We start from the raw sequence: 288,358 nt of genomic DNA, 5'->3' as shown, positions 1-288,358 counted from the left end.
GTGATGCATAATTTTTGGACGTTAGGTGTATGTTACATTGGTAAATGAATTACGCAAGAATATTTAGTGTATATAGCTAGAAGGGTGCAGGCTGCATGCCCTACCACCTAATTTTTTCCCCTCTCTAACCTTCGCTATTTATGTTGAAATTTTACTTTGTATCAATTGGTATTAGTGATGCATATAGCAACAAATACGATGATGCTAATAGTGATGAATATATCACAATATCACTATTAGTGATGTGAATAGCAATGGTGAGGGAAAATTTTTCCATGAATAATTTTGTTACTTTAAATCTCGATCTTGGGTCTATATTTTGTAGTGTTAGAGTATAGTTAGGGTAACTATAAAAGTATAGGGTCTCTCAAGTCAATCCCTTTGGTTGACATTTTATTATGAGGTAGGCTTGGAACTTGCCTGGTTGGCTAAGCCCATGAATCCTAGGGGATTCAAATGGTGCCATTGGGGAAAGGTATTGGAGTGGCTACTACATGTTAACTCCTCTAACGTTGTTAGGAGAAAATATGTAGAATTTCTATGGTAAGAATGGAATACTTGCAAATGACTTGGTAAAGTGAATCTAAAGATTTTGGATTGAGAATATTATGGAAAATTATACCACATTTTGAGATTGATATAGCATCAATATATGAATCTAAGATAAAATGTTTACTTTAGAAATATCAAGATGATATTGTAGAGATGATTTTTATAAGAAAAAAATCCTCTTAAATCAAGTTAAGATGCTTGAATTCAATGGTGAAGGATCCAAGGTTGAGATTGATACTGATCTCTAGATCAAATCATGGATTACTACTTTTTTGCAATAGGTAGAAGTGCTAGAAATGAGACAATAATTATCCATCTACGTCTGACAAGTAAAGTATGCTTTTGGTGGAAGTAATGGTATCATGAAAACATAATAATTAAAGATTCTTAGACTTGGTAACACATTAAATAAGAAATACAAGAAAGGTTCTTCTATCTTTCTTTGAATCAATAAATATGAGTGAGTTCTTTAGATTGAGGCAATCGGATCTAACCTTGAAATTCTATTATCCCATTTATTACACTAAAAACATATACATCCAAATATCCATTACTCAATAAGTTTCTAGGTTTTTCTAGCTTTTAAGTGTACCCCCTTGGATACTTATCTTAAATCCATGAGACCAACTAATTTGGAAGATGCCTTGATTCAAGGTTAGCCCTTGATAAGAGATTTTAGCAAAAATAGTGCAAAAACTTACGATACAAGAATAGCCCAAAAAATTTCTTGCCATGCAAAACTTGATTGTCAAGTTCAAAGAATCAAGGAAATAGGTGATACTATACTTGTAATAAAATGGGGCATCTAATGCCCCAATAGAAGATGTTATAATGGTAATATTGAGCTTAGTCACTTTAGGTTTCAATGTCCCATGATTACTAATGTTAAATGTTAGTAGTTACCCCCTCAGGGTAGTTTAAATGTAATGGTGTAGAGAGTACTCTAATGATAGAAGAGGAAAGAAAAAATGACCTTGATGTAGCCCACACTTCTTATGCATTGACTGTTAGAGGTAGAAATTGTGGTTATGGAGGATTGCCTATCAGACATGTACTAAGGAGAGAATCCTAGCTATTAGATTACACAATTCTTGTAGAAAGATAACTGTAAAAATAAAGCTACATAGTTTATTAAATTATTCTTGCAAAGAAAATACATTGGCTCTCATCCGAATGAGGACATCATGATTTCTTTAATGGTAAGGTTATAAAATTTCCCCCTTGTAAACCTCCCTTGCATGAAACCCCCTATTCCATGCAATAAATTTTTTTTTTAAGAGAAGGAAATTTTGAAAAAATAGAAGAAGACAAAGAGGGTGTAGTTGACATGGTTGTCATGCACTAGCCTCCCCCAACGTAGTGGTCCCACCTCCTTGCTCCCTCTACAATTCCCTTGCTCTCCAAGAATCTCACCTCCCTTGGCTATTCAACTCCCTACCCACCTTGCCATGCTACTATTCCCAATCTCTCTTACCCAAAAGGAAAACCCTATAGCTATTCTCCCCCTCCCCACATGCCACCCCCTATTCTTTTTCCACCTGATATGTATCCCTGTCCCTATCCTACCATCCCCCTTTGTAAGCCTCCCTCATGTGAACCTCCCCCAATCCTAGTGAAAAAAGTGAAAATTAAAGAAAAATAAATAAAGGAATGGAACAAGCTCAAGCCACTAGCTAACACTACACTCTGGTCCCCTAATAGGTGTTAAGCTAAATTTTATCCAATTGAAGGGGGGCCATGCTCTAGCATCTCTATCTTGTGTAGAAAAGCTATTTGAAATATTGGGTCCACCAAACCATAGATGTTGAATCATTGAGATTGACACCTCCCACTTTCCTCAATGGTTTGTTTTAGTTATTTAGTTAGCAAAGTATGCTACCATAGTACGAGAATATAGAAATACAACTTTCTTCTATTACCTTGTTATACAAGGTGCATTACATGTAGGAGTAGGCACAAATCATAATTAATCCCACATTGAAATTTTTTTCTTCTTAATACTAATGACTAATATGGCATTGAATCTCTAGATCAATAAGAAAGCCAGATGATGATACATTCCATGTTTTTTCACACTATGTCTGCGTAGTGGCACGACAACATGATTTTTGACATGGTATTAGAGCACTGCTACAAGGAGAGGCTAGTTTTAAAGATTGAAGTGAAGGAGAAGAAGCAAGGATTTGAGCAAGCAAGTAACAAGTAAGAAACTCTCATGTTCTTTTACTCTTTCTCTTGGATAGTACCTATGGTAGCATTAGAAGTAGAGCAGAGCAAAAATCTCAAATTACTATGAGATTTAGGGTATAAGTAGAGCACTATATATTCTGCAAATTATCCCATTAAAAGACTTTTTCACTATTTTTTTGCCATTTGAGTTTATTTTTGGCCCTATTTTAGATTGGTAAGGTTACAGACAATAGTTTCAAGATGTACTATGATTTTGATTTTGTCAACCAAAAGTGATTGCACAAGTTGTAGTTTTCAAATTTGTAAGATCTAAGGTATATGCCTAGAAGCAAATACAAGTTTTATCTACTAATACGTTATAGATTACATGTATTATTGAGCAATCAATAAAAAAGGTTGCTTGATATAATATTATCATGTACTTTTTGTAAAACACTATAGAAAACTTATTGTTTTGTATCAATTTTGTGCAAATGGCAGAGAACACTAGTATCCCCATCATTGAGAAGCTAGACAAGAACAATTACCCATAATAAAAAATTTGTGTGACAAACTTCCTTATTGGAAAAGGCCTTTACGAGTTTGTTTCATGAAAAAAAAGGAGCCAAAGCTAAGTAATCCTGCAACAATTGCAGAATAATTAAAGACATTGAAAGAATGGAATGCAAAAGACAAAAGATAATGTACTGGCTATTTTTAGTCATTGTTAATACTATGCTAGGATATATAAAAAATACAAAAACTGTTGGGGGTAAAGGCGCCTCTGCCTAGCTACCCGTGTATTACTACACTGACAATCACCACCACTGCACACTGCAGGTGGCGGGCGCCTGTCAGCGTCACTTTATTCTTTATTCTTTTAGTGACAGTTTGAATAAAGGAAGGCCCGGTCACACATTGTGAGTGTTGGCTGAGTTCCCATTTCTAGTCTCTCCCTTTCTTGCTCTTGCTCTCCCGCCATAGCTCTCAAGTCCAACCTTCGATCTGTCGCTCTCTTTCAACTAGTATCAGAGCTTTGCTTTCCGACTCTTGAGCTTGGTTCGTGGCATTCTCAGCATCCCATCGACTCCCTACTTGCATTGGGTCTCCTTCCTGGCAGCCATATCCGACTCCTTCGAGCTCCCGTCACTCCCATACTTTCCATAGACGATCTTCTTTTACTGCACCCATTTCAATGGCCAAGAATAAGAAGAAAGAGCAAATAATAAAGAGCATAAATGAAGACTTGTCTGAGTCTTAAGTAGAGGTTAATTCATCCATTAGAGCCACAAATCATGGACAAAAGGATGGGAATGATGGCAACATATATGAAGAAGGACAATAGCGATGAGACCTTATTGATGAGGTACATATGTCTGAAGTAAATGGATCACATGATTTAAATGAATCTTAACAACTTTCTCATAAGATTGAATGCGTGAATGAGGGTATCATTCGATTGAACCAAACAACGGATGCTAAGTTTAGACAAATGATCAATCACTTTTAGAAGTTTGGGCAACATAATCAAAGAAAACAATTTATTAAAGGTCTTTCAATGGTTCTATAAATAAATTTGGCACAAATTCAAGCTCAAAGACGCAACCACATCATGTAATACATCATCTTTGGCAAGGACTATATCCACTATTACCCAAAGAAGAAAATATGGATATTAAACTCTTGTACAAAGCAAACATTTTCAGAATGGTTACAAACTAGACAAAGAGATAGAAAAACATGGGTTTCAAGAAACCCTTAATATATTTTAGTCCGACTCTGTTTTGTAGAAGAGTCTTTAGTTTCAAGCAATTTACTAGGTCCTCTAGAAGAATCTTTTGTTTCGTCCCACTCAATGAGACCTCTACATTTCAGGAACTCTTATTTCCTATAGCCTAGAAGAAGCTTCAAATTCTTGGCATCTCCTACATGGGAGAGCAAATAAGAGCCAAGAACTCCAAAGTATCTTGCCCTAAATCCACTATATCTAGGCATGAAGCCAAAAACTCTTACAGTTTCTTCCTTCTCTACCAAAATTATTTTGTTTGAATGTCTATTGAAAACTTCGGATCCAATCACCTTGGCGATAGCTTTCAAAGCCATCATTGGCAAGCTTGGAGAGCTTGACAACTTGCTATGATAAATTGTAAATTTTTTATTATTTAAGCTTCCAATATAATGACCAAGGCCTTCACTCTTGCCAAGCTTCAATGGCCTTGAGCCCTTGGCTCTTGTTTGCATCTTCATCTCTATCTACACAATAATCCACAATAGTGTAAGATGTTAGTAGATAAATATCCAATAATATTTGTCTATAATGCATAACATACTCTAGTATAAACCACCATGGATATCTTAGAATTATATTTCATACCTTAGGATTTTCATCTTCTTCAAGAAGACTATCATCATAAAGATTTATTGAGCTTTTTGGTTTCTCCTCTAATGGAGACTTCAGTTTCTCTTCATACCCAATGTTACCAAGTCTCTGCTGAATTTGTAAGGACTCTTCCACTGTAGGTATCCCCCCTTTTTATATTCCACAATCTGATTAATACATAAATGCAAGACTAAATAGCTGTCTTGAAAATTTTCTACCTCAACATCAAGACTTGCTAGCAATTCATGTTCATAACCTATAATATTATTATCATTTTCACCCTATGCTACAAGGATTGCCAAGCAATAATCTTCTCTAAGATAAAAAAGGTGTTGAATATCATTTAGCAATACATATATCTTTTTGTTAATGAGATAACTAGGAAATGTTGGTACACATTCAAGAGGACCTGTTTCAATCTCTACACTCAAATCTATCACCTTTTTTCCACTTTTGGTAATGTTCTCAATTTTAAGAAAAGCAACATCAAATCCCTACACTAATAGGTTCTCAATATCCTCCTAAAACATTTGCCCTTCTCTTCAACCTCTTTATCTTTGCTTGCAATATCCTCTATCTTCTTCTCCTGTATTGTATCTAAAGAAAAACTATCCATATATTGAAGATATACAAGAAATCTAACATCTTTTTATACAAGAAGACATTGATATTAATTCTGACGAAAAGGAAAATCTACTTTCCACTTCTTAAATTCCTCATCAATAAGGTTGAACCTTGTTTGCAATGTTGTTCTGGCAACATAGGTAGCTTCCATTACATCACTATAATTGACAAATTCCTCAACCTCTAGGGCTTTCCCATGTCTATCATAAAACTCCCTAAAATCCGTCCGTTTGTCTTCAAGATCCTTCAAGAGCTCTTGGGAATCAAAGGAAACATTGAGCATATCTCTAATGTAAACAAATCTAGATGAATTTCCAGTTGTATGAAGAAAATCAAAGAGATTTTTATCACATGTATCCTCCAAATCCTCTTCCTCCATTCCCTCTAAAGAAAACCTCATTTTAGTCATCTTGATTACTTACAAAACCAAATCATGAAAACAACAAAGTAAATTTAGGGACACAATATACCAATCCACATTTGCTCACATCCAAAAGATTAAAGCAAGATTGCTAGAAAAATTTAGTCAAACCCTTCATAGAATTTTTGACTACTTGATATGTTGTCAAGAACCCACTCTTGGCTTTAAAGTTTAGACCCCTTATATATGGCATGCTCACTAAGGGTTCAATGTTATCTTCCCCCTCTTAAACCAACAAACACAAAACAATGTAATCTTTCTCTTCTTAAACCAAAAACACATAAAAATATGCAACAATGATACTTTACTTCATTCATCTTGCAAGTCTAAATCCCTAAGATATCACACATGCTAGATTGGTCAAAATACAATAGCAGTGCCTTGTAAGAAGTGAATCTTCCCTTTGAGCAGTAGAGGAAGCATGCAATTTTGTGTCTCATTGATAAAATTTTGTTGTACATTTAGGACTCATGAAATATGACAACAATGATCCAAACCGCTTCATAGTTGATAAAATCGTGTTTCATACATTAGTCAATCCAAAAAACTTGACGAAATCGTGTTTCATACATCCAAAGGATTTATCTAAGATAATGCATCTAGAACATCAAAACCACATCATTTAACATATGTATAAGATTAAACCAAAATTGATAGAAAAATTAGTCAAACCCTTTATAGAATTTCTAACTTCTTGATGTATCTTTCTCCCTCTTAAACCAACAAACATAGAACAGTGTCTAATAATGTCACCTTATTTCATTCATCTTGCATGTCCAAATCCCTAAGATATCACACATGTTAAATTGATTAAAATACAATAGTAATGCCTTTTAAAAAGTGAGTTCACTATTTGGGGAGTACAGAAGGCATGCAATTTCGTGTTTCACTGATCTTTTTCTTTTTACATTTAGGGCTAATGACACACAATAACAATATTCCAATACTCTTTGCAAATGGTAAGATCGTGTTTCACATGTCAAAGAATTGTTTCGCATGAAAAATAATAATTTTGATAATCTTTAATGCCTCAAAATTCAAGATTGGAGAGAAAAAGTGACAAGAAAAAGTTTGATACCTGAGAATTGTATTCCTTGCTAAGAATAAACGGGTTTTTGTAGTAATATTTATTTAGCCTTGCGATGCACATGAGATAAATGTTTTGTGGAAGATAAAACAAAGTACGTGGAAGAAAAATTAACACAAACTTGACCCTGAGTTGTTGTATATATATGATAATGGTCACCACACATTTGTTCGAGAAGTACAGTGCACTCATTCGTAAGAGTTGTGTTTGAAATGAAAAATAAGAAACTAAAATTTATCTTTTTACATTTAAAAATCAGAGTCATAAAAGCATTATCATGCCAAAACATCAATGACACATGGCACAAGTTTCAAGGAAAAAATGAACTACCCATTACAGGTGTCAAGTTAATTACACATTACAGCAACCACACGCTTTTTCGAAGACAAAGCTCTTTCTATGCCTCAATAATACCAACACAAGGCTAAGTTGGTCACAACTCAAGATTATTCCCGGGGGGTCCACTAGGGTTTACCGTATGGTACCACGTGAGTGTAAGGGAGGGGGTTATTTAAGGGTAGGAATGTACATTTTATAAGGTAAGGTCCCATAAATAGGGGATAGATAAGGATTATTTTCATATATTACTTGCACGCGGGTGACATCTCCTTATTACTACTAGTGAATCCCGTGTGAAATTATTCTGCAAAATAGAAGGCAACTTGGGAAGATTTCATTGCCTAGCATATGCGCCAAGGCCTAAAACATGTAAGTTTTTTAACAAATCTGAGCTAGCTCTATATTAGTGTAACGAATCTTGTTAAATGTTCCCAAAATGAGCCTGATGTATAGAACGTGATTAGTCATGGCTCTGCCCATAGACAGTAGTCATCTTGCATTTCATACGTTAGGAGGAATCCAAGTTTCCTCATAAAAAATCATGGATCATCAAAGCTTGATTACACAAAAGGATAATTTTGCTTCCATTGATGTTGATAATAATTATGAGTGCATCAACTATATCAGTAATGGATTATTCAGTCTGAAATTTAGATATTGATGTTGGCATTCAAATTGAAAGTGCCACAAGGTTTGATTTCATTGTGGATAGAATTTAAATATTATAGATGTGAATATTTAGATAGGTCTCCTCTCAAGGGTTGAACTCATTCAAAATAAGATTTGAGATTTGCTAGATAACCATTGTTCTATTGTGAGACTTGTAAAACTTCATGACATAAATTATCTTTGATGAAATATGTTTCAAAAAAACAGGTGACGTGTGAAACATGAGAAGATGTGGGTTTCTCTTGTCCAGATGGCCTAGTTCACATTTCATACGTCTTGGGCCTACATTGTTTGATTGAAATTTGAGGTAGACAATGTGAGTAGTGTTTGTTTACTCCTATGTAATTGTAGATGACATTATATCAGAGATTTGGAGATCTTCCTAATTTTAAGATATTTTTAAAAAAATTTGGATGTTTTAGATGGTTAGAACTAAGGCCACTATAAGGAAGCAAAAAGTTGATCCTAGATGTCTTGAAAGGGCTAACCCTAAGGGCTTCAATGTCTGTTGCTTTTTACTTGGTGATATTAACAAAAGATTTGATATAGTACATTTTAACTTTGACTATGTTCAAATTCTCAAGAATAAAATAAGAGACGTAAATGACTCTATACTTCTTGCTGGGATGAGGTATATTATACCACAAAAAAATTTACTCACTATATTTTTCTAGCAATAGAATTTCATGTTGATGCTTACTATCTCCATTCCTTTGCTAGGTGTATAATGCGTGAGCTTCCCTTTGATATACACCAAAAAATTGAGGTCTTGATCCATCTATCTCAAACTATATGAGGAGTGACCTTGATGCAAGTACATTTGATTATTGGTTCAATCCAATTTATTTTGAAACTTTGGAGGCTCTTCTAATTCCATACAATAAAAAGTAATTTGATATTTTGTTACATTTTATGACATCTTGTTTTGCTAGATTATTAAAAAATGATTGTTTTCAGTTCTCATTGGAGCGTAATTGGAATAGATTGTGTGGAGAGGCAATGTTTTCTTATCAATTCTATGAAAGGAAGCCATGGAAATATCAAGTTGTAAGTTATATAATCTAGGGTCTCCTCAATGTTTTGATCTTTTTTTTGCAAGTACTCTAAATTTTTTGATCTTTTTTGCAATTACTCTAAATTTTATTTCATTTTTTGTACAGAGCTCTAAAAATATTGATTGAAGTGCTAGAGGAAAAACCTCCCATGCCTTCTGATTTACTTGCAACAATGCAATATAAACAAGTTGTGGCAAGGTCTTGATTAAGAAAATTTATTCTATAAACTACCATAAACAAGTTTCATAGTTTTACTTTATATTGTTGATTGCATTGTTCTCATCAGGATCATAGTCACTCTTGTGGATGGATAGTAATTGCAAATGCCAAAAGATTGGTTAAGTATATGTATCTCAATGATGATAAACTTATAAAGGTAATGTGAAAGATACTAAACTTTAAGATAGAGGTTTATTGCAAAATAATCCATTGATGATAATAAATATAGTCCATTGTAAAAAATTAAAATGAACTAAAAATATTTTCTTATAAATGTATGACAATTTACAAGGGATTTCTATACAAGTGAGTATGTTTGGTATATAAGAGCAAATATCATAAAGTACATAATGGTCAATTGTATGCAATCGATAAGAATGGACAATAGTGGGAGCTTGGACATTGAAGGAGAGGAGGTGTATGCAACTACAATAGGTGAAGCTCTACCTTCAACACCCAAGGAAACCAAAGCATCAAAGAAAGAAAAAATGACTCTTAGAAAGGATGTCCCTTTTCCTAAGAAAAGTTCTCGACAAAAGAAGTAGCTTTGCCTCATTGGTTATAAGCCCTTATGTGTATAAGTCATGGAGATGGCTAACAAAATTTTACCACAAAATTTGTAGATGTATTTTATATTGATAATAAAGAGATCTTTTCTTAAATATCCTTACATTATATATTCTCTTTTCTCCTCATTGATATCTATTAAAAAAATATGTTATACATTTTTATTAGTCAAAAAGTGAAATCAGATATATATCTAAGTGGATATAATATGATATAAAAACTTGCCCATTTGTTATTCAGTTGAAACACAAATGAGTATGGTAGTTCAATATCTTCATTTTGTAAATCCATCCTCACTTGATGTAGCCTACATGATGATCTAATCTTTAGGATTGCAATAATGTCCTCATTGTACCAAACATCAAGATCCATTATAGGATCTTTACTAAAATTATCAAGATTTTGGTCTAAAGCAACCAAACTACCACCAATATAATGCCATCTACTATAGTAAAAGCTAAGGATGAAATTTTGAGTAGCAATCATATATTTACAAGCTGTAGAGTCTTGATCTATCTTACATATAATTTCCCCTTCTGTCCTAGTGTCCCATCCCTCATCAACAAATTGTATAACATGATCATACGTTAGTCTCTTCACTGAAAGCATGGCCTTTGATCTTCTTATCCCAGCATTAGAAAAGAAGTCAAAAAATATATTAATAGGCATGAACAAAGTAACTTTGCTTAGTCTACTTGAGATATTAGGTTTTAATGCTCGTTGTATCTCAGAAAATATTTTACATCTATAGCCCTCACTAGTTGTTGGACTTGGCAAAGGCCACTCAAAGCTTGAAAAATCGAGTAAAGGAAAGGGGTATTGATCCCCATTGGCTAGCTGCATGGGGACAATATAAGAATGATCATAGAAGAATATTCCATTCTTTGCAAACTTTGTCTTCTTTCTACCTTTGTACATCTCTTCTCCAGTCTAGCCATGCATCACATCAATAATATCAACAATAGACTCGAACGGTTGCCATTCCTCAAGATTAAAGAGGTAGCCATCTACAAGACAAATGAATAAATGTTATAATGGAAAACCTTAAACCAAGTTCAAGAAAAGAAATACTTAAAAAATCAAATCCTTACAATTTGGTCTATGCATTGGAAGATTTGAAGTTCCAGGTTCCAAATATAGCTCCCTATGCATAAACACATGTTGCACCAGTACCTCTTTAATGCTCTTCTTATTTACTCCAAGCTTGAAATCTTGAATTCTACCCTTCGAAGCAGCACATATGAACAAGCTCTCATATCTTTGCATTTTCCTACATTCTTCCTCTTTCATGGTGATCCAACTGCCTTTCATAATGATTGTAGGAATCCATCTTCCATCTTTTTGGAATGAGTTAAACACTGATATGGATGTGATTTGGGAGCTTGGATGCCTTGTTGAAGGTCAAATTTTTGTATCCATGGTGGTAGAGAGAGAGAGAGAGAGAGAGAGAGAGAGAGAGAGAGAGAGAGAGAGAGAGGACTAAGCTAGCACAAAGGAGAGAAAAACACGAGAGGGATAAAAGAGAGGGAAAAAAATAAGTGCCAAGCTCTTTATTAATTTGAATTTAGATTAAACATGTCATTATCATTAATCCAGACATATCATTAAATAAAACTCATTGAGATTGTGTATCATTAATGCAAAGAATGTCACAATCATGAATATAAGAGGCTAAAAATAGATATTGATAATACAAAATTATAATATTAGATATATATATATATCTATATATCTTTTTGTAAAATAATTTTTATATTTTTTAAAATAGGACTTCCATTGTGGGGAGGCTCTGCTCCTATTAGTCTAGAGCACACTCTCTCTATATCTCCTAAAAGGCATTTTCGAGACATCAAAACTCCCCTAATGACTACGGGGTATTGCCACCTTTTCCACAACTAGCTTCTCGTCCAAGGGTGCTTGCCACCTTTTCTTGAAACCAGGCCTATAATGACATGGAATCTTTTTCTTTTCTCTCATAGCAATTTTTTATTATTCTTTTTTTCTTCTCTTTTTTTTTCTTTACCCTACTCTCGAGGGTGTTTCCACCTTTTCTCGAAGAGTCAATCAACATGACAAGAACCAAAGCCATTTTCTCTCAATACCTAATTTTGCTTTTTTTTTCTTCTTTCTTTTTTTTTTCTCAGGTAAATGGCAAAACACCATAGATCAAAACCAACCTCCTTACGTCGATTGGATTTGAATAGGAGAGTCACTAAAAAGAGACAAGAGTTGGGGGTGAGGGGCTAAAAGAATGATGCCACCCCATTAGAATGATATTAATAGCTATCGATAATATCATAAGAAGTAGGAAGGAGTGATGTCCAAGAGGAAGAGAGACTATCTGCTCTGATTATCAAGACCCCTACATAGGGTCATACTTCTTCATGAGATAACCATTAATCAGCAAGGGATCATTAGAGGCATCAATGGCTTACACTTGGATAGAGCCATTAGGGTTTACAATGAGTACCTTGTAGGGGCCCATCCAACATTGTTTGAGCTTTCCTAGGAACTTGCCAAAGCGTGAATCATAGGCAAGGACTAGGTCACCTTCCTTGAATTCTTTATGCTTGATAAAGCTAGTATGGTAAGCCTTTCGTCAAGCTTATGTGGCTTCCATACATTGTAAAGCCATTTCTGCGAATCTCATCCAAACATTCCAAGTGTAGGAGGTAGTGCTAGATGGACTCATTATCTCCCAATCGCTCTATAATAGGCACTTGCAAAGAGGGTAGTTCTAATTTGACAGGGAAGATGACTTATGTGTCGTACACCAACTGGAAAGATCTATGTTGTACTAGCCTTATAAGATGTTTTGTACATCTAGAGAGCCTCTGTAAGTTCATCGTCCCAATCATGATGATATGCAACAATCGTCCTTGCCATAATTAAATAAATTATATGATTGGTAACTTTGACTTAGCCATTGGCTCTGGGATAGTAGAGTGTGGATTTTTTATGGTTGATCTTATAAAGCTCTGTCGGTTTATCCATCACCTTATTTAGGAAGTGAATGCCTCTATCACTAACTAACTCCTAGAGGACTACCAAAGTAAGTGATAATATTCTCATAAAAAATAGGGCCAGGTTGTTACCATTATCTTGTTTGAGAGATTTGGCTTCACATCACTTCATCACATATAGTCCGTACATACCAAGATGTACTAGTTCTGCTTCCTTTGATTAATTAGGCCCTCAAAGTCGATGTCTCACTTCTCAAATAGCTTTAGGTGAAGGATGGGTGTAGTAGCATAGTATTGGATTTGGTAGGCTCTTCCATACACTCACAAGCATCATAGCATTTGCAATAGTCATAGGCGTCTTTATGCAATGTACACCACCAATATCCTACGAGTAGTGCCTTTTGGCTATTGCTTCTCCCACAAAGTGACTGCCCCATAGGGCTCATCATGGTATGCTTTCAGCACTATGTCGATCTCATATCTCGTAACACTTCATCTTTGTCTCTTTTGTACAAAAGTGCCGCCTAGCAAAGTATACGGGGCCAATCTTAACAAAAGCTTCTTCTTCTCTCTACTAGAGATGCCAAGAGGGTACTATTGTGTGACCAAGAGGTTGGCAATGTCTGCATACCATGGGATTACTATTTCGACTAAAAACATGGTAGTATTAGGGAGGCCTGGATCATCTTACTCATCTTCTTTAGTTAGAGGGATCTGTGACAATTGATCGGCCAATCCATGAGAGCAACTCAACTTGGTAACCACTTCAAAATCAAACTCCTAGAACACAAGGAGCCATCTCATCATTGGGTCTTTAACATCTATCTTATTCATCAAGAAGGATAGTGCCTCATGATCCACATAAAACTTGAAGTGCATCAACAACAGGCAATGTCGAAACTTCTCCAAGGCAAATACCATTGCCATGCACTCTAACTTTGTCATTATGTCATTTTTTTCCTAATTAGGGACCTTACCGCTTGTGTAATAGATAGGCTAATCTAACTTCAATAAGCACATAAAATTGCACCTAACCATTCGACAAATGCATCAGTGTGCACACATAACTCCTTTGTCCAATCAAGAGGTTGCAAGATGGGTGCTTCAATCAAACACTGCCTTAGAGTGTTGAAAGATTCTTTGCAATCATCTATCCAATTAAACTTTGCATATTTTCTTAGGAGCTTATGCAAGGAGCTCACCTTTGTTGTAAAGTGTGTGATAAACTGCTTGTAATAGTCCACATGGCTAAGAAATCCTCTCGACTATTTGAGATTGGTTGGCATGGTTATAGTTGCAATCTTCTCAATTTTGGCAGGTTTGTTGCTATTCTTTGTGCAAAGACAATATGCCCTAGAAGAACTCCCAAAGAGAATCCAAAGATGCATTTGTCAAGGTTGAGGGAGATCCCATACTCCTAGCATCTATCAAAGCACTACTCCTCCAAGTGTCCCAAATACTCACGGATTAGGCTATAAACACAAAATTCATCCAGGTATACATCAATGAAAACATACAAGTGGTTTTGAAATGTGGCCATCATCACTCCTTAAAAGGTAGAAAGGGTATTATAGAGCCTAAATGACATCACTCTATAAGCATAGATTCTATGTTTTATTGTGAAGGTTGTTTTGGATTGCTTTTCTTCTAGTATCTAGACTTGGTTACATCCGCTGAATCCATCCAAAAGGGAATAGAGCTCATTCCACACACTATGTCTAGCAGTGGGTCTATATAAGGAATAGAAAAATGATCCTTCTTTGTCTTGGAATTCAGCTTGTAAAAATTTACACATATTTGTAACTTTCCATTCTTCTTGGGTACTACTACAATGGGTGAAACCCATTCACTATTGGCCGCTGGATAGATAAACTCAGCTTCAAGGAGCTTCAACAATTCAACTTTCACTAGGGTTGAGTAATCTGGATTCGTGTGCCTTTATCTTTGCCTCACAGGTTTGGCATCAAGCTCGAGGTCTATGTGATGTTGATACACCATGGCATCAATTCCCTTTAGATCTTTATATGACCATGCATAAACATCAAAGTTCTCCTTTACTAGGTCATGCAAGACCTACAACTCCTCATCTACTGGTGCCCACCTTCAAGTGATGTTCAATGCCATCTGCATCCACAATAATTAATTGATTTTCATCTTCCACTTCATGGATGAAGGTCTCATGGATTGCTTCTGGTGACTCCTTCAAGAGAGTGGTCTCCTCATTCGATGCTTCTCGCTGGAAGCAACTTCTTTCCATGGGGACTTGGTTGGTTTATTGTCAGAGAGAGAACTAGGGAGAGAGAAAGAGGAGAGAGAAAGATTGCAGAGGAGAGAGAAAGACTAGATTTAGAGAGAGAAATATAGGAAAGATGAAGAAGCCATAGAAGCTATGAACAAGAAGGGAGAGAAAGATTGTAATTGTATTGATATGTCAAAAAGATATGAAAATTTACAACTTCTCTCCTTATATACCAATGTCAGTGTGACATGGCATATTATCAACATTTTAACTATTCCCAACTTCTTACAATCCATCCCTTCCCAAAAGTTTTTGTCCTCAAAAAACAAACCTAGAAACAAACTAAAGAGGAGATGGATAGAACAGAGTACTACTCTGTACAGCATTACAAGGGATAAAGGAAAAGATTACCTAATACTCAATTGTAGTACTAATCTATATAGGAGGTCAAAATCAGCCTGTAGCCTCCCGGATCAAAAGGAAAAGTTGTATCTTTGCCATGCATTGGTTCAACTTTCATAAGATCGAAATCAAATACTGCTGGAAATATGATCATCATGATAGTACTCACTAACAAAGTCTCCATTGCATGATGGTCTTCCAAGTCCACATGTTGTCCATAATCTGCCTTCTTGAACTGAACTTCTTGTTGTTGATCTTCTTGTTGTTGAACTTCTTGTTGTGGACTCATACCAAAATGGTCTTCAACAAGATGTTCTCCATCATTTACATCATAATATTCAAATAGCAAGATTATTTTGGCAGACTTTGCCCTACATGTGGCTTGGTGATTACAAGATAGTGGCTTAGCACAACGATAGCATAAGCCCACAGCATGCAGTTCCCGTATTGTATCACTAGTAAGGTGTTTAACATGTTTAGCTTTAGATAGCAATTTACACACCTGTTCATCACCATTGATCATCTCTATGATAGTTTTGACATGCTGCTCATAGTCATCTTGATGCTCATGCATAACAGATGGCTGTCCATGCTCATCATGTACAACAGATGGCTGTCCATGCTCATCATGTACAATAGATGGCTGTCCATACTCATAACCATATTGCTCATGCTATCCATACTGCATATGGTGATAATAGCCCTGCTGCACATCAGAGGAAGAGTTTGGTTGAGCATATGCATTTGGTTCCACTGATGTTTGCTGCTCACATTCATAAGCATGTAGCCTTTGATCATTGATCCCACTGTATTGGTCATAATCACTTGCTTGCTGTTGATCAAAGCTAGAAGTGCACTGATAAGCATAACCATTTCTGTTACATCCATAAGAACTATTTTGCTGAAGAGATGGATGCTCATAAGCATAAGCATGTTGACCATAATAACCATTCTGCTGCCAAGGTTCAATGGGATGATACTCTGCATTATGATATGGTACATCATATTTATAAGCATTAACATGCTGTCTAGATGTACTTGCATAATGCTCATATTCATTTGCATGTTGTTGATGTTCATATTCATAAGATGCATGTAGATCATAATGTGTACCATCAGTATATACATGTTGTCTATAAGCATAAGCATTTGATTCAAGTGTACCATCAGCATATTGATGCTGGCCATGAGCATAAGCATTTGATTCAGGTCTTGCTATTTTTTCCATATATGCCTTTATAAGAGCAATACACTGTTCAGTCGAAACTACAAGTTTGTCAATATTAGCTTGTGTTTGAAGCCAACGTTGTTCACTAGAGCTGGAACTATTGTTCTCAGCTGCCATTGCAGTCAAGTTGAAGAAATATGTTGTTCCTTGAAAAATAGAAGTCCAAATAAGGTGTATGATAACTTGACTTGAAGGTTAGGATGTCTAGTATCAATTAGAAATCTTGGTTTGAATTTAGGAGTAGCAATACCCCTCTCTGTTTAAGAATTTCCAGAACTGTCCACAGTAAACTGCTAGTGAACTGCCGGTACCAAATAGGCTCTAGCTCAAGAAATATGTGTCCAAATGAGACGTTTGATGGCTCCACTCGAAGCTTATGATGTCTAGTATCACTTCCAATTGTTCCTTTGTCGTTAGAATGATGCTACTAATTTCTGTAGCAACTTTTCCAAATCTGTCCCTGTTTGGACTGCACCCTGTTTTAACCCTGTTCCTAGTGTTGTGAGTACTTCTTATCCCACTTGAGTCGATACACAATGCCTATACACTCAAATGAGTAGGAAACAACATTCCATGAATATGGCATTACAAGATTGCATCCCCCATTGTAAGTAGTTTGCACTGGCACCTACAAACAGCTCTGCCTTGATCAGATCCGCAAGCTGGCAGACAATTGCACTGGTCTTCAAGGCTTTGTGGTCTTTAATGCTTCTGCACTGTTAAAGAGGAGCTGTATGAAGTAGATAAAGATATTCATGGGATGGTCGGTGGACCAAAGCATGGCGTCTCATGGCGGTATCCAGGAAGCAACCCCTTTTTTAAGGTCTGAAATTTTATCTCATGGGTGCTTATGCTATAGCTTACAAGGCTGGCTTGCAAGCTCTTGTAACTGCTGCTGGAGGAGATCTTCTTAATGCAAGGTCAGATACTCAGATGGAAGATGTGGGATCTAGTTGTATTATAATCTACAATAAGGACTTCTCTTCTGATGACAAAGTGAGCAACTGGGAAGAGGTTATCAAGGGCAAGCGATTGGAGGCAAAGTGCATGGCATCATCAGTAGCTGCACATACATGGATCTTGGATTCCATTGCAGCTTATGAACTCCAAGAGTTTGAGCAGAATTGGATGATATGCATTTGACACTTTTTTCCTTTGCAATACGAATGCATCTATGGAAAGACCAAATTCGATATAGCCATTTGGCCCATCTGCTGTGGCAGTAATGAATGCCAAACTCATAGTAGTCTGTGTTAGAGTGGACAGTTCCACTTTGGCCTTCTCTGCTACTTCAGTGAGATGCTACAAAGCTTGCTTACCAAGAGATCGAGAAGGTGGAAAGCTGTCATGGGGAAGCCCACTGGCTATATGACTGAAGATGAACAGCATAGGACCATGTCTGCTGCTTGCAAACTTCTCTCAATGAAGCTGCCAGCAACAACGGTTCAAGCAACACTTCAACTCTGTGCTAGACTGACCAAAAGCCATATGATAGCCATGCAGTTTCTTGATGCAGGTGGCATGTCGGCTCTTCTTTCTTTGCCAAGCAGTAGTCTTTTCCGTGGTTTTGAGAATGTGGCTGCAGCTAATGCAACATGGACGCTATCAAATTTCTGCAGAGGGAAGCCTCCACCTCCTTTTGAGCTGGTTAAGGTTGCACTGCCTGTCCTGGAACGGCTAATTCATGCTGCAGATGAAGATGTTTTGATTGCACTGCTTGTCCTGGAACGGCTGATTCATGCTACAGATGAAGATGTCTTGATTGATGCATGTTGAAAGGTTGTGCTATTAGTATGTGCGGATGCTGAAGAGAAGCATAATGTCCAAGATGTTGAAAAAAAATCCAAATGCGCAAATGACGAAAGTGGCAATCTCACTAACTGCAGAGCGGAGATGGGCAGTCACTGGCACACCAATACAGAATGGGGCAAAGGATCTTTGTAGTCTGATGATGTTTTTGAAGCTTCAGCCATTAGATGACAAGTATTTTTGGAACCGAACGATCCAGCGCCCTTTGCTCATTGGAGAGACATGTGGATTCTTGAGATTGCAGGCCTTGCTGATGGCTATTGCGCTCAGGAGAACCAAAGATATGATGGTGAATGGTAAAAGGCTAGTTGAATTACCAAAGAAAACCATAACGGTTTGCAATGTGGATCTCCATGAAGACGACCGCCGATTATATGACAAAGTTGAATTTGAGGGCAAACGGCTGGTTGGCAAATATGTTGAATCTAGCACTGTGCTTCAAAACTACACCACAATTTTGCAGATCATCTTGCGTTTGCGTCAAATATGCGATCATTCTAGTTTGTGTCCTCTGCAAGAGAGCATGCTGGACACACTTCCAAGTGCTTCAGATCTATTATCCTCACCAGAGCTACTTGAGAAGCAGTAGAGAAGGAAGCTGTGAGGCGGATCAGGAGAGGATGTGCGAGGTGAGCTCCAGGGCGAGCGATGAGGAAGAAGGGACTGGGACAAGGAAGAAGCTGCGACTGTCGAAGGAAAAGAAGGCAGAGAAGAAGCTCAAGGGACGCAGGATTTTCATATCCAAGTATGATGATGCCACAGAGTTCTTCGAAAAGGCAGGAAACTCCTACAAGCTTGCCAAAGAATGACTGGATAGACCTCTAAACACCACCAAACAAGGCGAGACCAGAGTGCAGTAGCTAACTTCTTCTCAGCAAGGGCTCCACGTCTTGCTCACTGTGCACATGTTCCACAGGTTGGTCTGCCATGGAAGCTTGAAAGAGAGCTTGGGAAGAGGAAAGGAAAGTCCTCTCTTCATAAGTAACCCTGACTTAAGCCTTCCCTAACTACTGTCACCACTCTTTTACCAAAATACCTTCAAAATTGGCCTGAGCTTGCAAAACGAGCTGTCATCTTTGTCTGTCTGCCTCCATTTTTGGTCCAAACTCCATTTAAGACTCCAAGAAAGGCTACCGTGGTCTATGTGGTCTTCATGAAAGCTGCCATTAATGCTCCTGCATGCAGTCCTTGTGGTCCAGAGGTGTAAACTCCCAAGAAAGCTGCGATTAATGCTTCTGCATGCAATCCTTGTGGTCGAGAGATTCTTTGGAAACTCCCCTACTACTCCCGTACTTGTGTACCTGTGACTCAAAATTCCATGTAACTAGAAAGTTGTAACTAGGTGAAAATGAGGGACTAACTGGGACTAAGAACCAAGGCTTTGATACCACTTGTCAGAGAGAGAACTAGGGAGAGAGAAAGAGGAGAGAGAAAGACTGCAGAGGAGAGAGAAATACTGTAGAGAGAGAGAGAGAGAATAAGAGTGACGAGGAGAGAGAAAGACTAGATTTAGAGAGAGAAAGACAGGAAAGATGAAGAAGCCATAGAAGCTGTGAACAAGAAGGGAGAGAAAGATTGTAATTGAATTGATATGTCAAAAAGATATAAAAATTTACAACTTCTCTCCTTATATACCAATGTCAGTGTGACATGGCATATTATCAACATTTTAACTATTCCCAACTTCTTACAATCCAATTGTAAGAAGTTGGGAATAGTTAAAATGTTGATAATATGCCATTGGATTGTAAGAAGTTGGGAATAGTTAAAATGTTGATAATATGCCATGTCACACTGACATTGGTATATAAGGAGAGAAGTTATAAATTTTCATATCTTGTAAGAAGTTGGGAATAGTTAAAATGTTGATAATATGCCATGTCACACTGACATTGGTATATAAGGAGAGAAGTTGTAAATTTTCATATCTTTTTGACATATCAATTCAATTACAATCTTTCTCTCCCTTCTTGTTCACAGCTTCTATGGCTTCTTCATCTTTCCTGTCTTTCTCTCTCTAAATCTAGTCTTTCTCTCTCCTCGTCACTCTTATTCTCTCTCTCTCTCTCTGCAATCTTTCTCTCTCCTCTTTCTCTCTCCCTAGTTCTCTCTCTGACATTCATTGGGATGCTGAAATGATATCATGGCAATTTTCATTTTTATTTGAGAGTTGGTTACCTCTTGACTCGAGGACTCTTCTTCTTAGGACACCTCCAAAAATATCACATAAGAGGAACCATCTAAGTTTTGTTTTGGCTGTAGCAGTGGTGTTTGTTAGCAAGGTGATGCATCATCATCCTTCCTTGAGAAGGGTAGATTAGGGTGACAAGAGCCATTACTAAAGGAAAGCTTATTCTACTTAATCCTCTTTTAAAAAGGTTTTTCATATGATGCAACCAGTCCAAAGGGTACTAGAGTCATTCTGTCCTACAACATGGGATCTTCAGCTTCAAAAGCTTCTGGGAATCCCTCCTCATTAGTATCCTCTTTCGACTGTATACCTTCTTTGACCTCATTTTCATTATCCTCATCTTGACTTTTATCATCGTCTTCTTCAGACTTTGTTTCTACCTCTGTAGGGACTTTGTAGGAGAAAACTAGACTTTCTATTATATCTTATGCTTCTACTTCTGCCTCTGGCTGCTCTGACTCTACTTCTGCCTATAGCTCTAGTGTGGCCATATAATAGGGAGAATAGTATATCCATGCCTCTATCTCACTATGAGAAGTGATTTCATAAGTCATTCCTAATTCAAGTAGTAGGTATTCAACCATCGACAACTTTGCTTCTTTTGGAAGTTGTCTTAAAATGCCCACCATTGTCGAGGACTATGTCTTTGTTTTATTGGGAAAGATTTTTTTGATAGCTTCTATCTCTACTGATGTGTCATTTGTAACTTCATTGGAGGATTCTATTAAGATTTCTATAAAGGTGGATCCATTACCTTTTTGCGAGCCGTACAACTTTACTATCACCTTGTTGGGTCCTCTGCCCAAGGCAAGGGTTCTTGTAAATCAATCTGTCCGTGCTCTTGCTTCAAAAAGCCATGGACTTCCTAGCAACAACATAGGATATGAGGTCCTGTAGGAATTTGGTTTCACCACCAGATAGGTCAGCCAATAGTCTTTCCTACAAGAGTTGTCTTCACATATGGAAGAATGCCCAAAGGCTTAATTCTACTTTAGTCTATTAGTCTAATAGTCCAATGTGTAGGTTACATGCCTTGCAAGCCTAAATCCTTCATTGTCACATCCGTCATTATGTTCACTTATGAGCCTCCATCAATCATCTTCATCTGTAGAGAATTCTTGATACTTAGTCTTGAATTTGGGATCTTGTTCCTTATTTTGAACTTCCCAAAACAATTGTTGATAGTGTGGGTCCTTATTTGCTTCATCCTTAGTCAACTTGATGATAGGATTAGTTGGCATTGATACCATTATAGCCAAAGTTTCTGGCCGAGATGGTTCTTCAACGATAAGAGCATTAAGGAAGGCTTTACGACTAAGGGCATCTGCTACTACATTTTCTTTACCAGCTCTGAACTTCATTTCAAAGTCATACTACAAAATTTTGATCCATCATCATTACCTCATATTAAGATCAAGCTGAGTAAAAATTCACTTAAGACTTTTATGATCCGTGATTAAGGAAAACTTATTTCCAAGCAAGTAATGTCTCCATAGTTTGAGAGTGTGAATCACAACTAAAAACTCTAGGTCGTGAGTAGCATATCTTTTTTCATGGGATTTCAATTTTCTCGAAGAGTAAGCTGCAGGATGACCTTTCTGCATTAGTACACATCCCAACGCAAGAGAGATGGCATCTGTGACAACTTCAATTTCCTTGCTTAAGTCAGGTAGCCTTAAGATAGGAGAAATTATCAAACTATGCTTTAGTTTCTCAAATCTAGATTGTTCAATTGGTGTCTAGATAATGGCAACTTGCTTTTTTAGTAGGTCTGTAAGAGGTGCTGCAATTTGGACATAGTTTATGATGAATATCATATACCATCCCATTAGACCTATAAAAATTCACACTTCCTTGATAGTGGTTGGGGGTGGCCAATCTTGAACATCTTTGACCTTGGTGGGATCTATTGATATACCTTTAGCAAATACTATGAATCCCAAGTACTCAATGTTCCTTTTGAAGAAGGCACACTTCTTCTTCTTGGCATACAATTTGTGTGTTCTCATTGTCTCCAGGACAATGCAAAGATGTGGTTCATGTTCTTCTTCCTTCTTAGAATAAGTTAGGATGTCATTAAAGAATACAATAAAAAAATCATCGACATGAGGCCTAAAAATATTCTGCATTAACCTATTGAAGGTATTTGTCAACCCAAATGACATCACAATGAATTTAAAATGATTGTATCTTGTGTTGAAGGCGGTTTTAGGAATATCTCCATCCTTGATTCTTATCTAATAATACCCTAATCAAAGATTGATCTTAGAAAAGATCCTTACTCCTTGTAGACGATCAAGAAGATCATCTATCCTTGAGATTGGGTACTTATTCTTCATTGTTACCTAGTTTAGCCTCAAGTATTCGATACAAAGATGGAGAGTTCCATCTTCCTTCTTTTGGAATAATATTGGGGCTCCCCATGGTAAACTACTCGGCCTAATATACCCTTGTTCTATTAGTTGTTTGAGTTGATCTTTTAGTTCGATGGATTCAAGAATAGACATTTTGTAAGGTCTTTTACCACTAGAGCAACTCCTAGAACAAGTCTGATCTCATGATTGACTTCTCTTTCCGAAGGTAACTCAGTTAGCTCTTCAAGAAATACATCGGCATATTCTTTTAACCTGGATGGTTCTTTTTCTGTTTGACCATCTTGATTTATCTAGTTAAGCTTGATCAAGTAAACATGTAATCCTTTCTTCAAGCCTTCCACAATTCGAGAAGCTTTTGTTAATTTAACTTTAGGTTTCCCTGTTTCACCTTGTGTAGTTGCTATTTCACCGTTCAAACCCTGAAATGTGACTTGACCTTTTCCAAAATGGATATGAGCATCATTGGGAATTAACCAATCCACTCCTAGTAAACATTCATAACCTCCTAAGTTCATAACTCTGAATCTCATACTTGAAAGGTTTCTTCATAGGTTAATTGGCAATTTGCTGTGTAGAAAGTATTCCTTTCCATTTGCTAATTCCATAAGCCCTTTTGATACATTTACTATATCTATTCCTAACTTAGCACACTTAGGAGAAATAAATGAGCATGTACTTTCACAGCCAATCAAAACTTTAAATGATTTACCTCGGTGACTAGCTCGTATTTGTATTATCAAATATTGACAATTTGGACCCTTCTTGTGGAACGCAGCATGAACAATTGATTTTTCAATATCTTCTTCCATAGTAGGGTCTTCCTCCTTATTAATCTCTTTAAAGGTAATATTTGACATTCTTCCTCTTGCCATAACTACTTGACCATGGCCTTGGGCAGCTATGCCTTGACCTCAAAATTGGCCTTGGTGATGGTCTCCACCAAGCTTTGGACAATCTCTCCTGAAATGTCCTAGCTCATTACAATGAAAGCATCTAAGACCATCCCTTTTTTCCTATGGATAGGAACAAAATTTCCAACTGCATTGGATTTTTTCATTTTCTTCTAACCTTGGTGAAATAGGCCTTGGGTTCTCTTTGCTTAACCTTTGAATCCTCCTTTGCTCTGGTTATTGTAGCTCCAAAACTTATTATTTTTAGGCTTTGATTGTATTTCCCACACAATAGGAGCAACTCGAATCAAAGCATCTTGCAGGTCTATTAGGCACATTGATTCCAAATGAGTATTTAGAGGAGAATTTAGCCCATTGCAGAACTTGGACACTTGTTGAGTAGTATCCATGAAGGGTGCATATCTAAGAAGTGAAACAAACTTGGAGTAATATGCTTCCAAGGTCAATCCCATTTACTTCAAATTAAAGAACTCATTCATCTTCTGGGTGCGATAAGCTGGAGGTAAATATGTGTAATATTCCGCCCTCACATAGGAACCCCCCTATTTTTAATAAAATTATTTGAAATTTTTTTTACCTCCTTTCCCCCCTGTCGTTTCACTGAACAAGTGGCAGGGGAAAGAAGAAGTGGATCACCCCGAAAAAGAAGTGAAGAAGGAGATGATGATGATGTTGATCAAGGCGAAGGCCACGTGGCCACCCACCCCCCCCCCCTTTGGGCATAACGACCAATCCTTGCGGCCCAAATGGGCTCCCCTCTGCCATGCAAAACAGATAGGTGGTGGAGACACCACCACCAACACCACTTCACTTCCTCCCCACCTCTCCCACTATTAAACCCCCCCCCCCCCCCCATCAAAGGAAAGGGGAAGGCCTGGACACTTTGCATGGCAGAGAGAGAGAGAGAGAGAGAGAGAGAGAGAGAGAGAGAGAGAGAGAGAGAGAGAGAGAGAGAGAGAGAGAGAGAGAGAGAGAGAGAGAGAGAGAGAGAGAGAGAGAGAGAGAGAGAGGGAGGGAGGGGGACCTCCCTTGTCCCCCATGAGAGAGGGAGGGGGACCTCCCTTGTCCCCCATGAGGGCTTGCTCTATCTAAGCGAAAGCCTATCAAGCCATTCAAGGTAGTCCGTTGAAGAACCATGTATTGCCATGGCCCAAAGAAGACATATCTCTAGCATTGTGGGAGTTGCAACAAACTCAAGTGCAGGTGTGATAAGAGTTGATGCAACTACGAGCAACACTCCACCTTTGGCCACTCAGGTCCAAGCTCTTCACTCTCTCTAATAAATTATTAAGCATTGATAAGTCTTCGATTAGTCTTTACTTAGGACAATATTGTTTAAGGTTCACAAGGTTACCTTGAGGGTTATGCACATAGATGGTACATGCATGGAAAAGATTATATGAAACATACATCAATGGTACATGAAATGATCTTGCATTAAAAGTTTTGCATCCATCCTATGAAGGTTTCGCATTAAATAACTGTTAAAGAGTTTACCTTGTGCTGCCAAACCATGAATTGATTACAACTTGCACAATAATTTGAGAATTATTTTACATTGGAAGATAGTCTTGCATCGTATAAGAGCTTATAGTTGTTACAAATTTGTCTTGCATTCTTTACGTTAGGAGAAAGAAAAATAAAGTCAAGTAAAATTTTGCATAGTATCACTCTTAGATCCCAAGGGGGAAAGCAAATATGCGGATGAAAATGTTATTGCACCTGTTCTTGCATTGTTTGGAAAAATACTGTTGGTTTTGTTGGTTTATCAAACAACATCCTAAATGCTTTTACATTCAATTGATTGTTGGATTGTCGTTTGGATGATTATTCCAAGTGCTTGTTATTGTTGGTAAATTCATGGCGGGGGTCTGTGATGATGAATTGCCATGGGATAAAGTATTGTTTTTTTGGAAGATGATATTAGGCTGACTACCTTGACTATGCTTGATTCTTAAATGAATTAATTAAGGAAAGATTCTTTGTAGGGGTGGATCACCTCCATGATCGTGCCGCGGATCAACCTAAAAAGGGCACTGCTCGATTCATGGGCCAAAGGTCGAGTGGTGAAAGGGTAAACCACGGGAATAATGTTTCACTCCTAGGCAACTTGCGAGTCAGATGAAGCTTTGGACACCTGTTATGATAAAACAAGCTTACAATTCAAGTTCGGGCCAAAATACAAGCTTTTCTAACTCCCCCAAACGTGCAAGGAGCCTTTTTGAAGGTAATGCGAAAGTTTTTGGTGCTCCCGCAAGGACCAAGGGAGGAAACCCCAACCCTTCCCTATAACCCCCTCACCTCTCAACCCAAGAAGAAACTAATCCCCCCCCTCACTTTTTCACTCAAGTCACTCACCTTCCCTCCTATATTTTTTGATGGGATGCCCCGAGCCACTTAACCATGCCCAAGCGTGACGCGCAACAGCCCCGTGCCATGTCACCACCAAGGAGAGCCAAGCCTTGAGTAGGGTACTTCCCATATACACACCCCCCTTCAAAAAACTCGAAGCCCACTTCGAGTTGACGGGCTAAGGATTTTAGGATAGTATTTACACTCTTATTCCCCATATTCCTAGCAAAATTTGAAGAAAGATGAATATACATATAAGAATGCCCCTACTTAGTTATGCTCTCAAAGGTATGTACATTTTGTACAAATGGGCCAAGGAGTGCGTCTTTAATCTCTGTTGAAAAACTTGAGCAGCAAATCCCGCGCTTTCTCCAGCACATCCGATTCCTTGACCCACGTCGCCTCTTTCAGGGGTCTGCCCTTCCACTTGACTAGAAATTCAGGCCACCTGTTGACAAACCTTGATTGAAGGATTGCCTCAGCTTCGAAGGGCAAGTTGGCATGTGAAGCAGGAAGAGGAACTTGCCATCTGAACTTTGTATCACCGTGAAAGCGCCTCAATAGAGAGACATGGAATGCATCGTGAATGCATACTCCTCTAGGTAGCTGGAGCTTATGTGTAACATCGTTAAGTTGCTCCACCACCTTATATGGCCCGTAGTATCTGTGATTGAACTTCGGTGTGAGGTTTTTGGGTAGAGCCATATTTTGTGAGCTCACTAGCACCAAGTCGCCTGGGAAGAACTCAAGTTGACACCGTTTCGTGTTGAAACGCCTTGCCATGATGACCTTGCTTCCCTTTAAGCTTTCTTGGGCCGCCTTCAGCCTATCCCTCCACCTGTTCAGAAACTCTTCTGCGTTCGGGTCTTCCACGCGTGGAACTTGTTCCGTTGCCAGTGCTAAGGGCGTGATTACTTCCTTACCAGTTGTGAGCTCAAAGGGTGTGAAACTTGTTGCGCTATGAAGTGAGGAGTTGTAGTGATACTCCAACACATCTAGGTACAGGGCCCAATCCTTTTGATCAGCGCGAACATAGGCGCGGATATAATCTTCAAGACCCTGATTCACCCGCTCCGTCTGTCCATCGGTTTGCGGGTGATATGCGGAGGAGAACCTAAGTTGGGTGTCTAACGGTTTGAACAACTCCTTCCACATATTGCTCATGAACCGAACATCCCGGTCAGAGACTATGGCAAGAGGCAAACCGTGATATTTGAAGACCCGACTGAAGAAGAGTTGTGCCACCGTCGCCGCTGTGAGTGGAATAGTGGTGGGCACAAAGTGTGCTTGTTTTGAGAAGTAATCCACTACAACGAAAATAGAATTGTGCCCATGGGACTTTGGCAACTCCAAGATGAAGTCCATACTGATCACATCCCAAGGGCGCGATGGTACTGGCATGGGTTGTAGTAGACCGACTGGTTTTAGCCGTTGTGCCTTCACTAGCTGGCAGGTTGGGCATGTTCTAACATATTCTATGACCTCCTCCCGCATCTTAGGCCATAACAAATGTCGTTGTAATCTTTCTAGTGTCCTTGTCTGTCCTGTGTGCCCTATCAGCTTACAATCATGCGCCTCTTTTAGAATAGTCTTTTTGAGCTCAAGGTCGTCCAGGATGTAGAGTTTCTCATGTGTGTATAGAAATCCATCCTTAATCTCATACATCCCCCACAGTGTTTTTCCCTCAAGCAAATCCTCCATCAGCTTCTGCATCTCATTATCAGCTTGAGTGGACTGCTTTACCGTAGCCAAGAATTTGCTGCGTGTTGAGAATGTCATGCCGAAGAAGTTACTTCCGGGGTTACCCCCGAAACGCTTAGTTGATCATAGGATAGAATTCGTGCCGGGGGCCACCCCGCCGGTGCGCCCACCCTACCGAATGACGAATGAAGAATTGGTGGAGTTGAAGAGGTAGCTTAATGAACTATTAGAAGCAGGTTTTATTAGGAGAAGCCGTTCACCCTATGGGGCACTAGTGCTATTTGTCAGGAAGAAGGATGGGACAATGAGGCTGTGTGTGGATTACCGTGCACTTAACAATATCACCATTCGTAATAGGTACCCTATGCCATTAGTAGATGATCTGTTGGATAGGTTACCTGGAGCCAAATACTTCACAAAAATTGATCTACGATCCGGATATCACCAAATACGCATAGCAGATGGAGACATTGAGAAGACAACTTTATGCACTCGTTATGGCAGCTTTGAGTGGCTAGTGTTGGGATTTGGAATGACCAATGCACCGCCAACGTTTTGCACATTGGTTGATAATTCGTTTGGTGACTTTTTGGATGTGTTTCTTGTGGTATACATTGATAATCTCTTGATTTTCAGCAAGACCTTCGAAGAGCATAAGGAGCATGTAAGGAAAGTACTGGAAAGACTCCGGGAACATAAGCTGTTTGCCAAACCAGAGAAGTGTGAATTCGCGGTGAAAGAGGTGGAGTTTCTAGGCTTCATCGTAAAGGAGGGAAAAGTAGCCGTGGATCCCAGAAAGGTGGAGGCAGTACAGAATTGGCAGCCGCCGACTACACCGTGGCAAGTCAGAGAGTTCTTGGGTTTCACAGTCTTCTGCCGCAAGTTTATCAAAGGGTATAGTGGAATCACTTGGCCATTGGTGGCACTGACGGGAAGCAACACAAAGTTCTCATGGGGAGATAGAGAGCAAGAGGCTTTCGAAACACTCAAGAGGGCTGTGAGCTCAGCGCCAGCACTTAAGATGCCAGATTTTACCAAACCATTTGAGATTCATACGGATGCTTCAGATTATGCCTTGGGAGGAGTGCTGATTCAGGATGGTCACCCTATATACTATGAGTCCAAAAAGTTTACTCCCATTGAACGAATATGGTCTACTCATGAAAAAGAAATGTTGGCAGTGATTCATTGCTTACGGAAGTGGCGACACTATGTACAGGATAAACACACCAGAGTGCACACTGACAATATCTCTTTGAAGTATTTTCAGACGCAGCTGATACCAAGTGTTATGATAAAACAAGCTTACAATTCAAGTTTGGGCCAAAAGACAAGCTTTTCTAACTCCCCCAAACATGCAAGGAGCCTTTTTGAAGGTAACGCGAAAGTTTTTGGTGCTCCCGCAAGGACCAAGGGAGGAAACCCCGGCCCTTCCCTATAACCCCCTCACCTCTCAACCCAAGAAGAAACTAATCCCCCCCCTCACTTTTTCACTCAAGTCACTCACCTTCCCTCCTATATTTTCCGATGGGATGCCCCAAGCCACTTAACCATGCCCAAGCATGACGCGCAACAGCCCCATGCCGTGTCGCCACCAAGGAGAGCCAAGCCTGGAGTAGGGTACTTCCCATATAACACCCCTTGCCAAGTCCGGAACGAAGTTGAAAGACCTCTGTGACCCCAAGGTCTGTGGTGTTGGAAGATCATATTCTAGATAAAGGATGGAAATTGTGGTGCCATGTGAATTGAACCAGACACTTTTGCAGGGTAGAAGAGACACGTAATTTTCTTGTATGGGCAAGAGACAAAGATTAACTTGAAGATAAGTTAAGGAACTTGTTTGTCAAAAGGATTGCTTGCTCTGTTTTTGTGTCGATGCTACAAATTACGTGAATGAACCCTATTCCCTAAAAGGCTTAATTGAGAAAGCTAATTTTAAATGTCACACATAATTGTGGTAGGACCTAATTAAATAACTAAAGAACCCCTACTGAGGGAAGTGGGTGGCCGAAACCCCCAATGGGTCTGTCCTACAACAAGGTGGTCCCAAAGAACTAGGAGGCTTCTCACAAGGTTTTGACCCTTAGAAATTGTTAGGTTAAAACCTCGATTCATGTCGTTTTAGGGGACCAAAATGGGACTATACCCTACAGTAGAGAGGTTGAGTGGCACATCCCTCTCATTTCCCATTCTCTTTGAACCAAGTTCGGAATGGATCTACTTCAGATTGCATATCTTTGTGTAAAGTAGGATGTCCAAGACTCGACACTAGAATGCTGTCACGAGACCTTAATCACTAGGAACCTAAATTGCAAGTCTATCCTAGTGGGTTCGTCCGCAAACGTTTCGTTCCGAGACAAACTCGAGAAACCCTAGGCGACAAACCCCGTAACATTCCATGGGAGTGCCGAGGAGCATCACTTAGATTCTTTTTCTTGATGGCATTGCTTAGATTCGAGAAGATGCCGGACAGCTAATAGGTAGGTATGTTACAATATTTTTCTCTTACAACTTCTTTCAACAAATCCCAAGTAATGGCATTTTTAGGGACACCTTTTAGCACCACTGCTTCTACCAGCGTTAAGCTTTGCCAATTAAGTTTAGCTTAGCTATCGTGGCTTGGTTGGTTGGGACAATTCCTACATAGTAAAATAATATTCCATAGATTCGATCCAAATTTCTGCATCAGCTTCCACATTCTCCCCTTTCCTGTCAAATTCCAGAGGTTTAACTTGCTTCAAAAGATTCCTTTTCTCTTGGGCTTCATTGGAATTATTGTGGGTGTGAAATTCTGGGAAATTTTCAACAATTCCCAAGTTAAATTTTACGAAATTTATATAGCATTAATATTAGAGTTTGATACTCAAATTATCTATTTCTTAATTTATTGAAACAATTTCAAATAAAACTATTTTCCCATTGTTAAAGTTAAACTGCAATTTCAGATGTTCCAAGGGAAAATAAGGTTCCATTATTTCTCTAATTGATAAAGTATCAATCAATATTTACTACAACATATGTATAAGGTAATCAATTGGGAAGAAATACATTATTTAGATAGCTCACAGGCTCATCTTAATTTTTTTTCCAGAAAATGACTCCCTACTACAATCTAAGCTTGACACTCTGATACATCCTATATGAAGTAACTTGGATTCTGAGAGTAGATATCTAGGAGTCTATATTTTTGAGGGATCTTAGGAAATATGTCCTTTTTGTAGTTGTGATGGCTAGAGTGACCTATGACTTTTATTCTATCGGCTGGAAGGATCTTTTAACTTCCTTATAGATATATGGATTTAGTTTGATCTTCTTGCCCCTAGTATATAGGGTTGAGTTTACACTGGCTTCACAAAATAGATAGATCTTAATAAATTTAAGATCTTCCATCCATTTTACTCTTTTTATATTATTCTGAAGATAAGCAAGACGGCTTGCATCAATATAGCAGTATCCTCCGCTAATCATCTACTTTCTTTCACGATATAGAGACGAGGGGGTTGTACAATTGATCTAGTATCCACATCATCTGATTCCTCTAGGCAAGACTAGATGAATGCATAGCTGACAAAAACATTACTCAAAAGATCAAGAATCGTTTCCAAGATTCCTTATTATATCATAATTCAAAAACATACATTAACAAAGAGAAGAAAACATGTCCTAGACTATATTTACCATCCAAGAAAAAAAATTCTTAAGCTTACATCATATTCTATTCTAACGAGTGCTCTGATATCAACTATGAGGTGTCTACCAGTCCCAATCCAAGGCGCACCTTTTAGTAGTCCATCAATAGGTTTTCCAAAATAATGCCGTTCGGCGCTCCCTTGGAGTATCATGAGGTTTGTCACTTAGGCCCTACTAAGTCTGCATCGCAATAGAAGAGTTTCAATCGACAAACCCACTAGGATCGACCTAAATTTCCAGGTTTCTAAAATCAGACGGATCTCCTAACAGCCAACTAGCATCAGTAATTTCGAGTTCCTACTTCCTGCAAGATTACTCGAACTAGACTTGCCCATAAGGAAAAATCCCATTTTAGCCCCCTAAAACAATGCAAGTTGTGTAATGTTCCCATTACTTAGTTTATTTTAATGGGCATATACATTCCAAATAAAATTGATTTATGTTGCACATTTAAAGAAATACTAGCTCTAATTATGAAATTGACTCTCATTATGAAGATAATTAATATTATTAATGAGGTATTATATGCCAGTTCATGGAAGAAAGACTTGGGAGACCCTCCCAAGACTAGCTTATTAAAACTATGTTTGTAGTATAGAACAACAAAAAAGAACTAGCCTAGTGGATAGTCACTTGGCGCACTTGGGTGACAACACTGTCGGGATGGGTGACCTCTCAGGAAGTTTTTCCTACAAGCTAGTGAAAGCTTCTCGTGCGCAGCCAACGACGCCAGGGAAGCCTTCATAGCCCATTGCCAAGTATGCCAAGGCCAAGATGCCAAGGTCTATGCCTTGGTTGCAGCCTTAATCACTGCCTTAGTCATAAGCCTTAGAGTGACATCCACACCATAAGAGTGCACTAAGTTGCCATGTGGATTGTGCATAAAGATGTGCACTAGTACATGTGCACTAGGATAGTGCAAGGTAAATGTGCTAGTGCATGTGTGCACTAATGGGCACACAAATGCACTTGTGTGCACTAGGAGTAGACTAGTGTGAATTAGGATGAAATGGTGTGCCCTATGTGCAAGGAGATATGTCTAGAGTGTCTATTGTGTGTGTCCTATGAAGGGGTATACGAGGATGATTGCACTAGGATGGTGCAAGGTGTGTGCATAGTGCATCTGTGTGCACTATATTATATTGGACAAGAGTATAGTGCATAAAGGTAGGATGCAATAGGGTATAGTGAACTAGGGGTCTCTGGTAGTGTATTAAGACTAGGTGCAAGTATATGCAATGGTACAATGTGTCCTAAGGGATGTGTGCACTATTCAAGGTGCAAGATGAGTGCACTAGTGCACTAATCCAGTGTCTGAGTAGGGTACACATTATATATTTGTATGAGGGATCATGCACATGGGTGGTATAAGTACAAGGGATGGTTCTCGTGCACATGTGCACTAGGGTGGACTAGGGATATACTAGTGCATGTGCATGGATGCACATGTGCACTAGTGCATGAGTGCTAAAGCAAGGTGTTCTTAAATGAATCCTAATACTAAGAGATTCCGCTATTGTGATAGTGTCCAAGACCCTTGTGCACAAGGCATATGCTTGTCAATCTTTGTGCGCAAAACTTCTTGGCAAGGCTATATGCATGAAGGTTTAGGGGCTAGAAACTATATGCACATGATGTGCACTAGTTTGTGTGTGGGGTGGGTGCACTAGTACACATGCACTAGTGTATGTACACTTGTGCACACTGCGCAAGGGGGTTGCACTTAGTGCATTAGTGCACAAAGGTAGTGTGCAAGGATGGTGTACACTAAGGTATATGCACTAGTATGTGAACTTAGGTGCATTAGTACACATGTGCACTAGAGTGCAATAATGTTAGTATTTCCTAGTATCCATGCAATGGTATGGGACTAATGCACATGTGTACTAGAGTTTTGAAGTAGGGATCATGATGTATATTGGATTAGGCGCAAGAATGGTGTGCACGGTGCCTGTGCACTAGGGTGCACTAGTGCATGGTGGGTGCACAATGTACATGCACTAGTACACATTGCAATGCGGTAAACGCAAAGTGTGAGGCAAACTTAACACTGAGGTGTGTGCATCTAGGTGCATGGGTATATGCATAATGAGTGCACATGTGTGTATGCAAGGATGATATGTGCACTAGTACACAATGATGAGTGGTGCACTAGGTTTAATGCACTATGGTGCATTAGTGCACATGTGCTTTATGTACTAGAGTGGTTGGTAGGGTCCACAAAAAGTGAGATGGGTGTACAAGGAATACAGCGTGTTGTGCACTTGTCTTGAGATGAAGACATGGGCAGTGCACACAACTACATTGTGGTGGGTGGGGGTGCATAGAATGCACTAGTAAGGGTGTTAAAGCACTAGTGGTTCTGTGAAGTAGTGGGTGCACTAGTGCACTAGGGTTTTGTGCAATGTATAATGAACAGTAGTAAGAGATTTCAATGAAAAAAATTAAGCTTTAAATAAAAAAGAATATATCTTACAAGGCCAACACAAAGCAACCAACTGCATTCAAGGTGCAAATTTCTAATCTCTTACTTCTCTTTGACCCTCCCTTGAAGATATGGTGGGTGTTAGGGGTGAGAGAGAGAAGAGGGACCCCCTACCCACATAGTCCAAGCTACATCCACTTCTCCCCTTCAATGATAACATAATGGATAGAAATAAATGCAACCTAGATAATTGAAGGTTACCTCAAGTTGGTGCTAGCTCTATTTTCTACAACTCTTTCCCATCCTTCCTTGTCTTTGGATGATGGTGAGGTGGTGGTTGTAGTAGCTTTTCCTGTGATTGTAACTCTTGGGAGAGGGATATGCAATCTGAGCTTGACTCATCGCATGAGAATCAGACTTGGAATTTGGTTTCCTTGCCGCATGGTAAGAAGGCTTTGCCATGCAAGTGGGTGTACAAGCTGAAAAGTACCCCTGGATATCCCAAGCTGGCATACAAGGCTAGATTGGTTGCTAAGGATTTTAAGCAGGAGCATGGTGTTGACTTTGATGAAGTCTTTTCTCCTATGGTCAAGATAACCACCCTACGCTTAGTCTTGGCCTTGGTTGCACAGCTTGACCTGGACTTGTACCAGATGGATGTCAAGATGGCTTTTTTACATGGGGACTTGCATGATGAGATTTACATGGAGCAGCCTAAGGACTTTGCAAACCCTGGTAGGGAACACCTAGTGTGCAAGCTAAAGAAGATTCTATATGGCTTGAAGTAGGCACCTAGGGAATGGTACCATAAGTTTGATACCTCCATGCAGTCAGAGGGCTAAAGTCGCAGTGCTATGGATCTGTGCTTGTACATGAAGAAAGCTCGTGACGGTTCTTTATTGATTTTGGTACTCTATGTGGATGGCATGCTTTTAGCAGGGACAGGTCATGAGGAGCTAGATGCTCTTAAGGCTCAGCTCAAGAAGAGCTTTGAGATGAAAGATCTGGGATAGGCCTCTCATATACTTGGTATGCGCATTATGCGTGATAGATCTCAGGAACTACTCTATCTGTCACAGAGAGAGTACATTCATAAAGTCCTTGAGCGCTTCCGTATGCAGGATGTTAAGCCTATTGGCTATCCATTACCTTCTCATGTGAAGGTTTCACAGGCCGATTGTCCGTAGACAGATGAGCAGAGGGTTGACATGGCCCAGATTCCCTATGCATCAGCTGCTTCACTACAGAGCGCTTTGCCTTCCTCAGGAGATTGATGGCCGTTGGATGAGATGATGTCTTTTTCCTCATCCTATTGTACATGTGTACATGTTGTACTGTCTTTTCTTTTTTCTCTCTCACTAGGGCAGATTCGCCTTTAAGTGGGAGGTTGTTGGGGTAAAGGCACCTTCGCCTAGCCGCCCGTGTATTACTACACTAACAGTATCCGCCATTGTACACTGTAGGTGGCGAGCGCTGGTCACAGTCACCTATTCTTTATTCTTTTAGTAACAGTTTGAATAAAGGAAGGCCCGGCCACACATTGTGATTGTTGGAGTTCCCACTTTGAGTTTCACTCTCTTTTTCTCTTGCTCTCCATCCACCATAGCTCTCATCGCCAAGCTTTTTCCTCCTGGGTTCCACTTTCCTTTCAAGGTCCTTGAGCTAGTCCCTCTTTTTTATGTGAAGGCTTTCAATATTTTAAATGTGCCTCCATATAGAAGAAAGAAAAATAATCTAGGTCTGAAGGTTTAAGAGTTTACGCATTAAAAGGACACAAGACAACATGAGAAAGAGGAAAATGCCATAGAAGAGCATGCAAATAAATGGAGGGAGTATAAAAGAAATAAGGAAGAAGAAAAGGAAGCAGAACAACTCCCATCTTTTGAAGAGGATTTATCTATCCTTCTTAAAAGGGCTAACCCTAAGGGCTTCAATGTTTGTTGCTTTTTACTTTGTGATATTAACAAAAGATCTGATATGGTATTTTTGAACTCTAATTGTGTTCAAATTCTCAAGAATAAAGTGAGAGAAGTAAATGACTTGATTCTTCTTGCTAGGATGAGGTATAGTATACCAAAAAAAAATTACTCACCATATTTCTCTAGCAGTAGAATTTCATGTTGATGATCACTATCTCCATTCCTTTGCTAGGTGTATAATGCATGAGCCCCCCTTTGATATACAATAAAAGACTAAGATTCTTGATCCATCTATCTCATACTGTATGAGGAGTGAGCTTGATGTAAGTGTTTTTGACCATTGGTTCAATTCAATTGACTTTGAAACTTTGGAGCTTCTTTTAATCCCATACAATGAAAAGTAAGTAATTTGATATTTTGTTAGATTTTATGAGATCTTGTTTTTCTAGATTATTGAAAAAAAAATCAGTTCTCATTGGAGCCTAATTGGAATAGACTATGTGGAGAGGCAATGTTTCCTCATCAATTCTATAAAAAGAAGCCATGAAAATGCCAAGTTGTAAGTTATATAATCTAGGGTCTCCTTGATATTTTGATCTTTTGGTTGCAGGTACTCTAAATATTTTGATCTTTCTTTTGTAATAACTCTAAATTTTATTGCCTTTTTGGTACAAAGTTGTAAAAATATTGATTGAAGTGCGAGAGAAAAGGCCTTCCATGCCTTCTGACTTACTTGCAACAATGCAATATAGACAAGTTACGATAAGGTCTTGATTAATATGGTTGAAACATACTAAGAAAATTTATTCTAAAAACTACCATAAACAAGTTTCATAGTTTTAGTTTATATTGTTGATTGCAGTGTCCTCATCAGGATGATAGTTACTTTTGTGCCTGGAGAGTGATTGTAAATGCCAGAAGATTGGTTCAATTTATTTATCTCAATCATGATAAACTTATAAAGGTAATGTGAAACATACTAAACTTTAATATAGAGGTTTATTGCAAAATAGTCTATTGTAAAAAATAACAATGAACTAAAAGCATTTTTTTACAAGTGTATTTGTAAGAGAGGGGGGTTTAATAATGGGAAAATACTAGCTACACTGGCTGGTATATAAGGTGTTAGGGACTTGATTTTTGACCATCAAATGATGATACAAGTCTCCTTTCATCTTCACCTCTCTCTCCAAGCTTTCATAGCTTCTTCCTCTCTCTTTCTATCTTTCTCTCTCCTTTTCTAGTCTTTCTCTCTTCTCGTCACTCTCTTTCTCTCTTTTCGTCACTCTCTTCTCTCTTCTCGTCACTCTCTTTCTCTCTTTTCTGCACTCTCTCTCTCTCTTCTTCTTCTCTCTCTCCTGTCCTCTTCTTGACAAGTGGTATCATAGCATTTTAGGTCATTGATCCAGTTAGCCACACTTCATTTAGTTTCTCCTTTTCAGTCTCACAAATCCAAGAACTTCAAGTACACATGTATAGACATGGCAGGTAGCATTGGAGTGACTAGTGGACATTTCCAAGAAGAAGACAGGCAGCATTGAAGACTGGAAGGGATAGATATGGTGGTGGATGGACAAAATAGTAGGTCGTCATCAAAATTTCATGTAATTTTTGGAGCTAATTGGTAAATTAGGATTGCAGGCTTTAGTAAAGACTAAAGGCCTAGTTACTTTTTCAAACAATAGGATTCTTTTCTTCTCAAGCTTCTTTTCAAGTTTTTGCCAAGTCTAGCTACTAGTGAGGACTATAGATGTAAAATATTTTTTGAGATACAAAGAGCATTAAAACCTAGTATCTCAAGCAGGCTAAGCAAAGTTACTTTGTTCATACCTATTAATATATTTGTTGACTTCTTTTCTAATGCCACGATAAGAAAATCAAAGGCTATGCTTTTAGTGAAGAGACTAACATATGATCATGTTATACAATTTGTTGATGAGGGATGGGATACTAGGACAGAAGGGAAAATTATATGTAAGATAGATTAAGACTGTATAGCTTGTAAATATATAATTTCTACTCAAAATTTCATCCTTAGCTTTTATTATAGTAGATGGCATTATATTGGTGGTAGTTTGGTTGCTTTAGACCAAAATCTTGATAATTTTAGCAAAGATCCTATAATGGATCTTGATGTTTGGTACAATGAGGACATTATTGCAATCCTAAAGATTAGATCATCATGTAGGCTACATCAAGTGAGGATGGATTTACAGAATGAAGATGTTGAACTACCATACTCATTTGTATTCCAACTTAATAACAAACGAGTAAGTTTTTATATCATATTATATCCACTTAGATGTATATTTGATTTCACTTCCTGATTAATAAACATTTATAATATATTTTTTTTACAAATATCAATGAGGAGAGAGAAGAATATACAATGCAAGGATATTGAAGAAAAGATCTCTTTACTATCAATATAAAATACATGTACAAATTTTTGTCAACCATCTCCATGGCTTATACACAAGGGCTTACCATCTGAGGCAAAGCTACTTTTTTTGAGAACTTTTCTTAGGAGAAGGGACATCCATTCTAGGAGTCATTTTTCCTATCTTTGATGCTTTGGTTGCCTTGGGTGTTGAAGGTATAGCTTCACTTGCTGTAGTTACATGCACCTCCTCTCCTTCAATGTCCAAGCCCCCCCACTATTGTCCATTCTTGTCAGACCATATACAATTGGCCATAATGTACTTCATGAGCTTTGCTCTTATATACCAAGTGTGCTCACTTGTATAGCAATCCCTTGTAAACTATCATATACTTGTAAAAAATAACTCTTTGTTCATTGTTATTTTTTACAATGGACTATTTTGCAATAAACCTCTATATTAAAGTTTATTATGTTTCACATTACCTTTTTAAGTTTATCATCATTGAGATAAATAAATTGAACCAATCTTCTAGCATTTACAATTACTCTCCAGTCACAAGAGTAATATCATCCTAATGAGGACACTGCAATCAACAATATAAAGTAAAACTATGAAACTTGTTTATGCTAGTTTTTAGAATAAATTTTCCTAGTATGTTTCAACCATATTAATCAATACCTTACTACAACTTGTCTATATTGCATTGTTGTAAGTTAGAAGGCATGGGAGGCCTTGTCTCTAGCACTTCAATCAATCTTTTTACAGCTATGTACCAAAAAGGCAATAAAATTTAGAGTTATTACAAAAGAAAGATCAAATATTTGAAGTACATGCAACAAAAATATCAAAATATCAAGGAGACCCTAGATTATATAACTTACAAGTTGGCATTTCCATGGCTTCCTTTTATAGAATTGATGAGGAAAAATTGCCTCTCCACATAGTCTATTCCAAATTGGCTCCAATGAGAACTAAAAACAAAAATATTTCAATAATCTAGAAAAACAAGATCTCATAAAATATAACAAAATATCAAATTACTTACTTTTCATTGTATGGAAGTAGAAGAAGCTCCAAAGATTCAAAGTCAATTGAATTGAACCAATGGTCAAATGCACTTGCATCAAGCTCACTCCTCATATAGTATGAGATAGATGGATCAAGAACCTCAAACTTTTATTGTATATCAAAGGGGAGATCATGCATTACACACCTAGCAAAGGAATGGAGATAGTGATCATCAACATGAAAGTCTATTGCTAGAAAAATATGGTGAGTAAAAAATAAATTTTGTTATACTATACCTCATCCCAACAAGAAGAATCGAGTCATTTACTTCTCTCGCTTTATTCTTGAGAACTTGAACACAATCAAAGTCCAAAGATACCATATCAGATCTTTTGTTAATATCACAAAGTAAAAAGCAACAAACATTGAAGCCCTTTAGATTAGCCCTTTCAAGAAGGATAGATAACTCCTCTTCAAAAGATGGGAGTTGTTCTGCTTCCTTTTATTCTTCCTTATTTCTTTTATACTCTCTCCATTTATGTGTTTGCTCTTCTCTGGCATTTTTCTCTTTCTCATGTTGTCTTGTGTCCTTTTCATTCGTAATATCTTCAACCTTCAAACCTAGATTATTTTTCTTCCTTCTATATGGAGGCACATTTAAAATATTGAAAGCCTTCATTTCAAAAAGAGGGATTGGCTCAAGGACCTTTGAAAACCTATATCTTAATCTCTTGAGAATTATCATGTCTTTATCCATAAGTGTAAGCTTATGTGCATGAGTAGCACAGATATAAGAATCTTGGAAAAACTCAATCAAAAAATATTTTGTAGCCTTCTGAATATAGTTAAGAGCTACCCTAGTCCATCTAAAACTATCAAGACTGTGCTTGTCACAAATTTCTCTGACAAGCCTCTGAAAAGACAGCTTTGGAATTGCATTATTCAGAGCCTTCATTGCACTTCTAATCTCCTTTAGGCACCTAACATACTATTAGAACCTTCTTCTCAGCTTTGATTTCCTTGTAAGTTTGAAAGGCTTGGAGGACTGATGGATCTTTGAAGCAAGACCTCTAGGATCAACTTTCTACTTCCTTGTAGTGGCCCTAGTTCGAGCCATCTGAAACATCTAATAATAATAATAATACAACCAAATTAGGAAAGATCCTCAAATCTCTCATATCATTTTATCTGCAATCACTAAGTAGAAAGGAAATACTAATCACATAGTCTTAATCCAATTTCAATAAAACAATGCACAAGATGTATGAAACACGAGAAGGCCTCACATGGACAAGAGAACCTAACTCCCTCTTGTGTTTCATACATCACAAGAGAAAGAATGCAGGCCTAATTCATATGAAAGATGAGGAGGCCTCACATGGATAAGAGAAACCAACACAATCTCATGTTTAATACATATTTGATCAAAGAAACTTGCCCTCCAAGTGACGTATGAAACGCAAAATAGCTCTTGTCGATACGAAGAGCCATGGCTAATCGTGTTTCATACGTTTGATATTTTTTAAAATTATTTGGTAAAAATTGTCAAGTGATTCAGAACTAACTCATATTTTATCAAAAAACTTACATTTTTGAGGGTTCGATGCATATGCTAGGCAATGAAGCCTTCTTTAGTAGCCTTGCGTTGAAGAATAATTTTGCACTGCGATCAAATTAGCGTTATGTTAGTGTGGTTGAGCATAGAGAGAGATTTATCTTTGAAAAAACTCTTTTGTGGTTCAAAAAACGAGTTTATAAGGATGTTGGTTTACATGTGTGGCTACTGTAATGCGTAGTTAATTTCACACATGCGACTGCATACCATTTTTGTCTGGGAAGTTGTGCCATGTGTCACTTACTTTTTCAGCATGATAGCGCTTTTATGGCTCCACTTCTTAAGTTCTTAGCATTTTCTTTTTCATTTTAAGCGCACCTCCTCCGAATTAGGGCAATGTACTTTTTGAACAAACGTGCGGTGACCGTTGGCATATATATATGTATATATATATAGATATATATATTAACACTCAAGGTCGAGTTTTTATTACTATTTCTTTCACGTATCACAAGCCAAACCAAGCATATTCTTACAAAAAAACCATTTATTCTCCAGAGCCAGGACTGCAAATATCAAATATCACACTTTTCTTAGTATTTTTCTTTTCAATCTTGAATTTCGAGGCATTGAATGTGTTAGTTTGTCTAAGAGGAGAAAGATACATCAAGAAATTAGAAATCATGTAAGAGTTTTACTTTGTTTTTCTATCAATATTGGTCTTGTATACATATTAAACGATGGGGTTTTGATGTTCTTGATGCATTGTTTTGTTCAAATTTTTCGGATGTATAAAACACAAATGTGTCAAGTTTTCTTGTCAAAGTGACCTGTGAAATACAATTTTGTGAACTATGAAAGTGGTCTGGATCATTGTTTTTGCATTTCATGAGTCGTGAATGTTAAACAAAGTTTGATCAATGAGACTTGGAATTTCATACTTTCCCTAATGCATAAAGTGTGAATTCATTTCATTTATCTTGTATTTCTTAATATCTTACACAACAAACACATTAAATTTGTCAAAATACAAAAGCAGTGCCTTATAGGTTTTGAGTAAATTTTTTAGCAATCTTTCTTTAGCCCACTGGATATGAGCAAATGTGGATTTTTATATTATGCCCCTATTTTTAATTTTTTGTTTTCTAGATTTGGTTTTGTGAGTAATCAGGATGACTAAAAGAAAGTTGTCTTTAGAGGGAGTGGAGGAGGAGGATCTGGAGGATAGTTGTGATAAAAAGTTGTTTGATTTTCTTCATGCAATTGGAAATTCATCCAAATTTATTTACATCAGAGATATGCTCAATTTTTCCTTTGATTTGCAAGAGCTTTTGAATGATCTTAAAGATAAACTAAAGGATTTTATGAAGTTTTATGATAGACATGTGTAAGGCCTAGAGATTAAGGGATTTGTCCATTATAGCAATGTAATGGAATCTTCCAATGTTGCTAAAGCAACTTTGCAAACAAGGTTCATCCTTATTGATGAAGAATTCAAGAAGTGGAAAGCAGATTGCCCTTTTCATCAAAATCAGCATCAATGTCTTCATGTATATCTTCAAATATGGATAGATGTTCTTTACATACAATACAAGAGAAGAAGATGGAGGATATTCCATGCAAAGACAAAGAAGTTGAAGAGAGGGGTGAAATGTTTCAAGAGGATATTGAGAACCTATTGGTACATGGATTTAATGTTGCTTTGTTTAAAAGTGAGAATATTACCAAAGTGGAAGAAAAAGAGATAGAGTTGAGTGCAGAGATTAAAACAGGTCCTCTTGAATGTGTCCCAACGTTTCCTAGTTATCTCATCAACAAAAAGATATATGTATTGCTAAATGATATTCAACACTTTTTTATCTTAGAGAAGTGTTACATGGGGTCAAAATGATAAGAATTTTATAGGTTATGAAGAGGAATTGCTAGCAACTCTTGATGTTTGAGGGAGAGAATTTTCAAGATAGCTCTGTAGCCTTGCATTCTTGTATTAATCAGATCATGGAATATGAAAAGGGGGGGATATCTACAAAGGAAGAGTACTTACAAATTCAACAAAGACTTGGTATTGATAACATGGGGTATGAAGAGAAGCTGAAGTCTCCATTAGAGGAGAAACCAAAAAGTTCAATAAGTCTATATGATGATAGTCTTCTTAAAGAAGATAAGATATCCATTGTGATTTATATTAGAGTATGTTATGCATTATAGATAAATATTATTTGATATTTATCTATTGACATCTTATACTAGTGTGGTTTATTGTGCAAATAGAATTTGAAGATGTAGACAACTTTCTTGGGAGAGCCAAGGGCTCAAGGCCATTGAAGCTTGGCAAAAGTCAGGCCTTTGTCATTATATTGGAAGCTTAAATAATCAAACAGTTTTAATTTATCATAATAGGTTGTCAAGCTCTCCAAGCTTACCAATAATGGATTTGAAAGCTATCTCCAAGGTGATTGGATCCCAAGCTTTCAATAGAGATTCAAACAAGATAATTTTGGTGAAGAAGGAAGAAGTTGTAAGATAGTGGATCTAGGGTAGGATACTTTGGAGTTCTTGCTTGTTATTTGCTCTCCCATGTAGGAGATGCCAAAAATTTGAAGCTCCTTCCAAGCTATAGGAAAAAAGAGTTCCTAAAATGTAGAGGTCTCTTCAAGTGGGATGAAACAAAATATTCCTTTAGAGGACCTAGTGAATTCCTTGAAACTAAAGACTCTTCTGCAACAAAGTCAGACTAAAAGATGTTAAGGGTTTCTTGAAACCCATCTCTTTGTCTAGTTTGTAACCGTTCTGAATATCTTTGCTTTGCACAATAGTTTAAATATCGTGGGAGAGAAGAAGGAGGAGTGGGAGAGAGAAGAGAAGAAGAGGGACTAGAGAGAAGAAAAGGAGAAGGAGAAGGAGAAAAGAGAAAGAAGGAGGGAGAGAGAGAAGAGAAGAAGAGGGAGAGAAGGAGAAGAGAAGAAAAAGGAGTGGGAGAGAGAAGGGAAGAAGTGGGAGAGAAGGAGTGGAAGAGAGAAGAGAAGAAGAGGGAGAGAGAAGAGAAGGAGAAGGAGGGAAGAGAAGGAGAGAGAGAAGTAGAAAGAGAGAAGAAGATAAGAAGAAGAGAAAGAGAGGGAAGGGAAAGACAGCCACACCCAAACCACCCTCTCAGCAAAGGACCCCATCCAGCGATCTTTCCTACCCGAACCTGTCGACCCGAAAACCATTAAGGTCTGTACTGTCAAATCTCCGCGAGGCGAATGGCTCCCAAGAAGAAGGTCGCGGTAAGCGTAGGAGTCAAAGCCACCGGTAATGCTGGAGAGGCGAGTGGAGTAACCAACGCAACAAACACGAATCAAACCTTGGTTCTAAGCTTTAAAATTAATTAGGTATTAGAGATGAAAGGATTGAGGACGTGCATGGAACAAGAATGAGTCTTAGGGTTCTGTTTACTCTAAGTACTAAGTTGCATGCGCGAAACGGTAGAGTTTGGAATTCGAAAAAGATTTTATGCACGAAATGATAGCTTTTACACACATAAAATGATAAGGTTATCGCCTTACTTCACATAAAATAATAGCTTTTAAACCAGTTTAGTGCATGAACAGTCATTTAGAAATCATGCTTTGTGATCATGACTAAAAGAAACACATGAAATGATAGACTCCGATGGATAGAAACCTAGACCTTCATGAGATCCGGTGCATTAGGGATAAGTATAATTGCCTGCGAATTGTTTTATCGATCATGCTGTGGACTGTCGCAAATGGATACGCTCCTAGATTAATTGAAGCTGGTGACCTAATCCTAAATGGATTGTTGACCCAAGTTATGCTTGGCTGTTTGAAAAGGTTGTAAATCCCTTGGGCAAGTGTTTTGATACATCCAAGTTAAATTTTGATTGTACATGTAATCGGATTGCGATGCCTTGAAGCAAGAGGGTGTGCATTCAACTGTTTGTTAATGTGGTTTTGGATGTTAACCCAAGTGGGGTGTGTTTGATGATTACATGGCCGGGTCTGAGATGATTGATTGCCATGGAAACAAAAGGGATGTTTTCCCTAGTGATTGTTATTAAGCTAGTTGCTTCAGCTATGGTTGATTTCCTAAAGGGATAATTAAGGAAGGATGGCGCTAGCTACCCCCTGCGACCCGCCAAACCCTAACCAAGGGGGTTATGAATCCGCACCCGGGAATGTGGACCAAACCCGCCGTGAGAGGTCTCTCCGTGGAAATTACTTGGCGTAGGAGGACTCTTGGATGCAAGTGGGGGCTCTAGCCGTAAATCCCAATGCCTCCCGGCCCTACACAAGTGTTCTACGTGACTCGAGGTGGGATCTCGAGGCCTTGATCTAGTTACAAGGCGGAATCTTGGAAGGATAAACCTTCGGGTTTTGTTACTGGGAGACCGAAGGATTTTTCTACGGAGGCAGAAAGGAACACTTAATTCTCCTGTATGGGCGGGAGACAAACATTAATCTAAAGATAAGTTAAGGAAGTGTTTGATCTTGTTTTATCTTATCTTCATGTCCATGTCTTAAATTACGTAAAGGAACCTGTGACTAATGAATCAATTAAGGAAGCTACTTTTATGTGTCAAACATAGCATGGTAGGTAATTAGATAACTAAAATAACCCCCGAGGGAAGCGTAGTGGATATGACCAATGGATCTATCCTACGAAAGGGTGGTCTCGGTTAGCCGAGAGCTTTCCTCAAAGGAAATGTTAATGAGAAATGTTCGGAAAAAGTCGGTCTATGACCTTAGACAATGTTGGCTAGGAACCCGGACTTCAGGTCGGTCCTAGTGGGAACAGCTGGATAAGTTCCATTACGGGGAAAACTCGAGGGACCCTAGTTGGCAAAACCCGTGTCATTCCATGGGAGTGCCGGGCAGCGTCTTCTAGATATATCTCTTGATGGACTGCTAAGACATTAATTGCGATTTGAGGAGCGGGCACATTACAGAATCAAACGTCAAACAAAATTCAAATTGAATATTAGTTTTCACTTTAATGAGGATGAGTAAGATCTTCATTATGACAATTTTTGTCACCTTTATGGTGGCCCAAATTTCTAGGTTTGATGTGACCATGAGAATACTGACTTATTAACATATTTTGATATATTTACTTACCAAAATATTAAAAAAATTTAAAATCTAAAAAATAATTTTATTTTCTAAAATATTTTCTCTCTCTAGAATCGCTTATAGGGTATTTTCAAGACCTCAAAACTCCCCTAATGATTGAGATTTTGACAAGCTTAATGGACTTGTCCTCAATGACCTCTCAAATAAAGTGGTAACGCACCTCAATGTGCTTCATCTTCCCATGGAAGACTGGATTCTTGGCCAACTAAGTAGCATTCAAAATCATAATGTAATGTAGAGACCACATCAATGATGCTAAGGTTTGCTACCAAACGGCCTAACTAGAGAGCCTTTGCGAGTCTCAATGGTTGCAACATACTCTACCTCTATAATAAATAAGGCCATGCATTTCTATACGTTAAACATCTGAGAAACAACACCTCTAGCAAAGATGAAGACACAACCAGAGACGACTTTCTATTGTCTGCATGTCTTGCATAATTAGAGTTAATGTGTCCCATGACTCTTCTATCTTAGATACCATAATAGATGCACATAGTCGTTGTGCCCTTAAGGTACCTTACAATACCCTTAATGACATCTTGATGTCATTTTCCAAGTGTAGCCATTTAGTGTGCCACAACTCCCATAGCAAATGCTATGTCAAGAAAACTTGATATCATAGCATACATCAAACTACCCACTGCAAATGCATAAGGGATATTAGTCATGTTAGTCTTCTATGCATCAGACTGTAGACAATCGGCCTAACTTGCACATGAGAAGGTAAAGGACAACCAATAGGCTTAACATCCTACAAATGAAACTGCTCAAGGACCTTCTGGATGTACTCCTTCTATGACAAGTAAAGAAGACCCTTAAAGTGATTGCACGGAATGCACATCTTAAGAAATCCTAAGAATATGTGAGGCATGTCCCATGTCCTTCACCTCAAAGCTCTTCTTAACCTAACCTTCAAGGCATCCAGATTATCAAAAGCAATCCCAACAATCAACATATCATCCACAATAAAGGATTAGAATCATAAGGCTACCATCATGAGCCTTCTTCGTGTATAAACATGGATCCATATCACTACGGGAATATCCTTATGAATGCATAAAAGCATCAAACTTGTGGTACCACTCCCTAGGTGCATGCTTAAGGCTATAAAGTCTGTTTCTCAATTTGCACACTAGGTGGTCCCTTGCTAGGTTCTGCAAAGCCCTTAGGATGCTCCATGTAAATCTCATCATGCAAGTCCCCATGAAGAAAATCCGTATTGACATCCATATGATAAAGATCTAAGTCAAGTTGAGCAATGAAAGCCAGTATCAAACCTAGGGTAGTCATCTTCACAATAAGAGAAAATACTTCATCAAAGTCCATACCATGCTCCTGTTTGAAACCCATATGAAAGGTGAGAAGGATCGAAGCTTGCACGCGAGCTATGGCGGGAGAGCAAGAGCAAGAAAGAGAGAGACAAGAAAGGGGAACTCCAACAATCACAATGTGTGACTGGGCCTTCCTTTATTCAAACTGTCACTAAAAGAATAAAGAATAAAGTGACGTGACGGGCGCTCGCCACCTGCAGTGTGCAATGGCAGGTATTGTCAATGTAGTAATACACGGGGCGGCACGGCGGAGGCGCCTTTACCCCCAACAACCTCCCACTTAAAGGCGAATCTGACCTAGTGAGAGAGAAAAGAAAAAAGAAAAGACAGTACAAATGTACATAGGTACAAGGGATGAGGAAAGGCAACATCTCATCCAATGCCCATCAATCTCCTGAGGAAGGCAAAGCGCTCAGTAGTGAGGCTTTTCGTGAGCAGATCTGCAAGATTCTCGTCAGTGGAGATCTTGACAAGGTCAACAGACTTGTCCTCCACAACACCACGTATGAAGTGATACCTCACCTCAATGTGTTTTGTCTTCGCATGGAAGACCGGATTCTTAGCCAACTGAATGGCACTCATAGAATCCGAATGCAGTGTGGGTATAGCATCAATCCCAAGGTCAGCAACTAGACGGCCTAACCATATGGCCTCCTTGCAAGCCTCAGTGGCTGCAACATACTCGGTCTCAGTGGTAGACAAAGCCGTACACTTCTGAACCCTGGACATCCAAGAGACAGCCCCTCCAGCATAGGTGAATAGATAGCCAGAAGTGGACTTCCTACTATCTGCATGTCCTGCATAATCGGAGTCAGTGTACCCCACGACCCCTGTATCCTGGCTACCATAGCAAATACACATATCTGTTGTGCCCTTCAGGTACCTCATGATACCCTTCACGGCATCCCAATGTCTACTACCAGGTGTAGCCATATAACGTGCCACAACACCAACTGCATGCGCAATATCTGGACGAGTGGCTATCATGGCATACATCAAACTGCCCACGGCTGAAGCATAAGGGATCTTGGCCATCTCGGCCCTCTGCTCATCTGTCTGCGGACAATCGGTCTGTGATACCTTCACATAAGAAGGTAATGGACAGCCAATAGGCTTTACGTCCTGCATGCGGAAGCACTCAAGGACTTTATGAATGTACTCCCGCTGTGAGAGATACAAAAGCCCCTGATGCCTATCACGCTTAATGTGCATCCCAAGTATATGTGAGGCCTGTCCCAAATCCTTCATCTCAAAGCTCTTCTTCAGCTGAGATTTAAGAGCACCTAGCTCATCATGAGCTTTCCTTGCTATCAGCATATCATGAACATAGAGTACCAAGATAAGCAAACTGCCATCACAGGCTTTCTTCGTGTAAAGACACGGATCCATAGCACTCCTGCTGTAGCCCTGTGACTGCATAAAGGCATCAAACTTATGATACCATTCCCTAGGTGCCTACTTCAAGCCATACAAGCTCTTCTTCAACTTGCACACTAGGTGCTCCCTGCCAGGTTCTGCAAAGCCCTTAGGCTGATCCATATAGATCTCATCATGCAAGTCCCCATGTAGAAAAGCCGTCTTGACATCCATCTGATATAGATCTAAGTCAAGTTGTGCAACCAAAGCCAAGACTAAGCGCAGGGTGGTCATCTTAACCACAGGAGAGAAGACCTCATCAAAGTCCACACCATGTTCCTGCTTAAAACCCTTTGCTACCAATCTAGCCTTGTATGCCGCCTTGGGGTGTCCAGGGGTACTTTTCAGCTTGTACACCCACTTGCATGGCAAAGCCTTCTTGCCCTTAGGCAAGGCAACCAAATCCCAAGTCTCATTCTTATGCAGGGAGTCTATCTCAGACTGCATAGCCCTCTCCCAAGAGTGACTGTCACCCCTGCGCATAGCCTCATCATAAGTGAAAGGCTCTCCTGCATCTGTAACCAAAACATAATGCATAGAGGGCTGAAATCTGTCAGGTGGACGTCTATCTCTAGCAGACCGTCTCACCGCAGGCTCTGCTGTCTGTCTGACTGCATGTCCAACACCCTGGCCCTGTGGAGGAACTGCTGCAGGAGGCTGTACTACTGGCTGTGCTAGAGCTCTAGGCTCCTCCTGAAAGATCACTCTGCGGATCTCAACCACCTTCTCAGGCTGCCTGTGCATCTTGTCTTCATGGAAGACGACATCATGGCTGCGTACTATTTTCCGCGCCTGCAGATCCCATAGGCGATAGCCCATCTCTCCTGACTCACCATAGCCAAGGAATATGCATTTAATGCTCTTTGGATCCAATTTACTCCTCTTGTCCTTGGGCACATGGCAGAATGCCTCACATCCAAAGACACGAAGATGCGCATAAGAGGGTGGCTTACAAGCCCAAACTTCCTCTGCAACCTGGAAATCCAATCCACTGGAAGGCGATCGGTTTGTGACATGCACTGCCGTACTAACTGCCTCAGCCCAAAAACTCTGGGGTAGGCCTGCATGGCTAAGCATAGAGCGCACACGCTCCTGAATAGTCCTGTTCATGCGCTTAGCCAAACCATTCTGGGGTGGGGTGTAAGGGGCGGTCAACTGACGCTTAATACCCCTGTCACCACAAAACTGCTCAAAAGCACGTGAGACATATTCTCCCCCATTGTCAATCCTAAGGCATTTCAGCCTATACCCAGTCTGGTTCTCAACAAGAGCAAGCGAACGTTGAAAGACTGCCAAGACATCGGACTTTTGCTTTATGGGATAAGCCCACACTTTCCTAGAAAAATCATCAATGAAGGTAACAAAGTACTTCGCGCCACCCATAGACATGCAAGGCATAGGCCCACAAACATCGGAATGCACCAATCCCAAGGGCTCACTCATGCGTGGCCTACTCGATTTCTTATGCGTAGACCTATTCTGCTTACCATAAAGACAATGATCACACGAGTCAAAACGTGCATAGTCCAAAGGTGGAAGATACTGCAAACCAGATAACATTTTCATTCCCTTCAAAGACATATGCCCCAAACGGGCATGCCAAAGTGATACATGTGGGATAGAGCCCACTGCCAAAACATGGTCTACAGAAGACCCAGATACAACAAGAGGATAGAGGCTGCCAGTCTTGGCGCCTCTAGCAAGCACAAGTCTGCCTTTGGTAATTTTCCAGGCAGAATCCCCAAAACAGACATGAAACCCTGCATCATCCAACTGTCCTGCAGACATAAGACTGCGCGTAAGCATAGGTACATGACGTACATCCCTGAGCAAAAAGGAACTGCCAGTGGAAAATTGCAATTGAATATCTCCACAGCCCACAATATCAAGAGACCTGTCATCTCCAAGTTTGACTGATCCAGATACAGTACGGTAAGAGTGAAACCACTCACGGTAAGGCGTCACATGGAAGGACGCACCTGAATCCAATAACCAGCACTGTGCATACATACTAGGTGTCTCAGTCAAGTGTGAAGCATCAGAAGAACTAGCTGCAAGTATAAACTCATCACCACCATCGGACTCCTCAGTCTGCGTGACATTAATTTCCTCAATCTTGACACTGGACTTCGCAGGTACTATGCTGCGATCAGAGGACTTCTCCTGCACTTTATCTTTCCCCTTATCCTTGCACTTCTCATTGCGCAACTCATGACACTGTGGTCTAATATGGCCCTTTTTCCCACAATGATGACAAGTGACATTTGCATTGCGCCCACGCGACTTACTACGCAACTTGCCACGAGATTTAGACCAACCCTTCTGCGAGTCACGGCCACGGTTATTACCACGATCATTCCTGTCATTCCTGCCTCTAACTGTCAAAGCATGACTACCACGAGAGGCATCCAAGTTTTTGCGATTCACCTCTTCCTGAAGAAGAGCACTCTCAACATCTGCCAATTTTAGAGTAGCACTAGAGGCACATAGGGCAGTGCGGAATACATCCCATGACTCATTCAGAGTCCCAAGCAAGAAAAGAGGAGTTACTTCCTCTCCAAAGGTGATATCCTGTGAAGTCAAGTTCTTCAGTATAGCATGGAACTGGCTCAAGTGAGCAGACATAGTCGCATTATCCTTCATGCGCAGATCCATAAGCTGCTTCAACCAGTACATCTGACTTGCCGGACTTTTCTTATCATAAAGATTTTTTATCTTATTCCATAGATCCCATGCACTCTGTGCTTCCTCAAATACATTATAATGTACCTGTTCAATGAGAGACAATACAATTGTGGACTTGCATAGCTCATCAAGTTCAAGCCAGTCGTCATTGTCCATAGTTTCAGGCTACTCCCCACTCAACCGAAGTGGCTTAATCTGAGATTTCTGCACCAAGACCTGCCATATTTGACTCTTCCAGTAAGAGTAGTTGGTACCATCCAACTTTGTAATGTTAAAGATGGCACTATCATGCGAAGATGACGCCATTATGCAGGCTGGAAATGCCCAAACAGTCCAAAACTGCTTGCTGTTTTACTGCAGAAACTGCCCAAAAATGACCAAAACGGGGTCCAAAGGGCGAGCAAAGTGTGCCAAAAGTGGCTGCCCACTTAGTACTAGGTGCGGTACACCAAATCAGGATATTTCAGCATGAAAAGTACACCTCAGTCCACCAATAACTGCTTGCTGTAATAAATTGCAGGTATGCAGTCTGGAGAGCAAACTGTCCCAAAATAGGATCCAATGTCAAGCAAACAATGCTAGGTCCAAAGCCGGTATGAAACGGACATAAGCAAGGCCAATGACAGTGAAAAGAACATGAGCTCAACACCGAAGCATGTCAAAATAACATCTGCTAGTGAAAGGCACACCCCCAGACACTCTAGGCAAAGTGTTCCTGTAACTGCCAAAACCTGACACAAATAGGTGTCTGCTCAAAGAGAAAGATCCAAATATGAGACTCGGCTCATAAGCATCCTGTGAACCAAGAGTACATCAATGCATATCCATAAAGATCGGAGTATGATCCCAAAGTCTCAATGCGTATGTAGTTGCTCAAGACATAAACTGCTCCAAATACATGTAAGTGCTCCAATAGCATGCAACTGTCAAAGGTCAAGCAAACATGTAAAATGCTCCCACTGGCACAAAAGGCGTACAAAGCAAGCTCAGAAGCTCAAACAACCCAAGAGAAAGCACCAGTGATAAGTGACCCTGTCAATGCATCAAGCGCATCCAAGAGAGCATGACATACATGAAGCGCCGGTCGTATTAACCATGAAGCAATACATAAGCCCAAATCATGGTCAAACCAAATGCATACATCCCCAATACATCCGGGTAGGAAGTAGACCGCATACGGGTATCAAACAAGGTAACCGAAGTAGAGTATAAGCATCAAATGCCAATGCCAAGTGTGGCTACCCTATTTCCAGCACTGTATAACAATAAATAACAGTCCCAAATTAGCCAATATTTCAAGCCAAAATCATGGCATAATCATGTGCATACATTCCCAAGGCACTAGGCATCATGTAGACCGCATACGGGCATCAAATAGCACAACCGGAATGGAGTATAATCAACAAATGCTAATGCCAATGGTGCTGCCCTGTTTTTAGCCTGTTATGACAGTTTATGACAGTCCCAAATCTGAAGAAATCAGCCCTGAATGATCAAGACCAATGCCCAAATCTTGAATGACATCAAACATGAAGTCTATAGCCCTCTTGATCAAGGTAGAGAGCAAGAAGCAATGGCCAAGTGTGGAGCTGAAGTAGATGAGTGCTCACAGCCTGGAAAAAAATGATGCAATCTGCCCTGTTGGTGCTGAACTTGCTGCTGCTCCACATGGGCTGAAAAGGGGGTAATGGGGGGCTCAAGAAGGGCCTATCAAAGGCCTATGACAAGCCTCTTTGAGCCTTGATAGGTGTAAGGCACAATATGAGGGGAATAAGCTTCAAGGGTTTGAAGCCATGGCTGCCCTTGCTGTTTGCAACCTGTAGACTGAAATAAAACCCTGAAAGAATGATCAAATACCTCAGTATCAATGCCTTGAAGGTGCCTCAATAGGCTGGGAAGGTGCTCGGGAAGCCGGGGAGTGATGGGAGCTCGGGGAGATCGGATATGGCTGCCGGGATGGAGATCCAATGCGTGAAGCGAGTCGATGCAAAGGTCGGGAAGCAGTGAGTCAAGCTCGAGCAAGAGAATGCCAAGCTCTGATACCAGTTGAAAGGTGAGAAGGATCGAAGCTTGCACGCGAGCTATGGCGGGAGAGCAAGAGCAAGAAAGAGAGAGACAAGAAATGGGAACTCCAACAATCACAATGTGTGACTGGGCCTTCCTTTATTCAAACTGTCACTAAAAGAATAAAGAATAAAGTGACGTGATGGGCGCTCGCCACCTGCAGTGTGCAATGGCGGGTATTGTCAGTGTAGTAATACACGGGGCGGCACGGCGGAGGTGCCTTTACCCCCAACACCATAGCAACCAATCTAGCTTTCTATGTCAACTTGGGGCATCCCGGGGTCGTTTTCAACTTGTGCACCCACTTGCATGGCAAGGCACACATTTCACTAGGCAAAGGAACCATATCCCACACATGTTTTTCCTATAGTGAGTCACTTTGACTGCACGGCCCTCTCCCAAGAGTGACTATCACCTCTATGTATGGTCTCGTTATAGGTAAGAGGCTAAACGGTATATATCACCATAACATAATCCCTAGAGGGCTTAAACCATGCAAGCTAGTGTCTATCTCTAGTACATTGCCTCAAAACAGGCTGTAAAGCTTGGACATCTTGTGGAGCATCAGGGATCTGGGCCACTGGAGAATCAGGGACCTGGGTTGTCTAGCTGGTTGTACAATAGCAAGAGGCTCTTCCTAAAATATCACCTTGCATATCTCAATGACATGCTCAAGTTGCTTATGCATTTTCTTCTCACATGGAAAAGAACATCATGGCTATGGATAACCTTCCAAGCCTGCGAACCCCATAGGTGATAGCCCATCTCACATACATCTCCATAACTAAGAAAGATGCATTTCCTAGACTTAGGATCCAATGTATTGCAGTTGTCTTTAGATACATGGCAGAAAGCCTTGCAACCAAAGATACACAAATAAGCATATGAGGGAGGTTTTCTAGACCATACCTCCTCTGCAATTAGATAGTCAAGAGCAGTATATGGAGACCGATTTATCAAGTGTATCATAGTAGTGATTGTCTCGGTCTAAAAATATTGTGGTAAGCCTGCATGGCTAAGCATATTGCAAACTCGCTCCTGAATTGTCCTATTCATGTGCTCAGCCACCGTATCATTCTGGGGTGGGATATGTGGGGTGGTTAAGTGACACTTAATACCCTTATCATCACAAAATTGCTCAAAGGCTTTAGAGAGATACTCAACCCCATTATTTGATCTTAGGCCTTTTAGCCTATACCTAGACTGGTTCTCAACCAAAGCAAACCAACACTGAAATATAGCCAAGACTTGTGATTTCTACTTAATAGGATATGCCCAGACCTTATATGGATAGGCATCAAAGAAGGTAATAAAATTATTTTGCCACCTAACAACTTGTAGGGCATGGGACCACATATATCCAAATTAGCAAGAGCCAATGGCTCGCCCATCCATGTCATACCAAACTTTTTGTACATATTACGTGTCTACCTACCATAGAAACAATGGCCATAAGACTCAAATCACTTATAGTCCAGGGACAAAAGATACTACAAAAGAGTAAGCATTTTCATTCCTTTCAAGGACATATGCCCAAGGTGTCAATGCCAAAGAGATACTTGTGGAACTGCATCCACTACCAAAACATGGTCAATTGACCTAAATACAAGCAAGGGATAGAGAGTATTGGACTTAGAATTGTGTGCAATGACAACATTCCCATGTGTAATAGATAGGGTTCTTCATGAGAGTCAATACATGATGTACATTATGAAGAGTAAACATGGTACTTGAACCAAACTGCACTTGGACATCACTAATACCAACTATCTTGAATGCTAGGTCATTGCCCAAATGGACAAATCCAATAAAACTATGATAGGAGTGAATCTATCAGCCAACACTAAGAATGAAGTACAAAGAGAAGAAGCAATCATCATTTGAATCAATGTACGCAACATTAATCTCTTTAATCTTAACGTTGGACTTGCTAGGGACAATGTTGTGATCATTATTTTTGTCATGTACTTTACGCTTGCCCTTTTCCTTGCACATTTTATGGCACTATGGATGAATATGTCTTGGTTTTCCATAGTAGTGACAAATCAATGAGGACTTATGGCCACATGACTTACTACAAGACTATTCACATGAATGAGAACAAAACTATTGAGAGTCTCTCCCACAGACGGCGGTCATTATCACTCCTACCATTATTGCCTCTAATTATCAAAGCATGAGAGATACATGAAGCATCGACGTTCTTTTTGTTAACCTCTTCATATTCAAGAGTGCACCCTCTACACCCTATTACTCTAGCCCATGAGTAGGCATGGTTACACATATAGCAGTACTAAATGCATCCTATGATTCAGGCAGTGTAAGCAAGAGGAACAAAGGGGGAAGATTGCCCTTGAATTTGATCCCCTATGAAGACAAATGGCTAAGAATAGAATAGAACTCATTTAAGTGGGCTGACATGGAAGTGCCCTCCTTCATACAAAGGTTCATGAGTTGTTTGAGCCAATATATCTGAGAAACAGGGCTTTGCTTGTCATAGACATTGTGAATCTTATTCCGTAAGTCCCATGCAGACTGCCCATCAGAGAAATGGAAGTGCCCTTCTTCATATAAGGTCCATGAATTGTTTCATCCAATATATCTAAGAGCAGGGCTTTGCTTGTCATAGACATCGTGAATCTTATCCCATGAGTCCCATGTAGACTGCCAATCAAAGGCAACATTGTAGAACACCTACTTAGAGAGGGATAATGTGGTGGTGGACTTAGACAGGTTATGTAATTCAGCCCAATCCTTTGTGTCAATATGTTTGGGCTTGACACCCTTGTATTCCAAAGGCTTAGCTTGCATTTTCCGCACTATAACTTGCCAGATTTGGGCCTTCCAATAGTTGTAGTTGGTGCCATCAAACTTATCAATATTCAAGATAGCACTATCATTTGAATCACTAGCCATATTGAGACCAAATAAATGCACAGAGAAGGGAAAGACAAGTTGTTGTAATAACTTGCAAAGTAACTCCAAAACCATTGCTAGATCAAGCTAAAAAAACAAGGGGTATTTAGCAAGTAATAAACTATCCACAAACTCAATATAAAGAACTATCAAATGGAGATGAGTGCTTGCATAAATAGTGCAATAAATTGCAATTATATTGCAATTATAACATGTTGAAAATGCAGTACAATAGTAAGAAATCAATGCCAAAGAGAGGCAATCATGGATATAAGACAAACTACAACTGCTAAGGAATAGCTCCAACTAGTAGTGAGACTGAATATGTCACGTGCCTACCTAACAACTCCCTAGCAGCACATTTTAGTGGTCTATCGAGGAACTATCCCAGACGGCTTCACCCGCCACTCACGAGAATGCATGGGGTCTATCGTCTAGGTTTCCCAGAGCTCACCCCATAACGGAAGGTACTGGCCATCCCCACAAGGATCAACCTCCAAGCTCGAGGTCCTAATTTGAAAAATGAGGTCTCGATACATCAGCTAGCTCCATCAGAGATGTCCCACAAGGGCTTCTCGTCTGACTAGAGCGATCGTAGTTACCCTTGGTTCATGGAGTGCAACGCTTTTTCTAGTAACTAGTTAGGATTCAGGGAACCTTAACAAAGTTCTGGCACAACCACCGCACCTTTCCCTTAAGATAATTACTGATCAAGGTTTTAAGACCTGACCCTAGGTAATTCAACATTTGGCTCCACCTAATTTTTCGTAATTAATATTTTGTTCAATCTCTTGAGAGAAGCTCCCAGCCTATTGTGACCACCCATCCGTAGGATGGATCCATAAGGGATCTCCCCCACCCGCTTCCCACAAATGGTTTTTTTAATTTTCTAATTGCCTATCAGATTAAGTTATGACATATGAAAGTAGCTTTGTTAATTAACCTATTATCACAAGTTCCTTTGTGTAATTTTACGGCATAACACAAAGACAGAGAAAATAGTCTTTTGGCAAAACATATTTATTTTTTATTTTGCAAATTTATTTGCATTGATTTTTTCATTTTACCTACATAGAAGATAAACTTCCTTTCACAAAAAAAACCCTTTTGTCTGCATAGAAGAAAAGAAATTCTCCAAGATTTCCATCCCTTCACCAGTACCGAGGACTCTAGGATCCCATTCTGATTCGTGTGAGGGTCATGCAGTTCCTAGGAGCGATCGAGAAATTTACGGGCAGAGTCCCCCCTGGCACTCCTGCCTCCTCCTGCCTAACAGATTCCTCACCGAGCAACCTCTTGCTGTCAAGGCTGGTCCAAAGCTCCTCGTGGCAGTACAAAACAATCTCCCTTAAAGCAAGGTTCTGCATCTAGCCCTGGGGGAGGCATAGCACAATCTTTCCTCTTATTATCCTGATTATATATTTACAATCGTATCTAACTACTGCAAGCACAATCAATCTTTCCTATGCAACCATCAATACCTGTACAAATAAAAAAGAAACAGCAGTAAGCGTTTTTAGCATAGGAAGCAGTCCCACCCAAATCTAGGGTTTCTCTTTTAAGGTCTCGCCTTATTTTTAGGGTTTCACTTCCTACTTACAACTCTTTTTCAGGATACACAAGTTATTTTGCGATATCTGAAGTCTATTTCATCCTTATCAAAAATTTGGTATTTCTACCCTAAAAGATAATATGGGGGATTTCAAATGCTTTTCCAAGTCTGTTTAGACTTTAGAATTTGTATCGAAAAATTCTTATCAATATCCAACAAGTCCTATAGACTTTCGATATTTAGTAAATTTCTCGATACTGATAGTTTCAGGGTTGTCGAGTATTTCATAATTGTTTTTACTTCAACATTCTCAATATTTTAGGTTAGGTTTTCTTGTTGATTCATACATGTGTCAACTCATGATATTGATGCTCTCGCTAATACAATCATTAATATTAACATTGCGTGTGTTTTCAACAAGACAATAATTTTTATTTTATTCTACTCATATTCTATGGTTTAATTGACGATATCCAACCATTTGTCAAACTTTCAACGTTACTTAGAAAGATCAATTTTCATTTGGCTATGTCATAAGTGCAATGTTGATTGTTTTTTTGGAAATTTTATTCTAGGCAATGTAAAAATCATAAGTGCAAGTTTTTTTTCATCTTTTAGACATCAAATTATATTACTAGGCACCTAATTTATGCATGTCTACAAAGTATATATTTTCTTATACAAATTTTTGTTGATTTAATGCATTGATTATTTCATGATATTATCTAAATGATTTTCTAGAAACTATTATAAAATTTATATGTCTCTATTTATCATTAGCAAAATGAAATAGAGATAGTCGCTTTCAAGAAAAAATTATAAAATATTCTCTTCCCTAACATTTATAAATCATTAATGAAATAACAATAAATATCATGAAATAAAATATAATTAAGATATTTTCTTAATGACAAGCATATAACTTTTTCCAAGTGAAAGTCTTTTCATTGAATAGCTAATTATTATATTTTTTAGGTTATTTTCTTAAGTGATAGCTCATATGTATTTTCATTAGAATGTATTTATAATTATTTAAAGCAAAATATAGTGAGAAGCTGATAAAACATTAATTTTTTCCATACCAACGAGATATTACCTCTCTTAGATTTGGTGTAACTAGGGTTTTGCCAATTCCTACTGTGTCATTTTCTCCATCGCCCGTGTTTCTTGCTTCCCTTGTTTCAAATGGGCTTTTTGAATTTCTGCAACCTCACAGAGCTATCAGATATCAAGCGAAATTGGCATGTAGCTCACGGAGGGCTGGTGGTCGTCAAAAAATTTTTGCCAATATTTTGCTTAGCGGTATGGTCATATGGGGCGAAGGCGTAACAAGGGGTAGAAAAAATGAAAATGAGGTAGAAGGGGGGTATTTTCCTCTTTCAAGGCTCAAGCTTCAATGGATAAGAGAAGTAGAGAAATTTTTACATCATCAGGAGGTCTTCCTTCTTGCTTTCTTTGTGAAGGAGAGGAGGTGTATTTATAGGCATGAGGGGGAGCATACAGTCAACTCATTCTTTTGGGTACTTGTCAATAGCCAATTGAACTTTATTAAAAATGCATTTTGATTACCTATCAGTTGAATGGTGGCATGGGGATGATTATTTTATGCTTTCTCTCCCTCCAGGTGTCAAAAAGTCATGAATTTTGACATATTTTTTTCAAAAACTTCTTTTTTTCTTCAAAACGACCTCATCTGGTGGTTTTTGGTCAAGTTACCTCATGACTTATCTAGTTTATAAAGTCGTGTCATACTCTTTGATACTTAACTTACTCAATATCATGCTCGTTCTTACACATTCTTCGTCTACTAATTAAGGCTTTTGTGATTTGTCTTACATTTATGAAATCAATCTAATCTTTAACACATTAAATGAAATCAAGAATGACAAATCAAATATAATGTGAGAAAAATTATATGATCAAGTCGTCATAATATTATTTACAAGGCATCTTTATTTTTTGTTGGCTAGAAACATTGAGGCGTCTTCTCATATCAGATTGCGGAATTGATTTAATGCAAAACTCGATATTAAGAAAATTACATGTAGTCACTTATGTGATAGCTCGACAAGTAATTTTTAAAACGTCTCAAGCTCGAATTTGTTTCTTGATATGAGATACTGTGGTAGGAATATTACATTCTCTCCTCCTTAGAGGAATCAAGATGTCCTCATCTCAAAAAGAACTGGGGAAACTGTTTTTCTAGAGCTATCTCTTCTATCCAGGTGGGATCCTCCTCAGGATAGTCTTTCCACTAGATACTCTCTAATGGTTCTGTTTCTCAGAGGTTTCTCATTTACATCTAGATCTTATCAGGCTGGAGTTCAAGGGCTCCTTGACTAGGCATTACAATTTTCTAGTCATCAAGAATATGAACTTGATTTGGCACATAAGCTTTCAGAAGGCTAACATGAAATACATTATGGACTTTCACATGATTAGGAAGTTGTAGTTTGTAGGCATTAGCTCCTAGGCATTTGAGAACCTTGTATGGTCCACAATACCTTGGACTCAACTTTTTGAACTTTCCTAATGACAGCGAACTCTTCTTTGGGCATACACAGATGAAAACCATGTCCCTCTCTTGGAAGATATGCTCTTGCCATCCTAGATCAACATAAGCTTTCTAGCATCTTTTGCAGCTTGGATGTCTTGTCTAATAGTTTTGACCTAATCATCCATGTGTTCTAGCACCTTTTTAAAAGCCTCAACCTTTAGGGTTGGATCAGAGAAATTCAATGGCATGAAATGATGTTGCCCATACAATGCTTGAAATTGAGTCATTTAAATACTCTGGCGATATGACGCATTGTAGGAAATTTCCACTAAGGGCAAATACGGTATCTACCTTGTCAATTCTTTGGAACAGTAAGCTCTTAGTATATCTTCAATGACGTGATTAACCCGCTCTGTTTGACCATCAGTTTGGGTATGGTGGTATGCTATTCTAAAGCAAAGCTGGGTTCTAATTGCCTCAAATAGGCTTCTCTAGAAATGTGACGTAAACAAAGTTGCTGTCACTAGCGATCCATTTAGGCAATCCATGAAACCTAAAGATTTCTTTCACAAATAGTCGTGTAATATCTAAAGCTTTGTAGTTGATCTTGACTGGGATAAGATGAGTGATGTTTGTTAGCATATCCATAATTACCATGATTGAATTATACCCTCCTTGAACAAAAGGTAGCCAACTACGAAATCCATAATGATGAGCTTTCCCATTTCATTTGTGGAATGTCAAGTGGCTGTAGCTTGCCTAGCATTTTGACGCGCTCTACTTTCACCCGCTGGCAACTTAGGCATTCAGTAATATATTTGAGTACATCATGCTTCAGTCTTTCCCAGTAGTAACTTTTCATGACTACATTAAGAGTTTTTGCATAGCCATGGTGTCCTAAGAACGGGGAGTCATGGGCTTCCCATAATATCTTCTTTTTTAGCACTTGGCTGAGGGGAATGCAGAGCCGTATCTTGAAATAGACAAGTCTATCATCCACAATGAAATTTTGGTATTTAACTCTGAGTAGGATCAGTGCCCTTAACTAGGATTTCTCTAAGCATTAGTTGATACTTAGGATCCTTGTCTACCTCTTCTTTGGCTAGCTCAATGACTGGATTGCTAGGCATCGATATCATGGTAGCTAAAGTCTCTCCTTTAGATGGCTCTTCCATGATAAGTGCATTCAAAAAATCTTTCAAAAGTAATGCATCAGCAATCACATTCTCTTTTCTAGGCTTGAATTTCAATCCACTGACGTTGCCTCATGTTGAGTTCTAGTTGAGTAAAGATCCATTTGAAACTTTTGTGGTTAGTGACCAAAGTAAACTTACTTCCAAGTAGATAGTGTCACCGCAATTTGAGGGCATGGATCACAGCTAATAGCTCGAGATCATAGGTAGTGTAATTCCCCTCATGGATTTTCAATCTCCTTGAGGAATAGGCTATCGGATGACCTTGATGCATAAACAACAACCTAGTGCAAGAGAACTTGCATTTGTTATGACCTCAAACTCTTGACTCATGTCAACTAGCTTACTCAAAACTGGCTTACTCAATGGATGTCCACACAGTAGCAGTTTTTTTTAGTAAATTAGTGAGAGATGCAGCTATTAGGGCATAATTTTTTATGAAAATTCTACACCATCTAGTCAACCCTAAAAATTTTCTCACTTCCTTAACTGTCGTTGGAGGCTGCCACTCTTGAACATCTCTAACTTTGGTTGGGTCTACAGAGATTCCATTAGCAAATACTATGAATCTGAGATATTCCATCTATCTTTTGAAAAATGCACACTTCTTTTTGTTCGCATAGAGCTTGTGCATCCTCATTGTGTCCAGCACAATGCACAATTGCAGCTCATGGTCTTCGTCTCCCTTGGAGTATGTTAGGATTTCATCAAAGAAGACTAGGATAAACTCATCAAGAAAATGTCAAAAAATGTCCTGCATTAATCGATTAAATATAACGGGGATATTAGTTATACTAAAAGACATTACAAGAAATTCAAAATGACCATATTTGGTATTAAAGGCAGTTTTGAGAATATCTTCTTCCTTGATCCTTATTTGGTAATAACCAAATCGGAGATCAATCTTGGAAAAGATTTTTGCCCCTTGCAACCTATCAAGTAGCTCGTCTATTCTTGGGATCGGATATTTATTCTTGATTGTTACCTAGTTTAGACCTCAGTAATCAATGCAAAGGCGGAGAGTTTTGTCCTTTTTCTTTTGAAATAATATTGGGGCTCCCCATGTTGAATTACTAGGACTGATGTATCCTTGATCCAGTAACTACTTGAGTTGCTATTTCAGCTCAATTGCTTCAGGGATAGATATTTTGTACGGACTCTTAATGATTGGAGTGACTCTTGGTTCAAGTCTGATCTTGTGATCAACTTCTCTTTGAGATGGTAATTCAGTCAGCTCTTCTAGAAAGATGTCATCATATTCCTTCAGTCAATATGGCTCTCCCTCATCTTGATTATTCTGCTCAACCTTATTTAATTCTATGAGATACATAGGTAATCCTTTTCTTAACCCTTTTGTTATGCAAGATAATTTGCCTAGTTGAACTTGGGTTTTTCTGCCTCACCTTGGGTCATCACTTTTTCCCCCTTTAGGTTTTGAAAAGTCACCTAGCCTTTTCTGCACTGAATATGTGCATCATTGGGGATTATCCAGTCCATACCCAATAGACATTCATAGGCCCCTAATTCATGATCCTAAATCCCATTTCAAAGAGATTGCTTCCCATGCTAAATGTCACTTTGCAAGTTTGCTGAGTAGAAATGATTTCTTTTCCATTGGCAAGTTCCACAAGCAACCTAGATGTAGGTATTGTGTCTATACCTAATTTCTTGGCACACTTTGGTGACATGAACGAGTATGTGCTTCCACAATCAAACAGAATTTTAAAGGACTTACCCTAATATTCTGTTGGTGTTTGAATCACCGAAAACTGGCGATTTGGGCCTTTCTTATGGAGGGTGGTGTGAACTAATGTTCTCTCCATATCGGCTTCCATAGTTGGGTTTTCCTCTTCTTCAATATCTTTAAGAATTACAGCATATGCTTTTCCTTTTGGAATTGAAGCTTGGTTCTGGCCTCTGTATTGTCCTTGGTGAGGAATTTGGCCAAGTTTTGGGCATTGTCTTTTAAAGTGGCTTGGCTCATTATAGTGGAAACACCTAGGTACTCTTGAATTACTTCCCGTAGGTATGAAGTTTCTTATTGCATTTGTTTTGGTCCTCTTTCCTTGACCAGGTGAACGTTGAACTTGGCTCACTTAACATAGCCAGGTTAAGTCCCTTTGTTTTGATTCCAGAGCCTATTATTTCTTGGCTTTAACTGAATTTACTGAATAAGAGGTGCTGCGTAGATCAAAGCATCTTGCAGATCATTTGGCCGCATAGATTCAAGGCATGTGTTCAGAGAAGCATTCAATTCGTGATAAAACTTAGACACCTGCTTAGTAATAGTCATGGAAGGTGCATATTTAACTACTGAGATAAACTTTGAGTAATATGCCTCCAGGCTCATTCCTAGTTGTCTTAAGTTAAAGAACTCATTCATTTTTAGCATGTGATAAGCTGGTAGCAAATATCGACCATGCACAGGTTCTTTTAACTTTTCCCACGTTATAGCTATCTCAACAAGTCCCTGATCTTTGCACCATTGTTTCCACCACATGCGTGCCTCATTGGTCAATTTCAACTTAGCGATCATAGCATGATTAGCAAGGGTATTTCTCATAGCAGTAATGTAGTCCTCCATAGTCTCAATCCAAATCTCTGCCTCAATTTCAACGTCTTTGCCCTTGCCATTGAATTTCAGTGGCCTAACCTACTTAATGAGATACTTCTTCTCCAAAATTTTAGTCGGACAAGTGATAGCTGTATTACCCTGGGTTATCATAAGTTTCACAATTTAGTTTAGCACTTAAAATTTTCAGCTTTGTTTTCACATTAACATATCTTACTAGTTTTGTAAAATGGGCCAAAGAGCACAATATTTTTACAAAATCTAGCCATTGTTATCTTTTATTATCAGTAGCCATAAGCTATGATTTTTACTAGGAATATTTACAAATAGTATATGTTTACAAGTAGAGATACATTAGCATCATTGATAGGATAGGTTAGATACTATGTACAATTTCCAAAACAAGATATCATTATATCTTTCTTTTTTAGGGATGGATATCAGTTACATTCATATAGAAGAAAGTAGGCCAAATTGTTGTCTATGTCCAAAAACCTATACTGTGAAAATGGCAAATCTTGAAAACCATGGATATGGTAATCTTGATACTTGCAACGTCCTTGGATTATAATCCTATCCGCTAGGATTACCTTCAGTACCTTGTCATAGACATAATGGTCTAGACATATCTCCAACCACTGGTAATTATAAGTGGATTCCTTCTGGATGGACAAAAGATCAAAGTCTCAACTACTTTTAAATTTTCCATCCATTCAAGGCATCGATGTAACAACAACGCCATCCTAGAAATCTTCATCTTCTTCTCTTCTCCTTTCTCACACGCATGGCTATGGAGGTTGAAGCTTGGAGCTTGGAGATGGAACTTGCTTGAAGTGCATCGTGGATTGTGGAGGTATCGACGGATTTGTGGGAGGAGGCAACTCGATCTAATTCAAAGGTAAGCTCACTATGTTTGTGTGTGGGAGAGTATGCACGGCTATGTGAGAGGTAGCCATAGCTCTTGGCTTGAAACACTTGAAGCAATAAGCGATCCGTAGGTCTTGGCGGTTTGCTTGTGAGCATGGTGGCATTTTGGTTCCATTGCCAGGAACAATAGATTCAAGCTTGAGTGCTTGCATGCTCCAAATCAAGTGACGGAGTAGGAGTTCGTCTTTGAAATGACACTTGGTTTTAGGTAGGAAGCGAGTGAGTCAAAGGCCATTAGATCTCTCTTCTAGATTAGTTTAGATTTAGAAAGCTTTATGTGCATTGGTTAGAGTAGGAGAAGCGCGTTTTGATTAGATTTGAGACATTAAGGTTTGGGAGATAAGGCAAAATAAGGAAAATATAAGTCTATGTATAACCAGGAAATAGGGGAATAGAGAAAGAAAGAAAAAAGATTTCTAATGTCTGGAAAGGAAAATAGAGTGTAAGCGAAGAAAGAGAGAATGCAAAAGATGAAAAGTGGGATGAGAGAGCTCATTTTCACATTGTGAGATTGAGAGAGAGTTATTGAGAGAGAGACATAGAGCTATAGGTCTAGAGAAAGCAATAGCAGTAATCCTTGGCACATCATTACATTCGGGTGCTCTAGGTCTGCCATGAATCTTCGTTAATGATTGTTGCATTGAGTCAAAACCATGGGTGCACTGGAGGTTGTTCATTGAGTCATTAAAATCAATATTCGTGTCATTCGGCGGCTTGTTTCCTTGCACTGATCGAAACGATGACCACAGGCCTTGGACAACCAAATTTCCATTGAGCTTGGATGTCCAAGCCACTTGAGTCCACTCAGACAAGAGTCCACTCAGACTCGCACCAATTACCTGGCCTCGAATGGCCACAAACCTTGGGCCTTGTATGGTTGACTTGAACACTCCGATGTCCCTCTTGTGAGTTTGACCACTCGGACGACCACTTTCTTTAGGATCCCACTCGAACATTCAAATCTAGGACTTAAATGTAGTTGAGTTTGGGACTCGATGAGTAGTCCAAAACTCTAATTTTGACTAGTTTTGGCCACTCTAAGACCTATTAGGCCTATAGCCAGCTGTCCAACAACCTAGCTTGGGATCCAGACGCCAATGGATGAGACCATATAACTATTTGTACTCAAAACTTTGACTTAACACTTTAGGAGTTATTAAAATAACTAATCACTGGAGGCTTACCCTTGGTAGAAACCTAAGTTAACTGTTTGGGCTAAACACCCACCATCAGACCACCTATCACAACCCGTGAAGGGCCCAAAGTCAACTATTAGGAATAATCACAATCCATCTGAAAAAGCTGCAATAGCATAAAACTCATTGGATGTGATTGACTTCAGTGAAGATTGCACCTTACATTATAGACACTTAAGTGCATGTGAAAATGGGAAAGCCTAATTTTCCACAATTCATGTCGAGTTGCACTATTCACGCACATACATATGTGTACATTAGCATACCGATTGGATTAGCAAGGATCACACTAAAGGGGATTAAGCTAGAAACTAACCCACTAGTATGTGCAACCCTGAGAACCAAACGAGTGGCCCAAGACACTAGGAAGAAGCATCTAGGGCAGCAAACGGAACCATTAGACCATTGAGAGAAGGAAGGATTGACTAGGATTAGAGACACATCTTTAGCTAGCCTAGTTGACCTCATAGAAGCACTTGTGGGTCAAGAGACAACCACCATGATAGGTACCAACTTGAATGAGAATGACCTCGACCTCGACCTTGACCTTGACCTTAATGTGGTAGGGTACCCATACAACATGTGGTAACTTATCGCACAGTCTGACCTGTAGACAAGGATAGCGCATCATGGAAGACTAGCAACTAACATCCTAGCCAACCTTGAGAAGGAGAGGAGAGTGGGAAGGATAGTATTGCAGTGCATAGCGAGCTATAGCCAAGAGCAAAGGACTTAGAGGTTATGCCAAGAGAGAGAGCTCAAGGAGATTCATAGGATCCTAGCCATCTCATGTAGAAACAGAATGGGAGGCAATGTCGATAGGGAGAGAGCCTTAGAAGCCAACCTTACAATGAGCGAGCTACTCACAAAACGATTTCTAAACAATACCAACACCGAGCAAAGTGGGGCAGCCTTGGCACCATCATTGTTAGCTGGGCTAGGAATCATCCCAAATACTTGGAGCTAAATGAAGATACCCATAGTGGCCAAGAAACTCGATAAATATCAAATAGGCAATGGCCCCTATAGCTTCATCAAGCAGTTTGAGCATGTTTGCGAGGCGAACAACCTCATGGACCCCACTCAAACAACGAGCATAAGTATTTAATCTTTGCTTAGAAGATAAGGGATGAACTTGGTTTACCAGTCTGGATAATGCTGAATGCAATAATTTAACCCATCTAAAGAATCTCTTCATCGAGAGGCATGATATTTCAATAACCTCATTGTTAAGCTTATGAATGTCAACCAAAAAGACAAAGAGGACATATGAGACTACATCACACATGTGAGGAGTCCCTACAAGAGGATACCTGCAGAGCTTAACGACCCAATGAGAGAGTGGTCTCCACCATATTCATTAATAGGATCTGCAAACGAAGAGCTCTATAAGGCCTTAGTGAGAAACTCAAACTTGCAAAGGGGTATGCTTGCAAGAGTATTTGAGGAGGCCATATGGGTGGATGACTTGCTTAAAGAGAGAAGCTCTAGGGCTACGCAATAAGGGAGCAACATGTTTAGAAACATTGAGAGAACTACCACTTAGCGAATGAGCAGCCCCTAGTAAACAAGATAATGGAAAGTGTGTTGATTAGACCCAAGTGATAACTGATCTAAAGTTAGAATTGACCAGCCTACAAGAGTCAATATGAAGGCCAGTACGACCTCATATGTAGTGTATATATTGTGGAGGGAACCACCTGCCATCTAAATGTCTCCATCCCAGATCTCGACCTTGTACCAACTATAAAAGATTTGGGCATGATTCTATGCATTGACAATTGCCATGACGGTTTTGATAGTGCTTCATGTGGATCATAGTTAGTGCACTTTTGTTTTGTAAAGTGGATGACTTCTTGGAGGATATTGAAAGTGCAGTAAATCATCTAGGAAAGTCATGAGTAAATAAGTTAGTGTGGCCTGACTTTCCCATATGCCTAGGTGGAAAAATGTTGGACTTTGCCCAATGCCCACAATGGAACAAGTTCTCTAGTAATATCTTAGTTACAATGGCAATGTTTGCAAATATATATGTTGTAGATAGAGCTTGCATGTCACATGTAGTCTTGTAGCTCATTTTCCCATTATTGTGATGCCTGAAAAGAAGGCAAGGTTTGCTCATTATGGAACCTTGGCCTTGCTAGTAGAGTATGGAAATATCTATGAGAATGAAAAAGGGGTAACAATATCATCTTCATGTAGTGAGCTTATAATTTTTGGCATTCAAGTCACATATCCATATAGACTAACACTTTAGTTCTTCTTAATGTGAGGACCCATAAGACTACCATGTTTTCAGGGAAGGGGTATCCTCATCCCCCATGAGGGATAAGAGAGAGAATGCATCAAAGTTCATTTTCTATGCCAAATTCAATTTGTTGGAAAAACATAATAAGGCTTAGCATACAAGCCTACCATAGTGGGGGATAAAATCTGCAAGAGCGGTAGAGTGCTCAATCCACTTTTAAAGGTACCTTTTCGCTTTTTGGTATAAATATTATCCGTTAATTAAGATAGGGACTAGGTAGTACCAACAGATTTTTTGGTACCTCTTAGCTTTTTTTTTTGTATAAATATTATCCATGTTAATTGTGATAGAGAGTAAGTAGTAGCAACTAGATTTATAAATTGATTTGCGGGTGGTTCCTACATACTTTCATTGAGGAGAATGATGCAATCATTGATGTGTTTGTTAGTTGTGGGGAATTGAGTTGATAGTGCAAGGAACTAGGCCATTACTATTTAGAAATATAAAATGATGTAAATGTTGTTGTTCTTGTCCTATGAAATATTTTGAGTTTACATGTACTTATTGTTTCTCCATGATATTAAACTCACTTATGTATTAGTCATTTCCATACTGAACTTTATACTTTCATGTAGTGCTGCCACAATTGATGCCATAGTATCATTCTAATGCTTAGGGATGAAAACATTTCTATAAGTAAAAATTATGGATGATAAGAAACTATTGTTTAATAAGTTTCCAAGAAGAAGTATTCATTTCTTCTTGTAATTTTGGTATAACCCATATATAACACTTAGGTTCTTCTTGTCAGTTTTGGTATAGCCCTACATAACAGAGGTTCTTATATAAACTTGTTGTTTCTCCATGAATTTTGATTTGCTTAAATATTAGTAACAGTGCCATACTGGAACTTTATACTTTGATGAAATGCTACCAATTGGTTCCATGGTCTTGTTTTAATGTTTAGGGGTTCAAATGTTTTGTTACAATATGTCCCATGAAATAAACACTTTTTGTGGGCCTTATGAAGATTAGAGAGAACATTCGTGATGTAATTTTGAATATTTGACATTCCTTAAATAGATGTCTAAGGAGATTGATTGGTAAGGTGTTAATCTTTAGTAAATGAGTCCACTTCTCATAGACACCCTTTTATGTTATCTTCTTTGGTTTGCTAATGCAATTGCTGTTGCATTGTTGTAGGAGTCACATTAATGCAATTGCTATCTTGCTATCATGATTGTTGTCACTCATTCTATTTAGCTACTACTAGCTAAGGGCATTGCAATTTAGAATTGTAGAGCTTAAGTGATTAGATAGGATTCTTATTACTAGTTGTTGAAGCAACTAGAATTAAATATTCTCTTTACCTTGTTCAATTTAAAAATGTATATTATTGGTAAAGTAGGTGATCATGAATGCTTAGTTCTTATTTACCTTGTTCAATTTAAAAAGTTGTATAATTGGTAAAGAAGGTGATCTTGAATGCTTAGTACTCGTCATGGTTTTTATAACTTGGTCTCAATGCACCATACGTAGGATTATGGAGGTAATTGCCCTTGCTTCTCTTCCTCAAATTTTAGATTTCAATCCATTTAAAATAGGATTTCTTATTGTGAGAGAAGCATTAAGTGTTATTTATTTAAAATAGGAGTTCCTTACTATGAGAGAGGAAGTATTGAAGGCTATTGTTTTAATCTTGCTCTTTGAGAGAAAGTATTGAAAGTTATTTATCTTATCGTGTTCTTTTACTTTTCCTTCAAGGAAAAAAATTGTTAAAAGTTTTAGTTTGTTTATTTGGCATGTGCTACTGGCTAAGCTCTATTAAAGAAAATAGAGAAACCATGGTAGGGGAAATTTCAACTGTGTACATATGATGTGTACATCATAAATTTTCTAATCTCCAAAACAAAGATTGACACATTAAAGATAACTCACAAGAACTTTTAGAAGTAGTAAGGACAGAGTTGCATTAACCACATTTTACTTTCTTGTGCTTATGTAGCATTCACAATATCATATGTTTTAAGGAGAATCACACTTAATGGGAAAAACCCAATCCATTTAATTTTTTATTTTAAATTTTCTCATGTGCATACGTTGATATGCAATGTTAGTCTTAATTAATTATATCTAAATCCAAATTATCTCTCTATTGATTATAATCTTAAGCTCTCAGAAGATAGAGCTCTTGGTGATATAATAGGAGATCCTTATAATGAGACTTTTGCAAGGTCTTATAGGTTTTATAGTTGGAATTTGTATGTCAACATATCCACAAAAGTCATTTGAAAACAAAAGTCTTAACATAATTTCTTTCCAAATTAGACTACTTTAAATAAAATCCCTACATATGGTTTTCTCTGTATCACAATCTTACCTTTGCAAATCTATCATTTTAATGGGGATGCCTTTGGAAAAGTGGCAAAAGATGAGAAAAGGGAGGGCGACCATCTGAGAGATTGATATCAACTTTGAAGGTGCTTGATAGACATTGGAATACTTGTATTACTATCCACACTATGGGTTTGCAATACATGTTTTAAATTTTAATAGATTTGTTCTCCTATCCAGTGCAATAATCCATTAACTCATCACTTTGTTTCTGCAATCCTATAAGGATTCACCATCAAGAATCATTCATATCACATGCGTTCAAGAGGGAATTAAAAAGACCCTCACATTTATATATCTTTATGAATACATTAGCCCCTTTTTTTCCATTAAATGACACATTCCTTTCAAACTTAACTTTTTTACCCCTCTTATAAATGTAGCTTAAAACATTTTTATTGTGAATTCATGTGACACATTTCCATTTTATATGGTGAAGACTTTGAGACTTAATCATAGGTTTCAATGTGCCTTCCATATAAGGATGCTTAGCCGATTGCAATAGCAACCTTCATACATCATTATTACATAGTATATAGTGCACAATGTCTAAACAATTCTTGTACTAAATCACTAGCTTCTTGTAGTAATGGAATAAAACATTACCTCTATGCATGGCAAGCTTAAAACGTTGAATGTGTACTCTTATTGGTGTTTGATTCACATTCTTGTCATTCATATACCAAGTAAATAGTCGACTTATCAACTATACTCTATATTATTTTTGTTGTGGCTCTAGTGTCACTAAATACCAAACCTACCAAACATCTGTTGCTTCTCCCCAAACCTCCCCAAGGGCCCAAACCTAAACTTTTGAAATTTTGGGATCTCTTTCTTATCATACTCTTTTGTTGCTACTAGAACTAGGTAGGAGGGTGCATGTGCATATGATCTCTCTCTCTCTCTCTCTCTCTCTCTCTCTCTCTCTCTCTCTCTCTCTCTCTCTCTCTCTCTCTCTCTCTCTCTCTCTCTCTCTCTCTCTCTCTCTCTCTCTCTCTCTCTCTCTCTCTCTCTCTCACCTAGTATATGTATCCATTGGCCAATTTAGGAATCTATGCATGCTAATCTATACTATATATTATTTTGATGGTGGTTTTGATCAATTTCAAACCTATCGAATCTCCTCAACTTCTCCCCAAATCTCTCCAAGGATCCAAACATGAAATTTAATAGCTTGGAGTTTCTTTCTCTTCTTGCTCTTTTATAGGAGTTGGAATTAGCTAGGAGGTGCATGTGCAAGAACGTGCATACGCGCACGCGCACACACACACACACACACACACACACACACACACACACACACACACACACACACACACACACACACACACACACACACACACACACACACACACACACACACACACACACACACACACACACACACACACACACACACACACACACACACACACACACACACACACACACACACACACACACACACACACACACACACACACACACACACACACACACACACACACACACACACACACACACACACACACACACACACACACACACACACACACACACACAGAGCTTATGTGTGTGTGTGTGGAGAAGGGATGGACTTACACATCTTTGATAAGGCCAACAATAGCTTTTAGTTGTACAAATATTAAGGAGGATAAAAAAACTCTCTCTCTCTCATGTAGTGTGTGGGTGCATAATGGGCTTGGACATGAGAGAGAGAGAGAGAGAGAGAGAGAGAGAGAATATCACCTTTTTTAAGATGGGTGAAATGCATATCTATAACATCTCATCATAACTCCTAGTGTCACATCCCATTTGTTGAGGATTTTTGCATAAAGGCGCACTTCATGAGATGATATCAAAGAAGGTTAGGAGTTTCGTAGATAATGCTGGTGATTGTTCCCATAAACTTGATTTGTCTTCTTGGTCATGTGTGCACTAACCTTAGGAGTCTATTGGCGATTGTTCCCATAAACTTAATTTTTCTTCTTGGTCATGTGCGCAACAACCTTAGGAGTGTATTGGCCTTGCTAAGAAATAGGTTCTAAAAGGGATATTGAAAGGGGAATAATAACAAGCCAAAAATGGTGAGTATTGGGCAACTTTGGAAAATCATCCTAACTAATGATTGTCACATCCTTGCATTTGATGAAGATTTTTGTTAGAGGTATACTTTGGCAATATATTAGTCTACAAAGGATAGGAGTTCTATGGATAATGATGGCAATGCTTCTTGTAAACTCATCCATCTCCTTGGTGATGTGGACTAAAGTCAAGAATAGATTGGTCAGGCTAAGAATCTAATTCTAGAAGAGAGACTGAAAGATGAATATAAATAGGCCCAAAATGGTGAGCATTGGATTGACTTGCACACTATACTTTTGGGCTACTTTGGACAATCTCACACATGCCAAGAAAATGAGGGATTCTGGTCTCTAGCAACCAAATGGATCTAATGCCTTCATCAAAACCTTGTGCTTTGAGGAGAAATTTAAGAATTCATTTGAAGTATATTTTAGTGTAGTAGTATTGTCAAACTCAACAAGTATGATATGCTTGCAATGCTTATGTGGGTGCTTGAAATGAGGTCCAAAGGATGTGGGACCCTAAAATAGATGTTTTGCCTTTGGATGAGTGGTATGAATACCTTGTAGATTGTATTTGGTTGAGAATTTATCATGTCCATTCATATAGTGGATATAATAAAATGAAATGAAACAAATCCTAAGAATGCATACTTGAGAATGTAATGGTAAAGAAGGGTTTTAGATTCACCTATAGTTCAATAATAACCTCAGTCCTAAATTCTAATAGCATTCTATACCAATGATGCATGCAATGCCATAATAGATGAAAGAGCTTTAGTCAAAATAGGACTTTGAAAGCCACCTAGATGGACAGAATCAAGGGGTGTAAGCTCCATTTGAGGGAGGTGGGAAGGTGACTATGGTATGAATTTTCGAGTTTCCAATGGGGCCCTAGTTGACGTTTTGCTTGCCTACCTAAAGCACCTTGATGAAGAATCAACGAAGTAAATTTTTGTATCTCTCATGACACCCCTCTTACCTTAACACTTACATGTGGAACATGGTGTCATAGCTCAACACATTCTCATTGTCTCCATCATCAAATCTATTGTAGTCATAACCTCAAATTTTGACTATCTTTATGGTAGAGTTTTGGCAACCATACTTGCATGTAGAAATTCAATCCTTGAACTATTGCTACTAGATTGAAGAAGACATGTAGAGATTTCATTGGAGTACTGTATATATGCCTATTCACTTTTCAAGTCATACTTAATCTTGTAAATATTTTGTATTGATACCTCTCAATACACTTTGATTTTGTCCTTATGAAGAAACCAATGGCTTAAGGTTTTGGCCCTGTGAAAGCATTTGCACGACCCAGTCATGCAACTAATGAGGATGAGAAGAAGGATGAGAATAAAATATATTACAAGCATTAAGGACTATCCTAAATTGGTTGTGAAAGATGCTAAGAAAGAAGATACTAGTCAAGTTGTTACAAATATCTCTCCTTTTATGCTAGAATTTGCAAATGTTGTGCAAGATACAAAGTGGGTTTCTTTGATGGGTTCACTTGCCTACCCCTTATGCTTGGCTCCTACTAACACCACTATTTGATCATTCTTCTTGAACTTTGTGAAGCACTTGGGTAGGTCTTGGGGTTTCTTCTATTGTTTAGCTTCTAAAGACGTCGACTGTTTCATTCTCTCCTCCTTTAGCCTTTTGCATCTTAGGTGGACTGGGAGGTCCCCCTTAGTGTGTTTGCTCCCATGTGGTCAAGACATTTTAGGGTCACTATCAAAGCTCACTTCTGACTCGAAGTTGTACTCACCATCCTCACTAAAAGAGGTTGTCTCCCCTAGTCGTCACAGCTCTAAGATTGACTCTACTCTAAATAATGGTGTGGTGCAAGGTTGAACTAATCCTGCTTGCTCATAATCTACCACCTCTAAGAATTCTAGCCAAGCTCGATCGCAATCTACCTTGGAAACTCGTTTGTTTACTCTAAACATGTTGATCTCTCGAGGTTTAGTGTCTGTCGTGATTTGCTCAATCACTCTCCCATCCATGTCATATTCTATGGTCTCTACTTCCTCTTCACTTTCCTCGATGATGGAGCCATAGTCTTCATACTTATTCTCGAAATCCCCATACTCTGATTGGGCATTGTTTTCAGGGTTCATATTCTCAAGCTTTTTCTCACTTGTCATGAGTGTCCAATTGTATGACAGGTTCAAGTTGTGCACCTTAGTCCATCACCACTCCTTGCTTTCCGAAAGATCCTTGAGGGGCTTTAGGTTTGCAATTGGGTTGCCAACTAGCTCACTTGATAGGTACTCAAGGATTGGTGTTGGTTGGCTAATGGAACTCCTGGCCATCATGCATAGGGGACTGTGGGTAGGTTAGAAGTTATGGCATTGTTGGGTTTACTAGTTGAGTTTACAACTTGCATATATTCATCCTCATCCTCTGAGAATGGAAGATCAATGATTTCCAACACATGCATCTAGTCATGCTCATCCTCAAGAAAATGAATGTACTTTGTTATAGGCCCATGCTGACTTCTAGCCTTTGAGTCACCCTTTAGCATGGTAGAGATGACATCTAGGTCCATTGGTGAGGTTTTCCAAGTGTCCATTTCTACTTGAACTGCTTCTGATCTATTGCCTAAGAATATCAAGCCATTACCTTAATCCTCTATGCCTAATAGGATATCATAATCCACTCCCTTCATTACTATGAAGTTCATGGAGTATTGAATTCCTGCTATCTTTAAGGGGTAATCCTTCAAGAATCCAAAAGGTCTAAACTTTATTCCATTCACTAGAGTGATATTGAACTGTGTAGTTTCCACTAGAGGATTTCCCCAAGCTTACAAGACTACATGGCTAAGAACGCTAACTCTTGCTCCTATGTCTACTATCTCCTTCCACATTGTATCTCCTAGGGCAATGACAAGTAAGAATGCATGCATCCCAGTGCCTTCCCAAAAGGCATTCACTTGTGGGGACTTAGACATTAGATTCAGCATTAGGCTTGGCTTGTGTGTCATAGCGTCATGATCAGGAAAGTCTTGCGGTTCGTGTTTATAAGTTTGTTCTACCCATTGCTTCAACCCTTGCCATACTACAAGGTTTTGCCTTAGCAATTCTCCTAGTGACAATGTCATAAGAGTTGATATTAGTGAGGTTAGAAAATTGCCAACCATCTTTCCCTCCTCTACTTCATGGGCTTCTTGCCAATGCTCTTGGGTGGCCCATCTATTCATAGCATGCATGCTCTACCTATATGGTTGTGCATGTGGTGATGTTGCCTCTCATGCTCTCAAGTACATGGGAGAGACTGGTGGGTTTATGGTTGAGAGTTCATTGATCTCATCCTCAATAATAGGTTTAACATCTTGTGAGTGAGCATATGCTTCCTTTATCCATTCCTTGACCTTTTTCACAGCCTTTAGCTCTTGGTTGGGGTCAGGGTACACTCCAACCTTAGTGCTTCCCTTTCACTGTCATCTTAGCAGCAAATATTTTTGCTTCTACATCCGTAACTTGCTTTCCCTTTGTTAAGGTGGTCACACTCTCTATTTTAAGTGTCACTTTTACCACAAACCTCTTTCTTCTCCTTCATCGACTCTTCTTCCCTACACACAAAGGATGCCTCTAGGTGACTTGGTCCAGGTAATGAGATGCCAGCCTATTTTGTTTGGGCTAGTGTCATGACATTTATGGGGATGGGTGTGGCATCATTGTCGAGTGACTTGACAGAAATGAGTCTGAGTGGCACAGATGGTATGATTGTCAAGCTAGTGGAGCATTTTTGCCTAGGGTAATTGGCAAAAAGGTGTGTAGCTCCACATTTGGGGCACCTCAAGTGGCCTTCCCTATTTGCTTGTTCCTTTTTAGGGTAGTGAGATGAGATATGAGTTGGATGGTCACACATCCAACATGGTATGGGCTCATGGTTCTGAGATCCTCCTAGGCCTATACCTCGGCTAAGGCCGTGGGCTGGCATAAGCCTATAGTCCATCAATATGGGATTACCCTCTTTGTCATAAGAGACATAAAGGTTCACGTATGAGTCTTCCTCCAATGGTTCCTCTACAAAGTGCACTGGAGAATCGCTTAGTGGATGGGTTAGGATAGGTCTTAGGGATCTACGGATTTCTGTTGGATTGATATCTATCCTTGGAGCGACTGGCTTTGAATCGTTAGGTGCAGGTAGAGCTAAAGGGGCTCCCCTTTTGAAATAAGGCTACCTAACTCTTGGATAGTATGGCTAAGGGTAAGATTTCTAGTAAGGCATCGGTTCAATTGTCAGAGAGGCTACTCACATGGCATACTACTCTGCAATTATTGCTATGCTCTCCACTGACATCTTCTCATGGCATCAATCACTATACATTGGAAGATAGGAAATTGCAAGTTTAATGATGGCTTTCACACATTGATATTATTTCTTATGGTGCCAAACCCTAAGCAGTGAACATTCACATTACCTTTTGTCCTTCATTTTTGGTAAAACTTGTCTAGTTATGTCTTTTTTATCATGATGTATGCACCATAGCTCCAAGTTGCTTTGCCTCTAGTGAATCCCTTTTCTATTGAGGCATGAACAAGTCCCTCTAATGTCTTCATGCCACCACCCTTTTCCTCTTCCTCTTCCCTATCTAGATCTATCTCAAACTTTTTTCCCTAAAAAACATCCTATACTATAATCTTAAAAAGTAATTATTACTCCCTAGGCCCTACTATGTTGGGTGGATAAGCATGTGTAGATAGTCTAACCACCATAGATACTCTCTATATTCCCATTGCACCCATCTAATCTCTTTCATAATTTTGGATATGCTCCTTGGAAACCTCTATGTTTGCCCATGCTTTCATGGGCTCCAATATCCTATCACTCTTTCCTTCACCAATCCTATCACCCACCTATTACAAGAAATAATGATTAAGACATACTTTTCTATGCACTACATGGCAATATACATTATATTGAACATATAAAACACTTATACCTATAGACTATGCATATGGATGACTATTCTAATTATGTCTATCTCTCACCATCCTTGCTTGCATTCACATATTTTCACAACTTGTAAAAGTTTTGGTCTAGGTGGTGTATCCATGCTTCCTCTAATTTGATGAAATTGTGAGGATGCTCTAGTGTAGGTATTGCAACTCCTCAATAAGTCCTTCACTTTCTATAAGGTGTATTCCCAATACATGTCCTTACATATGTACATATGCTTTCTTTATTTTCACTAACTTTAGACTGTGTAGTTGCATCTCAACTTTTGCTAGCAAGTAGCACAAAATTAGTTCTTTATGAGAGAAGCTTCTTAACTAGTAATCCTATATGAAAAAGCAACAAACATATACCTATCCACAACTTCATTGTTGCAAGATTGAACTTGGAGCATGCATAATCTCTCCTTTGTCAGTGGTATCAACCACTTTCTATATCAATCATATGCAAATAACAGTTGAAAGAATTGTTCACCATTTGAAGATTTTCTAACAATCAACATCTTGTGCACCTTAACTCCACCTACCTAAGGCCTTGTCACACTTACAAATATTTAGACTTGCTAAGCATCACCCTATTCACATTGAAAATGACAAATCACATAACCTCTACAACATATATCTATAGTTTCAAGCAAAACACTCATTAGCAATCCAACCATTCACAAATCACAACTAGTTTATGGTAATATTTGCACTTTTTATGCCAAGAATAGAAATTTCAATAGCATAATGGTTCACTAACCATCGATATAAGCTTCCCTAGGATTGTTGCATGTGTATTGTGCCATGGAGTGGAGCTCTTCATGCTAAGAAAAAGAATTGCAAAGGCATAGATTCACAAACCTTCTAGATAAGATACCCTAGGATTATTGTGGGTGTATAAAATGGAGTAGAGCTCTTCATGTGAAGAATAGAAATTGCAAAATCGTAAATACATTCACCAACCTTTCATGTTCCAAGCTACCCCAAGATTGTTAAGGGTGTATTGTAGCATGGAATAGATGATTATGTTTCAATGCTCATATCATAGTTTGCTATCTAGCTACATTGTAATGAGTGATCAAAATCTTATTTGCAATGCCAAATTTTTGGAAATAGAAATGTCTTATGACAAATGGTGTCATATTTATGTGTGCAATGCTACATTGAAATGGAGATCAAAATGGAAAGTAAAACAAAGGTGAGAAAAACCATGGGATGCTTTAAGGTTTAGGGCACTTATTGATTTTGAGCTTGCAACTGGCATTTAACTCTCATGTGATAGTGGGCAATATGGGACTTTGTTGCAAGTGATAGTAAAGATTGACCACACATTGCAAAATCATACATTCAGTGCCATAGACTAAAACACATAATACTTTGCAAACACAAGCATATCATGCCTTGAACTAATGGTGCCTATTCCATGTAACAAACTTATTGTTCTTTTTTTTCTTCCACTCTATGCCAAAGACCTCATCTTCAAATTGTTCATGCTTCATTGTCCAATTTGACCCCCAATTCCATAAATCTAGATTTGACACCTCCAACATATGCAAGGAAACGAGCACTATTGATTCTATAGAGGTATCTTTCATGCATCATTACCTTTTTCCACTTGCATGGTGATGATCCTTATGGCCTTGTTCGGGGTCAACTCTACAAAAATGAATCGAAAATGGCTTTGATGTCCTCCTTATCACAAATAAATCCACTATAACTAGTAAAAAATCCCAATTTTTTATCAAGAAATCTATTGTGTCAATGTATGCTCCCAAGGATATTGCATGTAACCACATCAATTACTTGTGTCTACATGTCACCCTCTCCGCCTAGTAGATGTAAGTACAAGTAGCCAAAAGTGGCTTCAATAGGAGAACTTAAACTCTAATTTCCAATTGGATCTATAGATGTAGTAGGCTAATCCTCTATTACCAAGGTGAATGAGGATACATGGTATCTCCATGCATCCTTAATGTGGTTTCCTCACTCACTATCTTGTGTACAATCCGGTTGCACATGTAAATGTGGCCCCATCTAGACTAGCTTCCACTTTGGTGCCATTATATAGATTTAAAGTAATAAAATGATTGATCAATTGGTAGATTAGTTTTATATCTTGTTGGTTATTGTTAGTACTTGCATGACAATGTAGGGTAAAGGGTAGTTTTTGTCCATGTAGGCAAGAACCTTGAGTATCAATAAGTTATTGTGCATTCAAAAGAGACCTTAGGATATAGAGATCAATTTACCATTAGAAACTGGTCATGATTATTCCTTAAAGAATAGATCTGATAGGAGTAATGTCTTGCTTCTACATGTTAAAGTATTGCATGCTTATGCATTATATTATATAGTATAAAAGCCTATGGCCTTTGGAAACTACGAAGGAAGTTGAGAAGTATTGCACCCTAAACACTAGGAGGGAGTATTATGTATTACTCTATACAATTGCACCTTAGGAGAGATAAGTTGTGGATTGTATCTTCTCTTGTGGGATACTCAAAGGAAAATGTATTGATTTGTGATGAAATGTTTATGATATGCTTGTTTCTTAGAAAAGAGATGGTTTCCTAATTGAGAATAGGCAGGTTGCCTTGTCTGTGGATTTTAAAAAGTGATATTGTGCACACTTGGGTGGATTCTTGGATGTGCCCTTAGATCCCCCCCAAGACTAGTGGCAGAGCCCTTCGCCAAGGGGCTAGATTTGTTTGCAATTGGGTGCTAGGATTGGCCCCAGATGCAAGTGGTCTCTTCATAGGGAGGACGTTAGGCTAGGAGACGAAAGGGTACTAGGGGACTATGCCTATAAATTCCATGGGTGTTGAGGACCGGCTCAAGTCCTACAAGGCCAAGATTGTATTCTCTTGAAAGGCCCTAATGCTAGATAAGGGTGGATTGGTAGATTGTGCACAAGCACCAGTTTCCAAGTACATTGGATACGGGTCCCAATGTAAGGGGGGATAGAATGCCAAAAAGGCATATCACCTTGGAGAAGATGTGGATAAATATATTGATTGTAATATTTGCAAAAGATTGATTGAAATTGTATTTATATTAGTTCCTAATTTTATGTGAAGGAATATAATTTTAATGACCTAGTTAAGAAAGCTAGTTTGTATGTGTCAAACTAAATCATGCTAGGAATAATTAGCAAACTAAGAAAAACCTTTTAGGGAAGTTGGTGGTTATATTTTGACGAGACTTGCCAAAGGCATGCTAGTCTCAATTCATTGAGAGGCTTCCATCACAATTCAAGTATCAGATAGGCAATCTATGAAGAGCCAAACATTGACCATCCTAGCACACCATCAAATAGAACCCAACTAGTGTCGTTTTAGGGGGCTAGAGCTGAGACTTTACCCTACGGGTAGAAGGGTTGATGTGCGCTACTTTCCCTTTGTTTCTCACACTCTCTTTGAACTAAGGACAACAATGGTTCACTTCGATTTGAGGGATGATAGCAATGCTGTTATCTTAGAGTCAACGCTAAATGGCGAATAAAAAACATTAGCATTTAAATTAGGTTCAAATTTTAGGTAGATCCTTGTGGGGTCGAGGTGGTGAAGCTTCCCCTATGGGGTAGACTCAAGTAGCTCAAGATTGGTGGGGATGTCTCTTAATATGGTTTCGTTTTCAATTCTCTAAGATTTTCATTTTGAAAGAAAATTAGAAAGAAAGGGAAACAAAAAATAGTTGGTGGGGGGAGGGAGGTGGGAGGAAGAAGAGTGGAAAAAGGGAGGAGGCTAAAAGAGGGGGGGGGGGGGGGGGGGGGGTGGGAGGAGGAAGGAGGAGCACTGGAGAAAAGGAGAAGGAAATTGAGGAGGAGATAGAAATCATCTTTAATCTTCTTATTACTTGTAGTAACCTCCATAGCCAAGTTCTCCTCTAGTTGGGCCAAATGCATACGCACTTTAGAAAGTGAGTCCTTCAAGGCCACATTTTCTGTTTCCAAGTTGTAAACTCATTGATGTAGATATTCCTCCTATGAGCTTTGCTCTCAAGTTGGGTTGAATGTTGCTAGAATGATTGAGAAATTCTACATCTCATAGTATTTAAGGCGAGAATTCAAGTCTAACCTCTCCCCTAGGTGCGACCCTTGCACTGTAAGGGGAGGTAATAAAAATATTGAAATTCTCCAAAGACCCTATGACCAAGCTCTTATTGATAATTAGAGAAAGTGTTCCAAAAAACGAGCTAGTAACACTGTAAATGACAAGGACTAGTTGTATATGTGGACTTTGTAGATGATTAAGAGAGCAATTAGTGTATAGAGATGGCTAGAGAGAGAGAGAGAGAGAGAGAGAGAGGGGATTGCTTGGATTGTTACATATGGATTGTTTATTGATCAAGAGGGGGTGGACTAGCTCAAGACAAACTAGGATAGCACGAAAATAAAAATGTCAATTGAACTATTTGTACTACTAAATGGGCCACTGAGGACAATGGACACACACACATTTATTAACATCCTTTTTTAAACACCTCACATGTGTGTAGGAAAAAGAAATACAAATTAAAGTTTTTTGTTGCAATCCACTTTAGATAGCCACTAGCACAAAACAAAAGAAACCCACTTCAAGGTGCCATTAGCACCAAGAAAAAAAAAACACTATGAAAGCTATTAAAGTTACCAATATATCATGACCCAAAAGTAATGTGATGCTTAGGCATTTTGAACTCCTCTATAATGGCTTTGCTAGCTTAATAAACTATCAATTTACCTTAAAAATAACTTATTGCTTAGGCTTTTTGAACTCCTTTATGATCACTTTGCCAACTCTCATGTGTATTATTTTGTGCCGTGAAGGAAAAATGATTTACGACTCTACACAAATGAAACTCTACATGCACAAATGATAGGTGATTCACACTTCTTTTTTCAAAATTTTCAATATAAAAGCCCATTACCATGGTTGAAATCAAGTTATAGATAAGAAGCTAAAGCATATCCTAGAAAATATTCAAGAGGTTCGGCAACCACCAATATCCTGCAAGTAAGGTCTTTCTAGCTGTCACTTCTCTTGCGAAGTGTCCACCACAAGGTTTGTCATGGAATGCTTTCAATACTATGCCGACATTAGGAGAAATATGGACTCTCTTTTTTGCCCCTTAAGGAGTGAATAAACAAATATAGGCCTAACCAATGGAAGAGTTGGGATTCCAAATTCATGTAACATGAATCTTCTAGCCATATCTTGGCCCAAATTTAACCACACGATTTGAAGACTTCAACCTAGTCCACTCTATCCGCTCTACATGCTAGTTCTATGTGCGAGGAGAAGCCTTAAAGAAGAGGTACCAAAGGCTACTCTATCAACATTAAAGAATAAATGGAGCAATACTCACTGGCTTTCAACCAAATTCTCAAATACATTTTTATTTGTGATATTTTGAAGTCTACTATTTCATTTTTCTTTTGCTTCTTATTTGTATTCTTGATATGAACTAAGAAAATCATGATTGATAGAGATTTCTGAAGCAAGAGCTTACATTTACACTTTAAAGTTTGCTTATGATTGATAAAGGATCGTGAAACAAGAGGTTGTGTTGGAGAGTTGTGGTTGCATTGAGGAGACAAATTGTATCTTTGATGTAAGAGATGGAAAAGGAGCACATAGACCACACAATTAAAACATTGTTGAACATGTATTACATATAGAAACCATCATTTTAATTGCATCATTGGATTCTAAGTGAAGTAAAAAATAGTGGCCCAATTTTCTTTCTTTTCTAAAGTAAGATTGTGGTCTCGTAGTAAACGACAATAATGCAACTTCAATTTGAATAAGGCCAGAGTGATCAACCTTTAAGTAAATCTTCAATTGTAGTTTGACACATACTAATTGTTTTACTCACGCTAGGTTATCGCTTTCTTTCTTTATATTTTGTATAAAGGTCTTATGCTTAGAAAGTTGCAACTAGAATCACACTGGCATGTAAGTATAATGTGCTTGATATAAAAGTGTAATCACACCACTTGTGTTCATAACACAAAGCAATGACATGGATTAATCTTTTAGTGCAAATCCACAATAATACTAAAAATAATTTCTCTCTCTTATCTCTCTCAACTTAAAACAAGGATTATCTAGCGACCAAGGATTTTTTTAGTTTGTTCTTAGATTTCTAAAGGAAGGATGCAAGAGACTAAACTCTAGGGATATTGTACTTTTCAATGCATATTGTGATCCCATCTACTACTTGCATTCGAGTTTTAGTCTTACCTCTGTCTCATTCTAATATACAATATTAATGGTAATCTCCAATTAATCAACATGTGTCTTCCTTGAAGATAACTTGAAAGCCAATATGACTCAGAAAACCAATGATAATATACCATCTCAAGAGATAGAAGCTTTAGAGAGCACTAGCCAACCAACCATTAGGGGAGATTTGAGGTCTCAAAAATGCCTTATAAGAGATCCTAAAAGAGAAAATATTTTACATAATAAATTATTTTGGAATTTTTTTTCACATTTTTATAAATAAAAATAGAAGATCCTACCTTCTCTTTATAAAAGTGAAAGTGAATATTTAATTTAAAAATTTGGACATCTGGTTACCTCTCTCCATTCTTATTCTATTCTTTTTTTCTTCTTCTTACTAGTTACTTTTTTCTTTTTTTAATCCACATAGTTTTCCTACTTAAAGCTATATATAGATCACATCCTTAGCTATGGATTAATAATCCAATGATCTCTGTAGCACTAATAAATGAACTCTTTATCATCTTCACATTGAGTTAGAATGTGAGTATGAATCAATTAGAAGAATGATAAAATAAATGTTATTTGAAAGTCCATGAAACATGTGTTTATATTTGAAGAAAAGAAAAAACTTGATCTTTGATTGGATAGAAGGTAATACCTTAAAGATCCTATAAAAACTAGTACTCTTCCTTTTTATAATAGCTCTTCATTGATAATGTTTATTGGTGATAGTTATAATGGATTTTTAGGCTATACGCTTAATCTTGTTGTAGAGAATGATGTTCTTAGATTTGAGAATCGCTTGTTAACAAAACATAAAGATGACTTGTTGTAAAAACTATAGGATTGTTAATAGAAGATCTCTCATTAGAGAAACACATCAAAGCATACTAGCAAAAAAAACTATTTTGAGCCTTCAAAATGGACAAGAACTCTCAAGATTATTAAGAATCTCAAACAAGGAGGAGGTGACTACAATAAAAGAATCCAAGCAATAAAATCTACATTTTTACTTAAGAAAGGTTGAATATAACTTTGCTTAAAATAATATTTGAGTTGTGATGTTGATCTTGTTTAGGTCTCTTCTTCTATCAAATGTAAGTGAGAGAGATGCTTCAAAGACATCTCAATTTTATTATCATCTTTTTCACTCAACAATCGCGAAGGATGTTCTTGAGAAGAATAAAAACTCAAAAAGTAAAGAATGCCTAGATTCTTTCATTAAGTATCATTCTTTAATTCTGAGCTAGTGTAAAAGAATTTGGATTATATATATATATAGTTTTTTAAAGCTAATACAATCAAGTATGAAACAAGGTTAGCTATCTAATTATTGACTTCGAAAGCCATTTGTGATAAATACTATCATACACAAAGTTAAAAGGTAAAGTCATGGAAGTTTTGGGTAAGCCTTTCCATAGCAAGGAAAACTTCGAGGACAAGAATAAAGAGGTTATTTTCAATGAATTTAGCAATATTTTTCATGACTTGCTTATCCTATATGTCTGATGAGTATATTCTATGATGTTTGTGATTAAACTTTTTGAAAGTGAGATTTTGAAGTGTACAAAAGTAAAGAGACTCTTTATTAACTTGATATTTAAATGGAGCACTTTCATAAAGTCATTGCAATGATTCAATGCTATTTAGTGCTTAATCTAAACACAATGTCTAGTGATTATCAGCTTTTAAAGTAGACACAAAGAATTTTGATATACTATATTGGGTTTTCCATCAAACTTTAATAATTGATGTGATTAAGAGCCAACAAGCAAGATGAGTTATTTTAGTAAATTTCATTTTAGTAGAGAAGCATGTCATTTTTCATCAATATCTTAAAAAATGTTGACTTATTATGATCATGATGCATAAAATGCAAAATGTGATCTACATTATCACTCACGAAAACTACTTTTCGTGTTTCACATGTCAAATGCATGGATTTGTACAATCTATCATATGAAACCCCTTTAAGTCCATTTCCATCCCTTGCTTGGCCTATTTGTTGAGTATCTTACATCTAAAAATATGTACATTTTTATGATAAGTTGATGTCTTGATCAAAGTCCATAAAAAATGGAGTGTATTATATAAAACATAACATATGACTTTATGTTGTTTTTAGAGCTATTACTGTATTTCATACAATTGTATAGACATTATAGGCTATTTAATGTATAATTGAAGTTTTTTTTATGTTGAAACTAATGAAAATAACTATGGCTAAAACAAAAGCAAATGCAAGAAAGCCAAAAGTACTTCATAGGTAGATTGCTCAAAACATTCAATAAGTCTCCAAGTCATTTGAGCTACCAAAAAAACATAATAGAAAATTTTCACAAGGTGTGATGTCCACAAGAGATCAGAATGACAATGAAAACTCTTAATAATGTAATTCTAAAACTACCATTTCAAAGGCTTATTAGATAAATTTTTCATAATCATAATCTCAATAGTTTTAGGTGGACAACATATTCTCAACTAAATCCAAAAGGCTACAAAAGAAAATTTCTTAATTGAGTTTTTTCAAGATATATATATCTATGCACTCCATACACATAGATTGATAATAATGAATAATCACATGATCATCTTGAGAAGATTAAGATATAGATATTTTAAGACTCTAGAGCTAATCTCTTACAAATATTAAAATATATAATATTCTAATCATGCAAGTATATAGAAATAAAAAGACAATCACATATTCTAAAGTTGAGGACATTACACATAAGAAAGATCTAAGACTATATGAGAAGAAAAATGCTACAAAAAAACAAACATAGAAATAGAGAGTCAAAGAGGAAAAATGTGAAAAAAAAAAAGAAATATGACTAGAAGCATTAAAAGATAAGCTCTCTAACATAGTTGAGAATATTAATCTGACATGTTTCAATGTGTATTGCTTTTAATCTAGTGATATATGCAAGAGAAATAAAATTATTGCTTTTCACCTAGTGATATATGCAAAAGAAATAATATTATTGCTTTGAACTTAGAATGCATTCAAATCCTAAATCATTAAAATATATCCTTATTTTTAGTTTGAGCAGAACATACTTAAGTTTATTTAATTTTTAAGGTAATATATTTTTAATAATAATTTTATTCTATTTACTCAATATCTTACTTTTTTTACTCAATGTATAATGCATAAACTGTCTTTCAATATGCAACCAAAAAATTAAGATTCTTAATCATTCAATCTCCACTATATGAAAAGAATTGGGATTAATATAAATTGATTTAAACATTGGCTTGATCGAATTGATTTCAATATTTTATAATCTCTTTACATTTCATACAATGAAAAGTAAATAGTCTAATGATTTATCTAATTTTAAAAAAATCATGTTACTAAACTATTTACCTATGATTGTTTTCAATTCTCACAAAACCTTGATTACAATAAGCTACATTGATAAATAATATTTTAAAATTAATTAAAAATTCATAAAAATAACGACATAATAAATTATATAATCAAAGATCTCATTAATCATTTAAACTTTGATTTAATGTAAGTACTTTGAATTTTAATACTTTTAAATATACATATATGAAAAATCTTCTATGACTTTCAATCTCCTTGTACAAATGGAATATATGTGAATTTTGGTAACATTTTAATCAAAGGACATAAAAATAGTTGATTTTATGAACTATCTTAAATAAATTGCATAATTTTGCTTTGTATTATTGATTATAAAGCCCTCACTAAGATAATAGTTATTTCTGTGTTTGAAAAGTCATTAAAAAATATTCACTTCTCTAAGTTATATTTTTCTCTTATCTTTGCACATGTTTCTTCAAATCAAACATATATAACATGAGTAATATCAATAATATACTCAACTATTTACCATTCCTTGAGATTGATAAAATTTATTATGATGATACCTACTATCAAGCTTAATAAAAAACATTAAAAATAAAACAAATATAATGTAATATATATAAAAGATTTAAATTTTCCAATTTTAAATGCAACTATACATAAGCACATATTTCACTAAAAGCTTTTTGATACAATTTTATTTTTCTTTAAGTTTGAAATCTTTAATCCTATAAATAAAGAAGAAAAAATTATATTCTTTATCTTTTTCTATCTTTTGTTTGTTACATGATAATTTAGCTATCTTTGCTAGTAATAGTAAAAATTCATATTTCATCAGTTTTAAATAAATTAAACAAGGATATGAAAGTGATTTCAAAGCTTGGATATCTTATTGAAAATAAAATTTTGTATCCATGACAAAGAGAAGGGAAAGAAAGAAATAAGCTACCACAAAGAAACAAGAGAGACAAAGAATAAAACGAAAAATGAAAAAAAGATGAATACTATGCTTTTTAGTAATTTAAATTTAAATTCAATTATCATTATCATACAATGCCAAATACATCATTAATGTAAAGTAATTGAGATCCTATATCATTAATATAAAAAATATAATGATCACAATTATGAGACGTTGAAAATAATTTTTAATAATATTATTAAGTTTGTATCTTTTTATAAAGTAAAATTTACTTTTTCAAAAATAGAATTTCCATTACAACTCTCTTAACATTCTAAAAGGCATTTTAAAGACCTCAAAACTTCTCTAATGCAACTCTAGTAGAACTCATATGAAATGTAACATGCTCCATATATTCCATGAATCTAGAATTGACAATGATAACTAAAAATTTGCTATTGTGGAAACTTACATTCTAAAACACCAATACACATAACAAATAGATATAAACCCATATTTGCCGACTAGAGAGACAAATTCACTATCATTGGAAAGATGTATGATTTTTTAGATCAATTTAAGCAAACATTCAATACAAGCAAATCATTTAAAAAATGGATAGGACTACACATAGTACTCTTGATTTCAATATTATATTAATTAGCATTTGTCCTAATGCACAAATATGAGAGTATTTCCCTATTACAACATTAGCTTGATGGTTAAATTGATTAATATCAAGCAAAAGAAAGTGACCATAAATGCAACACAACCAATTTTGAGGTTCATATTGTCACTCATTTTTTAAAGTCTAAAATTAACCTAGGTCATGATGGAAAGGTGTTACCTTGATGAGAACAATGTTATGCCAATTACATGATCTTTCATCTTATTGATTCATTTATGCTACTTACAACTAATTTGACATGAAGCTATACATACACATGATTAACAAAGATTGATAGGTAGACCTCAAAATGGCTATGCCTATTTAAGAATGGAATAATTCTTAATCTTATAGTGCTCTTATGTGCTATGTAAACCACCTCTTATTGGTAAAAAATTGAAGTCCAATTCAAGAACCAACCCTAATTATGGAAACATATTTCATTGTTATAATTGGATTCTTTACCACTCTTCATGTTCTTGTTATTTCTTAAGAGCAATACAATTATGAATGCTCATGCATAAAATACCAAAGCTATGTATGAAGAAAGCCCAACAATGTTCATGATTGTGGGGCTTCCTATTATTATCACGCCATTCATCTTGATTCTATACTTATGCATAGATCATTTATGTCACTTTTAGGCAATTAATTTAAGTGCTGAATAAAAGTTTTTTATTCAATCTATGTGTCCAATGCCAATTGAGGAAAGGTCCTTTTGAAAGTTAGCCTTTGTAGAGTTCTCAAAATTAGGTAATGCTACAATTTACAAATCACAAAATTAGATAATACTATAATTAAACTGTATAGAAGTTCACTTAAGCTAGCTTGAATTAACGATTCAAAAACAATGAATGTGTAAACCATTTGCCAAATTTGGTGGAATATAGCTTCCTATGAACGTGTAACACATTATGTAAAGCTAGATGACTTCCATGATATAGTATGGTGAAGAGTCGGCATAATTCTCACTACAAATTTAAAGAGAGGATGATCATGCCTTTCATTATAACTAAAGTGCATGCTGCTTAATATATATGTTTCAAAGTCTATTCTTTAAGTATTAGCTCACAAACCTGATTGTTATGCCAACAGTTGCTTTTCTATAATCTCACAACACCTCTCCTTGCTCGGAATTGATGTGTTTGTGTTGTGCCATTGTTTCTTGCTTGATATTGTTGTGAAATGGTATTGCTACAAATGAAAAAAAACTAACAATTCTATTATATTGCAAAACCATTACTATTAATACAAAACTCTGCTGAATCTTCATGGAGGACGGCCATGTCTCATTTTTCTTTCAAGCAATGCTTTTATCCATTCAGCTTCCTTATCTGTCAAGCCAAAGTGCACATTGACCCTCTCCACTCTCGCTGATATGGGAGCTACATGTGCTTAGCCCTTGTCCAACCATAAGTACGCAGCAAGCGAATCTGGTTATCAAAGAAGTTGGTTCAAAAGGTTCAAAAGGTTATGTGAAAGACGTTGGTAGCAATCTCAACTCATGATTACGGAAATCTTGATATATACAAACCTGAGCAACCAAGTAGATAGCCCTGACAACTCTGGCATAATCTACACCAAGTGATTTTATCACAACTTCAGCCAAGAAGGTGCCCCATAAACTGCATATTCAAAATAGTAATGAGGATAACCAGCCACATCCCTGATAAAAGAAGGCAATTTACACTAAATGTCTACAAGAGATCTCTACTTAACTTCTGCTTGAAAAAGTTTTGAGTATGCTGTCATTTCATGTACATAGGCATAAGAGGTGCAAGAAGTATGCTGTGTGCATAAAGCCGATGCATAGTTAGGCTGGTGCGTGCAATGAGCGTGCATATTTTGTGAAGATTGAAGTTTTTTTCTGTGGAAAACTTATGTAGCTACTTCCACAGATGTAGCTACCATCTTTTTTAGAGCTACAGAGCTTACAGTGGACCCATCAGCATTGAAGTTGTTTTTAATGCTCGGTAGCATGATGCCGCCCCAAGTAAACCCTACAATTGAGTTATTGTGTGGTGTAACAACAATCAGATATTTGCTTCATGCAGAGAATCGAAGTTTGCATTAAATCTGTGACATATTAATTCAGATGTATGGTACCTGTCTTGCTGCAAGCACTGCAACACGAACCTGCAAGCTTAAAGCAGCGCCTTTCCCCCCCTTTAACCCATAGTTACTTAACATTAGTTTCAAATATCAAAGAATCAAACATGAAAATGCATTTTCCTCTGTGATGCTGAATTTTTCTGTAGGAAATGAGGAAAACTTTGCAAACTTAAAATTTGGAATTGTGCCTGGATGAAATATCACGGTTAACAATTTCAGACACAACAGAACACAGAACAAGATGTAGTAGAAATTGCTAACTTGCAAACTACTTGTAGCTGTTGGTGCTGATCAAGAGTGATTCCAAACAGGTGCCTAGTGCATGAAGGCTACTCTACTAGGCACAGCTCTCCAATTTTGGTACGTTGGTGTAAAGGGTTTAATGTTAGATAGGGGTTGCTATTATAAACACAGTAGATTCAGTAATAACAAAATAAGAAACAGAGGATTGAGGAGAAAGGGGGGGGGGGGGGATCACAAAAGTGGTGATACCAGCTCTCAGCCTTTTTTTTTTTTTTGCTTTTCTTTGATACTCCTCCTGGCAGCGGGGTTCCTAGCCAGCCCATTTCCCAAGTCTACTTTTCACCATCACCCCCCACACCTTCACCTCTTCTGCCTCACCTTTTCATCCTCCCACCATTTCTTCCTCCATGAAATCCACCCCATCTTCACCCTGAGTCACAGCCACAGAGCCTCGAAAGGGCACCAGACTTCCTGGATCCTTGATAATGGTTCTCAAGGATGGCGAGAGAAGAAGAGTTTGCAAAGAAATGCAGAAGAGAGAGAACAAAGAAAAGTAGAGGTATGGGGGGGATATTCAGCACTGATAACCTGCTTCTTGCTGCAAGGAGACATGAATTCCTTTTGACTTCTTTGACAAGCATAAGGATATTTCTTTAACACTTTTCTCAAAATCTTTGAGTTGGGAGGAATTTTTTGACTTCAGCAAACCATTCATCCACAACTTAGACTCAAAACGCTTCTTTTGAGGTCAGAAAGCTGTGGCAAAACAGCCAACCGTCTGCCAGAGTGGAAAGTTTTGAGGAAGAAGAAGTAGTTCGGTCCATCCAATAGGGCCAGGAGGTGTGGCTTACCATTTCGAGACTTTCTGATCATGAAGATCCCCATCCCCAATGGAAGTGGAAAATTCCCATAAGCTGCAACTCCTTGTACGACCAAGGCAAGCATCAATAAAAACATATAGTAAAAGCTAGGCATGTTGAGGAGAGATACAGTCTATTGTCGAGGCCAAGGTGCTACTGCGAGAGGGGGGGTTGGGGAGGGCGGTGGAGCTCTCTGCTTGGCTACTGTGGAGGAGAGGATACAAGAGTGTGGGGCTTGTCAATGCTTGTGGTGGGGGGCTGAGGGTGGGAGATGGTGAGGGGGAGTAGTTTCTGGTGGTAGTTTGGGGGGGGGGCGGCTGGGGGGGTGTTGCAAAGTGTGGGGGGCTGGTCTGCCCTGTTGTGAGGTGGGCTGCAGGTAGGTGGAGATGAAGAGTGGTGTGCTGGAGGTAAGTTTTTTTTTTTTTGGGGGCGGGAGGGGGAGGGGGGGAACAGGGACCACCCACCCTTTGGTTGAGCTCACTGGGCTTGCTGAGCCCCTAGCTGCCCCCTATCCTAGCAACACTAAAGTCTAGTGGAGCGATCATCCTTCAACTGTGCAGTTCCCTGGTGCGCGTCTTTGGCCTCAAATCGTGTGCAGTGGGAGGCTTGGTGACTGAAAGCGTAGCATTTAAGGCACTGTCTAGGCTGTCCTATGACTATGATTGACTGAGAGAATGTCTTACTACCTCAATCTCCAAGACTTCAGGAATATTCTTCACCTCTGTAGCTGCCACCTGTACCTTTGACACCCTTGTAGCCATAATTGCATCAATAATCGAGGCAGAAAGCATTGTGGCAAAGAGCCACCCAAAGTTCACGAACTGGCAATACTTGACCACAAGATTGAGAAAGAGGAGGGTGACAGGGTGTTTGGGGAAGTGATGAAGCCTGAGGTTTGAGACTGTGAACCTGCCAAATTGGGGAACCTTGTAAATGACTCCTGTAGTGGATACGACTGGAGAGCTGTTGATAAGCTCTTGTCCAGCATCCACTGATGTGCATCACACAATAAAACTACCTTGATCTATCAACACTACTTCAACTATCCACGAGGCATTGATGTTCAAGATGGATCAAAGTCACTCTTGAAGCTATGATTTAGAAGGGGGAGTGATTGGTGACCTGTCTAAATATCGCAGTCTCCTAGAGTCTCTTCTTAGTGGCACAAATTGTTTGAAGCTGTTCCTCAGAGAGAATGACTCGCAAGGTGTGTGATTGGGGGGGAACTTGTGAAGTGCAATAGCGTCAGACTGGACATTTCCATTGCATTCATTCTCTGGAGACCACCAGGGTGAGCTGTTGATCATTTGAGGAGAATGCTACTGCAAAGGAAGGGAGCAGCCAGTAATAGGCCTGTTCTTCAGCCAAGGCGAATAAGGGGAGACACTGGGTCAAGGGGGTGGCGTGCAAGTGTGAAGCTGGCTGGGACAGAGGACACCGGTGGTGGACTGAGATGGGTGTATGGAGAGTGGTGAAGTAGCAAGGCAGGGAAACAGGGACAAGGGGGCAGCAGGGAGAGGGGTGGCAATAGAAGCACAGGCTGAAGTGAGAGGGATGGTAGTAGGGGTAAGGGCAGACTGGCATGATCTTGGCTGCAAGATCGGCAGGCAACAGGGGTGATGATTGGCTATGAGGTGGGGCAGGGCGGCGTCTAGTACAGCTTGGATATGGGCTAGGGCAATGCAGGTGCAGGCTGGGGCACTGCCAGAGCAGGATCGGGAAACACTGATGCAGGCTGGGGCAGCATGGGTGCATGAGTGGAGGGGTGGCAGTTGGTTGGGGCAGGGTGCGGGGAGGCAGCGACAGTTGGAGGGAGCATGCTAAGGCTGGCAGCCACAACCCACACGCCTTCTTTTGACTCAGCATTCACAAGAGAAACATGCAAGATGGCGCAATTTTCTATCATTTTTTAATTTTTAAATTATGGATGGGAGGTATCTGCCACCTCCTAAGTGGCTCAATCCTTCATGCCTTTCTCTCCTGCACCTTTCCCAATTTCTTGCTCTTCTAAGTGTTTCTTCTCCTTGTTCCAGTCATTGGCTCATTGTTCAAGGGCCAGTCCACTCCTCTGAATGCACTATCTACAAGGTCATAGTACACACTCCTGAGTAGGCTATGACCAAGTGACCAATTGCTCTGCAAGCGAAGTACTGTCAAGTGAATCCTACATATTGAATAAGATCCCCTCAACGCCCTGAAGGGATACTCATGGCCTACAGGAAAGAGTCTATAAAATTGGAACAATGACTTGCACTGATCCCTACCAATCTGAACTGCCTGTCTAAAAGTACTTACAATCTCTGACAAATTGTAAAGAGATAATTGGATGGGCTAGGGAAGAAAAAGATGTGGTAGTCTCTAGAGAGGAGTCATCCTTGTGTGCATCTGTCAGAAGTACATTAATCTCCAAAGATCTAACAGACTACTAGCTAGAGCCTCCTCAGATTGCTACCAGCTGCCTCAACACAAAAGCACCCATTTCCTTATGATATGCTAGGAAAAACCATGGGAAAAGAACTTGTAAGAGCTGCTTGGTAGGTGTCTTTTAGAGCTCGAAGTGGTAGGTGATCACCTAATACCCTATTGACTAGAGATGAGAATTTGAGACCTGTCAATCTCTCTGTGATGAGAATCCTTGTGTTGGGGGTAACTTAAACCCTTTGATTGAAAATAAAAGCTACTATCTAGAGCCTCCTTAGATTGCTACAAGCTGCCAAACTTAACAAAGAAGCACCCACCTTTCCTAGGGGCATGTTATAAAAGACCATTACAAAAGAACTTGTAAGAGCTGCCTCATTGGTGTCTTTTAGAGCTTCAAGTGGTGGGTGATCACTTAATGACCTATAGACTAGAGACCGAAGACTGAAAGCTGCAATCTCTCTGATGACAATCTTTGTGCTGGACAGAAATCAAACCCTTTCTTGTTTTTTTTTTAATTTCATCATGGTGGTGGTGGCACCTGTGTGTATGTGTGCATGCGGTGAGTGTGGGCATGTGTGTGTTGTGTTACAACAAAGCAGTAGCAATACAAACTGAGAGCAATTATCACAATATTTTGCAAGATATATGGGCCATGCGTGTGTGCATTTGTACGTGTGTGTGCGCACATGCGTGCACACCTGCATGCACACGTGCAAGCGTGTGTGTGTGAGAGAGAAGGGCATGTCTGTGTGTGAATCCAGGCGTGGCTGGCATGTCTGGTAAGGGGGCAGAAGGCAAGCCTGAAGGGGACTAGAAGGCAAGGCTAAAAGAGATGAAGATGGTGAGGCTGACAGCTGTGTCGATGGCAGGGCAGGAGAAGAGATGGTTAGTAGAGCCTACATCTCAATGCCTTATAAATTTTTGTGTTAAGACCTGAGAGATATTCATAGCGGTTGAAAGGTACCGATCTCAATGCTTTATCCTAACTTTTTCCAAGAAAGGAAATTTATGTAGATCCATCTAAGCTGTGAATCCATCTATATGAACTTTTTCCATCTAAGCTGTGAATCCATCTATATGAACTTTTTCCAAGCAAGGGAAATTTATGTAAAACAAACTAAGCTGTGAATCAGGTAGAAATGTATAACAAAACAAAATCAAACATGTTTATACATAAAATACGGGGAAGGAAACTCTACCATAAAAGGGTACAACCATTCATACCTCTGAGTAAGTTGTTGAAAAGAAGAAGCTGTCTCCTCTTCTCTTCAACAAGTTGCAGGTAGGTCTGGAAAGGGGCAGAAAAGACTGATCTCTAGGTTCTCATGATGGCTGCTGCAGGTCTCTCCTAAAATTTTCTGCCAACTCATTTAGCTCAGATCTGATAAGAAATGTAACCAGGATCAATAATGTTTAATTCCCCTCTTAATCTCAGCTGAATAACAGCATCCCATGCATGCTGGCCCATCCCTTCCTGATCCTTAATAAGGTGCTTCACTTGCCAACATGAATAAAAGTATCACATCCAAACAAAGAGTACTTAGAGACTCTAGTTGTGCTCCCATAAAGTAATTTCTGTCTAATGCTCAGTAGCAAGGTGCCAACTGCTGCAATGTGGCGGCTCACCAAGGTCCTAGACAGGACCAAAGGAAAAGGCTTATGAGGACTCCACTGAGCTACGGAGTAACTTACAGTCAATCTGCAGGATTCATGCCAATTGATGAGTGCACCTAAGACCAAGCAAAATACCTTCATCACTGTAAGAAAGGCCCTAAAGTTACCATCATCTCCATCTAGATATACTGATGTCTCATCATTAGATACAACATCCGTCAACTCCTCACTCTAAATTTGAAACCCTGATCCGAATCCAATGGGTGCCGCCAATTGAATGACCTTTGAACAGGTGAACCTAAGGAAATTTTTGAAAAAGGAAAAACACATCAAGTTATTTGACATAATAGTCACCATAGCTAAATATGCAATCCTGCAATATCCAGGTGGCTAGGACTCAGGACTCAGGAGTCAGCTGCAGCTGTATTCTTGAGATCAAGAAGTCGCCTGCAGGTTAGAATATCCATCCTCAAGGACAATGACAAAAATTCAACCCCATTAAGAAGTCAGTCCCAAACTCTCAGTCCAGAAAAACAGGCAATCTCAAGTATTGACCAAAATGGAATCAATATTCCAAGTGCACAATGGAGTCAGGAAATGGCTGAATGTCTATGAGGTACTGATACTCCTGAGGGACACGAGGGAAAGAAATGGACAGTTTAGTAGAGACAGCAGTACTAGAGCATGTGCTCCTGTCACCTGTAGATTCATCCATTGTCCTTTGAAGAAGAAATTGGCAGTTACAAAATTATTGAGAGTACAACAGAACATCCTCGACGGGTGACCATTTGTACAGCTGGTTTGAATACCCAGAGTTGACCCAATTTCCCAGTGTCATCAAAACTTCTTATAAGAAAAATTGACACATGTAATCATGAAGCTTAAGCAGAACATTTTTAGCATTTCAAAGGTAACAGTTTAATTGTACTTATTAACCCTTTTTACTCAGGCATGCACTAGCCACAGGAAGATTTAAGCATACGTTTGTAAATTCTCTTCAAAGCTTAAGAAATGTACTATATTACCTCTTTTAAGACTTCCTTCAAGAATTGATAGCGTGCTGTCTCTACAAGAAGTTTTCCTCCAAGCCTCTTGGCAGCCTACAAAGCAATCTGCTAGTCAGCAAAATTTCAGACAGACGTATACATCACACACACACACACACACACACACATTGTGTGTGTGTGTGTGGTAATTAGTTAAACTATATCAAATCACACGAGTTCAAAAGTCAGATCATACGAAAAAGTCACGGCAAAGGAGGAGGAGAGATTGTCGCATGCCAAGGAGCTCAATCCTCCCTAGGGAGAAGATTGGCATGCTAAACAAGATCTAACTACCAATGTAGAAGACCCTTTATCTTGGCAATATGTCCCTCGACACCCATAACAGAGTTGAAGAGAAAAGCAGTCTGGTTAGTAACTCAACTAAGCCAACCCCCCCAAAATCTGAAAAAAAAAAGGAACAAGATCTTCATATATGGCTGTCCCTAGGTGGGATATTTTGCCCTGACACAAACCCGATTAGAGAGATGCAGTGACAAACCGACCACAGCTCTCCAAATATCCGATGGGAGGGTCAAGATATTCTTGGCTAAAGCAGGAAATAAATCTATGATGCAAGGATTCCACACTGGTTGTGCAAAAAAAGCAATTGCAATTTGACATTTGGCATTTTGGAAAAGCCGTTGCAAGGGAAAGTCCACTAGTGAGCCCTCTCCAAAGAAAGATCTTGCATTTGAACGTGGTATACTTGCACCACATTTGAGGGGCCCACCTACAACCACAATTTACAAATTACAAGTATACTTATTACTAACAATACTTGGAAATTGGAGGTTAGAGAGAGAAAGAGTCTAGAGAGAGTTGAAACTTGAGCCTTTCAAGTTTCAAGTTTCAACTTTCAACTTTCAAGATTCAAGAATGAAGAGAGATGGGGCCCGGGGGTTGGGGGCCTTGTGACCCGGGGGGAAAGAGAGAATTGAGATAGATCATAGATACTAAAGAGAAATTAATTATTAGAATAGGGAGATAGATAGTTATGCGTAAATCAAATTTCAATTATGAATCATGATATTATCATAATGAAAGAAAGTGAAATAAATTTAAAAGGCAAATTGCAATGTATACCTCAATGATAGCTTGTCAAATGTGGCGGTAGATGAATGTGCCCGTCGTTTTCCTCTCCCTCTTTCCGGTATCTACGGCCCGCAAAAAGTAAGTGCCGAGTGGACACGAGACGAGTATGTTGATGATGCCCCGTTTCTTATAATCATTCCATCCGTCGGTGAGAATGGAGCAACCATATTTTCTCTATGCGGCCTAAATAGGATCAAGGGCTCTATCAATCCTCTCCTCTTCATCAATCTTCTTCGTTCTCATGTCATTGTATGTAACACCGGTCCATCCTTCACATGGACCCACATTGGCAACGGCTTTTACCATCTTCTTCCATTGCTCTTGCTTTAGTACATTGAATGCAAGATTGCACTCAATCACCATGCGTGCAATTTCAATGTCCGCAAGTTGTTACCTTTCTCTAAGAAAGGCAATCGATCCATGCACATGACCGGGAGCTTGAGAGAGAGAGGATTGTCTCTCCAGCACTGCATGAGCCTCCACTCTTTGTCTTTTACCGGCGCCGGATGCGGATGTGGAGTCCCCCAACACTAATGGTAGAGGCCTCTTCCGCATTGGTTGAAGATACACCCACATTTGATGCTTTCTCGTTAGTAGGCATAGGAGTTGGTGCCGATAAGCCACTTCCTCCTACTCTTGTGGATCCCCTCTCATCTTGGTGAGAATCTCTTCCGCGATGTTTTGAGGGATCTCCTTGCACGGAGCAACTTGCCCCACCGTGGAAGATGTTGGAGAAGCCCAGTTGTACCACTTGTATAGCGCTTCCCGCAATACTTGCATGTCCAATGGTGGGAGTTGGACTTCTTTGTGTCCCTCTCCACATGGATCGTATGCAAATTGAAGGCCTTGTGATTCTCACGAGTCATGGTGCCGATGATGAATAAAGAGGCCCGAGAGAGAGAAAGAGAGAGAGAGAGAGATGCTTAAGTCTCTCTCTCTCTCTCTCTCTCTCTCTCTCTCTCTCTCTCTCTCTCTCGCATTGGTAGATAGATCTCATTCGGCACTCTGACTTACTCCCTCGGGAGGACTTACTTCCTTGGCATATGGCAATTTCCTCTGCGTCTTTGCCATGACTTTTGTAACTCTTTTGTTGTTTAGTACTGAGATTTTACACATGATGGCTTAGAGCCATCGTATATCTTGTAATCATGTAAACTTGTACCTTTTTTCGTAATTAATACAATTACCTTTTACGAAAAAAAGATGCTTGAGTCTTGACTCTTGAAACTTGAGTCTTGAAAGTTGAAAGGGAGGCAGACTCGAGAGGCCCGAGGGTTGGGGTAAAGTTGAAAGAGCAAGAGTAAGAGAGAGGGGATGGGAGATGAGAATAGCAAATGCTTTGATAGGGTGCGGGATAGAGGGGATGGGAGATGAGATTTGAGAATGGTAAATGCTTCGATAGGGTATTGGAAAGAGGGGATGGGAGGTGAGATTCGAGAATGACAAATCACAAGTCCATTCAAGAATCAAGATCCAAGAGAGGAAGATGAGAATGGTAAGTGCTTGCTGAATTGGTGTGGAAGCATGGAGGAGAGGAGCACCTTTTGTAGATGAGAGAAGGGTCAAAGTTCAAACAATCAAAGAGAGAGGGGTCAACGGTCGAAGAGAGGGCTGACAGCTGGAAGGAATCCAAAGAGGGCTGGGGGAGGGGAAGCACATGGCTGGAAAAGGGGGTGGGATAAGGTATCCAAGGCTTCCCACCTCCCCAAAAAGTGCAAGAAATGCGGGAAACGCAGAACGCAGGATTGAGGACGTGCATGCCACGTGGCCCAAATAGGCCCGTTTTAACATATGAATTCGTATCATACAGATAGTACCGTACGGGTGGTGCCGTACATCTTATGGAGGCAACTATGGGAGCATTCTAGCTCCCCTATGGGTTAATAGTTCCTTTTGCTGATTTCATGATTAAGGTTAAGTGCTTTGCTAATTAACTTTATGATTAATGCCTTTTCGTTTTCCTAAAGGCTAGTTTTATGGTCAAGGGGCGAGTCCACGACTGCTCAAGTGCAAATAGCTCAATGTTATCTCAGGACTTTGTTTTCGATGCATCAAGTATTTACATTTGTTCAAGTGATCATAGGTATAGTGGGTACACCGTAAAGAGAGGAAAGTAGAAGTTGATGTATGTTGAGTTGGGGGTCTTCAACGTATTGGCGGGTTATTGCTTGCACTATGAAGGATCAAAGGTTGCAAGAATAGTTTCTAATACTAGGATCTATGTGCTCATAACTTTGTAAGCTTTAGTCAATGACTTGAGTTGGGTTTCTTGCACAAGTTGGTGGGTTGTTGCCTGTACTCAAATTGATGATCATGGCTGTGGGTTTTCCAGCAAGTAACGCGCAGATTGCTGTTGCGCAAGTAGTTGAGTTGGGGCTCTTGCACAAGTTGGTGGGCTGTTGCCTATACACAATTTAAGGAATGTGGTTAAGAGTCTTCTAGCAAGTCATGAAACCAGCCTTCCCTCTTGGATAAGGTGGTAATACTTGATTAAGAACTTAATTACAGCAATCAATAAATAAGCATAAACAAAAAATGCATACTTTACAGTAATGGCACAGGTCTTGAGATGGCTGCTAAACCCTAATTTATGTAAAAATTAAGTGCTGAGAATGGTAGGGAAACACTGAGATCTTTTGAGAGAAGGTTAGTGTTGGGTATTTGACTCACGCCTCACTTACGCCTACGCTCATATGGGAGTGTCGGTGATCAGTAGGACACTAGGGCACTTTTTACTCTCGGTAGGAGAGGTTTTTTCCCCCAGACTTATGGTCTTATTGTTGTATGTACTTATGTGCTTATGTTACACACATTTGGGCACTTAGTGTGTGTCGGGTGTGAACACCCCCTACAACCCTAAGGTTTAAGGGTTGTACTTTGTACTTTCTGGTTACACTCATTCAGTCTATTCTCTTGGGTGTCGTGCTTCAACTCTGTCTCTCACTCTCACACCGTCTACTGAATCTAAGCTGCACTTCGATCCTTCCATCTCACATTTGGTATCAGAGCAGTCTTCAGTGCATTCAGATGTTTGTGGGCCTATGCAAACCATGTCATTGGGCGGTTGTTATTATTTTGTGACATTCATTGATGACTTTACACGTTTTTGTTGGGTCTACTGTTTGAAAAAGAAGTCAGAAGTGTATGATGCATTTTTGGCTTTCAGTGCACTTGTTGAAAACCAACCTGGATACAAGATTAAGACTCTCCGTTCGGACCGAGGGGGGGAATACATGTCCTCTATGCTGAATTCTTTTTTGTAGCAGAAGGGCATAGTCCATCAGTATACTACAGCTTATACTCCACAGCAGAATGGGGTAGCAGAGAGGAAGAATCGGTCACTCATGGAGATGGCCAGATGTATGCTGAAGGCAAAAAGCTTGCCTCGTAGTTTTTGGATGGAAGCAGTCATGTGTGCTTGCCATATTTTGAACAGATGCCCTACCAAAGCCTTGAAAACCATCACACCTTTTGAGGCTTAGAACAGCCGTAAACCTTCTGTCGGTCACTTTCGTACCTTTGGGTGTCTTGCCTATGCCCATATTCCACAGGTACTTAGAAAAAAATTGGACAAGAAGGCTGTTAAGTGCATTTTTATGGGATATAGCAATGAGAGCAAAGGCTACAGACTCTATGATCCCGTTACAAAGAAGATTTTTGTCACCAGGGATGTTTTTGATGAAAAATCAGAATTATCCTTCGCTGGTTTGGATACATATCAGGCTGCCCGTGATGTTTTGAAGGGCTGCTGCCCATTACTTTTGGTGATTCAGCTGGAGCTTTAGAAAATGAACCTAATGTTCAGCCAGCTGCTCCTATGGAAAGTGCAGAAATTCAGCCATTGGCTGATCGGAATATTCAGCATCATGCTGAAACTGAAATTCAGCAAGAGCTTGCACACAGTCAGGATGCTAGACAGCTACCTAGATGGTATTTGCAAACTATGTAAGATAGTCCTTTGGATGCACCCATGGCTGGTCGTACTAGAAGGCAAACTCGTTTGCATGATTCGGCACATACCATGGAGTTTATTATGGCAGCAAGTACTTTTGATAATGAAGAGCCTGAATGTTATGAGGATGCACAACACAGTGTGCATTGGATGGCAGCTATGCAAGCTGAATTAGATTCTATTACTAAGAATCAAACTTGGGATTTGGTGTCCTTGCCATTTGGGAAGAAAGCCATTGGAACGAAATGGGTCTACAAACTGAAAAGAAAAGCAGATGGATCCATTGATAAATACAAGGCACGGCTGGTAGCTAAAGGCTATGCACAGAAAAAGGGCATTGATTATGAGGAGACATTTGCTCCTACTTCCCGTATGACGACCATCAGGTCTATGATTGCTTTGGCTGCACATTATGGTTGGACAGTGCATCAGCTAGATATCAAGACTGCATTTTTACATGGGGAACTTCAGGAGGAAGTTTATGTAAATCAGCCCATTGGTTTTGCAGTTGAAGGCTCAGAACATTTGGTATGCAAGCTCAAAAAGGCACTATATGGTTTGAAACAAGCTCCTAGAGCTTGGTATGCAAAAATAGATGCTTTCTTGCTTGGTCAGGGGTTTCTAAACAGCTCATCTGAGTCTACCCTTTACGTATGTAAAGAAGGGGGATCTATGCTGATTATATGTCTTTATGTTGATGACCTTTTGCTCACTGGAACACATGCTGATCAGATTTCAGCATTCAAACAAAATTTGCAGCAAACTTTTGACATGTCTGACTTGGGAGTTTTGCATTACTACTTGTGCATCTAGTTCATACATAATGCTCGAGGTATTGGGCTATCACAGTCAAGGTATATTGGGCAGCTTCTTGAGAAGTTTGGCTTACAGGATTGCAAGCCAGTTTGTACTCCCATGGAACCTGGACTGAAATTGTCATTACATGATGATAGTGATTTGTTTGATATACATACATATGCTCCTGCAGTTGGATGTCTTATCTATCTATGCAACACTAGGACGGACATACAGTTTGCAGTTTCAGCTTTGAGCAGGTATATGCATCAGCCACGTATGTCACATTGGCAAGCTGTCAAGCGTGTTTTTCGCTACCTGCAGGGTACTCGTTCTCTTGGGTTGCTTTATGCCAAGGGGGGACCACTACAGTTACATGCTTACAGTGATTGTGATTGGGCTGGTGATTATGATACACGTCACTTCACTAGTAGCAATTGTTTCTTTCTTGGCTCTTCTTGCATTTCTTGGCTTAGCAAGAAACAATCCACTGTTGCCACATCATCATGTGAAGCTGAATACAAGGCAGCTTTCACTACCACAATTGAATGCGTATGGCTTAGACGCTTGCTAGCTGATTTGGATGTATCTGTTACTGAGCCTACTCCTTTGTTCATTGACAGTCAGAGTGCCATTGCAGTGGCACAGAACCCAGTGTTTCATGCTCGCACGAAACACATTGAGATTCATTATCACTTTGTCAGAGAGAGGCTACATGCAGGTGATATCAGCCTTGTCTATTGTCCTACCACCAGTAATGTGGCAGACATCTTCACCAAAGCTCTTCCTCGTGACAAATTTGATGCATTTCGCGATGCTTTAAATTTGATAACCTTTGGTGGCGGATGATCCTTGTACTCTTGATCACTCTTCACTCCAGGGGGGTTTGTTGGATATTTGACTCACGCCTCACTTACGCCTACGCTCATATGGGAGTGCCGGTGATCAGTAGGACACTGGGGCACTTTTTACTCTCGGTAGGAGAGGTTTTTTCCCCCAGACTTATGGTCTTATTGTCGTATGTACTTATATGCTTATGTTACACACATTTGGGCACTTAGTGTGTGTCGGGTGTGAACACCCCCTACAACCCTAAGGTTTAAGGGTTGTACTTTGTACTTTCTGGTTACACTCATTCAGTCTATTCTCTTGGGTGTCGTGCTTCAACTCTATCTCCCACTCTCACACTGTCTACTGAATCTAAGCTGCACCTCGATCCTTCCATCTCACAGTGAGAGAAAGCTAGTGAGAAAGAATTCCCTAATTGTCCATATGAGAAAGAGCTCAAATCTGACTGTTGACTATATTAGACTGCATTTAACATAGTTGCCTACTGCCAGAGGGGAAATAAATGCTGTCACCAGCCCCTCACTATTGTTGCTTGCACTTGGGAGGGTTGGAATTGTGGTTGCCTGCTCCAAGTTGGTCTTCTGATGTGCTGCTTGCTGCCCCAGAAGGTCTTACAATGGCTGCTAATAAGACCAACAAATGCTCCTTCCTCTCTCTCATAGGCTACATGCACTAAATGGCTCAAAGTAGGCCCAAAAAACATTTTTCTTAATTAAATGGGTATTTGTGCCAAGTGGCAGCCTTCTAAACCCATTTTTCATATTATCCAGCCATGAAATTAATTTTCAAAATTAATTAATTTTGAGAATTAATTTCAGTGCTCTTGATCCTGCACAAAATTAAGCATGCCCATCCATAAACAAATTGGCTAGGATTTGCAACTTGGAGTGGTCCCCCACCTCTCTTGACCCTTAGATGGCATTAAATAATTAATTAATGCCCAACCCCTAGTGTCATCACTGACACCTAATGGCCAAACAACTATCCTAGGGTTAAAGCTGACACCAACTAATAGCCAAATCCTAGCTGCCATAACTTGTCACAAATTTTGCCTTTGACACCCACTGCATCCTTGGGATCCATGGCCTGTTACCATGAAATAACTACCATGTGCAACACGTGCTTTGCAGCCTTGCACATTATTGGAACTTCCATAAGGCATCATAGTCACAACATTGGCCACTATGGTCTAACTATGCCATATACCCCAATGATTTGCTGAAAATTTCTAGCCATTATAAACGTGACATAAAATTGAAAATCAGTTCATAATTGTTGCTAGAAATCCATTGGATGCATCCATAATTCATATTTCTCATCTGTTTTGACTTCATAACCATAGTAAATCTTAAACTCACTATAAACCATAGCTGAAATTGTCAATGGCATTCACTAACATGCTGATGTCCATAGAACCAATTGTAAACCATTGAAAACTAAGCATAAACTGATCTTATGCATATCTGAAAATCGGTCACAAAGAGTTGCAAATGTGATCAAAAGATGATCCAAACTAAATGCAAAATCTAGTCAATAAAACTATGCAAAATTGACCCCAAAATTAACCATAAACTAATCTCTTCTGAGATCAATTATATACGAGAGTTGTCCAAAACTAGGGGAGTGGAAGTGCTACCTCCCCTTGGGTATCAAACATTGCTCCAGACCCTTGCTCTGTTGAACCTGACTGAGCCCGACTCTAATTGAAAGGCATCCAGGAAAAGTTGCAACAATTGAGGATGGTTTGCCAAGTCATCATCTTTCATTCATTTTGCATCCATCAGTGAATAGTTTTGAAACTTCACCAAATATCTCTTGGAAACTTTACCCCTAACCTTTCTTTCCTTATGTGCCAAGATCTGCTTCTATACAAAGATCTTATCCAGCTCCTCACCCTCAAGTTGAATTTCAGCAGATACATCCTTTGGCAAATCACCATAAAATGGCCTTAACAAACTGCAATGGAAGGCATTATATATCCACCAATTTAGAGGTAATTTCAGTCGATATGCCACATTGTTGACCTTTTCCAACACTTAGAAGGGCCCATAGTATCTCGTACTCAAACTTCAGATACAATCTCTCTCTTCCTTTCAACTTTTTCAGCCTTATCTTTTCAAAACGCAGCAAAACATAATCACCCTCTGCGAAGCACAAGGCAATTCTATGGCAAACAGTAGCCTTCTTTTGCTTTTCCTTTGATCTTTGAAGTGCATACTTTATCCATGCATAGGCTACATCCAAGTTTTCTACATAGTGGCCAGCCTCAAAGATGTTATCCTTAAGTTTGTAAAATATGTGGTTGCCTCTTGCCACCCTCACCTCAAGTGGAGCTTTTCTAGTGGAACTATGTACCATGTTATTATAAGCAAACTCAACCAATGGCAAATATTGCTCCCCTATGCCTTATGGCTTGAAACATAGCACCTCAAAAGATCCAACACCATGGAATTAGCCTCCTCGGACTGACCATTTGTCTACGGATGAAAGGATGATGAGAATTTCAGTATGGTATCCATAAACTGGTCATCCGAGGTTCTCGATCACTGATAATCAACTTTGGCATATCATGATATTTAAAGATGTATTGAAAAAACAATCATGCTTGTTTGATAAACTTACAAATGGGCCTATTTGATAAACCTGCAAATAATAGTTCATATCCCATTATTCCCTTTATGTGTTGTGTCCTAGGAAACTCGAAAATAAAATCCATAGCAATGCTCTACTAAGGCCTCTTTGCAATAGGCAAGGGTTGCAACAAACATGGCATCTTTTGCCTATCATCCTTTACTTTCTAACATATGATGCATGTCCTAACAAACCGCTCTATATCATGCCTCAAGTTGGCTAATAAAAGTAATGCTCCATTGCCCTAATTGTGGTATCGATACCTCTATGTACTGCATACGGAGTAGTATGACTTTTAGTGATTACTCAAGGTCTTAACTTCTTTATCACACACTCATCTATACATCATTAGAAATTCTTCTCAACAAAGAAAATGTACGAATAACGAATCTAGACGTCACAATCTATAGGTGACAAAGGTGAGATCTGGCTAAACTACAAACCCTTGCAAAGTTTTGCTTGTAAGTTTTTTTTTGGATATCTAGCCAGGCATTTTGTCCTGCCTAATTAGTCCCTTAGATAAGAATTGAATGCTTAAATAGCATTTTTTGAAGTGTCCATGCCTTTGGCCATTGCAAAGTTAATCATAAACATTAGCAAAATCCAAATTAGTAGTATACTGCTCTTTCATGGCATCCAACTCAAAGTGATAAACTATGCTGACGGCTGAAATTTGTGGCTTGCGTGATAGTGCATCTGCCACAACATTCTTTTTACCATCAATTGTTACAATCTGAAAATGAAACATAGAGAGAGAATTTTTCCATCTTAGATGTTTCTCTGATAACTTTGTCTGCATTAGAAAGTACCTCAAAGTCTAACGGTCAGCACTGTAAAATCAGCCTCTAACAAGTAGTGTTTCCACATAGACAATGTATCAATTATAGCAAAGAGCTATTTCTCATAGACTTGCAAATTTCTCTTTGCACCATGCAGAACACGGCTCTCATAAGCCACCACTCAACCATCCTACATTAAAATAACGGCAATGATGTTTCCACATGCATCACACTAAGCCGCAAATAACTTCCTTAGATCCGACAGCACAAGCATACGATCTAAACTCATCTTTTCTTTTAGCTTCTCAAATGCCAAAATTTCCATTGCTCTCCATCTAATTGGCACATTTTTCTTTTGCAAAGCGTAAAATGAAGGTAGAATTTCAACGGATCTATGTATATACTTCCTATAGTAAGAGCACAAACCCAAGAAGCTACGGATCTCGTGTATTTTTTCAAAGTTGGCCATGATTGTATTGCCTCAATGTTTCCAAGCTCCATATGAATACCATCACCGATACAATATACCCCAAAAAGTGAATTTCATGCAAAAAAATTTCACTTTTCTTATCTTTAATAACCAACGTATGCTTACGCAATTCATTAAACACAATGTTCAAGTGCTTTCTATACTTTGTCTCATTCTTTAAGTAGACAATCATGTCATCAAAGAAAGTGCTCACACATCCTCTATGTGGCCTAAAGATGCGATCCATCCTCTGATTGAAAGTGATAAAAAAAATTCGAAAGTCCAAAAGGCATAACAAGAAACTCATACAGCTCAAAAGATGTCGTAAAAGCTATCTTAGGCACATTCTCTAGTCTACTACATATTTGATGATACCTACTTTTTAAATCTATATGATTGAAAATGGTTGCCTTCTCTATCTATCCATAACATCATCGATTTGAGGGATCAAAAACCGATTCTTTATTGTGATGTTATCCAAAGCATAACAGTCAATGCACATACACCATGAACCATCTTTTTTTTTTTTGCACCAACACTGGAGCAAAAAAAGCATATGAGTTGAGTTGCATAAATCCTTTTCCTAGCAACTCATTCACCTGATTCATAATCTCCTCTTGCTCGGTTGCATTGACTTCGTAGGGGAGCTTATTAGGTGGGCTACTTCCAAGGATAAGATCTATGCCATGATCTTCAAGCCTTTCAAACAGTAGCTACCCTAGAAGTAACTATGAGAAGCAAAAATATATATATTTTCAGAAATGGCATGTGATACTTCTCTAACTTAGACATATTCCCAACAGTCTCACTATCATCTTTATTCTTTAGTAAAAACCAAGCACGTTGAAAGATGATTTTTGATTACTCAAGAAATTGCAAGTGATACAACAAGGACAGATTCTCCTTTCAAATTTACATCGAGTGTGAGTGTCTTTCTCTTATACTGAATAGTGATCTCTTTTGTACGTTAATCAATCATTGCATGTCTACAGTGATACCATGGCATACCACGTAACACATCACAACCCTCAAGTGGAGCAATGAAAAACTCTTCACTATCCAGATGTTGTCTCCATGTCTACAGAGATGACATTGGCTCATGCACCATTATCAAAGAGTATCAATGCATGTTGATTCTTGATTTCGTTTCATGCTCTAGATAACTTAATAGCATCATCATTGGGCTGATCATTAACAACATGGGGTAGCAATCCCACTAATGTTTTAGGCTTCTTTCCCTTGGGATCTCCCCGATTTCCTAGCTTCTTGCCTACTGGGACAGTCCTTTGCAATGTGGCCCTCCTATTCACAAATGAAACATTTATTTGCAGCCATCAATTCCCTGCGTTGTGCCAATGATTCTCAGCCATTTACTATTTTTGCCTGTTTTGAGGCTAATTTTCAGATCTTCCCCTTCTCTCAACCTTAAACAACTTTCTATTTCGACTTCTCCCCACTCTCTTGGAAGCTTGAATCCTTCCCATGCAACAAAGCATCGGCTATAGCAACACTCTCTATGAATTGAGACATACTAAAGGGTGGATTTTATGCAACCCTGATTCCTTTGGCCAACCCACAAACATATTTTTCCACTTGCTTATGAAGGGGTACTGGACAATAAGAAGTAACTGGCATCAATGTATCCCAAAACTTCTTATTGTATTGCTCTAAACTCTTGCATTCCTTGGCCTCTTAACTTGTTCCAAGCTGTCATGATGTCCATCTCAAAGGTACTTGTCAACCAAATCGATATAAACATTTGCTTGAATTGTATCCATGTTGATAGTAATCTACCTTGCATCAAGTGCATGGACCACCACTGTAATGCCTTCCCCTTCAAGAAACTGGCTACTTTTCAAATCTTAGAGGATTCGGTGAAGTTTCCCCTTGACTAGGATCCATCAAACTGCTGAATAAAAGTCAAAGCTTTCAATCTATCTTGTGTACCACTAAAGGACTTAATCTTTAGTTCTTTTGCACCCTCATCATAATCTTTTGTTGCCCCTTTGAGAGTCAAGTTGTCATACATTGGCTCTTGTCAAAAGGATGCATTTACTACATTTACATCATGACCAAATCCAAACAAAGCATTTGCATGACCAATACTCGTTCCTTGAATCCCATAACCATTCGGGGGTGAAGTTGCATTACCAAACATGCCACTTTGTGCCCTAGGTATCAAACCAATGCTGCTATACATTGGAATATGCACATTTCCAACCACACCCTAATACATTGGACCTTGCACACCATGTATTGGCTACTGCATCCCATAGGGAGTTGTGTCATACATCCGCGTATACAGTTCCAGTCTAACCATTGCACAAAAAATTGTGCTACTACAAAAGTGTCCTAGCTCCCCCGTCAGTGCATTCATGCCCGCCGACTGTCCAAAATCCATTGGATTGATACCAACTGTTTTGCTTCATTGGTTTCTTTAGGAGCTTCAAGTGGTGAAGGATTTGGTACTTCTTGCAGTGCACCTTACTGTCCCGAAGCTGTAGAAGATGACTTCCTTTTCTTACCCTTGCTGTTCTTCTTCGGAGAATTCATCAAGTTTCTTTGTACATATGCCATGGTACATGGCACTCTACCATTCCTCTCATGGACCAAAAATGGCAATGGCTTTCACTATCCACTTCCATCAATTGACAATAAGGATATGGAAAGAGAGATTGCACTCAATTATGGTGCATGCAATCTCTAATTCCGCTTGCCATAGCCTCTCTTTGAGAAAAGAGAGAGGACCGGATACATAACCCATTGCATGGACAAATGTGGCTTGCCTCTTCGGCATAGATGCACCGTGTGAATGACTATTTTTCCATGGGATAGAGGAGGCCCCAAAAATGAAGGAAATGGAGACAATTGGAGAGGGACGTCCCACATCCAAGACCTCATGATTGGGAGACACCACCTTCTTGCTTGCCCTTGAAACACCTTTACACTACTTCAATAGCAAGTATTTTCAATGGTGTTGTTGGTAGACATCGTCGAAAATACCGAGGCATGATGTGGCCTCCCCTAAATTTTACATATGTGAATGAGACAAGTAATGAATGAGGTCTAAATCTTGGGGCAATACTTGCATTACCGCTTGCAAGTGTTGACTCCCTCGAATAGGCATAATGCAAGTGAAAGGCCTCATGAAGAGAGACAGTAATTGATGATTGGGTGCACCGGGGGGGGAGAGAGAGAGAGAGAGAGAGAGAGACTATAGACTAGACAGGCTTGATTTGGAGACTCAAGAATGTGCAAGGTGGAGTGATTGAGAGAGTAGAAAGGATAGAGAGATTGACGGAGCATAGAGAGAGAGAGAGAGAGAGACAGAGAGAGAGAGAGAGAGAGAGAGAGAGGAAGGTAGAGACTAGAGAGGCTGGATTTAGAGACTCAAGAAGGTGCAAGGTGAAGTGATTGAGGGAGTAAAAAGCATAGAGAGGATGACGAATAGAGAGGAACTTTTTCTTTTTTCTCTTTTTTCTTTTTTCTTTTTTTTTGGGGGGAAGAGAGACAGAGAGAGAAAGATGTGTCAAATTTGGATCATGCTCGATGGATCTATGTGAGTGGATGTTGAAAGAGAGAGGTGGCTGTATAAAGCATTGTCACATTGCCTATCAAGGTTTTGGGGAGAGCACAAAAGAGAGAGAGAGAGAGAGAGAGAGAGAGAGCTGTTGGAGTTGTGTGATTTGACAATACTGTTCGTGTAATAGGTTGTTCTGATAGCCTGTAGGCCTCATGTAAATATTAGTTACACAGAGAGTGAGAGAGACAGAGTATGCTGACCTCTTGGTCTGATGTAATAGAAAATAATTGCTACAGACAGAATGTTGACCTGATGGTCTGATGTAAATATTCACTATCTAATTCAATTATCTTCACGAAAAAAAAAAGAGAGCTGTTGGAGAGTAGCTGGTAGAGAAGAGAGCCACTGCAAAAAAACAGGACTAAAAGGCACACACAACAGTCATCGAACAGCTGGTTTAACCATGTGAGTTACAATTTGACGAGTGTAGTAATACCATCGGATGACTCCGGGAGGGTTGTATTGGATAGGATGGATCAAACAAGTCAACCCATCCATCGGACATGGACAACCCTATCTATGATCTCTAGGCTCCTTTGGATCTAGGCTATATGATAACATCCAAAGCTATCTTCCTCTAATCGGGCTCCGATCTCCTCCTATTCAAATAAAATCCATGGTAAGGCACTTTCCCTAGTCAATGCATGATCAAAGAATGCCCAATAATAAGTGAAGTACCACATAGGTGTAAGAAAATCCCAGTTGATGACTACCACTCTCCTTATTAAGGAGAGCCTCATCGAGCTCGAATGTATAAGCTTCAATCTCATGTTCAGATAATCCCACAAGCCAACAAAAAATACATTTGTATCCTTTTGATTAAATTATATATTAAATTATTTAATGAATTTGTTTCCTTTCTAATCATTAGATATCTAGAAAAGTGCATTAGAGTTGGTCAATCATGAGTAATCACAGGGTTCTCTTGGATCTACAAGGTGGATTACAGAAACGATAGCAAACACTTTCACCTATATGACCTCGTTGGATGCTTGTTCCCAAAACTCAAACATATCAGGGTTAAACTCACACACACAAAGAATTGATACTGCAAAGTATCCGCTAGATCTGCCCAGCTAGACAACTACAATCAGCAAGATGACAAGATCACAAAATGATTGTACAATGTGCATGTGTAGACTCAAAGCTTAAAATACATATAATTTTGCATAAAAAAGCAATAAAAAGTGTCTAGCACTGTTTCTGTGATAGCTCAAAAGACCTTTCAAATGACACCAACATTACTAACTATCCCTTTTCTCCTATAAACAGAGCTCATTTTTTCTCATTGTATATCAATTTTCTTGGCTATAAACTATTGTACAGTAGCTAAAAATAGCCTAAAGAATTGTTGGGTATTTGACTCACGCCTCACTTACGCCTACGCTCATATGGGAGTGTCGGTGATCAGTAGGACACTGGGGCACTTTTTACTCTCGGTAGGAGAGGTTTTTTCCCCCAGACTTATAGTCTTATTTTCGTATGTGCTTATGTGCTTATGTTACACACTTATGGGCACTTACCGTGTTCGGGTGTGAACACCCCCTACAACCCGAAGGTTTAAGGGTTGTACTTTGTACTTTCATTCCACACTCTTTCAGTCTATTGGATTGGGTGTCGTGCTTCACTCTGTCTCTCTCACTCTCACACTGTCTACTGCACTCACAGCTGCACCTCGATCCTCTCACCCCCTCACATTTGGTATCAGAGCAGTCTGCAGTCTGCAGACTGCAGCCCCCGCTGTCTGCAGCCCCCGTCAGTTCTGCAGCCCCAGTGTCACTAGCTCAAGTCGCCAGTCTGCAGTCAATTGTGTCAGCTGGAGGCGCCGCCTGTACCTGCCCAGTCCTGCCTGCGCTAAGTAGCCAGCGCGCAGCTCCACCCGCCATCGTCAGCTCCAGCCGCCTGCACAGCTCCACCCGCCAGTTGCAGCGCGCCACCAGCAGACGTCTTCAGTCCAGGTCTCATCTGCCCAGCGTGCCACCTGTGCACAGCGCGCCAGTCCTGCCTGCGTGCGCCACTGGCCTGCACAAGCCATCTGTCCGTGTGACGCCGCCTCCTGTACCTGCAGAAGCCCGCCATCAAGTTCGCCAGCGTGTTCCTGTGCGCAGACATTGCCTTAGGATCCGTGCACGTTGTCAGTCAGCTGCAATCATTCTGCAGAGGTAACATTTTGCATTTTTTAATTCAAACACAGGAGTTCGTGCAGCAACAGGGTCAATTTTCTGCATTGGGACACGTGCCTGTGTTTGTAACAGAGCAGCAGCAGGATCAGTATTCTGCATTGGGACACGTGCTTGTGTCTGTGACAGAAACACATTAAATGCACATTCTGGGGTATTTGTGACAGAAATTTTGGCAGAAATTTTGGGGATCTTGATATTACAGTGTTGCTGAGCACTGTTTGCACCTTGGGAAGTGTGCATTAAAGACAGTTTTTGACAGAGTACACCCTTGCACATAATTGCAGAAGTGTGCTTGCTGCAATTTCTGAAAATTTGCAGATTTCCAACCCTTACGGCTTTGACATTGCTCATTTTTCTTTGGAAATTTGTCGTCATGGCAAAATCAGGGAGGTGATGTATTTACCTATGTATCCAAGGAAGACAGATTGGATGGAAACAATTATTTGCTATGGTCATTCATGATGAAGAATGTATTAGTGGCTAAGAATTTATGGGATTATGTCAGTGGAGAGGAAACTCGACCGGGAGTTGTAGCTCCCGTTACTCCTCCTCCCCATGGCGCACATGGACAACGGGGACCTCAGCCCGCTCCACCTCAGCCACTTCATCCAAGAACTGGAGCTCAAAAAGCTTGGGATACACGAGATGCACAGGCTTTGTCGTTGATTGCTTTTGCAGTTCAGCGGTCCATCATCCCTCACATTCGTTCAGCATCTTCTTCACGAGATGCATGGCTGACTTTGGAGCATATGTTTGCAGGAAAGAATGAGACTCGGATCTCTTTCTTGAAGAAAGAGTTGGAAACTCTGAAGATGCATGAAGGTGATTCTATGCAGGATCAGTTAAATAAGATTCAGGACTTGAGGGAGCAGCTCATGAATGTAGATGAGTATTTTTCGGATGCACAGTTGATATCCACCACCTTGAATTCCTTACCTCCTTCGTACTTGTCTTTTCATACTGCATTGAACCTCACCATGAGGATTGCTGAGCACCCACTCACTTTTATTCAGCTAGTTAGTTTGCTTCTAGAGGAGGAGCAAACACGGAAAAATAGTTGTGTGGATGCTATAGTCTCTGAGCAGGCTTTTGTGGCAAGACAGAAAGGCAAAAACAGCAAGGTGAAAAATGCTCCACAGAGTTCTGGCACTTCGAACACATCGCAAAATCAGATACAAGGGGGGACGCAAGCCAAAAAAGGAAAATGTCATTTTTGTAAGAAGCCCGGCCACTATATCACTGAGTGCAGGAAGCGCATTGCCAAAGAGAAGAAGAAGGAGTCAGGAATGTCTGTTTCTACAACTACTTCCACTACTAGTGAGTCCGCGTCCTTTGTTGTGGACAGGGACTATTGTTTTTACACTTGCAGTTATGACATCTCTTGGGCTGAAAGAGCACTTAGCTCTACAGAGGATGCTGACACTTGGTTCTTTGACAGTGGTGCTTCTAGACATATTACATCTCGCAGAGATCTGTTTGCTTCAGTTAGTGCACCTCCCGTTGGGAAATCTGTACAGTGTGCCAATAATGCATCATACCCTGTTCGTGGTATTGGGGAGATTCAGCTCACAGCCATTGATGGCTTTATTCTCCGCCTGCAGGATGCTTTGTTTGTGCCTAGGATCAAGAAGAATTTGCTATCTATTTCTTCTTTGGCACGTTGTGGTTTGCAGGTCACATTTGATGATGACCGTTGCATGGTTAGAGATAATGAACGCATGACTTTGGTCTTGACAGCATCTTTGTGTCATGGTTTATATGAGTTGGATGCTCTTTCAGTAGATCAGTCGGCATACTTGACATCCACTCTTACTCCTGCTATGATACAAGCGGAGTTATGGCATGCTCGTTTGGGGCATGTAAACTTTGGCAGCTTGATGCTTTTGCAGCATACTCAGATGCTCGATGGCTTACCTCTCTTGGAGAGACCTCCTGAGCACATATGCGAGGGATGCATTTTGGGGAAAATGCATCGTTTCTCATTTCCCCGTGATGTTGCTTTCAGAGCAACAACCAGATTGCAGTTGGTGCATTAAGATGTTTGTGGACCTATGCAAGCAATGTCATTGGGTGGTTGTTATTATTTTGTGACATTCATTGATGATTTTACACGTTTTTGCTGGGTCTACTGTTTGAAAAAGAAATCAGAAGTGTACGATGCATTTTTGGCTTTCAGTGCACTTGTTGAAAATCAATCTGGATGCAAAATTAAGACTCTCCGTTCGGACCGAGGGGGGGAATACATTCCTCTATGCTGAATTCCTTTTTGAAACAGAAAGACATAGTCCATCAGTACACTACTGGCTATACTCCACAACAGAATGGGGTAGCAGAGAGGAAAAATCGGTCACTCATGGAGATGGCCAGATGTATGCTGAAGGCAAAGAGCTTGCCTCATAGTTTTTGGATGGAAGCAGTCATGTGTACTTGCCATATTTTGAACAGATGCCCTACCAAAGCCTTGAAGACCATCACACCTTTTAAGGCTTGGAACAGTCGTAAACCTTCTGTTGGCCACTTCCATACCTTTGGGTGTCTTGCCTATGCCCATATTCCACAGGTACTTAGAAAGAAGTTGGACAACAAGGCTGTTAAGTGCATTTTTGTGGGATATAGTAGTAAGAGCAAAGGCTACAAACTCTATGATCCCGTTACAAAGAAGGTTTTTGTCACTAGGGATGTTATTTTTGATGAAAAAGCAAAATTATCCTTGGCTGGTTTGGGCACATATCAGGCTGCCCGTGATGTTTTTGAAGGGCTGCTGCCCATTACTTTTGGTGATTCAGCTGGAGCTTCAGAAAATGAACCTAATGTTCAGCCAGCTGCTCCTATGGAAAGTGCAGAAATTCAGCCATTGGCTGATCGGAATATTCAGCATAATGCTGAGATTGAAATTCAGCAAGAGCTTGCACACAGTCAGGAAGCTAGACAATTACCTAGATGGTATTTGCAGACTATGTAAGATAGTCCTTTGGATGCACCAATGGCTGGTTGTACTAGAAGGCAAACTCGTTTGCATGATTCAGCACATACCATGGAGTTTGTTATGGCAGCAAGTACTTTTGATAATGAATAGCCTGAATGTTTTGAGGATGCACAACACAGTGTGCATTGGATGGCAGCAATGCAAGCTGAATTAGATTCTATCACTAAGAATCAAACTTGGGATTTGGTGTCTTTCCCATTTGGAAAGAAAGCCATTGGAACGAAATGGGTCTACAAACTGAAAAGAAAAGCAGATGGATCCATTGATAAATACAAGGCACGGCTTGTAGCTAAAGGCTACGCACAGAAAAAGGGCATTGACTATGAGGAGACATTTGCTCCTACTTCCCGTATGACGACCATCAGGTCTATGATTGCTTTGGCTGCACATTATGGTTGGACAGTGCATCAGCTGGATATCAAGACTGCATTTTTACATGGGGAACTTCAGGAGGAAGTTTATGTACAGCAGCCCATTGGTTTTGCAGTTGAAGGCTCAGAACATTTGGTATGCAAGCTCAAAAAGGTACTATATGGTTTGAAACAAGCTCCTAGAGCTTGGTATGCAAAAATAGATGCTTTCTTGCTTGGTCACTGGTTTCTAAAGAGCTCATCTCAATCTACCCTTTACGTATGTAAAGAAGGAGGATCCATGCTGATTATATGTCTTTATGTTGATGACCTTTTGCTCACTGGAACACATGCTGATCAGATTTCAGCATTCAAACAAAATTTGCAGCAAACTTTTGACATGTCTGACTTGGGAATTTTGCATTACTACTTGGGCATCCAGTTCATGCATGGTGCTCGAGGTATTGGGCTATCACAGTCAAGGTATATTGGGCAGCTTCTTGAGAAGTTCGGCTTACAGGATTGCAAGCCAGTTTGTACCCCCATGGAACCTGGACTGAAACTGTCATTACATGATGACAGTGATTTGTTTGATCTCCCATGAAACCTATACTCTAATCTACCTTTCTTCATGGAATCAATCTCTACTCTAGCAATATGCATCATGGTTGGCATGGCAAACTTTGACAAAGCTGACACTCACCTATATTGACCTTGTATTGACAATGCGTTATAAGCATGACTCCAATTGCCCTTTTACAAATTGCGAACTTGGGAACCTATGTGCTTGTGATCCTCACCATAGCTAAATAATTCCCCACACAATAAGCTTCATATTATACCCTTGTTTGCTAAGGTTTCAGGAAGAGTAAACCCGTTTTCTCTTTCATGTACTCTCACTATGACCTAGTCTTAGACCAAGTCAGCCATGGCTAGCAACTTGTCTTTCACACTCTTTTATTATCCAAGAATCATCATAAATAAGTTTTTCAAACTTTAGATAACCCTTTCCATCACTTAGCTCTAAATAAGAAGACTAGTGGTGGAGTTTGGACTAGAAGAAGCTAAAAAATTATGCAAGAATTTTGGAGTCCAATTACAACATCCTTCTAAGTGTGAATCGATGCAAAGAGTGCAAATGGAGTGGTTTTAGCAAAGTAGTCACCCAAACCTAGAGAAGTACTCTAATGCACGGATGGATTAGGCTATCCATGTCTCACATGTCTAGTGACATGTGTGCTAGGAGAAGTAGATGGGGCAGTAATGAGAACCTAGCCCCACTCAATTGTCCAAAGGAAGTACAGGCATCGCAGCTTGCTATGGTTTCTTAGTTGGAAGACCGTAGGCCTTAGTATAACACACACCTCATCTACATCGCCCACTTGGGCAATGTGTGAAAAACTATTCTTTTTAGGGAGATGGTGCTAGATGGGTTTGGTTTCTTTGGTTTTGTCTAAAGAAGAGATGTCACCCTTGCTTAGAGTTTCATTCTCAACTTGAGAGTTCTTGCCACCTCTTGTGTTTCCCTTCATAGAAATGGTTACCAGATCCCCCCTTTGAATAGAAAAATGAGGACTTTTGGTGGACTTGGTCATTCGAACTCATAGAAGATCAGCAACACTTAGGGCAACAAAATGATGTATTGCATAAAGTGAAAGTATTTAGAAGGAAGCTTGTTTAGGAAAAAGGTGACTTAATCATCATCTTATCTCAAGGAGCCAATAGTGGTGAAATCGGTGAGTAGCTGAATATATTCAGCCAACTTGACTTTCAGATCATCCCCTTCCTTAATAGAGAACTCTTACAACTCAAAATTGAGATTGATAGGTTAGGTTCCATCTCTCACTACATATCAACAAGGAGATGAATCCAACAATCGAATGCTAGGGAAAATTGATACGACACAAAGTAAACTTAGGAACTAACCCCTATATTAACTTGACATTGCCTATAGCATTGTTAGCTCTCCATTGACGTGTGTGGTCAGGGTGGGCCACTTGAGGGTTCGGCGGGGCTCTAAATCAACTACTAGATTCTAGAGACCCTAAGATTCAAGCAGTTGTTGTATAAGATTAGACCAAGTAGTGAAATTGGACCTATTAAAATGAATCTCATTCATGAAGGCATTCTTGGGCGTAGAAAAAAGAGTGGAGGAATAGTATGGGTAGGGTGGGGGAGTGGGGTTCACTAGAAAATTAACCCGAAAGTGTCCATTGCGTATATAGGATGTGTGCACAGTGGATCGAAAAGTAGATATGGGCTAACTGGGCATGGGCATGGTAGGCATATGAGTAGCCCAAGGAGGAGGGATAGGGACTATGTAGGCAGAGGACGGAGATCCTTGTGTGGAAGTGACAATGTACCCTAAGCAAATGATGGATATCCCTGCATCTGAGAGGCCGATGGAAAGAATGGCCAAGGTCTAAGGGGAGTCAAGCGGATACCCATCACACATGTCCTAGAGTGGACAAGTGTGCTTCACTTGCAGATGTAGGTAAGGGATAGTGTTAATGGATGGGATTCCTGCTAACAACGTACTATGGTGCAGAGTGGCATTCACGTACGAGTAGCTAACAAGTGGTATGCGAAAAGCAAAAGTGCTAGGAATGAAACAGATACAAAGTTTTGATGGAATGGAAGGAAAATCAGGGTAAGTCTGGTAGATTTGATGGGGGCCAATATTGCTGAGGCTGAGGTGGAGGATGTGCTGTCCCATTTGATACAACATAGGGAAAGCCTTGGTTGGGACAGCTCCCTAATGAGCTGTTTTCAGCCCACATTAAATAGCTTCAGAACCTACTAACTCCCCTTTGTCAGCATGTGTGGAAATCAGGTTTGGTGCCTTCAGATTGGAAGATTGCAGTTATTCATTTGCCGTCTAAGGTTCCTTCCCCATGTGCCTTGAAACAGTAGAGACCCATTTCTATTATTGCTTCATTGTACAAAAGATTCTCTAAAATCATTGCCAACAGATTGCAGAAAGTGTGTCCGCAGTTGATTCATCCACATTAATATGGTTTCATTAAGGGATGAAACATCATGCATAACATTTTGAGTGTTTATGTGGGGATTGATTATGCCAAAGCCTTTGGCCAGCAGGTTGTTATGATCCAGCTAGGTATGGAAGAGGCTTTTGATCACCTTACCTGGTCTTTCCTACGGCAACTAATGTCTAGTGTGGGTTTTGGTCCTTGTTAGGCTGTTGAGCAGTTGTACTTCTTAAAGCTTCTTCCAAGTATATAACTAGCCACACTTTACTTTTCCAAAATAAGTAAATAAATAGATAAAAACAGCTTATCATTCAATGCATGCTGCCGGCAGAGAGTTACTATTCACATGGGTATCCTATCGAGCAAACATTTCTGGGTTTTCTAAAAAATTGTCTCCTCTTTACATACAGCTCAAAGTCCAAGAGAAATTTGCAGATGCACAAAGCACTCCTCCCAAAACATAGGCATTTCTCCCCATGGTATTTGCAAAAATGCATTGTGGATGTGGTATAGCTAGTGCATCTCAAAAGTAATGGGTAGTAACTGGTATATCATTCAAATATCATTGTAACACCATGAATAATTTGGATTTGCTCTCTCTATAATAGTCTTCCAACACAGAATTAAAGGTAATAATTACCATCTTTTGCAGAGCCGAAATTGTAAAGATGCTTCCACCCTGTGAATAAAAACACAGACATATTTCACTTAGTAAAACCACTTTCTTGCGTGTGAAAGTGCTAAGAGACAAGAAAGCATAATTTTCCTGTATTAGCTCCATATACTAAACTCTACGAGGTAAAGCTCATACAAAAAACAGTGATGCAAATTTCATAGCCGCCATCTGACAATTTAAGAGATGAATGGGATATCTACATACAGAAAACCCTACCTATGACAAGCAGTGAATAGTAAGATACAATGTCTAAAAACATAACTGATCAGACACAAACCTGGGATCAAAAAGAGGCTTTAAGGTACAGACAAGGGTGGAAGGGGATATTTTTTATTAACATATCGCTCATCTTGTATGCTCACTAACGACTCAAGCATGTCAAGTACCTCACATCAAAAGGAGCTTTAAGTTACAGGCAAGGGTGGCGGGGATATTTTTGATTAACATGTCACTTATATTGAAGCTCACTGACTGCTTGATCATGAAAACTCTCATCCCATATAAACACTGTCTGTAAAATATACATACTGATGCCACCCTTCACTTGCTACAACATTCATAAAACATCACCCCACCATGACAGATGTCTAGGTTAATTACAACGAGCTAAATGAGACCTCCTTTTCAACTCTTTCAGAAATTCCGACAAAACATGAACTTTGCAAGCATATTGGACTTGTAAGCGCTCACGCCTGTTACGTCGCAAGCTCCCCCCCGTCACGTCTGTTCGTCCCCGCCTAGATCAATCACGCCGCCACCTCTGCTCGCCCCCCCCCAACGCCCTGACGGCTTGCGACAGCCACCCCCCGCCCCGACAGTTCCGACCTCAATAGCAGGGAACACATGGGCGAGCGATACCCCCTCGGCAGAGCACTCCACAGCCTGCCCGACTTGGCGGGACCGTAGACCCCCACATCCACCACCCGCGCCACAGACTTCCTCACCTGAGGTCCCCTACCGGGAACCCCCCCTGATCCGCACCTGGTATAGGTGTTCCCCCCCTAAACACACCCCCCCTCCTCCCACAGGTCGTTGGACTTCTCTTGGGGATACAAGCGGCTAGGTGAAGTCCTGCTGGAGCGGTTGGACAGGTTTTATGTGGGAGAGGAGGGAGGCTTTCGTGGAGGCCAAATTGAGCAGTTGGCAAGCAATCATTGCCCGGTCCTCCTAACACTTGATTCCCCATCATCCGCCCTAGACACACGATCCTATCGGATCCTTGAGTCGATCTATAGGATGGAGGAGGTAACGAGACAAATAGAGCAAATTTGAACCAAAGAGTGGGACAGGAGGGCCTAGATAGTAGAGGAGGTCGTAGAGGTCCTAGCGGAGTCGAGTAGAATCTGCCAAGAGGCAGACATACAGGCAAGGCAACAGAGCTGGGAGGAGGAGATAGCACTTCGACGGGACCTTGAAGCCACGCAGAGATTATTACAGGTGGCACCAAGGGATCCCACCCTCCACGCACAGGAGATGCGTGCACGAGCAACCATTGCTGACCTATAGCACAGGCGCTCGAAGTTCTCTTTCCAAACCTCAGCAGCCTTCTTGGCGCGGAAGGGGGACACGATGTGCACGGAGTTCTTCCAAGAGCACCAGCCTCGCACTGCAGGAGAGCAAATATGCAGACTTCGGGATCATTATGGGAGGACTCGTTCTAGCCCAGACGAGGTGATGGAGATTGCCACCGACTAATACACGTGCCTTTTCCAACAGGAGACAGCTTCAGCTAGAGGACAGAGATGTAGACACAGGTCTAGGATCACATCCTGTCCCTCGTCACAGAGGATATGGGACGCTCCCTCCTAGCCCCCTTCATAGAGAAGAAACTAGAGGAGGCTTTCCATACACAGGATGGGCAGAAATGCCCGCCGCCTATGGGATAGCTGGAGGCCGAGGAGGGTGTTGTATTTCTTATGGCTGGTGGCACATGGAAGCTTGGCGGTGGGAAGTTGGCTTGCCCAGATACGGAAGGAGGAAGGTTGTAAGCCCTGCACACATCACCCTCTGGAAAACCCAAAGCACTGCCTTTGGTCATGTGAGGAGGTGCAGGTCGTGTGGAGAGGAGTATGCTGCATCCTTCACCGTATAGCACCCAGCCTTGGATGTATCTCATGGGGAGGTTTCTGTTGGCATGCAGTCTGCCAGGGCCGTCACCTTCTATATGAGGCCGGGATGCAGGACACCATATTCGTTATCAAGGCAGGGTCGTGTGCAGTGGTTGGTTTGGAGGCTCTACCCATCTGCCAGGTACTGGATCCCACAACAGACCGCTCGTAGGTACGAGAGATCATAGGGAGTCTTACTGGATGGCATATTTGGAAGGCGCGGTCGACTCCATCATCCACTCCCTCCGCGGCCGATGGGACCAGGTGTAGGCCGAGTCCAGGGCTCGTCAGGAGCTCCATTGTCATTTCATACGCACTTGGGGCGGCTAGGACTTGTTCTTCGTGATGCAAGCAGGCAGCCCCAGTTGGCGATACACACACACACACACCCCCCCCCCCTCCCATGGCTTCTTGCCCCCATCTCCCCCAGACCACCTTGAGAGGCTGGTATACATGATGTAGTTGTGACTTTGCGTCAGCTCCAAGCTAGTCTGTTGAGCATGAGCACCCCATTGTAATCAGTTTTTTTGGAGTAACATAATCAGCCACATTTTACTTGCAAAAAAAAAACTCTTTCAGAAATCCAAATACAATACGTATCTTATTCTTTTACTGCTCATATGCTTTTCTTCATCAAATCGCAAGAGAAAGCCAGAAAATCTGCTATGATTGTTTCATGAATGGGTGATTAACATGTCACTTAACTTGAAACTCACCTAGTACTTGATCATGAAAACTCTCGTCCCATGGTAAACACTGTCTCTAAATATATATACTGATGGCACCCTTCACTTTCTACAACATTCATGAAACGTCACACCACCATGGCAGATGTCTAGGTTATTCACAACGAGCTAAAGGAGACCTCCTTTTCAACTCTTTCAGGAATCCAAATAAAATACATATCTTATTCTTTTACTACTCATGAGCTTTTCTGCATCAAGTTGCAAAAGAAAGCCAGAACATCACAGATTAAGGCTTAAAAAGTCCTGTTTTTCTATGATTGAAATTCATGAATAAATCAAGATTATGGTGCAGTAAATCAGTTAAGACTCTACAAAATACAGCTTCGCTTCCATACCTCACCTTCACGATCACCTTCAACATTTCCTCTCCACCCAGTGTAATAGCTGATCGCCAACTTTCAGAATTTTGTGTTCTATCATCTATTGTAGCCGCAAACATAGTGTTCTGATGTGTCCAAGAGGATTGCAGAGATGAGTTGGCGTTGTTTCTGCAAAAACAACAGAAATAAGATGAGAATCACTAGGCACATGTCACTGATAGTATGTATTGGCATGTATCTTGTACATTAATCAGGCATTATTCATATCTGCTCTGCAAGGACATCAAGGCGCAACCTAGCCTGTTGGTACATATCTCGCACATTAATCTGCTCGCAGGGAAATCAAGGCATAACCTAACAAATGTCAATATTCAGCACAGAAGACTAAATACAAATACACATCTGCAGCTTACACTTCACTTTCAACATTTAACATCCAGTTCCTTGAGCACATACAGAAACTACCAAAGGAACATACTGCACGAAAGCATTGCCTTGAGCAGCTAAACATGGCACCCTGGTGTTTATCATGTAGAATAAGTTAAAAGAGATCCTCGCAACTCTTGGGGGAATAAAGAGAAATCTTGACAGATTGACCAATCATCCAAAAGGAAATCATAAAAGCACAGTAGGGAAATTTGACATGAAATACACTGTTATCAATCCTGCTCTTGTTGCCTGCACACATGCTCTAGTCAAGCACCACCGCAACTCCTTTCACTTGCCCCCTTTCCATGTTTTCATTCCCTCCACAGATCCTCCCTCTCCCTGCAAATGGCAACTCTTCTCTTCACTCCTGTAGTTCCTTGTCAACCCTTCCCTCCCCGCAATTTCTAGTAGCCTGCACCTCTTTTTCACCTTCCCTGACATGTTCCTCTATTCCCTATCCCATTACTAGTGATGCCCTGCAATATATATCACCCAGCCGTGCCTGCCCCCCCCCAAAAAAAAAACCCGCCCCCACAATCCCATTTCAGCTTCCTATTCCAACCCTCCTCCTCTTCAAACTACTCTAAGCTTTCCCAAGTTCATAAGAAAATAATATTCCTTCCCTGCAGGATTATTTAGTCAAATGCTGTATGGCCCCTGCATACAGAGCAGCATTGGACTGTTCTCAGCACCAATCCTCCCCTCTTGCTTCTCTGCCCCACCCCTGCCCTAAAATCATTTTGGGCCCCTTTTCCTCATCTTGCTTTCAGTTTCAACTCCCTTTTCCTCTCTACCTCCTCCACAACCTTCCCCACACCCCCCATTTTTTACACCTTCTCTCACTTCATAGAATTCCCCCTCTCCCCTTACCCGAAAAAGAAGCCTCTAAAAACGAAATTGCATCATTGTATCCTTCCTTAACTTTACAAGTAGACTTTCCCAGCAGTTCCATTCAGCACAAACATGCCAATCCAAGGCAATGCACCAGCCACAATGACTTATACATAGTCCTCATTGTCTGCTTATAAAATGTTTTCAACACATGCAATATGCATAGGATATATTTGTTCATTAATGGCCTTAAATTATACCATCTCATAGATTGTAAACATTCAGCTTCACAGCACACTCTTCTTTAATCTATCCTCACAAAGTATTGTGTCTATAACAGGTGTTAACCCCAATGCAAAGAAAGCAAAAATAAAAAATAAAAATAAAAGATGTAGGGCAAAGCAAAAAAAGGCGGCCTGGCTGAAGAAATAGGAGGAACAGATGCAAAAAGCCCAAGGACAACCTTAAAAGTTGAAGGCAAGCGCAAAAGAGGAAATGCACATTTTAACTATAAAAGCGCACTCTAAATCCTTGTAAAAGAGCACCAGGCTCCCTCCTATGCAATTTGTAAATGTAGACGGGCATGGGTGAAGACACAATGCAAATAGGAAGGGAATAGGAAAAGAGGACCTAGGTTAAAATGGCCGAGCATGTATAAAAGGGATGCGTGCCCAAAGGGGATTAGGGTTAGGGTTTTGTATAAAATGCAAAAAGTAAACGAAGAAGCTCATTCTTATGTGTAGCCGAAACTAGCTCTCCTCTTCTCTTCTTCTTCTTGTTCTTGCTTGCTTGAGCTTGTGCTTGAGAGGAATATGAGGAAGAAGAGCTATATTGTATCATGGTGCTTGATGCATTTGATGATTTTATAGATTTTGATATACAAGATGCACTAGCACATGTTGATGAGGTGGCTTGATATGATGGCACGAGTGTCGATGACATCTCTGCCATTGTGAGCATCCAAGAGAAGATTGAGAATGTGCGCCATAGTATGAGATCACAGGTGAGGAGTTTGAGTGGTTGCAAGAAAGCATTTTGGACCTCGACGCAGTACCTTCCCAAGAGAGAGATGAGGGTGACCCAATTACACAGAAGCCAAATCCATCAGAGCCACGGCTTATAGAAGGTCCATGCTATGTGACATTCCTAAACGCATCCTCTGAAGATGAATCCGGGTTAGCTTGTAATGTTCTGTGATGTATTAGGTGTACCCTCCCTACTCCCGTCTTCCGGGTCACTTTTACTCAATCTGACAAGGGACATCATCATCATCTTTTCTCCAGAATGAATGGCTAGGGTGACATGAGCCACTGGTGAACTTGCATCCCATCAAATTTACTTAACTTATTCAAAAAAACAAAACAAAAAAACCAAAAAAAAAAAAAAAAAAAAAAAAAAAATCCATGTAGTTCCATCCGCCTTTGTAGGGGGTGAGTGAGGGTGAGGGACCGTGGTAGAGAAGTTCTCCATCTCCTCCTCTCTTCTTCTTTTTGTCTTCTCTTCTCTTGTCTTGCGCACCGCAATGGAGCATGGAGCTTGGAGCTTAAGGATCGAGCTTGCACCTTGGATCATGGAGCTAGTGGAGTGCTTGAGGGAGGAGGCAACTCAATCAAGCACGAAGGTAGGCTCACTACGCTCGGGGTGTGAGAGCGCTTATGATTACATGAGAGGTAGTCATTGCACTTGGCTTGAAATGCTTGAAATAATAAGCGATCCGTGGGTCTTGGCGATCGAGCAAGAAGCTCCCACATTTTGGTTCTAAATTCAAGCGTTTAGTACTTTCACACTCCAAATCGAGCATTGAAATGAGATTTGCCCCGAACCGATGCTTGAGATAAGTAGGAAGTGAGGGAGTTGAAGAGATATTCAATCTCCTTTGCAAGTAGGTTTTTTTGGTTTTTTGGATTTAATTAAGTAGGTTGGATTAGTGGTTGCTTGTGATTTGAATGGATTTAGGTAAGGAAAAATCAAGAAATTGAGCATTGAAGTAGGGTTTATTCCGAACCGGTGCTTGAGATAGGTAGGAAGCGAGGGAATTTAAAGAGATATTCGATCTCCTTTGCAAGTAGATTTTTCTCGTTTTTTGGATTTAGGTAAGTAGGTTGAATTACTGTAAGTGGTGGCTTGTGATTTGAATGCATTTAGGTAAGGAAAATCAAGAAAAATAGAGAAATACATAGTAGGGTTTCTGCTGTAATAGCAAGCTCGAAACGGGGAAAAAACAAAGAAAATAGAGCTTCAAGGTGTTAGGACAACAAAGAGAGAGAAGGGGGAAGTAACACGGCAAGAGAAAGGGTTTAAGAAGCCAAAGGGCACCGAGAGAGCTCATTTGTCATTTCTGAGTTCAGGAAGAGAGCTTGATAGAGAGAGAGAGAGCTACACGGCTTGAAACCATTTCATGCTTGGCAATCTTCACCACTGCGCCTTTAAGCCCCATAGGTGAGCTCAGAGGGTGTCTTTGTGTTGGTTAATTACTTTCAGGATCATAGTTGAGAGATTGATTAAGTCGTGTGTGAGATTCGATAAGATTTTCGTCATTTTGGACCCTCGGCTGCTGCACTTGAACGCATTCCACAGTCGTTCGAGTCCTTCTACCACCTGGACAGTCCGAGTCTCACACTTAGACTCAGACGCCACTTGAACCCTGGACCTAATTTGGCCTCAGACGCCCAAAGGGACGCCCCAAAATCATCCACTCAAATGCTCACATATTCGACCTCGGACAATTAAGCGCCCACTCACTCAGATGGTCCGCTTGACGGCCCACTCGGACTCGGACGATCCAATCACACTCGGACAACAAACTCGGACTCAGACATCTAAGTCTGAAATTCCAATGTTGCAACTCAAACACTGCCACTTAGACGAGCTCTGCAGAACCCAAATTTTGGCAAATTGGGCCCCCACCCCAGGACATGCAAAGGCTAAGCCCAATCTAGATGACATCCCCGTAAGCCTTCAAATGCATAGAACGGCTTATCGGGCCACCAAACTCGCGAATCGCAATCTAGCGGCCCAAAAAACGACCGCAGCATTGACCCTGAGCCCTGTATCTCGATAGAGACCCAAACTAATTGACCAAACCCACTACCCCTCAGATCACACGTCTAGAATGTTGAAGACACCAAAACAAACCAGCTGGAGTGGTCGTTAAACGCACTAAAGAATCAAGAAAAATGTATGCTGCATTGTATTGTTTTCATTGGATCCGCACACAGTATCAATTGAACATTTGATGCACACCAAAAAAGCTAATAGCCTAATTTCACACAACACACTTTGAGGAGTACACCACAAGCATCTGAGTGCTTGTAACATTGAGAACTGTTTAATAACAAGAAATTCACCTAAGATAAGATGAGCTGAATGAACCCACTAGTAGGGGTCCTTCAGACATTGAATAGCAACTACCGAATACTGCGAGACTTGAATGTGCGTTTGCCCGCAGGCTGGAAGTCAAGAGCAGGTGGCATCTCCTCTGTGCAAGGAACCATATCCTCTGGTTCCTTTGTTTCAGAATCTGGACCAAGGGCTGCCACTCTGTGGTCAATAAATCCATGTCCAGAATAGCCATGTTGTATTATCACTTTAACAACTCTGTGTGTGTGTGTGTGTGTGTGTATACAGGGGCAAGTCAACACTCTGATCTGAGTAGGGTCGCAGTCGCGTGCTCTCAGATTCTCTCTCTCTCTCTCTCTCTCTCTCTCTCTCTCTCTCTCTCTCTCTCTCTCTCTCTCTCTCTCTCTCTCTCTCTCTCTCTCTCTCTCTCTCTCTCTCTCTCTCTCTCTGTGCACGCACAAGTTACTGTATGCACTATGGATCGTGGTCTGAAGTGACCCCGTCCACAGTCACATGTGCAGTGTGAACGACTGTCCCGGTATGTCCTGTCCAAGTTGTCCTGTGATAATCTAAACTGTCAGTTCAGATAGGGTCTACTACTTGACTTCTCCACGCTGCTGCAGGAGAAGGAAAAGAGTGTCGACCGGAGCCAGGTTTTGACAAACGTGAAGCTAGAGTTGGCTAGGCTTCAAGAGATGATGAGAAGGCCCGTACGACCTCATGTGCAATGCGGAGGAAACCAACTTCCGGCCGAGTGGATGGATCCTAGCTCCAAGTCCTTTGCCAATTGTGATAGGTTTGGCCATGATGCAATGCATTCCAATTACCGAGGCGGTTACCATACCCACAACCATACAATCAACCTTACTACCACATTACGAAAGGGAAGCTCCACCAGCTCTCCCATCACCCAATGATTCAAAGCCAATTGTCCTTAGGATGGACATCAACTCCACAGGGATACCTAGACCACCTGGACCCATCATGACCATCCACCGAGCGATGCTCCAATACATTACGTAGAGGAGCCAAACGAGAACGAAGCATACGTTAACCCTTACATCTTGTATGATGAAGAGAGCAATCCCATCTTGATGGATTTCACACTAGTGCCAATGATAGCGTTGGCCAAGGGAAGAGGTAGAGGTCTAGGAGGACAAAACCAAGAACCCATTGCATGCTCGACTTGCGGTCACCTAAGACACATCTCATCTCGATGCCCCAAAAGGAAGCAAGCCAATCGAGAGAAGGCCGACCTAAGATGCCCAAAGTGTGGAAAAACACACTTGTACGCCGAGTGCCGTAGACGGAAACCATCCACTAGTTTGGCTTTCGTGCCATTTGTACCATAAGGAGTGGGTGAGAGAAGCCCAAGCGCACCTAAAGAATGCGGAACCCATCATGGAAGAGGACATCGATGAGCTCTCTAGCGTAAGCACACAAGTCTTGCCTACTCGATTAAGATCAAGAGACACATCTGCACCCCACGTAACACTGCATGGACAGAGACTAGATGCCACAGGTGGACAGATTGCCTAAGTTCATTGGCAAAAGAGTACAAAGGCTACCGAAAAGCAAGTAGTTGGCAACTTGCTAACGACATCAATATCAGCCCCTGTGACCCTACCTTTGGGATGACTACTTAAGCAGAACTCGATGCCATGGCAAGGGTTGAAGCAATGGGTAGAAGGACATGACGAGCTTGGAGTAACTCAGTTGCCTGACCACAACGCAGTAAAGCACATTCCAAGCTTAATCTTGAACTCGGTACCTAACTCTTTGCACGTAAATGCGTTTTGGGAAAACATAGAGATACACGTAGTCTTACCTGTCAACGCACTAGGAGATGCTACAAGAAACGGAATTGTAGACACAAAAGCAAGAGTCAATGTACTCAGCCATGCAGTCCTGCAAGCTTAGGGTAAACCACTCGTGGAGACTACAAGTTTTAATGTCACAAGAGCTAACGGAATGAAGGTCAGACCGTTTGGAGTGCTAAAAGACTAGCCCTTGAAGATAGCGGGAGTCCAATTCTCAATGAACTTCATAGTCATGAAGGGAGTGAACTACAACATCCTGCTAGGCCGACCATGGATGCGAAATGCACAGGTGATAGAAGACTGGAGCAACGGTCTCATATTCTTAGACAACAAATCGGAAGCTGCAAGAGTCAAGATGGATAATTGAAAAACCACTCTAGTCCACCTGAATGCCATCTCTGCTATGTTGAAAGAAGACTCACAAGTTAGCGAATCCTATGGGCCAATGTCAAAGTATATCCCTTGCCCTAGGACGAGAGGGATTTGATGCATATGTTGCTCATTCCCAAAAATAAAGAGGATTATAAACAGGCTACGAGGGCAGTTGTTGAGTCCCAAAAAGTTACATAATCTCAGTTGCCGCTAAAAAGTAGAATCCCACCATCAATACCACTCTACATAATGGCCAAGAGCTCTAGTAGTCGACCAACACTAGTACATCTACCATACGAGCCTCCAGTGCTGAACCTACCTGTAAACGTAAGAGTAGCCACCATCACTGAGATTGAGGAAGAGGATGAGAAGAAGTGACACCTGCATACCTACACATATCGATCACTGGTCACACCACATATATCTTTGATTCACTCATTTACGAGGAAGCTAACTGTAGTATCCTTACGCACGATCATTGGACCCTCATTGATCAATCCCAACTACAGTCTACTAACGCTAAATTCAACCCATTTGGGGAACAATCCTATTCACTGCTGGAAAAGTGCAAAATAACGGTCTCTATCGAGACGACTAAAAGCCTGCCTATGATATTCTATGTGATGCCTAACACCAAGGCCGCTAGTAAGGAATTGCTGCTAGGATACGCATTCAAGAAACAAGCACACCGCAATGTCGACTATGACTCATAGCGCATTCACCTCGCCATTGGCAATGTTCGGATAATGACGGCTTTCAGCAAGGGCAATGGAACTCTATTAAAGCATGCAATGCCACCAGTAGAGGAACCTAATGCAAGGTCTAAGGAGGGGGGTTGTAACTTGTCCCACCCTGCCAAGGCAAATTGACTGCAACCTAAAGGAGGCACATCCAAGACCACTCACATCCTAGGCCTAGGAGGCAAAGCTAGCACTATCGAAGTAGACGAACAATCAAGTCACAATGGGTACCCAAAGACCTATTTCACACTCAAGGCTAATATGAAGGCAACAACTGGATTTTGTTGCACAAGACTAGGAGTGATACGGGTGCTTCTCAATCCACGCCCTCCAACCCATCTCCACAAAGCGGTGAGCCAGCTACGAATGAGAAATCCATTGACTCAAAAAGCACCAAATTCATAGAACCTCAACGAGTCTATCAATCAAAGCCGCAACAAGCTCGCCTTGGGCCAACTCACCTAACACTTCCAGTGTCCGAACTACACACGCCGAGAGCAGCACATCAACTAAGCCGCAGGAACAATCCATCGCACAAGTGGCCGACACACACCCCATTGAACAACCTAGAAGATAGGCATCAATAGTTGAGTTGTCCAGCTCAACTAAACCCCAACCTCCCGCTACACGCCTCAATCCCTCCTATAAGCAGAGATCCATCGTTACATTGGCCTCCAACCTAGCTGCGAATATGGGGGAGGACTTAGTCACTTGCATCAGATGCTTAGAGGCCACGTTCACTACGTTGGCTAGGAACTATGAAGGGCTGGATTTAGGCCTCCTTAACGAGATATTAGCAATGAAAGTATGCTCCTTGCCATACATTGGGAGGGACTATAAGTTCATGTTCATGAAGATTTCTGAAGTAGCCGAGGAATTGATTGACAGCAAGATCTCTCAAGAGCAAGCTTGTACACAACAGCTAATCACATCTTATCAGAGGAGCAAAGTCTCTACAACAAGCAATGACTTAGAAGAGCTGACCGAGCTAGCCAACTCTCACTCTTCCCTTCTGCGAAAATGGTATACTCTATGTCTCCAATGGAAACAAGAGGGATGCCAAATCATGACCAATGCCGAGCAAAGACGCGCAATCAAAACTGCTAAGTACGACTCTACCTATGTGGCTCCTACCTCATTTAGAGTCCTGGCCATCACACACAAACGACCTTTAGAGGAATATGTTATGGCCCACCCCTATTTCGATGGGATCTTCACTGAGAAAAAACTACATATTGCTAGTAAAATAAACTTTGGTGACTTTCTCATTGATATCTTAATCTACATTACACACATAGGCATTAGACCCATAGTTACCTGGAGCAGGGAACAGGAACGGGATCCCTTGGAATGGGGGAAACGTCCAAGGTCGGGGAACGGGAACGGGGGGAACGGCACATGTCTTAAGTGCCCCAAATATGCCCTGCATGACCCAAATTGCCCCAAAGAATGTCCCTCTAATTGCCCCAATACCCCTCAATGCTCGAAATTGATCCAAATGTTCCAAAATTGACTTGATTATCCCCATAGCTCCAAATTGCCTCAAATTGCCCCAATTATCCCAATTTCCCTTGAAATTAGACAATATAAATGGATGAATACCTTGGAATTGAGGATAGGCTGAAATTTAATTGTGATTTGCAAGAGTTGATAATGCATCAAATTTGAACTTTGCATGGACTCCTAATTAGCTTGTGGGTTGTCTTGACACTTTGAATCTTCAACCCGAGAGAGAGAGAGAGAGAGAGAGAGAGAGAGAGAGATTAGTGTGTGCACATTAGGCAATGGAGATGGGTGAACATGTGGTAAAAGGAGTGTGGCCCAAGTAAAAAGAAAAAACCGGAAAAAATATCAATTTTCGATCAATAGACCTGGAACGGCCGTTTCAAACAGGGAACGGCGGCAGGGGGAACAGCCTTGGAAACGACAGGGAACGTTCCCTCACCGTTTCACCTCCTTGGAGGGTTTGGAACACGTTAGGCCGTTCCTATAGGCCAAAACGGCCATTCCTTGTTTCTATGATTAGACCCCATGAAATGGACTGTCACGCCCACTTGGAGTATAATCCAAACTTCTACGATTGACTCATGATGAAGTAAAGCACAACACGCATGCGCTTATTGTCCTTAACCCTTCACCCTCCAATCCTAGAAAGCATATTTGTCATTTCCCGGGGGGACGGGGTAAGGTGGAAAAGAAAACATGAGTAGAACTTTGAAACTTCAAACCGAATTTCAAAAAAAAAAAAAAGACTCAAAAGCAAAAAAGAATGAATAAAGGAAACTCGTACTTTCACAAAATCTTTTATGGAATTCGTGCTTGGAATGTATGGATTGCTTAAAGTATAAAAAGTTCGCATTCCTTATTGAAACATCGCACCATTCCATAATGTTCGATCTTAAACTTTTTCCTTTTTTTTAAATAAAAAGTACTCTCAAAGGAGCTAATTGTAAGCTTTCGTGCCATAAAAGAAACTCGAGATGGCAAGCCAACTTATATTCTCAAAGGAAGATCACAACACGTACCGACTAGGCACTGAAACACAAGTCTACAACCAACTGAAGTGCTGCAACATCAGCAATTTGAAAGAGCTGGTAAATAAGGAAGGTATAGTGAGACAAACAGTCGACCAATGCAATCTCAACTAATACACGGAGAAGATTGGCCGGAAAATTGACCACAGTAGATGCACAGAATTCCTAAGAATTTTTTACGTAAGAAGGAACATTAGGACAGTGACCATCAAGCACCCCATCACTCGCCTACTGGTTAAAATAGTCCACATTCTTTTCTCAAGCCAGAGATATAATTCTCTCATGAATAAAATAGACGTACCATTGCTAGAGAGCCTTGCAGCCAACGCCTTGGACGAGGTAAATTGGAACGCCTACATCCGAAGGACAATACAAGCATCAACAAAGGAACTAACCACAACACCATGCATAGCAAAAGAGGAGTCTTCGGCTACCACAGCAGACTCTGAGAGGAAATAACCTACCTCTAAGGTTTCAACTATAGACTTTGGAGGACTGTTAATTGCCATCATTCAAGAAGCTCTCGGGGAGGCAAAAAGAGAGGTAGCAGAGTGGACCCCGGAGCCGTCACCAATCCAAGAGGAGCATCGCTCTCGTACCCCAGCAAGCCCAACCATCTCCCTTTACGTAGGAGAACAAGTGGAAGACGAAGTCCACAAGGAACACTAGGACAACACGAAGAGAGTTGCTAATAAAAAGGAGAATGCCAAATCATCTCAACAGCAAGAAACCTCGAGCGAGAGGACAGTCAATGACTAGCAAGGCTTAAAATTGTCAAGCCAAGGAAAGAAGAAAAATATCACTCTCGAAATCCCCATAAGAAGAACTTGATTCACCTCCAAGGAAAACTGAGAGTTGCAGAGGGTGGAGGAGGAATTGAAGAGACTAGAAGAAGAGCGCAGGAAAACGCAAGAAGAGGAGGAAAAATGACTAAGGCAACAAGAGGAGAAGGAGATTGCTCTAATGAAAATGGAATCAAGGATTTAGCCTATAAGCTGCCCATTCCAAGAGTAAACGCCTCCTAGCGGAAACCAAAGCCACGATTGTCAAGATAGAAATGTTAGAGCAACAACGCCCATTCTTGAGCACAGCATTGAATGTCATGCAGTAGAGAGGACAAGAGACATTGAAACAACTAAAAAGAAAACTAGAGCTAACAAGGAGAGCGTTGCAACATGGACTCCATACCATGCTACCCTAGCCTAGCACTGGCTTGGAAGTAGAGGAGCAACGTGCTCCCCTAATCTCAACTAGCTGGATTTTATAGGAACTCTCCTTGCTAGGGTTTGGGGAGCCAAAACAGCAAATGAAGCTGCCTCAACAAGAGCCTCTGGAGATGGTCTAGAAAAAAGAGCTTGATTCTGAATTAGATCAACAAGCGAAAGAACGAGTGTAGAAACCAAGCCCCCTCTATGGCCACTAGTATAGCCAAAAGAGCAAAGGGCTACATGCCAAGCCATGCATTCCTTGGCAAATCTCTTAGACCCCTCAAAATGTAACTACTAAAGAGCATCAAGATGATGTCTAACGTAGTCCCTCCTAATGTATCTCCTAAATAAATTTTAAAAAAAAACAAACAAACAAAAAAAAGACCCACACAAAGCAAAAGGCAAGGAACAAGGAGCTTTCCCATGTATATCAGAGTGCCATAAACACTATACCTAGGGGTTCTCAAGTTAGATGTGCACTATGGCCTCGATCGGCCGGCTCCGTGTCAAACACTCTAGCCTTCTCGTCCCCCCATGTCACACTTACAGCACATCTATGGTTAGACCTATCTTCCTAAGTCACATCCATAACTCCTCCCCTATACAAAAACTGGGTTCTCAATTGTGGGACAACACCACAGGCTTCCTTGAAATTCGATCCAACTCCTAGTTTCACTGGCACAAACACCATGCATTGCACAATGAGGTAGACACACCCCCAAGTACTGCACTTCCTTTTTTTTTTCAGGTACACTAAAAAATTACGTGATCCACCACCAACATCGGAGGCCCCCGCTACCCAATCAAAAATATTCTCAGCCTCCGCAATCTCTCATCTAATCTTGTGATGCTTCTTCTCCCCATCCAATCCTCACAAAGCTCCATCACCAACCTACATGTTAACTCCATTGCAAAGCAAGCAAAAAGAAAATTTTAAAGACGTAGGGCAAAGCGGAAAAAGGCAGCCCAACTGAAGAAATATGAGAAAAAATGCCAAAAGCGCAAGAACCTTAAAAGTTCGGGACAAGTGCAAAAGTTTAAAGACGCAATTTAAATATAAAAGCGTACTCTAAATCCTTGTAAAAGAGTGTCAGGTTCCCCTTCTATGCAATCTATAAATGTAGACCGGTATGGATGAAGGCCCAATGCAAATAGGAAGAGAATAGGAAAAGAGGACCTAGGCTAAAATGGCCGCAGGCATGTAAAAAAGGGATGGGTGCCCGAAGGGGATTAGGGTTAGGGTTTTATATTAACGGCAAAAAGTAAATGAAAAAGCCCATTCTTGTGTATAGTCAAAACTAGCTCTTATTTTCTCTTCTTCTTCTAGTTATTGCTTACTTGAGCTTGTGCTTAAGAGAGGGAGTATGAGTGAGTGAGGAAGTGAGTGTGTGAGGGTGAGGGACCATGATGGAGAAGCTCTCCATCTTCTCATCTCTTCTTCTTCTTCTTTTCTTTTCTCTTGTCTCACGCACCGCAATGAAGCATGGAGCTTAGAGTTTCAGGATCGAGCTTGCATCTTGGATTATGGAGCTACCGGAGTCCTTGAGGGAGGAGGCAACTCGATCAAGTATGAAGGTAAGCTCACTACACTCATGGGTGTGAGAGCATGTACGGCTATGTGAGAGGTAGCTATTGCACTTGGCTTGAAACACTTGAAACAATAAGCAGTCCGTGGCTCTTGCCAGTCAAGCAAGAAGCTCCCACATTAAGAAGAGACTGCATAATACATCCAATTGCAATGAGAAATTTACCAAATTCGAGACCATAGCATCAACCAGCAGGTAAAATCTCTCGCGTTGCATCTAACTTCTATTGTAGGTTCAAAATGTGAAGTTTCAGGAAATAATGACCTTGAGCTTCGCTGACTTTATGCAAGGATTCACAAACAATGAAAATGCTCTATTCCGTGATAGTCCTAAGGATGGAAGGAAACGTTTCCTGGCCCAAATGGACTTTTCTTTATAAGTCCTTGACCATTGAAGATCCTTGTGGAGATGACCAATGCATGTTACTTAATATTTGCAGAAGTTCTAGATCAATGCAAGCTAATGCTAATGAAGAGTCAATCAAACTTATCTTATCATTATACACAAACTGCTTTCTACAACATCCAAGATCCTTTTCCCATCCTTTACAAGGTCATTGCCCATAACCACTTCTTAACTATTAAATGTGCATGAAGCTTTTTGCATCTCATATACTTGATCAGCCATCAAGCATAGAATTGTCTTTCTTAACCTGCCCGTGTAGAGTAAGCTCTGGCCAAAACAATGGCATCATTCGTAGTAAACAAGTACGCCTTTGAATGTACAAGGTGTAAATAAAATACAAAGCTAGTTCTTTGCGAGGAGAAAGCACAATAAATGGAATAATTTGAGCCACCCCTTGAAATTCTAGCAAGCATGTGCACCTTTTTATCTACTACTACACATGGTCCAAAAAGAAAACATTAATTTTCATGCCCATTGTAGTGGGAGAGTTGCAAGCTAATGTTAAGTGTAACCAGCCTTCCTTCCGTGGATAGGTGGTAATTCCCTGATTACAACTTAATTACAACAGCAGACAATAAATGAAAATTCCAAAATACAAATTTACCTACTCATCTTGGACAATGCATACCCGATTGGTCCCAAAATTGACGCCCTTTCGGTATTTCTTTATCTTTATTGAAGAAAAAGTTGATTTAAAATGAAATTCTCTTGATCCCCTTCGCAATCGAAACTCCCCTTGCTGTCCAAAAGCGACCAGAAAGTCTTCAAACTATTTTGCTCCTTGATTCGGACACTTAATTAGCTTTCACCCACTTCATCGACAATGGAAATGCCCCAAATTCAATGGTTGGTTAGTCCTCCATCTGAATATAGCTGAAATTCACCTTTTGCCTTGAAAAATTCAAGTCTTGGAGCTTCCAATTCCTGGCACGCTTCTCGAGGCTGCTCCTAAACCCTAATTTCAACTGTAAATTAGAATTTACAGTAGAGAAATTTGCAATTTCTCAGTCTCCAAGGATTCAAATGCTGAGATCTTCCGAGCAAGGTTCTGAAATGGCTAGGAGATGAGAGAGAAAACTGTAGAGAGAGAAATTTCAAAGTTTTGTCGCGAAGAATGACTGAAAAATCAATCAAATGTAGTTCCTGCCCTACCACAACAGCTTGTAGATGCTACTGAAGAAAATCAGTAATTTACTACTGTTGCCCACCCTCAACAGCCTATAGATACTATCACCTACTATTGATTGGTCTTCTCCTACCCTTGGCTACCTCAGAAGGTCCTCTAATGGCTGCAAATCAGACCAGCAGTATCTCCTCCATCTCTGTTGCAGGCTGAACACACTAAAAATACCTCTCTCTAGCCTCTAAAGACGTTTTTCAATCTTGCATGGGCGTTTTTGACAAGTGGTAACCTTCCCAAATGGTTTTTCCAACATTATTCATAATTAAATATTAATTTTTAATCTTTAAATATTGAATATTAATCTAATAATTATTTTGGTGCCATGAAAAATAATCTAACTGGCCAATAATTAAATTGGCTAGGAAACTTCCATTCACAAGTGTCTCTGCGCCATCTTTGACCATCACATTGACATTAGGTACCATTAAACGCCACTTCTCTAATATCACCAATTGACACTTATGGTGGCCAAATGAATGACCTAGGCCAATAACTAGCACCAGATACCACCAAGTACCTGTGCGACACAACTTGTAGCAACTTTTTTCCTTTGACATCCCATGATTTCTTTGGGTCCCGTGCTCATTAATTTACTTTAACCCCAGTTACACCTCACATGTGCAACATTTACTTAATCATGTGATTAAAAATTAATCCACATATTAAGTGAGGTTTCAAAAATACATGTCCTCATGACATTAAGAGACAAGTTTACTTTGTGCATGGTTCTTCTCACTTCCCTAACTCTTGCCATCTTCGCAAGCTTCAGCTCACTTCTCAATATACCATCCAAACCTTTTCCTAGCCTTGAAAACTGTAAGCTGAAACTTAAGACATGCTTTCTTATTGCATAAATTACATCTGGATCTGTAGTTTGCACAGGAAAATGATTTATATTTTGTTAAAGCTTTGAATTTTCTCTCAGAATTTTCCAACCGGCAAGCTTGACTGACAGCCTTATGACGTCACCATGAAACTTAACTGAGAAATGACTGTTACCATCCTGGTATTATGCATACTTGTCTTTCAATAGCTCAAATTTCTAGAACTTGGACACTAAAATCACACCACCTGGAATAACGTTGCAATAAGTGTAAAAATATTTCTGCTTCCAAATCTTCAGTAGAGAGTCTGGTAGAGCAAGAAACCTTCAGCTTTGCGTGAACACATAAAAGTACATCTCGGTATCTTGGTCGCCGTCCTCTATAAGAAGCAAAAGATGGAAGAAGTTAATATCCAAGTCTACACTAACCATCGCAGACCTAACAGTTTGTAGTACAGCAAAGTTGTTCGTACAATTCCAGCAGCATTAAAAAAAGGAGAAAACATCTTTCAAAATCCCAATGTATGTTTTCTGCAGACCACAATCTTCAAAGATCAAATAGTGTTTAGACTTTCCAACAAGAGTAACAAATTAAAAGAGCAGTAAATGGAAGCTTTCAGAAATACCCCTAAAGAACATAGAATAACTATGTAGGCACTTATTGATAAGGTAAAGTAATCATAGCAGCTTGCCTATGAGCCTGCAGTTCGGGAAGTCCGTCTAGTAAAGCAAATGCAATTATTGAAAAAACAGAAACAAATGTTGAGATCTTTGACATGTACCCTGTACAACTGTAAGACCAACATCTCCTGAACATATACAAGCCAAAGAGAATAGAATAGAACTATGGGCAGGGAACTCCCTCAAACTCTGTATTTACTAAACATGATTTACATTGGAAATATGGCTTCCTGACATTCTATCAACACTGTACAACCAAGGTCTCAGTAAGCAAATATTGGGTTCCAGCTTGTCCAACCAACTGAAAACCTTGAGAACTGCACGAATTAGATAACATCACTACACTGCCCAACAAAAGAAAAAACCAACACACACCTAGAAACTCCTAATCGGTAACCAATAAATGAGCATCTGTCTATGTTGACAATTTCAAAAAATATCAGAAGTGATCTCATTTGAAGCATTACATCAAGGAAAGTAGCAAGAGCAATCCTTCTTTCGTGGCCAGTATAAAATAGAAGAAATAATGCTAGGCATACATCTTCACAAAAACCATTCTTTGCCATTTGTGAAGAGAATCAAATCCATGCCAAAGGAACCGACCAACTGCTACCCAAGCCAGTGATAGCAGCCAATTATATGTCCTCTTAGCCAACATGCCACAAGAGAGAGATCATTTATCCAATACAGTGCCCCAATCATACACTCTATGCTTGTAATTTGGTCTGAATCAAACTCCATAAGGCCAAACACTGGTAGCCCAAATGATACATTCTTCAAGGCTGAGGGAAGTCATCATTGTGTCTTGACACGTCTATACCTCACTTGCTCTAAATTACTTTTGACTCCAAAACAATGAGTCTCTCTCAGCTGAGGATAGAATGGCCACTCTAATGCAAACACTGCACCTTTAAAGAACTGTATCATTTGTCCCTATCCATTTGATCTTAGAAAGCCTCTTTCCAAGTCACAATCAATTTTAGGACAACTTCAGTCTAGAAACCGAATTTTAGCATTTGGGGAGAAACCTCCTAATGCAGTGAATTGAAAGCCTTCCCTATATCAGCTTCAACAAAAGAACATCCTGATTGATATGTCTGGCACATTCAATTGACGAAATAACCATTGGCCAAGCTATTAACCATGTCCCTTCTAAGGATCAAGTTTTATTGAGACAAATGCAAAACCCTATAAAGGACTTCCAGAAATAATTTTGACACCCAAGTATACATTCATTGGTATAAGAGTGATATGCCTCCAATCAACAACCAACTTAATTGAAACTTTTAGGAAACAACTTCTCGTGTAATGTCGCCACCAGATTGATGAGAAATAAACTTAATGAGTTAATGAAAAATGAACTCTAATTCTGATATCTCAAGCTCTTGGCATGGTGACCATTGTACTGACAATGAAGGATTTGACACCAAGCATGCAATGTACAAGTGCATGGAATTCTCTCCTTTTTTTCCGTGAAGATAATTTAATTAAGTAGTAAATATTTTACATCAGACCATTAGGTCAGCTAAGAACTCTCTCTCCAAAAATATATACATCAGACCATCTGGTCAACATTCTCACTAAATCTCTTACATTCTGTTACAACAGACCATCAGGTCAACACGCGAGAACTCTCTCTCTCTCTCTCTCTCTCTCTCTCTGCCCCCCATTTTCAACAATGGGTATCAGAGCTAAACATGTGGGTTCCATACACAATCCTGCTGGCAGTCTTACTACACACAGCCTCTCTCAACCCTATTCATGATATTCTCAACCCTTCCTGCCATTTTCTCAATCCTACTCACCATTTTCTGCAGATCTAGGGGAAAAAAAAAACCCCAATTTTTTGAATTTGGGGGTTTTCGAAAACTTTTGCAATCTCCCATCCATCCTACTTGTCTCATTCCCAATTTCAAAGAAAATTTCAATTTCTCACACTCCATGCCAAGAAATTTGAGGGTTCTCAACACACATTTATAATTTCTAAAATTTATTCAAATTTCTTCAACAAAATTTGGGGCCTTTGCCTGATTCGAGCTCTCATGTGGGAATCTCCACCAAAACTGAAAAGATTATGCAATTTCTTTGAAATTGGAGGCTTTTCTAATTCTCACATCTCGAGATACCCTGAAGTTGCTGGTTTCTCTGGACACACATCTCAAGGGGACAATCCATTAGATTTTTAGGCTGAAAGTATAAATCTCTACATTTCCTAGAATTTCTTCAGTGAGATTTGGGGCTTTTGCATGGCATGCATCCCAAAGAACTGGACACATGCTGCAACAGCAATAGAATGTGACATTGGGCAGAGGAATTTCTGTAAATTTAAAAATTGTAGTGAAAATTTGTGAGTTTTCAGCATTGAACTGTACTCAATTTTGGGCATGTTTTTCGAGAAGAGAGACAGTTTTGACAACTTAGCACTTGCTTTAGTATCCCATGTTGGGATTTCGCTACTCAGTTGAGTACACTTAACACTACAGCTTTGGAAGTGTTTGGCTGCTCAATTTGTGAATAAATTGCACCAATGTCAAATCCCAAAACCCGATATCAGAGCAACATTTTGGGAGTCTTGACATAGGAGGACAAGCTAGATGACAACAATTATCCTGTATGGAGTTTTATGGTGCGCAATCTTCTCATTGCAAAGGATCTCTAGGATTATGTAACAGGTGATTAACCTAGACCGGGTGAGCTTGCTCCTCTGACACCTCAACATGGTGCTAGAGGACAGCCAGCTGCTCAAGCTATTACTCAAGTTGCTGCCTCTGCTCCTCCTAGAGCAGATCACAACAAATGGGACTCAAAAGATGCACGCCATTGATTGCCTTGTCAATGAAGAGAGCCATCATACCTCACATATGCTCATGCAAGACCTCCAAAGCACCTTCAGATATTTCGGAGCGCATGTTTGCAACTTATAATGAAACCAAAATTTCCTACTTATGGAGAGAACTAGCTAATGCACATACGGATGAGGACAACCACATGACTAATCACCTCACACACTTACAAATCTCCGTGAGCAATTATTGAACATTGATGAGATTATTTTGGATGCAAAAATGGTGAATGTCACTCTAAACTCACTCCCTGAGTCTTATCTTGGTTACCTCTTGCTTTTGTGAAGCTGAAAGACCTCTTATTTCAAGAGAAGTAGACTCGAAGAAATGTTCCTATGAGATCAAAGTTTATTGCCAAGCCCTCTAAATATAAGGGCAAGGCCAAACAAAAGTGGTTTGAAGAAAATCAACAAAAGGACGATTCGATACAATAATCAAACAAGGCCTCCCAATTGACAAAGAAGAGGGGGAAATACCACTACTACAAGAAACCAGGACATTATATTGATGAAAGAAGGAAAAAGTTAGCCAAAGAGAAGAAAGAGGACTATATTTGGTTGTTCAAGAGACATTTGCCACTCTGTTTTTGGATAGGGATGCTACAACCAACTTTGTAGAGGAGGACTATGCTTTCTTGACATACAATTATGACACATCCATGGCTCATAGTGTATTTAATGCTGCTGAGAGGCACCATACTTGGTATTTTGACAATGGGGCATCCAAGCACATCACTTTAGAGAAATGTTTGTTCACATCTTTGCATTCAGCCCCTGTAGAGAAGCGTGTTACATGTGCTAATAACAACAGTTATGATGTATGTAGCATTGGTTCACTGTGGATCACTACTCTCCAAATGGTTCTAATTTCATGCTTGTTGATGTTTACGCCTAGTATCACAAAGAACTTATTGTCTGTTTCAGCTTTTAATAAGCATGGATTTCAAGTCATCTTTGAAGATGACAAGTGCATTGTCAGAGACAGAGAGATAGACTACGCTCTTCAATTGTCAGGTACCTTTCATAAGGGCCTACTTTTGTTGGACACATATGAGAGGAATTCTCATGATGCTCTGGGAGTTAGAACTCTTACACCCACTATGCGGAATGCAAAGCTTTGGCACACTTGCAATGGTCACATGAGCTTTGGCAGTTTCATGACTCTTCAAAGGTGTCAAATGGTTGATGCTTTGCCGACTTTGGATACTCCACCTCCCCATGCTAGTAAGGTTACATTCTTGATAAAATGAACAAGTTTGCCTTTAAGAAGAATGGTGTAGTGGGTGTTGTCGTAAAATTGCAGCTCATACACTCTAATGTGTGTGGTCCTATCAAGACTACAGCACTTAGTGGTCATTTGTATTTTATTACATTTTTTTATCACTACTCTAGGTAGACTAGGATATATGGTTTGAAGGCAAAATCAAATGTAGTTAAGCACTACAAACACTTCATTGCAAAATTGGAAGCAAAAAGAGATCTAAAGGTACAAACTCTATGCACGGATAGAGCAAGGGAGTATATGTCTCGTGCATTTGAGACATTTTTTCTTGAGCATGGCATTACACATCAAGCCACTATGAGGATGATACCTTGACAGAATCAAGTGGCCGAAAGAAAGAACGGCACACTCATAAAGCTAACCAGAAGCATACTTGAGAGCAAAAGGCTTCCACATAAGTTTTGGTTAGAGGGACTTCATTGCACAAATCATCTTTTGAATCGTACACCTACAAAGGCACTAAAGTCTATCACACCCATTGAGGCTCGACATGGCAAGAAACCAAAGGTGGCAAGCTCCATGACAAGGCCATAAAATGCATTTTTATTGGCTATAGTTCAGAAAGCAAAGCCCAACGCTTGTATGATCCATGCCAGCCACCTATGACCTGAATGATGTATTTGAAGGCCTCCTATCACTTTCTTTCACGTCTGAGCAAGCTGAAAATGGTCCAATATATTTACTACAGCAAGCTGTTGCTGCACCACATGCTCCTGAACAGTAGGGATTTGATGATGCTTTGCCTCAAGTAGTGGAACATGCAGTACACCAAGAAGGGGCTGTTGTAAATGCAGCAGAAAGTGTCCCAAGATGGATGTCACAGACTATCCAAGAGAGTAAAATGAATCCTCCCTTACCCCAGCATAATAGAAGGGCTGCTACACATGCGACACATCATGCAAGGGAACTCATTCCGCTGATTTCTCAAAAGTAGATGGTTCTTGTGACGAATATGCATTCATGAGCTCACTGTTAGATGATGGTGAACCTACTTCCTTTGAAATAACCCAACAAAATGTACACAGGACGCACACCATGCAAGAAGAATTGGCTTCTATTGCCCCCATTGATAGATGGGACCTTATTGAGTTGCCCCATGGCAAGAAGGTGATTGGGACCAAATGGGTCTACAAACTAAAGCGCAAGGTTGATGGTACCATGAAACGGGTCCAATCAAGGAAGTCCTACATGAAATGTCCCCCTAGGAACCAACATGAATAGGGAACATGACGCAAACCAAACTAACCACGGAAGCGACTAGACATTAGACTCACCTCCCAACCATAGAGCCAAGCCACCTCACCAGCCAACCTAGGAGTCAGGAGCACTCAAGGCCATGAGGGAATCTCAAGGGTTGGCATCCCATACCACCAACCCACACCATCTCGATGTACAAATATGTTAACCAATAGAACAAGAGTTCAAGAGTCATGATCACACAATGAATGTGCTCAATAGAGCCTTAAGTCCTATAAATAGGGCGCAGCTACCCTAAACGCGAAATGCCCTTGGTGTATTCGCAATAAGTCACTTCGTGACCACTGTGACCAATGCTACCAATGCCCATCCAGATGTGCAATGATGTAACACTTCCCCCCTTATGAAAGATTGCTATCATCGGCAATATCCTTGAGGACAAAATGGGGAGAACAATTCCTCGGTGAACGTATTAACTTCCAAGTACCCTCCACCTTCAGGCAGTTTTTTCACTTGACGAAATACTCAAGATAAACAGCGTGATGGGATCATTTAATACTATGGTCAAAAACCAATTCACGTTCAAGTAGAACATAACGAGAAGTATCCTCAAGCTATAGAACTTTCTCAATCGGGATAATGAGTTCACCTTGTCTGAATTGTTCTTTTAAACAACTCGTATGGAACACAAGGTGAACTAGGATTTCCGATAGTAAATCTAGCTCATAGAATATGCTGCTTCTCTCCACTTAGTCAATTGAGCGTCCATCGGTCAAACTACCAGTTTTCGTGCACATCTCTTGCACATCTCTCTCTCATTCACTATTTTTTCTCTCCCTCCTTTTCTCTCTCACATGTCAATGTGACATTACACACAAATTACAATCATCAATGTGGCAAATCTCTCTCATTGTCTCATTTCTTCCCCCCTTGGCCAAAAATCTCTCTCTCTCTCTCTCTCTCTCTCTCTCTCTCTCTCTCTCTCTCTCTCTCTCTCTCAATTTACCATCACTTGCAAACATGAGATGATCCCTCTAGTGCGTAGCCACTTGAGATTCCTCAGTTTGACGGCAAGTGCTTACTTAGATCATCTTTATTGGAGATTGTAGGCGATAAATCCACACATACCCTTGGAGGACTTTATGACATAGCTTGCAAGAACACTTCACACCTCAGCTGCTATGTATTTTCCCCACAAACACACCCATATTGCCCCCCCAAGCAAGAACGTCCCACAAAATATGTGGTCTGACAAGGGGTGCCAGGAAACCCTTTTTCATCTCAGGCAAGGTGAAATACGAGGAAGCTATACATATAGCCACACACACTCGATCTTTCACCACCTAGTGTGGCAGAGGAAGAGGGCATTTTTATCCAGATCGGGGCATGAGTTTTACCAGCTATTCTTGGGACAAGATAACAAGGAGGCGTGGAAAGCATTCTAGGAGCCCTGAGCCCATGTACCCAACACCTTCCCAAACATGTGGCATGCATATGCTACCGCATTATAACAGGTATATGGGTAGCCCCCATTGCCCTAACCACCAAAGGATAGACCCATGTCATCTACCTTTTTCAATAGAGCAAGGGTTTGCAATGCCATTGATAGACTCCGGAATAGCCGAGCTCAATGTTACTCAAAGACAATGATCACAATGAAGATCTAAATGAATGAATAAATCTAATACGATGCTCATGCACCAAACAAACTATGCAGGGATGAAAACTGTACCCCGAACTTTCATGTCTCAAGGACCAAGACAAAGGTAATGAGTTGAAGAGTGTGTCGTACTCCTAACGAGATCCTGAGACGCAGCAAGGTAGCCTTCGAGTGTCAAGCAGCAGCAAACGTAGCAACATTGATGCAAAATGAATGTCGAGCAGGCACTGGAAAGTCAAAACTGCCAAACCCAACCTTCAGATAGTGTAGGTCTGCCAAGCTGCAACAACAACAACAAAATGCAGCACAAAGGAGGGTGACAACAGCCTAGCGGCAGCAGGGAGCAACAAATGCAGCCGCTAGGGAGTCGTGGACAGCAGGGTGGCAACTTGCTGCAGCAAATGCAGCAATGGGACTGGTCCCCTAGCTGTTTGTAACAAATGGAGGATGAAGACTGTGCGGAGAAAACTTGAAACAGGTGCCAGAAAGGTGTAGACAATGCGGGGCACCTTCGGCTGAGACGTCCTCCATGAACTAGATGTGGGCAACACAGCTAGATGGCCGCAAAACTACAATAATGAGATTGGGCTGAATGGAGAGCAACTTGCCTATTATTTAGAAGGTTTCACGACCTCGAACCTCTCCCCGTTTCAACTCTCTCGAACCACTCCCTATTTAAGGGTTTTTCATTAAATAAGAATTTCTAGGGCTGTTCAAGAGGCTAAATCAATATGTAATGCTTATTTTAGCTCTATACCTGCTCTTAGGCCCAAAATTTGAGCTAGAAAGAAAGGCCAACCCAAAGTTTTGCGTGTTTTCCTTTTTGACCCCAAGGCATCCCACCCCAAAATAACCAAGGCATTAGACAAAGGGTGCACGTGGGCTACCCACTGGCCTACCAAGAGTATAGAGGCGATCGTAATCTTACCAAGGGAGTCCAAGTGGTCACCCCAAAGAGCCAGGGCATCAGACTAAGGGTGCACGTTAGCAGCCCACTCTCCTACCAAGTCTTGCAAAAGCGGATGAAGCCACATTGAACTTTTTTTCTTGAAGTGTTTGTGTAGAAAATATGGGTTGTGGTTAATTAAGTAAGATATCAATAACGAAGGAATAGGCAAAAGGTGTGAGGCAAATATGAAGGCCATGTGGAGAGGCAAAAAAGTATGCGGAAAGCAAGATAGCAAAGCTATGCAAGCAAGGGAGACTCCCATGTGCAATGCCACAAATATCATGGATCCAAAGTCAACCACTCGAAAAGACCAAAAAGAGATAAATGCGCACAAATGCATGTTTACAAATATAGAATGCCAATGCACTACTGTTAAGCAAGAGGCAATGTAGGTGTGATCATGCTCGTGTAAAATGCTATGCAACGGTGTCACTTGGATAGTGCTTTCACAAGGAAATCGTTCACTTGCCCAACACCCTTTTACAATTATACCATCATGATGATGCAGATGAAAATACAAAGCACAATATACATAATGTCTAAAAAAGAAATTTATAAACAACATGTCACCACCAAGAGAAGAAAGTCGTCCCCTCTCAAACTATAAGGGAAAGCTAGAGGGAAGCTCCCTCTCCCTGTCAATCTAAAGTAGGGGAGGATGTACACAAGCCAATCTTAGCTAGTTGTCGATTGAATGCCTTGGTCAATATGTCTGCAAAGTTATCTTCTAAACGAACGAACTCTAGGAGGAAGATACCTGGCTCAACTTGCTCTCTAGTGAAGCAAAAGTGGAGTCCCACATCCTACGTCTATAGTGAGATAATCGCATTGTCTTCCAAGGGCAATGGCATTTTGGTTGTCGCAGTAGACAATGATGAAAGAATCACATGAAAACCAACCTACCACCACTAAGCTCGTCAAGTAGATAGCCTCCGTGGTACCATCAAAAAGATCCCCATACTAAATCTCAACTACTGTGGAAGCCACCACCATCTCCTACTTATGGCTCGCTCAAGAGATGGGTACCATACCCAAGGTAAAGTGATAGTTGCCATGGAAACGTCAAGTGTAAGGATCTCCTATCCAATCAAGATCAGTATAGCCTTGCAAACATGAATCAAATCGAGAAGTGAGGCCATAAGAATAGGTACATTGCAAATATCTCGAAGCATAAAGATATGCAATCCAATCTTGCATCCTAGGTATAGTGAAATACTAACTAAGCAAACTAAGTAAGCTAGCTAAAACTTGCCTTGTGTGAATCAACCAAAGAAACTTTCCTACCACAGACCAATAGGCATGCTCATCAAAGGACTAACCTAGGATATCCTTAGAACGATAAATAGTGGGATCAAGAGGCTTGGCCATAGGCCGTGTCAAATCTGTACAATATTGGTCCACTAACAGAAGAGTGTACATTTGCTTTGACACAAAAATACTACCCTCATATCGAATAACCTCCATCCCCAAAAAATAAGACAATAACCCAAGGTCTGTCATCTCAAGAGTAGAACAAAGTTGGGCCTTAATTTCTACTATAGCAACAAAATCTCCGTCAGTGATAAGTAAAAAATCTACGTACAGCAAGATATGATTGAGCCCCTCTAAAGTACTCAAGCCATAAGAATAGGTTCACCACAAATATTTCAAAATACGAAGACATGCAATCCAATGTGATATCCTATGTGCAATGAAATACTAACTAAGCAAACTAATTGAGTAAGCTAAATCTTCTCTAGTATAAATCAACCAAAAAAGTTTCCCTGCCACAGATCTATAGGTATACTCGTCGAAGGGCTCACCTAGGATATCCTTAGAAAAAAGGACAATGGAATCAAGAGGCATGACCACATGTTGTGTCTGATCCGTGCAATACTCGTCCACTAACTTAAGAGTATACTTCTACAATCACACAAAAATACTTTTCCCACATCAAACTATCTCCATTGTCAAAAAGTGAGACAACAAACAAAGATCTATCATCTCAAAAGTAGCACAAAGTTGGGCTTTAATTTCAGCTATAGCAACACAGTCTCAACCAATGATGAGTAAATCATTAACGCTTAGCAAGATATAACTGACCCCCTCTAAAGTGATATGGACATATATGTTGTGTCAAAGTACAATGAAGTGCAAGACAAGAATGAGCACGAACAAAGCTCAGAATGAGAGTGAGGGAATCAAAGATGAGTGTACCAGTGTGTTACAGTACACAAAGAATAAAAATATGTTTATATGTTAGTGTACAAATAAGGGTATGTTCATACCCATAAGTGTATACACACGAAGAATTAACGGAATTTTACACCCGAAGGAACTCTATAGCCAACAACCTTCTACTTAAAGTCCCAAAGTGGTACCTTTAAGCTAGCCCACTCCGACTAATCGAGTGCAATGCTCATGCTGAGCCTTTGCAAGACTTTTCGTGAGAACATCGACACGGTTATCTTGGGTTTTGATCTCAATCAATGTGACAAGACCATCATCCAAGACCTGTCGAATGAAGTGATACCAAACATCTATGTGTTTGGTATCTGTATGAAACATGGCATTCTTGACCAGACATACTCCACTCTAGCTATCACAACCAACCACTAGAGTATTTGAAGAAAGACCAAAATCCTTGACCAAACGGCCAAGACAAATAGCTTCCTTAGAAGCTTCTGTGACTGAAATATATTCATCAACTTCTATAATACTGAGTGCTACAATTTTCTATAACCTTGAACACCAAGAAATAGCCCCACCATCCAAAGTAAAGACATACCCACTGGTAGATTTTCGAGTGTCAAGATCTCTTGCCATGTCCTTATCATAGAATTCTTGCAACTCTAGTGTACCCTTTCCATAGCATATACACTTGTCTTGTGTACATTTTAAGTATCTAAAGATACATTTCATTGCTTCCCAATGTGGTTTGCCAAGGTTAGACATGAATCTACTAACAACTCCCATAGCATAAGCAATGTCAAGACAAGTTGCAACCATGGCATACATCAAAGAACCACAAGCTAATGCATAAGCTATACCCTTCATAGCAGTAGCAGCTGCATCATCTTTTGGGCAATCAGCTTTACTAAGCTTTGGATATGGCAGTAAAGGCACGCCAAGAATACATTTCACCTTGTAACCCCATTTATTAAGAACAACTTTCCTATCCTTCACCAAAGGTACAAGCTCCCATATGTTATTCATATACAGAGACTTCATCTCTTCCTACATAGTAAGCTCTCACTTTCTCTTGTTTCCACATGACTGTGCCTCTCTAAATGTCAAAGGCTCACCTTCATCAATCAATAAAATGCAATCCAAAGATGGCTGAAACCTCTATGGTTGCCTTCTGACACGTGTAGACCTTCTTACCCCATGATCTGTATTGATAGGCAATGGATCTGCATCCTCAGGTATGTGCACACTATCACCTGGTGGCTGATTTTCAGCATTTTCTTGTTGTTGTAACCTGTTTTCAGCATGTCCTTCTTGCTATCCCATTCCATCATGTGCATCTATTTTCTGTCCATTGTCTTTTAGCTGTAGCACAATAGGTTCCTACTCATTTTCAGCATCAAAAGGGACAGAATCTTCAGCTAACGGTTGCTGAATGGTTGGCTGTTTATGCTGAAATTTGACCTTCTTTTTGTCAACGTCACCATGTGTAGCAATTTTTCAGGAACTTTGCCTCATTAAATACTACGTCTCAGCTGTGTACTATCTTCTTATCTTGAGGAAGCCAAACTCTATATCCCATCTCTCCCTCATCTCCATATCCCATGAAGATACCCTTGATGGATTTCATGTCTAGTTTAGTCCTCTGATTTACAGGAATATGCACAAAGGCATCACAACCAAAGGCATACAAATGGTCATATGAAGCAAGTTTGCTAGACCAAACCTCTTCAAGAATGCCATTTTCCAATGCATGATTGGGAGAGCGATGGCACACATGAACTCCAATTTTAAGAGCCTCTCCCCAAAACTTGCAGCAGGAGATTAGCTGTGGACAACTTGCATCTAACTCTCTCACAAAGTGTGCAATTATATCTTTCAACCACGCCATTTGATGCAAGATTGCAAGGGACTGTCAACTCCCTCTTAATGCCATGCATCTCACAAAACTTTTTGAATTCATTTCAAACATACTCATCTCCATTATTTGTTCATATAGCTTTTAACTTAAACCCTCTCTATGTGGTAACAAAAGCATGAAACCCTCTCTATGTGATAACAAAAGCATGAAACCTTTTAAAAGCATCCAACACTTTCTTTTTGCTCTTTAATACATACACCCATGACTTTCACCTAAAATCATCAATAGTAACAAAGTACCGTACACCCCCGTATGAATTAACAAGCATAGTGCACACATCAGAGTGTACTAAATCAAGAGCATTGGACTTCTTAACAACACCAAACTAATAAGGAGACTTCACATGTTTTCCATATATGCAATAATTACAAAAGTCGAAACCAGAGCCTTTTATATCAAATCTCCCTAAACAAGAAAGAATCCAAAGGACTTTCTGGCTCATATGGCGAAGTCTTGTGTGCCAAATTTCCATCTGTGAATGAACTTCAGCCATAGCTAAAAACTTGCCAGGTATTGCTTTACAATGCAAATAATAAAAAGTCCCCCTTTTGCTGCCTTTAACAATTAGCATAAAGCCCTTGTGGACCTTCCAAGATCCACCACCAAAGGTAGTACGATACCCTATTGCATCAAGCTGCCCAACTCATAGTTGACTTTTCTTTATGCTAGGTACATATCTAACCTTTGCAAAATCAGCTCTTGGCCATTTTCAAGGGCCAAGTGAATGGTGCTTGCACGCTCTATTTTACATGCATAATTGTCACCCAAGTAAACCTTGCCTAGGCAACCTGCAGTGTATTCAAAAAATGGCTCTGAAGAGGAAGTAACATGAAAAGAGGCACCGCAGTCCACTATCCATGATTGAGACAGCCCATCATGAGCTGAAAGTAAGGCATCAATTACCTCCTTTTTAGTGATGTGCATGTCACATGCTACTACCATAACCTACATCATTACATGAGCCTGCAACAAGTATCTCTCCAATATCAGAGAGCTCTTCAATGACCGCACTAGATGCAACATTTGCCTTTGCAGCTTCTTTTGAGGGAGAGTTGTCATAATCTTACCTATCATCCTTCTTTTTCTTTCCTTGTTGTTTCTTTCTTTCTTGTTCTTTCTTCCTCTTTCTTATAGTAGCGACAATCGAGCTTTTTATGCCCTTTACGCCAACATTGACAGCAAGTAACATCACGTTGTTTGCCCTTGCTTTAACTCCAGTTTATGCCTTTATTTCTTGCATTACCCCCTCTTTTCTGACCTGCCTCTAAGATGATAGGCTGAACCACTGCTTTCTCCACTAGACTTTCTTCTAATCTTCTCACTTAGAATAGAGCCCCCAATACCATCAAAGCTTAAAGAAGGGTTGTTGCTTAGTGAAACAACTAGAGACTCCCAACTATCACGTAAAGTCATCAATAAGATAGCCTTCAATTTATCATTGGAGAGTTGCAAACCAAAGTCCTGCAAAACTGGCTCAAAATCCCTGTGAAAGCACCCAAATGCTCCGATGTTGGCTTACACTCATCTAACTCCATATTTACAAGCTTGGGCATGAGATGCAATTGATTTACTGGAGTTGTATTTTCATAAGTGTCCATCAACTTTTTCCATATGGCATAAGCCCTATCAAGTCGCTTAATATCTATAAGTACATCATTTGATACAGCCATTTTAATGTATACAATGGCTTTCTTGTTGAGCCTGGCCCAATCCTCATCTGTCATAGCTGCAAGCTTGACTTCCAAAAGATCATCATCACAATCCTTGAGAAACAAAATGCCTTGCATCCTGTCCTTCCACGAGTCAAAGCTAGTGCTATCAAACCTCTTGATTTCAACAAGGGATTTAGTGTCACTGCTGCTCAAAGCGTTTGTAGCCATTTTTCAACGATGCACCCAAAAATCAATGCTGCAATTTATGACAGCAAACAATGATCTAAATATTCAGCTAATCAGTCCAAATTTTCAGACAATAAGAGCAAGATTCAGTCCAAGTACATGTACAGTAGTAGAATGGATGCTGAAATATAACTGAAACTTCAGCATATAATCTATGCATACATCACTGCCAGGTGACTCCCACTTCAACAATATCACCAAAATATATCTGCAACAATCCCAGATCTGCAAGTGATCACTAAGACTATTGCAACATGACTATTCAGCAATACATCAACTCAATGGGTGCTGCCCAACATGTGTACTGCATACATATGTGACCAACTCAACTTCTAATACACAAAAAACACCAAAAATCTTTGCAATTTTTCCAAAAGCTCACAAGTGGGAGATAAATCTCACTGCTTACAGCACCAAGATTGCTTCAGCAATGTTCCCAATGTAATTTCAAACATCAATTTTTCCAAAATTCTCGAATTTCAGCATAAACCCCAAAATTTTGCTGACCAATCTGCCCCGATTGCATTAATACATGATCCTGTGAGCATAAAATGGGCAAAATTAGTAAAATATGCAAAAATTATACAAAAGCCCCAAATTTCTCAGGTCCAAATGTGCACCAATGTCAATAAAATTGGCTCAGTTGAGCAAAATTTCACTCATATAAGAAAAGTCCCAAAATTTTCAGAGCCAATGTGCACAATTTTTGCAATTTCTAGGTCAGGTGTTCTTGTTTTGAATCATGGTTTCCAAATCTGAGAAAAACCCAATTTTTTTTGGCCAAGATGGCAAATTGTGCTTGTGCACGCAAACACCCGGTAAAGGAAGAAGAGGAAAAATTGCAGATTATATATAAAAACAATGTGCCTGCCAAGTCATTGACCAACCGCATCGGGCCCGTCTACCCAATCACCCTTGACCAGCCCCATCACTTGTCGGGCCCGTCTACCCAGTCGCCCTTGACCAGCCCCATCGCTTGTCGACTACTGCCTGTCCTACAACCTAACACACTTGTCGACTGCTGCTTGTGTTACGACCTGACACACTTGTCAACTGTTGCCTGTCCTGCGACTTGACACACTCTTGGGAAGTGCGAACATTGTAACCAACGCTCTGATACCAGTTTGTTGTGTCACAGTGCAATGGAGTGCGAGACAAGAATGAGCAAGAACAAAGCTGAGAGTGAGAGTGCGGGAATCGAAGATGAGTGTACTAGTGTGTTACAGTACACAAAGAATAAAAATGTATTTATATGTTAGGGTACAAATAAGAGTGTGTTCACACCGGTAAGTTTATACACATGGAGATTAATGGGATTTTACACCCGAAGGGACTTTATAACCAACAATATAAGTTTCGGTCATAAGGCATAGAATGGTATCCATGAGTTCAAAGAAATCCATCTATCCTCTGGAACCGAGACCGTGGTGCTTGCATAAGCCCATAAAGAGCTTTCCGCAAACAAAAGACCTTATCTTTCTAATCAACGGAAGAACATCTGGGTATCTACTCCATATAGACTTCCTCCTTCAGATAATCATTCAAAGAGAGACTTTTCACGCCTATCTGATATATCATCCAATCGTAGTGAGCGGCAAGCGCAACCAACAAACAAAATGATATCAACAGCGCACTAGAAGCAAAGGTTCTCTTTATAATCAATACTTTGTTTCTATCGAAAACACTCTTGCACTACAAGGCAAGCCTTGTACTTGTCTAAAGTCCCATTAGCCTTTATCTTAGTCCTAAACATCCACTTCATCTCAATGACTTTCTTCTAGCTCGGACGATCTACCAAAGTCCAAGTCTCATTCTAGTCAATACTCTCTAGCTCCTTCTCCATGGCCTCTCCCAAGGTTGTCAAGTACGAAAGGTACGATACGGTACGGTACGATAAAATACAGTACTAATTGGTACCTCGTGATTTTATAAGGTACGGTACGATATTAGTACGAAAAAAAAAAAACAAAAGATAATAGAACACATGTTTAGAGCTAAAATAGCAATGTCACTTGAGTTAATAGGATGAATACATGAGGATAACAAGGAAAAACCTCATGCACAACATGTGCAATGCACTATTAGAAGATAGATGGGAGTATATATGTAATACATCAAAGAACAAAGCAAAGTTCAGGGTGGATAGACAAACAAGCTCTTCATTCTTATGTGTGTGTGTGTGACGAGAAAGAGGGGGGGGATGATGCTCTTGGAATTGCATACTCATCTTGGAAGTTAGGAGAGAGAGAGAGAGAGAGAGAGTGTGTGTGTGTGTGTGTGAGAGACTTGGAATTATGATAATAAACATAAGGTTTAGAAGTTGGAAGATATTGTATGGTCTAGTCTTCGGAGGCAAAAAATAGCCTTTTCTTTGTACGAAATGGTACGGATACGTACCGTACTGTACCGTACGAACCGTACGGAACAAACTAGTCCTTACGTAGTACGAATCCAACTATGGCCTCTCCCCATGGGGGACGCTAAATCACCTCCTACTAGCTATCCAACTTAGAATGCACCATGTAATCAGCTATAAATAGCCACGCAAAGGATGTCTAAGGTGCAAGCTGGGCAAATCTTCTACTGCCCTCCTAACTAGAATTTGGTAGAAGAATCCCCAAATCCTACATGATCTACGAGTACCCATGAGGTAATGGGTCTTGCAAAGGAAACCTAGGAACTAAAGAATCTACAGATGGATCATGAGTGGGCCATAGACTGGGCTCAGAAGGAACTATCTCTAAGGGAATAATGTGGACATTATCAAACACTACATCTCTCCTAAATCACCTTGTTTATCCAACGATCAAACACACGATAGGCTTTCACTTTCGAGGAGAATCCTACAAAGATCTGAAGATCAGCTGGAGGAGTGTGCTTACCTATCCTATCATCAAGGATGTGTATGTAAGCATGACTTCCAAAGACTATAAAGTGAAAAACTACATACTGAGAGCCAAAAAATGCCCCATACAAAATCCTCTAAGGGACAATGGTAGTCGAGCACCAGTTGAGCGTGTACACCAAAGTGTTAACAGCCTCGACCTAAAGGCACTCAAGGACCTATGTTGTGAATAGCATAGAGCACCTCATGTTTATGTTGGTCCGGTTCCTACACTCTACAACTCCATTCTATGAAGGAGAGTAGAGTTGGTAGAGGTAAACTAGCAAGAAATGCCATACTCACATAGAAACTCGAAAAACTCATGGGAGGTAAACTCGCTCCCACTATCACTCATGCATCCTACATGATGACCAATTTAGTTATACACCAACAAAACCTAAGCAAAGAAATATGTAAAGTCATCAAACTTATACTTGAGAAAGTACACCCGCATGTATCTAGAATGATTATCCACAATCAAAAAGAAGTCCAGTGTACCATTTTGCTAAGGGAATGGAGTATGGTGTTGCTTCTTGAGTTGACAAGCTTCATAGATATCCCGCAATAGCTTAAGTGTGAAAGGCCATCAGCCATTCATTAACAACAACTCATAAAGAGACTAATATCCTAGATATCCTAAGCAAAAATGTCAAAGGCACCCAATATTTGTAGGCTCCTATACAATGGCTAAATCTTAGAAGAAGTGAAACCTAGAGCCCTTGGCTAAAGGCTCCGAAAGAAATTGTCATGTGGTACAAGCCACTAGGTTGTGCCTCAATGCAAGCAATCACTAAATCAGTCTAAGAGTCAAGGGCCTCAATTGTGGTCATTGTGAAGAAGACAGCTCGTCCCAATCAACAAAGCTACTGAACCAATAACAAGTTTACCCCAAGTTGGGAGACATAGCATACATCATCTAGCGTAGCATGATCCACGATCTGGTCAGTGGCAAAAGTAATGTGAACATGAGCCTAAATCTTCACCGAGGAATTTTTTCCAACTCAAACACTCCCAATTGCAGGAGCTCAGGAAAAGAAAATGTCCTTGATGGGGTCATATGATGAGTAGCTCCATTGTCCACAATCAAAGGAGTAGTTGAAGTACTTTGCTATGATGAGTGAGCCTCCGCACTCACCTCATAAGAAGGCAACTTGTAGATGTGGACAACACTCGAATTCTCAAATATCTCTACAAAGACAATATGGGCCTTTACGAACCAATCAGAAAGCCCTTTGGCGTTAAGAACATTGTCAACTGTGATAATTGGCTCATGACAGCGTGGATTTGGCCTCATCACTACCCCTGCTAAGGACTGTCATCACCCTACCTCCCTTTTTGGGGCTTGTCCCCCTGAGGGGCGACGGTTTGAGTCTTAGCTTTTGGTGTCGTACTTCTTGCCTTTGATTAACACTCATCATCAAAGTTGCTAGCCTTCAACGTTCACAATACTGATTTTTCCTAGTATATTCTGGCACCTAAGTTTTAGAGATGACTAGGAGTTTCACTCAGTCTCACTAGCTTGATTTTAAATTTGTTTTTTATTTTTATTCAAATTTTGATTTTGTTTACCCTTCTCTTGCTGCTCCTTTTAAGAAGCAACAATGACAACCTTCTTTACAAAGGTCATACTATGAAATGGATCGAACATGCAAGTGTAACCTAGTAGCTAACACTCAAATTCATAGAATATGGCCATAATGGATTGTGAGATTACCTACTATACAAAATGAAAGTATTTCCTCAACAATTTGTTAAGAAACAGTGCGACTTGATTATCCGAGGACTTAGGAGCCCCCGTGGTGGAGAACTTGGCCATAAGGCACTGATACTCAACCAACTTTCAAGTCATTCCCGTCAATGATTATAAAGTTTCGGAGCTCATGATCCAAACTAATGCTACGGATCCTATCCTCAACCACATAGTGGTCACTCGAGTTTCCCAAATGCTCAAATGCTAAGTCAAAATGTTGAAGTTGTGAATGAAATTCGAGTAGTAGACCCTGCATCAACTCAACAATGACAAAGGCATTTCTAGCCTTCCATGAACAAACCACCTCATATAGAACAAGTGTGAGATCAAGTTGGCATTCCAACCATTAAACAATATCCCATAGGTTCTACGAATCAAGGACAGACTCATTAGGCTTGACCAAGTAATAAAGTTAGATCCGTTAAAACAAGTCTTGTCATTAAAGTCATGTTTGACTCATGAGGAGAAAGAACCATGAGGTATCAGATAAGAAGAATAGGATGGATAAGGAGGTGGGGGAGGGGAATAAGTAGAAGATAAAGGAAGTAGGTAGACAGAAATAGGCCGAAAATATCCAATGGGTCCTAATTGATGCAAAGGCATTAAAGGCATTGGAGCACAAATGTTTCTATACACTGCCAGTGGACGTGGAGGCATCGAGACACATAAGCCCTATCTAACTATCAATTGGGACACACCAAAATGACCAAAAGACGCATTAGGTGATGCCATGGAGGCAAACCATGGTACCGACTCATCTCCACTCGATAATGGCTAGGTAGCTTTCCCAAGCCATGAAAATCCCGAAAGTGAATGTGTTGGATAAACCTCCATCATCGAGATACCACCTGGCTGAGGAAAAAAGGAAGATGAAATGGAACTAGTGGGTGGAATGGGTGGGAGATTAAACGGACTTGTGATTGGTGTAGATATGGCAAATGAATTAGGTTCCTTTTGTCCATGATATGTAAATGATGAAAAATATGATTCACCAAAATCAAATTGAGCACAAGATGTAAAAGCTGAAGAAAAAGATAAATGAGCAATCACCCATGAATCTTGCAACTTTTTCTTGCCTTTTATTGAGTTCAAATGGAAAAACATATCTTCTTCAAGGCTTATAAACCAATTCTTGGTGTGAAGAATTCCCTCATCCTAAGCATCACCAATATCTTACAGAAGAGAGAGACTAAATCCAAAAGATTAAGAAGTATTGATTTGCATATCTGACATAGGAGTCACTAAAGGTGGGGATATGTATGAAAGAGATGAAAGAGGTAGAGATAGAGAGGAAAATGGTTTATACTCCATGACAGTTTCCATGTCAAGATAACCGATCCTTTGCAGAGCTTTCATGCTTCCTGCAAAATCATTAGACCAGCGCACCAAATCTAAAGAGAAAAACTCAAAATTATCTTCAATCTATTGTTTAGCTTGATAAATAAGGATGAGATCATATTAGACTCTACGACCATCTTGAAAGTTGGAAGAACAAGCTGTGAAGCTCACTCCATCTCATGTCTCGATGTACTAGGCTCAGAAGCATCATGATGATGTCCTAAAGATGTGTTCAAAGTCATCTTTACCCTCTTGTTGTTTTTGCTTCTTGTGAAGGGCTTTCAGATCAAAGCCTGAGCTTCTGTGGAAGAGAATCTCGCTTTGATACCATGTGAAGAAATATCCTAACGCAGAAACACAAATAAAAGCGTACAACAAAGCATAAAATCAACACAAAACACAATGAGGGTTAGGGTAACTCAGAGACAATGAACACAATGAAGATTTGAATGAAAAGATGAATATAATACAATGCTCATATAGCAAACAAATTGTGTAAGAATGAAAGCTATAACTCCTAACTCTTGTGTCTTGAGGACTGAGAGAGAGATGATGAGCAGGAGAGTGTGTCATACTCATGACAAATCCCGAGATGCGACAAGGCAGCCTCCAAGTATCAAATAGCAGCAAACGCAGCATATAGCTATGCCGGATCAATGTCAAACAAGAAGAAGAGAGATAAAACTGCCAAACACAGCCTTCAAACAATGTAGGACTGCTAAGCGGCGGCAACGGCAGCAAGGGCAGCAAAATGCAGCACAAAAGAGGTGGAGTATGAGTGGTAGCAAAACAGAGTATGCGTGTCAATCAAGGTGCAGCAATGGTTGAGTGAACAATGAGTGAGTGAGAGAGTGAGAGTCGATCGATAGGTGTGTACCACAAAGAATAAAAAGAATGTATTTATACTTAGGGTACGGTAAAATACACCCACAAGGGTGAGTTCACATGTGTAAACTAATATACACACGGGAGTAGCAAAAGGGCCTTTACATACTTAAAAGTTTTAAACGAACCCTTAACCAGCTCCCACTAGTCGAATGCAATGCTCATGTTGAGCCTAGAGCCTTTGCAAGACTTTTAGTGTGAACATCTGCAGGGTTACCTTGTGTTTTGATCTTAGTCAATGTGACTAAACCATCATCAAGAACCTGTCTAATGAAATGATACCTAACATCAATATGTTTGGTACATGCATGAAACATGGCATTTTTAGCCAAGCATACAACACTCTGGCTATCACATCCAAGTACAGGTATTTTGGTGGGAAACCCAAAATCCTTGACCAAACAACCAAGCCAAACACCTCCTTTCGAAGCTTCAATGGCTGAAATATATTCAGTCCTAGTGGTAAAAAGTGCTACTATCTTTTGCAATCTAGAGCACCAAGATTCTGCCCCACCAATCAAGGTAAAAATGTACCCACTAGTAGACTTGCAAGTATCAAAGTCACCTGCCATGTCTGCATCACAATGCCCCTGCAAATCTAATATACCCTTTCCATGGCAAATACATTTTAAATGTCAGGTCTAGTGGCAACCATAGCATACATAAGTGAACCACAAGCTGAAGCATAAGAAACACCCTTCATAGAGCTGGTTGTCTTATCATCTTTGGGCAATCTACTTTGCTAAGCTTAAGATATAATGGTAAAGGAACACCAAGTGGCTTAGCATTAGCCATAGAAAAACAATCAAGTACTTTGCTGATGAACTTTTCTTGTGACAGAAACAAGAGTTGCTGCTCTCGATTTCTCGTCACACGTAAGCCCAACATGTGTTCAGTTGGACACAAGTCCTTCATGGAAAAGGCTGAATTCAGCTGTTTTTTCAATGAATGAACCTGCCTTTTATACTTACCAGCAATAAGCATATCATCCACATAAAGCACAAGTATAATAAGGCTTCCATCATCAGCCTTCTTGATATATAAGCAGTGATCTACATTACATCTTTTAAACCCATGTGAGAGCATGAAGGCATCAAACTTTTTCTACCATTGTCTAGGAGCCTATTTCAAACCATACAAGCTTCTCTTACACCAAATGCTCATTTCCTTATATAACAAAGCCTTCTAGCTACTTCATGTACATCTCTTCTTCCAAATCACTATGCAAGAATGCACTTTTAACATCTATCTGATCAAGTTCAAGATCCATAGATGCTACAATGGCAAACAATACCCGAAGAGTAGTCATTTCGACAACAAGGGAAGAGGCTTCCTAAAAGTCAATACCCTCTTTTTGTGTATAGCACTTAGCCACAAGCATGGCTTTGTATTTGGGTTTGCCATCCACACATTTGATTTTATAGACCATTAGTTAAGAAAAGCTTTCCTATCTTTGGGTAATGAAACCAAATCCCAAGTATCATTCTAATACAATGACTTCATTTCTTTCTGCATAGCTAGCTCCCACTTTTTCTTTAACTCACATGATAATGCCTCTTTATACATAAGAGGCTCACCTTCGTCTACGAGCAAAATGCAATCCAAAGAGGGATCAAACCTTTGTATGGGTCTTCTGACAGGTATAGACCTTCTTACCCAATGATCTGTGTTATATTAGGCAATGGATCCACATCCAAAGGAATGTCAATGACCTCATTATTTGGCTGCTGAACTGCATGTTCAGGTTGCTGTAATACATTTTCAGGCTATTGTAATTCATTTTCAGCATGCTGATTTTGTTGCCCAAGCTAATTTTCAGCATCCCCTTGCTGCCCATTTTCATCTAGCTCAATGATGATACGCCGGTTATCATGACCAGCATCAAATGGAGCTGCATTTTCAGTGGCTAATGGCTGTTCAAGTGGCTAATCATAAAGAAATTTCACTTTCTTTTTGTCTAAATCATTAGATGTGACATTTTTTGGCAATTTTGACTCATTAAATACCACATCACGGGTGCGTAGCACCTTTTTCATGTTTGGAACCCAAACTCTATAGCCCATTTCACCTCCATCTCCATAACCCATGAAGATGCCTCTATGAGATTTCATGTCAAGTTTGGTTCTGCTATCAACAGGTACATATGCATAGCATTCGCAGCCAAAGACCCTTAAGTGGTCATATGAAGCATGCTTGCCGGACCAAACCTCTTCAGGGATGCTACTTTCAAGTGCACGATGTGGAGATCGGTTGCAAATATGCACCACGGTTTTAAGTGTCTCTCCCCAAAACAATTGCAAGAGATTAGCACTGGACAACATGCACGGAATTTTCTTACATAATGTGCGATTCATTCACTTAACCACACCATAAGATAACGGTAAGAAGTTGTAAGCCCCCATTTAATCCCATTGACATCACAAAACTTATTGAATTCTTTAGATACATACTCTCCCCTGTTGTCTGTTCTTATGCATTTTAATTTTTAAACCCTTTTGAGTACTAACAAATACATAAAACTTTTTTAAGGCATCAAATGCCTCGCTTTTCTGCTTAAGCAAGTAAACCCATAGCTTTTTAAAATGGTCATCAATAAAAGACACAAATAAACTAAAACCACAACGAGTTTTTCCTGGCATGATGCATACATCAAAATAGACTAAATCCAAGATACATGCCTTCCTAGAAGGTCCATGAGAGTATGGACTCTTTACATGTTTTCCCAAAACACAATCATCACAAAAGTCAAGCTTTGAGTTTTTCACATCAACTCTTTCAAGTGAAGAAAGTGCCTACAAACCCTTTTAGCTCGTGTCCAAGACGCTTGTGCCATAACTCCATATGTGACTGCACTTCAGCAACTGCAACAAACTTTCCAGAAAGTACCATGCAGTAGAGATAATATAGAGTGCCCTTTTTGCCACCTCTAGTGACTAGCACTAAAAGTAGTGAAGTAACCTTTGTTGTCTAGTTGCCCAACAAAAAGCAAGCTCTTCTTGATGCTAGATACATACCTAACATCATGAAGGATCAATTCTTGACCATTTTCAAGAGCTAGATATATGGTGCCCATTCCTTCAATATCACATACATGGCTATTGTCTAGATAGACTTTCCCAAGATTACCTTCTGCATAAGAAGAAAAGCACTCCAAAGATGGAGTTACATGAAATGAAACACCGTTGTCAACAATCCATGATTGTGACAAACCATCATGAGCTAACATCAAAGCATCTATCACATCCCTTTTAGTGATATGCATGTCCTCCACTGTCATAGCATGTGGATCTGAAGATGCAACTAGCAAATCAACATGTTTATCTTCTTCTAGCTCCTCAATAACAACACTAGATACCACATTTTCTTTTTCCGTTTCTTTAGGGGTAGAGCTGCCATCCTTCTCATTCTTTTTGCCTTTTGCATTAGCCTGCCTCTTGTATTCTTGAACCTTTTTAAAGTACCTGCAATCGGGTTTTTTATGCCCTTAGTGACCACACTGATACCAAGTGACATCTTGGTGTTTTTCCTTGCTTTGCTGCGATTTTAGTTCTTATTTGCAGCACTTAACCTCTTTTTAATTCTTCCTCTTACATTGTAGACTGATCTATTGTTTTTTCCACTTGCCTTGCATCTAATCTCTTCATTGAGAATAGAACCACACACACCATCAAATTTCAAGTTGGGGTTGTTGCCCAATGACACAATTAGTGCTTCCCATGAATCAGGCAAAGTTATGAGCAAGAAGATAGCCCTCAATTTAGGATCAAAAGTTGGCAAGCCTACATCCTATAGCTTACTCAAAATACTAGTGAAAGCATTCAAATGCTCTGAGATAGGCTTCAACTCATCCAGCTTCAGGTTGACCAACTTTCACATGAGATGTACCTGATTGACAAGAGTTGTATTCTCATACATAGCCTTGAGTTTCTCCCAAACTGCATAGGCAGTAGCAAGTCCCTTGATATCAACCAAGATATCATTTGTAACAGCCATTTTAATCTAAGTAATGGTCTTTTTATTGATTTTAGCCCAATCCTCATCTAACAAAGCAACAGGCTTATGTTCTATCAAGGCATCATCACAATTCTTCAGAAAGAGTATACCTTGCATACGACCTTTGCAAAGATCAAAGCCATTGCCATCAAATTTACAAATCTCAAAAAGATTCTTTGTGTCAGATGTAGATGCATTGCCAGCCATCTTCAGTAATAAAGTGCTGAATATTTTCAGCCAATTAGCAAAGTTTCTGAGTGTAACAGCAAGTACACACACTTGTACTTCCAAGATATCCAAGAAGCAGATGTTTTTGCTGCAATTTCAATCTCAAGTACTCATTACAGCATGTACACAAATCAAATCTGATACATTTGTATGAATGACAGCTCCCACTTCAGTAATACATCACCATAATGCCCAAATGCAATAACCCAAGTGCTGTATATACCACTGTTTCACTGCAAAATGAGCATTCAACAATACAGGTGCCAAGAGAAGCAGCCCTTTTACAACATTTGAGATATCCCAAGTTCAAATTTCTCCCACTCAACAGTGAATCTGCTGCAAATTTCATTGTCAAGGCTCAAATTGACTCAAAGTGCATCACCAATGTGAAAAGCCCCAAAATTTTTGCAATGAATCTGCCCCAATTGCATCAATACATCTTCCCAAGCATCAAATACACACAAATGTTGCAGAAATTTTACAAATTCTGCAAAAGCCCCAATTTTCAAGGTCCAAGAGTGCACAAATGAAATTGGCTCAACCGAGTAAAATTTCACTTATACGTGAAAAGCCCCAAAATTTTCTAGGCATGTGCACCCAATGTCTACAAAATATGGATCAATAGTCACTATTATGTGTGTCCGGTACTTCAAGTATAAATTCACACTGATCTGGGTTCTGTGCTTGTGCGCGCGAACACTAGACCTGCACCTTATGCTGTTAGTTGTTGCCTACCTGGTAGTACTCATCGCGACTGCCAATGACTGCAGGTCACGACTGCCTGCACTGATTCTCGTGCTCTAATACCAGTTTGAAGAGTATGAGCGAAAGCAAAATAGAGTATGCGCGTCGATCGAGGTGTAGCAATGGTTGAGTGAACAATGAGTGAGTGAGAGAGTGAGAGTCAACCGATAGGTGTGTATCACTGTGGTATACACAAAGAATCAAAAGAATGTATTTATACTTAGGATATAATGCACTTACACCCACAAGGGTGAGTTCACATGTGTAAAGTAATATACACATGGGAGTAGTGTAAGGGCCTTTACACCCAACAAGAGGGTGACAACATCCTAGCTGCAGCTGGGAGCAGCAACACAGCCTCACGAGAACCGTGGACAGCAGGGCGACAGCTGGCTCCAACAAACACAACAGTGGAACTAGTCGCTTGACTGTTCACAATAGATGGACGATGAAGACTTCGTGGAGAAGGCTGGAAACAAGCACCGGAAAGATGTAGACAATGTCAGGCAACTTCAACTGAGATGCCCTCTACAAACGGGGTGTAGACAACGAATCTAGAGGGCCTAGAACCCGCAAAAACAAGACTGGGCTGAATGGAGGGCAGCTTTCCTATTTATAGAAAGTTTCAAGACTTCGAACCTCAACCCATTTTAACTCTCTCAAATCACTCGCCGTTTTAGGGTTTTTCATTAATTAAACATTTTCTGGGCTGTTCAAAAGGCCAATGTAGCGTGTAATGCTTATTTTATCTCCACAGCTAGCTACATGGAATGTTTATGGTATTTGTTAATGTAGCAAACATCACGTTACGTGGCAAATCTTGCATTCTACTGGCTAGGATGTTTTATGTGCAACTGAACACAAAAGTCATAAGGAAGCTAGACAAATACTAGATTGTCATGGCTTCAAGCTCCTTCATGCCGAAATTCCTACCGGAAATTATTCAAGAGTATTTCTCATTGTGCATGACAAATTTCAACCTGTGTTGATTGAAAAGGATGTGTCCAAAAGATTTCTTGTTGTTGAGATTACTTGGAATGGTGAAGTACTATGGATGGCTGGTGTATATGCTTCAAATGATGCTTCTCACCAATCTGCATTATGGCAACAATTGTGCTCGTGTCTTTCTCTTGGAAGGCCAAGCCTTGTAATGGGAAGCATTAATATGTGTGTGGATTCCATTCTACTTCCAGACATACCATAACTTCTTGTGACAGTTGATAAATCCTAATTACAGCAGTAATTAGGTCTGAATTCAGCAAAACTGTGCTGAATATCTTCACAGTTGCTGAGATGAGGGAAAAAGACAGCACAGGAGAGATTCAATCTGATGGCAAGAAAGTGTTATAACAGCAATCCCCTCCTGTTTTAGAAGAAGAAAAATCAGGTCATTCACTGGTTTTTAGGGTTTTGCTGCTATTTGAAACCCTGATTTCTGCACCAGCAACTATCAATGACCTCACTTTTAGGGTTTCTTGCTGTTTAGAGCCCCAAAATCTGCTCTAGGTCAGGTTGCCTTGCTGTCCTGAAGCTTCAGCAGCTGTCTCCCAACTCACAACTAAGTTCTCCACCCTCAGTATCTACCCCAAACAGTATAGAATGGGAGAAAAACGGCCCAACATGAAAGCTATACTTGCATGCAGCCCAAAACAGATTGAACCTTGAGACTTGGCAAATTTATGTTATCACTCGGAATGCTACATGCAAAAGCGAGCTGCCTAGTCCTTTGGCCCTACCCTCATTTAAAATACATTATCCGGTACCCAGCCTCAAGTTTAAATTCCTGACCTCTTTGAACTTGAAAGTGTTGAAAATTTCCACAAACCTTAGTTTAGGACATTAAATCATTTAAAACTCTTGGCCACCATGACAAAAAAAAGGCATTTTCAAGGGAAATTTCAATATCCTTGACTAAGATCTAACTCAAGCACCCACTAGCACCTATCCACCACAAGTTCTGCCAATGTCCCCCACTACAAACGCTAGGATTATCTGTCACCATGACAGATATTAAACATAATTTCCCATTTCCACCTCCCATGTGCACAACTTTGTGTCCCAACTTAAGTATCCAAAGAGCATTAAGCTAAAATTTTACGTCCTCCTGATAAACGGGTATGATAAGTATCATCTCCTCTTTATTGCCTTTGCTTCCTTGGAAACAAAAGTCCTTGCAAGAATTGATGCAGCCCATCCATTTTATGATTGAAAAAAGCAGAGAAATTATTTATTTCAAATATGGGTCTCTTGGCAACATGTTACTACACCAAAGCGTTTGTGTAGTGTTGCCCTCTTGGATGTCAAGATTCATATGACAGCTTTATGGATGGCCCTATGACATCCCTCGTGTGCAACATCATCCTACAAGCATTGCTATGGATTTTATTGAGGAGATTGGCATATCACATGGTCGTATTAGAATCTAAGCTCCGTAATGGTCATTCGAAATTCGACTCAAGTAATTAAAATGCCACAATTTCATCTTCTTTCACACTTCATTGTCTCATGGCACAAGATCCTTCACTTTACGGCCTAGTGTCCCCTACCTCTAGAAAGGAGGCTAATTCCTCACAAGCTAAGGTTCTAAACACATCCAAGTTGCTTGGCAGACCTAATAAGCACATGGACATGATAAGTTTAATAAGATGGTATGATTGGGTATGAGAACTATATCAAATGCAGTTATTACTAGTTAGTGACTAGTCTCGAGTTTATTCTTTCTTCCATGTCTATCAATACTTTCAAGTACCTCGGGTCTACAAGTTGGTTTGGTTGAACTTGGAGCAATGGCTTAGGGCACATTCCCGTTTAGCCTTCATCCCCATGGTTTAACTCAACTTTTGTGAAACCAAATGATTGCTTAAGATAATCAATGTAGGCACTTCAAACAACGTAGAATGCTCAACAATTATAATATTCAGTTGTTTTAAGACTTACATTTCAAAAAAATGGAGAAAAACAATACTTAAAGCTAAATATGATAATTATTCAAAAATTTATAATCATCCAAACATAAAAGAGAGGATTGAAGATGGGCAAATCCCTACCCCCCTCTTCTCGGCTAACCCCTCGGAAAGAAATATATTTTTGCTCAATCCAAGTCCCTTAGGCAAGAGCTCAACTACAATCAACCTGAGAGTGAGAACAAGTATTTCTCACTCTCATAAGATCATATAAAAAATGTATATGCATACATGCATCACTTATTATGGAATAAACAAGCAAATCCTTTACAAACTAAGAGTAGAAAGAGAGAGAAAATCACCCCTTCTTCATGGTGCATCAACTATATATTGTTATGGCTTTTTTTCGTATCTTGAAATAGAAGAAAGGCTCAAGAAAGAGATGTTGTAAATAAGAAATTTACAAGTCTGTTGTCCTCTACAAAAGCAACAAAAGAAGAAGAAATGTTAAGGTATTTGATGGTAACAAAGTGAAGGATGATGATGGAGATGGCTAGAACGAACTTTCGGCTATTTTCATTTGCTATACATGAGTTTGCAGCAAAGAAGATTAATGTAGAATGAGAGAAAATGATGTCATTTTATTGGAGAAAGGGAGACTTAGTACAAAGTGCAAGACAAGTGTCCAACCACATGTCATGAGGTGTGACACGTGGTGGGACACTTGGAAGCTTGTGAGACAAGTACCCTCACACTTGTCTCTTCTCTATGGCCTTCCTTTTTGAGCTGAGAACTATCAAGAACAGAAACAACCAAACCTAATAAGAACTATCAAAATACAAAACTTATAGGACTGATTCGTTCTTGGATTTTGGGCAAGATGCCTACCTTATAGCCACCACATCCATGTCTTTCTCGTTTTCTTCCTTGGACTAGCTTTCCGTATATTTGGCTAAGGGATTGTGCAACAAACCTTGTTTAACAAGCTAATTCATGAGATTGATTGCATATGTCAAGACAACATGATAGCATAAACTAGCTAGATAACTGAAGTTTGTTGGGTGTGTGCAATGAAAGCACAAGTGGATCTGATTAGTGAGGTGGCTTTCCAGCATTCAAGTTAACAACAACTAGGACTAAGAATATCTAAAATTTCTAGGAGTCCTAACCATTCCATTTTAGGAAAACGGAATGAGGACGTGCTTGCTCGTCAAGAAAAAGGTTGTAGACCGCATGGGAACCCCACACATTAGCTGTCTTGTGAAGCATAAAAAAGCTTTTGAGTTATAACTTGTATTTCACACTTATAAAGTGTTCAAGTTGTCTTCATTTTGTATATAGTATAGCAACAATCTTTTATCATGTACAAGGTAGTTGAGTAGGTTATTTTTAACTCCTATACTTGAGTTACTTATGTTTCCTCTCTGGAGAAATTTCTTGACTTTTCTCTAGACTAGACTTTCTCTGGAGATTTCTTGGACCTTGGCAAACCGGACCTAGACCTGCCTCAAGAACCTCCCCACCAAAGACTTTTCCTCCAAACATTTTGTTTGGAGACTTTTTGAGGCACACTAGACTCAACTTGCAAGGCTTCCCAATCCGGAGATTTTTGGCAACAGGCCTAGAGAAAACCACCTCCACCACTCCAAGGTCTCCAGATATTGTATGAATATCTTTTGCCCTCCCCCTCTTCAGCTATAAAAAAAAGAGGGGAGGCAACCAATGTATCAACCAATCATTTTGTACTAATAGAAGTGTGTTCTTTGCAAATTTGTGTACTTCCATCTCTCTCCACTCCACACGTCACCATATCTGTCTCCAAACTTCTCTCGCTTCCCTCTTCTCTCCAAACTTCACCTTATCTCTCCTCTTTCCTCTAGACTTCTTGTCCTCAGCCCCATGTCTCCACACTTCTCTCTCTTCCCTTTTCTCCCCAAACTTTAGCTTCTCTCACCCCTTTCTTCACTTCCTACTCTAGCCCCTCGTCTTCAACACCTCTTTGCCTCTGCACTTCTCTCCAAGTATAGACCTCTCTCTCTAGACTTCGCCTCCCTGTCTCAGCCCTCCTCTCCACAGTTCCCAATCTCTTCTCATTCTAGACTTCTTCCCCAGACTTCTCAGTTTCTAGACTTCTTGACTCTTGACTTCTCTAACTTCTCCACTTCCCCAAACTTCTCTGTCTCCAAACTGCTTGCCACCCAATCTTCTCTGCTTGACTTCTCCCCTTCCCCAGACTCCCTATCTTCAAACTCCTTGCATCCAGACTTCTCTGTTTGACTTGTCTGTAGCATTTTCCATCTTCCTTCCGGACTCCCCTTTCTCTTCCTCAACTTCTCTCCCATCTTTCACCAAACCTTCTTCCCTGATCCTCTTCACATTAGCAATCACAATCAACATTAAGGAATTCAAAGGCATATGCATTGATTGCAAAGCCAGCATACTGCTCTAAGGAATCCCCCTGCACCCTCATACATGCACTGCAAAGGGCAACAACCCTACAAAGATATTGATCTCCTTAAACCAACTGTGGAATTGACTGCCACCATCAGAACACCCATCAGCCACTAATGGTACAGCATTTATAGAGGCTAGATAACCTTCGGATGACTTGAGGAGTTTAGGGACCTTTAGGTTCCAACTTTTGGGTTGAGGCCTCGATGTTTTGTTGCAAGTTACACTCCGAGACCACCCAATCAACTAAGTCCATGCTTCCTATGAGCTCCACATAGTATTGTTCATAGGGCGGTGTCCCAAAAACTACTAAAGGTTTCCTCCTCTAGCCTAGCTTGGGAGGTGTCTTACAAGAAGTCATCCTTTCAACAACACAATAACTCTCTCGTTTGCAAAGCATCATTGATGGCAAGGAGAAAAACGTCCGTAAGATCATCCAAAAGGTTTTCTAAATTGAAACATAAGACAATCCCAACCAAGCAATTTCCATTTGCCTAGCTTGTGGAAGCATGACTCTCTATTCAGCGAGAATCAAAGGCATCAAGACAAGATGAACATGACATAAGAGTACTAGTCTAGCATCCAAATTATCAGGCATGGAAGTAATATATGTAATATACTGCACAAAAAACATTATTCCATTCGATCATAGACATAGTCCAATGACCACCATTTTCAGTGTCCTTTTGACTGAGTCCTGCTAAATGGAGTCGTGTTATCTTTTGAAAAACATTCTGAAGAACAGCGTTTCTACCCCATAGGCTTATCTGCCATACTAGAGGGCTTATTTCCTGAGAGGACTTCGTTAAACACACCTCAGTAGCAATCACCGCCAAGACAAAGACATATCAGAGATCTTCCATTGTTGTTTTCAGGTGTTTTGCTAGACAAGTGCTCTTCACACTTCCACAGTAAAATAAACCTGCTGCCGTAAGCTCATGCCAGCCCTCCAGAATTGGCAAAAAGAAAAAAAAATCCAGTTGCATGTAGACTCTTTCAGCCTTTACACCTGAAAGCATGAATCTCCAGAGTTTAAACCATACACATTTTTTGACATCTAGCTCATTTTTCAACCTATGTAAGAACACGACTGAGCTGGTATGTGCCGCATGAAATTCAGCTCATATTGTACAGAGATAGGATATTGAGTGTCAGTTTTTTTTACCAGAAATAGCATGTTTTAATCCCAGCAGGTTACATTTATATTTTGGTGGAATGGTTTGATCATTATGCTCAATGGGAGAAATAATAGAAGCTCCAATTGAAAAATAGTTCTAGGAAATGCACACTACCAAAACTGGCTTATTCCGACATAGTGGTCAGAAATTGTTGTTGGTGACAAACCACTACAAGTAAGCAGCAGACCCGTCATGACTAACCAATAAACCTACGTTAATGACAAGCCAAATGCCACAATGGAGGAGTTAAGTCTCAAAATGATATTGTATGTCCACAATATAAATGAAATTGGTAGGAATGTGAACAAACAAATCTCCAGCTTATGTTTAATGACAAGGCAATTCAGCTGCTCCTAGCAATCTAGCCTAACCTTTCGGCAGCTCTTTCCAATGAATGCAAATACTGATAAAGACCTCTCTAGGGGATAGCCTGGTGGTCCACTGACCATTTTTCATTCATCAAATGTAGAAGGGAGATAGACCTCAATGCAATGTTATCAAAGTAGCCCTTTCAGCTTTCATAGTTGGAAACGTTGCATTGATATTACAATCTTAGCTATATTTATTATGTCTTTCGCGCAGCATGTAGTTCACAGGCTTAAATTCACAATTTAGCCTTCACAGCCTATGCAATCACACTTGCATATTTTTTTATATACCTCAGATTTGTTGATTAAAACTGACATAAAGCCTTCAAGTACACCAGCTTCCTCAAACTAGAACCTGGACCTAGTAAAGTGCATATCAATTTGAAAACTCCATGTTTCCTTATAGGTTTGAAGAAGACCTTAGCGTTGCCTGTGCATTTGCACCAAGATACAAAAACCTGGATACCAGACGCTCCAAAAGAGCCTCTCTCTCCTCAGGATCATGCTCACACCCTTCAGATGAATCGCGCCTAGGCATGTATGACTTCAACAATGGGCTTAACAAGCTGCCATAAGAAAACGAGTTAGTGTCCAGTCATACATAGATTGGATTAAAACCAGCAAGCAAATAGTTAGAGCACTTCACATTGAAAGGAAACCAAAAATCAATCTGGAGATCACTTCACTGGCATAATTCAAAATTTACGAATTTGAAAAACCCACCTACGACCATATAATATCTTTGACAGCTCATAAAGTTCTGAGTCACTAGCTAGCTCAAGTACCGCATGCAAATCTGGATCCAATGACACTGAAAAAAACTGATCTTAAGGTTAGATAACCACAATATATATTGCTGCAAATGTCAAGTCTACCACCCATTCTACCTCTTTTTCTACACTGGCACAAACTCTAATCCTCTGATGTTGAAATAGAAAAACAATATGAAAGCAAGGATGGCAAACATTTTCCAACAATAAGGGACTATCATGGCTGATAGTGACTAGCAAAGTCTGGAATGTGAGTTTTAGCATTAGTACCTTTTGCACTGAGCATTGTCTTATTACTCAGGAGAAAAGTAGGAAAGGTTAATGCTAGCCTGTGAAAGCCAGATAAAATCCTATCACCCCAGATGATTATCTGGGTTGTGAAGGCTGCAGTTTTACATTCATTCTGCAAAATGACTACCAGCTAACACAATTGTATCTACGGCATATCTAAGGATTCCATTATATTCCTGAGTGCTACAAAGTATATTTGATAAGAACCTTGTTCTTGCCTAAGATTTTATCTGAACATGCAACATACATTCATCATAAAAATCTTTTATCAAATCATGATGCCCCCAATTATCTCTTTAGAAATGCAGACCCCCATGATCAACAATGTGCTATGTAAAACATAGATGGTTGAAGGTGGTGACTGCAAGGCACTTTATTAAGAAGTCTTAAGGAAAAGGTACATAAGGAAGAGGTGGAAACGTGTTTACTGCCACCATCCAGTGTGCAACAGAAGAGAAACACCAACATAGAGAGAAATAGAGAGAGAGCAGAAGATGAAGGAAGAATACTACACTAAATGAAGAAGAATGCTGATACAAAGGGGATGGACTGATCAGTCCTTGCACATAGCCCACAACATCAGTGAGGGCACCAAATCAGGCTGATGACGATGGCAGCACCAAGCACGCAGTGTCAGAGTGTGCACCTACATATGAGGGAATGAAGATTGGAGAGAGTGTGTGTTTGCCAATGGTGAGGCTGGCTATAAATAGCCAACAATGCCAAGCACTGGCCGGGAACTACACATATAGGTGCAATAAATGCTGGCTGACCAGTATTTACTGCTCGTTGCACTAGAAAAACTGCCAGAAAAATACCAAGAGGCCACAGAAAAATCTCACATGGCAAGGACAATGTCACGACAGGTAGAAGTAAACTGGGAAAAGCAAAAATTAACCTAGAAATGCACACAAAAAGCTGGCAACTGAAGGAAATGCACCTAAAACTGCCAAAGCTCCTAGGTCTCCATCAAACTCTAACAAGAGCTCACAACCAGGAGATGACAAACTAACATGACTAACATAGGTAGGCTAACACCCCCTCTCAGATCCTCGGAGTGTCTGAAGACCCAACAACCTCATGTGATGAAGCTTAGAAGCCTGGGGTAAAGGCTTTGTGAAGAGATCCGTTGCATTGTCCATTGTGGGACAGTAGGCCATTGCTAACTCAAAATCCACAATCCGCTCTAGAACATAGTGATACTGAACATCAATGTGCTTCGTGGGAGCATGAAACACGGGGTTCTTCGCCAAAGCTAGAGCACTCTAATTTTCCACACATAGCTCCGTATGACAAGGCTGGGAAAAGCCAATCTCCACCAACATGCGACAAGATGCGGCAAAGCCAAACCACCTCCATAGCTATAGAGCAAAATGCAGGATACTTTGCCTCTATAGAAGAAAGGGCCATAGTAGGTTGTTTCTTATTGCTCCACAATATAGCTCCCGATCCAAGGGAGAAGGCATAACATGTAGTGAAGCATCTAGAATCCATATCACTTGCCCAATCATAGTCACTCCAACAAGAGAGAATAATCTCCTCTCCATACATGATTCCATAGGATCGAGTCCCCCATAAACAACGAAGAATGGGCAAGGCCGCTCTCCAATGCTCCTGAGTGGGAGTCTTCATGAAAGAAAACAACAAAGCCACAACAAAAGGTATGTCAAGCCAAGTGAGGAAGCCAAAAGGACACCTATAATGGCTGGCATCTATAGGGGGATCTGTTGCCAAAAGCTTGGACTCTTGGTCCATGGGGCCTAAAATAGATTGACAATCCGCCATACCAAACTCCAAAAGAAGCTCGAAGATATACATGTGCTGGGAAATAAAAACATACTCTATCATCTAATAGATCTCCAATCCAAGGAAGAACTATAGGATCCCAAGATCCATCATGTCAAACTCCTATATCAAAATCTCCCGAGTCCCATCAACCTCTTAAGTACCACTCCCTATGATGATAAGATCATCTATATACAATATGATCAAGATACACCTATCACCCTCAACCTTGTAAAATAGGTTGGGATCATGAGCTGATTTGGTGGAAGCCACTTTGTATAAAAAATCAATCAATCCCTTTTCACCAAGCTCTAGGACCCAGCCCGCTTCAAGCCATAGAGGGCTTTCAACAATCTACAAACCTAGTCCTCCTTCCCTTGCATGAGAAAACCTAGATGCTATGAAACATAAATCTCCTCCTCAAGGACGTCATTCAAGAAAGCACACTTTACATCCATCTAATAAGCAGGCTAGTCATGATGAGCTACAAGAGCCAAGATAGCTCAAATAGTAGACATCCGTGCCATAGATGCAAAAGTCTCAAAATAGTCCAAACTTGCCCCTTGAGCAAAACCCTTGGCAACAAGCCTAGCTTTGTGCTTGTCCAAGGAAGCATCGGCAAGGTACTTGGTCTTATAGACCCACTTCACACCTATCACCTTCCGCTTTCGAGGACGTGGAACCGACTCCCACATCTAATTTTGCTCAATAGAATTGAACTCCTCGTACATAGCTTGACACCAAATATCCTATGCAAGAGCCTTCTCAACTATAGTGAGCTCTCTATCATGGAGAATATGAGACATAAGAGTATAGTTCACACATAGCAAACTATCTCGCCTATAAGTGAGCTGATCTACATGGACTTGTAGAAGGTGCAAGAAAGTGGAAAACACTGAATTCTACCTAAGCCACCTATACCAAAGAGAAATCCGAATAGACTCATCCTGTTGTGAGGAAGACTGAGTAGTCTCCGATGCTTGCAACGTTCTGTCTGTGAAAGGGACTCCCCTCACTAAGGCAAGGTAAATGCTCCTCATCAGAAGAGGACTCCGCGGGGGGGCTAGGGGGGCCTAAAGGGGTGGAAGTACTCAGTGAAGAAGTAGTCGAAGTAGTCACATCTATCAAAGGTGGTAGGGAAGCCCGTATAGAAGGTGGAGAAGAAGGGAGAAGAGTCGAAGACGAAGAAGGGGTGCTAATAGGCAATCGGGAAGGGAGGAGAGGAACTAAGGGTGGAGCATGGTCAATTAATGATAAAGAATCACCTGCAAAAGAACCATCAATAAGAACCTCGGAGACCACAATTTCATTAAAGATCACATCCTTGCTCACCTCAATCTTCCGCGTTGTCACGCCGTAGAGCCGATAGCCCTTTGTGGTAGTGTTGTAGCCCACAAAGCTGAGAGTCAAGCTTCATCTTCCTCTTCTTCTTGTACACATGAACGAATGCATGACACCCGAAAAATGTGAAAGTGAGACACAGAAGGCTTCCTACCAAAGAAAGCCTCGTATAGAGTCCGCTCCTGTAAGGTAGAAGTCAAGGAGTAATTGTGGATATAAACCGAAGTAGCTACCGTCTCTTCCCAAAGGGAATGAACAAGACCCCGACGGCCATCTTTAGCGTAGTCCAATTCGCACACTTTACCACACCATTCTCTGATGGTGTGTTGGGATGAAAGTACTCCATCCGAATACCGTGATCCCTATAAAACCGAGAAAAGAGGTTAGAAGTAAACTCTCCACTATGATCAGCTCATACTCCATGGACTTTGGAAGTAGTTTGCTTCTCTTCAAACACCTTTCACTCATAGAATCGAGAGTATGCCTCGCTCTTGTACTCCAGAAAATAAGGCCACGCATAACAACTAAAGTCGTCCACAATCAGCATCAAATACTTGGCCTTCCCAAGGGAGGCTGTGCCCATAGGTCCGCAAAGGTCGATATCTACCAACTCAAGCAAGCTAGAAGCCCTCCCAGTGGCAACCTGTGGATGTGGTTGCCTATGCTACTTGCCCCTCAAACTACGGCATAAAGTGTAAATAGGAGAGAAATATTGAAGTCCCTCCACCATCTTCTTCCAAGAAGCCCATCGAATAGCATCAATATTTAGATGACCATAACAAGCATGCCAAAGCAACCCAAGCTCGTGGGAAAACCTCGCAACTAAGGTTTTAAGTGTGTAAAGCCCACCCTCCTATGAACTAGTTCAAAGAATGGCACCTATAAAAGCATCCTCCATGATCACAACATGAACATCCTCCATGATCGCAACTAAGGTTTTAAGTGTGTAAAGCCCACCCTCCTATGAACTAGTTCAAAGAATGGCACCTATAAAAGCAACCTCCATGATCACAACATGATCGCAACTAAGGTTTTAAGTGTGTAAAGCCCACCCTCCTATGAACTAGTTCAAAGAATGGCACCTATAAAAGCATCCTCCATGATCACAACATCCTATGCAAAGACAATGCGGGTACCTAGCCATGTAGGACCATGAACAAACAATAGATTAAAATCCAAATCCAGTACTTAGAGAACTTTTGCTGAGGAAGATTTCCTTTTAGGCAATAAAGAAAAAGTCATTGATCCTCAAACAAGAATCGTACAATTATCACCAAGGTGATTCTCCTCCCTCTAGCACTCATGTCCTAAAGTCAATCCTATCTATAAGTTATGTGAGAAGAGGCCCCACTATCCACGAGCCAAGGCTTCTACTGTGCGAGAGAAGCAAGAGTTGTATCCTTCTCGACAAAGACAGACTCTGTCATAGCTAGGGTGGCCTTCGAATCCTTTGAATCCTTCTCCTTCAACTTCAAATGGGGGTACTTCTACCAACACTTCTTCTTGGGATGAGTGCCCTTCCCACAATGTAGACACTTGGGTTTCTTCTCCTTCTTCTCATCCTTCTTATCCTCGTGCTTCTCTGCCTTGGTCTCCACCTTCTTCTTCTTCCCTCCACCGAAACCTATAGTAAATGCCTTGATGGAGCCAAGGCCACTCGCCTCAACCTCTTTAAGTCACTCCTCATGATCCAACACAAGCGGTAAAATCTCCTTCCATAAGAGTGTCTCACGGATCCTTGATGTGATAAGGCTGTTGTAGAAGACATCGAACCAAGGAGATGGCAACTGAGTCAAAAGGATCATAGCCATGTCATCAAAGGATATCATCCGACCAAGAGAGACAAGCTCACCCCTCATGTGGTCCATCTAAGTGATGTGCAGTGGCTCCTTAATGGAGAAAGAGTCATCCATACTAAGCATCCGCAACTTCTCCCCAAGGGAAATCTTGTGGGCAAACATCTCATGTTGCTACAAAGATACAAGCTTCTTCCACACTTCTGCCATGGTCATCAACCTGCGAACATGCACAAGGACAGAATCCTGCAAACTCATAAAGAGAAAGAATCTGACTCAAGAGTTGAGCCAATCCCACAAGGTTGCATATTCCATAGAAGTCCCATCCATGGGATCCTCCTTAAGACGAGGGATAGGATCAAAAACAACCTCCCAAAGATTGAAGGTGTTGAGTATGCACTCCACCTTACACGACAACAACAAATAGTTTGAACCATCCAGTTTGTCTTCTTTGGGTAAGGAAGGCAAATTAGGCACCTGCACTGAGGGTATCAAGGATGATATCTTCACATCATCCTTTATTAGGCACCTGTACTGAGGGTATCAAGGACATCATCTTCACGTCAAATGGTGTCTTTTGTGACAAATATAGAAGGGAGACAACTGTAAATGGGAGTCTTCTCCCACCAACGATAGTTGCAATAATTGCATCTCCACTCAAAAGAGTGTCTAGAAAGAATCTCCTCCTCTGAGTTATCAAAGCTTGGAAACTTTTAAGACATCTTCGATCCTACAATCACCTAAAATTTTGCATTTGGATGAAAATAGTAACAAAGGCAAGAAACAGTTAACTACAATGAATGTAGATATTTTGCCTGCACACAAAATGTTGTCGCCTGCAACCAAGAGGATGTCATCTATGCCAAGGAAATATCACCACCACCCAGAAAGTTGTGTTTCAGCAGAATACTAATAGAGAGGGGTCACCCAATGCCTAAAACACCTAAATGTTGCCGCCTACCCTCCACATGATGTCACAATCCACCAAATGGTATCGCATGGCTCCCAAATATGGTCAAATCTACACAAAACATCTTGAAAAGGCTGCGTTTGCAGGAAATGCAAGCTAAAAAGCATACATTTTGGGGACTGGGTTACTCCTCGGCAAAAGATCACTTGCTCCTCTGTGAGAAATCTCCAAACTATGTCCTCACTTAGGCGATGATACCATGTAAGATTGTGCAAAGAAGAGAGCCGCGAACACGCGCGCGCAGGAGAAAATGAAGGAAGAATACTACACTTACTGAACAAGAATGTTGATACAAAGGGGACGGACTGATCAGTCCCTGCATGAAACCCACAGCGTCAATCGCACTAGATCAAGCTAATGACAATGGCAACGCCATGCACAGAGTGTTGGGAGTATACACTTGTGTATGAGGGAATAAAGATTGAAGATTGTGTGTTTGCCAAGTGGGAGGCTGGATATAAATAGCCATCAATGCCGAAAACTAGCGAACATGCACTTGCAAGTGCAATAAATGCTGGCCAGCCAGCATTTAGTGCTGGTCGTACTTTTAAAAATGTCATTTAATAGCAGGAGGCCACAAAAAAATATAGGATGGCAAGGACAATGCCATTGACACCTATCCACCACAACATTTACCAATCTGTCACTGCCCAACCTAAGAGGGGACGGACTGATCAGTCCCTGCATGAAACCCACAGCATCAATCGCACTAGATCAAGCTAATGACAATGGCAACGCCATGCACAGAGTGTTGGGAGTATACACTTGTGTATGAGGGAATAAAGATTGAAGATTGTGTGTCTGCCAAGTGGGAGGCTGGATATAAATAGCCAACAATGCCAAAAACTAGCGAACATGCACTTGCAAGTGCAATAAATGCTGGCCAGCCAGCATTTAGTGCTGGTCGTACTTTTAAAAATGTCATTTAATAGCAGGAGGCCACAAAAAAATATAGGATGGCAAGGACAATGCCATTGACACCTATCCACCACAACATTTACCAATCTATCACTGCCCAACCTAAGATTATTTGTCAATAGGAGATAGCGCCAGTGAGAGCGAGAACGTGCATATGAGGGACAGGGGTACAAGTAGAGAGGCCCAAAGCTGAGATACACAAAGAGGCGATGGAGAGTGGGCAAGGACCTTGGACCACCACCCCATACAGTGCTACCTCAGCCTCTAGCCCCACGGGGGCGTGGAATTTTGAGATGCTTTAATCTTGCCAATAACATTTGATTAAGTTATAAATGATTAATCAAATATGCAAGGTTGTTTCGCACAGGTGATGCATATAGCAATTGTTTCATAATAACAAGCCAAGGACCCGAGGATGCAATGGGTGTCAAAGGCAAAAGCTGTGATAAGTTATGCCAACTAGGTTTTGGTGGTTAGTTGGTATCAGTTTTGACCCTAGAACTCTTGTTTGGCCAATAAGTGTCAATGGTGACACTCGAGAATAGCATTAATTAATTAATTAATACCAATCTACGTGTCAACAAAGATTGGGCACCACTCCAGGTCACAAATGGCCTAGCCAATTTAATTATGGATAGGCGCATTTAATTTTGGGCAAGGTTAGAAGTGCTGAAATTAATTTTCTGAATTATTTAATTTTGAAAATTGATTTGATGGTTGGATAATGCTAAAAAATGGGTTTAGAAGGCTGCCATTTGGCACAATTACCCATGAAATTGAGAGAAAACGTTTTTTAGCTAGGTTTGAGCCATTCAATGAATTCAACCTACAAGACAGAGGAAGAAGATGTTGCTGGTTTGATCTACAGCCATGAAAGGACTTTCTGGGGCAGCCAAGAGCAAGAGAAGACCATTCACGAGCAAGGGACAGCAATTCCAGCCCTCCTAGGTGCAGGCAACAGCAGCCAAGGGCTCACGACAGCATTTATTGCCCACCTAGCAATAGGCGAATGCATTAAATCTCTAGCTTTCTCTCACCTCTCAGAAGATCTTAGCATTTCCCAGCCATTCTCATTAGATGTATGCCAAATTTGGTGGAATACAGGGAGATTCCTGCTATAAACCCTAAACTCCTTCAGAAATTAGGGTTAAGCAGCCACCTCGGGACTCGTGCCAACATCAGAGGCAAAGATGCAATTGATTCCAAATGGGCAAGGTGATACTTACACATCGGAGATTCTCTATGTGCCAAGTTTGGGATATCATCTTCTTTTAGTGACCAATATTTGTTTGTGCTCTTGGCTTTATGGTCGAATTCAATAAGAACTCTTTCGGAGTTCTTGATGGAGTTTCTTGACACGTTCTTTGTGCAAGTCATGAGGAGAATGGAGTCTACAAGATGCAAACTTTATTAGCTCAATCACACCCTTTTGTATTCGTTGCACTCCAATACTCTATATAGTCAAGAAACCTTCAAACTGGTCAACCTTCCAAAAAAACCTCCAAATATGCAGTCAACTAGTATAAAAACACTCCAACCACCACATACTACTCACGAAAATGATAATGTGGCACTCAAAAATGATTGGCAGGTATTGAGAAGGCAGATCGCAGTATGTAGGGAGTACACATTGTCTAGCACCTGGCAGCACAAGGAAATACACTAAAATGTGATTAACAAGAGAAGTGCAAAGAAATGCATCCTCTAAGTAGAGCTTCCTCCTTTGTCAAAGCACATGACAGACATGTCAAAGCTCCGAATGTCCCTATTCAACTCAGATTGCAGCTCACACGCAAAAGATGGCAATGTATGGCAAACGTGACTACTACCATTACAAGCTGATGGGCTCTAGCTCACAACACAATTTCTCTCCCAACTAATATCGAAGGGCTTTGAGTTCCATAAGCTTCATGTCCTAGTTGCTGCTACAAAGCCTTCCAATAATAAGCCTCTATAGCATTTTGCTTAAAATACCTTGGATATGGCTGTCTTTACGAAAGAATTCTTGGAAGGTTATTATTAACGGGGCAAACTTGCTGATTCACAAGGGATTTCACGTGCACACCTACAAACGATATCAACACAACCGTTGCATTAGCCTTGCTAACATCAGTTGCATATTTCTATGCTTGCCTACACAAAAGAGGTGCCACTAATCATGTGGTTAATGCTCTTAGGTTGGTTTCGGAGGAGGTAAAGTTCAATCTTCAAAAAATATAGCATTACCTTGTCACCCTAAATCCTAGGATGTCTATAAAATGTATCAATTGAAGAAACAACATCACATATCTTATGCTCAACAAGCCCCACACAAAGCTAAGGAGCCTCTTTGATTCATTAGCCTTTCTAGGCCAGCATCCACGATAGCCATTAATGGCACATTGTACTTCTTTCTACTTGTAAATGACTATACAAGATATATGTGGGTCTATTTTCACAAGAATAAATCTAACGCATTCCCATATTTCTCCACATGGGTGTCTTGTGTGAGATCAAATAGGTGTCTGAATAGAGACAATGAAGAATGATAGTGGTGGCATGTTTTGTCTTCCACTAGTTTTTCAAGTTTTTACATGAGCATGGCATTCAACACCATCTTGACTCTACCAATTCCCCTTCTCGCCCAATCTATGCTATTTGCAGCAAAGCTCCCACAAGGCCTATGGACTAAGGTCATTAACACTTCAGTGCACATCCTCAACCGATGCCTGACTATGGTGTTCCCTCATAAAACCCCCTTTAAGGCACTTGTATGACACTTGACTTGTCATTTCTCACCTCTTTGGAAATCGTGCAACCCCTTGTCGACTTTTGAACCTATTCCTCAACCTAAATTACCTGAGATAGTGTCATTTAAGCTTGTTCTATTGGCCCGCCTTCAAAGACTTCCACTCCTACGCTACCTTCCTAGGATCCATTACCTCACTGGTATGAACAAACTTATGAGACTTGAGGTCCTTCCATCAATTCCATCCGAAAGGGCCCCAAACAATCTGCTAAACTCGCATCTATTGTCTTATTTGTGTCTATCTTCATGACAAATTATATAGCGCACTCGAAATCGAACAACTAGCATAAGAAGGTCATTTGGACAAAGTGGATATTTAGAACTATTAAGCCATCCTTAATCACAATTATATAGGTCAAGCAGTATGTTAGCCCTATTGACAAAGTAAAACTTGCCTCTACTTTATCCCTTTTTTTGGCATATTTTGGCTCGTTAAAAGACCCCAAAAAAGCATTTTTGCTTTTTGTACAACACACAAGCCTCCTTCTAACTCCAATAGTTTCTAGAAAAGGAACTGAAGTGTGCAAAACACTCTCAATCCCCTTTGCCTCCCCTTGGCCCTCCTCCCGCTCTAACATGAGCCTGCCTTGGCTCCTACTACTGTTTTTGCTGTCAGCACTCCTTCAACTGCTGCTCCTGCATGTTCACGATTCATCAGGCCTTGTTGCAGCTGCACAACATCTTCATCAGCATTGTCTTCACTCCACTCAGCTAGATGACATCATTTGCCAACTTGGCAACCTGATCTACAGCTGTCACGACCTGTGCCAGATCTGCTTTTACACTGGAACTGCTGCACTTTGATCACCCTGATCTGTGTTTTGATTTTCCAGCTGGTTATGATCAGTTTTCACACATTCTTCATCAGATTTTCAGTCATTTTTCATCTCTGATTGGCACTTGGTTGCTGCATAACAGCACCCTCAGCTCCAACTGGCTGCACCTAATCAGATTTGTTGGTATTGCTGCACTCAGGATTTGTACAACGTTCTCCCTTGGGTCACTCCCATGGGAGTCATTGGTGGTTGGACATCTCCACTCCTTGAGCATCCCATCTATATCATATTCTTCACTCATCCATGTTCGGTATTCATTTTGTTCATCAGATTCTCCTCTTCTCTCATTTTTGTGTTTTTGGCTTAGTTACTTTGTTTTAGTTGTGTTCGCACATTTTGTATTTTCTCTGTGCAAACCCTAGCATATCTTCACAAGCCCCAATTTTGGCATAGATACTAAGTATAAATAGTGAAGTTATGGTAAAATAGATAAAGTGTAAACAATTAATAACAATGGAGTCGTACTCCCTTACATAGTCATGCTTCTGATCATAAAATATTCTTGCTACATCTCACGCACGCACTAGTTAGATACAGAAAAGAATGCAGTGGTTTCTCGAGTGACAACTTTCTTTCAGATAATAGTAACCCTCGGATACATATGATTTACATGGTGGCCATCCTCTCGTGAGAAAATCAGAAATGTCTTTCACAAACAAGCATGCAGGAATAATAACCAATATTAGAACCTGCAGACCTTATCAAATCAAATACTTCGATGTATCCTGATTTATAGGTTTTCCAGACAACAAAGAAGCTTTAAACAGGATAACGCACTTCTTTATGTCAACATTTGTATCTAGCTCACATATGACTTTTCTTGTGCTTAATGACTAGCCAATTAAAATGACCTTTTGAACTCCTCTGCTTCCTTTGGTCTGTTGCTGTAACAAGATTTGCCTTGTGCTTGCTTAATGCAAGTAATTTCGTCCTTGTTTGCCTTGCTGAAAGCTTCAAAAGGGAAGTTCAAAAAGTCCAAGAATAAGTTTTCAGTCAGAGAACAATTACATCACAATAAACAAAACAGTCTATTGCTTGAAGTTGCTCACTATGAACATTTTCTGAGATCACACAAAGGGCATTAACTTGCACCAGCACACTTATGCAAAGGATATTTATAAAACCCTTCCCATAAATGAAGCCTGAACAATTGACCACCAGTATTCAAGGGTGCCCCATCTTCAATCCTGATGATTAGAGCATCATATAAAACAGGTCCAATGATAGAACAAAGTGTGGTGGCAAGGCATGGTTCTTTTAGTTTTAAGAGATAGATCTGCAACAGTCATTATGGCAGTCAAAAAACGAATCCACAAAGGGTTCTCCTCTAAGATCGAGTTTGGATCCTTTTGATTTACTAAAAGAGCTTTGGCAGTTAGTAGCTATTAAAAACCAAAATCTGAATCCTCACTGTTATCCATCTACCTTCAGCCATGTAAAAATAATATCAAGATGTGTTCATCGGACACCCATTTTACTGGTTGATGACAAGTATGCATTTTTAAATTCAGTACAATGACAGTTCTGCAGAGAGTCAGCCTCTCTGGGCTTTGCCAAGCTAGGCAGAGTTTTGCTAGGTGATGACTATGGGCAGCAATATGAACTTGCCTTTGAAGACATTGTGACCCTCACAAAGCCATGGCTGGAAAATGAACTCAGCTTGCGGAGATCACTACCGACTCCGTGCTCAAGTAAAAGTGAAGGTACAGTGTTAGGTATACCTGTGGACATACATCTACTTTGAGAGCTGCTAGAATTTGGCAATTCTAGGCAGTGCCCATGTAGTTCGTGTGGTGTGGACAGTTATTAAAGTGTCAACATAATGTGTGTGTATCTAGTGTCTTTAGACATTAAGGTAGTGACACTAGGGACTAGAGTAAGTTAGCCTAACTCTAGTTAGTTGGTAGAAGGCTGGTTAGGTCAACCTATGACCTAAACTAATGTTGTACATTCACTCTATCTTTCAGTTTAGCAAGTACACTCTATCTTCTTGCTTCAACTCGCTCACTATCATTGTCTCTCATTTCTCACTTGATTGCTCGTGCATTTCTCACAATTAGCATCAGAGTAGTTTCTGTGCGGGTTTCCCTCAGCCTCCATCCCACAGTGCCACTCCGCCCAAGGTCCTACTGCCACCAGCCTTCATACGCACAAGGGAGAGGAGTTCCAACCTACTCAGCTCAGCTGAGATTTTGCTCTAGCTGGCCCCTCCAGCAAGACATTTGCCACCCCAATCAGCACCACCAGCCACCAATGCTCAGCCATCTGAGCTTTCGGTCCACAGCCCCACCCGCCAGTTTTGGAAGCACTACCAGCGTGGCTGTTCTGCCACCACTAGGTTGTTGCCTCCCGATCGCACTATCTCCCACATTGAGTGCCTCTTGCAGGCACCAACAACACTCCTTGCCTGCTCGCTAGCAATGCCTGTCACCTACACGCCACGCCTACACCTAGAGTGCCCACACTGCTCCTCTGCAGCTCAACTAGCATCTCTATCTGCGTTGACAGCACCCTACCAACTGTGCCACCTCCTACATGTCAACGTTGTAACCCATTGCCCACTCAACTGTCTAAGCTGCCGTCTACATCACATTATCCCTGTCTATCTTATGTTCCTACTGCCTACGCTTAGCCCCGTTCGTCCCACCTACACTGCCCTCTGGCTGCCACCAGCACCGCATGCATCTACTCCCAATCTGTGTCTCTAGCACACCTGGAGCGCTGCCTTTGCCTCGCCTAGTCCACTACTGCAACGCTTCTACCCACCTACATTGTTAGCTGTCCACCCTCTGCCACTGCCACTACAGGCCTTTGCACTGCCACAGCACCTCTAATGCCACCAACCTACTTCCTACCTCCCGAATCGGCAATCGAGTCTCACCTAAAGCTCCTTAACTTTATGCCTGTTTCCCAAGGTGCCCAAATTTTGGGGCTTTTGATCTAGAGACTTCGACACACATTAGGATGTCACAAGGACATGAAATTTAAGATGCTTTAATCTTGCCGATAAGATTTGATTAAGCTATTAATCAAATGTACAAGGTTGTTTAGCACATATGATGCACATGGAAATTATCTCATGGTAACAGCTATGCCAAGGACCCCAAGGATGCAACGGATGTCAAAGGCAAAAGTTATAATAAGTTATGCCTCACATGTGCTAGGTGGTACTCGGTGTCAGATTTTGGCCTAGACAATTTATTGGCCACTAATATGTTGGTGGTGACATTAGAGACTAGGCATTAATTAATTAATTAATTAATGACAGTCTAAGGGCTACTAAGTACTCAAGGATACTTAAAAGACAAAGTGGCCTAACCAATTTAATTATCAACTCGTGAAATTAATTTTCTAAGAAATAATTATTATTAAATTAATTTTCAAAATAAATATTTTTAAATTTAATTTAATAAGTTAAATTTTGGTAGAAAATGGGATTAGAAGACTGCCACTTGGCAAAACTTGCCCATGCAAGTGGGAAAAACGTTTTCACGAGCTGATGAAAGTCTATTCCAACCATTGTGAGAGAAAAGCAAGCTGTTAGAGAGCAAGACGAGGCTATTGATGTGATTTGCAACCACCAAGGATCAATTCTACAACATGTGACAACAGTTTGGAGCCCTCCAAGAGTGTGTGACAACATCCCAAGGTCGTTTTGGTGCAGGTGACAGCATACTAGATGGGGCAACGGTCTTTCTAGTAGTCCTAAGCTGTAGGTGATAGCTTCCATGGCCATTTGAGTAGGTCAACACGAGTTTTTCAGTGTTTCTCGTGATGAAACTCTAAAATTTCTCTCTCTACAACATTCTCTCTCATCTCCTAGCCATTTCTCAATTTATCTCAACATTTTCCAACAGTTTGAGCCATCAAAGGAAGAGATTTCAATCAATCTCTGCTGTGAATCCTAATTTACAGTAGAAATTAGGATTTTGACAGCCACCTTGCTTGCTCAAAATTTAGGACTTAAATTCCAACAGCTGAAATTAAGGAATTTCAAGGAGATTTAAGAGACCAACCAACCAATATCAGATTTGGGGCTGAATTTGTCTTTCAAGGAGCAAGGTGAAGGCCAATCCCCAAGCTAACCAAGAGGCAAATTGGTTTGTGTTGGGAATAAAGGCCCTCGTGCCTTTAAACGTGCTTGGATGTGAACACACCCTTAGCACTTGTACTTATACATATATATCTATCTAAAAACCTAAAGGTACACTCTCGTCATTGTACCTACAAACGTGCTCACTCTCTACTCTGCTCTATCTCACTCTCTCTGTCTCTCATTATGCGTAACGACTGACTGTCTCAATCTCTGTGTCGGACCCGTCACTACTAACTGGTAGCAGAGCTACAGTTAAGAAGTTTGTACTTCTCGGAGTTCGAGCAGGAGCTCACAAGCAAGCTTAGGTTGTGAGTTCATGGGCGACATATCGCAGCCCAAGTGGGACGTTCGACGAACAGTTTGGTTTGCAAGCCTGACGGGCTGCACACGACCACACAACTGCATGCGACCAGGAGACGACCACGAGATTGCAGGCGACTAGGCGACGACTACACCATTGTAGGCAGCCAACGGACAGGTACAGCGGACAGCGCATGCAGCAGTCGACGGACAACAACCGGCAAGACAGATCACGGTGGACAGCAGCAGTTGTCACGACAGATCGCGCATGGCGAGACAATTGAGCGGGGTCAACAGACCCCGTCACATCTATCAAACAAAAAAAGGAGAGATATTCTATTTATTCAAAATCTCCTTGAATTTGCCTTCTCTCCTCTGGGTGTTCGTGTGCGCAAGCACAATGTGCAAATCTATGCAGATTTAGGCCTAGAAATTTGGGGCTTTTCTCAAATTTGGGGATCTCAACACAAAATTGGACAATCTGACTCAGAAATTGCAAAGTCGGTGCACATTTGCCCGGGAATTTTGGGGCTTTTCACATTTTAGTGAAATTCTTTCAATTTCACTGTAATTAGTACACGAGGACTTGGAAAATTTGGGGATTTGTCCAGATTTGGTGTGAGCAAGATGCAATAGTAATATTTGTCTCAGAAATTGCAGGAATTTGTGACAATTTGTTCCCGACATTTGGGGCTTTTCATGTACATGCACAAATTGGGCTGAAATTTACCCAATTTCTCGAAATTGATGCACATTGGACCCCCAGCAATCTGAGGCTTTTGCAATTTGGGAAAAATCTATGCAGCATTTGGTCATTTTATGTACATGCAGGTTGAATTCCACGCAATTTGGACATCAACACTTGGTAAAATTTGGGGGTTTTGCTGAAATTGCTCTATTTTGGCCAAATTGGCATGTTGTATTCATACCAAAGAAAATGCAGATGTGTGGTTGATGCTTTGAGCAAAAAAAATTTGGGGCTTTTGACCGTTCGTGTCAAATTTTATGCCAATGGGTACATGTACAACCGAAATTGCAGCTAAAATTTGGGATTTCTCATGTAATGTGATGCATATGCCCGTGGAACAGCTGTAATCAATTGTGGAATGCTGTAGCACATGGTTTGGTGCTTCTGAAAATTTATTTACAGATCTGAAATCTGTGCTTCTACGTGGTCATTTATTGTTGGTTGGTACTTGTTTGTACCTTGGTCACTTGGGTGACAGTTTGGGCCTGCATTTGCTGGTTTTTTTGTCACATTTGGGCTGAAAATCATGGCTGGCAGCAATGACAGTAGTAATCTGACACATAAAGAAGCTTAAAGGCGCACATAACTTTGCAGTTTGGCAAAAGCAGTGCTATAATATCCTGTTGCAAAAGAAGCAGGCAAAGCCGATCAAAACCAAAGGGGCAAAGCCCGCGGACATGGAACAGGACGATTGGGATGAGTTAAATGAGCTTGCACACTCAACCATAGAGCTGTCGATTTCTGATGCCTTGCTGTTGAACATTGAAGGTTTGGATTCTACATATGCTATTTGGACAAGATTGGAAGAACTGTATGCACAGAAGAGTGCTACAAGCAAAGTGTATTGGCTGAAAAAGCTTATGGATTTGCGTATGAAAGAGGGTACAGCAATGTCTACTCACTTGAGTGAGTTTAACTCAATTTTTAGCCAGCTGGTTGCCTTGAAGTTCATGATTAATGAGGAATTTAAGGCTACTTTCTTGCTTTGCACTCTACCAGAGAGTTGGGATACATTCAGGACTGTTATGAGCAATTCTAATGTGATCCTTTTGTATGCTCATGTAGAGAGTGCTCTACTTATGGAAGAAATGAATCAGTAAAACAGTGCATCCAGTAAGTCTTCTAGTGCTTTGCATACTAGGGACAGATCACAGCAGAAGGGCAAATATGATAGCAACGGATGCAGTAAATCACGTGGCAAAGATGTTGAATGTCATCACTGTGGCAAGAAGGGTCACTTTAAATGTGATTGTTACAAATGGAAGAAAGAGAAACGAAAAGGCAAAAAGACAGATGATAGCAAGGAAGAGAAGACGTTAAATGTCATCATTGTGGCAAGAAAAGTCACTTTAAACGCGATTGCTACAAATGGAAGAAAGAGAAAGGAAAAGGCAAAAAGACAGATGAAAACAAGGAAGAGAAGACGGACAGTCAACCTAAGAAGAGCAGTGTAAAAATTGAAGAGATGAATGTAGTCACTCATGACAGTGATAGTGGGAGTGACGTACTCTTTGTCTCTTCACACTTTGGTGCACATGCTTTACTTGCAGATACAGATGATGATATGGATACCTGGATTCTCGATTCAGGTGCTTCCTTTCATGTCACCCCTCATCGTGAGTGGTTCTCTGCCTATACAGGGGATCGACATGGTGTTGTCCATCTTGGGGACAACTATGCATGTGAGATTGCAAGTATTGGCAGTGTGCAGTTACAGTTTCAGCATGGCTCTGTCTTTACACTTCAGCATGTGCGGCATGTACCTCAGCTCAAGAAGAGCTTGATTAGCACAGGGCAGCTAGATGATGATAGTTTTCATACCACCTTTGGTGATGGAAAATGGAAGATTTGTAAGGGATCAAGAGTGATTGCCAGAGGTTGCAAAAGTGATACTTTGTATCCACTTCATGTATCTAGTGTGCGTGACCATGTTGATGCCGTGACCGAGCAACCAAGTGTTTCCTTCTGGCATTGCCGGTTGGGACACATGAGTCAAACAGGAATGAAAGTGCTTTCTCGTTTGGGTTACTTGCCTTGTCTTCGTTATGCTGATTTTGAGCACTGAGATCATTGTATTTATGGCAAACATACACAGACGTCTCATAAAAAGTCTCTTTCTTTGAAATCTTCTCCTCTAGAGTTAGTACATTCGGAAGAAATCTTTTGTCACCTTTGTCGATGATGCTACACGAAAGGTATGGGTTTACCCTTTCGTAGAAAGGATAAAGTGCTTGACAAGTTTAAAAATTTCTTGGCATTGGCTGAAAATCAAACAGATAAGCCACTTAAGTGCCTTCGCTCTGATAATGGTGGGGAATATGTGTCCAAGGCCTTTCAGGCATTTTGTGACAACAAAGGGATAAAGAGGAAGCTCACTGCTTCTCATAATCCACCCCAAAATGGAGCCACAGAGCGTATGAATCGGACCATACAGGATATGGTCCATACCATGCTGTCTCATGTTGCATTACCCCATGGTTTTTGGGCAGAGGCTGTTATGATAGCCATCCACTTAATTAATCGATCACCCAAACAGGTCTTTGAGGGGAGGAGTTCCCCAAGAAGCGTGGTCGAGCAAGCCACCTTCATATGCTCATCTGAAAGTGTTTGGCTACGAGGCTTTTACGCACATTCGTAAAGAAAAACGCAACAAACTTGAGCCAAAGTCTTGTAAATGCATTTTCCTAGGATATGGTGACGAGGGTGAAATGGGGTATAAATTGTGGGATCCCGAGAAAAGGAAAGTAGTACACAGCAATGACGTTAACTTCTGGGAAGATCACATGCACAAACGGCCCGAAAAGACTAAGGAGGTCTGTAGGGTTGTATTCTGGGAAGAAATACCTTTTGGACAGCAAAATGTGCCGTTGTACAGCAGCAAATACTTGCTGTAAATGAACCCGTAAATGCAGGAAATGATGCTCGAAATGATCAGCTAGCTATTGCCCATGATAATGAGCCACTACATGTGCAAGAACAGCCAGGACCAAGCTGTTAATGCTAATTTGCAGACTGAAATGCCAAGATAGCATGCTAAAAATGAAAATTTGCAGGAACAGCAAGCAAACAATGACCATTGGGTTAGGAGATCATCTAGGACTACTAGACAACTTGACAGATTTATTCTTGGTGCAAATAATGTGGCTGATTATGTCATGTTGACAGACTGTGGTGAACCCTCTTGCTTCAAGGAAGCAATGGACAGACAGGACAGCAAGAAATGGTATAAAGCCATGTTGTCAGAGATGGAATCTCTTGAGAAAAATGGCACTTGGAACTTGGTGCAATTGCCTAAGGGACAGAAAACACTTCCATGCAAATGGGTTTACAAGATGAAGGTCACTTTTGGTTCCTCACCAAAGTACAAAACAAGATTTGTTACAAAGGGGTACAAGCAGGAAGCAATGGACAGGCAGGACAGCAAGAAATGGTATAAAGCCATGTTGTCAGAGATGAAATCTCTTGAGAAAAATGACACTTGGAACTTCGTACAATTGCCTAAGGGGCAGAAAACACTTTCATGCAAATGGATTTACAAGATGAAGGTCACTTTTGATTCCTCACCAAAGTACAAAGCAAGATTGGTTGCAAAGGGGTACAAGCAGGAGCATGGAATTGACTTTGATGAGATTTTCTCTCCTGTAGTCAAGATGACTATATTGAGAACTATTTTGAGCTTGGTTGCAGTTGAGGATATGGAGCTTATACAGATGGATGTAGAGACTGTATTTTTACATGGTGATCTGCATGAGGACATATATATGCAACAGCCTGAAGGGTTTGTTGAACAAGGGAAAGAAAAGATGGTATGTAAACTCAAAAGGAGTTTGTATGGGCTGAAACAAGCACCAAGAGAATGGTATTATAAGTTTGATACATTCATACAGTCCCAAGACTTTCATAGAAGTCAAGTGGATCACTGCTTGTACACCAAGAAGGTAACAGATGGCAGCCTGATTATCTTGATTTTGTATGATAATGACATGCTGATTGCTGGCAGGGATACTCATGCCTTGGATTCATTGAAGCAAAGTCTTCACGGCAGCTTTGACATAAAGGATCTTGATGATGCAAATCACATTCTTGGCATGCGAATACTCAGAGATAGGTGGACAAGCTTACTCTATCTATCTCAGCAGGAGTATATCTCCAAGGTTTTGCAATGTTTCAATATGGAGGGGGGGAAAACAATTGGGGTTCCATTGTCTCCATATGTGAAACTCAGTGCAGAGGACAGCCCTACATCTAATGATGAGAAAGCTGAAATGGCCAAGATACCATATGCTTCAGCTGTTCGCAGTAAGATGTATGCTATGGTTGCTACATATCCTGACATTGCCTTTGCATTGGGAGTGGTTAGCAAATACATGGCAACCCCTAGCAAGAAGCATTCGGATGCAATGAAAGGTATTATGAGAAACCTCAAAGGCACAAAGGAGTTGTGCATCTGCTTTGGGAAGCAGAAGGCATCTGTTGTTGGCTTTACGGATGCAGACTATGCTGGTCATGCAGATTGCAAGAAGTCCACTTCTGGGTATGTGTTTACTTTCACAGGAGCAGTCTCTTGGATCTCGAGCTACAAAAGTGTGTTCCATTGTCTACTACAGAGGCAGAGTATGTAGCTGCCACTGAGGCATGCAAGAAGGCTTTATGGCTTTCACGTCTGGTCGAAGAGCTTCGCATCACAGAGTTACCTATTCTCCATTGTGATAGTCAGAGTGCTATCTGTCAGAAGTGGAGCAGCGGTGGAAGCATAAACATGTGCTGAAATAAACTGCTGAAACACAAGACAAAAAGAGAAAAGAAAAGAAAACGATACAGATGAGAACTCAGATGTATGCACGGGAAATGGAATCCATATATCTGAACACGAGACAGTCGCATACAACAGTGAGTCACTGGCTGCGTGGGCACTGGCACTGGCTCCTCTCTCCACAGAGTCTGCAGATGGTGAAGATGAAGTGATTGAGTGAGGAGGAGCCACTGAGTATAAATAGGCTGAAAAAGTGGGGAGCAATAATGTTGGTCGGACAGCATTAATGCTGGCCGACTGGTGCATAAAATGCTCCACTGGCATAAAATGCCACACCAGAAAAATACCTAATAAAAATACCCAGCCCAGATCAAGCTCAGACTCACACATGAGGTGACAAATACTCTGCTAACATATCATGCTAGCACGGAATCATGTCTTTCATGCAAAGACAAAGCACATATAGATGAAGTACCACTTCGTTAGAGATATACTTGATAACAAGAGCATTGAGCTTATCAAAGTACATACATTAATAATCCTGCAAACCTTCTCACAAAGGGTCTTCCAACAAAGCAGTTTGCTCATTACCGACAGATGATGGGAGTTGGATAGATATATGTATTTCAGCTTTGTACACACGTAGACTTAGCTGATTCTTTTCTCCTCTTAAGGCACATTGCCTTTAGGTGGGAGGTTGTTAGGAATAAAGGCCCTCGTGCCTTTAAAAGTGCTCGGATGTGAACACACCCTTAGCACTTGAACTTATACATATATATCTATCTAAAAACCTAAAGGTACACTCTCGTCATTGTACCTACAAACATGCTCACTCTCTACTCTACTCTATCTCGCTCTCTCTGTCTCTCACTACGCGTAACGATTGACTGTCTCGATCTCCGTGCCGGAGCCGTCACTACAGTTTGGAGGCTTATTGGTTAGTTTTGATAACAAGAGGCGCTTGGATTAGCGGAAAAGATCAAAGTATCTCAATTATACTCCTTCCATTTGCAATATAAGATAAAGAAATACTACAAGGGGCACTAATTTTAAGGTCAACAGGATATTGAAAGTCCAAGATTAAATTGATAAAGTATGCATTTTACATTTACGTAAATTTTATGGTTATTGTAATTAGTACTTAATCAAGTTATTTACCACCATGTTCGAGGAGAAATGCTAGTTTCAAGGAGACGGATTCCAGGTGTCTATTACTATGGACACATATCTCAAGGCAACATTTCAACAAAAATTTAGATTGTAAGATATAAGTTTCTTTAATTTTTTTAAAATCTTACGAATAAATTTGAAAATTTTACCCAACATGCATTCCAAGGCAGACAAGAAGTGATGCATCAGTATTAACTTACTGCATTAGTCAGATTTTGGTAGTAAATTTTGGAGATTTTCAATAAAATTTGGTAACTCAACATTAAATTATTGTAAATTGTCTATTTAGGCACACATTTCAAAGCAAGTACAGTAAAGCAGTGTATCATTGTGATTTGCAAGATCAGTATTGATTTATGCAACATTGAGTACGTTTGTGAAGATTAATGATCGTTTGGTACTTGCATTCTAATCTCATGTGGGGATTTTTTATACTCAGTGCAGTACATTGTATACTTCAGCAAAGGTATTTAGCTGCTGAATTTTGTGCATCATTAGTAGCATGGCGCGTCATGTGCATAATGATCATAGTCACCAGAAATGTTTTGTCATGTTTCGTGTTTCGAGGCTTCAAGGTTTCATTTTGTATTTCATTTCGTTGAACATCTCAAGGTTTCAAGATTTCAAAAAATATTATGTCATGTTAAAATTATTAATTAAATATACAAATTATAAGTATCTATAACCTAAGTCCTACATCCTAGACTCTAGAGTTAAAAGCTCAAAGGCTAGAATATGAATATCCATTTCAACTTTCATTAAGATTCTAAATTATACTCATTTAAAGATTAGTATTCATGATTCAAAAATCACAAATCACAAATAACACATCCTCTCGAAAAATATCATTATAATTTATATATAAGCACACATATATAATCCATTTAACACAATACAAGCTTCAAAATAAAACTGAAAAGATAAAACTAAGGTTAATGAGTCATGACTTATGATAATATTAACATAGATGATAGATGGTAAAACATAACATAAAGTTTAAACTTAGAAAATGTGAAAAAAAACTCGTGAGTCAAAGACTTAAAGAGTTAAAGCTGTCGGTTAAATCATAATACAAACTAAAGCAAAAATGCAATGATCAATCACAAAACACATCAATCATAAAGTCGTAAGTATCATGTATGTAGCAACTAGCTACTACTCCTAGCTATCAAAAGAACCACTACCACTGCACAGAGAGAAGAGAGAGAGAGAAGGAGACAGTGTAAACACAGAAAATCTGCAGGGCTGTATAAGAGTGCAGAAATATACAAGGGGGCAAAAGAAATATTTGCGTATGTCTCCGACTTGATGACCTCAACCTCCCTCAGCCCAAGCACAGTCTGTCTCAGCCAACAGATCTCAAGATCAAAATCTAGAAAATGAATGAATGTTGGAGTGTGCCACAAACCGGCTATAAATAGCCAAAAAATAGAAAATAACTGCACTAGGTAAACTGGCTGACTGAGCAATAAAACTGTCCGACTGCAGGCTGCCACGTGGCACCTGCGCAGTCTGCTGATGTGGCTGCTGACGTGGCACTGCCGTACTCCATTGTCCACCGACTATCCAAGAAATGATTGTCTAACAAAAGAGATGTTGTTCTGGATATACTGGACAGTAAGAATAGTAAATACAGAGTTCTGCATACTGCAATTCTGCACATGAATTATTGAGTTATGGTCACAGAAAATGCTTTTCTAAAAGGGATGATGTTCTAAATATGTTGGACAGTAAGAACAGTAAATACACAGTTCTACAGATTGCAATTCTGCACATGAATCATTGAGTTATGGTCACAGAAAAAGCTTTCCTAAAAGGGATGTTGTTTTGGTCATGCTGCACTGTCCTTATGTAGCTGGGATTTACTCAGAAAATATGAAAACCAATTGTTCACAGGTTATGTATTTTGGAACATATCATTTTTGTAATTTCCATCTTTTAATTGATAAAGAAATATCAAGAGGGGCGCCGGTCTTCGGGGCCAATCTGGTGTTGAGTGAGGAAGTGAGATCTCTGTTTGTGTGTGTGAGAGAAAAGACCAGGTATTAATTGAAGAAACTACCGCTTTATGTGAGTCACAGACCGGTTTCATGGTTCCATCCCCGGGATTTGAATTCTTTTCTGTAAGAATTTAAGCTCTGATACTTTTGGGTGAAAAGGCCATACACAGGTTTTACAAAGATTATAGGACTAGAGAGATGGCAGACATGGACAAAGGCAAAGGAAAACTTCCCTATGAAGAAGAGAATTCTTCTTCTGCTCATAGACACCAAAGAGAGAGTATTGGTGCACAGATGTCAGCACCTTCTAGAACCGACATTGAACCACAGGATGAGGAGCAAGAACAAGAGGACTTGTTTATGGCACAACTCCTCAGTATGGTTGGCTCTTTCCAATAGCTTGTAAAGAATCCTTGGATGCAAAAATTTTTGAAGTCACATAATGAGGATTCCCAAGCTAAGTGATCACATCATACCATGGAGCGCTCAAAAAGGCAAACCTCTAATGTGCATGAGCATGTGGAAAAGACACCAAGCATGGAGACAGGTCCAGTGCAACAAGAAGCACAAGCACAGGATCAGGGAGTGAATGGTCAAGGTAGTTATGCACAAGTGGCACAACAGACTATTCCTCCCCAATTTGCTACTTATCCTAGTTACTTTGGTGGTGGGTCAATTTTTCAAGCAATGGCTGGATTACCCACGGGTTATCAAGGATACTTGTCTAGAGGGCCACTAGGAATGATGCCTATTGAGGCAGTGAACCCACTTTATGCTAATATTGGTCTACATCTTGGTTATCCGACTTTGCAGAGTCCTTATTTTATGCCTGGAGTACAAAATGCAACGACTGGTTTTTTTCAGCCTAGTGGGCATACGGCAGCTAAGACAGGTGAAATGAATGTTGATAATGCGCCTGAGGGACCCCTTTTTACAACCACCTATCTATGACAACCTGACACCAAAAAGTGCAAAGCTTAAAGACTATAAAGAGGGTGGTCAGGCATTAAAGTTTGAAACCTTCAGTGGTATGCAAGATAAGCGGAAAGCTTTGACATTTATACAGCAATTTGGTGCAGCTTACACTGGAGGGAATTTTATTGAGACTTCTAAGGTGCGGAAGGCTGCAACTTTTTTGAGAGGTAATGCTTTGCAGTGGTGGAACATATTATTGATGCAAGGATATGCACCTGCCACCTGGGTCCATTTAAACATATGTTTGCAGCCTCATGGTTAACTAACACGTTTGAAAGATGTCGTGATTGCATGGCATAAATTGGACACAGCATATTGTGCGGATTGAGAAGAGTACAATAAGAAATTTTGGGAAGCACTTTTGCCCGTGAGTTCTTACAAGACAATGCCCTTGTCAGAACAAATTGAAAAGTATTGTTGCAGTTTGCCGAAAGCCATCAAGGATTATTGTACCAAGACTAGGGTTACAAATATGGTACAATTAATTGAAAATGTTGGTGTGGCAAATGCATTGTTAAAAGGAAAAGCTGACAGCTTTAAAGGCACTAAAAAGAAGGATTCTCAGTTTAAGTAGGATCCTAGCAAGAAGAAGAAGCAATTTCCAAAAAAGACCAGTTTTACAAAGAAGTCTTTTTGGAAAAAAAGATTTCAGCAACAACCTTGGACTTCTTTTAAACAAGGCAAAGGACAGAAGAGGCCACTTTTTGGCAAATCATTTGAAGAACGAAAGGCTTTAATAATGGTTGGGAAATGATTTATATGTGAACAAAAAGGCCATATTGCTTCTAAGTGCCCACAACAATCTTCTAAAGATGCGGAGGATAAAGATGTGCCAAGTAAAAAGAAGCCCAGCATTGGCTTAGTGCCTGATATGGTGGGAGATCAATCAATTAATGATGCTACAGAATTGTGCAAAGCTTGGGGAAAGAAAAGATATTCTACAGTGCTTATTTTTTTTTATCTCGGAGCTCGTGCAAACTTTATCTCACCGGCATTGGCAGCTAAGCTGGGTATACATCCTGAGGAAATGGGACCAGTTGGACAAGCTGATTTGGCATGCCCAGGACATACTAAATCTATCAACCCATTCTTGGCAAACTCCGTATGCACATTCAGAGCTATGTGGACACAAAGGAGTTCTATATTATGCCTTTAGAGGGCTGTGATGTTCTGTTGGGTATTTCATAGTGCCACAGGAAGCAGGCTATCTTGGATACTTACAACAAAACGATTACTCTTGTACGTAGGGGCAAGACTCATGTGTTAGATGTGAAGCTTAAAGGAGAGTCTGTCCCAGTTGTTTCTGCTCTGTAATTACTTCTGTAAAGAAAAATCATATTCCTGCGTACTTGGTTTTTGCAAAGCAAGTTAATGAAGTTGACAGTAATGTGTCTGTACTAGATGAAAGTAGAAGGGCTTTCTTAGATCAATTCAGTGATTGTTTCTCAGATTCGTTACTAGGAGAGTTATCCCCTGAGAGGCCTGAAGATCATACCATAGATCTTATTCCAGGGACTAGTCCGCCCAATAGGCCACCGTACAGGGTCAGTGCAATGCAGCAGAAAGAGATTATGACATAGGTTAATGAGCTTTTAGAGAAGGGACTAATTCAGCCCAGTAGTTCCCCATTTTGTTCACCTGTATTGCTAGTTCAGAAAAAGGACCGCTCTTGGCGAATGTGTATTGACTATAGAGCCTTGAACAAAAACACGATCAAGAATAGGTTTCCAATTCTAAGGATAGATAACATTCTTGATCGATTATAGAGAGAAGGAATGTTTGGTAGGATAGATTTGAAAAGTGGGTACCATCAGATCAAAATCAAGCCAGAGGATATCAATAAGACTGCTTTTAGAATGACATTTGGTCTCCATGAATTTTTAGTCATGCCGTTTGGATTGGCCAATGCTCCTGCTACATTTAACAGGATGATAGATAGAATTTTCCGCCCTTATTGAAGTTTCGTTGGCACATTCTTTGATGATATGATTATCTTTTCAAAGAATGAAGAGAAGCATAGAAAACACTTAGTTACAGTCTTTAATGAGCTTAAGCATAACAGATTGCTCATTAATGGCAAGAAGAGTGAATTCTTTTTGGAAGAGATTCACTTCCTTGGGCACATAGTTTCTAAAGATGGTGTGAAGATGGATCCTGCAAAGATAGAAGCAATTGCCTCTTGGCCAGACTTGAAAACCGTTCATGATGTCCACAGTCTCCTTGGCCTATGCTCTTACTACAAAAGATTTGTAAGACACTTTGCAGAGATTGCTTCTCCCTTACATACTCTTGAAAAGAAATATGTCAAATGGCAATGGACTGACAAAGAGAAACCAGCATTTAGATGTTTGAAGGGGAAAATGACTACAGATCCAGTACTTATTTTGCCAGATCTGTCTTAGCCATTCATAGTGCGCTATGATGCATGTGGAAATAGCATTGGTACTCTATTAAATCAGAATGGCCAAGTTGTGGCATATGAGAGTAGAGTACTTTCTGTTGCTAAAAGGACTTACCAAATTTATGAGAAAGAGTTATTGGTTGTGATCCATGCACTTTCTAGTTGGAAGCACTATTTGCTTGGTGCTGATTTTGTAGTGCAAACGGATCATCAAACACTTAGATACTTTCTCACATAGGCTAAATTGTCAGAGAAACACATGCGTTGGGCAAATTTTCTATCTATGTTTCATTTTCAGATAGTGTATGTGGAAGGCAAGAAGAATGTAGTTGCTGATGCTTTATCTCACAAACCACAGGTGTCAGATGTTTCAATTTCTTATCACCATGAATTGGATGATATGAAAGAGCAGTATGTTGATGACAAAGATTTCTCTGAAATCTATGAACAGTTGATCAATGGCCAACATCATGATCATTATGTGTTCAAAGAAGGCTTTATCATGATGCATGAAAGACTATGCGTTACAAAACAGCTAAGGCCAAAAGTTTTATTAGAAAGTCACGCTCCAATGTATGCAGGACATAGTGGTATTGATACTACAGTCAAAGCGGTAGAGACTTTCTTCTATTGGCCAGCCTTGAGATCTAATGTTGATGCATATGTCAAATCTTGCCATGTATACCAAAAGGTCAAATTTGATAGACAGAAGGCACAAGGGTTATTGCAACCACTCCCTATTCCAGAAAGGCCATGGGAAAGTATTGCATGGATTTCATTTTTGATCTTCCAAGAACTTCTTCAGGGAATGATGGAATCTGGACTATCATTTACAGATTCAGCAAACAAGCACATTTCATCCTATAAGGAAAAAGGTTAAGTCAAAACACATGGTAAAGATATTTATGCATAATATCTTCAAGTACCATGGAATGCCACGGTCAATTGTCAGTGATAGAGACCCAAGAATGACTAGCTTGTTTTGGAAAGCATTGTTTGAAAACATAGGCACTACATTGAAATTTGCATCTTATTTCCATCCACAAACTAATGGACAGTCTGAAGAAGCAAATTCGACTGCTTTAGATCTACTGAAGTGTTATGTTTCAGATCATAAGACTTCTTGGGAACACTACTTGCCATTGGTTGAGTATGCATACAATAATAGAGTGCACTCATCTATTGGCAAAGCACCTTTTGAGATTGTGGAAGGTGGAAAGAAATTGCCTCCCATTTTGCAGACAAAAGATAACATTTTTGAAGCAGATTGTTATGTAAAAGATCGGGAAGAAGCATATAAAAAGGTCAAGTATGCCTTAGAAAAGTCACAAGCTAAACAAAAAAGAGTTGTTGATAGTTATCGTCGGGAACTCTTGTTCAAAAAGGATGATTGGGTCTTATTGCGTCTTAAAAATGCACGTTTGAGAAAACAGAAGGGCAAGGAACGTTTGTTTCCAAAGCTAAGTATGCGTTACTATGGCCCTTTTCAAGTCTCAAAGAAGATCAATAACGTGGCATATAGGCCGAAATTGCCAGAGAATTGGAAAATTCATAATGCAATACATGTGAGCCTATTGAGGCCTTTTATTGGTGAAGTGCCAGAAGATATGGTTCAAGAGAAACAGCCTGAAGTAGAGGAATTAGATGAGATTCTAGTTCCTAAGCAAATCCTGGCACATAAGGATAGGAAAGTGAAAGGTAGAGTTATAAGAAGATTTTTGGTGAAGTTCAAGAACTATTTACCAATGGATGCCAAATGGATGGAAGAGGCTGAATTGCCAGATTCACCTCAATTATTGCAACTTTAGCGAGAAGCTTTCTTGCTAGAACCTACAGTGACTTAGAATGCTTTTTGAAGCAATGTACATTCTCTATTGTACAATTGAATACTGCATCTCATTGAATAATGAACAATGTATGGTTTACACTTAGCATTAACATGTGTATCATTGAATAAAATCTCAGTGCTTTGAAGTTGTATTTGTTACACTTCAATTGAATGATTATACATGTTGTGACACTAATAGTTCGGGGATACGTGCTATCACCCTATGTTGCATCTGAAAATATGTATACCAAAAAGGCTCCTAGTAATCATAGTTAGATACAGGATGTGATCCTCCACCTATGTGAGACTTGAACTTGCAATGGCACAAATGGTAGTGGGAAAACTCCTACCATCACACCGTCTCATCTGTTAGCAAGTGATACATGCGATGGCACTAATAACATGGAGAATCTTGTTATCGTCCTTTGTCATCCATTAGCATGTGTGGCAAGCAATCGAGGTCACTTGCTTCTTTCAAGAGGGGGGTATGTCACCAGGTGGTGATACTTTTTTATGTTGCTTTCCTTATTTACTTATATAAATATTTTATTTTTATTTTCTTTAGTTGCTGTTGCTTTTTACCCCTAGAGTTCTCTTCGATTAAGCCAAGATCTTTGCATAGCCAGAAGAGGCAACCATTGGGACAAATTGGACTAATGGTTTGTCTGAGCCCTGGACCAGATTGAATGGGCACTGAAGAATAGAATGCCAGTGGTTTGGGACATTTAGATGAAAACCAACTGTTCACAAGTTATGTATTTTGGAACATTTCATTTTTGTAACTTTCCATCTTTTAATTGATAAAGAAATACCGAGAGGGGCGCCGGTCTTTGGGGCCAATATGGTGTTGAGTGAGGGAGTGAGGTCTCTATTTGTGTGTGAGAGAAAAGACTAAGTATTAATTGAAGGAACTACCGCTTTATGTGAGTCATAGACCAGTTTCAACCAACTCTCCTTTCTCGGCCACAAAGATCTTTCTGCGTCAACTATCAGAGTATTATGCTCAAGGCAATAAGCCGCACCCAATGCACACTAAGTCCTTTCGGACACATGGAGGCTCTAAGACCTTACGAGGCGATAAGCCCTTTTGGAGACCACCCCATTATGTGGAAGTTTCCCCCACCCACTTCCGGGTACAGTGGCTTCCACGGCCCATATTTCCTCCAATCACAATCCACTCTCCTGAGAGCCCCTGACTGTTCCCCACCCTTGGCTCATCCTGAGCCTCCTCCTTCCCCAACCTCTTCCACTCCGGTTTGAGAGACCACTTTTGGGTGCTTTCCGGCTTCTTCTTCCAAGCCCCAAATACCTTCTTCGGCACAACCGGCGGCACTTCCTTCGTCATCAAATGCTTCGCATTCCATGAGCCATGAGTGGTTGGATTCCCTTTCTCTCTCAAACTAGGATTCAGAGGGGGATTTTCTTACTTCGCCCTCAGAGAGGGCTTCCAGTTCTTGTTCAACTTCAAAGGGGGCTCCTACTTCTACTCCTTCCGATTCAAAGAGAGACCCTATGTGCCATGAAGTTCTTCACATACCACCACCTTTCACTTTCGAGGAGTAGCTCTCCTTTGAGCAGTCATTTCCTCTGCTCATACCCAAGATCTAGAGGATCTACCTAGATCAGGGCCCTTGGGTCTTCAGCAGCGACTTGGTGGCTAGGCCTTCCTATTCCTTCCAGCATGGAGTCAGGGAGCTAGTGGCTTCTCTCCCGAGGTTGAGTTTCAAGTTCTACTGCTCATTTTGTCTCTTGACTATCTTCAAAGGTCTCCTTTCAAGTGGTATTCTCAAATTATAGAATGGATCTTCTTCGCCCCTTGGTCAACATGGAGCCCACTCCCGAGATCGAGTACGGGCATATCCTTATGGTTCTCGGCACCACACAAAGTCCGACATTCCTCCTATGCATTGCATGTTTTCCTCATCTTTGTACTAGGGTGCTTGAGCAAGTGAACAATCTCCCCACAAGGAACACTGTCCAAGTGGCACATGCTGCATGAGCATTCTTCAACATGTGGCATTGCATCTCCACCTGACTTTTCTCTTGTTCCCCCTTTTGGGTCTGAGAGGGGTTATTGAGAAACCTTTCACCCGCAGTTTGCGTTTTTTGCGTTTCTGCATTGTGCGTTTAGGGTTTGCAGCCTCAAAAACAGGCACCACCCTAGACTGACTGTGTCTATTTATAGGCCACTCTCTCACTCATTCTTTACGGCTGAATCATTCAGTCCATCGCCTCTTCTCTCCAGCCTCTCCACTACCCTCACATCCCTTCAGGAGGACATTGTGGTTCGTTGTTCGTGGTTGTCTTCATCATCTTCCTTGTGCTACGGCACCCTTGTTCCCTTGTATCACATTCACTCCATGATTCAGAACTTCATCATTCCATTCATCAGAGTTTCTTCTCTCTTCTCTTCTCTACCGAGTTCACTCCGTGTTCCTCCCCACAAACCATATTGTCTCGCTGGTACGTCATCTTTTGACACAATCAAAGCTGAAATGTGTTGAAAATGGAAGGGCAGCAGGCTGAAAATCCTAATGCAGCAGTCTGGAAGCCTGAAACTGGTACACACAGCACTGTACTACCTGGAAAACAATGCAGCTGGCCACATGCAGCAGCATGCAGCCGGGTGACAGCTAGGAGAGTGACACCAAATGATGGGCAGCCTGCAAAAACATAAAACACAGACCTGAACTAATCGCATGATGTAAAGGAAGCAGTCACAGGCAGTAGGGCAGGCTAGAAGCTGTTGCCAAGCAGCAAAACAGCAAAGGCAGCAACTGGTGCACCTCCTGTGTACTGGGCGGCAACAGGTAGCAGGTTGCTAGGGGCTGAAAAGAGCATGGCAGCAGTTAGCTGAGGACTGGACAGCCTTTGGGTGGAGTAGACTGATAACAAAAATGAGCAGGATGCTGAATGGCTAAGCACACTATCTATTGAGGAACCAACCAAACTGGAAAAGTTTGCTTATGAGACACAAACTCTTCTTAGCATTAAAATTTGAGTTTTGGGGCTGTTTTAATGAGCTCAATGAGGTTTAATATGCAGTGCACCTTCTTTATCTTAACATGTGCCTTGAGAGAGCACTCTAAGAGCTAGTGCTTGCAATTTAGGTGTGCAAGCCCCACAAATTTATGCCACGATGTAGCCTTTCCCATCCTTTGCTATTGGAAGAGTAAAGGACAATGCCTCAGCCTTCTATATGCCAAGCACATCAAGAAGTTCTCCTTGTAATGCCATATCATTCTTCATGTACCTTTTCAGGGATGTCATCCAGCCTTCTTGGACCTCTTTATCACACTATCTGTCACGAGGACGTGAAAATTTGATGCTTTGCTTATGTTTAATTGACATTTGATTAAAGGATTAATCAAATGTGCAATTAAAAGATGCATATGTGAGGTGCAAGCTACTTTTTCACAGTTGAAGGCCGAAGGCCCCTGTGAAAAAGATGGGTGTGAAAGGCAAAAGTTGTAACAAGTTACACTTGTTAGATTCTAGGTGAATTATGGTGTCAGTTTGCCCCTAGGACCATTAATTGGCCATTAAGTGTCAGTGGTGACACTAGGGACTAGGCATTATTTAATGGATTAATGCTTGTCCAAGGGTCAATTAATGCATGGGACCACTTTGGGTTGCAAATGGCCTAGCCAATTAATTTTTCGATGGGCAAGGTCAATTTTCTGGGCACTGAATTAATTCTGAAAATTAATTAAATGGCTGGAAATTGCTGAAAATGGATTAAGAAAGCTGCCACTTGGCAAAACTTTCCCGTACAAGTGGGAAAAAGGCTAAATAGGGCTGAAGGGAGAGGGAAATCTTGTTTTTTCATTTTAGAGCTATTGGAAAGAGGTGTTGGACTGTGGCTACCAGCTTTTCAGGCCATTTCCCAGCCATTGGAGACCATTTTGGTAATGAAGATTGCATATTCTTGACCTTGGGAAGCTGGCAATTGCTGCTAATGCACTTTCTCCTGAAGATCGCAGTCTCTGATGCTCCTATTGTTGTTGGTGCACCCATTTGGGATTGGTACAGCAGGGCAGCAAACTGATTTTGATCAGTTCTTCGCGACAAATCTCAAAATTTTCTCTCTTTACAGCATTCTCTCATCTCCTTCAGCCTATGCTCAGCCATTCTCAGCAATTCTCAGCCATTTGGAAGAGATTTCAGCCATTTATGGTGGGCTGATCTGTAATTTCTGTAGTAAACCCTAATTTACAGCAGAAATTAGGGTTTAGCAACCACCTTGGGATCCGTGCTAGAGATTGAAGGCTCGAGGGACTGAAATCAGCAGCTGATAATTGAAGATTATCAAGGGATTTCAAAAGCCAGCCCATCCCGAATTGATTTGGGGCAGCATTTGGCCAACTAAGGGTCAAATTGGAGAAGAAGTCCTGGGTGAATCAAGGGGCAAATGACCCAAAAGGCTTGCTGGTCATTTATGACAGCAAGAGCAATTGGTTAGCAGGAGGAGATTGAAGAATCTTGAGTTGTACTCCTTCCAATTGAATGAAAGCTAAAGAAATACCGTAAGGGGCGCCAATTTTGCGGCCAACAGGGTGTCAACTGTCCAAGAATGTTATGGTAAAGTGTGTATTTCATTTTATGTACATTTATTTATTGTTGTTATTAACTCTTAAATCAGGTTATCACCACCCATTCCAAGAAGGAAGGCTGGTTTCACTACCCTGATTTTTCCATTTCCGAACAGGATGCAACATGTAAATTACAGCATGCAAATGTGTATGGAACATATCTCATCAATACATCAAAGAGCTTATGTTTCATCCATTAACTTCTTTTCAACATCCTGTATCTTTTGCAACTTCTCTACAATGTGAACAATAACTTCATAAATGAACCCGTTGTTGCTCCTTCCCTGTCTGCCAATTGCAATAGCTTTAAAATGGGGGAACAAAGCTTCACAATGAGTTCAGCATGTTGTCAAAATGAAGCACACTACACAATCTCAAACACCTCAATAGTTGTGGAGTTTTGGCCGCCTTCATTTTAAAGAAACTTATTGTCAAGCATCAACTTGCGCAAGCCCAATGTACATCTCCCATACAAGAGGCCACTCAGCATTATGAAAGAGCATACAAAGCGACTGGTTGCTGGTTTAACCAAATCTTTCTTGCTGAGACTCTTGAAAATTGCAAGGGCTGTAGACTTTCTTGTAAGAAATGTGAAAATCTTTGTTGTTTTCTCCAACAGAGGGACAACCCAATTAAGTTTACCAATATCCTCAAATGATAGCTCCAACCAATGGCATGCACATCTCCTAAAAAATATATTTGCTCATTCTTGTTCCACCAACTTGCCAGCCCAAACACAATTTTTTGCATTGTCGATACATACTTGAACCACATTTGATGGCCCCACTTGAATGACTACTTCCTTTAGATGCTAAAATACGAATTCCCACTCTTGTATTCCCCCAGGGTTTTTACAGCCCTCAAGAAAATACTCCCATAAATGGAGCAGTCCATGCAATGTATTATCGGCCTTCGCCTTCCAAGTTATCTCTGACCAGCATACAATAGAGCATCAATTCTTATTCTATTTTTTCCTTATTATCATGAGCTTCCTATCAATGCATTTTAACACCTCTTTCAACTCCTTTGTAGGTGAATCTTTGTTAGATGGAGGCTTATATGAAGGACCAACCTTCCCAATTGCTTTCACCGTGTCTAAGAAGTACAGACTTGCAACATTTGATATATGAAAAAACGTCTGATTTCATAGGACTGGAATTTAAATTCAAAGAGCTAAAATTAAATTTCAGACATTAATTTCATTGTTCAGAGTGAAAATTATAAGTGAAGACTGATTTCAAGCCGAAATTGAATTTCAAAAATTAATCTCTGAAATTTCTGTGAAATTTCAAACATTAATTTCATTGTTCGGAGTGAAAATTATGAGCAAAGGCCTGATTTCAGGCTAGATTTGCATTCCACAAATTAACTTTGTTTGGAACTTGTCCAAGAGAGAGAGAATTGCCTTCATACCTGACAAGCTAGCTGCTGCACAGTGCACATTTCAACCCCAACTCCCATGACCTGATAGGTTGTTCAGTTCAGTCCGGATGCTCCCATCATGTTTTGTGCAGGTTAGATGCTCCCATCATATTTTCCCCAAACTTTTCACCCAAAGATGCCGTTTTTTTTATTTGGGGGGAATGAAGTATGAAAATTTTTTCATACTTTGCATACTCAGACTGGGCAAAAAGAATTCAGACTTCCTTTTTTTTCTTTTCATAATTTGCATACACAGACATATGCAAACATGGGAAAAAACTTTCAAACACATAAGAGAAAACTATGCATATCCTTGCTTCTATGTCTCATGACCCAAAGAAGGCTGAAGATGAAAAGAGTACAATATTCAAAGCACAATTCGCCAATGCAGCAACAGGTTTTACTCAGCTCTCTGATGCAATTGGAACTTTTACTCAACTACTGTGAGGCTTGAGTGCTCAAAAGTGGAAAGTGGAGGTTACAAAACACAAGTGTCTACTAAAAATGACAAGTGTTAAGCTAAACACTAACTGTAGTAACACTTGTCGCTTTGAAATGACACATGTCCTCTTCTAGATGCCACACATCCATTTTCTAGCCAAGAAGCTTCTAAAATTTCTACTCTAAAAATATCTCAGCTAGTTAAGAATTTGATATAGTCATTGACATAAATTTGTTCCTTGCAAAATTCCGAAAATTTTGACATGAACAAAATTCCCATTAGAGTGGCTTTCAAAAATAGTAAGGAGTTGCCAAATTTGGATTCAAGAGAGCTTCATTGTATAGGTCTACCAATTCATGGTTTATTTCTTGGATCATGTGCATCTGATTTCAATTTGTAAAACCACTCCATATGTGGATTTCTATTCAATTTGACACCCAAGTGAAAATTATCTTAGTTATCTCGCTTTTGGGTCAATCTAACCACCCAATTAAACGTTTAGTTCCTCTTGGGCATCTTGTCCATGGCAATCGAATTCTAACTACAAAGCGTTCTAACCATTGACCACTTGAATGAGAAGATGAGCATTTCATCATATTTTTAAATACTCAAAGCCGATACAAATCACATTTCAAGATCTATGAGCATCAAATTAATATGAATCATTGAGCCAATACATCCTGACAATAGTTCGTATATAAAATTCAAGATCTATGAGCATCAAATTAATATGAATCATTGAGCCAATACATCCTGATAATAGTTCGTATATAAAAAATTTGTTATATTTCCTTCCTCTTGAAATTGTCACGTCCTCAAGGATTTGCTTGAAGTACTTCTCATCCTACAACTTATTCATGAGCTACAAGTATATTTGGATAGTCTTTGAAATACTCCTCTTGCATCCATTTAGAATCTAAATGAGAGTAATTTTTAAATTTCAAAATGGACTTTCTATAAGTGTTTCTTTCTCATTTCCTGACCATGTATTATGGTTGAAGCATCTCTTTCTATTCATCTACTTTGGGTGAATTCTCTACCATAGGTTCCTAACCATGTATTATGGTTCAAGCATCTCTTCCTATTCATCTACTTTGGGTGGATCGTCTACTATAGGTTCCAATGGTAAAGGCTCTTTATAAGGCTTCAAAAGATGAAAATGAAAAGCATTGTGAATTGTCCAATGCTCTAAAAGTTATAAACTATAACAAACATCATTAATCTTTTCATTTACTTGGAATGGCCCATAATTTCTTATTGTTAACTCAGTGACTTGCGATCATGGCTTGTTAGAGTTTCTAATGAGCTTTGTCAAATTTCAACTGCACCCAATCTCCTTTCGAAAAAACAAATGGCCTTCTATGTTTATATACCACTTTTTTCTTTTGTTTTTCTTGAAATTTTGGATAGCTCATCTACTTGGACAAATACAAAATATCTCCTCATTTGTTTTAAGAATAGGTAGTAAGAGAGGTTTATAACAAATGATCTCAACAAATGCTTTACCTATGGAAGTATGAATTGTGTTATTATAGGCATATTCTACCAAGTGCAAATACTTTTTCCATTGCTGGTTAGCTTCATGGCAATAGCACTTCCACATATCCAATATTTTGAGATTGGCCATCTCATTTTTCCATGTGTTTGAGGATGATAAGAGAAAAAAATAGTAAGCTCAAAGAAAGCTCACCAAAAGAGACAATTGATTCATGGATCTCTATCGCCCATGATGGATTGTGGTAACCCATGCTACTTGAAGATTTGTTGAATAAATATTCTAGCCATATGTTGAGACCTAATAGCCATACCTTTCAAGCATCTGGGCTATTACCAAAATACCACAATGAGGCATGTAGGTGTGAGAGTGCAATGGAAGAACGTGAACATGGAGAGAGAAGGAAAGAGAGAGACTGCAATGAAAGAGAAGAATGAAAGTGACAATTCTGCACTAAACTCCAAAAGAATGCTAAAAGACCAAATTGTACTTATGACAAGTTGGCAAGACAAGGGGCTATATAGACTCCATTTCCCTTTTGTTGTGAAGGCCCTCTAAGGAGATTTCTATTGCCCACCCATTGGCATTTGTGCATCATCCATCCCACACATGCATTCTCCTTTGGCACCTTATGGCAATCCAAGCTCTATTCTAGTCTTTCCATCATACTATTCTTATCAAACACCTCCACTCCAAGTCCGCGTTCTATATCATCCTCTGCTGCCAAGAATGCTTTCACTGCTACTTGGTCAAATCTCATGAGGTATGACTCTCAAAACTTATGAGAAACAGTTCAGGGATCAAAACCCTAGTCCGACCCTCATTGGGCTCCTTTAAAGGTGGTCCACCCTTGGAAAGCAAGGAATGCTTCTACCATCATTGAGTTGATGCAATATCTTTTAACAGAATTTCACTCACAATTGCTGACCATGAGCTCCAAGAGTTTAAAATCACCAACTAGAATGAATCGTGACCTTAAGGTCAAGTTGGCAGAGTATCAACATTTGCTCGCCAAGTTTGCCACTACAAGGCTTCCTAAGTCCCTCCATGACCAAGTCAAATTGTTCCTTAATAACAAGTCATCTCAAACCCTACTATGCCCACTTTCTATGATTTTGAGCACCAACTAGTACAATATGCATGGCCATTTGACCACTTTCTCACACATTCAAAGGGACCCTTGTTTTCCCTTCTCACAAGGGGAATAAAGGGAAGGGCAAGAAGAAGAGACCAAAATCAAAATCAAAAATCTAGTGAGCCGCAAGGAAACATCTTATTGAAATCAGGATGGTAGAATGTGTTGAGCTAACATAAGCATTACATGTTGAATTAGCCACTCAAATAGCCTCAAAAATGTTTAATTAACTAAAACCCTAAAATGGTGTGCGATTCGAGAGAGTTTTAAAAGTGCGCAGTACGAGGTCCCAAAACTTTCTATAAATAGGTGGGCTGCCCTCCATTCAGTCTCAATCTCGTTTTTGCAAGTTTCAGAATCTGTATCTCTGTGCCCACACCCTATTCGCAGAGGACATCATAGTCGAAGCTTCCCCTTATCTGCTATCATCCAATACCTAATTCCAGCCTCCACCTCCAACTTCTAGCTATTGCCATCATCAAGAGCTATCACCTAGTCCTCTGGATCTTGCATTTACTATTGTCGTCACTTGCTAGAGCTATTGCCATCATCCACACACAATCACCACCTATCAAACATTTGTATTTGCCGAATTTCTCTTTCCTCTGGCTATCACCTACACTTCCTGCACAGTTGCCCTCAATCTTTTGTTGTCGCCTACTTTCTCTCTCCTCAGGTATCTAAGGCTTTAGTCTTTCTCTCTCTTCACTGCCTATCTGGATCAAATCCAGCTTCCATAGCTGCATTTGCTAGTATTCGACTCTCGGAGGCTGCCTTTGCTGCATTTCGAGATCTATCAAGAGTAGGCCACACTCTCCCACTAGCGCTACTACCTCAATCCTCGAGACGTGAGAGTTTGAGATACAATTTTCATTCCTGCATTGTTTGTTTTCTACATGACCATTGTATATTCAATATTTAGTCATTCATTTACATTCACTAAGTTCATTGTCTCTGAGTTACCCTAACCCTAATTGTGTTCTCTTGAGTTTATGCTTTGCCGTATGCTTTCATTTATGTTTTTAGGTTAGGATATTTCTTCACTGAATGTACCTAAGAAAAATAGATACCACCCACACTATCGAAAGGTTGGCCATTTTGACAATGAGTACAGATCAAAGGTAAAATGCACACAACCCAAGAAACTGTTAGCAGATTAGTCAATTCATGGTTGAGTCTGGACTTGTGGTTCAACAAGCTGGGCACATATAGATTATTTAGGCATTTTATTTGTCAGTATTTATGGGGATTTGGCATTATTTGCAGCCAGTCGGCCAACATTTGATGCTGGCCGACCAGTCATTTTTGGCATTTATTTGCCCTATTTATTGTCAGGCTTCCTCCTCATTCATTCATTCATCACTAGACAGTTCTTGGAGAGAGGGAGCAAGTGCCAGTGCCTCCACAGCCGGTGACTCACATTGTATCTGTATTGTCTCATGTTTGGTATATGGATTCCATTTCCCAAGCATACATCTGAGTTCTCATCTCTATTGTGTTCTCCCTTTCTTTTCTTTGTCTTGTGTTCAGCAATTTATTTTAGCACATGTTTATGCTTCCATTGCTACACCACTTCTGACATGGTATCAGTTTTCAGGATTTGTGTTTTTGCTGTGTTTTATTGCTGATTTCAGGACTGTTTTCCCCTTTGCTGATCAGGCGGCTGCTGCTCTAAACAGGCGACCTGTTTGACCTGCGTTTTCTGCAGATTTGCCATCGCCTGCTGTCCAACACGTCTTGTTACCTGTGTTTTCATCATCAGGCTGCTGGCGACAGTACCCTACACTTGTTTATGCAGTGTGCAGCCTGCATTTTGCTGTTTTCAGCACTATTTTGGACTGGGCGACTGGCAGAACAGGCCGTTTTTGCTGTTTTTGGTGGTTTTGAACTGATTTTTTGACTTTGTGCAGCAGATTTTGGCTTCTTTTGATCAGATTTTGGGTTATACTGTATGTGAACTCTTGTTTTTTGCAGTCTGTGCTCATGGTTTGGCTGTGTTCCCTCTCCAAATACCTTCTCTTCTCTACTTCTCTTCTAAATCCTCTACAAATGGCTGCTCCATGCACATCCACTTATGATACACTATATGGAGGTTCAGGTGAGGCTCTTGCAGCTTCAGAAAGGGGTTTGGAGATGACCCAATGTTACCATTGTGGCAAGAAAGGTCATTTAAGGAAGGACTGCAAAGAGTTAGCAGCTTCCAAGAAGAAAAAGGAGTAGAAGACAAAGCAGGATACGGACTCCTCCGACGAGTCCTCATCTACCTCAAATTTCGATTTTGATCCTCCAGCCAAGGCAAAGTCCAAGGTGCGGAAGGGATTCTCTTCTTCGGTTCGTGGGAAGGGCTTAGTGGCCCCTTCCTCAACTGCTTTCTAGTGGTGGTGATGAGGTCATCCCTCACAACTCTCCAGTGCCAGAGGGAGTGTGAGAGGGTGGTGAGATGGGGCAGCCGTGCCTCATCTATATTTCTATACAGATGCACAGGATCTAGAGAGGGACATCCCTGACGCATCAACCGAAGTCTGGCAGGTATAAATCCTGGAGCTGGGATTGACATCCAGGTTCATGATGGGTTGGTTACTTAACAAAGAGCAGGCGGCTTTCATCTGGAGCTCACATGAGGGGACACTTTGGCGGTCTAGCCAAAGACGGGGAATCCATGGTCATTTATGCACTGCGGCATTAGTGATAGGATAGTCACGTATGCTACATCAAAGGCATTGTTGACCGACATTGAGAGCTGCTATGATATTCTCTATCTTCAGGAGCTAGTACGATCAACATCGACATCAGGTTCTCTCGGAGGCACCTTGGTGGTGGCTTGCGCACCCACTACTTGGGTATCCATGGTTCTACTCTGGTGGACATTGTTGTGTACTATGATGCGACATTATCATTGTATATTGTCTTGTATCAAATCACCAATGATCTGAGGGTATTAGCAGACTAGTCAGTTCATGGTTGAGTTTGGACTTGTGGTTCAGCACGTTGGGCACATATAGATTATTTAGGCATTTTATTTGTCAGTATTTATGGGGATTTGGCATTATTTGCAGCCAATTGGCCAGCAGTCATATTTTTGGCATTTATTTTCCCTATTTATTGTCGAGCTCCCTCATTCATTCATTCATCACTGGACAGTTTTTGGAGAGAGGGAGCAAGTGCCAATGCCTCCACAGCCGGTGACTCACATTGTATCTATATTGTCTCATGTTTGGTATATGGATTCCATTTCCCGAGCATACATCTGAGTTCTCATCTGTATTGTGTTATCTCTTTCTTTTCCTTTGTCTTGTGTTCAGCAGTTTATTTCAGCACATGTTTATGCTTCCATTGTTGCACCACTTCTGATAGAAACCCCTTACTTAGACCCTCGCCCACAATCACAAGATAAACCCCCACATTGGAGACAGGGTGGTGGTAACCAACAAAATCAAGGGCAATGAAGATCTCACAATCACTTTGCCATTGATCCACCATCACAATTTGCACCTTTTTAACTCCCAAGAAAATGACTAGTCCACCGAACCTTCACTAGAGTTCAGTCCTCAGGCCCACCTCATCTCTGTAGAGACATTCGAGAATAAGAGCTTGGTCCACACGTGCGAGTTTCCTATAGATGAAGCTATTACAAAGGCCCATCCAGCATATTCTTGAGACCATATAGCCATTTAAATTGTAGATAGTGGAGCTAAACATCATATGGTGTTGCTCGATAAAATATTCCTCCCCAATCCCACGGCTAGGAATGTTTAACGTGGTAACAACTTCTTTGCCAAGATTCATAGCATTGGCCGTGTCAAGTTTGATACTGACAAAGGCCCAAGTCTCGCTTTATTGGATGATGTATATTATGTCCCCCCAGCTTGGAGTGAATATTTTATCCATCCATTAACTTTGCCACTTAGGGAGAGCAATTTTCTTTACGGCAACTAGAGTCGTGGTACTCGATGCCAAAACTAGTTTAATGATTACTTGCAGTGAATTACCACCTGATGGTCTCTATCTGATGTCATAAATTTCACTCCAAGCCAACAATGGAGGACTCCAAATTCCAAAGACTTCATGGCCTAGCCACTGCTAGGAATCCCATGAATGAGAAGCGTATTTGACATTATCGCTTAGGACACCTTGTATATTATGAGTTGTCTCGCCATCAAATGGTTAAAGGTGTTCCGCGACTAAAACCGTTCAAGGATATCTATAGAGCCTATTAGTTTAGGAAACAACATCACACACCATACTCTCACCAAACCACACAGAGAGCTGAGGGGCTCTTTCAGTTGATTACATTGACCTTAATGGGCCAATATCCACAACAATCTCAAACGGTATGTTATAGTTCTTTCTATTAGTGGATGACCATTTGAGATATATGTGGGTATACTTTCTCGAAGCTAAATATGAACCCTTCTCATTTTTCTCTAGTATCTACCTCGGTGCAATTAGTACAAAATCAAATGGGTGTCCATATTGGGACATTAAGGAGTGACAGTGGTGGAGAGTTAATATGCCCTTGATTCTCCGATTTCTTATAGGAGCATAGCATCCAGCGCCAACTCACCTCTACCAATTCCCCCTTTCAAAAAGGAGTCATGAAGCCATAAATGCAGCAAGTCAGCCGTGAACAGATCCAACCTGAATTCAGGCCAAACGGATTAAAATGTGCAACCCACATTAGCCTCACAGTAAAAACAGTCTGCCACCCATGCTCCAAAGTATACAATGATATTTACAAGCTAACAAAAACCTCAAACACAAGCTTTATATGCCTTATTGTTCTTGGCTTGAGCTTGGGTCTGCCCTTTAATCGCCTCTCCAAGAATACTATGAGGGTAGTACTCCTCCCTCACCCACATGATGGCGTCGTGGTATGCACGTTGATAGCGTCCACCCTCTATCTGTGATTTCTCGTCCCTCAAGCCTTTTTGGCTTCTTGTAATTATTCTCGTGCCTCCGTTGCACTTCATAATATACATATCGCGTTACCTCATTTCCGTGTCGTGTTACCTTGCCCGTTACGTGTTACCTTCCGCTTTCCGTGACGCGTTACGTGTTGTGTTCCGTGTTACCTTCAAAAACGCTTCCGCACTGCTATGGGGCTACCGATTAGAGGGTGATCCCTCATGAGGCGGGCTCCACGGGGTGGGCGTTGCCTGCCCCATGACGGCTCCAGGGGAGTGTCGTCACACTTGGTATCAGAGCAAACTCCTCGGCTGGTGCGCAATGACCCCCTTGTGAGTGAGCCTGGTCAAAGTATGATGGGTAAAAAGAAGAAAGGTGCTGGAAAAGTGAAAAATGAGCACAAAAAAGTGGATAGGGCCCAAAATGAGGCTGAAAAACAGCAAAATGAACATTTTTATGCTGAAAAACACAAGATTTTGACTCACTGGTCCAAAAATGAGGCCGAAAAACAGCAAATTAAGGATTGTTATGCAAGAAAAATGAAAAATGAGCAGAAAGAAGGGGATAAAACCCAATTTGAGGCCGAAAAACGGCAAATTGAAGATTTTTATGCCGAAAAATATAAAATTTTGGCTCAATGGTTTGATTTTGAAGATGAAAGAAGAGTTCTCTGGGCCACAAAAGTAAAGTGGCTACAAGCTGGCTATCCTTTTTCGGAGAATGAAGAAATAGATCTAAACTGTCGGTTGAAGCTTGTTAAGCAACAACAGATACACCTCAAAATCAAGCTTGAAGAAGTCAATGATAACATGGTGGAGTGGTCTGAAGAGCACAAGAAGAAGTTTGCATTCGACCTGTTGATTGTGGAGCGGAAATTGAAAATGTTTATGACAGAAGAGTATGGTGACATCATTGCACAAGGGGGTATGCCAGATGAGGAGCGGCAAATCGACACAACCCCAGTACGCCAAGCTACAACAAGTGTTAAAGGGCACCCGTCCGATACTGAAAATGACTTAGAAAGTGACATTACTCACAGTGACTCAGACATTGACAGTAGTGAATCTCAGATCATAAATCGGACAGATTTCTGGACAGATGCAGCAAAACAGTTGGCCATAGCTGAAAACATGATAGCACACGGCCAACTAACTCCAGAGCAATGCAACACCCTACCACAGCTCGTCGCCAGCATAAAACAACAGTTGGCGAGGCACAATGAACAGTGTGACAATATAGTCAACCAACCGGCTGTTATAACTGAGTATACAAATACACAGACAGTTGATGAACAATTCAGCCAAGAAGAGCAGGATTACACACAGGATAGCCATACCGCAGAAGTAAGCGACAGCGACATATGTCAGGTATCTCAAGCAGATCATGAGTGGCAGTATTCGAGAGCTGAAAGCCAAAGTGATAAGCCAGATTATGATCAACCATTGGGTCAAGATGAATCAGAAGTGTGCAGTGGGCCATATATAGAGGATCAGTATGAAGAACTCGTGACGGCACGGACGAGTATAAAAGAAACCGTGGCCAACGCGCCTCCAATATACATACAAGGGGCCAGTATGCCCAGTTACATGGTAGATGGAGTGCTTATTGAAGAGTATCAAGAATGGCAAGCGACCTCTGGGTCGGATTCAGATACAGAAGAGCAACTTGAAGAACTCGTGACGGCACGGGCGAGTATAAAGGAAACCGTGGCCATCCAAGCTCCAGTGTGCTTACCAGTGGCCTTTGGGCCTAGTTATTTGTTTCATGACGTCTTGATAGAAGAATGGGCTGAAGAAAAGACCTCAGAGTCGCATCTATTATCAAATGGCTTGATACTGGAGCAATGCAATATCGTGGATGAGGCAATTTTAGCCCAATCCCAAGCATTTAACCCACCCTATGGCATGGAGTCTGTTGGGTATCTCACACGCCTTACTTACGCCTACGCTCATATGGGAGTGTGCGGGTGATCACTAGGACACTGGGGCACTTTTTACTCTCGGTAGGAGAGGTTTTTCCCCCAGATTATGTGTACTATTTTGTATGTGCTTGTGGTGCACACTTACGGGCACTTACTGTGTTCGGGTGTGAACAGCCCCTTATAACTCTAAGGTATAAGGGTTATCATTTGTACTTTCAGTTTACACTCTATTCAGTACGATTGCATTGGGTGTCGTGCTCAACTCTGTCTCTCACTCTCACACTATCTACTGCACTTCAGCTGCACCTCGATCCTCTCCCATCTGACATTTGGTATCAGAGCTCAGCTCAGAGCAGTCTTCAGTCTGCAGTCTGCAGCCCCCGCCAGTTCTGCCCCAGCCGCCTGTTCCTGCCCAGTCCTGCCTGCGCCTGTCAGTCCGTCAGCGCGCAGCACCAGACGACTCCTCTGCCCAGCGTGCAGCTCCAACAATCAGCGCGCAGCACCGCCCTGCCCAGCGCGCCACCTGTACCTGCGTGCTGCCACCTCTGCCCAGCGTGTCCTCTGCCCTGTGTCTGCCCGGCGTGCCCCTTCGCCTGTCAGTCTGCCTGCGCAGCCTCCCTGCGCTGAGCTAGCCTGTGCCGTCAGCTCCAGCTGCCAGCGCGCCACCTGTCTCCACCACCCAGTCCTGGGTGCCGCCTCCTCTGCCCAGCGCGCGCCCAGTCCTGCCTGCGCGTGTCACTGGACCTGCACGCCTGTACCTGTGCGTCAGTCCGACTGTACCCAGCAGTCATTACCTCGGGAATCGTGCCCGTCGTCAACACGCAGAGGTAACATTCTGCACTTTTCTTTTACACAGGAGTTCGTGCAACAGGTTCAGGTTCAGCATTGGGAAACGTGCTGAACAGCAGGTTCAGTTTTCAGCATTGGGAAACGTGCTGTGTCTGTCTGTGACACATTGAATGCACATTTTGGGGCTTTTGTAACAGACATTTGTGACAGAAATTTTGGGCAGAAAATATTGGGGCTTTTGATGTTTTAGTGCTGCTGAGCACTAATTGCACCTTGGAAAGCGTGCATCAGTGACAGTTTTTGTGACAGAGTACCCTTTGCACATTAATTGCAGACTTGTGTTTGCTGCAATTTCTGGAAATTTGCAGATTTCCAGCCTGTACTGCATTGACATTGCTCATTTGCCTTTTGGGAAATAATGGCAAATCAGGGAGGAGATGTATTCACCTATGTGTCCAAGGAAGACCGATTGGATGGGAACAATTATTCCCTTTGGTCTTTCATGATGAAGAATGTATTAGTGGCAAAAAATTTGTGGGATTATGTCAGTGGAGAGGAAGCACGACCGGGAGCTGTGGCTCCCGCTACTCCTCCTCCAGGAGGACGTGCAAGAGGGCAACCTCAGCCCCCTCCACCTCAGCCCGCTCAGCCACTTCCCCCAAGAACTGCAGCTCAGAAAACTTGGGATACACGGGATGCACAGGCTATGTCGCTGATTGCATTGGCAGTTCAGCGTTCTATCATTCCTCATATTCGTTCAGCAGCTTCTTCACAAGAAGCTTGGTTGATATTGGAGCAGATGTTTGCAGGAAAGAATGAGACTCGCATCTCTTTCTTGAAGAAAGAGCTAGAGACTCTAAAGATGAATGAGGGTGATTCTATGCAGGATCATCTCAACAAAATTCAGGACTTGCGGGAGCAACTCATGAATGTGGATGAGTACTACTCAGATGCGCAGCTGATTTCTACGACATTGAATTCACTGGCTCCCTCTTACTTGGCTTTTCATACTGCCTTGAACCTCACTATGAGGATTTCGAAAGAGCCCATCACTTTCATTCAGCTTGTCAGTTTGCTTCTAGAGGAGGAACAAACTAGACGGAACAGTGGTGTGGATGGTATAGCCTCTGAGAAGGCTTTTATGTCAAGGCAGAAGGGTAAAAACAGCCAAGGGAAAAATGCTTCGCAGAGTTCTGGTAGTAGTAACACTTCACAGACAAGTCAGAAACAGGGGGGCACGCAAGCCAAGAAAGGAAAATGCCATTACTGCAAGAAGCCTGGCCACTACATCACTGAGTGCAGGAAGCGCATCGCCAAAGAGAAGAAGAAGGAGTCAGGGATGTCTGTTTCTGCAGCTCCTTCCACTGCTAGTGAGTCCGCGTCCTTTGTTGCAGACAGGGACTATTGTTTTTACACTTGCAGTTATGATGTCTCTTGGGCTGATAGAGCATTTAGCTCTACAAAGGATGCTGACACTTGGTTCTTTGACAGTGGTGCTTCACGGCATATCACATCTCGTAGAGATTTGTTTGCTTCTCTTGGTGCACCTCCCGTTGGGAAGTCTGTTCAGTGTGCTAATAATGCATCATACCCTGTTCGTGGTATTGGGGAGATTCAGCTTACAGCCATTGATGGCTCTATTCTCCGCCTACAGGATGCTTTGTATGTGCCTGGCATTAAGAAGAATCTGCTTTCCATTTCTTCTATGGCACGTTGTGGTTTGCAGGTCACCTTTGATGATGACCGTTGCATGGTCCGTGACAAGGAACACATGACATTGGTCTTGACAGGTTCTTTGTGTCATGGGTTATATGAGTTGGATGCTCTTTCGGTAGATCAGTCTGCATATTTGACATCCACTCTTACTCCTGCTATGTTAGAGGCAGAGTTATGGCATGCTCGTTTGGGGCATGTAAACTATGGCAGCTTGATGCTATTACAGCGTACTCAGATGTTGGATGGATTACCTCTCTTGGAGAGACCTCCTGAGCATTTATGCGAGGGTTGCATTTTGGGGAAAATGCATCGTTTCTCTTTTCCCCGTGATGTTGCTTTTAGAGCAACAGCCAGATTGCAGCTTGTGCATTCGGATGTTTGTGGGCCCATGCAGACACAGTCATTGGGTGGTTGTTACTATTTTGTAACATTTATTGATGACTTTACACGTTTGTGCTGGGTCTACTGTTTGAAAAAGAAGTCAGAAGTGTATGATGCATTTTTGGCTTTCAGTGCACTTGTGGAAACTCAGTCTGGTTGCAAGATTAAGACTCTCCGTTCGGACCGAGGGGGGGAATACATGTCCTCTATGCTGAATTCTTATTTGCAGCAGAAGGGCATTATCCATCAATACACTACTGCATATACTCCACAGCAGAATGGGGTAGCAGAGAGGAAAAATCGGTCACTCATGGAGATGGCCAGATGTATGCTGAAGGCAAAGAGTTTGCCTCATAGTTTTTGGATGGAAGCCGTCATGTGCGCTTGCCACATTTTGAACAGATGCCCTACCAAGGCCTTGAAAACCGTCACACCTTTTGAGGCTTGGCACAGCCGCAAACCTTCTGTTGGCCACTTCCGTACTTTTGGGTGTCTTGGATATGCCCATATTCCACAAGTACTTCGAAAGAAGTTGGACAACAAGGCTGTAAAATGCATCTTTATGGGATATAGCAGCGAAAGCAAAGGCTACAGACTCTATGATCCCGTGACCAAGAAGGTTTTTGTCAGCAGGGATGTTGTATTTGATGAAAAATCAGAATTATCCTTGGCTGGTTTTGATACATATCAGGCTGCCCGTGATGTCTTTGAAGGGCTGCTGCCCATCACATTTGGTGATTCAGCTGGTACTTCAGCAAATGAACCTAATGTTCAGCCAGCTGCTCCTATGGAACATGCAGTAAATCAGCACATTGCTGAAACTGAAATTCAGCAGGAACTTGTACACAGTCAGGAAGCAAGACAGGTGCCTAGATGGTACACGCAGACTATGAGAGATAGTCATTTGGAAACACCCTTGGCTGGTCGTACTCGAAGGCAAACTCGACTGCATGATTCAGCACATTCCATGGAGTTTGTTATGGCAGCATGTACTCATGATAATGAGGAGCCTGAATGTTTTGAGGATGCACGACATAGTGTGCATTGGATGGCAGCCATGCAAGCTGAATTGGATTCTATTCATAAGAATCATACTTGGGATTTGGTGTCTTTGCCAGTTGGCAAGCGTGCCATTGGTACGAAATGGGTCTACAAATTGAAAAGGAATGAAGATGGATCCATAGATAAGTACAAGGCACGGCTGGTAGCTAAAGGCTACGCACAGAAAAAGGGCATTGACTATGAGGAGACCTTTGCTCCAACCTCCCGTATGACGACCATTCGGTCTATGATTGCCTTGGCTGCACATTTTGGTTGGAAAGTGCATCAGCTGGATATAAAGACTGCATTCTTACATGGGGAACTTCAGGAAGAAGTGTATGTACAGCAGCCCATTGGTTTTGCAGTTGAAGGCTCAGAAAATTTAGTATGCAAGCTGAAAAAAGCTCTATATGGTTTGAAACAAGCTCCACGAGCTTGGTACGCAAAGATAGATGCTTTCTTGCTTAGTCAGGGGTTTGTAAACAGCCCATCTGAGTCTACCCTTTATGTACATAAAGAGGGGGGATCCATGCTGATTTTGTGTCTATATGTAGACGACCTTTTGCTCACTGGAACACGTGCTGATCAGATTTCAGCATTCAAAAATAATTTACAGCAAACTTTTGACATGTCTGACTTGGGTATTTTGCACTATTACTTGGGCATCCAGTTTGTACATGATGCTAGAGGCATTGGATTATGTCAGTCAAGGTACATTGGGCAACTTCTTGAGAAGTTTGGCTTACAGGATTGCAAGCCAGTTTGTACACCCATGGAACCTGGGCTCAAACTGTCATTACATGATGACAGTGATTTGTTTGATATCCATACTTATGCTCCAGCAGTGGGATGTCTCATCTATCTATGCCACACTCGGCCAGACATACAGTTTGCCGTTTCAGTTTTGAGCAGGTACATGCATCAGCCTCGTATGTCGCATTGGCAAGCTGTGAAGCGTGTGTTTCGTTACTTGCAGGGTACTAGAGCTCTTGGATTGCTTTATGCCAAGGGGGGATCACTGCAGTTACATGCTTACAGTGACTCTGATTGGGCTGGTGATTTTGATACTCGTCACTCCACTAGTGGCAATTGTTTCTTTCTTGGCTCGTCATGCATTTCTTGGCTTAGCAAGAAACAATCCACTGTTGCCACGTCGTCATGTGAAGCTGAGTACAAGGCAGCCTTCACTACTGCAGTTGAGTGCGTATGGCTTAGACGCTTACTTGCTGATTTGGATGTATCTGTTACGGAGCCTACTCCTTTATATACTGACAGTCAGAGTGCCATTGCAGTGGCACGGAACCCTGTGTTTCATGCTCGCACGAAACACATAGAGATTCACTACCACTTTGTCAGAGAGAGGCTACATGCAGGTGATATCAGCCTTGTCTACTGTCCTACCACCAGCAATGTGGCAGACATCTTCACCAAAGCTCTTCCACGAGACAAATTTGAAGCATTTCGCGATGCTTTGAATTTGACGCCCTTTGGTGGCGGATGATCCTTGTACACTTGATCACTCTTCACTCCAGGGGGGTTTGTTGGGTATCTCACACGCCTTACTTATGCCTACGCTCATATGGGAGTGTGCGGGTGATCACTAGGACACTGGGGCACTTTTTACTCTCGGTAGGAGAGGTTTTTCCCCCAGATTATGTGTACTATTTTGTATGTGCTTGTGGTGCACACTTACGGGCACTTACTGTGTTCGGGTGTGAACAGCCCCTTATAACTCTAAGGTATAAGGGTTATCATTTGTACTTTCAGTTTACACTCTATTCAGTACGATTGCATTGGGTGTCGTGCTCAACTCTGTCTCTCACTCTCACACTATCTACTGCACTTCAGCTGCACCTCGATCCTCTCCCATCTGACAGAGTCGAGTTCGAACTCGCATGACCAGTTTATCTATGAAGACTCCTGGAGCCGGGAGGATAAACAAACGGCCATATCTTGTAAGGAAGACTCCTGGAGCCGGGAGGATAAAAGAATGGCCATATTCCACGATGACATTTCTGAAGACTCCTTGAGCAGGGAGGATAAACGAATGGCCAGATCATAGAGTGAAGACTCCTTGAGCCGGGAGGATAAAATAACGGCCAGAATTCAGGATGAACCAAAGCCATATCGCTAGGAGCCGAGTTCGAGCTCAAGCGATGATATTTCCAGTGACTACAGTGATGACTCTTATGAGTCCAACCTTGAAGTCGACTCTGTGGAGTCAGAAAGAGATGAAGATGACTCTTCGGAGTCAGTTTAGCAGAAGAAGCAATAGATGACGAGAATAAAGTAATGGCCAGCAAGAATGTTACGATGGGTCAAGACTCCCTGTGCCAGGAGGATAAAGAAACGGACAATGTGCCTTCACATTATGTTGAAGACTCCCTGTTCCAGGAGGATAAAGAAACGGGCAATCCTGCTAGACTTTACCTTGAAGGCTCCCGGTGCTAGGAGGATAAAGAAACGGCCCATTGGAATAAACTGTCTGTCGAAGACTCCTTGCCACAGGAGAATAAAGAAACGGGCACCTGTTCTGTCGAAGACTCCTTGCCGCGGGAGAATAAAGAAACGGGCAATTCTCAGGTTTATCCTGAAGATATACCAAGCTCCCTGTGCCAGGAGCCTAAACGAAAGGCCATTTATCCGGTTACTATTTGGTACTTGAATAGAGTACAACTTCGAAGGATAAAGAACTCCCGTCGCCAGGAGTATAAAAGAATGGCTTATGTGCAAGCTGCCAGGAGAGCAGTCCAACACTCGCGTCGCCACGAGTATAAAAGAACGGCTAGTTCCCCTTCACTTGGCGCTTTATGCGTCATTATCAAGATTGGAAACTCGCATCACCACGAGTATAAAGGAACGGCTAGTTCTCTTTCACTTGGCGCTGTAGGCGTCAGTACAAGGGCTGCAAACTCGCGTCGCCACGAGTATAAAAGAACGGCTACTTCTCGTTTACTTGGCGCTGTAAGCGTCATGACGAGTGTTGGAAACTCGCGTCGCCGCGAGTATAAAGGAACGGCTATTCCCCCTTTGTTGGGCGCTTTATGCGCCACCAGAAATGCCACCTTTGCAAGAAGGCGGCATACTCGAAAATATTAGGCTTACCTGGCCCAACTGTTTTCAAGGGGAGGTGCGTGACACACCAACTATCTTAAGCAAGGATTGACACATCAGGCCAATTAGGGCCTTCTTTTCCAGATGATTCAAGGATTGACAGATCAGGCCAATTGGGGCCATAATCAGAAAGTTTGGGCTTACTTGGCCCAAATTCTTTTAAGGGGAGGTGCGCCATCACAGCCCACCTCGCGCAACCACATTCTTACTGGATTGACAGATCTGGCCAATTGGGGCCATCAAAATAAGGGCGCCTCTTCATAGGCTTTCGCATTCATGGCGTGGCACACTCCCAACTGAGTTACGCGCCTCGCCTCTTCAGCCCACTGACAGTTTCTGCACACTCATACTGTCAGGACCTTCAGTTATTTCAAGTGAACACAACTTGTCTTAACTTGGTTATTCTCCATTCTGTGATTGTAAATCTAGTCAGCAAATGGTTGAATTGAAGTGTTTCCAATATTACTTCTCTTCCTAGTCAGTCAGGTTGGGATCATTCCACAACTGTAAATTGAGTCAGTGAATAATCATCTTTGAGTCAACAAGACCATGTTTCCACATCTGTAATTGAGTCAGTGGGCATGGCACTTAGTGGGAAGACCCTGGTCGGCTTGATATCGAGTCGACAAAGACCCCCAAGTTTGTGGTCATAGGTTAGGTCTAGCGGGTAGACACTGGCTGTCTTGATAGTGAGACATGTTTAGACCCCCGAAGTTTTGAGTCTCAGCACACCGCTCTTGGTGCAAAAGCCTCCATTTGCACACTTCGACGAGGATGTCATTCTTTCAAGGAGAGGTGTGTATGAGGGTAGTACTCCTCCCTCACCCACATGATGGCATTGTGGTATGCACGTTGATAGCGTCCACCCTCTATCTGTGATTTCTCGTCTCTCAAGCCTTTTTGGCTTCTTGTAATTATTCTCGTGCCTCCGTTGCACTTCATAATATACATATCGCGTTACCTCATTTCCGTGTTGTGTTACCTTGCCCGTTACGTGTTAGCTTCCGGTTTCCGTGTCGCGTTCCGTGTTACCTTCAAAAACGCTTCCGCACTGCTGTGGGGCTACCGATTAGAGGGTGATCCCTCATGAGGCGGGCTCCACGGGGTGGGCATTGCCTGCCCCATGACGGCTCCAGGGGAGTGTCGTCACAAATACAGCATGCAAAATGATTAGCCCCTTAAGCAGGTCCCTTTCTTCTAAGGGATGAAGACCTCAAATGAAATTCAGATAGGATAATGATTGAATAGAGACAATGTACCCTGATCCTCCGTAAAAATGATGGTGGCTCTTGAATTTGCTTCACAAAGACTTCGCTTCTTGCTTCGATCTCCAATCTTAGTATCATTCACCTTATTCAGATCTGTCAATCCTATCACTGTTTTGTTCTCTACCAACTCCAATGCAATGAACCATTTTGTTTCTTTGCAACACCTTGGGGGGCTCAATGTGAGAAAGAAACTCCATTGTTGCTTTGAATAAACTGAACGCTCAGTTTTGTAAGCTCTAACCGTTCGGAATTAATGATTTGAATGTTGAAATAAATATAAACTTGTAAACGTGACAGTCTTTGGAAGATTCACTGAAACGGGCCATTTTCCATAAGGGGTATGCAACGGGGTGTAGACAGGAAATGAAGGACAATCACAAATGCAGGTCTCACAATTACCAAGGCAAAAGATAGAAATGGAAGTTTAACTTACACCTAACGTGAAGCCAAACCGTGTGCAGGGAGCAGAATAGCAGGTGGACGAAATACAAAACGACGCCATGGAGCTCTTCTCCTCCTCCTGCTGCTGCTTTTTCTTTGTTCTTCTGCAGAGAGTGAATGAAGGAAGGAAGTTCGTTCTTCCCCTGACTTCGTTTTCCTGCTGCCGCAAGTGCGTCGTTATCATGTGAGAGTAGGCCGCTGCTGAAGGAGACGAGAGCGGCACCATCTAGCCTAGGACTAACAGGACATGAAAACGAAATGCTTGTCGTGTACATGCACAAATATTTTTTCCCGAGCCAAAACGCCTCTCCCGACATCGAAGCTGCCTGAGCTAGAGACTTCTCCGACTCGGATTTTGTCCATTTGGTTTTTGTGAACTTCCACGCGCTATTGGATCGGGAAACTGGCGCTCGAAAGACATCCATCTTTCTTATTATCCTGGTTGGAGGTTTGGTTATCTCCCGAACCTCCATTTTTCTCCCGTGCTTTCACTTTTCTCTCGAACTTGAAATTGAATTTGAATTGCATGCATGCATGGGGGGTCGACGTGGCTTTAATGCCCCCCACGTCTTCATGTCCTCCCTCTCTCATGATGAGGATGATAGATATATCCAGGCTTCAGGAGCTTCATTCGATCGTTCGTGCTGGTGGAAGAGGTTGAGACTTCAGCAGCTCCTATCTTTCTTATTATCCTGGCTAGAGGTTCGGTTATCTCCCGAACCTCCATTTTTCTCCAAAGCCTCCACTTTTATCCTGAACTTGAAATTGAATTTGAATTGCATGCATACATGGGGGGTCGAGGTGGCTTTAATGCCCCCCCACGTCTTCACGTCCTCCCTCTCTCATGATGAGGATGATAAATATATCTAGGCTTCAGGAGCTTCATTCGATCATTCTTACAGGTGGACGAGGTTGAGACTTCAGCAGCTCCTATCTTTCTTATTATCCTGGCTGGAGGTTCGGTTATCTCCCGAACCTCCATTTTTCTCCCAAACTTGAATTTGAATTTGAATTGCATGCATGCATGGGGGATCGAGGTGGCTTTAATGCCTCCCCACGTCTTCACGTCCTCCCTCTCTCATGATGAGGACGATAGATATATCCAGGCTTCAGGAGCTTCGTTCGATCGTTCGTGCAAGTGGAAGAGATTGAGATTTCAGCAACTCCGATCAATCGTTCGGGCGTGGAAGAGGTGCATTGAGGCGAGCAATCCTTCGTGCGTTGAGGCGTTGAGGCTTTGTTCAGTCGTCCTGAAGAAGGTGCTCTCTCTCTCTCTCTCTCTCTCTCTCTCTCTCTCTCTCTCTCTCTCTCTCTCTCTCCGCCTTCGAACCCTCTCTGCCACACACTGACGAAATCCGCCCCCCCCTCTGCCGAAATCCGCCTGCCCTCCCGCCACTGCCAAATTCAACGTCAAAGGGCCCCCTCCGCCACTAAGACGGACGCAAAATCCGCCCCCCCCCTCCCCCGGCCTGCCGATGTTAATGTTAATTAATAACGTTAATGTTATTAGTTAATAGTTAGTGTTATTAATAATGTCAATAACGTTAGTGTTATTAATAATGTTAATGTTCTTAGTTAATAGTTGATATTAGTGTTATTATTAATAGTTATAGTTATTATTATTAATAGTTATAGTTAGTGTTATTAATAGTTATAGCCAGGATAATAAGAAAGATAGATATTATTATTATTATTATTATATTAGTGTTATTATCAATAGTTATAGTTATTATTAATGTTATAGTTATTATTATTATTAGTGTTATTATTAATAGTTATAGTTAGTGTCATTAATGTTAATATTATTGTTATTATTAATATTAGTGTTATTATTAATAGTTATATTTATTATTATTAATAGTGTTAACGTTAGTGTTATTATTAATAGTTATAGTTAATGTTATTAATGTTAATGTTAATAATGTTAATATTATTGTTATTAGTTAATATTAGTTTAATGTGAATGTTAAGTGTTAAATATTTGATTAATGTGAATGTGAATGTTAAATAACTATTAGTTTATTTTATTGTTTTTGTTATTATTATTATTATTATTATTATATTTTATTTTTATGTTAATAATTAATAGTTATTAAATTAATAGTTAGTAGTTAATGTTATAGCTAATAGTTATTAGTAATAGTAATTAGTAATAAGTGATTATTATTATTATGTTATTAGTTTATATCTAAATAATAATATCTAATATCTAATTAGTTTGATATTGTTATTTTTGGTATTATTTTATTTAGAGCTAGATATTATATTATTATGATTATGATATTATGATATGATTTTATTATTATTATATTATATGATTATGATTATGATATTATGATATGATTATGTTATTTTATTTAAATATTATTAGTTTTTTAGTTTATTGTTGATTTATAGTTTATAGTTATATTATTATTATTATTATTATTATTATTATTATTATGAATGTGAATGTGAATGAATGTTAAATAGTGAATGTGAATGTGAATGTTATGTTAATAGTCAATAGTTATGGTTAATAGTTAGTAGTTAATGTTATAGCTAATAGTTATTAGTTCATAGTTATAATTTATTAGTAATTTTGTTATGTTATGATGATATTATGTTATTAGTTTATTATTGTTTAGATATATCTTTCTTATTATCCTGGCTGGAGGTTCGGTTATCTCCCGAACCTCCATTTTTCTCCCGAGCCTCCACTTTTCTCTCGAACTTGAAATTGAATTTGAATTGCATGCATGCATGGGGGGTCGAGGTGGCTTTAATGCCCCCCCACGTCTTCATGTCCTCCCTCTCTCATGATGAGGATGATAGATATATCCAGGCTTCAGGAGCTTCGTTCGATCGTTCGTGCAAGTGGAAGAGGTTGAGACTTCAGCAGCTCCTATCTTTCTTATTATCCTGGCTGGAGGTTCGGTTATCTCCCGAACCTCCATTTTTCTCCCGAGCCTCCACTTTTCTCTCGAACTTGAAATTGAATTTGAATTGCATGCATGGGGGGTCGAGGTGGCTTTAATGCCCCCTACGTCTTCACGTCCTCCCTCTCTCATGATGAGGATGATAGATATATCCAGGCTTCAGGAGCTTCGTTCGATCGTTCGTGCAAGTGGAAGAGGTTGAGACTTCAGCAGCTCCTATCTTTCTTATTATCCTGGCTGGAGGTTCGATTATCTCCCGAACCTCCATTTTTCTCCCACGCCTCCACTTTTCTCCCAAACTTGAAATTGAATTTGAATTGCATGAAATTTGAATTGCATGCATGCATGGGGGGTCGAGGTGGCTTTAATGCCCCCTACGTCTTCACGTCCTCCCTCTCTCATGATGAGGATGATAGATATATCCAGGCTTCAGGAGCTTCGTTCAATCATTCGTGCAGGTGGAAGAGGTTAAGACTTCAGTAGCTCCTATCTTTCTTATTATCCTGGCTGGAGGTTTGGTTATCTCTCGAGCCTCTACTTTTCTCCCGAACTTGAAATTGAATTTGAATTGCATGCATGCATGGGGGGTCGAGGTGGCTTTAATGCCCCCCCCCCCCCCCCCCGTCTTCACATCCTCCCTCTCTCATGATGAGGATGATAGATATATCCAGGCTTCAGGAGCTTCATTCGATAGTTCGTGCAGGTGGAAGAGGTTGAGACTTTAGCAGCTCCGATCAATCATTCAATCGCTCGGGCGTGGAAGAGGTGCGTTGAAGCGAGTAATCCTTCGTGCGTTGAGGTGTTGAGGCTTTGTTCACTTGTCCTGAAGAAGGTGCTCTCTCTCTCTCTCTCTCTCTCTCTCTCTCTCTCTCTCTCTCTCTCTCTCTCTCTCTCTCTACCCCTCTGTGAGGCCCCCCCAGCCAAGTCGCTGGCCCTCCCCCCCGGGCAAGTCGCGGCCCTTCGCCTTCGTGTCAGAGAGAGAACCAAGGAGAGAGAAAGAGGAGAGAGAAAGACTGCAAGAAGAGAGAGAATAAGAGTGACGAGGAGAGAGAGAGAGAGACTAGATTTAGAGAGAGAAAGACAAGAAAGATGGGGAAGCCATAGAAGCTGTGAGCAAGAAGGGAGAGAAAGTCTGTAATTGTATTAATGTGTCAAAAAGATATGTAAAATTACATATCCTCTCCTTTTATACCAATGTCAGTGTGACATGGCATAATATCAATATTATTTACACTAATTCCTTATTCTCATCTTCTTACAATCCATCCCCACTCAAAATGAAGTTTTTGTCCTCAAAAACAAATATCGGACTTATCGGTATAGCCAAGTAGGGAACTGCAGAGTACTACTCAGTACAGCATTACAAGTGGTAAAAGAAAAGATTACCTAATATTCAAGAGTAGTACTAATCTATACAGAGGGTCAAAATCAGCCTGTAGCCACCCGGATCAAAAGGGAAAGTTGTATCGTTGCCATCCATTGGATCAACTTTCATAAGATCAAAGTCAAATACAGCTGGAAGCATGATCATCATGATGGTACTCACTAATGAAGTCACCATTGCATGATGATCATCCAAATCCACATGATGTCCATGATCTGCCTTCTTGAACTGAACTTCTTGTTGTGGACTCATACCAAAATGGTCTTCAACAAGATCTTCTCTATCCTTTGTATCATAATATTCAAATACCAAGAATATTTTGGCAGACTTTGCCCTGCATGTGGCTTGGTGATTACAAGATAGTGGCTTAGCACATCGATAGCATAAGCCCGCAGCATGCAGATCCTGTATCATATCACTAGTAAGGTGTCTAACGCGTTTAGCCTTAGATAGCAATTTACACACCTGCTCATCACCATTGGTCAGCTCTATAATAGTTTTGACATGCTGCTCATAGTCATCTTGCTGTTCATGTATAACAGATGGCTGTCCATGCTCATCATGTACTACAGATGGCTGTCCATGCTCATCATGTACAACAGATGGCTGTCCATGCTCATGACCATATTGCTCATGCTGTCCACACTGCATATGGTGATAATAACCCTGCTGCACATCAGAGGGACAGTTTGGTTGAGCATATGCATTTGCTTCCACTGATGTATGCTGCTCACATACATAAGCATGCTGCCTTTGATCATTAGTCCCACAGCATTGGTCATAATCACTTGCTTGCTGTTGATCAAAGCTAGAAGTGTACTGATAAGCATAACCATTTCTGTCACATCCATAAAAACTAGGTTGGTCAACCAGGAGAGCTTCACAAGTATAATCATAACTATTTTGTTGAAGAGATGGATGCTCATAAGCATAAGCATGTTGACCATAATAGCCATACTGCTACCAAGGTTTAATGGAATGATACTTTGCATTATGATATGGTACATCATATTTATAAGCATTAACATGCTGTCCAGATGTACTTGCATACTGCTCATATTCATTTACATGTTGTTGCTGTTCATATTCATAAGATGCATGTAGATCATAGTGTGTACCATCAGCACATACATGTTGTCCATAAGCATAAGCATTTGATTTAGGTCTTGCTGTTTTTTCCATAACCGCCTTCATAAGAGCAATACACTCATCAGTCAAAACTCCAAGTTTGTCCATTCTAGCCTGTGTTTGAAGCCAACCCTGTTCACTAGAGCTGGAACTACTGATCTCAGCTGCCATTGCAGTCAAGTTGAAGAGATATGTTGTTCCTTGAAAAATATAAGTCCAAAAGAATTTCCAGAACTATCCACAGTGAACTGCTAGTGAACTGCCGGTACTAAATAGGCTCTAGCTCGAGAAATATGTGTCCAAATGAGACGTTTGATGGCTCCACTCGAAGCTTATGATGTCTAGTATCAATTCCAGTTGTTTCTTTGTCGTTAGAATGATGCTACTAATTTCTGTAGCAACTTTTCCAAATCTGTCCCTGTTTGGACTGCACCCTGTTTTGGCCCTGTTCCAAGTGTTTTGAGTACTTCTTATCCAACTTGAGTCAATACCCAATACCGATACACTCAAATGAGTAGGAGAGAGCATTCCATGAATATGGCATTACAAGATTGCATCCCCAAAGCCTATATATCCTCAGATGGTGGTTGGTTCATGGATGTTTTCCATGTTACAAATAAACTTGGACACAAACTTACAGATGAAAGTTTAATTGAGTATATGCAACAAGCTTTGGGAGCAAAAAGAACTGTTGCAAGTTTAGAGGTAAGAACATGTTTGGGACATACTGTGGGTGTTCAATCAATTACTGAACACACATCCATAAAGTTGATTGGCACTGATCGACCAGGACTGTTGTCAAATATCTCTGCTGTTCTCACAAGCCTCAAGTGCAATGTTGTTGCTGCTGAGGTTTGGACTCACAATGCAAGGGTAGCATGTGTAGTGTATGTAACTGACAAAGTTACTGGATCTCAGGAGCCATTGTCCCTCCAACAGCTGTAGCAACAGCCAAGACTCAATGTTTTTTTTTCAAATTTGAAAGTAGATATCAGAGAGTCCACTTAGCTCTTCTGAAATATCCAACTTGCTTCCAACATCAGGGATAAATGATTTGTAATGCTTGAAAAACTCAGTATAACTGTCCTTATGACATCAACTGCTCCAGGTGCACAAAGTATAAGAAATACATCTCTTCATTTTATCGATGTAAAGCGTGTTACATCTCCCATTCTTTGACCATTTCTGAGTTGTTGATGAGACTCTTAATGCCTTTAGATGCCTGGGTCAGATGGTGATTGGCTCAACACTTGTTGTTTCCACAAGAGAGCTAAAACATGTTGATCAGAATTCTACAGGTTCAGTGATCTGAAGTGTAGTCAAGCTGTACAGACATCATTATAATCATCTTCATGATCTTCATCATCATCAGTTGATTACACTTAACATGAACAACTTGTTTGCTGATCTCTTGGGTATTAGATAGCTGAAAGTGACATTCTCTATAGCCTTCAAGCATATCAGTATCCTAGGCCTCATCAGATTGAGGATCTAGGGTAGCATTTGTTCTTGTAAGAGCTGGGGCATATGACAAACCACTTCGTATGGTGAAAACTGTGCTTCATGAGTTAGTGAAACTTCATGGAACCCATCTGGAGCTGTGGGTCAGGGGCATTGGTCAGATTCAACTACAAATGGTTCTGCCTCATTAGTGCCACATTCAAATGAGGCTCAATTGAAGCAAGAGCTGGCTGCTGTATTCAAAATTTTTTTTGGTGATAAACAGACTTGCACAATAGGTCTGTATGAGCTGTATCGGATCACACAATTGTATCCACAGGTAGACATATTTCACAACTACAAAATATCAAATCTACGATCACAGAATTGGGGGTGGTGCTGCATTTGTTCATTTGTTAGCTACAGTACCAACAATAAGGGAAACTTACGATGTAGGATAGCACCTGCAACCGACCCTGATAGCTAGACTATCTCATCTACAAAGGTTGTAAGTAGTACTGGCATCAAAAACTAGTCAAGAGACGCCACCACATATTGTCAAACGACACCGTTTTGGCCGTCACTGCTACTGAACAGAGTCCCACCTTGGTATGGATTGAGAGTTTGTCGACTTGTGGCCAAGAGGAGAAGGAAAAAAACGGCCTCGAGGAAGAAGAAGCACAGAATCCTGCCTTTCTGTACGGATCAACATACCAAGCACGCCTCTCGGTAGCTGCAATATCCAGGGCTTCGAATGCATCTTAAGCGTCCTTGGCGAGATGCTCGTCCTCGGCACAGAGCTTGATGACTTGGCTGTGCAGGCAGGGAGTCTCTTCATCCAGCCTTCGGTTGGAGCGAGGGGAAAGACGGGAAGGACATGAAGATTGCGTTGAACTCAAAGAAGAAGAAGAAGAAGAAGAATATGTCTGACTACAACGATGAGCTCCTGTGGTACAAAGACCTTGTGCACCACGCCCGCGACGACAATCCATGGCCACAGTTTAAGCCAATGTCAGCATGGAGGATCACATCTAGGTTGAGACTGGCCTGCTGGAACATTTATTGGTATCTATGATGGTCAAAGGAGACCTAGAGATAGCAAAGAAGTGCAACATTGAGAAGGATAAGCTTCTATATGACACAATTGATGAGAGCAATGGATCCTTCGAGTGCCCTGTAGAGAAGTTAGAGCGCTCACAAATAAATGTTCCCTTCACCATGGAGACTCCAGAGTTGGAGGCACAGTTTATCAAAGAAGCAACAACGCAGGGAATGGTGTAGCTCAAAGTCTAGATGTTGGTTGCTTTGTTGGCAAAGCAGGCCGAGCGCTTTTTGTCCTCCCTCCCTCCGAAGTCTCTTATGTGCGTGTCTTCCCTGGAGTTGCAGCATGGGCGGAGGACCCTTCAGGCAAGAGCACAGGTCGTGGTGGCGGCAGAGCACCCCGAGCTGATGCAGCCATGGGAGAAGCTGGCCACCTTCCCTTTGAACAAAGTCACGCCCGCCGAGCAGCACATATAGAGCCTCATCGGGCACTTCAATAAGCTAGGGACGGAAGATATTTCGACAGAGAATGATGGCCCTCAACTCTTTGAACAGAGAATGATGGCCCTCAACTCTTGCCCAAGCAGCCTACGGCCGCACCACCACAGATGGAAGCCTCCAAAGATCCGTCCATAACAATGCCATCGGAAGCATGCTCAATATGAAAATGAGATATAAGGCTTGGAAGGTGTAACAATTTGAAGCTTCTTGACAAGGAGCTTGGGAGGGCTAAGGAGCTATGGAAGCTTGAAAGACAGCTTAGAAAGAGGAAAGGAAAGGCCTCTCTTCAAAAGTAACCCTAACTTAAGCCTTCCCTCATTGCTGTTACCACTCCTTTACCAAAATACCTTCAAAATTGGCTTGAGCTTGCAAAACGAGCTGCCATCTTTGTCTGTCTGCCTCCATTTTTGGTCCAAGTTCCATTTAAGACTCCAAGAAAGGCTGCCATGGTCTATGTGGTCTTCATGAAAGCTGCCATTAATGCTCCTACATGTAGTCCTTGTGGTCCAGAGATGCTTTGGAAACTCCCCTACTGCTCCCCGTACTTGTGTACCTGTGACTCAAAATTCCATGTAACTAGAAAGTTGTAATTAGGTAAAAATGAGAGACTAACTGGGACCAAGAACCTAGGCTCTGATACCACTTGTCAGAGAGAGAACTAGGGAGAGAGAAAGAGGAGAGAGAAGACTGCAGAGGAGAGAGAAAGACTGCAGGAAGAGAGAATAAGAGTGACGAGGAGAGAAAAAGACTAAATTTAGAGAGAGAAAGACAAGAAAGAAGGGGAAGCCATAGAAGCTGTGAGCAAGAAGGGAGAGAAAGTCTGTAATTGTATTAATGTGTCAAAAAGATATGTAAAATTACATGTCCTCTCCTTTTATACCAATGTCAGTGTGACATGGCATAATATCAATGTTATTTACACTAATTCCTTATTCTCATCTTCTTACAGATATGATTATGATGTTATTAGTTTATTATTGTTTAGATTAGATAGATATTTTTAGTTTATATTTAAATAATAATATCTAATTAATTTATTATTGTTGTTTTTGTTATTATTTTATATCTATCTAATTGTGGTATTATTTTATTTAGATTTAGATATTATTATTTTATATTATTATTATTATTATTATTACCAACAAATTGTGTTATTTTATTATTAGTTGATAGTTAATAGTAATTATGTTATGTTATGATGTGATTATGATGTTATTAGTTTATTATTGTTGTTTTTGTTATTATTTTATATCTAATTGTGGAATTATTTTATTTAGATTTAGATTTAGATTAAGATTTGGATATTATTATTTTATATTATTATTGTTGTTGTATTGTTTATTACCAATAAATTATGTTATTATTATTATTATTATTATTATTATTATATAGCTATATAGTTTTATTAATGTTTTTGTTAATTAACTTTGTTATTGTTAGTTATTATATTATATTATATTCCATTTATTGTTAGTTTATTGTGATATTGTTATTTTTATTTTAATTGTTGGTTTAGTTTTTATTTTATTTTGATTGGTTCAGTTTATTATTATTTGAATTGAATGTGAATGTGAATGTGATGTTAATTAATGTGAATGTTAAATAGTTATAGTTAATGTTAATGTGAATGTGAATGTTAAATAGTTAATGTGAATGTGAATGTGGATTAATTTGTTTATTATTATTTTATTATTATTATCATTATTATATTATTAGATTTTTATTTTTGTATTGTTTTATTATTATTGTTATTGTTATTATTATATTATATATGGTTATTTTATGGTTATATAGTTTTGTTAATGGTTGTTATTTTAACTTTATTATTGTTAGTTATTATATTGTATTGTTAGTTTGTTATTATTATTATTATTATTATGAATATGATATGATATTATGAATTATGATATGATGTGATGATGATATTAGTTTATAGTTTATTTATTTATTGTTGTGGTATTATTTTATTTGGAGTTAGATATTGTTTTAGTTATTATTATTATTATTATATTTTATTATTATGTTAATAGTTATAGTTTATTTATTAGTAATTATGTTATATTATAATATGATTATGATGTTATTAGTTTATTATGGTTTAGATAGTTTATTAATGTGAATGTTAATTAATGTTTATTATTATTATCATTATTATGTTATTACATTTTTATTATTGTATTATTTTATTATTATCGTTATTGTTATTGTTATATTATATGGTTATATATTTTTGTTAATGGTTGTTATTTTAACTTTGTTATTATTAGTTATTATATTTTATTATATTATACATATAAATATGTATTGTTAGTTTGTTATTATTATTCTATTATTATTATTACTATGATTATGATATGATGATGATATTAGTTAGTTTATTAGTTTATTGTTGGTTTATAGTTGATTTTATTGTTGTGGTATTATTTTATTTAGAGTTAGATAGTATTTTAGTTATTATTATTGTTATTATATTTTATTTTTATTATTATTATAGTTTATTTTTATGTTAATATTTAATGTTATAGCTAATAGTTATTATTAGTTAATAGTTATAGTTTATTAGTAATTATGTTATGTTATTATATGATTATGATGTTATTAGTTTATTATTATTGTTATTATTATTATTATATTATATAATTACATAATGATGATGATTGTTGTTATATTGTTTATTATTTTATTGTTAGTTTATTGTGGTATTGTTATTGTTATTTTAATTGTTATTGCATTTTGATTGATTTAGTTTATTATTATTTTATTAGTATAAGTATTAGTATCAAAGTATAAATTTATATACAAAATAATAATAATAATAATATAAAATAATGTGAATAATGATAATATATAAAATATTTGGTTATAGTTGTAGTGAGTAGTCATATAGTTGTAGTGTACTACCTAAAATACCAACTCACTGGTCATTGTGGCGTTGGCTTTGATCCTTGACTGGATACATCCATTGTGACAAAAAGCCTAATCTTCTCTCAACTAGGGAGCCATGAGAATTTGCTTAAAATAATCCAAATGCATCTTGAAGACCCACTTGAGTCTTATGTGTGGGATAAACAAATTGAAACCTCACTCTAGATGCTACTTACTATAGCAAATTCTATGGTAGTCAATCATATGGTCTAATGCACGTATGTTTAAATTTAATGCATTGGAAGCTAATCTAATGTCATCTAGGATTTTCCACTGTTTCTAATTTTAATATAAGATAAGAATAGTTGATATGCACCTTGATGTTGACGCATGTGTTTTGCGCAACATGGAGGAAAAAAATGTGTCTGTAGCAAATGTTGTGCAGTGCGCTCCCAGTGTGCAAAGGGAAAGAGGTTATAAGGAAGAAGGTAGTTCGTCGTGCACTCAGGCATGTTGGAGGATATGAAAGTTCTGTTCGTTTTTTTAGAGTCATTCATCGCTTGGATGGGCTTGAGAAGCAAGTAAAGGCACTATTTCGACGTCAAAGGGCTTCAGTTTCTCTTGGTGAGAGCATTGATAGCCATCTACAAAGGATTGAGAGAATTTTGGAGGAGAAATACAAAGGAAACCTTTGTGATGGGGTGAGGATACAGGATGAGTTGGAAGAAATCAAGGGTTACATAGGGGAGATATATGAACATGTCCGAAAGTATTGGTCACGTATTGGATCCTTGGATGATCATGATGAGAAGATCAAAGATCTTACTGACAATGTTGGTCGTATAGAGGATGGCGTATGTGAGTTAATTGCTCACAAGAATGAAAAAGTTTCCCTTTATGTGCAACTTACTTCTTTGAAAGTTTCCCTTAATAGGTTTTCGGCAATGTTAACCCAGATGAATCACCGTGTGGGGTCATTCCCTTTCACTCGAGAGCATTGCCCTTGATGTGCAATTTGCTTCTTTCAAATTAGTTTATCTAGATAGGTTTTTGGCAATGTTAACTTGGACGAGTCGTCGTCGCTGCGTAAGCACGTCCTTGAAAATCTCCATTTTGAAAAACATTGTCTATCTCTTCCAAATTGAAAATCGCCACATGCTTGATATATATAATCTTTGCAAGACTTTTTAAATGAGTTGTGTTTTATTCGTTTGATGAAAACCTCTATTTTAAAAAACATTATCTATCTCTTTCAAATTATTAAGATTTTTTAATCTCATTTTAATAGTTTACATCTTACTTGAAAGTGCTTGGACCAATGTTGATCTATTATCATAATAATAGTTTATTAGTTGATCTATTATTGTCTCGCTTAGATAGATATTATACCTAATTATTTTATATTTATATATATAATATAATATAATAATAGTAATAATAATGATAATGATGATGATGATTGTTGTTGTATTATTTATTAGTTTATTATTATTTTATAGTTTATTTATTGTGATATTATTTTGTTTAGATTAGATATTATTTTATATTATTATTATTATCATATTTATTATTATTATTATTATTATATTGTATTTTTATTATTTTATTATTATTATTATTGTTATATTATATAGTTATATAGTTTTGCTAATTGACAGAGAGAGAACCAGGGAGAGAGAAAGAGAAGAGAGAAGACTGTAGAGGAGAGAGTAAGACTGCAGGAAGAGAGAAAATAAGAGTGACGAGGAGAGAGAAAGACTAGATTTAGAGAGACAAAGACAAGAAAGATGGGGAAGCCATAGAAGTTGTGAGCAAGAAGGAAGAGAAAGTCTGTAATTGTATTAATGTGTCATAAAGATATGAAAAATTACATATTCTCTCCTTTTATACCAATGTCAGTGTGACATGGTATAATATCAACATTATTAACACTTATTTGCTATTCCCAGCTTCTTACAATCCATCCCTTCCCAAAAGTTTTTGTCCTAAAAAACAAACCTAGAAACAACTAGAGAGGAGATGGATAGAACAGAGTACTACTCTGTTTTACAGCTTTACAAATGGAAAATGAATGAAGAATAACCATTACAAGAGTTGAATTTGAAGAACGGAAGTAAGGCCCAACTATATACATGATTTGAAGTACTTCAGAAGCTAATGGAGCCATAAAATCTTCAACAAATAGTCCCAGAACAACGTAGACAGCTTGCTGAATAAATAGTCCCTGCTGGACCAAATCTGCCATAACTTTTGATAGAAGTGTCCAAATGAGATGTACCATATATCAAAATGAAGCTCTTGAAGATTACTTTAAGCCCATGTAGATAGCTTAATTCTAAAAATTAGGTACGATAAAAACTGTTCTAAAACAACGTGCTGTCCTGAACCAGTCTGCATCAATACTAGCTCCATAAGCAATAGGCTTCAACCACCAATGTCTCCCTCAAGTATGGATACTCATCCAATATAGAATCAGGTCTCCAAGAAGCCTCTTCAGAAGGTAAACCTCTCCATTTGATCAAATATTCCACAATAGAACGTGATTGAAGCTTCTTTTCGCGCTGACCTATAACAGTCTCTGGGATGTACTGAACAAGACCGTCTTCATCAATAGGTGGCAGCTCATCAACTATATCCACTGGATCACCATAATAGGGCTTGAGCTGACTAACATGGAAGACGTTATGAATCTTTGTAGAAGAGGGAAGCTCTAGTTTGTATGCCAAATCTCCAATCCGCTTAAGGATCCTGTAAGGGCCATAAAACCTGTGGGCAAGCTTATTACTAGATCCATCTTTCAACGTAGAGTACTTGGATTTGGGCACTTTCAACAAAATCGGCTCTCCTTCTTGGAACTCTAAAGGCCTCCTCTTCTCATCAGCATACATCTTCATTTGATCTTGAGCCTTCCTTAGATTCACCTTGCATTGCTGAAGAAGTGTCTGCATTCTTTCCAACTCTTTCTTCCCATGAGGATTGATCTTTTCATTAAAAATGACTGTGGGTAAGGGCACCTTGTAACCATACAAAGCCTCAAAGGGTGAAACTCCTATGCTCGCATGAGTGGAATTGTTGTAAGCAAAATCAGCCAGGTGTAACCAAGAATCCCATGAGGTTTGGACATCATAGCAAAAATGGAGAAGGTAAGTCTCCAACCATTTATTAACTCTCTCTGTCTGTCCATTAGTTTGGGGATGATAAGCCGTAGATGGAGCCAACTTAGTGCCCATAGATGTAAATACCGCTTGTCAGAAGTTACTCATAAACTTTGAGTCCCTATCATGGACAATCACCTACAGTAATCCATGTAGTCTAAAAATATGCTCCATAAACTGGTTGGCCACTTGAGAAGCAGTAAACTGAAATTTTGTTGGGATAAAATGAGCTGCTTTGGTGAGTCTGTCAACCACCACATAAATACTATTCCACCCCTTCTTGGTAGTAGGTAAGCCAGTGATAAAGTCCATAGTAATATGAGTCCATTTACCCGTAGGAATAGACAATGGCTGTAACAAACCTCCTAGCTTATGGGTGCTATCCTTATTTTGCTAACAAGGCATACACTTCATAACGAAGTCCTTGACATCTTTCCAATAAAAGCTCTTGCTGACCCTGTCATAAGTCTTGAAAACTCCCAAGTGTCCAGCTAAAGGCGAAGAATGTAACTCCTCCATAATTTTTCGCTTGAAAGAAGAAGTAGAGGGAATAACAATCTTGCCCTTCCACCAAATAAGACCATTTTTAAGCTGGTAATGCGAGTTTTCTTTCATAAGACCTTGCTGTAATTTCTGAAAGATTTGGCTGAATTCCTCATCTAAAAGATAGGCCTCCTATAGTTCTTCAATCCAATCATTATGTAGTTCTGTCATGGCTGGCACTTTGCAGGCCCACATACGAGAAAGAGAATCAGCCACTATGTTATCTTTGCCCCTTGTATGAGTGATGTCAAAGTCATAATTCTATAATGTAGCTACCCATTGTCGTTGCTTTGGAGTGAGATTTGACTGAGTAAGGAAATACTTGAGTACCCGATGATCACTATGTACTCTGAATTGGCTGCCATATAAGTAATGGTGCCATTTCTTGATTGCATGCAGGATAGCCAACATTTCCTGGTCATAAACATTCATGGCCATCTCCTTATCTGTAAGCTTACGGCTCTCAAATGCAATTATTCCATGCTCCTGAAGCAAAATAGCCCCAATGCCACGGCCACTAGCATCACACTGTGTAGTAAACTCTTTGGAGAAATCCGGGCATACTAGGATAGGAGCAGAAGTAAGTAGTTCCTTTAACTGGTTGAAGCTACTATCTACAAGAGCATCCCAAAAGAAAGCCTCTTCTTCAACCTGTCAGTCAAAGGAGCTGCAATTGCCGCATAATGCTTTATAAATCAGTGATAGAATGAAGATAGACCAAGAAATCCTCTAAGAGAGGTAGTAGTAGTAGGCGTTGGCCAATCTCTTATGCATTGCACCTTCTTGGGATCAGCCTGTATTCCTTTTTCACTGACTATATGCCCCAAATATTCCACTTCAGTCTGTATGAAAGAGCACTTCTTCTCCTTAGCAAAAAGCCTATGATGTCTCAACACATCAAAAACCTTCCTCATATGTGACAAATGATCCTGTAAAGTCTTGCTATAGATCAAGATGTCGTCAAAGAACACCAAGACAAACTGAAAGAGGAAAGGTTGCAATATCTTATTTATCAGGCTTTGAAAGGTAGCTGGCATTTGTAAGCCCGAATGGCATCGCCAAGAAATGATATAGCCCACGATCAGTCCTAAAAGCAGTCTTGACTTCATCACCCTCTCTCATGCAAATCTGATGATACCCTGATCTCAAATCAATCTTCGTGAAGAATCGAGCTCCCTTAAGTTCATCAAGCAAATCATCAATCCTGGGTATAGGATACATGTTCTTCACTGTTATCTTATTGAGATCCCTGTAGTCAATGCACATTCTGAAAGATCCATCTTTCTTTTTGACTAACAGGACTGGAGATGCATAAGGTGAAGGACTTGGTTCAATGAATCCCATTTCAAGAAGCTCTTTGATTTGCTTGGCTACTTCTTCTCATTCACATTTTGATAATCTGTAAGGTGGCTTATTGATTTCTTTGAGTTGGGCTCCAAATCAATGGGGTAATCTACCACTCTCTTAGGAGGCAATGAAGTAGGTACTTTAAACAAATCTCTATACTCCTCAAGAAGAGCTGTCAAGGCTGGATGGTTTGCTGAATTATTGGGCTGATCCTGTGTTTCTTTGTTCAAATGCAAAACAAATATCTGTGAGCGCTTCTTGTACTCTCTCTTGAGTTGTTGAATGGTGATAAGCTGAAAATTAGATCTACTAGGAATTCCCTATATATGGATGAGCTGTCCATTGGAGATAAACTCCATATATAACTGTGAGAAATCCATAGTGATCATGCCTAATGTCGTCAACCAATCACAACCAAGTACAATATGTATGGGCCCCATTTCCAAAGTGATCAGGTTTACTTTGACTTCAAAAATTTCAGCCAACTGCAAAGAAACCTGTGGGCAAATCTGTGTGCTGATTTCTTCTTCACCATTAGCCACTTGTACTCTAATGGGCTGCTGTAAGTCTGTGGGAACACAATTTAACTTGTCCATAATGGACTTATTGACAAAACTGTGAGTACTGCCACTATCTATCAAGATGAACACTGGCTTTCCACATACGCTTCCCTTCATACGAAGTGTATTAGGGCTCTTAGATCCCGTCCAAGCATCCATAGAGATAGAACAATTAATTGCAGCAAGCGACTCATCACAAGATCCACCAGGATCAAATGGAACATCTCCGCCTGGATCAAAAGGAAAAGAGTCGACTGGATCATAAAAGTACTCCTGTCCACCGTCATCCTCAAAATCTTCATTTTCAGCATTGATTGCCACTACATTAGCTTCATCTATGTCATCTTCAAAGTCCTCTAAAACTAGCATGCTCTGAAGCTTTGACTTGACATTTTTGTATACACACTTTGAAGCATGATCAGGAGTATACTTTTCTCCACACTTGAAATATAAGCCCTTGTCCTTCCTTTCCTTGTAAAGATCCATGGGAATAGATTTGGGATTTGTATTAGCTGAAGTGGACTTAGGCTTGTTGTCACCCTGCTTAAATTCAACCTTTGGACTGTTTGCTATTCTAAAATTACTTTGAGACCTAGAAGCATTGAATGGAGGATAAGTTGGTACCCGTAAGCTCCCACTAGGCATGTGATTGCTGCCATAAATGTTACCAACTTGTCCCTGCTTTAAAACAGTCCTTGGCTGTTCATAACTTGGCTGAAATGAAGACTCTTTCCTATACTTTCTTCCATAGCGCTCCGCAAGGTCAATAGCCTTGAAAAGTGAAGTAGGATTTTGCGCCATAACATCAGCTGACAAAGATGGCTCTAAACCATACATAAACTTGTGAAGCTTGGCCTCATCACTGATGCTTTCCACATACATGGTCAAGTTGAGGAATTGGTTTGTATATTCTCTTACACTTAGGCCCCTTTGTTTTAAACCATACCATCTCCGTGCTAGCTTCTCTTTTTCAAGAGGCGAAACAAAGACTTCAGCCATAAGTGCCTTGAAAGCTTCCCAATTCTCAATAAGTACATTCTCTTTCTTGATATACCTCCACCAAGTATGGGCAAATCCTTCTAGGTGCAAGGAAGCAAAGAGAATCTTTATATCATCAGTTTTAGGATATATATCAAAGTAGGACTCCATCTTAGAGGTCCATTCCTCTAATTCTAATGGTGAAGATGACTGGCCATGGAATTTGGCTAAAACAATTTTGTCCTTGAATTCTCTTTCATAAAAGGGTTGCTGTCCCAAAATTGGCTGATCAGGATATCCAAGTACAGAACCTCCAAATTGAGACTGAAATCTTCCAACAGGTGGCTGAGAATTACCATGTAATCTTCTTGTTGGTAAAGTACCCCTAGAATTTTGAGTATGCAGTCCAAAAGCTTGAGTATTGGCTCCATTCAAACTGCCCAAATAGTCATCATGCCTTTGTGAAGCTTCTCCTACTTCATATTGACTATTTGGAATGCCTCTTCTTCCAATGATCCCATTTCCATGACCATTTTGGTTAGATGGCTGAAGTGGGACTGAAGGGCCACTGTTTGAACAAGCCTTCTCATTAACTTCTTTTGATGCCATTTGCAATTGTATGAGTTTAGAGATTTGTGCCATGAGTTGGTCGTTGGATTCTACCAACTTATCAATAGAAGCCTTGGTCTGATCAGTAGATTGAACCATCTGCTCCATTCTTGATAAGATGGCCTCATGTCGTTCCCTGTGTCTCTGTTCATGGGCACACAAAGTATCAGTGAGTATACTGATTTCTCCTTGTTGTTGAAGCTCTTCATGGTTCTCTTAAAGTGTGCTATCCATCATGGAATCCCTGATTTGCTGAGCATAATCCTCCTGGACCTTATTTTTGCCTTTATGTCCTGCCATACTAGTGCAGTCCTACAGTATCCCCTGTCAGTAAAACGGCTATAACGTTGGCTAGGAAGCTCCGATTTCAGAACTTTTTTGTGCAAATCGAAGCTAACAATGCCCTCTTCGAGATGAGCTATAGCACGCTATAACAAGTTTAGGATAGAAAATTCTGTAGCTGGATTTCAGAGTCTGAACTGTCCAGTCCTGCAACCTGTCTAGACCTGTAAGTGCCCTGTTTTGACCCTGTAATGCAAGATAGTAACCCCAAATGGCTACCAAACCATGCAAAAGGGTAAATAGGACCTGTGGGTACCCTATAGTACCTGCATCTGTGCTTCAACAATGAAGGGTGTACCTGTAACCACCTGTAAATACCCTGTAAGTGACCTGTAAATTCCCTGTTTTACCCTGTTTTGGTCCTGTAGGTACTTGAGTCCTTGGAAAGTCTTCAATCTTCAATCCTCCACTCGCTGTACCTATGTGAGGGATAAAATGGCATGATAGGCTCCCTACACGGGCTCCGAATCACCAGGAGGTGGGCAAAGTTTCCCCCGGGTCGGTTGGTTACACCCCTTCGGGATCTTCGATAGTGAGGGAGGGTCACCTCTCTTTTGTCCCACTATCTCCCCCGGCATCCACCTTTTTCCTCGGTGGGAATATCAACATGGCAGAGGCTAGTGTGCTAAGCAATTAGCATGATATGCAATTCAGAAGTATTTATTCAGCCTTTCATGAGATGCAATTGATTGAGATAATAAAAATTGGGATAGGAGAAGGGTCTTACCGATGCAATTCAGTGACTCACTGATTGCTAGTACTTACCCTTTTACAATATTTCAATTTGGGCAAAAGAAATTTAGCCAATCAATTGGATTAGAGTAAACAAAGGCATCAATCAATGTATTCAGTCAATAGGATTTAAGTGTTATGCTGAAATTTCATATTGAAGCCTCTAATTCACTGATTGGAACTAATATGCATTAAGCAAGCATTGCATTCATGAATAGATGGATTCAAGCAAAGGTTGGCTGAGAATTTGATGAATAATGTTCAATTCTTTAATCTCTCAATCAAATGGATTAAGCTCAGCAATTGGATCACTGAGAGAGATTAAGAATTGAAGAGAAGTACCTTTGACATGGCTGAAGATGACTTGATCAATTCTCAAATGCTTGATAGAGCCCCCGGTTGTCCAATGTTGGTAAAATAATCCATAAGGCTTGCTTATTTGGTGCTTGAGACCAATCTTGAAGCTTCAAATGCTTGAAATTGAAGCATTAAACCCGTTTTCCCCAAATTTTTGCTCCATAGAAGCTCTTGATCTTCAATCTTTAACCAATCCATGCTCAATCCTTGCAATTTGTTGAAGAATCCTTGCTGAGATGATTCCACGGGCCAAAAGGATGAAGAATCTTCAAGAAATTGTCAAGAAATGAAAGCTTGGGTTGAAGCTTTCATGGCTGCCCATGGATTGTTCATGTAGGGTTTAGGAAGAGCTGAAGAATCCTTGAATGGAGCTAAGAGCCTTAATATTGCTGAAGATTATGATTGAAATGGACCAGGAACAATGCCAAGGCTGAGGGGAAGCAAGCTGAGCAGGAGGCAGGGTTGGAATTAGCCCGAAAATTGTGCCGCAATTTTCGGGGCTGTTTCCTGCTCCATGGCTGAGGCAAAACTGAGCAATCCTATGCTCATACTGAAGGCTTGAACAGGGGAATCTATTCCATGTGATATTTGGCCAAGAAACTCAGGGTTTAGAGAGAGATGAACTGATCTTCCATGAAACCTGCAGAAAACTCCAGGAAAGGGGAAAGAGAAACCCCTCTTTTCAAAGTAACGACAGTTTGTTCCCAAACTAGACCCGGTTAACCATCCTTTACCCTAGTTACCTTCAATTTTGCATAAAATTTGATGACGTCCAGCCATTTAAGCCTTTACCCACCATATCTGACCTTGGATATCTCCAGATGTAGTCTCTTGCTAACTGTAGGTGTCCTGCAGCACTCCACTAGTCACTGACTTGTACCATTTTTGTCTGAAATTGGTTTTGAAATAGGAAAATGGGACGGAAAATGGAAGAAAATAATGGATCAAAGACTGAAGCTCTGATACCACTTGTCAGAGAGAGAACCAGGGAGAGAGAAAGAGGAGAGAGAAGACTGCAGAGGAGAGAGAAAGACTGCAGAAAGAGAGAAAATAAGAGTGACGAGGAGAGAGAAAGACTAGATTTAGAGAGAGAAAGACAAGAAAGATGGGGAAGCCATAGAAGCTGTGAGCAAGAAGGGAGAGAAAGTCTGTAATTGTATTAATGTGTCATAAAGATATGAAAAATGACATATTCTCTCCTTTTATACCAATGTCAGTGTGACATGGCATAATATCAACATTATTAACACTTATTTGCTATTCCCAGCTTCTTACACTAATGGTTGTTATTTTAACTTTGTTGTTGTTAGTTATTATATTGTATTATATTATAAATATGTATTGTTAGTTTGTTGTTGTCGTTGTTATTATTATTATTATTATTTTTATTTTTATGATTATGATATTGTTATTATGATATGATATGATGTTATTATGATATAATATGATGATGATAATAGTTTATTAGTTGATCTATGAAAGTGCTTGGCCTAAGCGTCGAACATCTTTGGATCTTTAACACATTCGAGCCTTTGGCAAGACGTATTAGTAGGGCTTGCACACACAGAGAGAGAGAGAGAGAGAGAGAGAGAGAGAGAGAGAGAGAGAGAGAGAGAGAGAGAGAGAGAGAGAGAGAGAGAGAGAGAGAGAGAGAGAGAGAGAGAGAGAGAGAGAGAGAGCGTCAGAGGAGAGGAGGTAAGGCATGGCTATATATTTGGTGAGCATCCTGTGCTCATGCATGATTATTTACATGTGTTTGTGCATGACTATTCTTTTGTCTTTGAGTCCAATACACTTTCTATTTAGGGTTTTCAGTTGGAAATGTGTTTGTCTTCGATGGCTTTGAGATTTCTCTATTGGGACTCTTATACTCTATTGAAAGTTTCGTGTAGTCATCATGGAACAAAGCAAAGCTATGGACGATGTTCCAGACATAGTGCATTCGACTCCATTGAATGCAATTGATTTGGTTGAATCAAAGAAAACAGCCACAACATCATCTCTTCGACGCTTGTCTGCTTGGAGCCATTCGCATGGGTATGGGAGATAATTATTCAAATGTGGAGTTTAATGGAGTGAATAAAGTTAATGTGCGAAAGATGAAAGAAGTGTCGAGGCAATAGGGAGGGCATGTTAGTAAATCCACAAGGACATCAACGATCCGAAGAAACCCAAAGGCTGCTTCAAGTTCTCTGGAGCTTAAACGCCTTAAGACCAAGGTGAATGAGTTGATGGAATTGCAGACGAGTTTATCCACACATGTCGATCATGCGCTTGCTATTTACTCTGCAGAATTGCATGAACAAGCTAAGGGTTTGTATGGTGTTGTGTGCGAGACAAAGCACACCTAGAGTGTTCTTCAACAAGTCTTGAGTGGTTTGGGTGGTGAAGTGAGGGAACTTTCAGCAATTATCTCTGAGACAAGTAGGTTGATGAATTTGTTGTTGAATGATATGTGGGCATCGTTTTGGGGGCTTGGAGATGACTACGAGCCTGTGATTTGCCAGAGGGGTCGTCGACTACCGTTTTTGTAGTTCCAAATGAATGTTAACAGGTTCAACGTCTTGCTACAACAATTGAGTCGTCAAATGAACGGTCCCAATTGAGGAGGATTTGCTTGGCTGAGGCTTATGATCTATTATCGTCTCGCTTATATCTTACTTGAAAGTGCTTGGACCAAATTTTTTTGTGATGATGTGTGCTTCCTTTTTGTGAAGCTTAAATTGGTTTTAATGTAACAATGTGATACCTCTTTCTTGAGGTTTGATCTCTCTTTGTCTCTCTCTTCAACATTTGGATGAAGGTTATGATCTATTGTTGTCTCGCTTATGAAGATATTGAAATGCTTGGGCCACTGCTTTTTTTGTGATAGTGTGTGCTCCCTTTTTTTGTAGCGAGACTAAATTGAGTAAACTGTATTGGATATCTACAGTGTGGTGTGATGTCTGTTTCTTGACGCTTGATATCATATCAAACAATGTGGATATATAACTTTATTCATTTTTAAGGTGTAATGCATGTGAGTAATATTTTCTAATTCTATAGTCTAATTGTAATATTCTCTCTCTCCCTCTCCCTCTCTCTCTTTCTCTCTTTCTCTCTCTCTCTCTCTCTTTCTCCAGTGTTTGGTTCAATTTATTGTGGGTGATGTATTCTTCTCTCTCTCTCTCTCTCTCTCTCTCTCTCTCTCGTGTTTGGTTCAATTTATTGTGGGTGATGCATTCTTCTCTCTTTTAAAGAGTTTGTAAACATTGATCTATAGTTTATTTATAGATATAATTATTATGTCTTGCAATGTAGTACGTATCAAAGAGTAATATTCTATGTAAAATACGTTTCAATGTCTAGGTACTTGCTATGGATTGGAATAAGATTGTGTATTCTTTCTCTTTTCAAGAGTTTGTAAATATGTGATTCTAGATTGATTATGCTTTTAAGTATTTTTGGAAATACTAATCCCAATCAAGTCTTTGCTTGAAAGAATGCATGTTTTCTCTTGATGTGCAGGCTTTGTGAGAATCCAAACAATATGGGATTAAATAATCAGAGAACTAGCAGGGATTATGTGTTGCATATTCATAGGCATAGACTCAACTCTACACGATATAGACGACGACAGATTGCTAGGCTTAGGGCTCAAATGTCAAGACATGACCAGAGGGGGTATAAAGAGATGTGTTCTACTATAGTTGAGTGCCGGAACGTTTTGCAAGGAGGGGCTCTAAATCATGATAGCTTGATTCGTGAGGGACTTCACAGTTTGATTGAGCAACAATTTGCTAATGATTATAATTGTGATGCTGGAAATAACCAAAACCTAGGAAATGCTGTGATTAATGAGTCATGTGTCAATAATGCTCCAACCTTTAGTGCTCGAAATGGGGGTTTTTGCTCCATTTTACATGCTTTGCCTGCAATGGATATTCGTCCTGCAACTACAATATTGCTATTTCAAGACCCGATTGTGCATTCCATGGGGAGTCTTTCTGAGATGTGTGAACGATGTTCAGCTAAATTGTGGAGATGTGAGGCTCAAGTGCAGGGGTCAGTTTTGTTTGGTAAACATTGTTGTCGAAATGGAAAAGTAATGTTGCCACGATTGCAATATCCACCACAACTATTGCATGATTTGTTGCATGGTATGCATCCTCAAAGTAAAGTATCTAAAAATAATATATGAGCATATAATAGTGCTCTTGCATTTGTGTCGCTTGGTACCAATGTTCATGAGCTTTTGTTTGTTGTGGGAAATTCTTATACCTTTAGAGTGCATGGCTCCATTTATCATCGTATAGGCCCTTTGATTCCTAATGTGCAGTGATAGGAAAGGCCAAGATTTGCACAACTTTATGTTTATGATACTGAGCATGAGTTATCTAATCAGTTGGATGTTATGCCTAATTTATTGCCAAACTTGCTTGGGGAGCTTCAGTCTATGATGCATCAACACAATGCATATGCACAAGCTTTTAGATCCGTAGGTATGCAATTGCAAAAGAATCTCTTGCATGATTTGAGAATGACTATTTTTGGGGTTCAACATGCTAATAGAGAATACTCAGCTCCAGTGGCGATTGAGGTTGCAGCTATCATGCCAGGACAAGGCGATGAGAATACTCTTGATCGTCGAGACATATATGTTTATAGTCGGGATGGACGATGTATTGCTATTTCAAACTTGCATAGGGCATATATGCCAATGCTATACATTCTTCTTTTTCCTATGGGTGATGATGGTTGGCATGTAAAGGTACCTTATAGTGGTGTTAATATTCCAATTAATATACATGGATTGTCTAATAAGGACTGTGTTACTCAGATGCAATTTTATGCATTTCGACAACAAGTGCATGAGGACACTGAGGTGTGCATGTTGCGGGTGGCATGTAAAGGTACCTTATAGTGGTGTTAATGTTCCAATTAATATACATGAATTGTCTAATAAGGACTGTGTTACTCAGATGCAATTTTATGAATTTCGACTATAAGTGCGTGAGGACACTGAGGTGTGCATGTTGCGGGGTGGCGAATTGTTGCAACAATTTATTGTTGATGCTTATTATAGTATAGAGCAATGTAGGTTAGCTTGGTGTCGTCAAAATCAATCAGTTTTGGGCTCCGAAGTTTGTAAGGGCTTAGCAGATATGGTGGGACTGATGGATGATGGGCCCATGGGGATTATTGGTGCCTCTATTGGAAAAAGGGTGGTTTTGCCGTCTTCTTTTACTGGTGGGCCAAGACACATGTATTAGTTGTATCAAGATGCCATGGCTATAGTGCGAAGTAAGGGAAAACCTGATCTGTTTATAACGATGACATGTAATCCAAAGTGGTTAGAGATAACTAATGCTTTGTTTCCTGGACAGACTACTTATGATCGTCCTGATTTGACTGCTCGAGCATTCCATAAAAAACATGCTGATATGATGCATACATTGTTGAAAAGGAATCTGTTTGGAAATGTTGCAGGCTATGTTAGTGTGATTGAGTTTCAAAAGCGGGGGCTACCACATTCTCATACTTTGCTAATTTTGGAGCACCCTTTTAAACCCTCTGAAGCATGCCATTATGATAGATTTGTTTGTGCTGAGTTTCCTGATAGAGCAAAGTTTTCAGCTTTGTTTGAAACTATCTCAAAATGCAATGTCCATGGTCCTTGCGGTGTGATGAATCCCAAGAGCCCTTGCATGCGCAATGGTTGATGCACTAAGAAATTCCCTCGGAGGTTTGTGAATGTAACAACTGTTGATAGCTCTGGCTATCCTGTTTATAGAAGACGAGATGATGGAAAGACAATCACAATAAAGGGTAATACTATTGATAATCGATGGATTGTTCCATACAATCTGTACTTGACTAAAAAATACAATGCACATATAAATGTCGAGGTGTGCTCAACGGTTGCAGCTGTTAAGTATTTGTATAAGTATATATACAAGGGACATGATCGTGCAACGATTAAATTTTTTGTTGGAAACTCAGGGTTAAATGGTACGACCATTCGTGAAGTGGATGAGATCGAGAGTTATTTAGATGCACGGTATTTTATTTAGAGTTAGATATTATATTATTATGATTATGATATGATGATGTTCTTTTATTTATAAGATATTATTAGTTTTTTAGTTTATTATTGATTTATAGTTTATAGTTTTATTATTATTATTATTATTATTATTATTATGAATGTGAATGTGAATGAATGTTAAATAGTGAATGTGAATGTGAATGTTATGTTAATAGCTAATAGTTATAATTTATTAGTAATTTTGTTATGTTATGATGATATGATGATTATGATGTTATTAGTTAGTTTATTATGTTTAGATATTTTTAGTTTATATCTAAATAATAATATCTAATTAGTTTATTATTGCTATTTTTGGTTTTATTTTATTTAAATTTAGATATTATTTTAGTTATTATAACATTAGTGTTATTATTAATAGTGTTAACGTTAGTGTAATTATTAATAATTATAGTTAATGTTATTAATGTTAATATTATTGTTATTAGTTAATATTAGTTTAATGTGAATGTTAAGTGTTAAATATTTGATTAATGTGAATCTGAATTTGAATGTTAAATAACTATTAGTTTATTTTACTATTTTAGTTATTATTATTATTATTATTATATTTTATTATTATATTAATAGTTAATAGTTATGAAATTAATAGTTAGTAGTTAATGTTATAGCTAATAGTTATTAGTATTAGTAATTAGTAATTAGTAATTATTATTATTATGTTATTAGTTTATATCTAAATAATAATATCTAATATCTAATTAGTTTATTATTGTTGTTTTTGGTATTCTTTTATTTAGAGTTAGATATTATATTATTATGATTATGATATTTTATTTAGATATTATTAGTTTTTTAGTTTATTATTGGTTTATAGTTTATAGTTATATTATTATTATTATTATTAATGTGAATGTGAATGTTATGTTAATAGTTAATAGTTATGGTTAATAGTTAGTAGTTAATGTTATAGCTAATAGTCATTAGTTCATAGTTATAATTTATTAGTAATTTTGTTATGTTATGATGATATTATGTTATTAGTTTATTATTGTTTAGATATTTTTAGTTTATATCTAAATAATAATATCTAATTAGTTTATTATTATTATTTTTTGTATTATTTTATTTAGAGATAGATATTATATTATTATGATTGAGATATCATGATATGATATTATTATTATTATATTATATGATTATGATTATGATATGATGATATGATTATGTTATGTTATTTAGATATTATTAGCTTTTAAATTTATTATTGGTTTATAGTTTATAGTTATTATATTATTATTATTATTATTATGAATGTGAATGTGAATGTTATGTTAATAGTTAATAGTTATGGTTAATAGTTAGTAGTTAATGTTATACCTATAGTTATTAGTTAATAGTTATAATTTATTAGTAATTTTGTAATTTATTAGTAATTTTGTTATGTTATGATGATTATGATGTTATTAGTTAGTTTATTATGTTTAGATATTTTTAGTTTATATCTAAATAATAATATCTAATTAGTTTATTATTGTTATTTTTGGTATTATTTTATTTAGAGTTAAATATTATTTTAGTTATTATTATTATTATTATATTTTATTGTTATGTTAATAGGTAATAGTTAGTAGTTAATTAATGTTATAGCTAATAGTTATTAGTAATTAGTAATAGTAATTTTAGTAATTATGTTATGTTATAATATGATTATGATGTTATTAGTTTATTATTGTTGTTTTTGTTATCATTTTATATCTATCTAATTATGGTATTATTTTATTTAGTTTTAGATATTATTGTTTTATATTATTATTGTTGTTGTATTGTTTAATATTATTTTATTATTATTATTCTTATATAGCTATATAGTTTTGTTAATGTTTTTGTTAATTAACTTTGTTATTGTTAGTTATTATATTATATTATATTCTATTTATTGTTAGTTTATTATGGTATTGTTATTGTTATTTTAATTGTTGGTTTAGTTTTTATTTTATTTTGATTGGTTTAGTTTATTATTATTTGAATGTGAATGTGGATGTGAATGTGAATGTGGATTAATTTGTTTATTATTATTATTATTATTATTATGTTATTACATTTTTATTATTGTATTGTTTTATGATTATTGTTATTGTTATTGTTATATTATATATGGTTATTATATGGTTATATAGTTTTGTTAATTGTTATTATTTTAACTTTGTTATTGTTAGTTATTATATTGTATTGTTAGTTTGTTATATTATTATTATGAATATGATATGATATTATGATTATGATATGATATGATGATGATATTAGTTTATTAGTTTATTGTTAGTTTAGAGTTTATTTATTTATTTATGTGGTATTATTTTATTTGGAGTTAGATATTGTTTTAGTTATTATTATTATTATTATATTTTATTCTTATGTTAATAGGTATAGTTTATATATTAGTAATTATGTTATATTATGATATGATTATGATGTTATTAGTTTATTATGGTTTAGATAGTTTATTGATGTGAATGTTAATGTTAAATAGTTATTAATGTTAATATTAATATTAATGTGAATGTGAATGCTAATTAATTAATTAATTATTATTATCATTATCAATATCATTATTATGTTATTATCTTTTTATTATTGTATTATTTTATTGTTATTGTTATTGTTATTGTTATATTATATGGTTATATAGTTTTGTTAATGGTTGTTATTTTAACTTTGTTATTGTTAGTTATTATATTTTATTATATTATAAATATAAATATGTATTGTTAGTTTGTTATTATTATTTTATTCTTATTATTACTATGATTATGATTATGATTATGATATGATATGATGATGATATTAGTTAGTTTATTAGTTTATTGTTGGTTTATAGTTTATTTTAGTTGTTATGATATTTTATTGTTATTATTATTATTATATTTTATTGTTATGTTAATAATTAATGTTATAACTAATAGTTATTATTAGTTAATAGTTATAGTTCATTAGTAATTATGTTATGTTATTATATGATTATGATGTTATTAGTTTATTATTATTATTTTTGTTATTAGTTTATTGTTGTTGTTATTATTACTATTATATTATATAATTATATAATGATGATGATTGCTATTGTATTGTTTATTATTTTATTATTAGTTTATTGTGGTATTGTCATTGTTATTTTAATTATTGGTTTAGTTTTTATTATATTTTGATTGATTTAGTTTATTATTATTTTATTAGTATAAGTATTAGTATAAAAGTATAAATATATATACAAGAAACTAATAATAATAATATAAAATAATGTGAATAATGATAATATATAAAATATTTAGTTATAGTTATAGTGAGTAGTGATATAGTTGTAGTGCACTACCTAAAATATCAACTCACTGGTCATTGTGGCGTTGGCTTTGATCCTTGACTGGATACATCCATTGTGACAAAAAGCCTAATCTTCTCTCAACTAGGGAGCCATGAGAATTTGCTTGAAATAATCCAAATGCATCTTGAAGACCCACTTGAGTCTTATGTGTGGGATAAACAAATTGAAACCTCACTCTAGATGCTACTTACTATAGCAAATTCTATGGTAGTCAATCATATGGTCTAATGCATATATGTTTAAATTTAATGCATTGGAAGTTAATCTAATGTCATCTAGGATTTTCCACTGTTTCTAATTTTAATATAAGATAAGAATAGTTGATATGCACCTTGATGTTGACACATGTGTTTTGCACAGCATGGAGGAAAAAAATGTGTCTGTAGCAAATGTTGTGCAGTGCGCTCCCTGTGTGCAAAGGGAAAGAGGTTATAAGGAAGAAGGTAGTTCGTCGTGCACTCAGGCATGTTGGAGGATATGAAAGTTTTGTTTGTTTTTTTAGAGTCATTCATCGCTTGGATGGGCTTGAGAAGTAAGTAAAGGTACTATTTCGACATCAAAGGGCTTCAATTTCTCTTGGTGAGAGCATTGATAGCCGTCTACAAAGGATTGAGAGAATTTTGGAGGAGAAATACGAAGGAAACCTTTGTGATGGGGTGAGGATATAGGATGAGTTGGAAGAAATCAAGGGTTACATAGGGGAGATATATGAACATGTCCGAAAGTATTGGTCACGTATTGGATCCTTGGATGATCATGATGAGAAGATAAAAGATCTTACTGACAGTGTTGGTCGTATAGAGGATGGCGTATGTGAGTTAATTGCTCACAAGAATGAAAAAGTTTCCCTTTATGTGCAACTTACTTCTTTGAAAGTTTCCCTTAATAGGTTTTCGGCAATGTTAACCCAGATGAATCACCGTGTGGGGTCATTCCCTTTCACTCGAGAGCATTGCCCTTGATGTGCAATTTGCTTCTTTCAAATTAGTTTATCTAGATAGGTTTTTGGCAATGTTAACTTGGACGAGTCGTCGTCGCTGCGTAAGCACGTCCTTGAAAATCTCCATTTTGAAAAACATTGTCTATCTCTTCCAAATTGAAAATCGCCACATACTTGATATATATAATCTTTGCAAGACTTTTTGAATGAGTTGTATTTTATTCGATTGATGAAAATCTCCATTTTAAGAAACATTGTCTATCTCTTTCAAATTATTAAGAATTTTTAATCTCATTTTAATAGTTTGCATCTTACTTGAAAGTGCTTGGACCAATGTTGATCTATTATCATAATGATAGTTTATTAGTTGATCTATTATCATCTCGCTTAGATAGATTATATCTATTTAGTTTATATTTATATATAATATATAATATAATAATAGTAATAATAATGAAATGATAAGGATGATGATGATTGCTGTTGTATTGTGTATTAGTTTATTGTTAGTTTATAGTTTATTTATTGTGATATTATTTTGTTTAGATTAGATATTATTTTATATTATTATTATTGTCATATTAAAATTATTATTATTATTATGATATTATATAGTTATATAGTTTTGTTAATGGTTGTTATTTTAACTTTGTAATTGTTAGTTATTATATTGTATTATATTATAAATATGTATTGTTAGTTTGTTATTATTATTATTATTATTATTCTGATTATGATATTAAGATTATGATTGTGATATTGTGATTATGATATGATATGATGTTGTTATGATATAATATGATGATGATAATAGTTTATTAGTTGATCTATGAAAGTGCTTGGACTAAGCGTCGAACATCTTTGGATCTTTAACACATTCGAGCCTTTGGCAAGACGTATTAGTAGGGCTTGCACAGAGAGAGAGAGAGAGAGAGAGAGAGAGAGAGAGAGAGAGAGAGAGAGAGAGAGAGAGAGAGAGAGAGAGAGAGAGAGTGTGTGTGTGTGTGTGTGTCGGAGGAAAGGCATTGCTATATATTTGGTGAGTGTCATCTGCTCATGCATGATTATTTACATATGTTTGTGCATGACTATTATTTTGTCTTTGAGTCCAATACACTTTCGATTTAGGGTTTTCAGTTGGAAATGTGTTTGTCTTCGATGGCTTTGAGATTTCTCTATTGGGACTTCTATACTCTATTGAAAGTTTCGTGTAGTCATCATGGAACAAAGCAAAGCTATGGACGATGTTCCAGACATAGTGCATTCGACTCCATTGAATGCAATTGATTTGGTTGAATCAAAGAAAACAGCCACAACATCATCTCTTCGACGCTTGCTTGCTTGGAGCGGTTTGCATGGGTATGGGAGATAATTATTCTAATAATTGTATTTTCACCAACGTATTGTGTTCTTGTTGGGGAGATAGTCATTTGTCTATTTTGTTGCAGCCAAAATGTGGAGTTTAATGGAGTGAATAAAGTTAATGTGCGAAAGATGAAAGAAGTGGCGAGGCAACAGGGAGGGCATGTTAGTAAACCCACAAGGATATCAATGATCCGAAGAAACCCAAAGGCTGCTTCAAGTTCTCTGGAGTTTAAACGCCTCGAGACCAATATGAATGAGTTGATGGAATTGCATACGAGTTTATCCACACGTGTCGATCATGCCCTTGCTATTTACTCTGCACAATTGCATGAACAAGCTAAGGGTTTGCATGGTGTTGTGTGCGAGACAAAGCACACCTAGAGTGTTCTTCAACAAGTCTCGAGTGGTTTGGGTGGTGAAGTGAGGGAACTTTCAGCAATTGTCTCTGAGACAAGCAGGTTGATGAATTTGTTGTTGAATGATATGTGGGCATCGTTTTAGGGGCTTGGAGATGACCACGAGCCTGTGATTTGCCAGAGGGGTTGTCAACTACCGTTTTTGCAGTTCCAAATGAATGTTAATAGGTTCAATGCCTTGCTATAACAATTGAGTCGTGAAATGAATGGTCCCAATTGAGGAGGATTTGCTTGGCTGAGGCTTATGATCTATTATCGTCTCGCTTATATCTTTCTTGAAAGTGCTTGGACCAATGTTTTTTTTGTGATGATGTGTGCTTCCTTTTTGTGAAGCTTATATTGGTTTTAATATAACGAAGTGATACCTCTTTCTTGAGGTTTGATCTCTCTTTGTCTCTTTCTTCAACATTTGGATGAAGGTTATGATCTATCGTTGTCTTGCTTATGAAGATATTGAAATGCTTGGGCCACTGTTTTTTTTGTGATAATGTGTGCTCCCTTTTTTTGTAACGAGACTAAATTGAGTAAACTGTATTGGATATCTACAGTGTGGTGTGATGTCTGTTTCTTGACGCTTGATATCATATCAAACAATGTGGATATATAACTTTATTCATTTTTAAGGTGTAATGCATGTGAGTAATATTTTCTAATTCTATGGTCTAATTGTAATATTCTCTCCCTCCCTCTCTCTTATTGTTAGTTAATAGTTATATTTTAGTTATTATTATTGTTATTATATTATTATTATTATTATTATATTTTATGAATGTTATGTTAATAGTTAATAGTTTTTTAGTTTATTGTTGGTTTATAGTTTATAGCTATATTATTATTATTATTATTATTATGAATATAAATGTGAATGTGAATGTTATGTTAATAGTTAATGGTTATGGTTAATAGTTAGTAGTTAATGTTATAGCTAATAGTTATTAGTTAATAGTTATAATTTATTAGTAATTTTGTTATGTTATGATGATATGATGATTATGATGTTATTAGTTAGTTTATTATGTTTAGATATTTTTAGTTTATATCTAAATAATAATATCTAATTAGTGTATTATTGTTGTTTTTGGTATTATTTTATTTAGAGTTAGATATTGTTTTAGTTATTATAAAGTTAGTGTTATTATTATAGTTAGTGTTATTAATGTTAATAAGGGAATTAAAGAGGTATTCGATCTCCTTTTTGCAAGTAAGTTCTTTTGATATTTTGGATTCATCTAAGGGATTGGTGTAAGTAGTTGCTTATCATTGGATGCATTTAGGTAAGGAAAAAAAAAAGAAAACAAAGAAACTGGTGTAACAGCAGGCCCAAAACAGAGAAAAAATAGGGAAAAGAGAGCTTTAAGGCATTAAGACAACAAAGACAGAGAAGGGGAGGTAGATGACTAAGCAAAGAGGGGTTTAAGAAGCCAAGAGGGCAAAGAGAGAGCTTGAGAGAGAGAGAGAGAGAGAGAGAGCTACAGGGCTGAAAACCATTTCGTGCTTGGTAATCTTCACCATCGCGCCTTCAAGCCCTGCAACTAAACTCTAAGTGTGCCTTTGTATTGGATGATTACTTCTAGGATCATAGTTGAGAGATTGATCAAGGTGCGTGTGAGATTATCACGATTCTTGTCATTTTGGAACTTTTGACTCCACAGTCGTAGAGATTCCACAGTCGTTCAAGTCCCGCTACCGCTCAAACAATCCAAGTCCTCACTTTGTCTAATGAACCATACCAGTCCAAGTCTTAGATTCGGAGGCCACTCAGACATTGTCACTCAAACAAACTATATAGAATCTAGATTTTGGCAAAGTGGACCCACCCCAGGATAGGCAAAGCCAACCGAAACCCCAATAGACCTCTAGCTGCATAGAACATATCATAGATTTGACTGACTCAAGAATCTTGACCCGACGATCTAGGAATGACCGCGATCGCTGACCATTAGTCGCTTATCCATGTAGAGACACGAATTGACTAACTGGACCTACTACCCCTCAGATCACACATCTAGAATGTCGTAGAGACTAAAATTGACCATCAAGAGTGGCCATCACCCACAAGAAGAAGATGTACTTAGTGGAAACTAATTGGAAAGAGTGTGATTTGCACTATATTCTTTTCATTCACTTCACACACTACATCAATTAAACATTTGACATGCATCAAAAAAGTTGAAAGCCTGATTTCACGCATCACACTTCGAGGAGCATAGTACTGACATCTGAGTGCCAGTAACATTGAGGATTGTTGTAAATAGCAAGGAATTCACGCAAGATAAGATAAGCTAAATGAACTCACTAATAGAAGGAGACCCCCAGACATCAAATAGTGGGCGAAGACCCCAATCACCGAGTACTAGGAGACTTGAATAGTCGAGATACTTAGGGAGCAACAAGAATAGGCATGATTAGGGATGCAGCTCTACCCAGCATGATCAATTTTATCGACACCCTAGTTGCTCAAGAAACCAACAACATATTAAGAACCAACACCAATCTTGAAAATGGCAAGCTTGACTTGGGAGAATTCCCAATTGACATCTAGGAGATGATAACCCGATATGACCTACAAACTAAAGTGGAGCATCACAATAGACCAACCAAGGAAATCATAGCTGATCTTGAGAAAGAGTGGAGGTTGGCAAGGAAAGCACTGCAAGGTATGGTTGCCTACAACCAAGAGCAGTGAGCTCAAAAGCTGAGGCAAGACATAGAAATGTGAGGTTCAACGCATATCTTAGTGCTTGGCAACTAAAATAGGACATGACCAAATGCTAAGAGGGAGAGAGTACTAGAAGATGATCTTACGCCGAGTGAGCTTCTCATGAAGTGACTCTTAGATGATGCTGCTGCAAAATAGAGCATAGTAGCCCTGGCAACTTTGTTGCTAGTAGGATTAGGAATCTTCTTGAATTCTAGGAGCTAGACCAAGATATATGTGGTTGCTAAGCAACAACTTGATAATGACTCGCATAGCTTTATAGAGCAGTTTGAGTAGGTATGCAAGGCGAATGGCCTCACATACCTCACTCAACGTGCACAAGCTTTTGGACTTTGCTTAGGAGACAAAGGACGGGCATGGAACACTAGTCTAGACAATGTCAAATGCAATAATTTTGATAACCTCAAGAGTCTCTTCATCAAGAGATTCTCTGAGATGGGATATTCTAGTAACCTCATCGTTAGGTTGATGAATGTTAGTCAAAAGGACAAGGAGGATATCCAAGACTACATCACCCATGTGCTCTCTTCAAGAGAATCCTAACCCCGCAGAGCAACCTAGTGAGCGAGTGGTCTCCACTATGTTCATAAGGAGAATCTGAAGTAAGGAGCTTTACAAGGCCTTGGTGAGCAACTCAACCCTGTAAAGGGATGTGTTAGCTAGGGTCTTCGAAGAAGCCATACGAGTGAATGATCTACTCAAGGAGAGGAGATCAAGACCCAAAACCTAAGACAACACTACCTCTAGAACCTTTGAAAGAGCTACGACCACTCTAGTGAAAGATCTAGCCAAAGCACCCAAGACAAGGGAAAGAGTCAACCAGAGCGAGAAGTTGGTAGATGTGAAGCTAGAGTTGGCTAGGCTACAAGAGATGATGAGAAGGCCCGTATGATTTCATGTGCGACATGTGCATTGCAAAGCAAGCCACCTTCCGATCGAGTGCATGGATCCTAGATCCAGACCCTGTGCCAATCGCTGTAGGCTTCGCCATTATGCAATGTATTGCCGGTTACCAAGGCGATTGCCATAGTCGCTGATATACAATTAGTCGTACTACCTAGGGAGTAAACCACCATATTTCAAAAGGATAGCTCCACTAGCTCTCCGAGCACCCAATGATTCAAAGCCAATTGTCCCTAGGATGGATATAAACCTCACATGGATACCTAGACCACCTGGACCCATTATGACCCATCCATCAAGTGACGCTCGAATACATTACATAGAGGAGCCGAATGAGAACGAAACATACGTAAACCCTTACACCTCATATGATAGAGAGCAATCCCATCTTGATGGATTTTAGACCAATACCAATGATGGCATTGGGCAAGAGAGGAGATAGAGGACTAGGACTAGGAGGATAGAGCTAGGAATCCATCGCATGTTGGACTTGTGGTCACCCATGGCACATCTCATCTCGATGCCCCGAAAGGAAGCAAGCCAATCGAGACAAGGCCAACCTGAGATGCCCTGAGTGTGGGATCACACACTTGTATGCCGAGTGGCCTAGGTGAAAACCTTCCACTAGTTCAACTATCATGCCAGCCATCCATACCATTGGGATTGTTCGGACTTAAATACTTTATGGCGAAGCCACACCAATTTCGGTGAATCCAAGCTTGTTAGGCAAAATCCAACCTTATAGAGAGACCTAACAAGCTTGGAGCTATCGACTTGCTAGACATGATGCAATAATGCATATACCGAGCTTAACCTTGAACTCAATGCCCAAGTTTTTGCACGTGAATGATTTTCGAGTAGGCACATAAATGCACGCAGTCCTACCAGTCATAGCATTAGGAGATGTCGCAAGGAAAGGAATCGTAGACACAGGAATAGGAGTTAATATACTCAACCATGGAGTCCTACAGGCTTGGGGTAATCCACCTATGGAGATAGCAACGTTTAATGTCACATTGGTCAATGGAATGAAAGTTAGGCCATTTAGGGTGCTAAAAGATTGGCCCTTAAAGATAGCAGGAGTCCAATTCGCAGTGAATTTCATAGTTATGAAGGGAGTAGACTACGACATCTTGTTAGGCCAACCCTAGATGTGAAATGCACGAGTGATAGAAGATTGGGGCAATGATCTAATGGTCTCAGGCAACTGATTGGAAGCTGTGAGAGTTGAGATGGATGCTTGGAAGACCACTCCCATTGACTTAGATGCCATCTCCACCATGTTGAAAGGAGACACACAAGTCAACAATTCCTATAGGCCACTAACAAAGTATATCCCTTGCCGTGAGGACAAGTGGGATTAGATGCATGTGCTAGCCACCATCAATCTACCATTCTCAGATAAAGAGGAGGATTATAAACGGGCTGCTAGGGAAGCCGGTGAGTCCCACAAAGTCCCACCATCTCAACTGCCAAAGAGTAGGGTCCCACCATTAGTACCAGTCTGCATGATGGCCAAGAGCTCTAGCAATCAACCAACACTAGCGCACCCACCACATGAGCCTCCAATGCTGAACTTGCCTATAAAAGTAAGAGTAGCCACCATCATTGAGATGATTGAGAAAGAGGATGAGGAAGAGATGGCACCTGCATACCTATACATATCGGTCACTAGTCACATGACATATGCATTTGATACACTCATTGATGAGGGAGCTAATTGTAATATCCTTACACACTATCATTGGATCCTCATTGGTCAACCCCACTTGTAATCTACTAACGTAAAACTCAACTTATTGGGCAGAGGATGTAGTTCACTTATAGGTGGACATTGAAGGGGGGGATGTTAGATATGCTCATGCCCCACCCTCGTAAGATGCCGCCAATGATCCACGGTGCTCTAAGTTGTAAAGTTCCTATTATGAGGAGAAGCCATGTGTGAGTTGGGTCCTAACTTGTACATCAAATGAGATCTATGTGACCGGATGGAAAAAAGGTGATCTTTATGGATCTAGCCTTTTGGTTGGATAGCATACTTATGCTAATAGTAACTCGAGACACAATGCATTGAGTTGCAGAGTATGGGAGTTATCAGAGACCTCCTATTTGGAGTTAGTGGCTGCTAGCCCAATGGTAAAGAAAATATTTTCTAGAATATTCCTTGGTTGACTTGTGAATGTTCATAATATGGTTAGATAGGCTGTCCCCTAGCCCAAACGATAAAGGGAATATTTCTTGGATTATTCCCTGGTCGACTAGGGAATGTTCATAATATGGTCGGATAGGTTGACTTGACTACCTTCCAAAGCTATAAAAGGAAGCCCCTCCAAAGCCATTGTCAATCTATATTTCACCTAATTAGAGTTCTTCCAACTAGCGTTAAACTCTTCATGTATCATCTATCTAGATCTCCATCTAAGCTTCATAGTGAAAGTGCATAGGTGGACAGAGGCATCTTTATATCAATTCATTTAAAATTAAAGAAATTCCTATTCTTCTCATATTTGTTATGTATTCTTTACTTCTTGCTTAGATTTTGCTTGCTCCATCGTGTAAATTTTACAGAAACAATTGTAATCGTGGCATCAATTGGTTAAGCTTAGCATATCTTAGACTCCTTATGGTTGACATTTCTAAAATTAGCATTTCAATGTTGAAAAATAAAAGCTAACTCTTCAATCAAGAAATAGCAAAGTTTAACACTCATTTCTTTACACCAAATAGAGTATATCCAATCTCTATACTTAGTTAGATTAGTGTAGCTTTAGTAAACCATCATAAGTGTTTTGAACATCTTAAACAATCAGATGGTGCACACATAAGTTCAAGTTTATGTTTGAGATGGTTGATAAGAGAAGCATACCTAAAAATACTAGAGTATCACAAAGTATTACACAAGTATTACCAATTATACTTTGTTTACACTCCTTCCACTACAACAAAGTGTCAACATAGTTATGTAGGTGTCATGAAACACTAGTGACTATCTTGAACAAGTTTAATCATAATGAGTGAATGCAAGATGGCATGCACATGAAATGTTTTTCCAACGTGGCATCAATATACCCACATGATGGTTGTACAATGATTCCAACAGATCTAAAGTCAATCTACTTTTTGAAAAATGATTTAGTGCATTTGCATAGAAGCCTTTGCCATTTTAATATGGACAAATTGAGAGATATGTGTAGCATTCCTAATCATTTATGTATGCTATATATTAAAGAGAGGCTTGTGGGGGGTGCCATGTGTTGTGCTCATGCACCCCCCACAAAACCTAGCTAGATCCCCTTGTTGCCCCCTAGAGAAAAAGATATCCTCTGTCTCTCACCATGTCATGAGGCAACCTGCATATATCACATATAAGTGTGTGTGTAATGATATAATGTATACAAGTATATGAACTCACAACATATATAATTATGTATATAAGTATATGCTATATGCTATATAACACACAAAAATACACACACACACACACACACAAGTACATATAATTGCATATTTATTTATGAATACTTAATTTTTAGAATGTTACAATGAGAGAGAGAGAGAGAGAGAGAGAGAGAGAGAGAGAGAGAGAGAGAGAGAGAGAGAGAGAGAGAGAGAGAGAGAGGGAGAGGGAGAGGGAGAGGGAGAGGGAGAGGGAGAGGGAGAGGGAGAGGGAGAGGGAGAGGGAGAGGGAGAGGGAGAGGGAGAGGGAGAGGGAGAGGGAGAGGGAGAGAGAGAGAGAGAGAGAGAGAGAGAGAGAGAGAGAGAGAGAGAGAGAGAGAGAGAGAGAGAGAGAGAAACCAAATGCAATACCTTTGTATGAACCTATTACCACATATTGAAGTGTACCTTAGGATGTAAAGTGTCCTAATTGTTACTAACACTAGTGCAAAGCATTGGCCTAAAATCAATGTGAAGCACCAACCAGTTTCTTGGTGCATCTAGGTGAAGACTGCCTAGTGTTGGTGAGAGAGAGAGAGAGAGAGAGAGAGAGAGAGAGAGAGAGAGAGAGAGAGAGAGAGAGAGAGAGAGAGAGAGAGAGAGAGAGAGAGAGAGAGAGAGAGAGAGAGAGAGAGAGAGAGAGAGAGAGAGAGAGAGAGAGAGAGAGAGAGAGAGAGAGATTATATTTATCAATTACCTAAGTTACTCAATTTTTTTAAATCACCCTCTTATGATATGATTATGCATAAATATAGGGTCACTCATGGTATTCATCATAAATATGAGATTTTACACAACAAAGAGTAGTCACGCACACATGTTTTACTATTATTAAGGAAATGTTTATTTTGGGGGGCACCATGTGGTGTGCACGCAGGGCCACCATGTGGCACATCCCCGATCTCTCGTGCAAAACGTGGGTAGGTCCCATGTATAGCGACCATCCATGCTTGCAAACATTGAGTAAGGCTCTCACATATGTCCCATATGCACATCGTATGTATTTGTTGAGATATTAGCAATTACACCTAATGTAGCCTCTTTGTATGAGGCAGTTTGGGATGAAGACATGCAGACTGCAGGAATCCCATATGCATAGAAAGGGAAAATTGTACCCATCCAACAACTATAAAGCATTGTACTTGACTACCACTTTTGATAGATGAATGAATACATGATGATGCTTTTCTTTATCAGTTAGTGTTAGTCTTGTACTTGTCAGTCCTACACAAGATTGTGTTTATGAGTCCAAGCTTCCATCTTGGAACCTAATTCACTTGTGTAACAGTTGTGGTCTTCAGTCAATGTCATCATGAGTTTAGTCTATGCTTACAAGTCGCCATAGCCATGCTTTAGATCTCCCATATTTTAACATGGTATTAGAGCTTAACTGAGCATGGCCCAACTCTCCTTTCACTCCTCTCAACTCCTTTTCATCTTTTCTTAGCTCAGTTTGAGTACTGGACCCTATCTCCAACTTCATTTGCATTCCTACCTTCAATGAAGCTTCCATGGCAGCCATAGTCAACAGCACCCTATCAGCTTGAAGCTTTCATATCTCTCTCCACAGGCCAAATCTCTCTAAAATTACTTATGGAGAAGTGTTTCTCTACTTTTAGAGATCTCCTCCTTGGCACCTTAATCATTGAGATTGGTTAACTATAGCTTCAGTATTGCCTCTTTTTAGAGTCGTTGCCATAATTGTGTCTGTGGACAACACCTACCTACCTCTATTGGAGTAGCCATATCTCATCAACCAAGCCATATCTCTTCAAGATTTCTTTTTGATAGTTATTTTTCAGGTCAAGGCATAACTTATTGGCACAAAAATCAAGGAGATTGATGCACACCATGCCCGGCATTTGCATTTTCCCAAATCTGGGTGCAGTTTTGACAGTGACCACTTTGAAGGCTTAGATCTCTCAACTCGGGTAAAATGAGTACAAACCCTCTTAGACAGAGTTAGATCCATTAGTGAGGGTCCTCCATCTTAAAGGGTTTGAGCAGATTCAACCTGTGGAGCTCGTGGGAGCTCATTTACCAATCACTGGTCCCTGTTTTGATAGGACAGCCATAGCCACTTACCTTCAAGCTCATTTTTTCCTTCATTTTCTCTCTCCTGCCACTTAAACCAAGCCAAGGCCACTCTAATATTAACTTTTCAACAAGTATTCAACCATCAAATTAGCAAGGAGGGGAAGCTATGAAGAGTTTTTGAAGAACATCAAGTCAAACTCAAGCAACAAACATCAAATTTCAAACTAGTATCTTTTGATACTTCACTGCCATTGCTTGTCTTTTGATACATACAAAGATCAACTCATTGCTGGTTATTCTCAATCATTTCAAGCTGATTTCCATCATGGGAATGACCAAAATCAAGTGTTTTATGAAGATTCTTCTCATGAAGAGTAACATTACTCTTATTGCTCAATTCAACTACATGGAAGACTTGTTTATTCCACTTGCACGGATGGATGGATTTACTTATTTTGAAGAGCAATCGATGAATTTATTTGAAGATTTTGAAGACATTTCTGCTGCCTCAAAGACAATTATACATTTGCTTGAGGGGGACATGGACATAAAGACTGATGCAACTATTGCAAGAAAAGTCAATGAAAAAGCAGATCAAGAGGACCAAAAGAACAAGAATAAGAAGAAGAAGAAGAAGCAGAAAAATCATGAAGACTTTGAAGTGGCAAACAAAGTGAAGTACAAGTACAGGAAGCTAGACAAGAAGAATTGCAATGAATCGAAGAACTATGTCAAAAGAAATGCTAAAAACCACAAGGGCCTCACGATCCTTGATCCTATTTTTTACTGACTTTTTTAGCCTTGTAATGTCTAGCCCAAATGTCTTTATCATAAGCTTGTAAAAATCCTCATGTAGCCTTTTACTACAGCCTCTGTAAGGCGCCTGCTACAGCCTCTGGATGTCCATCATGTTTGTGGTACCCACACTTAGCCTTTTCTATGACAGCCCTCTGGTGTTTTGCCATGTTTATGCTGTGCCCACACTTTGCAGGTGTTACTTTCACTGAAGCCTCTACACACTTTGTACTTTTTGGTTGTGATTGAGGAGGGGTGTTGAGATATTAGCAATCACGCCTAATGTAGCCTCTTTGTATGAGGCAGTTTGGGATGAAGACATCAGGTTGTAGGAATCCCATATGCACAGAAAGGGAAAATTGTACCCATCCAAAAACTATAAAGCATTGTACTTGACTACCACTTTTGATAGATGAATGAATACATGATGATCTTTTTCTTTATTAGTTAGTGCCAGTCTTGTACTTGTTAGTCCTACACAAGATTGTGTTTATGAGTCCAAGCTTCCATCTTGGAACCTAATTCACTTGTGTAACAGTTGTGGTCTTCAGTCAATGTCATCATGAATTTAGTCTATGCTTACAAGCCGCTATAGCCATGCTCTAGATCCCACGTATTCTAACAGTATTCATCAACACCTTCCATAATATTAAGTTAAGCTTCTAGGCTGATGTCAATTTGCAAAACTCTTATGATTCTTCTCTTCCAAGCCCTTACTTTATCTTGGGATACCATTTTTTCAAATATTCTATTGCTTTTCAGATGTGTACATGTGATATACAAAGAAACCATTTCTTTTATTTCATTTCCATAGCTATATTCCTATAGGTGAGTTCATGCATTTAGTATTATTATCCTTATTTATTTTGGTGGCCATTCTACCAGTTTTCTATCTTTCTTTCTAAGATCTATTGGAGCCATCTTACATCTTCCTTGCTTATCCCAAGTTTGAGTCAACTTCCTTGTTGTTAGCAAATCAAACTATTGGGTGCTCTAAATATTAGCCCATTTTACAACCCCTTTTGAGACCAACTTGATGACCATACTCAAGTTCTCATCACTAGGACAAATGGAGGCTCATCGGCCTACTTGAAAGTTCATAGAAGTTGTCAGCTAGTCTTCTCTCTTCCTTTCAAAGATTTATTGGACCCTCGTTGCAGCCACTTTGCTTCTTCCTTACTTAGTCCATAATTTCAACTTACCTTCCCTATTGTTAGCAAATCAAACTATTGGATACTCTAAATATTGGCACATTTTACAACCCCTTATGAGATCGACTTGATGACCATACTTAGGTTCTCATCACTAGGGCAAATGGAGGCTCAATGGCTTGCTTGAAGGTCCATATAATTCAAAAAGTAAGGCCACCAACTTCAATCTTGACTACATTTAATTAGAGTTAACATAGCAAAGAACTGGGATGAAAAATAGCTTCTTGCAAGTGGCAACCCTTTGATGACTCCTTGCTATAGCTTCATGTCTAGATTCCTTAATAAGGGATTAGTTATAATGGCACAAAAGAGGAGTCCAATGGGCATCCTTGCCTCATGGTTGGGGCATCTCCCATCGTGTACCACTTTCCCTTTAATTATATATTCTCAAGTGAACTTTATTCCATTCCTAGTGACTAATAGAATCCTCCACGTCTTTGAGAAATTGTAGCATAAACATATCCATAAGACTATCAGAAAGAGACGAAAGCATGACATTTATAATTCTTTCACTTCAAATTTCCTCTACACTTTCAAGCCTAAGCTTGATCATGTTGTCTAGTTATCTTAATCATTGAATTTGAATCACCAAGTTAGTTTTGTGAACCTGGGTCAACTCCATCCATCTTTACTTCCTTCCATCCTCTCTCCAATCTATTAATGAAATATTCATCTAATAAGCAAGAAATATTTAATCTAAATAGGGAGAGTCCTCTATTTAAGCTTTCTCTTGCTATGATCCTTCATGTATATACTACAAGTGTATATTTTAATGATGATGAAACATTAGAGAGGACCATGACTTTGCAATCAAGTCCAACCCACCAACGATTGATGTAAAGGGTATGTAAGATCCATGATTGTCGACCACCATTGGATCCATTAATTTATGAGATCTACCTAAATAATCAAATTCTCTCTTTTTGAACCAACACATCAACCCTTTCCATGCCCATCAATCTCCATATTGAAAATGCATGTTCCAACCTACAAGAAGCTTGGTCAATTAGCTCTTCAAGCTCTCCCCATAGCTTTGTTCTTTCTAACAAAAATTAGGGGATTTAGCTTCTCATCATAGATATTAGCTTGTATTGGAACTCCACTTCCATCTTATCTTGACCATAACTTTTTAGATTTGAACTACTAAGAAAGTTCATCCTTCCATCATTAGCTTCATCTCTTCCTCCTCACATAGCTTCGATTCCTACAAAGTGACTACATTGGCTTTTTAATTCCTTAAAACATCATAATTGAGATTCTTTTTCCTCAAGGATGTAAGTCCTTTAACATTTCAAAAGATGGTTGTGACTTTGTACTTTGCATTTGTTTTGTTTTTAGGTGCATGTTTTCCTTGTTGTAGTATGTAGTATGCTAGCATTACCTCTTATTGCATGATGATTTGGACTCTTGATTTGAGAGGTTTTGTGTCGAACTCCTACTTCTTTCTCTTTTCCAATCTCCTACATGTTGCCACTCTCATGAGCAAACTCCCAAGACCCGCAGACCACTTATTGTTTCAAGCATTTCAAGCTGAGAGTTATGAGTACTTCTCACATAGCCGTGTGCATGCTCCCACACACAAATGCAGTGAGCTTACCTTTGGATCTGATCAAGTTTCCTTCCCCCACGAGTGTGTTGATAGCTCCATGATGCAAGATGCACTTCAATGCAAGATCCATCTCCAAGCTCCAAGCTTCGACCTCCATAGCCATGCATGCAAGAAAGGAGAAGAGAAGAAAAATAAGATGAAGAGAGTAGGAGAAGAGCTTCTTCATGGTCCCTCACTCTCTCTCTCTCACACTCCCTCCTTCCCTCTCATGCACAAGAAGGAAGCAAGAAGCAAGAAGGGAACAAGTTTGGCCACATACCCAAAACGAGCTTCTTCATTCACTTTTTGAAATTTATACATGCCCTATCCCCTCCTTGGACTACCATCCCCTTTTTGGTCCTGACCTTTGTCCATTCCTCAACTCTCTTTCTCCTCCTTTCTATTAGCATAGGCCTTAGCCCGTGCCTCTCATTTTTTACAACTTGTATGACGCTCTTTTACAAAATGAATTACAATGCGCCTGGTGCTCTTCTTGCTAAAATATTAAGGTATGCTTATCCTTGTGCACTTCTTTCCATATTTTAAATTTTCATTTGTGTTTCATGTCTTTAGATTTTTCTAAGTGCTCCTTTGTCCTCCATCTTCCTCTTGCCTTGGGACTGTCTTTCACTTCTGATTTTCCAAACTTTTCCATCTTGGTCTTTTGAGGGTTAACATTACCCCCTCCTAGCTGAGTGCCAGTCCCGTGGTACTTGATGGTATGGGTTGAAAATGTTGAGGGTCGATGTGGGATGGTTCGTGGTGTCTTTGGAGAGGTAGGTCATGTTGGGGACACTTTGTGAAGTGTGTTTTGAAGGTTGCTCTGATGTTGGAGATAGATGGTTGGTTGCAGAGGGCCTCTGTAGTTTTTCGCTTGCCAAGCCACCATACAATGTACCTAAAAAGAAGAAGAGTGCACTTCCTAAGGGGTAGTGTCTACCTTGCTATGTAGTGTATTGTGCAAGTGATGGTGGAACTAGGAGATAGGTCGAGAACCTTGTTGGGGGTAAAGGCGCCTCTACCTAGCCGCCCGTGTATTACTACACTGACAGTACCCACCACTGCACACTACAGGTGGTAGGCGCCCATCACTGTCACTTTATTCTTTATTCTTTTAGTGTCAGTTTGAATAAAGGAAGGCCCAGTCACACATTGTGACTGTTGGAGTTTCCACTTGTGTCTCTCTCTCTTCTTGCTCTTGCTCTCTCCCATAGCTTACTTCCAAGCAAGCTTCGATCCTTCTCACCTTTCAATTGGTATCAGAGCTTTGGATCAGAGGTTGATCATAGAGCTTGGCCTGGCATTACTTCAGCCTGGATTGAAGATCTAGAACTTGGAGCTTCAATGCCATCCATAGCTTCTTCCCCCGAAGGTAAGATGTCATCTCCCACCTCTCCTCAGCCCTCATATGCTTGTGTTCTTTGGCTTCATTGGGCACCTCTTATGCCCCCATTCACCCTCTTATCCTCAGCATAACTAGCAAGCCCCACAATAGCAGCTCACGTTTTTTTTGCGCTTGTTTTAAAATTTGGCTCAAAAATCCCATTTTTTCTCATATCTCGGGCATTCGGATCCCGATTTTGGAAAGGTAAGAGTCTAACTTGGGGTTTTGGCATGCTCTAGACGCAATGGCGATGTCAAATCTACCAAATTCTTATCACAAAACAGATTTGAGTTGATGTACAGTAAGAAAATGTCATACTCTTAGCTTATGTGATGTTCCTAAGGCTTGGTATTTGATGCCTAGATGCTTTGGAGATGTTTGCCCAATGTTTTTAGATGCTTTGGGACTTGGTTTGCACTTTCATAGCTTGACTTATGCAGGGATTTACTATTGTACATTGTTTGGGCAACAAGGCTTTATCAAGGACTACTTATGCATAATGCTTTTTGTTGACATTCAGGTGTCCTGTTGGATGTATTGATGCTTGGTCATCATGGTTTATGCCCAGATATGCTATTTGAGAGCTATTGAGCCTTGATTTGGATGCAAACACTTCATTGTTGGTTGGGATTTATGCTACTTTGGTTGACAAGTTATTTTACCTCCAGTTTGGTTATGCCTATTGGTTTTAGGCTATGTCTTTGGGATATGCAATGAAGTATTGACCTTCAGGGTACAACATCAAGCTTGTCTTTGGTTCTGGATCTTCATTTGATCTTGAGCTCGGCTTTGGAATGCATTTGATGCTCCGTCTTGGATGTACATATGACATGTATGTTACCTATGTCTGACCGGTCTTGACATGCTTGGCCTATGCCACTACTACATGCTAGTTACATTGTTTGGGACTGATTGCTACGAGTGCCTTGTCTTGGCTTGCATCTAGCTTCCCAAAACTTACTTGGGATATTTCTTGGCTTGCGAGAGTTGTATTTGGGATACAATTGATGTCTATGGATGCTCTAATTGGAGGCTACAAAGCCTATATTCTCATGATGTCTTATTGATGTATGGTCTTGGATCTTTCGTCACTGGTGCTCTCATATGCCTTTCTTAAGCTTCTTGGCTTGATCCATATGGATTTTGTGCCAGTGCGAGCATCGCTGGATGTTTGATAGACATTGAGCAGGTGGTTTATGCTATTGTGCTTTGAATCTTATGAGATTGAGATCTTCTTCACTTGGATGTTGCATGGTTGATATGTCGTGGTCCTCATATATGTACTTGGGCTGATTTGGGCTTTGCACTCCCTAAGCATACACCTCTTTGTGTCAGGTCTTGCCAACATTGTGTACACTTTACACAGGGGGTGTACCGGCTTAATGATGGATTTGTTTGACATGCTTGGGTGTTTGCTCCATGTCCGTATAACTCTCATATGTTGATTTATGCCCGCTTGATGCTGGTTATGCTTTGACAGTCAGTGGTTGACTTGGTGCATTGACTTTATCTACAGTTTGCTCTCATTGCACTTGACTATAATTTATTACAGCAAGCAGTTATGTATAGACTGATGTGGAATTTTCATGCTAAATCATCTTGATTTTATGTACTTTTGATGGTACTTGCAAGCAGTTTTGAACTATCTGCACTGTTTTGGACTGCATTATGGGTTCTTCCACTAACAGTGCTATTTTCAACATCACTAAGCTTGATGGTACGAACTATGCCTATTGGAAGAGCCAAGTTTGGCATGCATTGGTGTAGAAATCACAAATAAAGCCACTAAGGATGCATGGCGAGTAGCCTGAAACTATGACTGATGACAAATGGGATGAGCTTGATGAGTTATGCAAGTCCACCCTCATCTTGTCTCTCACTGAATAGGTGCATTACAATGTGGTTGGGGAAGCATAGAGTGCTTGGCAGCTTTGGGATAAAATTAAGAACCTTTATGATAAGAAAAGTTCAGCAAGTGAGACGTATTGGCTGAAGCAGCTTATGGACCTATGCATGAAGGAGAATATGACAATGTCTGCTCATTTGAGCTAGTTCCATGCTATTCTCAAGAACTTGATTTTGTAGGGTATTACCTTTAATGATGAGGTTACTCCATTGTTTTTGTTTGGGACTTTGAGTCATGGGATGTATTCCGCACTGCCTTATGTGCTCCTGCTACTATTTTGAACTTGCATGATGTAGAGAGTGCTCTTTTGCAGGAAGAGATCAACCATAAGAACTTGGATGCCCCTCATGTGTCGCATGCTTTGACTGTTAGAGGCAGAGATGGTAGTGGCAAGAATGACCATGGGAATGGCCATGGCAGAGACTCATAGAAGTCTAGGTCTAAGTCGTGTGGTAAGTCGCATAGCAAGTCTCATGGAAGAAATGCTAATGTGACATGTCATCATTGTGGCAAGAAGGGTCATATATGCCCACAGTGTCATGAGTTACACAATGAGAAGTGCAAAGAGAAGGGGAGAGACAAAGTACATGAAAATTTCTCTAATCGTAGCATTATGCCTATGAAATCCAGTGTGAAAATCGAGGAGATAAATGTCATGCAGACTGATGACTCCGATGGGGAGTACATACTTGCAGCTAGTCCTTGTGATGCTAAGTCATTGACTCATGTTCACTCTATGTATGCAGAGTGCTGGCTTTTGGATTCTGGTGCTTCATTTCATGTTACACCATGCTGTGAGTGGTTCCACTCCTACCGCACTGTCTCTAGTTCAATTCGCTTGGGTGATGACATGTCACTTGCTATTGTTGGCATTGGGGATGTATGATTGCAATTCTCTACTGGCAGTACTTTTCCATTACAAGATATACGTCATGTACCTACACTTACATGCAGTCTTATGTCTGCAGGGCAGCTTGATGATCCTAGGTTTCATGTTTCATTTGGAGATTCTGCCTGGAAGATCACCCGTGGAAGACTTATGCTTGCTAGAGGTGCCAAAGCTGGCATCCTCTATCCTCTTGTAGTTGATGGGTCCTCTGTTGATCATATTTTGTCAATGGGTTCCATTCCACATGTATCTCTTTGGCATGCCCGTTTGGGCCATATGTCCTTGAAGGGAATGAAAATGCTTTCTGGTTTGCAATACTTATCGCCCCTTGACTACGTATGTTTTGATTCATATGAGCATTGTCTTTATGGCAGATAGACTAGGAATATGCATAAGAATTCTGGTAGGATACACATGAGTGAGCCCTTGGCATTGGTACATTCGGATGTCTGTGGACCCATGCCTTGTCAATCTATGGGTGGTGCAAAGTATTTTGTGATGTTCATTGATGATTTTTCACATAAAGTCTAGGCTTATTCCATTAAGCTTAAGTGAGAAGTCTTGGCTGTGTTTCAGAGATGGCTTGCATTGGTTTGAGAACCAGAGGCTAAAATGCCTTAGGACTAACAATGGGGGAGAATATGTGTCATGTGCTTTTGAGCAACTATGTGACAAGAGATGTATTAAGCGTCAGTTGACCGCCCCCTATACCCCACCCCAGAAGGGTTTGGTTGAGCAGATGAATAGAACCATCAAGGAGCGTGTACATAGTATGCTTAGCCATGCAGCTTACCACAGAGCTTTTGGGTTGAGACAGTCAGTACAATTGTGCATGCCATAAATAGATCACCTTTTAGTGGTTTGGATTTCCAGGTTGCAGAGGAGGTATGGACCGGGAAACCTCCGTCTTATGTGCATCTACATGTCTTTGGATGTGAGGCATTTTGCCATGTGCCCAAACACAAGCGTACTAAGTTGGATCCTAAGAGTGTCAAATGCATTTTCCTTGGCTATGGGGATGTAGGCAAGATGGGTTACCACCTCTGGGATCCGCAAGCACATAAAGTCATCCGCAGTCATGATGTTGTCTTCCATGAAGACAAGATGCATAGGCAACTTGGGAAGGTGGTAGAGATACGCACGGTTATATTCCAGGAGGAGCCACGTGCTCTTGCATAGCCAATTGGACACAGCCTGCGGCAGCAATTGGTACACATGGCCAAGGTGTTGGACCTGGCCGTAGAGCCTATGGTCTACATGAGATAGACGTCCACCTGACAAATTTGAGCCCTCAATGCATTATGTCTTGGTTATAGATGTAGGAGAGCCTCTCACCTATGATGAGGCTATGCATAGGGGTGACAGTCACTCCTGGGAGAGGGCTATGCAGTTTGAGGTAGACTCCTTGCACAAGAATATGACTTGGGATTTGGTTGCATTGCCTCAGGGTAATAAGGCTTTGCCATGTAAATGGGTGTACAAGTTGAATAGTACCCATGGAAACCCCAAGCCAGCTTATAAGGCAAGACTTGTCACTAAGGTTTTAAATAGGAGCATGGAGTTGACTTTGATGAAGTTTTTTCTCCTGTGGTCAAGATGACCATCCTATGCCTGGTTTTGGCCTTAGTCACGCAGCTTGACTTGGACTTATACTAGATGGATGTCAAGACTGCATTCTTGCATGGGAATTTGCATAATGAGATATACATGGAGCGGCCTAAGGGCTTTGCAGAACCTGGCAGGGAGCACCTAGTGTGTAAGTTGAAGAAAAGTCTTTATGGCTTGAAGCGAGCACCTAGGGAGTGGTATCATAAGTTTGATGCCTTTACGCAGTCACAGGGCTACAGCAGGAGTGCTATGGATCGGTGTTTTTACACGAAGAAAGCCCGTGATGGCTCATTGCTTATTTTGGTACTTTATGTGATATGCTGATAGTAGGGAAAGCTCTTGATGAGCTTGATGCTCTTAAATCTCATCTGAAGAAGAGCTTTGAGATGAAGGATTTGGGACATGTCTCTCACATTCTTGGTATGTGCATTAAGCACGATAGGCATCAAGGACTACTCTACCTCTCATAGAGGGAGTACATTCATAAAGTCCTTGAGTGTTTTCGCATGTTGGACGTAAAGCATATTGGCTGTCCATTACCTTCTTATGTGAAGGTTTTAGAGGTCGATTGTCCGCAGACAAATGAGCGGAGGACCGAGATGGCCAACATCCCTTATGCATCGGTAGTGGGCAGTTTGATGTATGCCATGATAGCTACTCGTCCAGATATTGCCTTTGTAGTTGGTGTTGTGGCACGCTATATGGCTACACCTGGCAAAAAACATTGGGATGCCGTAAAGGGTATCATGAGATACTTGAAGTGCACAACATATATGTGTATTTGCTATGGCAGCAAGGATACAGGAGTTGTGGGCTACACAGACTCCGATTATGCAGGATATGCAAATAGTAGGAAGTCCACTTTCGGCTATGTCTTCACCTATGCTGGAGATATTGTTTCTTGGATATCTAGGGTTTAGAAGTGTACGGCTCTCTCTACCACCATTGAGGCCGAGTATGTTGTGGCCACCACTGAGGCTTGCAAGGAGGCTATATGATTGGGTTGTTTGGTTCATGACTTTGGGATTGATACTATACCTACGCTGCATTCAGATTCTATGAGTACTATTCAACTAGCCAAGAATATGGTCTTCCATGAGAAGACAAAACACATTGAGGTGAGGTATCACTTCATACGTGGAGTCATGGAGGACAAGTTTGTTGACCTTTTCAAGATCTCCATTGACGAAAATCTTGCAGATCTGCTCACGAAAAGCCTCACTATTGAGCGCTTTACCTTCCTTAGGAGATTGATGGGTGTTGGATGAGATGGCGTTTTTTATCATCCTGTTGTACATGTGTACATTGTACTGTCTTTTCTTTTTCTTTTCACTCCTCATTGAGGCAGATTCGCCTTTAAGTGGGAGGTTGTTGGGGGTAAAGGCGCCTCTACCTAGCCGCCCATGTATTACTACACTGACAATACCCGCCCCATTGCACACTGTAGGTGGCGGGTGCCCGTGACTGTCACTTTATTCTTTATTCTTTTAGTGACAGTTTGAATAAAGGAAGTCCTGGTCACAGATTGTGACTATTGGAGTTCCCATTTGTGTCTCTCTCTCCTTGGGCAAACCTAAGGTGTTGTCCCACACTTAAGGACACCCAATTCGTGTAAAGGAAAGTGCTGTGAGTGAATTAGGGAGACATGTTTATCAAAATGTCCTACCCTTGATGTGCCCTACGTTGTGAAGTGGGGAGGGCTAGGGTCGTCCCTAGGTGTAATGATTGTGACACTCATAGGAGTACAAATGGATAGATTTCATGTTTGTGTTTCTTTTATTTTCCACTTCTTTCTCTTCTTTTCTTTTCTTTTCTATTTCTTTTCTTTTCTCTTTTTTTTTTCCTCCATTACAAAGGGAGCATATTAAGTGGCATCTCCTTCTCATAAGCAAGGGCCAACAAGCTGTGTGGAGGCTTAAGGAATTTGCTTAGGAAGGCCCTACTTTGCATATACCCCTTCAAGTTAACTTGTACATTGAGGGGCGTATATGACAAAAATGGGTGGTTAGACCCAGTGAATCTACTGTCACTTGTATCCTCTAATAGGCTCATACAAAAAGCTAGAAAGAGGATGGCTCTCTCATGAGGCAAACCATTGCACAACTATCTATTCCTGTAGTAATATCGAAAAAGAGGGACAATAATCGCCCTTCCTTTGTAGTAGGCTTTTGTTTTAGTAGTATTTGCAAAAGGCAGAGATAGTTAGAGGTGATAATGAAAGTTGGATGTGAACGTGAGGAGAAATCTCTAAGAAAACCTACTATTGATGGACAGAGGTCCCTTTCAGTGGAGGTTCACGATTCTTCAAGAGATGAGGCATTCACATTGTAGATCAAAGGAAAATCATACGTACTATGCACTTCCCAGTTGAAGACAACTTCGATTCTCACAGGTAGGGCATGTAGGTAGGATCATCCCTCTCATGTAGGTAGGGTGCTACAGAAAGCCATCGAGGCCTCTAAGTTAGAGTCCCAGATGTTTCTGTGCACTTAGGTTGCCCTTCCACTTTCCAGGGCACCTCCACCACCTTGTCTTCCCAATAATCAGTAGGCTCATATTGCCACCTCATGGGGTGTCTCAGTCTTTTCTCTAACCACCATCTCCTTCCCAGCCTCATTGAGAGCTTTATTACATCCTCCACCACCCTTGGAGATAGTACCTTGTTTAGAATATAAGGGAAGGTTAAGGAGAATTCGAAAGGGTTTTTGCAGTTCCCCCACTACTCCCATACTGCAAGTTCTTGACCCTAGTTTACAAGGTCGCACTCCTCTCCTTGAGGGATGGCCACATGTGGAACTCGCAACATCTTGTCTTGGAGCTTTTTGCATGCTAGTTCTATCTATTCTCTTCATCTATGCCTTATCTCCACCATTCTTTCTAGTGGTATGGCTTCCTCCCCTTGCTCTTTGGTTATGCTTGTGGTTGTAGAGGGGGGTTCGATTCATGTAGTTGTTCTACCTAGTCCTCCTCAAAGTTGGCCCTTCTTCGTGGATTAGCTTTGTCGGATCTTTTGAAAGAGGCTATGCTTGTTGCTTCAGGTCCCCAAACCCTAGTAATTTGAGTTCCTGCATGGTTAAGCTGGTTGAGATCAAATGGGCTCTTTGCTCCTCCACTCTTAAGCTGGTGCTAGGTTTGGGTGCCTGGGCATGGAGGTCATGTTGAAGCCCTCTCTTTGCTAGCTCCAACTTCCTTTTGACTTTCTCAAGGGTCTCTTCTTCTCTTGTCTGTGCTACATTTTGCACTATATTTAGGAAGGCTCTTTGTTGCTCTAACATCCCCGTCTTTATAGCTGCAATTTTGCACTTTACCACCACACCATGAGACGTTCACTCTCTGAATGGGCTAGTCCGTAAGCTAAGTCTTTGATTCTATCCTCATTCTTGGCCGCTCATGCTTCTACTTTCTCTTTGATTTGCTCCGGTCTTTGATTCTACTACTGCGCTAGAGTGGAGATTACCTGCTCCTGCTCCCTTCACAATACATACATTTGTTCTTTTTCATGGTTCTGGCACTCTACTTACTCCTTTAGGATTGCCTATTGGTGGAGAGTTGCTTGAAGTTAGTTATGTAGCTCTACCAACTTCTTTGTGGCCTCTTCATCCTTTTGTGTTTTTGTCACATGCAAATCTTTTCTTGCCTCCTCTCTTTGCTTCTTCAACTCCTTGTTTTCCAGCTCTAGGCATCTATTTTCCCTAGAGTTGAAGGCACACATTTCTTCTAGAGCTATATGATTGTCTCTTTCTTCATTATACAAGTCCTTGAGGCTTTCTTCACCTTTCTTTGCTTTTAGGGCCTCTTTTGATACAATCGTCTCCCTGTTTATGATGGTCATTACCCTCATTATTTCTATCTTGTAGGTTGCAAAGGCATTCATTTCTTCTTCTAGTTTTCTAAAGCGTGGCCTTTTTCTCCTCAGTCATCTTTTTGAGTTGGCTTTGAAGTTTTTTGGCCAACTCATCATATTCTTCTATGTCGTGCATGGCTAAGAGCATCGAAGTGGTTGATACTTCCAAGCAAGATATCTTTGGCATTTGGCACGATGTAACATCAGCTTTGTTGTTGTTGACCTTTTAGTTCTTGCAAGGAGGGCTCCTTTGCTTAGTGCAAGTACAAGTTCTTGCACTTTGCTCACTAGATATTGCACCCAAGCCATGACATTGCTTTTATTGATTGCCTCTTTGGTGGTCCCTTGTGATGGTGTGATGGTTGGGGTGACCATGACTAGTGGGTTTGCATGTCGAGGGGGCTTGTCCTTGCCTTCCACCATCGGTCTTTGTCTTGCCTTTTTTGCATGTAAAACTTGTGCTTGTCACATCCTCTTTTGTGGGGCTTATCATTGCTAATTCTTGAGATTAGGAGGGTTGCTCCACTGATCTCCTAATAGGCAATGCTATCTGTTCCTCCTCCTCTTGTCTCAGTATTTCATCCTCTTCCTCTTGTTTCTTCCTATGCTCCTCTTCAAGCCTCCTAAATTATTCTTCCACCCTCTATAGTTATTTGTTTTATTTTGTGGTAGATCAAGTTCTCCTGATGGCGATTTTCAATGTAATCTTCCTTATTCCTCCTTGGATTGACAGCTATGAGCCTTGCTCCTCTCGCTGACAATCCTTTCACTTGAGGTTCCTTGCTATTGAGTGGGTCAATTAGCTCATTAGCAACTCATTTTATTTTATCGTGCTAATCCCTATTGAATTCTTCCTCCCCCTACTCTTTTGCTGAGAATGAAATAGGCATGTTCACTATAGTGGGGGAGCGACACTCCTCTTGGATTGGCGTGATGGTTTTGAGGTTTCCTTTTTTACTACTTCTCTTTGCTTTTCCCCTAAGGCTTCATGGATCATGTAGACATCCCTCTTTGGCCTCTTCTCCGGCTTGTCCACTAGTCCCAAGGCCTTCTCTACAATTCCTAGGCTAAGTTCAACTTCCACCCTTCTGGTGGCATCTCCTTATCTGATTGTTATCATGCCACTATTCTTCTCGGCATTAAAGATCCTGGAACTTAGTGCATTTGCTATGGTCAATGTCCCTGCCCCACCTTCTTCAGGTACTTGGCAAGATTGCATCATTTTATCATCCACCTAACAACCTCTTCAGATGTCACCAATCCCCCCACGTTGTGGATGCAATGGTATTTTACTTGATTGAATGTGTGTGTCTCCATGGCTAAGCCATATCTTCTCTATTCCTCCTCCCAGAAGGGGAGTGTATTGGCTTTATCATGTTGCGATGCCATTTGGGTTCCTATCACCACACAAAAGCCCACAATTAGCTCTCCTTAAAGGATATTTCTTGCACAAAAATTAAAGTAATTAGAAAAAACACTATTAGACAACAATGAAATGAGAATTTCCACATCAATTGATCCATACATTTCACACAAGAACTTCATGAACCATTTTTACTAAAAGAAGAAGATTCCATTCATCCTTTTTTTTGTGAAGTTCAACTCCTATTTTGGTTTTTTTCATTCACCTTCCACTTTACCCCTTCCCTTGGAAATGATGAAAATCCTTCCTAGGATTGTGGAGGGCAAGTAAGGGCCTTTAATGTGCTCGTGGTGTACCTTACTTTTTCAAGGGCCAATCATAAAACTTTGGGTTATACTGTAGGGTCGCATAATAGTCCATATCTTGTGTACGAATGTCCACTTGTGTGATATAAGTTAATATATCAATCAAGAGGTCATCTGAGTTGATTCAGCTTACAACATGGTGTTTCTCCTCCATTAGGATCCTATCCAAGTCTAGATGTAGCATGATGTCTTCTAATGGCCGATATTTTGTCACAGCTAATATCCTAAATGAAGTTGGGGCCACATATGCTTGGTAATCCTTGGAAGTCTTGATGGCATGTCATTGCTCCACATTGGTCATGATTAGATAACCCTCTTGATCCCATTGAATGCACAGAGTATACCACTTGAGTAAGTTGGATTTAGACTCAATTAATCCTTGAAGTTCAGCATGTGGTGGCATGGGAATTTTGCTCTTCTTGTAGGAGGTAATTAAGTGTTGTCTTAAGGCCTTTTCTCATGAGATCTCATTAGCAATCATCTCTTTTGCAATGATGGAGGCCTTAGTGAAGATGAATTCATATTTTTCCAAAGAACATGGCAAGGAATGTGCCTCATTGTCCCATAGGCCTTGGTCCGAATCTTCGTAATTTCTAACAAACAACGGGAAAGTTGAGTCCAATCGTGGGATACATGTTACTAATTGATCCCCTGTGTCCATGGCCATGTTGGAAGCCACTTCAAGAATGGATCATCATTATTATGTGACGGCTTCAGGCTTGTTGCTAGTGGTGGCTTTGGTTTAGTTGGACTAGACAAGTTGGTATATGGTATGCCCACCTTGGGATTCTCATTGGGTGTGGTAAACTTGGTTTGAGAAGTTTGGAGTTTGATTGATGCTTTGTCATTAGATTTTGTGGTAGTGATCACTGCATAGTCATTAGATGGGAGCTCATTCATGAATAGCTACTCATGGGCTCTTGGTTGAGCTTTGGGTCAAATAGACCATTGGAGTCCTCATGGATTGAGTACCCTACCTTTTGGTTTTTCTCCTCCCCTGTTGTGATTGTCTTTTTTCGGCCTTAGTTTTTGGAGCATGAGATTGAGAATCATACATCCCACTTGAGAGTTTAGGCAACCACACCAAGCTATTACCTTCGTAGTAACCTTGGGCTTGCAATAGGGCTTTTGGGACCCAACACAACCTATTCACCTATGACCAATAAGAGCACCGACTCCTCCATTTAGGTCTAGAGCGTGAGGCACAATAATTATGAGTTCCAAATGATTGGTGTTTGTGAGACTGTGGTCTATGTTTGGAAGCCCACTTAAGTGTTTTCGATGATTGTAGTTTTGGTTGTGGTCTCTAGATACTGGTGTGACTTTGCTATGGGAGTACGTTGTGGTGCACTATGCCCTCCTTAGGGTTGACACTAGGTTTAACTACTGATATGGCACTACATGCTCTTTGATGGTTGTGGTGTCCTTGCTGAAAGCCATTACTAATCTAACATTGCCAATGGCAAGGTGAATGCGCTATGAGTCGTAGTCAATATTACAATAAACTTATTTTTTGAACATGCATCCCAATAGTGATTCCTTAACAACACTTTGCTTGTTGCTAGGTAGCACATAAAAGACAATGGGTAAGTTCCCAATCTCGATAGAAACCATTATTTTGCATTTCCCCAAGAGTGGATAAGGCTGCCCCCAAAATTTATCTAATTTTTGCATGGGTTGGTTGCAATTGGGGTTGACTGGTCTAGTGAGTGATCATATATTAATATATTAGAGTCAGCTCCCTCATCAATTAGTGTATCAAAAGTGTGTGCCTTTTGAGTAGTCAAATTATTGGCAAGTAGGCTAGTGCTACTAGTTCCTCATCCTCGTCCTCTAGTCGAGTGATGGTTGCAACCCTTACATTCATTAGTGGTTCTATCATTGGAGGTTCGTGAAGTGGATGTGATAGAGGGTAATACTTTTTTATGCAATTTTGGTTGAAAAAGTCTATACCCTCCCCCCCATGGTTTCGAGTTCCACATTGCCCCTTCTACTTCTGAGAGAGAGAGCAATGTATGGGAACTCTATCACAATGTGTGACATGCCTTCCCTTATTCTATTGCCACTAAAAGAATAAATAATAAAGTATCATTGATAGGTATCCACCACTTGCAATATATAGGTAATCAAGTACAGTGTACAGAGAAAATGTGAGCCGCTAAGCACATGTGTCTTTAATCCCCAACAATGAGTGCCAAGGGAGAATGTCACTATCAATAAAGTGAATGGGGAGGCCTTCCTAGACTACACTCACTCATACTAGCTTGAGACCAATACCTTGGAAACTATGAAGGCAAAAAATAAAAAGAAATTGAAATTGGAGTATCAAAATGAGGAAAGATGAATTGAGTGGCAACAAAACAAGTAAGCAAAGATGGTTGGTACTGAGGCTAAGAGGAGGCAATAAGCATATGAAAAGCAAGAAATGGAAGACAAGAAGCAATGGGAGATACAACTCAAAGAATTAAAAAAACACATGCGGGAATCATTTGGGAGGGGTCGATGGTGAACATTGGATGCTTGCTAGCCCTATACATTCGTACTAAAGCATCTAGATCGAGAAGGGTTGCATGACTCCATGCAATAAGGCAAAAAAGGCACACCAATGTAACTACATGATACATTTCAGCTAGGCCCTTATCTTTATTATCCTTCTTATGATCAAGTTACCCATCCCAATCATGTTTTGTGAGAAGGTTAGCCCACCACCCCCTGGCCATCATTGTTTTGCAAGTTGGTTGTTGTTGAATCTATTGTGTCATAAGAAACAATAGTTCAATCCCATGTTGCTATATAAGCCTACTGCCTACTGCCTTGCCATGTTGTTATTCTAGCACATATTGTGATTTGTCTCCCTATAATCTATCATATAAAATGAAGGCCATCATAATTTTACCTTCTTCTATTTATATGCATGTGCAATGAGAATTGCAACATTCCTTTGACCTGTCCTATTATGTATTATTACTAATAGCAACAACTAGTAATGTTTGAAATTTGAGGTTCAAGGTGTCTGGAGAAAGTTGGAAAGGAATCATCCTTGAGTGAGGATAACAACTCACCTCTATTTTGTTGGATGGCATCCAAGTTCTCAAGTTCAATTTTCAATTGCACTTGCTTACTATGCATACACACACACAATTGCCACCCTCTTTTCTCATAAAATTCATATATAACTACTAACTACCACATGGTAAACACATTGGATATTTATGAGAACATTCTTTTGAAACATCTATGATAACCCTATACTATATACACGAACCTTGTTTTGTGCCCAACTTTAGGACCTCTATGCATTGTCATCCAATCATCACTTTAGAATCTTGCTATTCATAGAAATAAGTTGTGACCACATGCAATTTACATATAGACACATTTATGGACAAATAAACTCTTTGTGATACACCTTGGTTGTGCATTTGATATAACAATGTATGTTCTTTTGGGATCATGAAACATTGGAAGGTTGCATGATCCAACAATGTCAAGTTATGTGAAAACTTGACATTGTTGCATGATCCAACAATGTCAAGTATAGTATGTGAAAATTCTCCTTGGATATCGACATCTTCGTCACATAACAACACATGCCAACACCAAACAAGTCATCCATGCAACATTGAATGATGCTTGGATGCACATGCAAATGGCACAAGTGCCAAGAACATGCCCACCATGAGTTGCCCATGATAGGATGCTCACTTTATCCACATCATCAATGTACTCCATATGTATTAGAATGGAAATCCACACTTCTTTGATTTCCTTAACCTCCAAATAATATTACCCTTCCATTGAATCCTCCCACCTTGATACACCCAATAATTTTGTTAAGCATGGCATTGTTCTTTGAGGAGTGAAGCAAAAAGAATCTCACTTCATGCTTGATGATTATATCAATCACTTTCTCCTCCACATGGGTGATCTTATTCATCAAAATTGTTTTTCATGGATGTATCTTGTTATCCATTTTAGCACAAGGCAAGAAAGGTAGGTATCACGAGCAAATTTTTTTTCATCATTTTTATGATCACATGCATTTACTACATATTGTAAATAAGGAACAGAAATACCATGGTTTTTCATGTCAGCTGATTGCATCAATTATGGCATTAAAACATCAATGCTATCCACCTAGACCATGGCAATGAGTTGTTTGAACAAAGATGATGATGTCAATCATAGTGAATAACGACTATCCTCATTTGTACCAAACACATATTGTCTCTCATTCATCTCCACCTTTTCAAATCAAGCAAGCCTCTTGTTTCATGTGTTTTAATATCTCCAGTGTTGCTCGCATGATAGCTTGAATATCAAGCTCCACAAACTTGTACCTTTTCCTTTCAAATTTGAAATTTCTAGGTGACAAGTAGAGAAATGGGCTTAACACACCATGGGCTACTACATTAAGCCTTTGACTACCCTCATGTAAAACCTCTATAGTTGAATCATTACTTGATGCACTACTACTATCATACTCAAAGTATTTATCAAACTCAAAGTCTCTAATAATTCTCTCATCATGGTCCATTGGCTCAAGGTTATAACCTATTTTTGCACAGAAGTTGGGAAAATCTCAAATAACCTCCAAGCCACTCAAGATAATAACCTATTTTTGCATCATATTAGTATCTTTAGGCAAATCCATGGGCTCTATATTTAAATTGATCTTAGTAAATCCATTCACCCTTAGTCCATATATGCTTGTTCTTATCTCTTGGTATCATATTCCTTAACATAGGCTATCCTTTGACCCCTTAACCCTATTAACATCTTAGCATACTAGTCCATTTCCTACTATTAGTACTAAGATGAGCTATCCTATGAGCTGTGTCCACTCAAGACCCTTATCTTGACATTATTCTCCCCTTCTTTTGGAAGAGTTTTCACCCTTGAAAAACAAAAGTGAAAAATCTCTTCTTAAGTACAATAATGGTTTTCATAGTAGGACCTTC

At 39.8% G+C, this 288,358-nt stretch overlaps 1 protein-coding gene across 5 annotated transcripts; it reads right to left on the bottom strand.

Annotated features, from left to right (window-relative positions):
- Positions 1-90,385: 90,385 nt before the first annotated feature.
- LOC148037870 (uncharacterized) lies at positions 90,386-227,736 on the bottom strand. 5 transcript variants are annotated; one of them, XM_087676832.1, is made up of 13 exons: positions 227,312-227,733; positions 208,663-208,713; positions 185,238-185,337; positions 173,615-173,702; positions 173,311-173,457; positions 139,822-139,953; positions 124,324-124,471; positions 121,094-121,132; positions 97,774-97,848; positions 91,605-91,664; positions 91,434-91,498; positions 91,033-91,123; positions 90,391-90,931 (listed from the first exon to the last, which is right to left on the bottom strand). In XM_087676832.1, exons 1-13 carry the CDS (start codon positions 227,543-227,545, stop codon positions 90,884-90,886), a joined length of 1,278 nt encoding a protein of 425 aa, XP_087532958.1. In that variant the 5' UTR covers positions 227,546-227,733; the 3' UTR covers positions 90,391-90,883. The 5 variants fall into 5 exon arrangements, 4 of the variants coding, with proteins under 4 accessions (XP_087532960.1, XP_087532958.1, XP_087532956.1 ...); XM_087676833.1 differs by lacking the exon at positions 208,663-208,713 and having other exon boundaries at positions 90,394-90,931; positions 227,312-227,732; XM_087676830.1 differs by lacking the exons at positions 173,615-173,702; positions 208,663-208,713.
- Positions 227,737-288,358: the final 60,622 nt, after the last annotated feature.

The sequence above is a fragment of the Lygodium microphyllum genome, chromosome 4, assembly GCF_053477565.2.
Source record: "Lygodium microphyllum isolate KBCC chromosome 4, Lygodium_microphyllum_v1.1.10, whole genome shotgun sequence".
In the NCBI taxonomy this organism is placed as follows: domain Eukaryota; kingdom Viridiplantae; phylum Streptophyta; class Polypodiopsida; order Schizaeales; family Lygodiaceae; genus Lygodium; species Lygodium microphyllum.
Note: the sequence above shows the minus strand (reverse complement) of the source record. Positions and strands in the feature narration are given on the sequence as shown.

What these genes read in the sequence shown, in the direction of transcription:
- LOC148037870 (XM_087676832.1), bottom strand. Translation starts at nt 227,545, where the DNA reads ATGGTGCCGCTCTCGTCTCCTTCAGCAGCGGCCTACTCTCACATGATA. An exon ending in AATGCACAGGCAACGCTAAG is followed by an intron (nt 139,954 to 173,310) that starts GTCTTCTTCAAA and finishes TGCTTCTTATAG; the next exon opens with AGGACGGCGACCAAGATACC. An exon ending in TGAAGGAAGTCTTAAAAGAG is followed by an intron (nt 91,665 to 97,773) that starts GTAATATAGTAC and finishes TATGGGTTAAAG; the next exon opens with GGGGGGAAAGGCGCTGCTTT.